This window comes from Pleuronectes platessa, chromosome 6 (genome assembly GCF_947347685.1).
Source record: "Pleuronectes platessa chromosome 6, fPlePla1.1, whole genome shotgun sequence".
NCBI classification, from domain to species: domain Eukaryota; kingdom Metazoa; phylum Chordata; class Actinopteri; order Pleuronectiformes; family Pleuronectidae; genus Pleuronectes; species Pleuronectes platessa.
Window position 1 is genome coordinate 23618326 of NC_070631.1, and position 288358 is coordinate 23906683.

General features: G+C 41.8%; 16 protein-coding genes across 22 annotated transcripts; 5 read left to right on the forward strand and 11 right to left on the reverse strand.

Moving 5' to 3' along the window:
* Window positions 1-185: 185 nt before the first annotated feature.
* Window positions 186-5471, reverse strand: krt8 (keratin 8). Its single transcript, XM_053424524.1, has 8 exons — window positions 4933-5471; window positions 2968-3176; window positions 2258-2318; window positions 2025-2120; window positions 1609-1773; window positions 1333-1458; window positions 984-1248; window positions 186-882 (listed from the first exon to the last, which is right to left on the reverse strand). Exons 1-8 carry the CDS (start codon window positions 5353-5355, stop codon window positions 626-628), a joined length of 1602 nt encoding a protein of 533 aa, XP_053280499.1. The 5' UTR covers window positions 5356-5471; the 3' UTR covers window positions 186-625.
* Window positions 5472-45125: 39654 nt separating this feature from the next.
* krt18a.1 (keratin 18a, tandem duplicate 1) lies at window positions 45126-51121 on the forward strand. The gene is made up of 7 exons (XM_053424646.1): window positions 45126-45672; window positions 47737-47819; window positions 48207-48363; window positions 49669-49833; window positions 49919-50044; window positions 50279-50499; window positions 50587-51121. The coding sequence occupies exons 1-7, from the start codon at window positions 45232-45234 to the stop codon at window positions 50699-50701; spliced, it is 1308 nt and encodes a 435-aa protein (XP_053280621.1). The 5' UTR covers window positions 45126-45231; the 3' UTR covers window positions 50702-51121.
* Window positions 51122-52266: 1145 nt separating this feature from the next.
* Window positions 52267-55646, forward strand: LOC128442268 (keratin, type I cytoskeletal 18). Its single transcript, XM_053424648.1, has 7 exons — window positions 52267-52770; window positions 53367-53449; window positions 53539-53695; window positions 53911-54075; window positions 54171-54296; window positions 54851-55074; window positions 55280-55646. Exons 1-7 carry the CDS (start codon window positions 52375-52377, stop codon window positions 55404-55406), a joined length of 1278 nt encoding a protein of 425 aa, XP_053280623.1. The 5' UTR covers window positions 52267-52374; the 3' UTR covers window positions 55407-55646.
* Window positions 55647-77571: 21925 nt separating this feature from the next.
* On the reverse strand, window positions 77572-90538 carry LOC128442716 (eukaryotic translation initiation factor 4 gamma 1). 2 transcript variants are annotated; one of them, XR_008338873.1, is made up of 3 exons: window positions 90412-90538; window positions 81654-81749; window positions 77572-78035 (listed from the first exon to the last, which is right to left on the reverse strand). XR_008338873.1 is itself a non-coding variant. In XM_053425285.1 (3 exons), exons 1-3 carry the CDS (start codon window positions 90474-90476, stop codon window positions 77628-77630), a joined length of 591 nt encoding a protein of 196 aa, XP_053281260.1. In that variant the 5' UTR covers window positions 90477-90478; the 3' UTR covers window positions 77572-77627. The 2 variants fall into 2 exon arrangements, 1 of the variants encoding a protein (XP_053281260.1); XM_053425285.1 differs by lacking the exon at window positions 81654-81749 and adding an exon at window positions 81057-81174 and having other exon boundaries at window positions 90412-90478.
* Window positions 88193-139099, forward strand: tns2a (tensin 2a). 5 transcript variants are annotated; one of them, XM_053425279.1, is made up of 28 exons: window positions 88193-89258; window positions 105376-105481; window positions 105806-105843; window positions 118506-118544; window positions 118982-119023; window positions 119737-119786; window positions 120257-120440; window positions 120747-120797; window positions 120910-121032; window positions 123795-123859; window positions 124308-124391; window positions 124957-125069; window positions 126407-126467; window positions 126866-126941; window positions 127281-127410; window positions 129319-129384; window positions 129527-129643; window positions 129815-131368; window positions 131604-131781; window positions 132858-134017; window positions 134139-134267; window positions 134423-134518; window positions 134761-134838; window positions 135043-135120; window positions 135362-135530; window positions 136240-136308; window positions 136615-136644; window positions 136983-139099. In XM_053425279.1, exons 1-28 carry the CDS (start codon window positions 89130-89132, stop codon window positions 137119-137121), a joined length of 5154 nt encoding a protein of 1717 aa, XP_053281254.1. In that variant the 5' UTR covers window positions 88193-89129; the 3' UTR covers window positions 137122-139099. The 5 variants fall into 5 exon arrangements, with proteins under 5 accessions (XP_053281254.1, XP_053281255.1, XP_053281256.1 ...); XM_053425280.1 differs by having other exon boundaries at window positions 118985-119023; XM_053425283.1 differs by lacking the exon at window positions 88193-89258 and adding an exon at window positions 96330-96486.
* An 835-nt stretch (window positions 139100-139934) lies between these two features.
* On the reverse strand, window positions 139935-151004 carry tmem106c (transmembrane protein 106C). The gene is made up of 7 exons (XM_053425284.1): window positions 150295-151004; window positions 149662-149725; window positions 148080-148239; window positions 143591-143731; window positions 142776-142825; window positions 142263-142316; window positions 139935-141640 (listed from the first exon to the last, which is right to left on the reverse strand). Exons 1-7 carry the CDS (start codon window positions 150506-150508, stop codon window positions 141478-141480), a joined length of 846 nt encoding a protein of 281 aa, XP_053281259.1. The 5' UTR covers window positions 150509-151004; the 3' UTR covers window positions 139935-141477.
* Window positions 145703-149582, forward strand: LOC128442717 (E3 SUMO-protein ligase ZBED1). The gene is made up of 2 exons (XM_053425286.1): window positions 145703-146006; window positions 146143-149582. The coding sequence occupies exons 1-2, from the start codon at window positions 145854-145856 to the stop codon at window positions 146542-146544; spliced, it is 555 nt and encodes a 184-aa protein (XP_053281261.1). The 5' UTR covers window positions 145703-145853; the 3' UTR covers window positions 146545-149582.
* A 7726-nt stretch (window positions 151005-158730) lies between the features above and the next one.
* Window positions 158731-163503, reverse strand: LOC128442298 (PTB domain-containing engulfment adapter protein 1). The gene is made up of 6 exons (XM_053424692.1): window positions 163397-163503; window positions 163143-163214; window positions 162243-162341; window positions 161989-162126; window positions 158973-159077; window positions 158731-158802 (listed from the first exon to the last, which is right to left on the reverse strand). The coding sequence occupies exons 1-6, from the start codon at window positions 163442-163444 to the stop codon at window positions 158731-158733; spliced, it is 534 nt and encodes a 177-aa protein (XP_053280667.1). The 5' UTR covers window positions 163445-163503.
* Window positions 163504-163766: 263 nt separating this feature from the next.
* On the reverse strand, window positions 163767-172879 carry sars1 (seryl-tRNA synthetase 1). The gene is made up of 11 exons (XM_053425410.1): window positions 172681-172879; window positions 171591-171661; window positions 171427-171507; window positions 170456-170614; window positions 170047-170190; window positions 169761-169916; window positions 168337-168558; window positions 168003-168132; window positions 167028-167185; window positions 166101-166230; window positions 163767-164804 (listed from the first exon to the last, which is right to left on the reverse strand). The coding sequence occupies exons 1-11, from the start codon at window positions 172814-172816 to the stop codon at window positions 164635-164637; spliced, it is 1557 nt and encodes a 518-aa protein (XP_053281385.1). The 5' UTR covers window positions 172817-172879; the 3' UTR covers window positions 163767-164634.
* Window positions 172880-174964: 2085 nt separating this feature from the next.
* si:ch211-207e14.4 (interleukin-17 receptor D) lies at window positions 174965-186044 on the reverse strand. Of its 2 annotated transcripts, none has more exons than XM_053425294.1 (12): window positions 185634-186044; window positions 181847-181931; window positions 181000-181158; window positions 180400-180518; window positions 178698-178821; window positions 178371-178409; window positions 178128-178273; window positions 177880-177954; window positions 176884-176950; window positions 176631-176774; window positions 176302-176474; window positions 174965-176194 (listed from the first exon to the last, which is right to left on the reverse strand). In XM_053425294.1, exons 1-12 carry the CDS (start codon window positions 185751-185753, stop codon window positions 175655-175657), a joined length of 1791 nt encoding a protein of 596 aa, XP_053281269.1. In that variant the 5' UTR covers window positions 185754-186044; the 3' UTR covers window positions 174965-175654. The 2 variants fall into 2 exon arrangements, with proteins under 2 accessions (XP_053281269.1, XP_053281268.1); XM_053425293.1 differs by having other exon boundaries at window positions 176631-176777.
* A 150-nt stretch (window positions 186045-186194) lies between these two features.
* On the reverse strand, window positions 186195-196778 carry fam50a (family with sequence similarity 50 member A). The gene is made up of 13 exons (XM_053425295.1): window positions 196525-196778; window positions 196208-196292; window positions 195440-195539; window positions 193904-194037; window positions 193561-193634; window positions 192364-192430; window positions 191132-191193; window positions 190899-190975; window positions 190472-190526; window positions 188724-188772; window positions 188526-188596; window positions 188037-188147; window positions 186195-186465 (listed from the first exon to the last, which is right to left on the reverse strand). Exons 1-13 carry the CDS (start codon window positions 196633-196635, stop codon window positions 186457-186459), a joined length of 1005 nt encoding a protein of 334 aa, XP_053281270.1. The 5' UTR covers window positions 196636-196778; the 3' UTR covers window positions 186195-186456.
* A 1799-nt stretch (window positions 196779-198577) lies between these two features.
* cav4b (caveolin 4b) lies at window positions 198578-201695 on the reverse strand. Its single transcript, XM_053424341.1, has 3 exons — window positions 200759-201695; window positions 199820-200007; window positions 198578-199150 (listed from the first exon to the last, which is right to left on the reverse strand). Exons 1-3 carry the CDS (start codon window positions 200984-200986, stop codon window positions 198961-198963), a joined length of 606 nt encoding a protein of 201 aa, XP_053280316.1. The 5' UTR covers window positions 200987-201695; the 3' UTR covers window positions 198578-198960.
* Window positions 201696-202525: 830 nt separating this feature from the next.
* On the reverse strand, window positions 202526-237126 carry arhgap4b (Rho GTPase activating protein 4b). Its single transcript, XM_053424342.1, is given in 25 exon segments — window positions 202526-205143; window positions 206551-206653; window positions 207605-207712; window positions 207965-208026; window positions 208028-208064; window positions 210754-210925; window positions 211164-211219; window positions 213047-213274; window positions 213380-213485; window positions 214045-214173; window positions 214940-215017; window positions 215278-215338; window positions 216388-216484; window positions 216707-216734; window positions 217768-217852; window positions 218790-218975; window positions 219071-219172; window positions 220004-220225; window positions 220535-220663; window positions 221004-221177; window positions 221292-221354; window positions 223038-223200; window positions 223278-223449; window positions 226324-226685; window positions 236833-237126. Coding segments are annotated over 24 exon segments (2832 nt in total). The 5' UTR covers window positions 226394-226685; window positions 236833-237126; the 3' UTR covers window positions 202526-204942.
* A 1405-nt stretch (window positions 237127-238531) lies between these two features.
* zgc:103759 (U8 snoRNA-decapping enzyme) lies at window positions 238532-242927 on the reverse strand. The gene is made up of 5 exons (XM_053424343.1): window positions 242851-242927; window positions 242588-242719; window positions 241786-241826; window positions 240449-240695; window positions 238532-239015 (listed from the first exon to the last, which is right to left on the reverse strand). The coding sequence occupies exons 2-5, from the start codon at window positions 242717-242719 to the stop codon at window positions 238770-238772; spliced, it is 666 nt and encodes a 221-aa protein (XP_053280318.1). The 5' UTR covers window positions 242851-242927; the 3' UTR covers window positions 238532-238769.
* Window positions 242928-244546: 1619 nt separating this feature from the next.
* On the forward strand, window positions 244547-256328 carry gss (glutathione synthetase). Its single transcript, XM_053425292.1, has 13 exons — window positions 244547-244765; window positions 246269-246410; window positions 247236-247381; window positions 247511-247586; window positions 247924-248063; window positions 248455-248571; window positions 250115-250195; window positions 250519-250593; window positions 250679-250748; window positions 252217-252411; window positions 253400-253481; window positions 254156-254345; window positions 255552-256328. The coding sequence occupies exons 2-13, from the start codon at window positions 246279-246281 to the stop codon at window positions 255673-255675; spliced, it is 1428 nt and encodes a 475-aa protein (XP_053281267.1). The 5' UTR covers window positions 244547-244765; window positions 246269-246278; the 3' UTR covers window positions 255676-256328.
* A 20224-nt stretch (window positions 256329-276552) lies between these two features.
* On the reverse strand, window positions 276553-280473 carry LOC128442694 (serine/threonine-protein kinase pim-1). Its single transcript, XM_053425260.1, has 6 exons — window positions 280082-280473; window positions 279738-279844; window positions 279566-279616; window positions 279061-279427; window positions 278317-278493; window positions 276553-278208 (listed from the first exon to the last, which is right to left on the reverse strand). The coding sequence occupies exons 1-6, from the start codon at window positions 280161-280163 to the stop codon at window positions 278003-278005; spliced, it is 990 nt and encodes a 329-aa protein (XP_053281235.1). The 5' UTR covers window positions 280164-280473; the 3' UTR covers window positions 276553-278002.
* Between the last annotated feature and the right edge of the window lie 7885 nt (window positions 280474-288358).

A 288358-nucleotide genomic window follows, 5' to 3' on the forward strand; every position in this document is an offset into this window, starting at 1 on the left:
ATTGAAACGCTCCCTCCCAAATACATATTTCTTTCTTCTTAATCCTTTCAAATAAAACCACTTTTTTTTTCAGTAAACACATTTTATTTGGTTTGGTAGCAAAATCAGCACCTCAGGACAACAGTATGACGCGGACAGCCTCCTAAGGGGTCAAACAGTTTCAGTTACAGGACACACACAGGGAAGACATGCACTACCTACTGTAGCAGGCAATTTTAATACATAGTTTAACAACACTGAAGCATTGTTTTAGTACATTCACATTCCTTTGACAAATCCACAGTCCATTTGACGCAACACAGTTTTGATGGTAACAGTGTATGTAATAGCTGTCGCATTTAAAGGAAGTGTTTTCTTCATATTTGCCCAGTTTTTCTAAATCTCACTTTCTTAGACAATCTTTTTAGTACAGACAGTCAGACATCAGATCTTAAATTCTTTGGTCCCTTCAGATCGTTGTGTTGATTTACTGTTTCATGTTTAGACTCTATTGGAGAGTGAATGGCAAGCATTTTACTTCAGACTTGTGTATTACGTTACTTTGGGTGAGGGGTGAACTGTGAGTATAAAACTACCGCAGAGGAGATCATAGTAGACAGGTGGCTACACCTCTAGACTAGACAGCTCAATCCTCAATGACCTCGGAGGACTCAGACACCACCCTGCCATCCTTTGTCTCGATCATTTTGATCACGACATTCTTCTTGGTCTGGGAGGTGCTGTAGCCGCCAGAACTGCCGCCACTGAAGCCGCCCGCGCTGCTTCCATATCCACTGCTATATCCACCACCATATCCACCGCCATATCCACTGTTAAAACCGCTGGAGTAGCCGCTGGAGTAGCTGCTCTTCAGGCTGTCCTTGGGGAAAGCATTGTAGCTTGCTGTTGAAGAAGGAGAGGTTGGAGAAAATGTGTGAAATTTGTTAAAACCTGTAATAGCTCGGTCAAAAAGACAGAAATCTCTGTCAACGAAGGTGACTTACAGCTCTGCTGAGAGATGTTGATAGACTGGATGCCAGTCGCCAGCCTGTCTTCCTCTCCCTCGAGCAGTTTCCTGTAGGTTGCGATCTCAATGTCCAGAGCCAGCTTGACGTTCATCAGGTCCTGGTATTCTCGGATCTGGCGGGCCATGTCCTGTTTGGCTCTCTGCAGGGCATCTTCCAGGTCCCTGATACGGGCCTTGGCGTCCTTCACTGCAATTTCACCACGCTCCTCAGCCTCTGCGATCTGGGCCTCTAGGTTGGCGCGCTGGGAAAATATAAAAAAAAATGAGACTTTGTCTGCCCTCCTCATTGTTGAATGATTGATTGTGCCAAAACCCTTTTTCCATACCTGTCCCTTGATGGAATCAATCTCTGATGTGAGTCTCTGGATCATGCGGTTAAGGTCTGAGATCTCTGTCTTGGTACTTCTCAGGTCATCTCCATATCTGCTGGCGGATGTCTGCATTTCTTCATACTAAATGAACATCAGCAAGACAAGGTATCGTTCAGTATTTCTGATAAGGTTGAATAGGTTTTCGTAAACCCAATTTCACTTCACTATAGGGAAAAAAAGGATCCATGGATATATAAAATCTTTCATGTTTAATGAGAAAAATTCCATTACCTTGGACTTGTACCATGTCTCTGCTTCAGCACGGGAGCGATTGGCAATGTCTTCATACTGTGCCTTGACTTCAGCCACAATGGAGTCCATGTCCAGGTTACGGCTGTTGTCCATCTCCACAACAACTGAAGTGTCCTTGATCTGGCCCTGGAGCTCATGCAGTTCCTGAAGATGTAAAAAGAAAAAGAGAAAAGGAGAGATTAGTCAACCCCAATTTACTGAGTAAATTAAGCTACTGCACTTCCAAGGGCGGGGCCAGAGGATAATCAAGATGGAAAACGGACCTAGAGAAAAACCCTGGATTTAGCAAGGTAGAGACCTATTCTAAATAGACACTACAAGTGTCATACGCCTGCCATAACTGGATTAATCAATCAGAAAAGGGGCTGAGCATAGAGGGAAAGGATGAAACGTACCTCCTCATAGATCGACCTGAGGAAGTTGATCTCATCTGTCAGACTCTCGAGTTTGGCCTCCAGCTCAACCTTATTCATGTAGGCCTCATCGACATCCTGGCAAAAAAAAGAAAAAGAAAAGCATTTTTTAGACATCATAACATTCAAATCTTCAGTGGAAGAGAAGTATCAAATACCAAAAGAAACTGCAAATGAGGTATGAGATTTGTAGTTGAGTGACTCATGATGCTGACCTTCTTGATGAGGACAAAGTCGTTCTCACACTCTGTGCGCTTGTTGATCTCATCTTCATACCTGAGAGGGGAAAACGGAAATCGGTCATGCTCCCATTCACTTCTGAGAGTTTATACACTGGTGTAACACTAGGAGGCACAAGTGGTCCATTCCAAACTCTTGAACTCCCATGGGACATTAGCCTCAAATTGTGTGTTCACTCAGGGCCCAGCCTAAGAGGTGTTACTGACATGTCTCCCTCACAGGTTTCCCAGCTGTTATGCTCCATTTGTTTTCGTGCAACTAACAATTATGTGGGGCGCTATGTACCTGTTTGTGTTAGAGACATGCGAGTCAGCATCCACACATTTATGCTTGTCTCGACTCATGTGTAACTATAGACAGCTGTGTTGACAGCCAACTCTGTAAAATGAGTTTTAGCTCCAGACGTATGTAATGTAATCGCTGTTCAGAACATGCCTTCTCAGTGATGTAAGTCCCACGAGTTTGTGTGACGCAAGACAATGGACAGATGTAGGGAGTAGTCCACATAATGATTTCCTCAGTGTACTGCTAGGCTTGTCCTGAAGCTCAGATCTAACTTGAACTGTTGAACATGGGTCTTGATGTTGAAAAATGCAATGATATTATATTTATGAGCCATTTGCTTTTTTTGCAACAAATACAAAGGCCTGAGGACACAAAAATCCTCACTTTTGAACACACTCACTTGTTCTTGAAGTCCTCCACCAGGCCCTGCATGTTGTGCAGGTCAGCCTCCAGCTTCATCTTGTCGTTGCCAAGGCTGTCCAGCTGTCTGCGCAGGTTCGTGATGTAGGCCTCAAACATGGCGTCGATGTTGGAGCGGGTGGTGGTCTGCCCCTGCAACAGGTTCCACTTGGTCTCCAGCATTTTGTTCTGCTGCTCCAAGAAGCGCACCTGATGGCCACAGAGAGATGCAGGGAGAGACAAATGTCATTGGTTGAGTGCAGCGCTCATAACCACATTCGTTCAGTGAGAAAGGAACTAGTTCAGAAAACCTTTACAAAGAACCGATGACTTACACACACTTATTCCTACTCATTTTTGATCAATGAATGACATTTCCTTGATATAATTTCACTTTCTCTTGCTATAAAAACATTGCCTTGCAGTTAACATTACCTTGCCTCATATTCATTCATTGTCTACAGTCATTGTTGTTCTTATCTGTATTTGTGATCTGCAAACTGGCTGAGTTTCCACACTGGCCCTACCTATCCAAAAAGGAAGGCCTATGTGACGCATGTGCATCCTGACAGGGGGCAGAGAGGAAGTAGAACGAGACGAGGTTGGAAAAAACCAGTGATGGAGGAAAAATCCACTTAAACCCTCTCTTTCCTTGTCTTCCTGTTTTTGTGCGTTGAGGGAAGACAAATGCAGAGAGGGCCAGAGGAGGGGTGACGCCAAAATGCATCCGCAGGCAGATGCAGAAGAGTAAATATTTAACTACCAGAGGTGTGATGACGGACGAGAACAAAGCACTGAGGGGGGGGGGGGGGGGGGAATAGGCCATTTAGCAGGTGAGCATATAGGACGAGGGGAGGTACAGGCTCTGTATATTTTCTGAACAACAAATGTGAAACAGTGAAAGCAGATGTAACAAAATTACAGAGTTCAGGTCACATCCAACCATGCCCTCATTTTAACATGAGTAAATACTGATATACGGGATAACAGATCAAAGGTTTTTCCCCTTCTGATAAGTATGCAAAATCCACTTTATCTGCTTTGCAAAGGGAGAAAGAGAGTTGATATGTAGCCAGTCAGCTGGCCTTGACAAGAACATGAAACCAACTAGCCTTTTAAATATTAACCCACTGCAGAGTCCTTAAAGGACAAAAACACCTGTGACTACAACACCAATGCTGGCCTTTAATGCACATTTGAAAACGTAAAGGTCTTTGTTTTTATTCGCCAAATGAGCTCTGCTTAAAAAGTTTGTCACGGACCAAGAAGTTTTTGCCATGAGGTTAACAATATCAGTTCTGTGTGTGTGTGTGTGTGTGTGTGTGTGTGTGTGTGTGTGTGTGTGTGTGTGTGTGTTGGGGAGGGGTGGAGGCCACAAGGCCAGCAGATAGAGCCACACCCAAGCTAAGGGAGGGACCAGTCCCAAGGTAACTGGTATCACAAGCACCGAGCTCTGCTCTGACACACCCTTAGCTTTCTCTCTCTTTCGCTGTCTTTGTCTTTCTCCGTCTCTCCTTTTTGCATGTCTGTTTTTCATCACTATAAAAGGGCTTTCTGAGCCAAAGAGATAGAGCCTAGCCCTGAAGTTTGAGCGCATACAATCTTTTTTGCCATAACTGCATTTGTGGGAGGTGACGAAAGCAGAGAGGGGAATAAATCAACTTTCTGAACGCAGCAAGAGTGAGGAAATCAGCATTGACGAAACATGTGGCCGACATATGGACCTTGATATCAGATATTGCCTAACAATGTCACAGCACTGAAACTTTTTGACTACACTTTGACTAAGTTTTACATCCAACTTAAGCTACTGCTGTTTGAAGTGGAGAATCCAGCAAAGGCTAGTGCCTGATTAACCAGAATTTTCTGGTGCACACATTGAAGGTAGGGTCCAAAACCATAAGACCACTTCCAAATTGAAAACGGTCTCAGAGTTTTGGACACCACTGTATCTGCCCTATATTACCTTGTCAATGAAGGAGGCAAAGCGGTTGTTCAGGCCCTTGATCTGCTCCTTCTCCTGGGTGCGGACGACTTGGATGTTGGGGTCAATCTGGAGATTCAGGGGGGTCAGCAGGCTCTTGTTCACAGTCACTGCGGTGATGGGGGCCTGAGCACCCATGCCACCACCAAAGCCCACTCCCATACCGCCGCCACTTCCAAAGCCCATTCCCATACCTGCGCCACCCATGCCTGAGCTCACGCTGTAGGCAGTGCTGCTGGTGATGCCAGATCCTCCAAAGCCCCTGCTCTGTCCTCCTCCATAGGAGCTCTGGACACCGTAGCTTCTGCGTGAGACAGAGCTTGGTCCAGCATAGGAACTGCTGCTGAAGTTCCGTGGGGCAGAAGAAGACTTCACACTATACGAACTGGTCTTGTAGGTGGACATTCTGAAATCTAGAGTGGACTTGTGAGCCTGGGAAGGTCAGACCGAAGGGCTTGGATTGCAAGGCAGGCAGGCAGAGGGGAGAGACCAGAGTGGGTAGACAGAGAAGAAACTACTGAGGAGTTTTAAAGCCTGATGATGTGGGAGGGGCCTGGCCCGAGCTGCCATTGGCTGCAGGGCAGGGTGAGAGAGGGAGGCAGGGCTGTAACTTTACACCTCCATGACACATTGTCCAGACACTCAAAACCATTACCTGTGCTTTCTACATGCGCTTCTCTGTGTTGTTAGAGAAAACCTTATCTTTGGAGAGGATTGTCGAGCAGTCAAATTTCTGTGTGTGTCCAGTTCTGTGAAGTTACTCAAACACACCACAGCTGATTCAGCAAGTCGGATCTGGAGGTCTGATTCAGTTTTTCAAGGAAAAATAACTAAGCAGCAGCTATGGCTCACAAAAAGTGTGGGTGTGTCTGTGTGGGTGTGCACATGCACATTCATGCAGGTGTACATTAATGTCTATCTATAATGCAAAGATAAGTTATGCATGTGTGTGTATTGAGGGGGGTGTGGCTGATGTTCTGTTTGCCCATAGACAGTGAACGTGGAATGTAAAATGTGATATAATGGTGTTTAATTAATAAGAGTAAATTTGATAGCACTTAACATTTATTGTGCCACAATTTTCTTTCCCATTCGCGTCCTTCCTGTTACTTCACAATGTCCAATGTGTCATGCACAATAATAATCAATAATATAAGATAAGATAATCCTTTATTAGTCCCATGATGGGGAATAGTCAAAAGGGCGTGTGCAAGTAAAAAGTAACATGCAATACTTAAGTGTGAGGAGTATTAACAAAAATATATAGAAAATAGGAATGTAATGAAACTAATAAATATATTGTGTAAAGACAGGGAAATATGTGCAGTGCGAGAATATGTACAGTAAATGAACATGAAACTTGCACAAAAGCATCTTATCCCACAAGTTTTATTCTACACTGTTCATCCTGGAACACAGTCTGTCCTGGTATACTTCATCATTTTGTGGAATGCACTTATCTACTTTGTAGCAAGAGTAAAATGATTTTCTCATGTTTGTATTTGTGGCTGCAGCCAGGGGCAGTGCAACAGGTTAGACAAACCAGGCAAACCTGTGTGGCAAATCATATAAGTCAACAGCATCAACAATCAACAACAGTATACAGCTGTCCCTACCGACCAGCACAGTCCACCAGTTTTCATGCCTATACATATATATATATATATTTTATTCATCAGTTATTTGTAAGTTATACATCATCGAAATTACCGATCACAAGTGTTACCACAGTGGTATCCAACAATACGGTATTTTGAAGGGGTGTTCACATTTCTTGGGTGCTGGCTGCTGCAAGAGTATAATACATACCACATGTACTGCTCTGTACGCTCGTATCTGCAAACCAGGTGAAGTGCTCTGTCCATCTGGATTTCATTACTGTTGAATGAGAGGTTTTTTTAGGTTAACGCCACTGAGCCTGAGGGTTTAAAGAACAATGAACACGAGTGTCAGAGTTTATTAATGCTTACATATGACTGCCAGCGTGTGTTGCACTTTACTCAGGTGACCAAGTTATTCTCAACACCTATCTATAGTACAACCCTCATGCATTAACACCAGTGAAGAATTATAAGACTATCACTGCAGGTATTCCTGCCTGATCTGTAACTCCACCATGTTTCAGAACATGCTGCATGGTGAAAATATAGCAGTGTACATGTCAGCTAACCCTCAACCGTCCTTCCACCAATACCCACCCGGCGTTCCGATCCTCCCTCGTTCATTTCCTCCTCCAGTCCCACACCATTATGACTCATACGTCTTGGGATTACCAGTCCGGCCCCCTTCCATCGTGCCCTCTCTCTCGTCTCCATCTTCTCTAACCCTCCTCCTTTCCCACTAGTGGCTCTTGCCCTCATTATCGCCATGGAAACGTACCAAAATAAAATACACTCCCACCTCCTTCAGCCAAAATGGATGCCAACTGAAGAGCTACTGCTGTGTAGAACTGCAAAGCACAAAGGGCTCACTATATTATCCGAAACAGAGAGAGTAAAAAGAACACGTGGCAATGCTGATAAGATGTTGTGAATCTGAATTTGAAATTTTGCCACATAAGCAAAGTTTGATATAATATTATGAAAATAAAGACGTGAAATCCACATGACTGAGGTAAAGATAATTCATTATCTCCAGGTTTTTGAAGGAGGTTGATTTAAACCCACATGAAGAGGCACAGATTGTTCTGAGAGCGCTGGGAAGTTAATTGAATCTCAGTAATTCCACCATGAATTATGAAAGATGTTTTGGATCCTATGACTCTCATTACTATGGCTGAGCTACAGTCTGTTGATATTTTGAAGAATGAAGCATCTTTTTTCTGGGCCTGTATTAATCACATAACTGACTGAAACAAGTTGAGGGCTAAAAGCTAAAAACCCGTTCACTTTAGACTTTTCCTGGAAACAGTTGTTGTGACTAACAGTATTTGATTAGATAATTTGGTCTGACGTTAAAACCCCTCCTGCATTCACCAGGGGTGCTAACAACATGAATAAAGCATTTTGCCGTTGTATCCATTGTGTGTAACAGCATTCTCTCCTGCTTTAGTTAGTTTTACTTTTTGTTTCCATTTCCTATTTTAGCAATATTCCTATTATTTCATCCTTATTTATACATTATAAATATATTTACTGTTACTAAATCCACATGTTAATCACTGCTGGATTAAATGCTGAAGGATTTTTTTATATTAAACACTGAAATACTTTTTTAAAATGTTCTTTTAAGGATTTATTGCCCTTGTGCAATTCTCCTATGCTCATTCATGTGCAATATCATATTGTGACAAAGCCCTTCCCTACTGTGGGTGTCCCAACAACAGGCAGACGGCAGCCACTCACTAGTTTCATAGTTCTTATTAATATAATTCAAATTAACAAGCATAAATCCCGTTAATCCACATAAATCACAGCTCAGCTCAGTCTCTTCACCATGTGTTTCTCCTTTGTCTCTTTTCCCCGTGTCAGCTCTCTCTGCTGCCTTTTAACAAGGGGGAGTGATAAACCAATTAGACTCTGCTGTGCTTATCACCCTCCCTGGTACAGCTGGAGGTGCTCTGATTCCATATCACTGTCATTTAAGGTCGTTACTTTACTGTCTGGTTTTATATTAAATTTAACTACGCTTGTTTTTTAATGGACCAAAGAGAAGCAGCGCTATTAACTTTGTTGTATACTGCGCATGACAATAACCGCTTTCTTCCTCTTCTTCTGGAGATATCATAACACTTTGTAGATTGTAATGATTGTAGTTTTTATGAGTGAATGAACAGTATGACAGATGCAGGCAGAGTTATGTTTCTCTGAAGATCACCGTTCCCCATGAAGGGTGATTTAGGTTACTGCAGGTCACACGAGAGCCGACATGCACACCCAAACATCAACAATGCCTCGTGTGACTGTGTCACCCTGAACAAAGACATGTTCTTTGGAGCATTTTTAACTGTTATTATTTGAAGTTTGCAAAACGCAGGCCCATGTCTGTGCCCAGGATTATTATTATACTGTCATTATCAAAATATTAAGAGTAAGAATAAAGACAGAGTCAGTGGGGATGGGGCAGTGTGCTCAGTTAGTCTGCGGAACATGTCTTCGCCAATGTACTGAGATATAATCGCTACCAGATCATTTTGATAATATGATCTGATACTGTTTGACAATATCTCTTCAAAGTAAGTAAGTTTTGTGTTGCCGTGCTTTATATCAAGATGGATTTCAGGACCTTTATATTGAAAAGTTTATATCACTGATCTGATATTAGCTTTCATACATTGCTTATTTGAGGCACACACATGAACAGTAATAAGGCAAATTCAAACCATAAAATCTTCACTGCAGATAAACCAGGTAGGATGTACATGAAGTTTTCTAACTTCCCTCTGCACACAACTTCCAACACACATACAAGTGACAGAACAGAACATTCCAAACAGGCAGATTTGGTAACACCTCTGTATCTGTGATTAGGTTTACATAGTGTTTACTCTGCAATGGGTCTTATCAGAATTTACCTGTCATTCATTCCATTCACCTCTATCAGTGGTGATGAGGATTTCATCAGGAACAATCACAAGCTTACCGTGATTGTCACTATTTGCAAATCCAACATCAATAGCCTGAAGCCGATACTGTATCTGTCGGCGAATCATAAGCCACGCAGTTGGCTGATATTTCTTGTTTGACTGGGGCTGAGCACCGACGAACAGGATTACAGCAGGTTAAATGACTGTACATGGAGACAAACCTTTAAACTGTGTGCACACCAGCTTGGATAAACATCTCAGAGCACCTCTCTCTGTCACATGGAATCTCTGACAGAGAGTGTCACATGCTATTGTAGTGAGTGTGTGTGTGTGTGTGTGTGTGTGTGTTTGTGTGTGGGAGGAAGGCAGTCTGCGTGTGTGTTGATGGGTGTGACTCTCACCACAGTGCTCCATTCAGATATAAAAGACACATCGGGCGGAAAGACATTTCAACCTTTGTTAATCATCATACGAAACTTATCTAAATCTCAGGAATAACTTGTTCCTACACTCAACTAAACTGTTTTATTAATGTGGGTTATAATGGGTGTCTCTTAACACAAGCATTTCTAATCAGATGCGTCACTTGACGACTGTGCATGGGGGATTTTTACTGGGCCGCGTGTTTGTGCTGAAGAATAACTTGAGGTTGTCCAGCAGCACCTTCCTGACAGGATACGCCACGATTCCCCTAGACTTTGAACAGCCCTTTGTGTTTAAGGCCTCATTGTGTTACAGTTGAACTTTCCATACCATTAAGTGGTGAAAGATGACCCTCTCTCCTATTACACCAACCTGTTTTGCTTCACTTTCCTAAGGAACAGCAGATTATGTGGGATTTTCTGGGTAAATATTGGATTAGAAAGTAACCTCTGGTAGCTTAGTGTGAGGTTGACTTTCATTCAGCGATAACATCATGTAGATTTGAGTGTTTGTATTTTTGCATCGTTACTTTATGGTTCCATGGGGAGTTTGATCATCAGTAAAATAGCAACAAACATTTCACAGATGTCTATCATTTAAGTTATCCTTTTAAAAATATGCTGTCTTTACAAAACTCAAACACATATCCCATTCACAGTACTACTTAAAATATTCCTTGTGATTATATGTCTTACACTCACTCTAAAATAATCAATACAATAATGAATACTTAAACGTCTTCAGTCTGCCCATAATTTATCATTAATCATAGAGGTACAGATGCAGAGAAGAAAAAGGACAGGTTAATAACAATTATAATAATACAACTGTATTTATACTTCACTTTCCAAAAACAACTTACCAAAGTGCTTCACAAATGTAGAAAGAGAAAAGGTATGTAGCAGAAACCTATGAAAAAGCCATATTGACTTTAAACAAGATTTGTAAAAGGGGAACAATGTTCTGTAGCTTGTCTGATTCCCAGTGGAAGGTTATTTCATTGTTGTGGAGCCCTTACAGAAAAAGTTCAACCACCCTCAACGTCATGCCTTACCTTGGGTACCAAGAACAACAGTTGATCTGCAGATCTGAGATCACAACTGGATTAGAAGGTGGGTGATATAAGAGGGGGCAATGACTCTAAGAGATTTAAAAACTAGCAATACAATTTTGTGTGACAGGTATTCACTGCAATGAAGCGAGAATGGGGATGATGTGTTCATACTTTCGGGTTTTTGTAAGAAATCTGGCTGCATTTTTTTTTTATCAAGTTGGGAGACAGTTGATATATTTCTGGCGGAGTCCTGCAAATAATGAGTTAGGGTAATGGTTGGAGACAAAAGCATTAATAACAGTTTGTGTATCACTGAATATGAGGAATTATCTCAATTTGGCAATAGCCTGCTCCTAATTTAACCAACTGTTGATTTGATGATATTGTTAAAATATTTTGAGAAATTGAGGTCTGAATCAAAGACTACTCCTAGGTTTCTAGCCTCATGGGTACACTGTAGATGCTGGAATTCTAAAGACTAATTTACAGCATCCCTCTGGGATTTTGGTCTAAAAACCAAAACTTTGGTTTTAACATCGTTCAGCGTAAGGAAATCGCAGGACATCCAGGATCTTATGTCTGCAGGCCTTATGAGTGAAGAATTTGAGAAGAGGTCTGATGGATTTACAGATAGATATAACTGGGTGACTGCAGCATAAAAATGAAAGGAAATGTTTGATTACAGATAACATGACCCAGTGGTAACATGTATATGAAAACAGTAAAGGACCAAGAACAGATCCTTGAGGAACTTTGCATGTTCATGTCTGAGAAGTTGGATAAAGACTTTCCAATCGATATATAGAAAAGGATTTAGGCAGGATTTAAACCAGTTAAGATCAGTCCCAGGCATGCCTTCAAAGTTTTCAAGCCGACTAATTAGCATACCAACAGGAGTTGAACATCAGCATATTTAAGCAAAGTAGAAACTACAACAGAAGATAAAGACTTAAATATTTAAATATTAAATAAATATTGTTAAAATGTCAGGGGATAAAAGGGTACAGACTTCATTGGTATTCTCCACCTCCACCAGTGACTCTGACTATCCTCCCATCGAAACCATGAGTGGCACCCAAATTATTCTAGTACTTTGGCAACTTTTTTGACAGCAGACAATAAATTGTATAGCCTTATTCAACATTTAACTAAAAACAGAATTATTGTCTTCTGCCAACCATAAATCTATCGTCCTCCGTAGATTTATGGTTATATTTATTGAGATATTTTGTATTGTCAAGCTTCTCCATCAACACAGTTAAACTCTGTGTATCACAGTGCAATATGTTCGCAATATGATAACTTTCATACTTATTGTTTTCTATATAAGATGGTTGGATGGAGATGTTTACATTCAAGACAAAGCTGTCATCTCACCTTATTTATTTATAAAGTTCTACTAATAAAACTTTCAAACTCACTTCTCTTATCTCATTATAAACTAGTCACTACATTATTTACACTAACGTTGGCAGAACAAGGTTTTGTGCATCTTTAAAATACAAAGAGCTGCAATCTGTCCTACAATCTGCACTCTCACATTCCCCCGGGTGATGTCATATCTTTCTTATCTTTTTTATCTATTGTAATTGTTTTTTACCTTTAGACGGCCTGAAATATGTCTTGAAGAATGTTTTGAGCTCAGATTGGGCATCTGTGCAAAAAAATTCAAACGTGAAAAGTGTAGTGAGTGCAGATGTTTTCTGTCCATGTAGATCTTTGTTAGTGCAGTGAAAGGCGAAGCGGCTTTGGGAGTCAATGTATTTCACGTAGGGTTGCAAAGGGGCGGACAATTTTCGGTAAATTTCCGGAAACTTTCCGGAAACTTTCCATGGGCATATTCAGCTAGGGAATTTTGGGAATTTTGAAAAAAAAAAATTACACAAATTAAACGCTGAGCACTAAAAACATCATTCAAAACTCTATTTTAAAGATGTATGGAATGCAGCACACGCTGCACATTGAATTTCAACCCTCCACTGTGCATTTCTCCATCACATGCACAGATAATTGCCAGCATCCTGCACACTAAAGCAGGGCTATTGAGGCCTGCTGTAGTGTGCAGGACTAGTTAGGTAAGTTTCAATGATATTACTGGGGAAAATATATTAACATGCTGATTGAGGATTGTTCATCTGTTCATTTAGCCTATTTCAATTCATTTATCCATCAATTGTAAAATATTTTTAAAGACGATTCCAATTGGCCAACTATTTATATCTCTGGCATTGCTTTAGTGTATTTTTTACAAGCTTTTTTCTCATCGTATTCTACAGAGCATTGCCACGTGCACTATCTCCTGTGTGGAGACATTTCACCCCAGCCAATGTAGAAGGAAAGGCTGTGTGCATTTGCAAGTACTGTGCAAAGACCTTTGTTAAGAATGACACAAAGATGCAGAAGCATATAGTCAAGTGCCCAAAGTTTCCTCAGGGCTCAAATCAGCCTATGACAAAACAAAATGTTTATATTTATGTCTGTATATGACAAGGTAAATACAGTTAGTATAAATTACCCACACAATTTCCAGTTTATTCCCGTATATTCCCGTATATTCCCATGGCAAGTTTCCAGGTTTGAATATTCCCGGAATTTTGCAACCCTAATTTCACGGCAGACCTGTCGAATCGTCATAACAGGGAAGGCACTAGGGAAAATAATAACACCAGCGATGGCTCAGTTCCATTCTGTTGCCTGTGTGAACCAGCATGCATAATGCCAGGACCCTTGAACTGACCTACCAACTGAAAATGGAATGCACTTTACAAATAATTTGAGATAATGGCTAAATCCTTTAATGTCATAAATGTCTGTGTAAGTGCATGATGGTTTGTGTTTTTTTCATTGGGGTTGTGGAATTGAAATGCAATATAACCAGTGCCTACCCATAAATAGGGTGTTTCCACACGTCACAGAGTTTTTGATATATGACGTAACCCTCATGGTAAACTTAAGAGAGCGGACAGTTTCTTTCCCACTAATGTAATGGCAACAAACATAACATATATGTTATGCATTCTGTGTAATCCCATGTTCGTCATCCAGTAAAATTCAGCGTAGGAGTCAGATATCAACCAGCTCTTAACAGCCCTGTTTCATTCAAGCATAGCCAATAAAAAAGCTATTGGTGCTATTTATCAATTAAAATTTCTGACCCAGTGTTGTAGATTTAAATCTTAGGTTACAGGGGAAATATTTGGGTTTTAAAAAGTATAGAAGTATAAATATTAGAGGTGCAATTTGCCCTGTCAATCAGGTGCAACAGAGCTAAAAGAGTTTGATGTAAATGTCAATCAAACATATTACGGAAACTCCAACACTGTCCGGACAAGTCTAATCAGCCTCAATCACTGAAAACACCCGTAGCCCATGAAAATATCCAAAGCTAACTAGTCATATAGTTATACTCCTTAACTTGCACCTTAATGTTAGCTCCCAGTATGTACAGTTGCAGCATCAGTCTGTTACCCAGCAGTAAAAATCTTATATTTTTAGATCTGAGTCATCCTCCAGACCAGACACTGTTATTTCAGGCATGCCTCTCATTCCAGAGGTCTGCTTATAACTCCTGAATGGCAGCTATGTGGTTACACTGACTTCCAGGCAGGTAACCACTCACACTTGGGGGAGCCTGCAATGGGGTTATATCCGTCTAAAACAAACTATCCACTAGAATCCCTTCCCCAACAGAAATTGTTAAACCATAGCTATGCAATAAGTAAAATGGTAAATGGTTTTGTATTTATATAGCGCTTTTCTAGTCTTGATGACCACTCAAAGCGCTTTACAGTACAGTTTACATTCAGCCACTCACACACACATTTATACAGTGCATCTATTCGCAGCACTTTGTTATTCTATGGAGCGCCATTCGGGGTTCAGCATCTTGCCCAAGGACACAGCATGCAGATGGGTCAGACTGGGGATCAAACCGCCGACCTTCAGGTTGGAGGACGACCACTCTACCCCTCAGCCACAGCCGCCCATCAAGCTTTGGATTCATGGTATTGAAAAGACAGTGATACTTAATATACAAAGAGCTAAGTGGATATGTTGGAAGGGGCTTTTCCAAAGTAAAGTAAATTAAATGGTTTGTTTGTTAGTTTTAACAATTTGTTCCAATCAAAAGCATCCATCCATCCATCCATTCAGCTATTCCTTGTGTCATCTGGACTTGGGTCACTGGTGTTACTGACCAAGCAGGGTATCCCAGATGTCCCTCTCACTAGCAACGCTTTCCAGCTCTTCCTAGGGGTTACCCTCCCGGTCGGGCTGTAGCCAGGAGGCATCCTTATTAGATTCCTGAACCACCTCTACTGTCCAGCATTCTACTCCAAGCTCACCCCAGATGTCCAAACTCTACCCCTTATCCCTGAGACTGAACCTGACAGAGACAAATCTGACATGCTCAGTTAACTTGACAGATACAGTCTCAGCCTGCAGCATTTTAACCACATCAATGCTATAGCTTGATGAGACAGCTATCTACAACTGATACAAATCTGGTAGTTGAGCAGCACTTTTGTCTACGTCTCAAACCCCTTTTTTTTCTTTTTTTAAATGATTACAAAAAATCCTAAGGCTGTCCGTAATTTTTTTATGATAAGAAATGTGATCTATCTATCTATCTATCTATCTATCTATCTTAGAAAGAACATTACAAATCTATCTAGCTTTCTGTGTGCTTGTGGCTTTTTAAGACTACACTTTTTTTATACTCACACGAATCCCCATGGCAGACACTTCTGTAAATCCAGGCTACAGGACGACAAACCCACTTTAAATCTTGATTTTTCTAACCTAAGGTTGATATTTATAACTCTTTCACAGCAGTTTGCCTGAAGAAAATAAAATGCAGATATAAAAATGAAGAGGGAAAAGAGTGGGAGGAGTCAAAAACATATTCCATGGAAAAAACCTGGTCCTACTCAGCTCAGTGGCCTCACGCCCAGTTTACTAGTGACCACAAACGTTTGGTTCCTTATTTGATTTTTTTGCCCGCTGCTCTTTCCTTCCTCTCTTTTTGAAAAGCAGCATGTCCTGATTTATAAAACAAAGACTTTACTTGTAGCTTGCGTTTGTGTGTGTATGTGTGTGAGTGGTGAGATGAATCACACATGCATTTTATTTCAACTGTCTCCTCTGCTTATATGAAGACACACACATCCCATATGGCCCTCTCATGTTTCCCAAAGTGCGTGTCCTCATATGATCCCTCTGTACAACTTTTTTCCTCCGCCCACCCTCCATGTCACTCTACCCCCCTTTCGCCACACCCACGGTCGCCATGGCAATGGGGATTACCGCAGAGTAGTGATGACTTTGCCAGATGCATACGTGTGACTGCCATGGAAAGACTTTGGGCGTGGTTGCCATGGAAACGGAGCTACATTGAACCATACAATGTGTAATTATGTATTCAGCGCAGCTACAGTAGCTGGCGTATCCGTGGAAACACTGCCGCATGCGTGTGTCACTGGAGATTTGCGAGTCACCTCTCTTCCTGGCAACGGACTGGACAGACAGGCAGACTCATTCACAGGCGTAGCTCTCATGCAAAACAAATTCCTGACCATGTACTGAGGCTCATACTCTGAGCCGGAGTGCTCCTAAGCTGAAGATGTGAAAAATTGCGATCGCTCTAACGGTCCCTCCTGAGTGAAGAACAATGCAAAGACAAATAAACGTCAGCAGAGACTTTAAATAGAAACAGGAAATCAGTGTGTGTTTTTTTAAGCTGTACCGATTAAGTCTATTTTTTTTTTTTTATTGAGTGCAAGTACAGAAACTTTTTTGTGTGGTAAATATGTTTCCAAAGTGCCCTTTAAAATAGTCCCTGCTGATGTAGCTGGTGCGTGTGGATTCATCACTCACATGTACTGAATGGATGATTAAAGACAACACCGAGGACTGATCTGCCTTTTGAACTACATGAGACGGCAGACATTCTGTAGCGTCCCTCAGGCTACAAACTTTCAGTGAGACAGAAAGCAGTTGTGTGTGTTCTGCTCCCCTGGTGGTAACTGTCTGTGCATGTGGTTTGTCTGCAATCTAAAAAAAAAGTCGGGTTTGAGTGAATCCAGAAATCCTTAAACTAGATAAAGGATTACAGTGCTGAGTGTTATGCAACTCAGCAAAAGGCTGACTAATACTTTACAGTATGAACTCTTCTGCAAGGGCTTATGGTGAAGAGAGTTTTAATACTGCTGTTTGCACTTGGATTAAAACTTATTGAAAGGACAATAGAGGTTACAACAATCATGTGAAGCTGTGGTTTGTCAAGGAACTTAATCATTCAATTTATAATTGTCACGACAGTTTTGTTCAATTTGATTCATGACAATGAGTCTCCATGAAGTTATAATTTAAAACAGAGGGTTTCTGCAAGTGATGATTTCACAATTTGCCTATAACTATGTACAGAAGATCTATATTATATGAACTATATAAATACGAAATATCATCATCTATAAACAACAAAAAAGGAAAGGTAAAACATTTAATCTGGACAAAAAAGGTATTGGAAAATAGAAAAACGATACAAGACAGTATACATGCTTGTATAAAGGAACAACACATCCCACAAACCCTCTCTTATGATTTTTGGCATAATTCTTCTTATATTTAACCTTGTTTCTGTGATTTTCACCTTTGGACGCTTTTCCTCTTCACTGAAAAACTAAAAGTGTTAGAAATAGATTCAGAGTTACTCTGTGGTAAATGTAATGCAATACGGAAGCATCAGATCTGTAGCTGGCATGATTTTCGCAGTTCTGTTAAAGATTTCCATGGTAACAGTGTAATCCACCCATCAGAGAATCACTATATGGAAATATTTGTATTTATATCGCAAACAAAACAAATTTTACTCAAAAGACAGTTGAGATCATATGGATTGCTTCCTCTATATGAGCACAAAACATAGTTTCACAATCTCGTACCTTGAGTTAAGTCTACCTAGGATGGTTCAAATATTATGACTGATAATTTCTAGCACTGGGTTAATTATTGGTATTTTTGCAGGGTGTTTAAATAGCCAATTTCTCAATGAGACTCTGGAATATCCGCATATAGGGGGAGTCAATCATTGATAATCAAAAGTTTGATCAAAGAGTGTTGGATTAAACTGCTGATAGATAGATAGATAGATAGATGAAAGATAGATAGATAGATAGATAGATAGATAGATAGATAGATAGATAGACAGGCAGACAGGCAGATAGGCAGACAGACAGACAGATAGATTTACAGTAATTATAGAGAAACAAGTAGCTGATTAATCCCACCTTCTCACTCGCTGTCTCTTATACTCTTATCCTTCTGTCTGTGTGTAAGTACAAGTAGTAAAAATGCAACTCTCCTAAACATCATAAACTTGAGACAACCACCCCAGTGGAGCCCCAGAACAATAACAGCAGTGTGTTTGAAATGCCAGAGCTTTACATCCAAGAGGCTCCGTGGTGCTGAGAAACAGAATGGAAAAGGCAAGTCACAGGAAAAACATTGGAGTTAAGCCTGGAAAAGTGAATGTTTTGGGGCTTGTAGAGAAAAAGCTCAGTGGAGCATTTTAGAACCTAGTAGGGATAATTGACACCCACCTCAACAAGTGGTTATTATCAGACTGAGACTTTCGCTCCAACCCTCGTGCTGCAGCGGAGTGCAAAACGTTTCAGATGTTTGTTGAAACCTGTGGATGTGAGAGCAGCTGTGATGGCATTTTGGAAACACACATGCAGTATGTTATGTGTTGGCTTTATGAGGATAGAGGTTGTTTCTGTCTCTTCCTCCAAGTGTGTGTGTGTGTGTGTGTGTGTGTGTGTGTGTGTGTGTGTGTGTGTGTGTGTGTGTGTGTGTGTGTGTGTCTCAATAATTATGCGTTTGAACACCTGTAATTACAAGTATCGTGTAAAATCTGAATAAGGCACAAGCATATCTGTTCATAACTGACTGCTGTTCAGGCCGCATCCTGTATGAATTATGACCCAGCTATGCTATATGTTTAATAATATGTGTCAGAGCTCCATTCATTAGAAAAAAGTGTCAAATGATGTGTGATTTGGACACATTAAATATTGATAACATTCAGCTAAACTACAGCAGTTGTTGGCTACTGGGCTGCATTTTGATATTTCATCATATTGGGCTGTCACAGATATTCACAAGTGCTGATCTAATCGCTTCCTCTTGAGTAACAAAAGTCAAAGCACAGGGTTGCTTTTTGCCACAATGGTTTATATCAAGCTGAATTACAGAGCCTGTATTTTGAAAAGATGTGGACTTGGGTTCGAAGATTGTGGTGATTGCTTCACGGACTCTAAAAATGTTAAATAAAAATATATATTGTAGCCCCCCACATTAACATTAGTAAAGCAACTTTTGTTCAATTTAAAAGAAAAAACCTGTCTATAAAATCCGTGCAAAAGAACAAAATCAAGTTAATCGTGGAGGCGTAGCGGCTTCATTGCAGTTAGATCAGGTAGGATGATCAGAAGGATTCTAACATTACTCTGCACCTTCGACTGTTGACTACATCCAGCACACTGTTTGTGGAGGACTCACTAATGACAAGGAATGATCTGAAGTAGCTCCAGAGCATCAACACAGGCAGCTTTAGAACAGGCACTGCACTAGTTTAATCAAAGTGCTTTGCTGAGTCCAACTCTGAACTGAATGAACCCATAAACTGCAAAACAAATTAAAGTAACAGACACTTTATGACTTAAACATTAGATGTTTTATGAATCTTTTAATTAGAGTGTCTGTGTGTGCTTGACACTGCTATGTTGGGATGTTGATATTGAGCCACTTTTACAGAAAGCATCAAATGCTGTAAATAAACACATTTAAACAATATCATGTAGACTTTCCCTCTAATGAGGTTGCCAATCATGTCCGTGTACTGACCTCAAAGGCATTCACATAACATCTCCCGAGGTCATGTGTTCATTAGATATATTTATGGCTTTGTGATGTGTTACCCTGGAAACCATACGTTTTGGTCACTCTCTGCTGCAAACACAAGTAATGACATTGCTCCCAGGCCCTCTACTGTAGCTCCACCTCCCTGTGTAGCTGGAAAGCAGTGATTGACAGAAAGGCCTCACACTGTTCCCCTCTACTAGTATTGATGTCATCATATTTAAATTTATAATAAGATTCACAGAGGAATACGAGCAGCGCTGTCCAGCAGAGTTGTGTTATTCTGACACTCTTACATTGATGAGCATTTTATTACTTTTGGATATTCCCAGGAGCCTTTATTACTACCCATCGTTTGTCTATTATGTTATGTCATGAAATCTTCACCTACGTTATAAAGAAATCTCTGTACATGTGACCTTTGTTTACACAAATTATTTCCGTCCAGAGGAGAAGACAGAAATGACTAATAACAAGCATTCCAGGCCAGTAGGCGGCAAAATGGTTCTCCAGCAATGATCTGTCAAAGACTAAGGTAAATCGAGTGAGGCAGACGCCTGTCGGAGATATGGTGCACTACTGTATAGCCGCCATGGTTGTTGGATCTTGTGAATGCAACAGTGTGCATGCATAAAGTAAGCTGTGACATCATCGTTCCATAAACACACTGCTTTACATTTACACAGTAGTACACAGAAACCAGAGGTTTTGAAGATCTGCAGTTTGGAAGGTGTTTGTAAAAATGTTAGTTTTAGTGACTAATGGGGTGGGTTGCACCTAGATGAGAGGCTCATATGCACAGAAAAAAGTTTGTTTTGCAAAATATCCATATTAGTGTGAGCAGGGCATCATGTGACTGTGGGCGACTCCAATAAGTCCATGTGATCTCCATGACAAATAAACCATTTCAAGAGTTTGGTAACATAAGTGGATGCTGTGAAAAAATTATATAAAGTTAATAATGGATCAAATAAGTCTCTATGAACTGCTATTCAACTTGTTGCTTTATTGACGTTAAGTAACGCAACATGCCCGTCACAAAGAATGTTCAGATGTAAACATTATGTAGCACAAAGATAGGGATTAGCACCACAACAATCTGTGGAAGACAACTACTGATACATGAACAGTTATAAGTAGGTTGTCACTGTGTGAGCTTGGAGGAGGTGGGTGGCTCTCTCACAGGCTAGCAAAAAGTTGCAAATTTAAAAAACATGTTTAAAGTGTATTTGTGTCATTAAACAAACCGGTTTTCTATAGGGAGCCACAGTACACAGCATAAGAATATATCCACGTCTCACATCTTGGGACTTGTTTGCTTTGGCCTAAGTAGGTATCTGGGTGTGTCTCTGTTAGAATTCACACAAAAGCATAGGATATACAAACGCCTGATTGCAGTGTTTAAGTTGGGCCCACACTGTTCAGCTGCTGAGTGAGGCCCTCTTCAAGTTGGTGTAGTGTGGGGTAATTTGGGTTTACAGACAAAATAGAGGCCACTTAGTGTGGGTGGCATGGGCCAGACCAGTTACATAACAATTGAGACCAGATTGTATCTTTGTTACACTGTTCTGCATGTATTATAGCAGCGAATGTGGCGATAACATATCAAGTAGATATCGTTAGCTGATCCATCTGAAATATGTTCTCTTTTCAATATTTTCTGAAAGGTTAAATTGAAATAAAATGTGATTTCTAACTACGCTTTAATATGCATTGTTTCCTTTTGTTTATATCACACCTCTGCTTGATCCAAGTACTGCAGCCAATGTATGATTCAAATCTTTGTATGAACATGTTTCCACGGAAGAAAACCTTGTAATGTCTTGCAGTACAGTGTCCTGCAGCCACGAAACACATGTAAGAAGAAAAACTTGGATGTGAAAACTCTGCATGCAGAGCTCTAAAATGAGATCCGGGATCTGGGCTGCAGAGGCATATTTCTGACAAGTCCTCCTCACTCAGAGACAGAGGATAATAGAGCTATGAGAAAAATGCCAGAAAGATCAAGTGGAGCAACGGTCTGTTCACCATAAAAGCACAAGGCTGTGAGGCGTTGGACCATGCAGGAAGCACACAAGAGTGAGGCTTCATTTAGGACACGTGCTTCATGATCAGTAGCGGAATGTGGCAAATTATTCAAATCTTAACACAGCTGTTACATGACATTGAGGGTTGTGTTTGTGTCTGTGTGTTTGTGTGTGTATGTGTGTGTGTGTTTGCTTACCGCAGTGTGAGGAATTCATCATGCTTGTGTTGTACACTCATGGACTATACCTGCGAGGAAAGCTGGGTAAATTGGGACATCATGATAAGAGCTGCAGCTTCCTGTGGTTCTTCTGAAAAAGGGAATTCAATTTAATTTTGGGAAACATTATATATGCCATATCGTGCAACAACGGACACAAATACTTAACATAAGCAGAGGGGTAAAAAGGGCGATCTGACAGCTATTGTGCTCCTGCCAAGGCGTGTCACTTTGGCTCAGGGACAGAGAGATAATTCAAACTGATAAGCTATATTCTTTTATGGCTGGTGGAACACAAGAGTCAACAAACAGCCAGGATTTGGCCTTTGAGGTGTTCACTTTTGGTCCCAGTCTTGGCTGTTCAACATCACAATTCGTATTGTATTTGCAACTGGTGATCACTTTCCCAAGTATAAAAGCCTGGACTTTGACATCTTGCCTGCTGCATTCATCCCCAAAAACATAACTTGAAATGTGGTTAAACAATTAGGCTTTTAACGCCTTCCAAGGTAAGCTAAATTGTGCATTGGCATGATGAGAGGGGAACAATAAAAGAGAAACACAATTGTGTAGCCAAACAGCAGGCACTCACGAAAGGGAAATAAAGTTGGCGTGACTCACTCCCTCACGGCTACTTTTCGGTGAGGAAGAGAAAAAATGAAGTGGCAGAAGCATAACACAATTCAACTGAGCATCTTCGAATCTAAGCCTGAAATCTGGATGTGAGCTTCCTGTCCTGACCACGAATGACTCATAAAGGGTTGTTATTCCTGGAGCGGATAAGGTTCGATGCCTGCTCACTGCACCAGAATTTTCAGTCTTTGGCAATGGATTTTTATAAACCAATGGAATGGATCTCACAAGCTACACTATCTTAAACAAATGAATACATGGGATTGTTATAAACAAGTGTGGTTATAAAATGTTTGGAATTGGAAAAATGGGCTAAATACACAAATAAACCAACTTTACTGAAAATTCCGTCCACTTTTTTAACTCTTTTCTCACTGAGCAGTGGCTGGACACAGTGGGCAAAAAATCTGCAGACTGTAAAGACTCTTTGTATTGAAGTTGGTTTACTCCTGGGAAAAGAAATGGGTGGACTGCTGGGCTTTTGTGAAAAGCAGGTATGATGGCAGAGGATTGGAATGTGCCGGAATGGGCAAATGGAGCAAAGGAACACAAGTAAAGAGAGACATCATCATTAAGGATGGGAGGGAGGGGAAAGTGTTGTAGATTGATAGATCAGGTTGCCATGACGGCGGGCAGTGATAGGTGAGGACAAAAGTTAATCTGGAGTAAAATCATTACAGGCATTGTAGAGATACATGTTAACTTTTTCTGTTGCTGTTTTATTAATAAAGGGTTTGTCCACTGTTTTGGTGAATTCACTCATCTGCAGTCTAGCGTCTACAGAACTTTCTATTGCACTATGTGCATGTGAGCTGAAGCTTATAAGCCTATTTTTAAAGGAAACGTAATATGTTTTTTCAGTTTTTCCTTTTCATTTAGTATGTCATGTGACATCACAATACTCATATTTGCCTCGCGGCTGGTCTGGCACAACCCATGACAAAGTCAGGCAAAAGTGCAGGCCAACATTTCCCTACACAGTTGACCTATCACAACAGAGGGCCAGCTGGCCAATCAGAGCAGACATGGCTTTATCGGTAGGAGGGCCTTAAAGATACAGGAGCAAAAACTGAGCGTTTCAGATAGAAGATCTGTTTTCTGAACATTAGAGTATGTAAATCTTTTCAGGTAATTATTTAAGTTAAAAAAACGATAGACATGAATATGAGCATAATGATTCCTTAAATCTGTTTTCTACCATTTTATGTGCATACTTATATTCTTCCAAGGCAAACTACACTCGATACTGTGCCAGAAGATACTAACTCTTGCTAAGCATAGCATAAAGGCTGGAAGAAGCGGGCCTCCCAGAGCATCTTTAGCTCATTTGCACAAGCGAAGTATATAAGGACCAGTTCATTTTAGGTGTTTCATCCATTTATTGTCTTGATGCTAAACTAAGTTTAGCTAACGGTCCCAATCCCAGATTTATCAGACAGATATGAGAGTTCTATCAACCTTTTTTATGACTAAGAAAGCAATAATCTTTGTCAATGTCTCACGAATGATAACTTAAAACAGTGGTTCTCAAACTTCTACGTACCCCCCGTTTATTGGTTCATGTTTGTAACCGCCGCCACCTGAACCACTTGGCTTACACCTGGGGGCACAATACCCCAGTTTGAGAACCGATGACTCAAAAGATAAGAAAAAACACTTTAGAATGGTAGAAGCTATAATTCACAGGCAATGGGGGGAGCTAGAGAGCACCAAAAGCAAAAGGTAAACTGAGCAAGAGAGAATGAGAGAGAGCCTTCACGGCCTCGGAAACTGTTTCCCATGCAAACAGTGAGGTAGACAAGCATGGATTATGGGATAAACAGTGGGAGTGGAATGAAGCGAAAGTGCAATAAAAAAAAAGAGGGAGTCAGAGCCAAACAAGAGCTCCAGTGTGGAGGGTGAGCCAGATTTATGGGTTTCAGGCAAGAATGTGAGGTGTCCAATTCCTCACTTGTCTTCAGCCCACAACCCATAATTCTTCTCTGAGGAGCTGGCTGAAGAGGAGGAACTTTAACATGAGCAGACTTGCCTCATGACCTTTTCACCTTCAGGGCCAAAGCTTTGAACACAAAAAAAAATTTTTATTAGCAAATGGAAAAAGTGAACTCCACCAGGATTCCTCATGTGTAGACTCACTTTTTGGATATATCTGTATTTGCTGGTAAAGCTTTGTGCTGCATGGCTGCATTCATGCCCACACTGGCACCACATTAAACGTACTGTTGGGTGAATTTAATAATAATTCAATTGATTTGTTCATAGTGACGTATTGAGTAGTGAGTAAAAACCACAAGTAAAATAGCCATGAGTAAATACCAGTCAATTCTCTTCACCTACTCCACCATAAACTCAGTTCATTTGTAATTTATCTCATCTTATCATCATTAGATAACTGCTGTATATTTTACTTCCAGTGAACTACCACACCTGGTTCAATAATTCAGAACCACATTTGTAGTAAATTATTTGTGACTTGACCCACAGCGAGCAGATCATCAGGGAGTGGTCTTTGTAGTGTCGGGATATGGGTGTGTGAGTGCGTCTGGCGGGGGGGGGGGGGGGGATTGAAGGTATTACCTAATGTATTTGTTGTGAAAGGGGAAGCGTCTTTGAAGTATTTTCCCATTGTTTCAACTGCCCTCCCACTGCACCCAAAACCATGTGTGTTCACATCAAACAGGTATGGATCCAACTGTACATGCATATATAAACATAGATGCTGGCGCAAACAAACAAGAACCAGTTGGTTCACTCATCTCCTCTGGCCTGCTAGTCTGTGTTTGTGACCTGTCAAATCCAGTCACTCAGGTCGAGGTAAAGCACACCCACACATGAGTGTTAATCATGCGGAATCTGAGGTGATGAAAGAGGTTAGTAGACTTTAGTTTGGCGACCAACAGGTTAAACCACCTCCTTGAGCTGGGTCCACATTAGATTAGCAATTCTAGGCTGTGTAAGTGGTCTCCTTATTGCTAATGTGGTGAGGACCTATATGTTTACACAAGGAATTTTTGTCCTTATGTAACCAAAGAACAAGACTCTTAAAATTGTTACATAGTAGTGCAAATACATGTTTTTAGGTTAGCTGTGGGTTAGGTTTAGGGAAGCTGTAGTTATAAGGTTAGAAAGGGTGAGGAAATGAATGCAAAACAATAGGAATTGCATGTGTGTGTGGGTGTGGGTGTGGGTGTAGGTGTGTGTGTGAGTGTCTTTGTGTGCATGTGTGTGAAAGGAAAAAGGAAAGAGGCACATCCAGGTTCATTTTCCTGTTGAGATTCAGTAAGACAATCATTTTCTCACTGTAATTTAAATAATCCGTTGCTCCTGAACAATGCTCAGACAAAGTATAAGTAGTATGAGTAGAAGACAAGATGATACATTCTTCTACGCAGAGCTCCTTTGTATTGATTGTACCTGAATTTGTTCATGGAAGTGGAGTGACCACATACAGTAAGGAATAATGCCAAAATAATTCATTTGACAGCTGTAGGGGCTGGACCTGTTTGTGTAACACAGATATATAACGCTGAAGACCTGTCATTTGGCCTTTATGTCCAGGAGATCAAGCGTGGCTCAGTGTTCACTGTCACGTGACATCTGCTAATACTTCAACACCTTTTGTGACTCGCTGTGTCAATTATTGATGGTGGTCTACACCTGGTCTGTGTGTCAACACCCTCACACCCAACCATCAATCTGTAAAACCTTTCACAACTTTGCATTTATGTCTTATCAACAGAAAAAAAAAACACACAGGGGTTTGTTGGAAGGAAAGACACACCCTGGTTAAAGAACATGAGCGGTGCAATGATTTTGTCAAAACATACCATATTTGTACATCTTATCATTTATGACATCAGTATTGGGAAACTGATGCTGATAGTAATGGAGCACTGTAAGCACTGTAGGGTCGTCAAAGCAAAGTAGTTGTATGCAATATCAGTTTTGTTTTCACCTATGTGTATTTTGTAACACAGCGGTTCTGGACTGGTGCAGCCGAGGTGTTTATGCCAATCAGGATGTGCAGTTAAATTTCTGGTCTCATTTTGTCATGACATCAGCGAACATTTTCTCTGCTACCTTGAAAGAAAATGAATTATAACAGTATCCCATGAACTATACCTCCATGTTGGATGATTCTGCAGATTGCAATTTATTGTCTGATTGTTTCCTTCACTGTGAGAGTAACCTTGTTGCCTGAGCATTTACATCCCTGTTTCCACTATAGATTGAATTAATTCTGTGGGATTTGCAGCCTTAGCTATACTCCTTATAACTAAGGGGTCGCCATCGGCATTGGGTAAGATGCGGGATACACCCTGGAATGGTTGTTTTGATAAGTAGGACTTCCATTGTCTTCCGAGAGTTTGACTTAATAATTGACAGGTTTGTTTGCATTGGGCAGATCAAATGGAAAATTGTGTATTTGTATTTTTTATGCCTCTGCTCCTTCAGTTTTCTCCCGGAGAGAAAGTCAGTGTAGTTGAAATGTCTAATGCTGTTAAATGAGATGACCTGATTGGCTAATTTGAATTCCACCTCCTCTGACTCCTCCATCCATCTCCATGCTCTTTTTTACACTATGCTGTACTGTACTGTGCACTTAACACCTCTTGGTAAAAAAAACTGCCGCAGCAGCCAAAAGCCTTTTCCCATTCTTGGCATCCATTGTTTAGAGTTCAATCAAATGCTCAGGCAGTTTGGCAGAAACCTTGTTTAAACCCGATAGATGAGTTTAACCGCAGAGGTTTAGCCTCAGGGAGAACCTGGAGATTGAGAAAACTTGGTAAGAAATGTCCTCCTGATAGGTGAGAACAAAGACACAAAGTTGTTATTCTCTCTGGACAAAGAGAAGACAGATGTTGTAGAGGCAAGGCAGAGGGAAAGAACGAGTGAGACAAAGAAATGGTAACGAGTAATAAAAGTTTGGAGGCTGAGTGAGGGGAATGTAAGACTCGGCTGCAGCGGAGCAGGGAGGGGTCCAATGTTCAGACCTGTTATTTCCTACTCACTCTGTATGCCGTGTTGAGATAACAGTCAGAAACTTGTTTTTATCAGCATGCAGGAATGCATAGATTATTTTCTCATTGTTTTGGAAACCAGTAAAAAACACCTTTAATGTTGCTGGCTCCCCTCCTGCTGATAAGAACACACATACACACACACATACGCACACACACACACACACAGCAGTATTTGTACTCCCACCTTTGTGAGGACACTCAGTGACATAACCAACATTTCCCAGCCCCCTAACCCTTATGACAACCATCACAAATAAATAACAACCCAACATAAACCTAATTCTGACCATAACCTCAAAACCGTGTCTTAACCATTTGTACTGCCATTTAAAGGTTTATTAGAAATTGAGGATTAGAGAAAATGTCCTTACATTACTAAAATATCCTAAATCAACGGTTCTTAAAATTAAAGTTGTCCAGACAATGTTCAGGCGTAAGTTAATTTGTATCCACTTAAGTTTAGTATTTTTTGATAAAACAACTGACTATTTGTTGAAGACTTGCACTGTATCCATAGAAACACATACACACTATATGTTTGGCTTTGTTCTCAGGTTACATTTCTCTATTTATAAACACACAAACACACGCGCACACACACAGACACACACACACACACACACACACACACACACACACACACACCAATTCCCCAAAAAATAGTTCCTGTTATCTAATGAATGTTCACGTTCCCCGAACCTCTCCTCACACACAGACACACACAACAACTAACCTTCATCAGATAAACCCACATGGGCACCGGGAGGAGGGCAAAACATTACACAACATAGAACAGTAACCGGTAAAACCAAAGGGGGAGTGTGAAGCTCCACAGGAATCTAATGTGGTGGATAATCATGTTCCTCATCTGACACACCCTGTTGCTTCTACCTGTGCAACAAACACCTGCACTATACTGCCCCCTTCTGCTACGGATGCAGCTAGTAAATATGGAGCCACTGAAAAGTGGGTACTCTGAAATAACATTCATAAAGAAAATAAAAGGCTTTACAGTTGCATGCGGAATATTAAATGAATTAAAGCTGAAGTGAATCTGGCCAAAAGTCGTAGACACAAGTGACAAATGTTGGGCTGTTATTTCCTAGTACGGCCTTGTCCAGCTGTGTGTTCAGCACAGTGGCAAAAGTAAATGGAGCCATTGTGTGGCTCGACTGCATGTTTTTGCATGTAATCCGATACTGTTGGGTAAACCTTACTCTTGAGCATCAGAGGAGCGAGATCCTGGGAATGTTATATCAACAAGAGAATAGGCTGCTGTTTCCAGTAATTAGCCATATTCCCTATTTTGAAGGGAAGGTTTATCTATTTTGGTCAATGAGTCAGCTGCAACGTCCTGTCTCCATGGAGACTGGTGCGTCCCCACCCGTCATTTCAAGGGCAATTGGCACAGGCATCCATGACTAAATAGTAACATCCAGCTGCTGCTCTCTCTATCTGAAGGTCTCTCCCTCTCATTGTTACTGAGTAAACCATTGGTCGATAACTGAGGGGTAACAAGGTTTTGTGTCGTCTACAGAGCGCTGACAAAGCAAACAAATTACTGTCATCTAAATTACATAATTTCCGGGATGCCTAATTTGTTCTTCATTTTACTGGTAATTGTCTACTAGCAAATAACTACATACCATAAATCAATACATCAAACCCAGTAAGTGTATCCTTTACCCATGTACATGTTTTGCCCGACTACAACTGTGTCAGCAGCCAAGTTTCCAATCAAATATTGTGCAAAATTTCTCGAAATTTGCAGAAAATCTGTTACAGAAAATTAGATGAATGCCTATTTCTATCCCCTATCGCAAAAATACTTGTCAATTAGTTTACTCATTGAATGACAAGTGGTGGCGCTACTTCTCCAATTGGGATTCATTAAACCACTGCAAAAGAACGGAGACATATTATTATGCAGTCAAAAAGACATTTGAAGGAATTATGTAAATATGATATTTATATTTGTTCTATTAAATCTGATGCTGATGTTTTCATCTGCCACAATTTTATTTTTTTTCTAATGACAATCCTTGACTTCCTTGCTCCACAGATCCCCTGACAGTTCTGTGTTTCTGGTCAGAAAGCTGTCCTTGTACAGACACGTTCTTATCAGTCCTCTTGTTGTGTATATGTGCAAACAGTACATTCCTGCGGGGGAGACGCGCGTTCAGAACAGGATCCAAGCACAGCTCTGCTTCCAGAAGGTCAGGAGGGGATGGAGGGAGAAAGGGAGGTAAAGAGGGAGGGAGCGAGTAAAAGAAAACACAACGAGCCAGGAAATGATTAGAGGACTCACAATACAGCACACAAGATCTGGATGGGAGGGAGGCGGATGAAGGGAGGGAGGACAGGTTGGTTGGAAGACAGATGGGCCTTTGAGAAAAAAGTGAGAATGTGATATGTAGGTACAGCTTCAAGAGAGGAAAAACTTAACGTAAATAGGAGGTTGGAAGCAAATGAGACCAAGGGCAGAAATGAGGCCAGAACTACAACTAAGAGGTTAGAGGATACACCAAGGTGGGGAGAGGGTGGGTACAGGAAAAGATACAACAACTTACACAACAAATCCTACAGAGAAAAGAGAAAGTTTCAAGCAGGAAGGAAGTGAGACTGTCTTCGAAAGGAAAGGAAGCAGGGTGGCCCGTGTCTGGTAACTTCTGCATTCCCTCCTATCGGTCCCTGGTCATAAAGGCCACTCCCAGTTCAAAGATCAGGAAAAAAGACAAACGTACTTAGTCTACACCCAGAAATTTAAACACGTAGTCACTGAGAGGACACAAGCTCTCACGAATACAATACATTGAAACTAATGGATCCACACGTGCAAAAACAAAAGCATCGTTTGTTGCATATGCATTTGCATGTAGGCCAATAGTATAGTATATAATAATAGCAAAACAATGAATATACTAAACTTGAGACAAATTAATTTATAATGTTCAAGTGAAATTAATTTTTTTGTTGAACTCAGTCCATAGTTTATCTACTTGGTGTTTGTCTGGAATTTTGGTCCAAACCATAATGAATTGTTTGTAGTAACACTAGCGGCTACATGTTTACTTCCAAACATACTGTAATTTGATTGATGCTATATCTGTGTGGAGCAGACATTTACATTTCATGAAACCACTTCAGCTCCAGGATAAGTAATGATTTGCATTGTTAGCCATCAGTTAGCCTAGTTCTAAGGCCCCTCTTTTCAGGGTGACAGGCGTAGGGCCACGATTATAAACTCTGATGGGGATGTTAGAAGGTTTATGGGTCTGAACAACTAAGCGGGCCACCAGGATATGGTCCATCTCAATGAAACTTTTGGGTTGGGGTCAACATCATATCTCCATCAGCAGTATGGCGGAGGCGGGTGGTGCCAGGCACTACATGCTCACACCCAGACTCCAATATTTTGCTGCGGGCCACTCTGACAATGTGCACCTCAGGTTGTGGGCTGGGCTTAAGCCCCTTGTAGACGGATGTCGCGAATTTGCCTCAAACCCCATTCCGGTCATAATCCCGCCGAGGTGACGATTGTGCCTGATGGTGCAAATACTACACATACCAAGGAAGGTATTGGAAGCACTCTAACGCCATCTAGTGGTCGAAGTGGAAAATACATACTAGCACGTTGGCACTTTGCAGCAAAGTTGTTTTGAGGTATTAAGCTGTTTTTTAAATACTGTGATGATGGAACAGCAATGATTGTACAGAAACTAGGGCTGTGAAATGATTAAAATTTTTAATCAAATTAATCACAGGTTTCTATGGATTAATCATGATTAATCACATTACCGATTTTTTCGGAATATTTTTGTGAAAACAAGATTTATGACATTTAACTTTTCTTTTGTGCTGCAACTCAGCAGTTCTTCAGCAGTTATCATTGCTTTTCCATATGGAACATTAATATAATCTTCATCCTAAACAGAATTCGGGTTCCTTAGCCATTGTGTGGTTGAATAAAACTTTTTTTTTTAAATTAAACAGAAATTATTTGAGCTTCTTAGCCATAGGATGGTTGACATTTTTTATATTTTTTGTCACACAACCATTAACCACACCATGATACAATCTAATGCCTCTAAAGGCCCTCTTAGCTACTCGGTCTTTAGCCAGTTGGTGAGGCAAACTAACTTGTTCAAATTCTCTGACAGTAAAGCTGACCGCTTCTTTTGCACAATGTGTCCGGCGAGTGAGTCTGGTTTGGCGCATTCCACTTGAACGCCCCTCGCCGACCAACACATGCTTCGCGTGGCGGTGATTAGGCGGGTATTACTACGGTGAAACGATAACGTCTTCTCGCAGAGTGTGCATATCACCTTGGTTTTACTGAATGTTCGATCTTTGTTTTTTTGGAACACGATCTTCCCGTCCAGAAGGTCCTCAGGTTCATCAGAATTATCCATGTTGTTTGTTTGTTTGAATGGCAGCTGCCGTCTGACTGCATTAGAGCGGCGACTAGTGCAGAGGCGGCGGAATTGGAAGGTCCTTCTGCGCATGCGTTAAATGCGTTAAAAAAAAACGTAAAAGTAATCCTGTAATTTAATCATAACGCGTTAACGCGTTATTTTTCACAGCTCTAACAGAAACATATGTTGTTATTCAATTTCAATCAAATGCAGCATCAATATACATACAAGAGACTGGAATTTTTTCTAAATTAAGGTTATGCCCCATTATGCCTAATGTCACTAATTTGCCTCATACCTTAATTTTATATCTACTGTAAATGCTATATTGAAATTTACAATCCCCACTTAATTTAGCATCTGTATGACAGCCAAAAACACAAATAATACTTTTTTTCTATAGTTGGAAATTAATTCAGGCAGTAAGGGGTTAGGGCGAGGTAACTTGTCACCAAAGAGGGTGATCTCTCTGTGGCCGTAGTCCAAGTGGGCATGTGCCTGCAGCAGAAAAGGGTGACCAAGGATAACCTGCGTGTTATTAGTTGGATCTGCCATAACAAAGTTCACTATTGTAACTCTGCCCCCGGCTTGCACTGGCAGATTGACTTCCCTCGCACTGTCAGAACCTCAGGGCCGATGCCCTGCAACACATGTACGATGGATGGATGGATTTGAGGCCTGGATTCGATGGGGATGGCGTTGAAATGACGAAGGGGCAGTACATTCCTCCGAGTGCCAGAGTCTAGCAGAGCACACAGTTCAAGTCCATGTATCCGTATTTAAATACTCATGTCATCTTCTGAACCTTTGGTGCATGTGACCGCTGTACCTGCGTCTGGAACCGGTGCCGTTCTGGCACTGGGTGAATGTCGTTTTGGTTTACCGGGAGAAGGATGGTTCCTCTGTATATGCCCAACCCCAGAACAGTTGTGGCAAATTACTTCTCCAGAGATTGTTTTCTCAGGCTTAGCTTTGTTGGACTGCCACTGCTGGTGAGATCTTTGTGTTCTTATTGGTGAGTTAGCGGGCTCCGCAGCTCGTTCATCGGCCACCCCCATTGGTTCTTTCAAAGCTGAAACACTGGCGCTCTCATGCACCATAGCTGCCCTGGGTCTCCGTTCTGAAGATCTGGTTGCATTAGCTGTGGGAAGGCTCTAGTTGCCCGTCTGGGGGTTTCACACTTGAGGGCTATCTTGTGCATTCTAGCCAGGGTGCGAGGCTTCTCCTCCAGTAGCTTTTGAACTAACTCGGCATCAGCCAGGGAATAACTGAAGATTTCCACGCTGATATTGTCCTGCTCAGACTCTGTACAGTCAGCATACACATTAGAAACTTTCTCATAGATGTCGTCTCTTAGAATATGCAGGGACTCACCCTGCCCTCTGATCCTCTGACTAAGTTCTATGCCGATGGCTGCAGTGTGCTCTGAGCAGGGGATGTAGGCTGCTTCAATCTAATTCACAATTCACTGATAACTCCACCAGGCAGATCTGGGGTTCTTGTGGATGAAGCGCGGGTCAGGTTGAACAGCCATAGTCTTTTCTGACAAGTGGTTTGCCTTAGCACAACTTTCAAACTGGTAAAGGAAGTCTTACTATGAGCCCGTCCCATCAAACTGGCCAGGGTGTAATGTGGGAATTCTCTCTCTCTGTCCATAATGACCATCATCATCATCACTAGTGTCCATATAAACACCTTTGCACGCTGCATGTGCTGGCCAGCTGCACGGTTCAGGCCGAGCCCCCCCTCATTCCTGGCTGGTCATATTCACACCATTCAAACTCCACGCTCCACAACTCGCTCCTGGCAGGTCTACCTGCTAGTGCCATCCAACCTCTGCAGCTCATCCAGACTGCAGCAACTCGACTCGTCTTTAGCCTACCTAAATTTACTCACACTACTCCGCTCCTCCGCTCCCTTCACTGGTTACCAGTAACTGCCTGCATTTCGTACCTGTTTACCATGCTGTACCGTACGGATCAGGTCCAGTCTACATCCAGGACATGGTCAAACGTTACACCGCAGCCCGTTTACGCCGCTCTATATCTTTCAATCAGCTTGTTGCTCCCTCACTGCGAGCTAAACACTCAACAAAATCCATCTGTCTGCTGTCCTGAAAATACCTTCTAATTGTTATTGGCTACAGCGTTAGCAAGCAAAGGTAATTAGCTTCCACTTTCTGAGTGTAATAAAACCTTAACATCACACTGAGGCCGCCTTAACAGTAAAAACAGATGCACAGTAAATATAATCCTGCCATGTGGGATTGTTCAAAGAATAAAATAGTGTTGTGTCAATGTTCAGAGGTTATATGGTGTGAAGTGCTTCAGTCAGTAGAGCACGTCTCTAAGCAGCAACAGCCCGCAAATGTCATGAGCTAACTGCTCTCATGGGAACCGCTAAGCTTAGGCGCAATGTCGACAAATCTTTCCAATGAAGATGTCTTAATCCCTTTTCTTTTGAAAGCTTTCTTACTTCTTTGAAAACAGGAAACAATTCACAAACATGACATTTCCTTATTAGATATGGATAAGAAGTATTTCCATTTGAGAATTTAAAACAAGTGCATCACCTCTCTATCAGCTCACATCATGTATTCAGTATTCAGTGATGCAGTCACATTTAATTGTGCCCCATAGTGTTTCCATAGCAGTACAGGAAAGCTCAGGGAGGGGCAACACAAAAGGTCAGCAAATAGCCCACTGACTGCACATGTCAACATATGGTTGCTAGACAGACAAATGCTCTGTGTGACCAGACATCAGTACCGACTGAGAGACCCGGAGGTGGCTGCAGATTGTCATTGAGTGTTTTTCATACTCACATGCTGCAGCTAGTGAGCATATGCGATATTTATCAACTCAACAATTTGGCCTTCCACTCCAGCTTTGTTTCTCTCCGCCTCTCCCTCTTGTACTCTCACTGTATCTCTATGTGTGTGTGGGCCATAGTAGGAGGAGCAATGAAAAAGAAGAGAGCAAAGCTTATCCCGCCATTTGGAATGAATTAAAACCATACGTGGCGCTGGTGTGGCATGGAAAAAAAGGGGGATGGAAAGATCGACAGGAAAATAGCGGAAAGCTGTAGGCAGTTGTAATAGTTTCCAGAAAGTGCATATGGTCTTTGTGGATATTTGAGGGTAGTGAAGAGGGGAAGGGAGGAGGGGAAGGGAGGAGGAGGGAATAGTGAGGGTTTTCTTTGAGTGGGGATACCCCCTTTTTAGAGGGATTTCCCTGAAGTGGCCTCCCTTCCTGCACGTTCAATTTACTGTACAATCTGTGAGGCGACGGCCAGTCAGAGAGGATGTAATTATATGGGAGGAATGAGTCAGCCCTGTACCTGAAATAGACACAGCCTGCAACGAACTGTTCACTGATAGGACAGATTTACCCACTGGCTTTTAGACGCAGTGCAAACAAGGGAACAAATATGGGTTTAATCTTTCAGCTTTTCTAGCCGTTTTAATTATATGGTCTCTGACATTAAAGTAAGGCTGTGTAAATGGGAAATAGACTACATTTATATTGGGCTTTTCTAGTGCCTTGACGACCACTAATCTCGCCTTACACTACCAGTCATGCAACTACAACTCATGGTAATTTTGGAAGAATATTGATTCATTCATAAACAACCAAAATTGAACTCTGTAGCATGTACACCTCTACCAAGGCCCAAGAGTCGCCTTTAATTCAATATAAGTGCACCAAATGTCATGCAGTCATAAATATCAGTTCCCTTAATATCCGTGATTGTTTAATCAAGATCCATGATCCAACTAATGAAGATTCTTTCCTGACTCAATTCCAAACCAGTTCCCTTGCCTTCCCCCAGGTTTTTCTGGAAATCTTTTCAGTTGTTATTGTGTTGTCTTGCTTACAAGCAAAAGAACCAATCAACAAACAGACAGGGGTGAAAACATAGCCTCCTCGTCTCAGGTAATAAAACACACCGTTGCCAAGATACACCTCTCTTTAACTAGTATATACCGACCATAGCTTGTAACATTCACAAGCATCATGGCAACTATCAAGTAAAAATAAACAGCCAGTGGACATTCAAGATGGATAAATGATTTTTGTTGATGTAAAAGTTAAGCCAGTGTGCCTGGCTTGTGGGAAGGGGCTCACAGTTCTCCTGACAGCTCTCTGGCTCCCGATGACACAACATAAATAACAAATTCTGCCCAACAGGGGATTGCTGTCTTTGTAAACCAGTTCCCCTTCAACAATGTTGGCTACTTCAGCCACCATAAGCTACTGGTTTTACCAGACCAAGTAGAGGAGCAGCAGTGAAGTGTATTGAATTGAGTAAGGCTGCGTTTAATACTTCTGAAATCAACTTTTGATGAGTTGACATTTAGTGTCTTGCACAACCGTGGATCTGCCTCATGTAGTTGGCCCCAAATGGAAAGCTTCTGCTGTGACCAGGAACACTTGCCTCTCACATCTCAGTCAATGGCTGATTCTTTTAAGAGTCAAACTTGGCCTGTGTTCACATTCTCTGAAACCAGACAGTGGTCATTCTTTCTCTCTCCCCCTTCTTTTCATTCTTTTTATCCTTGACTGAGACTGAGAGCGCTTCGGAGAACATTTTTCACACTGGGGCTGTCCACTCAAATGAATCCATTGTGTTTGAAAACATGCAGCCCAGCAGTTCAGACACAGAGGGGAGCAGGGAACAGCGTTGAAAAACTGGACCCTGACGACCGCGGTACATTCTTGCACGCGCTTGTGAAATGTGGCGTGTCAACTCCACGGAGGATTTGCCAAGAAGCTTCCATACAGGCCCATCATGCGGGCACAGTGGGGTCATAAAATAACGGCTGAGCAGAGCACTTTCCCAAAATGAAGCCTGCTAATTTGTTTCCCGTCGCCATGGTGATGGGATAAGTTTGGAACTTTCTTTACCTAGAAGCGCCGTGCGTCACAGGGAGGGATTCTGGGAGCGATTATAGAGCGGGAATGTGGGTGGTGATGCGGAAGAGGAGGAGACATGGTGGCTAAGAATGTCTTAAGTGTGTGAAAGAAAGAAATTGAAGGATAAAAAAAAGTGACTAAGATAGCACACATCCACAAGTAGTTGTGTGCCTATGATATACAGTGCACGTGGTTGTCTAATCTTACTGTAAGCCTCTTTGAAAACGTATTACAATCAGTCAGTATTATCCCGCTGATATATCGTTCCTGTGTGTCAGATAACGACCTTGCCCTGCTTTTAAATTCCTATTCCCATCCAAAGCTCCCAGAATGCTCATGCAATGCTCGCCTATACTGACCGAACCCTCCACCCTATAACTTTTCCAGGACTGACACAACCTACGTGAGCCTTCCCTGCAGCATCCTAACAAATCCTTTCTTCCAAGGAGTTAGCATTCACACACGCTATCCCAAGTGCATTACCTATCCAGATCCCTTCCACCTTCACGGATACGTAAATGAACCCCCCCCCCACACATGAATCCGCCTTGCTCTGTAGAATATCTCCCCAGCTCCGCAACCCACTCCCATCCCTGACATCTAAATCACTCTACTCCACCCAGTCGCTGCCCTTTCACTCATGCAACCTTTTACTAAAAAATACAAACTGCAAATCAGTGACTTGTTTTTCATACAAACTAACAGTTTTGTCAGTTTAAAGTTTTTAGCTTCGGGAAAGATCATATTCTTTCTTATGTATTTTATATAACAAGTGATCTTCTTAAGCATACCTAGGTTTATGTTGCCTTAACCCAACCACACAAGGGACGCGGGACGATAACTCATATCTGAAGCGTCAGTTCCTATGCTTTTGTTATCTACCATTGAATTTGGCCACCTACTAGGAGTTTAGTGCGCTAAAATAATCCAGCGCTTTTTCAGCAGGGTATCAGAGAAAAGTCTGCGCAACAACAGTAATAATTATCACAACATTGTTTCTTATAGCAATGTATTAAAAGTTCAAGCACGAGAGAGAATTAATACAAATAATTGTTCTAAATGTAGCCTACATTTGTAAAAAAAAATTGTGTTTGTAATTTACAATTTTAAAACCACTGTTCTTCTTCAACTTTCACCTAGGAGAAAAAAAAGTCAGTAATGTATGATGACCTTATAAGTCATATTGACCAGCCCTAATTACACATGTGACTGGAACTGCAGTCTTGAAATAAATCTACGTGCATTTCCCTCACTTCTCCATGTCACTGAGCTAAAGCAATGTCTGGTTGAAGGATCTCAGCTGCAGAAAACAAAAGTTTTTTTTGTTAGTTATATTTCCTGTTCACTTCCACAAGGGATATCATTCTTCCTGATAGATTATGCCTTTCTGATGCCAAGAGGTCTTCAATAGAGAGTCACAACCTTCAGATTTTAATTTAGTTTCAACTTCACCATTTCACAAACCAGATGTTAAAGGTTTTGCATCATGTGATGCAAATCTTTTTTTATTATTCCTTTATTTACTTCCGTAAAACAAATTCCACTTATCTGCAGCACACCTTTCATGTTATTTTTTTTTTTCAGAGCTCCACCCTGACCTTACTCCACCCAGACCATTGACCTTTTACCTCACCGTTTGTTTTGGCATCCTTCTGCTCCTCCTCTCCAGTAAACTTGTGTTGTGTATTTGTTAGAGTAAAACATGTTTGTATATGCTTAAAACACATAATGACAGGTTAACATGTATGATGTCTATCTTTTGGACACTCAGACATTCTCAGGGCGGAACCAATGTCCCTATATAACTGTGTGTAAGACCCCCGAACGTCAGATTTTTACCATTTGGCTGTGTGATGTGTCCGGGTTTCTAGATGCCCGTCCTGACCTGCAAAACTTCTGTGTAATAAACTTTGTTATACTGAAGGTACTAGGTCCTCGGAGTCCTTTCTTCATCATCAACAACTTCTACAACATCATCGACCTCTCGGCTACATAGAATATACGATACTTGCATACTTTCAACAATGATGACACCCTGAATAAACCTGTGGCCCCTATGTGCTGATATGGGTGAACAGCTGTCATGCTTTGCTCATATTGTAAATCTGCAAAACATTTGCCTTCCCACATTAATTATAAACCTGTTAAAAGGTTACAAAGTTATTCTGGCTCATCTTGGCCATCTGTATGACAGTTTACAGCCAAGATTTCCTGGAATCAGCCGCCAGTCATTCGCTTAATCATCTTCAGAACCCATGTGCCTTGTTTTGATTAAACGGGTTCAGAGGAAAAACACCCTCTGATATTGTGTCTACCCTTGTCATTTTCTCACACACACCCGGGAGCAGTTTCCCGACATCACATTGTCTCATAACAGATCTGTGACTCAGCGTCGTCTGAAGCGAGCCACCAGACCTGGTAGGAATGTTCCACACACCTGTAAATTGTCTGTGCCCCCACAGTAACCCCGCACCTCCACCAGCCACCCCATTCCCCCCCCACCTCCCCCCTCCACTTAGTGAGTCATTACAGCGATATACAAGCTGCCAACTCAATTGTGTACTCAAAATGGCTGCTTTGTGATCCTGTGTCCATTTGGTGCAAAGGTTGTGCACATTCTCAGAAAATGCAGTACCCACATAATAGGTTGGGGCAGTAAGCGAGTCCTTCGACAGGGTCAGTTGCCATGAAATAGCGAAGAGTTTTGAAGACAAGCTGTGTGGCAACGTCTGGAGTTATCGTCACTTTTTCAGTCAGGATCGTAACATTAGCAAAATTTTATTTTCTTGAGTTTCGCCATCTTTGTTTATGTTGGTTGCACCAAATCAGAGGAAAAAAGATCTGTCTGAGTCAAAGATAAAAGAGTGGTCAGTGCAAGTATATCGCAGCCCTTGGACTGACAGTAAATGAGTGACTGTGTTAGTAAGCTGACTGAAGGCCTCTGTGTTTTAATGGGAGAGTCACTGAAATCATCTGTAAGGGTTTGTCCTCCTACTGAGCGAGGTGTTTAGTGATTAACACCCAAGGGCCTGGTGAGTAGCTGACCCTGGGTCAGATACTGGACAATCCCTTGGCCGGACCTACAAATTGAAGCTTCACAATGGTGGTTCTCTGCGTCTGACATGAGCACTCTGATTTAGACTTATCTGTGGGTGTTCTGCCCCGTTGAGGTCAGAACAGAGAAAGGATGGTGTGACTGAACAAGGACTCTACAGTCTCAATAAGCTGTTCAAGACATCTTTTTAATTTTTTATACCAGCAAAGAAGAAAAGGTTTAACTCTTAATCAGATGATCATGAGTCACACTCATGATGAACACAAAAACACAAACCGTCCAAGAGAACCAAACAGGAAAGTAACAGCTATTCAGGTGAATTTTACACTAACAGCAGAAATACCATAGATGGTCGCAAACGCATATTTGTCATCTTGCCCTCACACGTATCTGGCAAAAGTGAGTCCTGGCAGAGTGTGTCAGACTGCAGGTGCAACTTCCCAGACTCATGATCCATTTTGGTAAGTGACATTACTGCATGAGGCTGATAAGGGTGATACAGGTGAAGAACTAGAGTAAACAGAGGTTTAGGTTGGCCCCTCCCATGACCAGCGCTACACAGACTGATCTGTCCGACTGTCATTTTGAGCTTCTTGGGTGCCTTTATCGAAATAATTTTCAGTGTCTATGAAACAATTCATTTTTTCGTTTTTTTCATTTAATGCACTGAAGGGTTAGGGTTGCCTCAGTCTGATTTTAACCGAAAGAGACTGACTTTCACTTCGAATTTAATTCTCCAACCTCCTGAAAGTGATTATTTTTTACGACAGAAAAATTGTGTGTCCTGCTGTTCCCTGTAGTTTACAGTAACTTAATTAAGTGCCCTTGCAGCAAGACGAGTGAAGGTTCACACTAGGAGAACGCTATTATAAAATGGAGAGAAGAAGAAAACAGATGGCAAATTTACCAAAGATTTCCAAAATAAACGTATATTAAAGGGAGATTTTCACAGCTAAAATACCTAGTAACACTTATTAAAACACTCATACTCCTCATGATACTTTATCTGTACACAGGATAATAACAACAACTTAATAACACTTTGATGAAACCAGACGTCATCCATGGACTGTTAATATGTCCGGGAACAACCTGCGTTCTGCCCCTTGTAGGAACTGAGATTAGCGTTTAGCTTGAAGGGGAAAACCATTCATGTCGTGTGATGACTATCAGGGTAATGATAGAGAAAAATTCTTGAATTTGGGCCAGAACCTTGGAGGTAAGTCCCATGTGGCTTCATTGCCAGACAAAAGAATGAATAATGTTTCACATCAAACGTTTGAGAGAGATGTTTTCAAAACCCGATATTTTTCCCTTTTATGTTTTTAAAACGATTAAAGTATCATGAAAAAAACAAGAGTAAAAAAAAGAAGTTAAAAGATCCTTCTGTTAAGATTTGATGACTTTTGTCTCTGAAGTCAAAATGTCATATAAACCGTGCACATGATCCAAGGCATAACATGGGTGTTTTCCATACAGTGAATAAGATCCAATGAATGGTTCATGGACAGCTGTAATAACACCAAGAAACATGAGTAAACACATTACTGTTTTCCACACACCTGGATGAAAGGTGTTCTTGTTCCTATTAAGCCTGGAGAAACAAAGGACCTGTCCTGAAAAAAAATGACATTCTGTGAATTTCTCTTCAACTCATTGTTTTCTGGGAGTAAACTGAGAAGATAGATACCGATCTCATGCCCTCGCATCAGGCACAGAGCTGGATGTGGTTACCTTAGCATTTGGCATAAATGAGCCGTAGTAGTGAGCCAGACTCACCGTCTCTAAAGGGTAAGAATAAGCATTCTAACACCTCTCATTAACACATTGTGTCTTCTTTGTTTAAGCAGTCCATAAACATCTCAGTTTAAGGGGAGCTCTCTCTGTGTCTGTGATATATGTCTAGGATCCATGCACAATTCCCTTTTCAGTAAGGTGGACATTTAAATCATTCCCTGTTTCCACACATTTTGGATTATATTTGAAATTGTTTCCGTGTTCAAGAACATTTTGATCTTCAAAAAAGCTTTGAAAAATAATATTCTTAGCAATTCGTCATATATATTGTTTTTATTTATTCAAAAATTACTGACAGGAAAGGGGCACTTAAGGGGCAAATTATAGCCGGGGGTCCCTTGGATCCGCCCCTGCTAAGCCATCAATATGTGCAGTTGTTGGTCTTCATGAAGAAGTTTCAGCTTATAGCTTCCTTTGATTACTGAGCAGTACAGGTCATATATCCATTGGTTCATGTCTTCTTTTCAAGAAATTTGTAAAAATAACCCAATAATTGATATTCAGAGATGTTGGTCTGCTTTTCCTACCCGCCTCCAGTCTTAATGCTGTCCCAAGCTAAGCAAACAATATTCCGGCTTCAGCTGTATTTACACACATGCTATGTCCCAATTCCTTGCCGTCTGCTTTGTGGCCATGTAGACCATGAAGGCTGAACCACAATGAGACAGTCTGGTCTACAGGGATCACCAGCCCAGCCCACCCTTACTGCTGCCGCCTTTCAGGAGATCTGGAGTTGGAGACGTCGAGTACGTTGTCAGTCTTTGATTTAGACATCAGAATAGCCATCAGTCATTGATCTCACCTCTCATTGATTGAAAAACTTTGATTTAGTATTTAAAACGTGTTGATTTACACTGAAAAGCTCCAATCGAGCCTACAGTAATCTCCATCATTTATCTTACATATCCAGTGGGTCTGACACTTAAATCCCATGATCTGCTTTAAATACTGCGATCACGTCTGTACGTTAATCTTTGTTTTCTCTGTTGGGCATGGCCAGACAAAACGCTGGAGTCATCACCATCACTGCTCGACAAACAAAAACCTGAAAACCAGCCAGCCGTAAAACATAATTCATGCTGGTTCTGTCTGTGTTATGGGACAACTCACTTTTGGATAAGGAAATCAAAGAACATATTTTTTATCTTCTGCCTTGATTTTTATTTTGCTTTCTCTTTGACTCCCCCCTTCGTTTGTCACTGCCTTTGTCGTCAACATTTTTATACAACAACTTACAAAAATAATCTTTGATGGATTTTCAATACTATCATTATTATCATTTTTATTTTAAAAACATGTTTTGTGGCTGCCACAGTTCTTTATTGCTATGCTTAGCAGGGATCCCTTTTGTTTGCCCGCTCAGTGACAACATGAGTTGTTTTGATTTCATCAGGAGATCTTTATACTTTAATATCCTGCTGCATGTTCCTTCCTGAAAAACAAACAAAAACCAAGTGCAGAGGATGAGACTCAACATGACCACAGAGAAACACACAGGAATTTTATTGCAGAACGAGTAGATGCTGTTAAAGGAAAGCGTGGGTGGGAGATGAACATTTTTATTTCCACATAATTCTTTATTTTTGTTCCCTGTTGATTTTACAGAATATTAGGTTTGATGACAGACTGAAAATGTTTACATTGCAAAGAACCTGAAGGAAAAAGGGTGGATTCATGTTTGTAGTCAGTAAACAGGTAGCTTCAGAGGTGCAGTGAGTGGAATGTGCTTGTGTTAAAAAGCTGCAGGGGGACTTCTGGAACATGTTTACTAGATTGGGAAAGTCATTGTTCCTACGTATATACCAGGGAGACTGTGGAATTGTTCCGTTGTTTGGCCACATCCTTTATGGAAGGAGGACAATCAGACACACATCCGGCTACATTGAACAGATAACACATCGAACTGACATAACATCTGGAGCTACCTAACACATCAGAAATTCTTGTCTGATTTACCTTCTCTATGTTAATTCACCATACTTTTTTTTTTAAAGATAACAATTGTGTTCTCTTTCACGATAATTCATGTGCGCTTTGTGTAGTTGCTGATCATTTTTTGGATTACCTCTGCCAAGGAGGTTATTTTTTTTGTTGACGTGCATCAGTTTGTTTGACTTTTAGCAGACTTACGCAAAACTAGTAAACCAATTTGGTGGAATTAAATTGGGGAAGGAGCCAAATACAAACATATCAACTTTTGTTGTGGATTCGATTAAGAGGGAGAGTTCTTCCAAGTGGTCAGATAGGGTGTTATTCCCCTTTTTTGTCAGTAAATACTTAGAACTGAGAGATTGTTGCTGATCCGTGTGATGCTCCAAATGTGTTTGATCTCAATACTTATTGTAAGTGGTAAATCAGCCTTGGCGGAGGTTTGCACTCCCCAAGTGCCCCTCTAGTTTATGTTTACCATGCTTCCTGAAAATGACTATGGACGCGATGTGTCTCCAGGTGTGACATGATCTGATATCACGCACGGTGACGAAAGGCAATGATTATATCGCTGACGGAACCTATCCTGAGACGTGTCACAACTCAATTCTCAAAAAATGACGATCCCTCCCTGACATGTCGCCATTGCTTTTTTGGGTGGGGGAGAGTGAAGCAACATTGAAGCAAGGTTTCAATGTGAACAATGTTGATTCACACAACTTCACTTTGTTTGTGATTGTCTGTGAGAGCGGCATACCTCACTTATTCGTATCAAACATTAAAACCTTCTTCTCAATGTGAAGCTTTATAGGACACAATCTCCAGGAACTATGCCTGGTGTTCTTTTATTATCTTTATTATAGGAGACTTAAATTAACAATGAACTAATTTTACTTTGTCTGCATATCTTCGTCAGTGTCACTTACGACTTACCTAACCAAAAATTATCATAGGTTTTAAAATCTTTAGGAGTATCATTAAAATAAACTTTACTGTTTTAACAATAAAGTCTATAACAAAAATGTCTTTTTTATTTTCTCCAACTCGCAAATATCCAACTTAATGAATCCCCCTGAGACCTCAGAATTGACCAACTTTGGAGGTTGTGGATCACAAAGGCGCGCTGTGAGCAGTCCTGCGGTTTAGTCCTGTGGAAAAGAGGGAGGTGACTCAGGGTGAGGGGGAGTGGTCCGAGGGGCGGACCTGAGGGCCCACAAGGTTTATATAGTTTAACAGCTTTCCTTTCCTCCTGCCTTGCGTCTGTGAGCTCCCATTTCAGCCCGCCCAGCCTGTGCCTCTCTCTCGCTCCTTGTCTGTCTCACTGAGTCTCACACTCTACAGCAACAATGAAAACCTCCAAGCAATCTACATACTCCATGCGCTCCTCCACTAGTAGCAGGCCTTCTGCTATATCAATTACTCGCGCCTCTGCTCCTGTCTACAGGGCCCCCACTATCCATGGTGGGGCCGGTGGGGGCCGCATCAGCGTCTCATCCAGCGGACGCAGTAGCCTGGGTGCTGGGATGTCAATGGGCTCCGGAGCAGGGGGCTTCTCCAGCAGCGTCCAGGTGAGCGCCGGTGGGAAAAGCGCTGACATCATGGGCAACGAGAAGTTTGCCATGCAGAACCTGAACGACCGGCTGGCCAACTACCTGGAGACGGTGAGGACCCTGGAGCAGGCCAACAGCAAGCTGGAGATTAAGATCAGGGAGGCCCTGGAGAAGAGCGGACCCGACTTCAGAGACTACAGCAAGTACCAGGCCATCCTGGATGACCTGAGGAGGAAGGTGAGGAGGGTGCTGGGGGAGCGTTGTCAGGGCAGACAGGGGGATATGCATTTATTAGATGTTGAGCGAAAGCAGATGGAGGGAGGGAGGGTATGGTGGAAAGGTGAATTGAACGATGAATCCTGGGGTCAGTTATGAAATGATGGATGGTATTAGAAGATGTGATGCAAGTGTTACTTAAGAAGAAACGCATAAATCATTTCCCACTGTAAATGTAATCGATACAATATATTCTGTACACCTGAACTAATTGCGGCTTCATAGAGTTACTGACTTTCTGTAGATTCATAATAGAGAGGTTGATTGGGTTTCTGCTGATCCTCAGCACAGTGCCCACTGGGCCAGGGGCTGAGGGCTGGACCGGAAACAATATGATGGAGGAATGTTGGAGCATCAGGGTTCAGAGAGACAGGAAAGCAGAGAGAAACAAATAACGGCAGTCTGGGGAATTCACAGGCTGTAGAAGGGTCCATGTACAGGCCTGTACGTCATGACTTCAATTACCTGTTTCCTCTTTGTTTGGTGCAATACAAATAATCTGTCATGAGTTGGACAATGGGACTGAACATACAGTACAGTCCTTACTACTGTGGATACATACAACAGAAGCTGATAAGGGATGGGAAAAGAACGGAAACTCAGTCACCTTACAGGGTGGAGATTATTATATTAGCTCAGTGACTTTGTGTTCCGAATTTTGTAATTCATTAATCTGATAACACCATTCAAAATTTACATGATACTCCCCATACAAACACATCTTGCGAAGGTATTGAGTGCAAAATGAGTTTGGGACTGAAGGAAAATGAGGGTATTACACAACCAGGACAATCTGTCAGTCATTCATTCCAGGTTTTGCCCCCGTGAATGTTCCAGAGAGAAAAAAAAGATTGGACTGAAAGAGAGGCTGGACTGTGTAACCCTCCAGTCTCTGCCACATTTTAATAAAAGCTACATTTTCCATTTTCAATTAAGTAAAGCACAGCCATTTCCAAGTGGAACATTCCAGTTGGTCTCCACTGGGACGAACCCAGTGAGAAACAGTTTTTGCTGTAGGAAAGTGTGGGTGCCCACACAGAGTATGTCTTTTTTGGTTTTCCACTCAAATAAATGTTTTTTTAAAGGATCCAAATGAAATAAAATGGAAGCCAAAGAGGAGTTTAGAAGGAGTTTTCCATCGATTTCCTAACATTGTATCATACTCATACCGTTTCATAAAATCTAAACTCTGGGAACTTAGGTCATATTTATTCTACCAACAGCCCAGGGCCACAGGTCATCCAAACAACCCAGGGCCAGCACAGTGTTGTTTTTCTTATGGCGTGATGCAAAAATCGGACAAACACAGACTCGCACGACAGCATGAAACAGCATATGCCAATAACCCATGCAAACTCATATTGACACACACACACACAAAAGCCCACACAATCAACCGCCATTACAACTCGCCTCATGCAAATCACCTGCCCGCATCCTGTCCTGCTGACGGGAAAGATCATGTTCCTGAGGTGTGGAAGGACAGTGTCTGTCTGGCAGCCGCTGATTGGCTGTCAGACTCTGCCACCTGGATGCCTCGCCTGTCGTCCATCCCAGCCTTTATCTACCCCACAGTGACTGCCAAAGCAAATACTGCAACCGTCTGGTTTTTGACACCATCCACATTTACAAACGAAAATTGATAACACTAAATCTATTAGAACAGCCAGCAGCTGCTTAGTTTAGCTTAGCAAAAAGGCTAAAGCCCAGCTCCAAGGCTGGAGCACCACTGTGTGCCGTCACCTCACACATTCTGTCCCATTTATTTCATTCATACAAAAACTGTGTAAAAATGACCAGTTGTGGTTTTACTGGCAAAAACCAGGTTCATCGGCAAAGAAAACAAACATTTAACATACACCTACAAGGTGCTATTATGTGGCAACAAGTAATACTTAAACTATAAAAGAAAAGCCTTTTGTCCGCTCTTTGGTTTAATGTTTACCAAGCCGTTGATTTGTTCTGTGCATGTCCCTGACTCCAGTTCGTCATCCCAATAAGTCTTTTGTTCCTGTTCTGTTCTAGGTGTTTGATTCAACTACCGACAATGCTCGCCTGATTCTCAACATTGACAATGCTCGCCTCGCAGCTGATGACTTCAGAGTAAAGTAAGAACCACACCACTGAGTCCGTAAAACACCATGTCAGGCAGCTGTAAGCACACCCTGTTTTACATAGCCTAAAGAGACAGGCATTCGTCGTGTAGTCATCAATCATCACCTTCGCATCATAGCCTGTGGGGGTGTTGTCATAAATTGCATTTCCCAGCAAACAAAGGTGGCTGCAACAGAGTAGAATTCTGCCTGCAATCCAAACAAGATGACCATATACTCTATCTAAACTGAGAAGAAAGATTATTGGAGAGTAGATGTTTTATTATCAGTTGAATAACCCTCCAATCGGATTGTAAAACAATAAAAGTTAGCTCAGTCTTTGTGTTTGCAGCTGTATTCGTTTCTCCCGTGATCCTCACTTCCCTGCCCTGTGCTGTTTAGATATGAGTCCGAGCTGTCCATCCGTCAGTCGGTGGAGGCCGATATTATCGGTTTGAGGAAGCTCATCGACGACACCAACATGAGCCGCATGAATCTGGAGAGCGACATCGAAACTCTGAAGGAGGAGCTCATCCACCTCAAGAAGAACCATGAAAACGTGAGTTTGACGGCATCGAATTCAAAAGTAAAACTCTGTGAAATAAAAATGTCATGACTCATTAGGTCATTAAGTCATGACTCAATGAGTCGTTTTTAATTATTAATAGTTTGTCCATCACATGTCAGGTAATCTGCTTCATCTCGACTGAGTGGGTGTGGATCCATCTGATTACTTTAGCAAGTGACCCCGCAAGCACCATAATGATTTGATCCACATGTTGCTAGCTTCTAATTGGTGCACAGTAACATCACATTTTTACTTCCAAATTAGCCCCTCCCCCTTTGAATTTCAAATAATGTTTAATCCAAAAATCGGAAAATGACAGAATCCAAACTTTATCAAAAAATGATTTATAAAAGGATTAGATTAATACATTTTATGATATAAAGTTCAAATTTATAATTATAAATTCCATTTGAATTGCCTTATGGTAATTTTGTCTGCGATATTCTTTCATGTGTCCGTTGCTCTTGATGTACAAAATGGTATTCATTTTATTCATTCATTTGTGACATCGCACAGAATATTTTTTCGTAAATTGATTGAATGACCCTTTAAGTCAAATATTAGTCAAAGGTTGTATGCCTGCTGCTACTATGTTGAGTATGTTGACATTTCTAGAGTTAAAACAACTCCAGACACCATCTAAGCAAACACTCACACCTTAACAGGAGCTGACTTAATATTTGCTTGACGACACATCTAAGTAAACCCCTTAAGCATAACCATTTGTGTGTTACACACTATGCCACGTCGGCATACACACATCAAACATCCTGGACAGGCTTTCTTCAAAACAACTTTGAAAAAGAAATAGGGAGGGAGGGAGGTTTTAAGAAAGCTGAAATATCTTTATGAGAATACTGTGGGAAACCTCGTCGTAAAAAATGATTCCCATTCACATTTGGCAACAGACAAAACACCAAAGACCCCAAATTACTGTCATTTACGCAAATAAACCAAAACATAGCCATTTGTTTTATGGAAGGGAATATTCAATCAAGTGTTTAGGCCCCAAACCATGGACCCCCTGTATATTTAACTGACCGTAACATGTAATTATGCTCGGAAGAGGCTCAGAGTCACCACCGGTTCACGGTTCAAGTCTTTGCTGATAAAAGGGGTATTCTGTCTATTTGAAATCACAAAAAGGTTTCACGTTGAAATTATTTCATTTGCCCCATTTAAGTGCATTAGAATCAGATTTATTTTTCATGTAGATGTGAAAACAGGATTCAGAACAGATCTTTCAAAGTTTTTGATGATGCTTATTGACTCCTCTATCCATTATTGTTTCTTCAGGAAGTAATGGAGCTTCGTAACCAGATTGCCCAGTCAGGAGTCACTGTAGATGTTGATGCTCCTAAGGGACATGACCTGGCCCAGCTCATGACAGAAATTAGGGCCAAATACGAGAAGATGGCACTGAAGAACCAGGAGGAACTGAAAGTGTGGCACGAATCTCAGGTGAGCGAGTAAACAGAAACCATCACCCACCAATAGGAACAAGGCCTTAAATCGAAGTATCTTTTAATCGCAATCATTATTTCAGATCACAGAAGTGCAGAGCCAGGTTGTCCAGAACACAGAGGCCCTGAAGGGTGCTCAGACAGAGGTGAACGACCTGCGCCGCCAGCTACAAACCATGGAGATCGAGCTGGAGTCACAGAGGAGCATGGTGAGAAGTCCCTCTGTCAGCACACACTTCATTAACCTCAAAACAGACCCCTCTTAACTCCCTGCAATGACCGACTCAGCACTCTCATTTCAAGTCTCTTGCATTCACTTTGTTGACACAAGCTCCAACCTCCGGTGACACATCGCTATAGAGCTGTCCTCGGCCGGCCGGGTTCCCTGTAAAACTTAAACCCATTCTTTCCTTTCCACCCTAACGCTCACCTCACGCTCACAGAAAGGGTCTCTGGAGGGCACGCTCAGGGACACAGAGATGCGTTACAACATGGAGATCGAGTCTCTCAACACCATCCTCCTGGGTCTGGAGGCGGAGCTCACGCAGCTGCGTAACAACATCCAGCTGCAGACGCAGGAGTATGAGTCCCTGCTCAACATGAAGATGAAGCTGGAGGCCGAGATCGCAACATACAGACGTCTGTTGGACGGTGAAGACTTCGCGTGAGTAGAATTAATTATTCCAAGTTTCTGATTAAAAAAAACTGTCGGACCTGGTTTATAAAAAAAAATCTCAATGGCTTTGTTCAGGCTTCAGGACGCTCTGGAAGACCAGAAAACCGTGAAGACCAAAGTGATGACTGTCACACAGACCCTGGTGGATGGAAAGGTGGTTTCCTCCAGCACAGAGACCAAGAACGTTTGAAGACCTGAAGCACACTAACAAACAATCACTTGACACTAACATATGATCCCCCAAAATGTTATTTCCAGTCGGACTTCCTGACTTCTTAAATATCATCACTAACTCTCTCAGCTGCAATTGGTTTAACTTCCTGGGTTTTTCACAGGCTGATTAAAAAACTGGATGAGAGGAAAACTAAATCATCCTTTATTTATTTCATCATGATGTTATTTATGTGTTTGTGTCCTGACCAGTAGATGTTCAAAATTTATAATTGGAGAGTCAAACGCATTCAAGAACCTAATGTTTCAAAGTAAAAACTCCAAAATGCTAAACATTATTTTAATATTTCATCCTCTTTGGTTTTCTCTCTGTCCAGTTATGTTTGCCTGTTGCGCTGTGATGTTCAGACATTTCAATAAAGAACGTTTCCGTATTGTTTTCGTTGAGTGATAATGTTGTTTCTTATAAACTAATAAAAAACATTCATGTGTCACATGTGTGCCTCAAACATTCACATGTTTCTGGTTCTATTATAAAACACGATGAAAATAATGAATGAATGAAGCAAGTGGAAGCACACAAAATAAAAGCAGATAATAACAGTGGGATTATCATTCCTTCGATCTGAGATACACATTGAACTCTTAACTGCTGTTAAACACCCAAAAATAGTCCACCCAAAAATAAAAATGTACTCATAATCTACTGAACACTATGTCAATGGAGGGTTGGGTGAAGTGTATGAGTCCACAAAACACTTTTGTAGTTTCAGGAGTAAACTGCATTACAGACGATTTGGCTGCAATGCAGTTTACTCCTCATTCCCTTCAGTGAGTCCAAAGTGCCAACACAGGGGGCCTTGGGAAATAAATGGTAGACCAAGCAATTACATGAAAGTACACATTCCTGGTAGATATTGTAACCTGAACAGGATAATTCTACTGTATATGTCTTAACTGAGATGGAGGATAAATCAATCTTTGCCATGATTAGATACCAGAGTAGTAAAGTCCTTCCTCGTAGTATTAAAAACACTGTGCTGTGTTTTGGCATCACACAGGCTCCTGAATTGGGTTTTATCATCTTCCAAGTATCTGAAGCAACACGACCCCAACTTAGTGTAACCCCCATTCATTTTTTTCCCTTCACTTTAAGGATAAGGCTGGAGTAATTCCATTTTTATAATCAAACAACATTTGTTTGTCACTTTTCTGGCTTCATGAAGCTGCTGCAGCTTTCAGCCCCAAACCTGTTGGTTCCAGGAGGTAAAACTTAAAAGAAGACACGACACACAAATACACATTTAAGTGTGCAGTATCATTTTAAGAAACCGATATAATAAAAGGCTGCTTAGATGAGACCAATTCCTCTTTTGCTACATTCAGTGTGACAGAATAGTGTTATTCACCAAGGTGTTTCTACTAATTCAGCAGATTTGAAAAAAAAAAAATTTTTATACGGCATCATGTTTACACACTTACATCAATATAAAAGGTAGAGCACAACTTTGGGGGACAAAGTCTATGAAAGAAGGCTAAAGGTAGAAAGCAATATAGATAGTATAGGTGTGGCAGAAAGGGGATTTAAAGGACACCAGGACTCTGCTCTGTCTTTCACTCTCAGCTGCAAAACTCCTCTGTGCAAGGACGCACCTCATCTCCTACTGATCCATCAGCACACTCCTTTTAGCAATGGAGCACCAGATTAAACGCAAGACTGGTCACAGTTTTGAAGGCCATCCAACACAACGCATGTATGCCCACAGTGTCATCGGAGGTGCGGGCGGCCGTGGGACCAGTATCTCCACCGCCACTTATGGCACGCGAGTTGGCAGCTTCGGCTCTGGGTATGACCACAACCCCTTGATCTATAAGTTCAGTGCTGCAGACCTGGCCGTCGCAAGTGAGAAGACAACTATGCAGCACCTGAACGACCGGCTGGCCATCTACCTGGAGAAAGTCAGAAATCTGGAAAAGGCCAACAGCAAGCTGGAGATCAAAATCAGGGAAGCCAATGAAAAAAGAGGCATTTTGAGTGGGAAGGACTACAGCAAACACAAACCCATCATTGAAGATCTGAGAGCCAAGGTGAGTCCAAAAATCTGTCAGTCTTCATTATATTAAATCTGTCTTGTTTAGTATATTACTCAAAGTTGCAATGTGTAGAATTTAGTGACATAAATCATAAATAAAGTGGTGAAGTGGCATGTTGCAGCTAAATACCCCTCACCTCACACTCCCATACCAAACATGAAAGAGAACCTGTGGTAACCTTCAGTTTCATAAAATGTCAAAGGGTGTTTAGTTTGTCCAGTTAATATAGCAACTTCTGATCAACCCATATCCATGTCAGGCTTAAAATACAAGCCTCCTGTTTAAGCCCTGCACACTTCCAGTTAAAGACCGAGTACGGATATGGATGATTTAGTTGGTTGAACCGATACAGATAATGGTGTCCTCGCTCATCCGTAGCCCAAATCAAACCATCCTAGAAAGTGCTTTGTTCCTTATGAGTTGCAGTGTGTTGTCAAGGTTAATGTTTCACCTTTACCATTTGGCAAGGTGGAAATTAAAGTTTTCTGTCCAGCATAACACTTGTGGGAAAATGGAACAGTCCTGTGACTCTGTTTGTCTTTCACAGACTGACATTTAAAAAAAAAAAAAATCGTTGTCTTTTTTTTCAGATATTACAAAAGATCAAGGAGAACTCACATCTCGCCATCTCCCTTGACAATGCACGCATGGCCACAGACGACTTCAGAACCAAGTGAGTGCTCTGTATGCATTTGTATGAAAGATCAAACGGTCTCCACCCATCCAGCATGAACAGGTCTGATATATGGTATGTGTCTTTAGGATGGAGTATGAGCTCTCCATGCGTCTAATAGTGGAGGCTGATATTGCCAGACTGAGGAAGATTCTGGACGACACCAACATCACCCGTCTGCACCTGGAGAGCGAGATCGAGTCTCTGAGAGAAGATAAGATTCACATGGAGAAGAATCATGCGACTGTGAGGAAAATTAGGACGGAATTATTGACATGAGGATAACTGGATTATGTCAAATCCCAGTTGAAGGGAAACCCCTATTTTATAATCCCAAACGACTGTAAATAGTTTTAAAAGTGATTAATGTGATTGAAATCTCTTTGTTCCTTGACCCCGCTACACAAGATAGAATCAATCTTTTTCTGGTAATAACTGCCTGATTATTTCCTTCTTGGCAGGATGTCGCTGAATTGCTTACCCAGAAAAACCAATTTGCCGTCAATGTCGATGTTGACGCTCCTAAAGGACAAGACCTGGCCAGAGTCATGGAGGAGATGAGGGCTAAGTACGAGAGTATAGCACTGAAGAACCAAGAGGAGGCCAAAATGTGGCATGAATCTCAGGTAATCTGTCAGTGTGTGTGGACCTGATTTGCCGGATTTATGTAAGTGTGAAAAGTACATTTCTATAAATGATTTGTATTTTATCTTGCATCCAGATGACGGAGATAAAGGTCCAAGTGACTGAGAACACAGCAGCTCTGAAGGACGCTACGACTACACTGACTTCTGTCAGGAGGAAATATCAGACACTGGAAATTGAATTGCAGTCTGCGGTTAATACGGTAAGAACCTTTGTGGCCATTTACATAAGAAGTGCAACCTCAACTCGATACAGTTTCTCATTTAAGCCAACTGGTTGTAACTTTTACCACGGAAGCCTGAAATGCATCTTTGGTAACTGGTAGTTGTTTTAACTGAATGAAAGTTTGGGAAAAGATTACTGGCCTTGATATAATAATAAAAGCTAATGAGAGGAGGCCCAGCTTATCTTAACGAGCCTAACCCAGTACAGAGGTGAAACGTTATCTACCTATCAGCACCTCTAAATCTGCTGAAGCGGTGACCATAAACAGAAGTTAGCGAGTGAGTCACGGAAAAGTCACCACACGTCCGTTACATATAGCCTGCTGTTGAGAGCTTTTCTAGCATTACCAACCCGAGCTTTAACATATTCAATAATATTATCATAGGCTTGACAGATAGTGGTTAGAGGATGTAATTAAGCTTTGGATGTGTTTTTTTTTTTTTTATGCAATCAAATCTAAACGTGCTCATTCCCTGTGTTTTCAGTATCAGTCAAGTCACTAATTAAAACTTGCTTTTCACATCTTTTCAGAAAGCAACAATGGAGGCCACTCTCCATGACGTTAACCTTCGTAACAACATTGAGATGGAGAAGTACAACAAAGTCACCCTGATGCTGAAGGAGGAGCTGACTAAGATCCACACAAACATCCACAGTGAAAAAAGTGATTATGAAAACCTGCTCGACATTAAGGTGAAACTGGAGGCTGAGATTGCCGAGTACAGAAGGTTGCTGGAAGGCGGGCCGCCCTTAAGGTCAGTATGAGAGGGAAACGACGAAACAGAGAAAAGATTCAAATCGGCCTCATGGAAATATGAATTGACATTAATATAGAAGGTCAAAGTATGTCATCTGTACTTACATTTAACCACTGAATCTCAGCATTCTAGTAGAAAACTATGACTTATATAACTCAGACCAAACTACAGCGAATTTTACTCTTTTGTTTATTTATTTTAGACTGGAGGATGCAGTGGACCTGAAGAAGATCAAGACCCAAGTGGTGACAATCACTCAGACCCTGGTTGATGGCAAAGTGGTGTCAGAGGACACAAACGTGGAATCTTCTGAGTCAACTGTCAGATAACAGAAACAGCTGTTTATTAGAAACTGGAAAAAAAAACTGTAACAAAACACAATGACCAACAGAGGCGTACCACACATCTGACTGTTTTTTTAGATTAGTGTAGAGGAGCAAAGCAATAATATGTATTACAATTACAATGTATTACAATAAATTTTGCCTTAATAAACTCTCCACTGATTATAAGACTAATGTATGACCCATATACTCCATATTCGTATTTGCCTTAAAAGAGTAGTTTGGCATTTAAGGAAATATGGTAATTGGCTTTCTTGTCCTAGGTAAGATAAGAGGAATGATACTGGTTTCATGCCCCAATACAAGCTAACTAAGCATAGCTTAGGATTAAGACTGGAAAGAGTGGGGCTGTCTGTGTCCGAAGGTAAAAAGGAAAATCCCCTGAACATCACCATAAAGCTCACTGATGTCATCTCTTGTGTATTAAGGTACAAAAAAACAAGGTGCAGAGTTGTTATATAGTGAGTTTCCTTGCAACTTCACAAAGTTGACCCACAACCAACAAATAGTCCAACACAGAAGTCCCTGAAAAACCAAAACCTGTTGCTTCTTGATGTAGTATTTATGCTAAGCTAAGCTAATTTGCTAACTGGCGTAGTAATGTGATCCAACCAAAAATGTTGATATATTCCTTTAGGTTGGATATGAGTAGCAGGATTTTTGAATATGTTAATAAACACTAAAATAAAATAATTACACTGAAAATGACCTCAATGTTTTATCTTATATTATTTTTGTTTTATTAGTATATTTATTATTACAGACAGACAGACAGGCCTTTTTGATATGCTTCCGAGCTTCTTATGAAGTGAAGTCAGAGAACTTTGTGTTCATCCTACCTGGTTTATTTTCAAGGAAGCTGTTCCATGATCATCTGGACTACTGCTGTGAAGACACTGCTCCCCTGTTTATTCCATTAATATCAATATTTGACGTATAGGGTGTCCAAATCACACCAAATTCTACGCTGCACTTCCTCGGGCCACTGAGAACACATTTAAAAAGTGAGAAGTAGATAACATGAACGGTGAATTGGAATTCATAGGTATTATCCAACTTGCAAGCGCATAGTATATGGAAGGCAACTCCTCCAACGCACATGCACAGTGAGGCCTGTCTGACCTCCTGCCCTCATCCTCCCACACACCCAAGTCTGCAGTGAGTTGGGGAAATTCTTTCGCTTCTGAGAAATTCACATTTTGACCTGCAGTTGTTTAGCCTTGTCCCATTATAGGCAGAGCACCAATGTTCACATAACAAGTCCAAGCAAACCAGTCCCTGCTTTCTGTATATTTACATTCACATTGGTCAGCCTAATTCCTGTCTTCTCTGTGAATCACCAAACTCTTCTTTGGTCTCAGTTGAATCACTGCATAACGTGGTGGTAGGAGGATGTTTGCACATGTTTGTTTTAAAGCAGTTATGGGGAACAACAGATTTTGGCAATTGGCCGGGATTCTTTGTAAGATGCGGATGATTTAACAGTTTGAACTCAGGACACTCATATGCTTATGTGTCACAGTTTCTGAAAATGCTTATTTCAACAGTCTTCAGACGTTGTGCCAGGTTTCAATCAAGACTGGTTTCCCAACTAAAGCTGATAACAAGCAATGGTTTCCTAATTTGTGTCTGTTGCCAATGCAATGTGTTGTGCCTCCAGCTGCTATAAAGCTGTCTTCTGTGACACTCTGAGCCTTTGTTGCAGAGCTGCAAAGCCCGTGCAGCCAGACGTTTCATATTTTGGCCTCGATGAAATATGGTGGGCAGACAACCAAGGGGGATGGTGGGAAAGGAGGGATGACAAAACTGCCAATAGGAGGCAGATGGGGGAAAATATAAAAAGTAAAAAGAAGAGACAAGTGGTTATCGCCTGTAATTCTTATGGGGGCCCCAAAGAGGCCTGGCTGAACAATACCTTTCTCTGTTACTCCCCATAACAGTAGCATGGACTGAGGAGAGATTTGAACTAAATCAAAGGAAAGTGAGTTTTTAAGTGTCCTCAAACTTTAGCAAGCATGTGAACTAATAGCTCAGAATGCTGGAAACAGATTCGCTCCAAATGTAGATGATAATCAAAACTAATTTCATTTCACTACATTCATTCAGCCTGACAATGTGGGTTTACGAGAAGTGAGTGACGCTGTTGCCCCATGCCCCTTTGTACTTGGCATGGAAACAAGAATACATGGAGACTTAAGGGTCATCTCACAATGACACCACATCATAAACCAGGCGTATAAAACTATATTTTTTTCGGTTGGAAAAGTCTGGGTACTTACTGTATATTCAAGGACTTTACTTTATATCAATAATCTGTTTTCAACATAAGATATTTTATTTTCACATGGATTTGTTTAAGCCTCATATTAGTTTCAGCTGAAAAACCCTAGCTTGCATTGTTTGCACACAATGTGGACTTTGGAATTTGTCACTCATCACTAACAGTGCAGTAGGAGGGTATAACTTAAGAGCCAGTCTGGACAGGAAGAATGAAAGCAACCGAACAACTCCCTTAATATACAGTTGGGCATTTGAGAACTGTATTAAGAAGTTCTGAGTATATCTTTCAAAACATCATATTTCACTGCTGAAACATAGAATAAGTTTCACCAAAAGAGAAAATATAGTATCAAACGGATCACAATTCCCATGTGTTTGTCCCCAAAAAAATGCTGCAATCACAAGAAAATGTGAATATGTTTCACATGTTAAAGATCAACTCCACACATACCAAAGTGTTGCAAGCACATAGCATCACCCAGCACAATTTGCCTCCCTTTCCACTTGACAGAATCAGAGCCTTTTTATATAACGTTTACAAGAACAGGCCCATCATGCGTTATCAGCAGGGATAATGAGTTAAAATTGACTTTTTAGATGGGAACGTAGGAGTTCATTCATTCAGAACGTATTCCAAGTCGTGGATGAGTCAGTCACGTCGGGTCAGTAGCCCCGTAAAGTATACAACCGCTGATTCATCTCTTCCTCCCTTTTCCATAGTAAAACAATTAACTGGCTTAAGATTGATAAACCATTAATCATGTCTCACTCTCCGTGTCACGCACACAGAAACACATTCTTGATCTTTCCCCCTACCCCACACATCTGCTGGGTGTGTCGGCGGTGAGTCACTCAGTTGTGCAGCTCTCCCAACACAACAGGCCTCATCCCTGTGGGAGCAAAAGGGGGGGAGAGTTCAGAAGGAAAAGGGAAGGGTGTGTGTGTGTGTGTGTGTGAGAGCGATAGAGGTCTGTGCAGGACACATGTTGGAGACATGAGAGCAGCAGGTCTGATCTGGATCATTGTCAGCTCTTCATTCAAGAGGGCGGTATTTGAGTATGAGAGCAGGACTCATTGATTTCACATTTAGATTTGTTATGCTCTCACTCAAGACACTGCTGAATTTTCATTCATCATCACTATGCCTTGGAATTATTTTGGTTGGGACATTTTGATAGACTTGTTGCACAAAAATCCCTGAAACAAATAAACGCACTAGTAATTAGAGGGGAACAAATCTGATGGGTGGAAAGAAATATATGTGAAAGAAAAGGGAGAATAAGGGATACAAAATTAGAGCAGAGAAGAGACACAAGATTTTGGGAAAACCCCAAAGTCTTGACTGGAGCTGCAGTCGATTCGCTAATTTGCAGACTAAGCTGTGTCTAAACAAAGACTGCCCACAGGAAGTGTTCATAATCATTATCTACCGTCAGAATCCAAACATTAGAGAGAGAGTAATGTCCCTGCACATTTTTGGCCTCATAGCACCAGATGAGTAAACATATGAAAATGGCCTTAAAAGACTTTGGAACACGCAAAATCTTTTCGGGTAGCTTGAGGACGGTGAGGAGCAGACAAAAAAAGATGCAAGGCAGTGTGGGAAAAAGATTGAGAAAGATTGGAAGAAAGAGTGACAAGAAGGAAAACAGGAGTGTGGGAGAGTGGACATGTGAAGGAGGCAGAGGAGGAGGAGGTAAGATTAAGTGAGAACAGAACTGGGCAGTGTGCCACAGGCTAGCAACCGCTTTCACTTTCCACTGCTGCTGCAGGAGGAGAGAGAGAGAGAGAGAGCTGGAAATCCAAAGTTCGCCTCCCAAACTGAACCGGCTGAACTTTTTTTGAGTGACTCATCTGTCTGGTTTCCGTGGAAACTAACCGAAATAACTTGGTGACCAGAAACTCCTAAGCTGTACACCCACGGGAGTACGATGATTGTGGCCTATATCCTCTACTGAAAATACATCAATACAGAGAGAAAAGACACTGGAGATTTCAGACATTCAAAAGCATCGCAGGTTTGTCCATGATGAAGCAAAGACTTAATCTCCATGAAGTAGCAGAGGCGATACTGCTTCAATTCCAGACAAGTGACCTTTTTTGATTCCCATACACTTGAATCTCGTAATCTGCAGCTCTTTCGTTAACCTTGGCTTTCTCTGAATGAGTAACAAACTCACATTCCAGAGCGAAGGGTAAATGATTACTGTTGCAAGTGAAACTGTGTAACTCTGGTCTGAGCAAAAAAAAAAGGGAAAAGTTTATGAGATGAGAGTATCACACTTTTTTTTTTTATTCAGCTCTCTTGCAAACCAGGGCTCAATTTACATGAGCTTCCACTCATTGATGTATGGATATCAGAAAAGTATCCCGTATGACATCTTCATGGTTTTAAAGATTCATAAAACTGTGTGCAGAAGAAGTTTAGAGTGAGACAGCAGAACTATATATTCAGTTTGCAAAAACATAACAACCAGCCAGTGAGGTTTGGTGGTAAAGTGGTATAGCCATCACCTAACAGCAAAGACATTCTGGGTTCGAACCTGTGGACCCAGTACCTTCCATAGAGGAGGCTTCTTCGTGGAAACACGTTTTTATAAAGAAACCTTTATGAGAAGAGAGTGTAAAACATTTATTGTTCAGCTCTCTTACAGACCAGGGTGAGCACATGATCTTACACTCAGTCATACGTGACTCAAGCATTTCATTGCCAGTGACTGCTTAATTGTTATCTCTATGCATTTGATGATAAAACTCTTGAATCTTGAATCACAAAGGTGGGTTATATGACATCTGTATGGTTTATTACGTTCATAATACTGCATTCAGGAGACCTTTAGAGTCATTCTGCAAAACTAAACATTTTGTTTCCAAAAACATCAATGCCGAAGAACTCATTCACATTGAAAGTCTTCCTTATGATAACTTTAACAAGTATTTTTGTCTTTAAACAAAAAGCAGAACAGATAAAGTGTAGCCTGTTACCAGTGTAAGTTGTAAAAAAGAAGCTATGGGGAGTTTTTCGCAGCACTCAGTGGCAACAAGGAGCTATAAACTCCCCAAGACCACAGCTCCACCCTAACTTTCTCCACAACCTCGCTCGCACCCTCCTGTCCACAAGCTCCATGTGTGACAGAACGTACTGTCCATTTTCAGTGCATGAGTAAGAAGCAAAACTGTCTTTTGAGGACCACACTGTTTTATCCCTCCCAGACTATTATCGAAATCTAAAATTGGGAACACAATTTTAGCAAGGGTTTGAGATTAAAGCCACTCTCAACTTTACCCTATTTAAATACCTAATCTGTTTACTGGAAACATGTTGACTAACAACAGCCAACGACAGACTTTATTTGACTGACATGCTGACTGTTAAGATCTAAATCCTCCCACTGTCCAGAAGTGAAGTCGAAATATCCAGGATTCAAACACTGCAAACTTTTTTGTTTTTCCCATTTCCGATCCCCAAATATGGAGTAGGAGGGGTGTATACTGCAGCCAACCACTAGGGGGCATTCAAGACACTGCGGCTTCACTTTAAGGTGGCCATCATGTTTTCCATCTTTACATATCAGACCATTTTATAGCACCTGGACCAAATTCATTTGTGCAAAACCTTTTTACTGACAAAACATGCCACCATGGCACAGTGGTGGAGTGGACAGCTGTCGCCTCACAGCAAGAAGCTTCTGGATTTAAACCGGATTGTATTCCAAGGCTTTTCTGTGTGTTAACATGCTCTTCCCATGTCTGCATGAATATTCTGCGGGAACTCCAGCTTCCTCCCGTAGGAGGCCTGTCCAGGGTGTACTCAGCCTTTGACCCACTGTCAGCTGGGATTGAATCCAGCTACCCTTAAAGGATAAACAGATACCCCTGAAACTACTAAAGTGTTTTTTTGGACTGAACCACTTCACCCGACCCTCCAGCGGCATAGTGGTGAGTAGATTTTCTCTTTTGGGGTGCAGCTATTGATCGGATGATGTCTGGGTATAAGAGGCCCTGAAATACAAGCAGTCAACTGGTAAACATTTTGGGTGGATTCAGCTGTCTGTTTGGTTTGTTGACATAGTCATTACCGTTGTATTGAGTGAAGACTAATCATTATCTCTACTCACACACAAGCAATGACACCAGTGATCAGATAATAAAGTGAGTTATCTTGGTGTTGTACAATATCTTTTTGGCACCGGAGAAGAGTTATTTTCAGGCAAGAACTTCACAAGCTTATTATATTTGCCTTGAAAAGGCCTCAGTGGTGGGTATGGCCATGATTAAAGGACACCAAGATGAAAAGTTAGCAGTATAGTTAAAAGGCCTCTGGGGTATGAGATGGCCACAAGCAAGTCCACCCCCCACCCTGTTTACTAGTAAAACAAATAGAAGAAAATTGTATTCTTTCAATATTGACTTGTGTTGTGTTCTTATGAGTCAGTCGTTGACGTTCTTGCATCTTTGAGCAGCCGCAGCTTCAGGGTTCTGTGCTCCTGCAGCTGTTTTTTACTTGACACACAATGCAGGTCACTTTTACAGTTTTGAAAGAAAGCTGCAACCAGCATTACCACAGGCCAAGAAAAGAGCCCAGTCATAACAGATGTTTAGAATTTGCGCTGCTATAGTAATGTAAAGACAAAGAAGATAAATCTTTGGTCAAAATATATGGTTCTATGAAGTGCTAGTTGTTGTTAGGGTTTGGAGGGTGAAATAATAATATGTAGGAGATCCAAAGCAAATCTGGATCATTTTTGGAACAATCTGGAACAACAGTTAAATAAATCAAATAAATCAAAACCACCATCAGATGTTGGTGAGTTTGGTTTAAATTAATATCTTTGTTTCCTCATTACTTGTCTTATGATCTGTGTATTGCAGGAGGCTGTTGGAGAGGAAGCTCTAATTATAGAGAGAAAGAGATATTCGTTTTTGAAGGGAGGAATTCCATCACAGGAAGGGAGAGTCTGCCAAGGTTGGAATGACCCTCTGTCGAAACAGCATGTACACACCAACAAAAAGACACACAGGCACACCTTTATACTTAATTTGCATGACATTTTCTAGCATACAAAAAGGCCTGTGTAACATGACCTCGACGGAGCTTCAGCTTGTCTCCGCTGGTGAAATCGAACTCAGCAAACAAAGAGTGAGAAAGAGAAACACTCTGGTGTGTCTCTGAGAACTGAATTACTCCGGCGTCTCTCTAATGATCCTTACTAAAACCAGGAAGATTTACTAGGGTTAAAAGAAATACCAATTATTGATGAAAATATAAGTTTACAGCAAAAAAAATGAGATTTTCTGATCAGACACATTCACATCGACATCTTTAATATTTCAAGGCGAAGGCGGTACAGCATGCAGCAGTCAGAACGCAAGTCCGCTGGTGAATAATATGTTTTCGATTACAGCACATCGACACTGGCATTGGCCCTTATCACCAAACTCTCACGAATCTCACTGTCCTTCCAAGTTGATATCTTTGTCTGTGTTGTCTACTTGTACAACAACTCTTTTTCATCCTGAGATATGTGTTGGGTTGTGGAGGGGGCTCAGAGAAAACCTGCAGGTGAACCAGGGAGAGGGGATTGGCAGAGCTGTGAGTGGTTGGCCAATCAACTCTCCCTTGAGTGAAGACTCTTCATGTTTAAGTTAATAAAAGGATGCTGAAAAGCAACTGTTTAGACTAGCTGCCCACACTAGAGTCACTATGCTACTGTATATTAGACTATACTACAAATGGTTGTGGGTGGGGATTTTAGCTTTGATATACCTGCATGGGTATAGTACTTGGCCAGGAGCAACCCAAACAGGGTCTAATCATGGAATTTGATTTTCTCAAGAAATTTATGATAATGTTAAAATATTAAGTTGAAATATTGAATGTACTACATTTGATAGTTGAAGTTGAATGAGGGTTGTATCTATGAGGGTTGGGTGATTTTGTATTTACATACATACACACACACACACACACACACACACACACACACACATTATCATTTCACTTCCCTCTTTTCCACCCACCTCTCCTTTCTCCCCTATTTTTCTCCGGTCACCCAAACTGCTAGAGGCAGATGGCCACTGACATGAACTGAACTGAATCAAAGTAAATATAAGAGCTGAAAAAGCTCAACATATATAGCTAAGCTATACAAAGGCAAGGACATGTCTATTACACATGCACACATGCAAAATGACAGTTGGACACAAAAGAGAAACAGGATGACATAATGAGTCACATAATGGTTATTCGGCTAATGGTCAGCATTTTGTTTTGAGTCTTACCTGAACCTGTTGTCTTGCACCTGACCATACATACAGGAAGAATATATGTGCACAGCTGCCCTACAGGAAGTTAAGTGCCATGTCAGTGTAAACATGGAGTAAACCTGAGCAACATCATGAGGCTGGGCTGTTTGTTGCCGAGAGCATCACAATCAGTATCAGAATTGTTTTAATTGCCAAGTATATTTACACATACAGGAAATTGCCTTGGTGTGGTTGGTGCATTGGACATAAAACACGATCGGACATAAAACATTAATATATACATTGAGATGACGGAGTAGGGAAACACTAGGGAAACAAAAGACAGTTGAAAACCTGGATAGACACAAGAAAGCAAAAGGCAGAGACGAACCATAATGTGGGAAAAGGGCATGTGAAGCTACGACGGACTGACAAAGACAAAGAGGGAAGCACAGAGACTTGTATACAAGGGGGGAGGGGGGGGGGTAATTGAACACAGGTGAAACACATGAGGAACAGGCGCAGACGATCACTGGGGTGGAACAGGACAAAGACAGGAAGTAAAGCTGGAAACATGCGAGGAGCAAAACTTTGAAATAAAACAGGAAACTGAAAACTCAGGGAGAACACAAATCCAGTCACAAGGAAAACACAGGTATTAGTTATTAAACAAAGGGTTGATAATAGAAATAACAAATTTACTCTTTATCTCAGAGTTCAACTTAAAGTCTTAAGTCCAGAGTCGTGACGGGTTCAGCCTTTTATTTCCATCTCCTATCTGTGAAAGGTCTTAAAGGAAACCCCTCAGCATTCCTCTCAGGAGGAGGTATCCTCTACTAAACCTTATATAGTCGTGGGGGTTCATCTGACATCATTGCTTACCCAGGATGTTTTGGGGGTTCAGATGTTGACTTAGTGGGAACAGGCTCAGGGAAAATGAGCAGCTGTTAATCTTTCTGACTGGTGGGCCAAAGGTTAGGTTCATTTTGGGGATCCTGTTGCGCTGTATTTACTGGGTTACCCTGGTAACTCGGGGACAAGAGAAAGATTGTATGCTAAACATTGCAGCACATAGTATATCTTTCGGGGTATGTTTAGTTTTTGCAGAGAGAAAGGTGAAGCACCAGCTGCTGGACAGCCCATGTGTATCAGAGTTATGCAACTTTTTTGTCATATTTCTCTTCCAAATGCATCCGTGACATGTGTCCATGAAACGGACACTATTCAAGTGCATGTGTGTCCTATCTTGTCTTTTTGTACCTGCATTTGTGTCCAATTGTGCATGAAACGTCCATCTACAGTGTTAACAGAGGCCATTCAGTGTCTGTCATCACCACAACACACCCCCATTGTGGAGGCGTGACAGAGCTATCACAGTCCTCTGCAGACCAGTCATGCAGAATACTCTCTTCACCTCTGAAAACCTCTGGTCTTGAACTCTTATTATTCTTTTCCTACATGGTTGAATGTGACCATTTAATGTTGGGTAGTAATTTAGGTGTGTGTGTTTTATGTGGGAATATCGGCATCTGGTGGTAAACGTCCACCCTCTCACCTATTCTTTGGCACATCCTCCACAGTGGAAGGGTTGTCCCCAAGGGAACTACTTTTTGCTATGACTAACAGACAGGAAGTGCCACAAGCTGGTCCTTTCCTGTGTAATCGCTGTACATGACGTGCTGCTGGATTTCAGCAAGTACGAAAAGGCATAACAGTCCTACCTGACATCTCTGAGACAAATGGACAGTTAATCATAAATAATAGGACTCTGTAGGGAAGAGCTGCTTTGCACAGATTTTCATGCGCTGCAAATATTAGCACTTCGCTCCCTCTTGTGTCTGTGTAATTTCAGAGAGGACCGACAATGTCTGGTCAGATCAGTTTCACAGTGCTTGCCAACAGTATTACACAAGACAGAAGAAAGCAAATTCTTAAGATGCCATGGCCTGGAGGGAAGATAGAATCTACTGTTTTATAAATCTTGATTTAATAATCAGGATCTTAACTATTTCCTTGATCTCAAATCTCCAAAGCAGCTCCCACGAAGACAGCCAGTGCATGCCGATGAATTTTGCGAGTGGTAGGTCAAGTAGCATTAATGCAGTTTAGCGCTGAGTCTACATAGTTCTTCCCAGCAGCTGGCTTATTTGGACTCCGATTGCTGTTATATGACCAAAAAAGGCCTTTCACTGCTCACTGCTACTGGGATCCGGTCTTTATCTCTCACCCACATGGGGTGGGACTGTTGCAAAATGCAACTAAAGGTCAACGCATGAGCTTTGGAAAAAACTGACAAATGAGGGAAGTGGGCTGAGTTGGACAGAATGTAACAGTCGTTGTTTTGTGGAATGTGATTGTTAGCATGCGACCTTACAGGTAAATAATGAGACCTTTCAGACCTGTTAAACACAGGTCATGTAATCATTAACTTGTCCAAGCGAGTGTATTCCAGATATGTGGGAATAAAAGCACTGCCTGGACAGATAAAATAACTCTTTCTGCAAACATTAACGTCCCTGGACCTTCACATGATAACTTCACATGATAACATGTAACACTTGAAGAGTTACAGGTTCAGCTGACGTGATATCACAACCAGGCTCTGCTCTGTTCCACAGGTCAATGCCCTCTCTAATCACACTCTACAAACAACTCCTTAATAAACTGAGGAGCAACTCAGAGAGGCTGCTGCAGAGGCAGAGTAAGAGGAAATGAATTTCATTACAGTGGACAGCTTGATCGCAGCCTCTTAAAGAGCACCATGCTTTCAGTCTTGGCCCAGAAGAAGTGCTCTTATGTAAGTAGGGTGAAGAGCGTTCTGGTCTTTCTGTGGTATTTGGGGCCAACGCTGGGCTTCCGAACACAGACAGGACTGAGGCTATGTAAGGGAGACTCCCTCGGTGATCTAATTTCGAAGGCATCCTTTATTTCGTGGGTCAAATGAGCATACTAAGTTGACCATTTAATGTTTTTCATTCTTTCTTCACCTAATCAGGCTTCTCATCCTCGTCCCTGCTCATCTTTGGCTGCTAGAGTTAACATCAAACCTTCCTTATAAGAGCAGAGAGAGAGTTTGGCTCTGTGGTTCGTCCCCATGTAAGAGTGTGGGATGAATAACCGTCTGACGCAAAATGTGACCTGGCTTTGAAACAGATATTACAGCACTAACATGTTAGTTGTAGCAGTCTCACGCAGAGACACAAGCCAACAAATGGAATTTGATGCAAAAACACATTAACACATCAAGTAACTCCGTTTTTAACATATCCGTTGGTCCACTTTGGTTCACTCTGAAAAATCTTAATAATTATTTGGATGTTGTTACCTACTGAAATTCGTGGTCCCCAGGGGATGGATCCTTATTATTTTTGTTGACTTTTCATCTAGTGTTAGCATGAGGTTGACATATTTAGTAATTCATAATTTATCTCTGCAACTATTGCATTAATTGTGTTTATTGCTAAAAGCAAATTTTATCACACTAACAAGCTAAATGAAACTATTTTGGTTTCTACCAACTCCCGAGGTTTGTATCTGACTCTTGAGCAGCTAAATATTCTCAAAGGTTTTCCAACTAGTCACTAACTTTATCTTCATCTCAGGTGCTGAGCAGGTTGTGTAAAGTCAGATTATATCAGAGCTTTCAGCCTGAAACTCTTGCCTGCTGAAAACCACCCCAGTCAATGTATTAAAAGTGAATCAAAACAGCGAAGTTGTGATTCATAAAATCAAAGATGCTAAAATGATCCGTAGAGCTGAGAGGAATTCATGCGGCATGTCAACCTTTGATCCTTTAAACTATTATTATTAGAGTAACTTTAGTTGAAGCTTCACAGAGTATAAGAATAAAAACTGACTTGAACCCTTTCTGGCTCCTTGCCTCAGTATATATTGTCTATTGTTGATCGTGTTTGACGTATTATCATAATGTCTTGTTTTTATTTTCTTTTTCTTTTGAGCTGTGACATGAAAATCCTTTAAATCCCCAAATTGGTACACACACCCTTCCCAAATCTTATGAACTACTGAGACAAAAGGACAAAACCTTTTGCACAAAGTCTTTTGGGACCTAAGCCAAACATAACCTGACTACCCACCTAATCTCAATATCATTGACTGGGAGCTAGATAACGCCAACCCCACCTTAAACTGAGATCCCCGTCTGCTTTTTCCCGACTCAACAAAAAGCCTGGGAATGTCAGACGTATAGGAGCTTGTCAAAAATAAGGGCGACAAAAACAAAAACAGTGGAGACTTACTACGGTTGAAAGACTGAGATGAATAAAACCCTGTGTACCTGGTCATTAGTTGTGCTCACTGCTAATAAAGGAACCGAGCATGACGTAAACCTGTTCCACTTAATGAAATAGTAAAATGAATGTTAAGGTAATCTTCCCAAACAATGATGTCAGTTTGTATAACCCAGCACCGTCCTCCCAATGACATCACTGTATAATACTATAATCCTGGAAGCTTTCCTCGACCTGAGGAGTTCACAGAGTATGTGTGTGTTCACTGGTGATGTAATCCATAAACATGATAATGGTTTTATCAGCTGCAAAAATATTATACCTCAAGTTTCTAGGAATCAAACAATGTTTGATTTGGGTTTTTGGTGTAGTCAGGAATGGTTGATATTCCAACTCAATCCTGCATAAATAAATGCAAGACTATATACGGGACAACTGAATTCTCTTTGCTCTTATGCATGTCTTTTGTCATTTGAAGGACAATATAAACCAAACTGACGTTTCCGTGAGCCGGACCTCTGGAAAACCTCATGAGAGCTACAGTATGTGCTCGCCAAGTTTGTGAAAAGAATGAGCAAAAGGAGAGAGGAGAGAGAGATAAAGGGAACAAGCTTGAGGAAATGCTGAGATAAGGGAAGATATAATTATAGTAGCTGCTAATTAAAATGACTTTGTGCCTCCACAAGCCTTTCACCTGAACCGCTTCATATGGTGCGGAATGAAACGACAAACACATTGTATCTCTGCAGGGAATTAAGCCAGCATTTTGCCAATATGCTGTTTGAGTGTGCGGAAGATCAAACACTTTTATTTCACCATACACTTCAACTGAGGCTCATTAACTAACACACTATACCACGGTTTAGCCATGCTACCAGCTAAGAGGATGGCAATGTCATTCATGAATCGCACATTTAACCTGTAACTGATTTAATTTTGCAACATGTGGGCAGTCAATTGTGAACACAGACTAAATTATATAACATACTAAGTAAACAGTTTCTTATTCATACAAATCCAATATTCACTTTACTTTGGTTTTGTTTTTTGGTCTCCTGAAAAATATCTTGCTATTTACAAGCTAAATGCTACATCGACCAGCTAGTAACCAACTTCCTCTATACTGTATCTGCTATTTGGTGCAAGTCTCCTTAAATGTGTCTTAATCAAACAGATGGACGATGCGTCTCCACTTTCCCCAACAATCCAGAAATATAGCCCAAATATCCTGGATTTGATCGCTGCCATCTGGCACATTTGAGCCAGCGTCTGTACAGTAGCAATTAAAGGGTGGAGCCAGGGTACAAAGGTCCAGAAGATACACACACTACACCAATTGTGAGCCAGTGTCATCTGTCAGTCACGGCATTTCAGCCCTTTTTTGTTGAATCATTAAAACCAAACTTATTAAACTTTTATCAACATAAATCAGTGTACTAACAACTACCTAAATGTATTTGATGTGTAATTTGACTTTTTAATTTGATATATATCCCATCAACTAACAAGGGGGTGGCAGGATTTATGACCTTTACTGCAGCCAGCCTCCAGTTTGCGACCAAGAAGCTTTATACAGACTCATGGTCTAACAAAAATATTCTTACAGCTAAAAAATTTCAGATGAACATGGTGAACATTAACATGCATGTAAGAATTTTTATTTTTAGCTGGATGTCATCCAGCTTGTTGTTTCATTTGTGCTCTTGCTTTATTCTTTCCTTCTCCAGACACTTGTTCTTTAGTTCACCATTAAATAGGTGTCTTACTTGCTGCGAGGTTGATCCTGCACTGCTCACATTCCTTGGTTTATGAGAGCTACCTCCTGAGTTTCCTTTGTGAGAATTGGGCAGTTCTCTGTAGTTTGGCCACCGTCCAATTCTCCTTTTTTAAACCTGTTATTGTCTGAGCAATAACTTTTCTTCCAAGTCTCTGATCTTGAAGGAGTCTTCAGTTTTAGCAGTCTCCCTCTGTTTCCCTTCTTTGACAAAGTTTCAAAAGGCTCCTTTATTTTTGGTCAGCTGGTCTGTGAGACTCCCTACTGCCTTTTTCATCTCCTCTTCCATCTGACAGAACTGTTCTTTGAGGTTCAACACATCACGTTCCAAGAATATTTTCTGCATTTGGAATGCCATCTTTGCACGTACACATGTATTTTTAAAGGCGTACTACCATTGAATCTCTCTCTGAAGCTCTGTTAAGCATCAGTACGTTTTTTTTGGAGTTGGCCTTATTGTAAAGGCTTTCCTTTAAGTCGGCTTTGTCTTGGACACATTATTGAGAACAGAGCCTCAGTCTTCGCCTGGAGTCTGTATCTCTTGTTTTGGAGAGATCTCGCCCTCTCCACCACCTTCTGCTGGACCAGGTCCTTCCTCTTGTTGATGTCCTCTCTCTTTCATCCAGAAACTTTCCCCACGATCACCTGACTAACTACACAGACATCATGACAACCAACCAACAAGCAATGAAATAAATCTTGTTTTCAGACGTGAGGCCACATAATTTGTACTCACTGTTGCAGAGTCTATCTATCATTGTTTGGCAGGACACATTTTTATTTTAAACTTTAATCATATTTGAATTAGATTTAGCAAATTGGTTGGGGTTAGGGTCAGGTCTCTGTATTATAAAAAAAAAAAATTCTAATCTGTCAAAGGTGAAGGTCATATCGTGTGATTTAAGTTGAAGCCTAATATCAATGCATAGGACATACACATATATACACATATACAAAAAAATTATTTAATTTACACTAACGATTTCCATCAATAATTATTAACCTAAGTCAAGGTGGTTATGTTTTCTGCGTTTGTTTATTAGTCTGTTTGTATGCAAAAAGGAAGTGGATCCAGGATTTGTTTGTAACACTTTCTCTAAATTTGCAAGATGTAAAATGTTTCCACATTTCCTTTGATTCCTCAGAGAATAATTTATATATCTTGATAAAGATTTTTTTTATTTCATATTCCCTCAAGAATCTGGATCTAGTGAATTTGTTTGTGGTTTCGTAAGTGTTGGGCCATGGCGGAGGTATGAGCTATATTCAGTGGCATTCTAGTTATGTTTGTAAACCTGTCAGAGTTTGTAGTAACTCAAATTCTTGACTTTATATAGGTTTCCCGTTTATGACTCCAGAACTGAAGAGTACCTCTTTTTGATGACATTTTGATTTGGTGATAAATCAGCTATCTGGTCATTTTGTGCTGCAATCTCTCACGTCTGTTTGTTTTATACAATGTTGATATGCATATCTTCACATGACGATATTAAATGACCACAATCACCTGCGAGTCATATACACCCTCATAAATTCCACCATCGCACGGAAGGATGTTCTGAATAACAAATATGTTATTTTCAGTTTGACACATCACATAAATCACATTATACAACGATAACGCTCTTTCATTCTCACCAAACTCTAACACCAAGATTTTCTAGAAAAGCCATTAGAACAATTTAGCTGATTCATTCCTTCTGGATGCACATTGCACATTAAAGGATGCAGACGATACAGTTCTTTCAGTACTTGGCCAGAGTGGAGCCTGACCTGAGGGGGGTAATGTGATTGGATGAATCTGAATTTCTGAAAGACCTAGAGTTTGAATTCATCTTCTTAGGCTGAGGAATCTAAGTGAGATTTCTGCCAGAAACCAGACAGTGATCGTACTCAAATCAAACCACATCTCCCCCCAGAGGGATACTCGTGCAGGCATCTTAAGTCATTAGGTCATTACTAGACCTAGGTTCGTGTTCAGCACTAAATGTGAATCCTATTTGTTTGCCTGTAATGCACAAAACGTTATGATTAGGAGAGATTAAAAAAAAATTCATTAAAGGGTAAAATGTACAATACAGTGACATTTTTTGGCCAATAAGGAACAATCTGTAGATACAACTTCCACATTCTCTACCCATATAGGTTCTATAACGTGTTAGCAACTAAACACATCCAGAAGATATGTATCAACATGAAAATTAATGAGTATTCATAGGATTTGTGTCCATAATTGATATTTCCGTTTCACTTCAGTGACATCCAACAGCAAAAAAAAATGCTCACAGGAGGTAGCATGTGATGTGTGCAGGATACCAGACTTCATGTCTCTTTGTAGGGATACTTACAGTTGATCTTTTTATTATAGATTGTATATGACAATGGATGATGCACCTCCACTTCCTGCTGCTATTAGACATGAATAGAGACATCTTGTGTATTTGGAGCCAAAGTCTGAGCAGTAATGAATGAGGGATGGAGCCAGGGTGGTGAGATACACCACCAATACACACACTGGAACCAACATGACGTTTGAACACTGAGGCTGATGACAGCGATAAGATGAGATTGACTTATGAACTGAAGATGCTAAATGATAATAATACAAAAATGGGGTAATGAAACTCACAACCCAGTCAGGGAAGTCGCAACAGGGCAGGCAAAGCAAGCAATCTACTGGGCCCCTGATATGAGAGGAGGGCCAAGAGAATGGTTGCTTGCGTTGCTAAGGAAACCCCGTAAAAAGGCCCCATCTCACTAGCTTTCTCACACACAGCGTCGTAATTTAGAGGTTTGGTATAAAGTAGAACATCTCAATGATCTACCTGCACACTTTACAGGTTTACGATTATGTGTATGCACAGTATGACTTTTTAGTTACTTTGATACTGAATCTTTGAAGGTTGCAATGATGTGATTTGGCATCATGTGTAGCTGGGTGTAGTTTGGTTTGGTATAGAGACCCCCCCCGTTTTCCTTTACCCTGGGCCTCCAAAGTCCCTTGAAACGCTCCTGTACCTAATATCCAACGATTTTATTTGTTTGTTTACCAGGAGCCCACAATGCTGGAGCTGACGTGAGGACAGCTGTTGCACTTCCTGCAACCATCCATTTAACCTCGAACACACACCTCAACACATCATCATTTATAATAATACACCGTCATTTATTGTGCGGCTTTTATGGGAACATCTAAACACAGGCGAGCTGATGATGTGAAGTTAATAGGTTTCAAATTATGAGCTCTTGTTGAAATGGTTGGAATTTATTAGGGACGTGACGATGGAAGCTTTGTCACAAACACACCGTGGTTGCATTGTTTAATCACTGTTACTCTCCAGTTTCGTCTTTTGGCTAAATATGGAAAAGCCTTATGGGATTCTATCACAACATGAGAGGGATCTGCTCTAGTTCCATGTTGGAAAGAGAGCAGTGGGGGAAAAATGAGTCAAAACCACAAAAAACTTTCCACTAAAGAACTAGGCACATATCCTCCATAGACTATTCATAGCACAGTAATATGTGCATGTCAAGCGCCATGTGTTTTGGGGTCACTCATCACACAAGCAGATGAGAGATTGAAACATGAGAAAGAACATCTCTGTAAATAATTATAAACTCTGGATAGAGCAGATACTAAATTAACTTAATAACTGTTCACTTTTTATAGTCTAAGCGACCACTCAGTTCTTGACAGGACTAGTCACATTCACACATCGCGGCAAGTTATTACACTTTTCCACCACACATCCACACTCTAACAGAATCATAAATTTAGTGTTTTTCTGTCTTGCACATCAACAGCTTGAGCATGACTGGAGTAGCTAGGGTTCAAACCACCAACCTTAAGGTTAGTGCCTTCTGAGCACGACCAACCAAGTACGTATGTTACAACCTTCACCATCAATACAGTGTAGAGAGAATCAAAATACTTTCATTTAATTTAAGTATATTTTTGTGCTTAAAAACAATAGCCAAGTTTTATAGCCATATGAGGAAAAATATCAACATATTGATATTACAATATCAACACTGTAATATTACAACGTTATTCTCATCAGACTATTTTCATTAAGATAAGACTTTATTTTCATATGACTATACAACTGTATTCTTTTAAACATACGACTTTATTCTCATGAAGGTATAACTTTATTCCCGTAAAAGTACGAAATTATTCTTGAAATATTCTTTCCCTTTTAAGTGGCCCTGATATATGTAGTAAAAAAGGCATCTGACAGCTTTTTTTAATCATCAGGAAAGCTAACAAAAGCTTTTGGAGATCAGACCAGTCCAGTCTTTAAAAGTCAAGGTGGACAAAGCCCTCCTCTGTGCCGTGTAAGTCACAGCATTATATTGGTAATTAATGAGTTTGTCTTGAACTATCGAAACAAACTTCCGTCTGTATTATTGTCAAAGCTCCTTTTCTCTGTATTTCACAAATGTCAAACACCAAGATTTTGTCCCATTTCCTGTTTCCCACTGACGGCCAACTCTGATGTGCATTTGTCAAGCGTTGTCATGACGATAAAAAATGAATGGGAAGTACTGTACATGTGATCGTCCAGACTACAGTTGCAAAACACATCAGTTAAGTGGCTTAATAATGGACTGCTTTCTCAGTACAGTTACGTCTCTCTGGCACAGTTACACCAACTTCCCCTTTTTTTCTTTTTCTGACGACTGATAACTCCACCAGTGTATGATTAGCCAGACAGAAACTGTTGTTAACAGAGAGGTCATGTTAAAAAGCATCCTGGATTTGACTGGATTTGAAAGTCCTATCAAACGGTGAAAGTCTACAGTAGCTCAGGCGGCTGCTGCTGGAATGTCTGGGGGAGTCAGTGTTGTCAAAACAATCATTGAACTGTTTGGAAGTTACCAAGACTTTCAGCCCCTGGTTTTGATGACCAGCAGGAAAGAAGTCTGTGAGGGAGAAAGAAAATCCTCCTCGGCTGCTGGTCTCCTCTCTCAGCCTCACCCTCATGTTCACACAGATGACAGCCCCTATAAACACCATTTGTAGATTTCCCTCTATTCACACAGAGAGGCATTCTCCTCGGCACAGACACACACCTTGTCCTTCAGAGACCCGGCCGCACAAGCAGTTGCAACAGAGTCAATCGTTGAGTTTTGGGCAAAAGAGAGGAGTCACTGAACCGGTCGGATGTGGCAATGGACGGTGTGACGCTGGAGCATGGGATAGCGGTGTGACTGATTTAATAATATGCTGGTACAGGAACGCATGCCGACAGAAACATAACTGTCATGTGCCAGAAAATGAAATGAGCCCGATGAACATGTGACACTGACTCAGCAGCTGGTTTGACCTCAGTCCAGTATCACTTCAGTTACAGGGCAAAACCAAAGCCACTAAGCTTTTTATAATGCAGCAACAGCAATAGTAAGTAGCAGGAAGTCATATCAATGGATAATATTGTAGAGTAGTCCATCGGTGTTATAGTTCAAAGTATATAAATCAATATTGAGTGAGTCAGAGGACCAACACCCCTGTGTCTAGAGCAAAGCATGGAGCTCATTCAGTTAGATTTAAAGAGTCCCTGGACATTATAACTGCTGAATTTATTATTTCTGTGAATATAGTGAATGATGAGAAAATGTTCAAACTTCGAGAAAGAGGTTTGGCTGCAGGAACAGAGAATCTCTATGGTTGCATCCCGCAGAATGCTTTGCCAACACTGCCCCCTGGTGACAGTTGAGTACAAATGTTCAGTATAATCGGAACGTGCAGGGATGTTTTACTGAGTGCAACCAATGTATGTCACTGTTGTTCACAGCAGCAAGAGGATTTCCAAAATATTTGTACACCTCAAAACATATGCAACATTTATGCAGGGTGACGAGGCAAAACGTGTTGTATTATATTGTAGGTGGGTAGATTAAAATGTCCAAACCTCGTGTTTGTATGCACAAATTAAAATTATAAATGATTAAAGGGAATTCTTTAGTTTGGAAACAGTGGTTAATTTAATGAGCTCATCACAAGGTTCAGCAGCTGAAGCTTTGATTCTATCTGCACTGGTGGTGAGACACTTGAGTTTGAGGTCGAATAGAATTGCACTCAGTAGAGCACATACCTCCATCAGTGCAACAGTCCCCTTATGAAACCGTACGTAAATTCACTGCATCCTGATTTTTATTTGGGTCTGCACTAAATAAACATGCTTGTTTTTTTTAATTCAAATCCAAAAAATTCACTACATTCAAGAAAGTAAAAAAAAAAAATCTTGAATCTGCACCCTGATCTCGATCCCCACCCAAATATAATGGGTTCTTCCATTTGTCATTCCCTACTCCTCGATTTCATGGAAATCAGTGAAGTAGATGAGTAACCCTGCGAACAAACAACACAAACAAACACAGATTAAATCATAAGATCCTTGGCAGAGATAAGAATGAATATCTACTTTTAACAACTATGAAAGAAAAGTGCTCTTAAAAAGTGGAAATAGGATGGACATCATCTATCAAGGCCCACTGTCGCTAGCTTTCTTTGAAACAGCTTCATTATTCAGAGGCTTGGTTGAAAACTGTAACTTCTCAATGTGTGTGTATGTCTTAACTGGGAAGGTGTGTCCACACTTTACATTTTTATTGTTAGGGAATTATTATAAAATAGAAAGCGCTCATAAAGGTGTTAATTGGATCGACACCATCTAAAATGTTGTGTCGGCTCGATTGTGTGATTTCATCCAAAGGAATGTGTTGCTATTTCACAAGGTGGTGGTCCCAAGTGCAACACTTTAAACGAAGCAGGTTTAAAGGGTTTTATTGACCAAAAAAGGGAAGTTGGGAGAGAAAAAGCGATGAGCAGAGGGAAAGGATAGTTTGAGTTGGCTCATGAGGTGGTGGTAGGCTGGCATAACACTATAACTGAGACATAATATTAGACTTGAAGAAACACACACTAGCACGCAAGCAACTTGAACTCACAAGCACCTCATGCAGCCTACTCTAGCTACCAATGTAGATGAGCAGACGATCTGGTGAAGAGTGGATGAAAGGCTGTGGATGCGGGTGTCTGGCAAGGAAGAGGAGGAGATAGGAGGTAACCAGGAGGCAGGAGTAGACTGAAGAGCTAAACCTGACACACGCACACAAAATACAAAAGTTTCTACAGAATCCTGTTGATGCAGACGAGCTTTGCAGAGGTGTCTCCAACTCAAGAGCAGTAGAGGATTACAGTAACCTGAGTGTTTTGCAGACCCCACAATATAATTCCACCTTTCCATCACAAGATGGTAGTATTGTCATTTAGAAGAATTGTATTGCCCAGTGTCTACAGTAAGCATGTGTGCACTCCAATCGCTATTTATTGGGGCCCGAGCACTGACAGGCACTGACAGACAGTGAGACCCTATTGAAATATTATTATTATTATCATTTTTCAGAACAAATTAATTGGCTTTTTGAGGGCTTTAACATACTCAAATTCTTACCAAAAGTTGCCGAAAATTTGAAAGTTGTTAAAATGTATATATTCTAGAGGAGCCCCCTGTTGATCTAAATAAGTTCAGTATAGTACTTTTGTCAAATGTTGTCCCAGACACTCTCCAGTTATCTCTGCTTTTCATTGGTTAGTGAGAAATAGGGAAATGTAAAGTTATATTTCCCACGTGTGTTTTCATTGAAATGTTAGTGGGGGGTGGACCCGGCTCTCTTCCTTGCGCCCACTGTGTCCTTCAACAAAAGGGAGAGCCTTGGTGCCCAAGAGAGAGAGAGAGAGAGAGACGGCCCGTCTCCGTTTTGCAGCAGCCTCCTGATGCAGCAGTGCATTGCTTTCTCACCCAGAACCTTTGATATGAACTGCTCCCCAATAAACCTGATGGTATTGAGGAAGCGACAGGAGGGTTTGGCCTTGTTTCGCTCTTCTCTCAGCCGATCAATCACCCTCACGTCCCTGACTGGCTCCAGGCAGGACCTCCCATTCTGAGAAATGTCCTCCCTGTCAAAGTTCTTCCTGTGCTCTGCCTGGCAGTGTTTGACAAGCAGACACCTGAAGGAGACTCTGGCCGACCAGTCAGTTAAGGATTGGACTTCCACCTGAAGAGGAGAAAACCAGAAGGAAATATTAACACTAGTGCAACTCACATACTTCGGAAAACATCGTGATTACTTCTATAAAAATAACCACTTTATACAGCAAACACCAAATGCATAATTTTTGTATCGCTACCCTTCTCATGCACACCATGGGTAAAAAATGACCTGTTTTAATTCCCTGTTTTATGAATGCATGGCATGAGTGTTTCTTTGCTATCTTCTTTGAAATCAATTTATTTCTTCATTTAATATTACAGAAATATAAACACAAATCATAATTTTCATTTTTCCTTTCTTACTTTATGAACAAATGTAAATTCTTGTTAAGTTTGATTTCACAATACATTACTAATGAGAAAGAAAAATATGTCCAATACAAAATTGATGTTTGTCCATAAAGTAATAAAGGAAAAATAAAGATCAATATTGCTGGAGCCGAGTTGCTAGGCAGATTTTGTGGGGCACATCTGAAAGTGCCCCATCACCCAATGTTAACTTGGTGTTTCCATGGCGACAGTCTTAAGCTTGCGCCGCTGCCCCCACAGCAGAGACGGACGGCAAGAGAGAAGCTCATTTCACAGAGCAAGCTCACAGACAGAAACACACACGAATCAAATGATTCCAAAACAAGACTATAATGCTTGTGAGTCAAGTTTATTCACACACACATTCAGGCTACTGTGCATATAAAATAAAATAAGTGCAGTGACCCACGTGCCCCTAATGTTGAAACGCCAACTGCAACTACAACGACTTCGCATTATCAAATGCTTGCTGACAGGACAATGACCAGATGTATTTTACTTTACCCTTGAGTAGGTCAGTCAGAGGAGCGACAACCGTAGAAAAGTTGCTGCAAAAACTGCGGTAGTAACTCACAAGCCCAAGGAACTGCTGGAGCTCCTTTTTAGTTGTGGGCACTGGGTAGTGCTCAATGGCAGTCACTTTAGCCTGAAGGGGCCGCACAATCCCCTGCCCCACTACCTTGCCCAGGTATCTAACTGTGGCCTTAGCAAACTCACACTTTGCCAAATTTACAGTCAAACGGGCATTACGCAGGTGGTCAAACAGCTGCTCAATACGAACCACATGCTCCTCCCAAGTATTAGTGTAAATCACAACATCATCCAGGTACACAGCACATCCTTCAAGCCCAGACACAACCATGTTCATCAGGCGCTGGAAGGTGGCTGGTGCATTCCGCAACCCAAAGCTCATCACTGAATAAGAGAAAAGACCAGAAGGCGTTATAAAGGCTGAAATTTCCCTTGCTCTCTTGGACAGAGGTACCTGCCAATAACCCTTTAATAAATCAAAGGTACTAACATACTGGGCTGAACCGACCTGATCCACACAATCCTCCATACGTGGCAGTGGAAAAGCGTCTGGTTTGGTGACTCCATTAACCTTACGGTAGTATGTGCAAAATCTGGGACTCTTATCAGATTTGTCTACGATGAGGCAAGGAGACGCCCAGCTAGAGGATGACGGCTCTGCGATACCGTTTTCAAGCATATACTTTATCTCAACGTCCATCACCTTACGCTTCTCCTCAGACACGCGATAGAAACGCTGACGGATTGGCTGTGCCTCGCCCACATCAATGTCATGTTCCATCAAGTGTGTTCTACTAGGTGTATCACCAAATAAAGAAGGATAGCCATTAACAAGAGCAGACAGCTCAGCACCCCTCTCCGCAGACAGGTGACCAAACATAGACTCCAGATCACGCAGTGTCTCAGAGTTTTTCAACCGACCTTTCAACAGACTGTCATCAGGCGATATAACCCCGTCATCCTCCTGCAGAGGAAAATGTGCACTACCAACTGGGACCGCGACTAAAATAGGACTAACAGACCCTTTCAGCTCCCTACTGCTGCATACAGAATCCTCTGACTCACGAGCATAATAGGGTTTGAGCAGATTTATATGGCAGAGCTGGGTTGGTTTTCTGCGCAAGGGTGTTGACAATAAATAGTTTTGACTTGAAGTCTGACGCAACACTGTCAACGGCCCAGTGAACTTAGCTTCAAAAGGAGAGCTGAAAACTGGCAACAACGCAAGAACCTGGTCACCAGGACTAAACTGGCGCTGCACAGTTTTACGGTCGTAAAGCCGCTTCATTCTCACCTGTGAAGAGGCCAACTTTTCCCTAGCCATCTCCCCAGCTGCGTACAACCTGTGGCGGAAACCATTAACATAATTAATCAGGTTCTGAGGCGGTACTGGTTTCTCCACAGTGTCATGCAATAATGCGAGTGGCCCACGCACTGTATGGCCAAAAACCAGTTCATTCGGGCTAAAACCTGTGCTCTCCTGCACAACCTCTCTGGCTGCTAACAGTAGCCACGGTAGCCCCTCTTCCCAATCTTTGTTCAATTGAACACAATACCCCCGTAACAGAGACTTGAGGGTCTGGTGGAACCTCTCCAAAGCTCCCTGACTCTGAGCGTGGTATGCAGAAGCCTGATTATGTCTAACATGCAACTGCTTTAGAACTTGGGCAAATAAATGGGATGAAAAATTTGATCCTTGGTCACTCTGAATTACTTTCGGAATTCAAAAAATGGAAATGAACCGTGTCAGTGGTTTGACTACAGCCTTAGCAGTAATGGAACGCAATGGATACACAGCCGGATACCTGGTGCTCTGACACATTACTGTCAGCAGGTAGCTGCTACCAGACTTGGAACGAGGCAGAGGACCCACACAGTCTATTATCAGGTGCTCGAATGGCTGCTCCACCACCGGAATCGTGTATAAAGGAGCCGGGAAAATACCCTGATTGGGTTTACCGGTCATTTGACATGTATGGCACGTTTTGACATAACCAGACACATCCCTCCTTACACAGGGCCAGAAAAAGTATCGCAGCAAGTACTCATATGTCTTAGTAACTCCCAAATGGCCTGACTGATCATGAGCGGTTTTCAGAACTTCTCCATGAAACTTAGAAGGAACTACTACCTGAAACACAGGATTATCAGCAAAGCTATCACCATGTGGAAGCCATTTTCTCACCAGCAACTTGTCCTGAAGCAAGTACCCACTAGCAGCACTCCTTCCTTCCTCAGTGGTGAGAACCAAGTCAAACAGTTGGCCCAGCGAGGAATCAGCTCTCTCCTCCGCCACTAGGTCACTGCGAGACAGAGTTAGGAAAGAGTTAGGAATAGGCACCCTCTCTTCTGCCCCCTCCTGCTCAGATGCAGGTTCAGGCCCCGACTCTGCACGGCCCATAGCCTGTGTCACTGCACATGCAGTAAACACCCCAGGGAAGCGCTGAGCACTCTCATCGGGTTCTCCTGTAACACAGGGTGAGGATGTCACTATTGGAGGAATGGGATTTGGCTGAGTTCCAGCCCACACACGGCTACCTGCCAGGTCATTTCCCACTATGACCTCCACGCCCTCAATGGGTAATGCAGGCCGCACGCCCAGGACCACCTCACCTTTGACCAACCCACAGTTGAACACCATCTTATGCAGTGGGACAGGGAACACACTCAAACCCATACCTCGCATCAAAACCCGGTCCCCTGTATCCGAGTCTCCAGAAAAAGGTAAGACAGAGCTCACTATGTATGAATTTAAAGCCCCAGTGTCCCTCAGAATCTTTACCGGTACAGTGATGTCACTCCCCACAAGTGACACGAAGCCGTCCGACAAGAACGCAGAGAAATCAGACCCCAAGCTGCCTTTCACTCCAGATTGCACCTGTTGACAGGGAGAAACAGAATTGGTTGAGTCAACAGAACCAGCAAACAGTGCTGGTGTAACCTGTCCCCTACCACTTCCACGTTTAGCTTTTGGACACTCCGCTTTCCAATGGCCCTTGCCCCCACAGTAATGGCATGTGTTTGAGTCAAACTCCATCTGACCACGTGTAGCAAATTCTGATCTACCTGAGCGAGGACTAAATGCTTCCCTCCCTGTACCTGTACGAAACATACTGCTTCCCCCCCTGTACCCAACATCACGAGAACAGAGCTCACGGTTTTCCCTGTGGGTAAGCACATACTCGTCTGCCAGTACAGCAGCCTCTGCAGCAGTCATCACTCTACGCTCAGTGATATGAACAGCAATGTGGCTAGGGATGGAGATCTTGAACTGTTCCAGCACAATCAAGTCACACAAAGCTTCATACGTGTCAACTTTCAGGGCAGCACCCCACCGAGTGAAATGAGAAACCAGCTCCCTGGCAAACTCCACATGCGTCTGTTTAGCCGATTTCTCCCATGTACGGAACTTCTGGCGATACGCCTCAGGCACTAACTCATATGCCCTTAACACTGCAGCCTTGACATTAAGATAAACTCTACTGTCTGCGACAGTGAGAGCAGAGTAGGCTTCCTGTGCTTTGCCTGTTAAAACACACTGTAAAAGTAATGTGCTGTCAGCGTTTGACCAGTTTCTACTTTCACTTACCTGCTCAAAAAGCAAGAAAAAGTCTTGAGGTCCTGTTCATTAAACTGAGGAACCAAACCCAGATCCTTGGCAACATCAAACCCATGACCAGGGGCAGGATGACCAAGCTGGCCTACACCCATAGCTACAGCAGGCAACCTACGCGCCTCCAGCTCAAGTCTTTTACCCACAACCTCTTGTCTCAAGAGCCACTTTCTCTCTCTCTATCTGCAACAAAAGCAATTCCCTGTTCTGGTCAAAAGAAAACCTAGCTTCCATAGCAACAGGTAAATCAGCAGCAGCATAAGTTTCTATGATAATCCCTGCTTCTACCAAATGTGCTTTTATGCTAAACCTAATGCCCTCTTTCGACCTCTTATCCCCGACCTGCGCATGATAACGCTCCGCGATTTCCAACAGCTGGTCTCTAGAACAGCTGTTCAACAACTCCTCCGAAGGAGCTTTGAGAAAATCCTCCACACTGGCCATCAGAACAATCTGTTAACACAATCAGAAAACCACAACGCCACTGAGCTCACAGCCTTGCCAGTCAACCGGCGCTACCGAGGCCTGTCCCTCTAACTGCCTACCCAAAATCTAAATAAGCTCCCCCCCTAGTCTTCAGGCGCTTCTGTGGCGGGCTCCTTAAAACACCAAGCCCGATAGTCCGGTAAGGCAACCAGAAACTGGCGACCTCACGCCGCAACTACGGAGTGTCCCCGAGCAAATGCTACTAACCACTCCACACCACATTAACCACCCCCCAAACGAATTCCAAAGGGAAGACGCTCTTATCCTACCAGGGACAGAACACGGCAACTTACCACTGACATGACTACAAGACAACAGATCTCAGCGGCACACAACCGATAACAAGATAGCCCTTCAACCAGCACAACTGCCCGTCTACACAATACACGAAACACAATGCTTATTCAAATACCAAAACTACTCACCGCACTCGTCGCTCTCCCAAACAACCACCACTCACAGCCACTGCTGCTACCACTACTAAACACTAACCTCTGACGTCACACTCAAAAGGTTAAACACAATCGGACGAGCCCCCATGTTACGCAGCCTGACTCTGAGCTTTGTCAACAAACGAGGGAGACGGACGAGAGATGAACAAAATAACAATTATTATTTATTATAACACTAAGATAACAATAGCCAAAGTCAATAACCAAGTGAAAAACAGCCGTCTGCAACCGGGAAGGGATCTCCCCAGAACTGGAAGAGTCGTCTTGATATAACCAGACCGGGCACAGGTGTGGCTCATCAGGCCTGACGACCTATCACTCCACCAGGACACCTGAAAGAGAGAAGACACCTAGTGGAGTGGAGGGTCGTCACAATATATATATATATACGAACTAAAGAAATAGAGTAGGAACTGACTTTTCATGCATATCTGATATAATATCACCAACCCATACCCAGCAACTAAGGATTTAAAACAATATTAATGTTAAACCACAAGAGGGCACAACAGGATTTCTAGGCTGGGAAGGTCAATCATCAGCCCGTGAATCTTGTGAGTTCCATTTTAAAGAGTTTTTTTTATAAATTACCAGATACCTGTGGTTTGAACACACTCTATTTAGATAACTTTTGATTCTACCGAACAACACATGGTGCCCTGATGTTCCCCTTCTGCCCATGTAGAACACATTACTCATACCACTAAACAGAGATGGGAAAGTAAATCATTATTCTTCATCATCTCATCTTCAGGCTGCTTTAGATTGGCCCAGATTATCCACACATTGGACGTGAGGAATTATTACTTGAATTATTACTCATCTACAGAAGGGAAGGATCTACCACATATTTCAATCATGTCACCCTTCAAAAATCAGTAAACTACAGTCATTGCAGCATGTGGTTCCATTTCACATGCCTGTATGAACTACATGTTGAATAGACTTTGAGCAGTGAAGACACCATGGAGGGCACTGAGGTAGGCGTGGACTTGGTATCAAATCTTGAACAATGAATCTCCAACCATGCTCTCTTTTTTGGTTTGACTGATTCTTTCACTGAATATCACAGATCCACTGTGAGCAGACATACTCTCCACTCCGATGCCGTTGTGGCCAAACCTCTGAGGACTTGGTGTCAGAAGGTTCCTGTCTGATTCATAGCAGGTTGTCTTCTCCTTGAATAGGAATGTCATTGTAACTGCTTCCCAAGAGCAAACCCAATCATCATTAATGTCCCAGAACATTGTGGACTGGTTAAGAGCCTCTTTTGAAGAGTTGTCTCTGAGGAATGTGACACTTTGAGGAGCCTGATTAATTCCCCACGAAAATATGTGCTTTCAGCTGTACTTAGCAGCCTTAGTTATATACGTGTCACATCGAAAGACCATACAGACTCAATCAGTTTGTTTTCCCCTTTTTATTAGATATCAGGTTTATTGAATGCCAGCCAACCAGTCAACCAACCAACTAACCAACCAAATAACCAGCCAACCAAAGAACCAAAGAACCAAAACGACAAAACAACCAACCAAAAAGCCAGCCAGCAATATAACCGCCAAACAAACAAACCAGCCAACCAGCCAACAAACAAAGCAACCAACCAATCAGCCAAACAAACCTACTAGCCAACCAGCCTAAACCAAACAATCAATGAACCAAACAATTACGTTGTGGTTAGAAACATCACCTGGTGATTTATATTAATATCAAACATCTCTCTCTGTCTCTCTCTCTGTCTCTCTCTCTGTCTCTCTGTCTCTCTCTCTATCTCTCTCTATCTCTCTCTCTCTCTCTCTCTCTCTCTCTCTCTCTTTATCTCTCTCTCTCTCTCTCTCGCTCTTTCTCTCTCTCTATCTCTCTCTGTGTTGATTCTCCTGCACAGATATGATATCAAAAATGATTTCGGTATAGCATGGATGCTCAAGTATGTATGTAGTAAAAGCTAGAGCACTGTAATTTCCTCTTGAGGCTGTAAACCAAGCAGAAATGTGTAAATACCTGAGAAATTCTTCTTGAAAACGTAGAAAGCAGAAAACTTCCACCGAGTGGGACGTCTGCTGGTTCATAGTGAACTGACGTGAGACATTTGTTTCTCCCTCTAAAACTGTTTTAGATGGAGACAGTGAAACACTGATGAAAACCAATGTCCACCTTTCTAACAGTGGTTTGGTCTGCTTACTTTCTTTACATCCAAAATGACAGACTAGGAGCTGTATCTAGTTTTTTTTTTAACAAGGCAGTAACCTCGTGACATTTGCGGGTGTTTGGCGTCACAAAGCAGAACTCCACTGTACCGTCTCCTGCTGTGGAGGTAAACTGGACATCTTTAACTTTTACTGCCACTTTTCACTTGGCCTTTACACAGCAGAGACCGGGAACTGCAGAACTGGACGATTTTCTATCAGCAGGATTGTCCCAAAAATTTGGATATGACGTATTTCCAGCCTGGCTTGACTTTTATTTCAATTTCCTCCATTCCTTTCCATGATGACTCAGCTGACGCCTTTCAGACCTCTGTTTCCTGCTTTTGTGTTCAATTTGTCAAATCTGTCTCAAAGATGGAAAGACTTCAAATTCTTCTGTGCTTCGTGCAAAAGTAACACATTTTTCCTTATACTGATTGAAAAGCTAAAGTCTGTGAACACCACATCACTTTCAAACTGCACAAGACGATTTTGTAAGATTCCAATTTTTCTTCGTCTTTTTGTACCTTTCTATTTCATTACCCAGCTGGCATGGCTTTTTTTCCCTCCAATTATAATGGACTTTTGAAAACTTTCCTGTCCATAATCCGGTGTTGTTAGACGGGCACAGTGCCACAGAGGCCAACACTGGTGTGAAGTTTTCATCCTGTCTTACTTGATCCCATAACTTTGTCTCATGCGCTTACAGCTTGATTAATCTGAATTTTCCTGCTTCCACTCTTGAATTGTTGGTTTTGGACATTAAAAAAAATTAGCCTCATCCTTAAGATGTTGAATCTACATTAAGTTTACGTTCACCCACGAGTAGGCAGAGAAATTCTGAAGTGAATCCTGAAAACGCGAAATAATAATTGTTTGTGTGTCTGTGTGCGTGTGTGTGTGTGTGACAGTGCAATAGTTCTATCCTGTCCGTCTCATGCCGTGGGACTTGTGCTTGTTGATGAGATGTGAACTTAACCACTGCACACACCCTTGGCGTGGAAGACCTCGGTTACTCTGTGGCCTGGCAAATATATTATTGCTATGTCAATTTAAAACACTCACACATACTCACTCACACACACACACACACACACACACACACACACACACACACACACACACATACACAATTATGTGGTTGTCCAGGACTGACCCACATAGGCAGATGCTTGGACACAGCCCAGGAACCAAAGAGAGGGTTGTTTAGCACAGAGGGAAATGAGTGTGTGAGCACACAACTATTTTATTACTGTCGGGAAACTATGTGAAATATGTTTACAATGTCTAAAGTTGAGGGAAGACTTTCGAGTCTTGAAAGATGTTGTGTTATTACACGATGCCTTCACGGGAGGCTCGGGCAGCGTCATCTACGACATCATCACAACTGTATCTATTTCTGTACTCCTTTGTTACTTCACTGTTTGTCTCCTCAGATTACAATTCTCCTCTCTTTCTCTCTGGCTGTCCATATTTGGACTTGGTTTATCTTGTCCCTCTGAACTCTTCACTATGATGTTATTCTCTCTCTCTCTCTACACTCCATTCCTCCCCATCAAAATCTCCCACCTTCCAGAAATCTGTCATTAATCTTCACTGATCCAGACTAAGATAAATTTCTGCCAAGTTTCCGCACATGTACCAAATATTCTGCCGCATCTTTGCCAGAAAGACTGTTGAATAAAGATCGTAACTGGGATTTAAAATGAATATACTACCATATTTTTTAATCAGATGATGTTAGGATCTTTCTTATGGCTTTAGAGTTAGGTAATGGCTCAGTCTGCAAACTGGTGCCTGTCTGTCCCCACATTTTCCAGATGCAGGGGTACAGGGTACTGGATACATACATTGGCAGGTCCTGAGTTGATTAGAAGGAGTTCATTTCACTGCATGTAAAACCAGCATGTTAAACACTGTCAGTAGCCTGAGTTTATGTCTGAGAACTTGACTGAAAGTAATACATAAAAGGGACGAATTGAGGGGGAGCAAAAGGAGGGGTCTTGGTCAACTGGAGGGGGGGGGGGGGGGAGACGGAGACAAGATGGAGGGATGGATGGGTGGTAGAACATAGAGGGGGAGGAGAGGAAGGTACACCTGGGAAGGCTTGTCTGGGGCAAAACGCCTGTAACAACAAGACGGCCCTGCCAGTGACTTCAGCCTGAAGATTTTTTTTTTTAAGAAGTGCATGGGGAGAGAAGAAAAACAAATGAGAGGAATAGGGGGGGCTTGGAGAGTAAATACAAAGTAGGGAGGAGGGGTGGGGGTGGTCATCTGGAGGCGCATCAAGAATTTGCCTTTTAAGGGGTACGGTCTCACTCTCCAGAGTCGCAGCCAACAGGCTTCAGGGAGGAGAAATAAACAACAGCAAAAAGACTGTGAGCGAAAGACACATGAGCTATTGCTAAAGTCTCACACTGTGGCAGCAACAGTAAAAACACAGGCGTCTTCTCTGTCCCGAGCAGGAACCCTGTGAACAATGACAAGGACACATTTTACATTGCTTCAGAACACGTCTTACATCCATTGTGTTACGTGAGGTGTGGCTTCTGAATGAGACCCTGTTTTCAGGCCTGCTACAAACAAGGCTCTCGCACTGTAAACAAGGGGAGGCTCAGTCCACTCTGAATCACTGGCTCGAGCAGCATCCTGACAGCCGTCGTCACTGTTGTGGTTTTCTTGCTTGTTTTTTTCCAACAATACTAACGATCTCAGGGCACGAGCGCCTGCATCTGGGAGCAGGAAACAAGAGGGGAGCTGAGGAGCAGAGATGGGTGGGGGTGAGAACAGAGAGGTAATTGTATTGAATAAGAGTGAGGCAACCCGTAGTCGAGGGGTTTAGAAGCAGGAGGAGAGGGAGAGAGCAGGAAAGGAGAGACTGCTGCTCCTGGGCTAGAAGCACTGGGAGAAGAAGAAGAGTAGCAACAAGAGGAGAGGAAAAAGGGATAGAAGAAGATAGAGAGAGGCAAACACAGAGGAGCTTCACAGGATGGGGAGATGAGTCCTCGAGCAGTGACCCCCAGGGTCATCTGTGTGAGTCCAGAGACAGAGGATGGAGTGGGTGTGATCGACAGTCATTAAGAAAAACAGTGAGAAAGTTTAAGTTGGAGAAAACTCAGAGAGTTTGGGTGTTTGCAAGTGTGTCTGAAACAAAGAGGAGCAGTGAGAAGGGGGTGGAGGCAGAGAAATGGGGAGTCCACATGTGGCAGCACTGAGTTGGAGAGAGAGGTGTTTTTAAAGTGTGTGCAAGGTGGGGAGGGGGCAGTGCGAGCATGCAGAGTGTATCCTTCCCTCTGTCCCTGCAGCGGCATTGAACGACAGCCAGGAAAAGAGGAAGGGCGTCCTCCTCTTCCACCTCCTCCTCCTCTCCAGCTGACAAAAACAGCTGCCCAGGAGCCCGCACAGAGGACGAGGGGAAGAGGACAGAGAGGGAGAGAGGAGGAGGGAGGACAGAAGAGAGAGAAAAGAAAGAGTGGAGAGAGGAGGGAGAAGTCCCAAAGTTCAGGACCCCTTCCACCTATATGGGTTGCGTCCTGAGCTCGGACGGGTGCGGGGAGGAAGAGGTGCAACCGCTGCCGGTGGTCAGAGACTCGACCCTGAAGAGAAGGAGCCTGGAGAGGAGTGAGAGTGGCAGGATGAGGCTGACAAAGGTCAGTGTGTATGTGCTGGTCACGTGATGAAATGATGACCTGTACATGATTTTTGGATGTGTAGATGTTGATGTGCAGCACTTGCACCACCTTGGGGCCTCTGCGGGGGGGGGGGGGGGGGGGGCTCTGTGTTTGTAAACCTGGTGCTGGACATCTGCCACAGGAGGTGATGGAGAGAGTTTGCCAGTGTTTTTGTTAAGTAATCAGAGATACATTATACAGTATACGTCGGCCTTCTAATTAGTAAGGTATAATGGCTATTTTGTAATCTGTTTTTGGAGCTTCACCCGTCCCCACATGTCATACAAGCTTGGTCAGTTGGATCAGATTTAGCCGTTAAATACAAGTATTCACAGAGTCATTCATATTATTTTACATATAGAACTGGAACTGAACTGGACGTGACTGCAACGCTCATAAAATATAGTTAACAAGCTGAGTTATGCCTCTGAGCTAATGTGTGCTAACTACACTGATGACGGATTGGAAATCTACAACAACAACTACACAATATGATATTTAGACTGACCTTGGGTCTGCAGTGGCCTGAACTTGTTAGACCTCTTCATCGAGTGGACAGGATAACTTGATATAGTGGGATGATTTTACTCAAGAGAACAATGAACAAGTGAGGGATGTTTCCTCTGCACTTACTTCTCGGGTGCAGAGAAACCCGCCATGACTATCACAGCACAGTAATCGTCAAAAGAGGGAGAGAAGGAAGCAAACTCTCTCCTTGAAAGGAGCAGCCGTACTCGTCACAAATAAAAAAAATTGTCAGATGTTCGCACATTTGTTTTCTTTCGATCAAGTTAACGATCTAAGCAAATAGAATAGCAACAGCCCCCATCCCTATATAATCCATTGACAATTAAATACCTTTTATAAGAGAAAATCTGCAACAATCCATTTTGCTCCATTATCCACATTAGCACCACGCATAATGTAGATCACTGCTTTGAGCAGAGTCTCCTCTCTTACAGTATAACTATCTTAAAGATAGGAGTTACAGACTTTGACTCGTCGGCACCATATGTTAAGAACAAAATCCAAACTTCGATCTAGAACTAAAACTAGACCTTTTAAACCTAAAGCCAGACCCTGACATAAACATAAACTTAAACATAAACTTATTAACACAACATGTATTTACCTTATGTTGAATATGAACGATATGGGAGACTTGCTTTTGTCCCCATAACGAGTGTAAGTCCCCATGACGCGACTGTAAACAGATCTAAATCCCTACAACCATGAGTGATGTAGACCACACACACAGGCACGCACACACACACACGCACATGCACGCACACTTAAATGTAGACTCCAGTTCAATGGATTTTCACAAAGTAAACAAAAATAAACAATTGGGATTATGAAGATACATGTTGCTTCTCCCTCCCTTGTGCGTCTTTCAATGAGGAAAAGTTTAGTCTTTTTCAACATTCAACGCACTGCAGCTTATCCTCAACCTTTCTCTCTACAGCCAGCCACGTTTTGTCAGTGGCAGCTTTTCCAGATGCCAGATTCAGAAAGTGACATCGGGGGATGTTAAATCCCTTGATCTGTGTTTGTTGCTCTGCATCCCTATCTGAGGCAAGCAGATCAAAGCTATATTAGCTGTTGCTAGCATATAACACACCTGTATCTGCAAAATAACTGGTAATGCAGGTGGCAATATTTAAAAAGGTAGAAGTACGAAGTCAATATATTGTGCGTGTGTGTGTGTGTGTGTGTATGTGTGTGATTTTTGGTTTGTGTGTGTGTGTGTGTGTGTGTGTGCGAGTGCTAGTTGATAGATGATGCGTATGGCTTCTCCTCTGAGCTGAGGCCACATCTGTGCAGATACAGTGGTGTTGTTATGATGGCCTCAGCATCATAGCATAAACAGGCGCAGGCTTCCTGGCTGGAGCGCAGCTAAAGTTTTATGAGCCGTCAGGAGAACGCTGAGAACGTTGTCCTCTGTCCACCACTCTACATCACATTGGATTACATACAATCTCAAGACTTTGTGCCTTTGTTATCCAGATGTATAAACTGTAAGATTTGTTTACACATAGCCTTCTAAATGTGAATCTGTGTGTGCACTTGTGTATGTGTGTGCGTGTGTGTGTGTGTGCATGCATTCTTAGTTGCACTAAAGTCCCAGTGGCTCATATCACATGCTGTGCAGCGTGGGAATGTTGAGCCCTCTGGTCTACGTCATCTTGTAGTGACTGACCCCAGTACACGGGTGTGGGAACCCGCTGGATCCCACTGATTATCCAAGAGCATGATGTTCTCTCATCTCTTTTATGGTTGTTTTGTATTTGCTTGTTATTTTTGCATTTCATGGAGCTGCAGACCATCACAGATGTGACAGGTCAGATGTTACACTGTCAGTGAGAATATGATTAGGTTTTAATGTCTTTACGTCCGACAGGAACCTTCCACATGCACATTCCTGATCAGACTCATGCCAAGGACTTACTGGAAAACTTGGCAAAGAAATTATGTTCCCCATGCTGCTCGCAGTGAGATTACATAATTTGCTTGTGTTGTATCAGTTACGGGAGACAAGGATGTTTAATTCCATTGTTAATCATTTAATAGTTTATTTAACCGTGACAAGAAAACTGATCATTTCAGTAACTGTTTCTGCAACTTCTTTGCAAGTTTGCGTGAAACAATTCCCTCATGCAGTACTGAATTCTGTTTTAACGTTGTGCCATCGATGATGTAGTGAGCATTGGCGTTTTGTAAGTATTTCACAGCTCACCCTTTGACAGTACATAACCTTTTCTTCTTGGCCTCAAACTCTCATTCATCTTAAATTAGGCCAAAATGTGCTGTGTTGTTCAAAACACACTTTACAGTGTCATATTTTAGTCCCTGTCCAGTGTCTCCCAGACAGTTGTTGATGCAGATTAGTCGAGCGTCAATAAACAACCCTCTAAAAATGTAGTTTTGAAATAAACAGTCAGCGAGAGTCATGTTGAATGCAATTCACGTGGGACACATCAGAGTAGGCGATCCTCAGATACAAGCATTGAAACTGCCAGGTCCTTATAATACATATATATATTATATATATTATACATATATAATATATTATATAAACATAATGTTTCAATACCCTGGCAGATTTCCCAGAAAACATAAATTTAATTCCCCAACATGCACAGCCAAGTGTTTAAGTATAGGAGCGCCATTAATGAAATCACTTGGCAGAATTTTAGTGTGACAAATATTCTCTCTAAAGCCATTGCCAGGGAATGGCTGCATGAGCTCTACAGCAAGCAGCTGTAGTCAGTCCATCCACAACTTTGGACAACCTCAGCTATTCAACTATTGAAAAGATTACCATAAAATTCTGTAGAGATATCTATCAAGCCCCGGGGACAGAAGCCAGATGACTTTGGTTTCTTCAAATTCAACTCAAAGGCCTTTACAGTCATTATACTCAGCTGCAATGAAATTGTAAATTTAACTATAATAGCAGTAAGAATTTTTTCAGTGTCTGTCCTTAATTCGTGAGTTATGTGCACAGAAGGTGTATTTAAATCTTTGGTGTGTTAGGGTAGGGAGGGGGCTGATGGAGTTCGCGGCTCTAGGATTGAAATTGTCCCTCTGTCTGTGGGTGGTGGATCTTAACGTCCTGAACCGGATGGCAGCGATTTGAACAGGGAGTGTCTCCGGTGTGTGTTGACCCTGAAGATGCTGCCAGCCGTCATCTTCAGTCGGCCAGTGTTGTGTCCAGGGTCAGGGGCTCCATCCCAATAATGCGCTGGGGCACCATCACCACACGCTGCAGGCCTCTAAGCTCGGCAGCTGTGCAGCTTGCACCACCAGCAGGTTATCCTGTCAGCGTCTTTTCAAGGTCTTAAAAAGTCCCCCCAAAAAAATACTCAAATTGAATAATCTGAATCTTTCACATATCTATTGGATGTTAAATCTGGTTCAGAGCTTCACATGCGCCTCTTCAACTAAAGGGGAATGTTAGAAAACTATAATGTCCAAATACATCAGAAGGCAAAAGTGTTCGTAACTGCCACACTGTGGTGGAGTGATATCCAAACACTGAAGGGCTGTCAGTTGTTAGTTTGTCGTCTATCTAACAAAACTGAAACTTCATTTTTCTTTTTTCAATCTACTGTTGACCGCCTACGAGGATTAAAAACTAAAATCGTCTTCTTTTCTTGTTTGTGTTGTTGACCCCAGAGATATATAGAGTCTTGGTGTTGTGACAAGTGGTTTTAAATGTATTGGTCTCGCTTCTCAGAAATTTCCCATGAACAACAGAGTTTAGATTGGCCATGACCAATACTGAGGCCTTGAACCACAGGCATTCACAACAGATACACACCCAACGCAGGAAGGAACACTGACTGTCAGGGTTAAATATAGACCCCCCCAAACATCCAGAATAGAATAGAATAGAATAGAATAGAATAAAATAGAAGTTCTTCAGTCCTGTGTTTTAGGAAAAAGGTGAATTCCTGTGTAAAGCCCAGAGGCTCAGGAGGTGGCTGTCGTAGAGTGGATTCCTGCGGCAGGAAAACAATGATCTGTCTCAAATGCTGAGCAGGATTTGAGGAATGCTTGTTGTTGTGTGTAGCAGGCACGCAGATGAAAGCTGATCGAGGGCAAAGGGAAAGACATAAACCATTTCCTCCCATGGTAAGTCTTCAAAACCCCTGCGACAAATCCCTGCACCGCCCTCAAAAGAAACATCTCGCAGCAAACCACTCGCATGATTCACTTCTTTATTTTCTTACACGCAAGAAGTCAAGCTTTACACTCCTCCAGGTCTTGAGAAAGCGTCTTTGGGACTAAGCGGCGGAGAGAGAGAATTTGATTGAACTCATGGCCACAATAAGTGTGAACACGTGCTCATTTGTGTCCTCTGTGTTTCTCTTCCCACTCGCTCCTTCAACAGCTGCACCTTATCAGCCGTTGGCTTAGCGCTGTCTTACACAATCCTCCATCAAGCTACACAGCCCCCTTTTCCAGCCTCCTTCTCCTCCTCCTCCTCCTCCCCTAATTTCCTCTTGGCCCGCTCTGCCATTCTGTCCACTTCTTTCTCATTTACCTCCAAAGATCCGAGCCTTTTCTTCGAGACTTTAAATTCTGCTCTAGACAGTCTAGACAAAAACACACCTGGCTCCCCTCCCGTAATATTTCGTCCAGCTTGCATCAAGGTGCAAACTCTGGTTGTTGGGTGTTGGAGAAAAGATATCAAGTTGCAAACACCTTAAAAACGACTCCTCTGGTTTCCCATCTCTTCTTTTCACCCACCCCAACTTTGCGTCCAGCTTTTTCCTCATCCCCATCCTTCTCCCAACATGACCATCCCCCACTTTACTCGCGACTCAACCCCTCATTCCAATCCCAAGCACCAGCTTCCTGTCTCTCATGGTCCCTCAGTATTTTCTTAGTCTCACACGTGACCTCCCCACCTCTCCTATTACCTTTTTTTCCACCTTGCTACTCTGCTCCCCCACTTTTTCATCCACCTCTCCTCCTCCTCCTCCTATTTTTCTCTTCACCTTTTCACAATCCAAAAGAAAGCGAGTAGAATATACTCCGTAAAACACCTCAAGTCTATTTGGCCTCTTTTTTTTTCCTGCACCATGAGCAGGAAATTCTTATGTTGTGAGCAAAGGCAATAGACCACATTACTGCACATGTTGTTCGGCAGGAGGATTGCTGCATACGTCATATATCACAGTCACGTTCTACACTGATTGGTGGGGATATGCTGCACAGCCTTCGTACCTCAATGTCAATTTAACACATATGGAAGTGACTAAGAGGCCGAGGCAGCAGACAGAAATAATGCTGTGTGCATTAGCAGTCTGAGGCTGGGGGATCTAATGGGCTAACCATTTAAGACGGGCTCAAACTCAAAAGGAATTCACCTATATGGGCATATTTAGAGTATAATCACAACCATCAGAAGAGAAGAAGAAACTCTTGGCTTGGTTTAATTACAGAGGATCAGCTCAGGCGGCAGTCTGGTTTCTTTTTTCTTTACGATTAGACAAATTCAATTATGCGTTATATGCTCTTCATCATATACGCTGAAACTGATTAGCTTTGCATAAAAGTTGTGTGAAAAATAGAAAAAGTGATGCATATAAAGCTGAAGAACTTTAGCAATTATCTGGCACATTTCTCTCCTTACCACTAGGTGCTGCTGCATCCACACCAAAGTCACATGGAGCAACAGTGTCTATGCAGATGTTAATCAGGCCACATCTGTGTTTGTGTTTGTTGGAGGTGTAGAGTGAGTGGATAGGGGCACTGACCAGGGACTTAACAACAGTGATTTCGAACCATGTGTAGATGAACCACAGGCTTAGACGAGGAGGGAAGACGTGAAAGATTGTGAGGTAGGCTAGGTCAGGTTTATTTGGGGGAAAAGGGAACATTGTCTTGAATTAAAAGTATGTTATCGATCAAATTAAATACACACATTAATGAATGAATAGTTACAATAATGGACAGTGTTTGAAACATCTGGTTTCTACAAATGTTAAAAGTACTTATACAAACTTGCATGAATAATAAAGCGAAAAAAGCAATAAAGAGATCAAGCTTTAATATAATAATGTTCACACAGTCCTTACTAACGTTGTTATAACACTCGGTATAAAGCCAGTTAAAATGAACGTTTATATTCAAGAGTATTTGTTAGGATACATCCATTGACATGTGCCATCTTGTTTTTATGGGGGTCCATCATAATTCACAATCACTACCTAACAAAAGAGGAATATAAAGTGGATATGGATTGCTCTTACTGTTAAAACTGATCTTTAACTGGACTCATAATCGAATTATGAGTGACTGTAATGATAAGGATTTTTAATATTGGAATTTAAAGTTAAGTAGCATAACAGTTTTAGTTTAACATGCATGAAAAACGCATTTTGCATTGACCACCGGGATTTTGTGGGGAAATTACAGCGATTAATTCAGCCAATCCGGATCGAGAACCCTCACGCTCCCCTCCAGAAACCGACCAATAGTGGGAAGAGGCAGCGGTAACAGTACTCCATATACATGGTCCAGAGCTGCGTGTGGCTCCGCCCCGCGGCCCCAGCCAGGAGGAGGGAGGAGGACCGGGGTAAAGAAAACAAGTTATCTCATAGTCTCATAGTCAAAAACCATGTTAGTGATGGCCTGTGTGGGAATGAGGGGCAGCTTCTGAAGCCGGGACAGGATCAGCGGGAAAATGAGCAAGGTAAGAGGGACTATTAAGAGAGTGAGGGGAGAGAAAAGTTGAGAGGCTTTGATTGTGTAAGCGTTAGATTCACTTCTTCCATGTAGTTCAGGATTTGGAGCCTGGATGGATGTGATGCTGGATTTCCCTGCGCGCTTTAGCTGCGTAATTGCGCAGTTTGGCGATGGCTGATTATTTGTATATATCCTAAAGGCGTCATCATTTGAAATGACTATAAGTGTTTGTCCCGTGTGAAGTGTCCAGTTTGTTAAAGCCTCATCACTACAGTAGATACAGGTGGAATATTTGCAGTTATAGAAGCACCTTTATTGTGGTGAATGTGGCGCACTGAGGGCACCGTGTGTCTGTGCCATTCATACAGACCTCACCACACCTGCCTGTGTGTGTAGACACACTTTCCCTGCGGGGATCACGCTTTACGCACTAACTTCACTTGAGTAGTGTCCCTGTACTGTAGACTACTGTACTGTACTGTACTGTACTGTGCACTGTGGGCGCGCAGCCACGAGGAAAATACGCACATACCTGCGATGACTTGTTGCTGTTCAACAAGTTGCTCGATGTGTTTTCATTGAACTGACATACGATGTTCTGAACGGGGTCATATGATGCACCGAGCAGCAGCACACACACAATAACACACACACACACACAATAACACAATAACACACACACACACACACACACACACGCACACACCACTTACCGGTGATGAGCAGGATTCAGTCAGCGCACAGTTTTGTCTATATTTCTCCTACAAAATATCTCTATGTGTATTTCTATTCAATATCAGGGGCATGAGCTGGAGTTATCTGGATCAGCTGCCTTCGACTTTCTCATGCCTTCTTTCTCATACACGTCACTAACTAATGGACCATTCTGTCTGATGGAGACCTGAAGTTTTCTATCTGATGCAGTGAATTAAGGTGTAATTGCCATGTGTAAGAAGAATGGGCAATTTGTAGCTTCCTCCCTTGTCAGATTGTGATGACAGGCGCATGTGTGTGTGTGCATGTGTAATGTGAGTGTTTTTTGCATAGACACTGATCGTGTCAGGACCAGTGAACCTCATAGGGACCAAAGCTCACATACATTTTTTTTCTGCTCCTGGTTAAAGTCAGAGGTCAGATGCGATTTGTGGTTTGATTAAAGTTAGGAATAAGGTTTGTGTGTGTGATCCAGCTGTTACTCAAGTTGTGGGGACCTAAATATGTTTACACAGTCACACTCCTGACGGCTTGTCTTCCGTATGGGGACAAAAATCAAGTCCCCATAACACTAATCCCCCCAGAAATTATTTGGTGAATACATGTTAGTTAGGTCAGGTTTAGGTTAGGGTTATGGTTATGGTTAGGGTAATGCAAATAGTAACTATGGATAAGGTTAGAGTTAGTCAATTGGAAATTAATGTAGGTCAAAGTGATATCCTCTGAGGTTATGGAGACACAACTGTGTGTGTGTGTGTGTATGTACACATTCTGGACACGTACACCTCATGGGGTCCAATTTATGTCCTGGTTAAGGTTTGGGTCACATACTTTTTGTTAGGCAGTTTAAAATGAATGGATGTCAGTGCAATGCTAAAACAAGGATGGGAAAACACTTTGATGTGTGTTACTGTACTGGTATCCTTAAGGGCATTTTAAGATGACTAAAAGTGCATGGTCACATACATGCTTGGTTTCGTGGGCCTCCATAGGTGAGTGTTTGCGCGAGTGTGTGTTTGTGTGTGCACAGAGACAGTGATTAATGACGTCCGTGTTGTTCATACAGTAACAAATTAGCGTTGGCTCTATCATGATCCCGGCTTGTCAGAGTTCATATTCCCCCCTTTGCAACATGAGGGAAACAGCTACGGATTAACAACAAGATAACATTGTCCAACCTCTTCCAACCTTCCCTTTACTGATAACAGTGTGTTCACTAGCAGTTTTTCTCCTATGTGAACTATATGTTATGCAGATAAGTGTTGGCCGGCCGACATTTCCCTTCAGATTGTATAGGGAGCTTGTTGTAAAAATATCACATTTTCTGGGAAAACCTGGGCAGGAAACTCATTTTATTAATGAACCTCTTCCTCCTCCCACAAAAAATAACACTGCTGCCTTTGAGCCAGGCACTAAAGTCAGCTGCTCCATTGGCGACACACAGAAGTACAATACAGTGGTTGTGCTCAGTGTACAGCAGGTATTCCATATTTGTAATTATTGGGTGTAACTGAGAAGTTTGATGGTCCACACACATGATGGTTGTGTTTACTTGGGAGACCCCCTGTTTGCTGCCAAGCCAAGAGGCTGAAACAGAGGCCGGCTCACATTCCCTTGTGCCAGATGCAGTTTCACCGAGTGCAGATCTACAGTAGCAGCTATTCACTCTTACCTGGAAAAGGACTCCTTCTACTCCAGCAGACGCAGCGACAGGTTTGGTAGACTTGTGTCTGAGGCTGCAGTCAGATCAGATGTGGTCCAAAGTAACACGTTTTACCATTGCTTAATCATCACCCCCTGATGATGTCATTCGCTTACTGTAGCATAATGAATGGGCGACATTATTGGGAAAAACAGATGCTGCATTTTGCCAGTAAATATGATAAATTGAGCAAGGGGTGTATGTGTGTGTGTCTGTGTGTGTGTTTGTGACAGAAGTCCACGGGAAAGGAAACATGGCACTGGCTGACTTCACCTCAGGGACAGGCAGTCTCTGTTCCCTCCACTGCCTGTCCCACCCTTCGGTCATACACGTGCACTCACATTTATTAACAAACACACATGTTGGCCTTGATGCCAGAAAAATGATGCAGGAACCCAGATACCAGACCATGGGAGAAACTCTCAATGGAGGGTGGGATTTTAAGTACACAAGAAGTGACAAATACACCACTGAACATCTGTGTGATTGATTAACAGCTGTTGCAAAATTAAAAATGTTTAGGTCGTTGTCCATTTCTGAGGGACATGGAACTTCCCTCCAACCAGAAGGAGAATCAGGTCGTTCCAACTGAAACTGAAGGTCGGATTCTATAAATTCCTTTCAAGGGCCTTAGAATTTTCCCCCTCTTTGCAAAAGACTAGTGTGTGATAGTCAGTGAGAAAACCTGCTTTGCATTGGCACCATTTGCGCAGCAGATGCAGTTTGACCTGTGTCACCGTTCACCTCATTTCATCACACAGCTTGAAACTATTTCAGGCAACACAAAATCAACAACTATTATTGTGAACAATGGTTAATGAGACTTTGCTGCTTCTCTTTGCTTTATGTGATGTTAAACTACTGACGTTTTAGAGTGTTACAAGTGTTTTTCATTTGAATAATCACTGTGAATTGATTAGCGACTGAGCTAACTAGCTTGTCAGCTAGACAAGACTATCATGTTTGATTGAGGAGAAGAGCAGCTTTTCCCTTTCAATACCCTTTTGTAAATTAAGTGAAACGTTTTGAGTGGGAATAGACTAGCATATTACACCCAAATCTGTAGAGTCGATTGAGTCAAGTTGCATTCTTGGTAATGTAAAAGGTACTTATATAGTGCTTTTCTAGTGTTGATGATCACTCAAAGTGCTTTACAGTACAAGTTACTGCCATTCCCCCAATCACACATGCCCATTCCCCCTTTCTACGAGGGGCAATGTAGGGTTCAGTGTCTTGCCAAAGGACACTTTGGCACTGGGATTGAATCGCCGACATTCTGGTTAGAGGACGACCTCTCTACCCCCTCAGTTACAGCTGTCCCCATGTACTATAGGTATGACAGGGAAGAAGAATGTGTCCCAGACGTTGCAGCTACAGACCACTGTTCACTTGTTTATTCAAAGTTTATTATTGAACATATCACGTGTCCAAATCACATTAAAGCACTTTTCTGAGCCCTTTATTAAAGACATGCCAAATGGTAAACTGATAAGATATCCGGTTCTTGAGATGTGTTCAACAAAGAGACAGACAGACAGACAGGGATTTCTGTAATTATTAGATAGATACAAGCAGTATGAAATAAATAAATTAAATTAAATAAATTACAGAGACAAAACAAGTCATTATGATTAAATAATATCAATAACTTAAATTACCATGTCAAATAAGCATTTCTGCCAGTTTATCACAGCTGAATGTAAAACACCTGCCACTTTTGACTGTGTAGAACCGTCATACTGTAAAGTGGTTGTGCCTGGCCTGTAAAATAATGATCCAAAGAGCTGAAGAAAAAGTGACAGAGTAATATAGTTTTCAAATGACAAAGTCACTCTCCCCCTCAAGGGTAGTTTGATTTAGGGCCCTCACTGACCATCTGCAGCTGAAGCTGAGGTCAATGTCCAGTCAGTATGAACCACTCCCACACAATGCCTATCTTTGTCTAAATATCAAGGCTATATTTAGAAAGAAACAAGGAGGCGCTTCCAGGGCTTTTTATGTGTGTGTGTGTGTGTGTTCGAATGGCTCTCATTTATTTTTACATTTGAATGTACAAATCTCAAACTGTGTGCATCGCTTGTGCCCGTGTCAAACCCCTCCCTCCCTCAATCCAGCTACTGTTCTGTGACGGTGGGCAGATGTGCACTGAAGAGGGGGAGGGATCTCTGGTTAGAAAGCATCTCTTTGACTCCAGAACCTTCTGCTTCCTTTTTCTGCCAGAAGGCTAAAAATATTATAAAAAGGGCTTCTTGTGCGTACAGCAGGGGTAGTGGAGGTGGGGTCTGTTCAAGCACACAGGGGGACACCGGCACGGGAAGAGGGAAACTGTCTGAAGGGATACACATCTGCACGGGAGTTCTTCTTCCTGAGGTCTCAGGTAGCTGTTTGCAGCTTGTGTCACTAATGTGGAAATGTTGGCAGGCTTCAAATGTTGCTGTGGCTTCGTTGCTCCTGTTGTCATATGTACTGTATGTATGTGAAGGTTGTCCATCACTGTTTGTCAGTGATGGCAGATGGATTGAATGGGGTCAGCCGGTGCAGTTGTGAATATGTCTCACGGTTTTTCAGTTTTTGTGTCAGGCAGCAGAAATGTGAGTTTCTTTATTAGCTCAGTGTGCTGAAAACCGAATAACACGTTTTAGTACAGGAAAATGTTTTTTGTCCATTACAGCAGTGACAGTAATTACTATCCTGGGGATCGGGCTCAGCATCACAGGTTGGTTTTAGTGCTCATGCACTGAGACTCCACCAGCTGTTTTCAGCTTCCTCTGTTTTAATCTGCCTCAAAGTTGTAAACCTCCTCCTCTGTGGTTTCTTCTGCCGGACTCCCAAGTTGAGTTGAGTTGAGTTGAGTTTGGTGTTTTCTGTGGATTCGGTTCCTCAGTTTGCACATAGCTTTTTCCTTAATGAAGCTGTGAATACATGTTGCTACCGTTTGGGGTAATTTCACCGAAATACAGGACTTGTGCTTTGTAGTTACGAAGTACTTACAAGCCTTGATTTCAGGATTTTGAATTGACAGAACTTGTATTTTCTTTCCATAACTGCATATAGTAATGTTTAATGCTTTACAGTGCTTGAGCTGATGTGAATGTTTAGGTACATACATCTTTACGCCAACTGAACTGTTCATCTCGCGTCACACTTGATGTGTGTATTGTTATGGGCTCAGGGAACCACAGTGACTATTCTGGTGTGTTTTGGACAAGTGATGCTTTCAATATTGATAAGATTTGAGTAAGCAAGTAGCAGCTCTGTAGCAGCTTTGGCTGAGACTCAGCAACGCAAGTGACTTTGTCATTCACGACAACAGCACATTCACAACAATGGTCACGTTCAAGACAACGGCAACAACTGATTCTCTAGTTCAGGGTTCTATGAGCTGCGTCGAACATTCCTGCAGTTGGTCTTTACTTCTAACAGTTACTGCAGGTCACTTTTACAGTTTCATAAAGAAAACTCCAACCTGCATCACCACAGACCGAGCAATCAGCTCATTCCAAGCATTTACCTTTAAGACACTGGACATAAATACATCATGCTTTCTGTGGATGTAGCTGTAGAGATAGAACCTGCAACCTTTAAAAAAAAAAAAATCACATGACATATTTGCATTTCTAGTGACAAAGAAAAGTGGCACACCTCTTATTTATTTATTTGTAACATAGAAATTTGTTTCAGCATTTCATTAATTAATCCGATAACCAAGGTGACGGGAAATGAAAGGACATGAGATGAGAGCCGTGGCCACGTTCATGGTCGTTGCTGTAACCATCATTTTAAGTGGCTTGAAATAAAGTCATCTGCGAATTTCCCTCTAGTTCCCTCACGTGAACCTGAGCTTTATAGCTTTCAGCTTTTTATTGGTGTCAGATATGAGTCCTAGCTTCTACAGCATTCAGTAGCAGAGTCTCGTATCACCGTCTGACCATGATTGCCTGTGGTGGGACCATATAGTGGTCTTGATTGTGTCTGGAACAGGAGGAATGCTGCCAACCTCTCCTCTGTGTGTTTATCTCTCAGCCCACATTACCACTGTGGTTGAGCTGACAGTAGCTGGCTGCTTTTTTAAAACTCATCGTGGGCCCTATGTGTGTACACTCCTGATCGCAAATACACACACATACATGCTTAACCAGGCTATTGCACAAGTTCATTGAGGAGAATGAGGGCATAAAGACTGAATCCTCAAATACACATTCAAGAAGGAGTAGGTGAAATGAGGTTGGGTTCGCATTTGTGACAGTGTGTCAAAAGTCCATATCGGACATGCTCTGTCAGTTGACATTAATGTCAGAGCAGGGCTAATGAGCAAGGGATACATTAACTAGTAAAACTGGTCATGAGACAATGAGCATTTGTTATGTTTGGGGTTCAGGAAAGGGTGTCCTTTGAATAAGGAAGGAGGAGGATTCATCAAAACAGGATCAAGATAGAACAAGATAACATGAAAGTTAATGAAGCCTGTGTGGACTTTGCTGTGAGCAAAGTATAAGCGAGAATATTCCAAGTTATACTGAGTGGAACCAAAATAAGGGAGATCTTAACATAAAAAAAATATACAACTTGCAAAAGTAATGACTCCACAGTTCTAGTGGTGGGACGTCCATCTCCTGACCGCACCATATTACATAATAGATATCTAAGCCCACAGGCAGCCCCCGCGCCACCCACCCGGTCCGACTTCACCGTCCAAGGTGCTGTGGTCATAGTACACTTGTGCTGGAGCGGGCCAGCAGCCGCTGAACACAGCTGGCAGAGGGTGATGCCAGGCAGGCAGCTGTCCAAACACTGTCCAGTCCAGAGAACAGAGTCAAAGCAGTGGGATAATGGAAAAAGTGTGCAAACAGCCGCCTTTCTTTGTTACCAAGGAGAAGAAGCACACACAGAGAAAACAAAAAACCCTTTATGCACATGTATCAGTTCAATTGAGGCCATGGGAACGTGCTGATTAGCCTCAGCAGTATGATGGCTTTCAGACATATCACTTCTTTTTCATGGTGACAAAGCTGATGGTGTGTGTTTGCTTTGCACCCATACTTTTCCTCAAAAGTGTTAATAGAGAAGCTCTCAGGCTACATCCCCACGACTGCTTTTTCAGTTAAAAACACATTAACTCTGCTCCGGATATCCCAGTTGACTACACAGCTCTGGAGTTTTTGAGCTGCTAAAACTAAATTGAGTTGTTTGGAAACAATGACGCACATTCAGTGTATGTGAGGTCAGGTCATGTTATATGCATATTCAAGTGTGTTAGTATGGACAGGAAATTCCACTTACACTGAGTCAAAGAGCTTGCATGGACAGAGATAATTTTTGTTTGAAAATGAAAACGTGTTAGTATCACATGCTTATTATATAACTGCCCTTACATGTGTGCTGCCTCTCAACATGACGTTGCACATACTGGTTTTCTCCCTCTACTTTTCTCCCATTATGTACCCATGCATGAAAACATGCTAAGCAATCCCCGTACTTAGCCTGTGGTCGTTAGTGTTCTTGTGTTCAAAGCCTCCTCTGAGTCCTGTCAGGCCCAGTCATCTGTGGATCCGAACCCATGTTGGGAAACAAAGAGGCACTCGGTGGGAAGAGAAGAGCTACCACATGAACTAACACACACGCACTTACACACTTACACACACACACACACACACACTATATATTTGGATTATCATGGGTTATGGGCGGGAACCACAAGGATTATTACTGGAAGACAGTTACACAACCAGAGCAGAGGTTCAAGAGGCAAAGGGAGTAGAGCATGGATGGTGTCATAGTGGTACACATGCTGCAAGTCCTTTTTACTGCATCTTGCTGCAGTCTGCATGGCACAATGGGAGGAAAATATTCCATTGAACACATAAAATCAGAGGAAAATTTCTACAAAATATGACATCTATGAAATGTTTGCCATTAACTCTCACAGTGACAATGTAGAATCATTGCAGTCTCAAACTTTTCAAACGTACTGCAGATGTTGAACAGATGACCACAAAACTTCATTAGAAATAGATAAATATGATAAGAATATTGTTTGTTGTGATGTTGTTATATAATGTGTTTTTTATGTCATATTATACCATTAATATGATAATGCCATTACTGCCCTGTGAGCAGACGTGTCTCTCCATGGATAATGCTGCAATCAAGTCCTGAATAAGTTAATTGGCATATTGCGGTTTTCACTTCCCCAATTTCACACATTGACCATACGTCCATATACTCAGTTTTGATTGAGGGTTGTTGTGGAAAGAGTCGGGGAAGTCCCGTCCTTGACTGTTTAGTTTTCATGCCATCAAAAGAAAGGGTATAAATGGTCGACAGACAAACATTTAACATCTGCCAAGTCAAACTCTTGGTTTAAGGTCAAACAAGGTTTTGGAGAGTTGGCAGCTCCTCAGACTGTATTGCCACATTCTGAGTGCAAAAATCTAATTTTTCTGTCTGCGTGTTTGTGTGTGTTTGTGTGTATGTGAGCAGGCGGGGAAGGGAGAGCCCCACATCTTCAAGGAGAAGACCTTCAAGAAGAAGCGGCAGTGCAGCGTGTGTCGGCAGAACGTGGATCACGTGGGCTCCTTCTGCAGAGGTGAATGTTGCAAGCACATGCGGTTGTTTGTGTGGCGGTGTTGACAACTGGTCTAGACGAATGTGTCATTGCATGGCATGGCAGGCTGATATAACAGTCTAGCTGAAAGTCTAGCCCTACTAAACAACACAATGAGGATATGATGTAGGACATGGAATAGAAGAAGTTGAATGACTGTAATTTTGCAACTTACTGAATGACTGAATGTATTGCCTGCAAATAATTTCCCATGTCTTCATAAATAACTGAGCAATGCAGTTATAATAATGCTACTTTTGTCATTTATTTTTCTTCCTCCTCTTTCTCTACTTTCGTTACTCTCAGTATGCAAGACAGCCACCCACAGGAAGTGCGAGGTCAAGGTAGGAATCAATGTCAGCCAATAGTTTTGTTTGTGGTGTAGAAAGTGGAAGTAAAACTATACAACAAAAAGGTATAATTTCTGTTAATGAGCATTTTCAATTTGCTCATTAATAACTTAAGTTGAAAGTGGGTGAGGAGGAGAAGCTGATGTATCAGTAAAAACAAAACATAACAAAGTGCAGTGGAACTCTCTTTTCTGCCATAAATGATGAAGCACAGGAAAATGTGTGCCACTAACATCTCATTACCTTGATTGACCATTTTCTATTATTTGTTTGTGTGTTTGTTTGTTGGTTACTTATTCGCATTAGGCAAAAGCTTGTTTGGTTTAATTCAACTGGACTTATCAAGTCTTTGACCTAAGGAAGGACTAAGGTCAAAACTCTAAATGTGATAAATGTGATAAATGAAACAGTGAGCAGTTAATGCTGCTAAAGGAAGGTACCTCAAAAATAGATCACAGAATTGGTAACTATTGGAGTGAGAGCTTTACAGTTTTATCAAGAAGAGCTAGATAAATAAAACATATAAGTAACAGTGTAATGACACTTACATAAAAGGATTGAAGCTGTAATAGTTTTTATATGCAGTCATTTTGGATACAACTGTCATTATACAGTCTTGTCTTGATTTGTATTTTTTCAGAAGTTTTTGTCGTTATTTGGTGGTAAATAAATCTTGTTACATCAATAACTTTGATTACTGCAGTAATATGAATATCAGAAGTCAATAATGTGAGTGTATCCTGCTGTAGAGCTCATTAAATGGGAAGTCATCAACAGCCACCAACATGACCCCCCTTATTCAAGATTAAGTCTCAATGTTGACCCACTGACTTCCAGAGACGGGACACTAGGAGAGGGCCGCCCTTATTTGAAAATATAGATTGAACTGAAGGAGGGACAGAAATCTTTTCTGAGCGGTTTGACATATTGTCATTTCACTGAGGTCTGTGGCAGTGGCTGTGTAAAGGCAGAAGTCTAGAGATCTCTGCTAATATGAAGGCTGCTTGGTTGCATTCCTCGGAAGGAGCCGTAAGCCTTGCTCCAACCCCACACTGCTGCCTCTGTGAAAGAGTCATTGATTGAGGGATGGTATGATGAATAGACAGAGGGATGCAGAGGGGGGAATGCCAACCATAGCCAGAGTGACGGAGACAGGGTAGAGGCTGAGGCGGGGAGCCTTGGCAGTCAGCTGGGCGAAGGAGAGAAAGCCAAGGGCAAAGGCATGTGGCAAAGACAGGACTCTTGCATCCCTCCATCCTGTTGTCTTGAACCTGAGGTGAGGAAAGCCCAGAGGATGAGTTCAGAGATGGCAGTGTGGCTTTGAAAACAGTACGTGCTGTAGAAGAGTAGAATAAGGCTTTTCAGAAGAACTTGTGATGTGGCTTGTCTTTTATCCTGCATGGTGTTTGTTTGTCTCTGCAAGGTTTTATTGTTCTTTGTACAACATATTTGATGCTCGGTTTTCTCAAGTCTCCCCGTGTACAATTAGGTACTGGCTTTTCTATGGCCTTATCCAGACCTTCCGTCCTGAGAGATCCAATCTCATTAAGTACATTTGTTCACACCTTAAAATGACTCCTTAATGTTTCTCTTCTGACCCCATGCGATTAGATCTCACCTTTTTACTCTGTCTGGATTTACTGATGAATGTGTGTTTATGTGTTTGTGTGTGTACGTGTGAGAAAGAACGAGCAAGTGAGGAGGGGCTGAATGAATGAATGAATACAGCCAGATAGATACAAAAATGTAAGAAAAGTATCAATCAACATATGGACACTGAGACATTTGTTTCATTGTGAAACTGTAGCGGGTCAGAGGTCTTCAGCTGAGTAGGTGGTCCTTCACATGTGGCCCGGGATGCAGCTGCTTCACACAGTTAAAATAATGTGGACACTTCTGAATGAGATCTGAGAGATTGGGTTTTAGGACTTTCAGGACACATTTGCGTGGCATATGTACTTTGTACTGGCCAGTTTCATGATGATAGATGCAAAGATAAATATCACTCTCATATTTGTATGCCAATAAAGGTTAGGGTCAGTTGGTTACTTTAGCATAAGACTGAAATAAAAGGAACGCAGCTATGTAAGATATAACTTATTAATTAACAGGATTTAGAGGTGTCCAACTGACAGACTCAGTATTTTGTTACCGTTGGAAATACCTGGGCAATCTTTTACCTTGTGTCAACTTTTGAAGGCATGCTACTGTAAGCTAACCAGCTGCCAGCTATAGCGCCATTTTAGTGCACAGATATGAGACTGGAAATAAGCATTTTAAGCACGCATGTGTTCACACATCGGATTCTCCTGGATAACTACTGACTTTCTACTAGGAGGTCACGTGGAGAAAGTCTGCAAAGACTGCGGAGCTTCTCACTCAGACATTTGCGTTAACATATGCACCTCCTCCGGTGAAAATACAGAGTTCAGTGTATGTCTGAAAGCAGCTTCACTGTATCTGTGTGATGTGCTGCTGTTGACTGGTAGTTAAACAGTGATATCCATCGCTGCTGCCCAGGAAGGGAGAGGTCGGATAAGACAGGGCGTAGGGGTCTGGCTGCTGTTATCTACCCTCCTGTGGCATCAATCTCTAATACTGTGAATCCTAAAATGCAGACTTATTTAGTGATGGTAGAGATATGGTCCATTTAGATGCAGCTGTCTGCTTGCCTCATCAATTCACTTTGCCTTCCTTTTATTAACACTATATCACTTTGTTTGTGCTAAACAAGCTTAGTTACCTGCATTAACAGTGCTATTAGTTTAAAGTGTTCCCTCACTTGCCCTTGATCCACATTTGGCAGTTATTATCTTAAACCTTGTGTTTGAATCCTCCACCTCTACCCTCCTCCATGAGCATATGTATGTGCCAACATACACATCTGGAGGTCGGCCCTCTATCATCTGTAAACCATCCTGTTCTCACCGAGCTTCTATTTACATCACCAGCCGCCCGATGTTGGCTTCTGCTGTAGTTCCCTGGAAAACAACCCCACTCTTGTTAAACTGCCTTCCCTGAAAGAATTGCTGCGTCACAATTTGCGTACTTCTTTAGGCTTACACATATTATTGTGAGTGCACACGATTGTGAATCATGCGATGTGGTCAAACGTTTCGACACATCTCATCATCAGTGGTCGCTATATTGGCTATGAAGCAGAAGAGGAGGAGCCACCTACACATTTTCAAACTTGTGGAAATGGTGACTAAGGAAGGAGGACATGGGGGCGGCAACAATGACGAGGGCAGTCTAGCTGCAGACAGGCAGACACTACATTAAATCCAGCCAAAATCTATCCCAATTCGACTTCCCTCATGTTCGCCCTTCACATGTGTGCTGCTGCTGGAGTTGGTGATTACACTATGACTTACATGGAAACAGGACACACAAGCAAGAGAAGTGAGCAAAGCAGGTGGGAGGTATTTTGGTGGTCAGTTGTTGCCATCATCATTTCTGCCAAGTTCACATACATATCACATACAGAGTTTAGTGTACCTCATTAAGTGTACTGATGGAAGCATCGGAATTGAGAGCATCAAAGACTGATGATATAAAGTAGGCACTTGTTTTTTCTCTTTCTTTTGGCCGTTCTGTTCCCAACTCTCTGCCCACATGGTCAACAGCCTCCAGCTGGCCCATCTCCATTCTATTAACACACACACACACACACACACACACACACACACACACACACACTTAAACATGTTCTTCTCTCAGAGAACTGTTGCTCGTTATCTTTGATCCCAAATGGAATATTTAGTCCAGAGGGAATCAGGGGGGTGGGGAAGGCCCAGGGCGAATAGATGGAGGGAATATTGAGGGGAGACACAGAGATAGGGAGAGTGAAAGACAGCAACAGTTGGGGGAGGAAGGATTCAAATGAGTGAGATGCAGCCCCTTGACGAGTCAATCAGTCTGACGGCCTCATTAGGCAAGAAGAATCGTTTCCGCTGGTCAGGAGGGAAAACTCTTTGACTGTTCCACTGACTGTACAGCTCATTGCAAAGTATCACAGTGGAACCCCACTGATACGAAATCCCACAGGCTGGTTGACTGAATGATGCGACTGGCAGACACACTGTACTTGAACATACTGTACAGAAAGAGGGACACTGGCATAACTTTCATTAACCACAGAAGATGTATCATAATAATGGAAAACTGCATGTAGATCACATACGACAATGTTTGATATTAGACCAACCAACACTCCAATCCTACATTCATGTGTGATCCACAGTGAGAAGAGTTCTTTCACATCCCACAACTACATGGATGTAGCAAGATCATAAGGTTCCAAATGAACCTGAGCTGGTTTCCAGTGTCTGACCGGAATGTGATCGCAGCCGTCAGAGTTGTCTGCAGTGTCTCTTTTTTGCAAAGCTGTTTACCAGCTTCAAACTGGCTCACTAATGCTTCACATATCTGGGTGACTGATGAGTCGTTAAAAACACTAAATACTCTCCAGGTCTGGTAAAGCCATCCTACAGATTCTGTGTTTTACAGTAATTAGAAATCCCTGCTTCCCCTCCATGCGTCCGAATTCCTCGTTGTCTCTCATCCTTGTCAGGCCTCTTATTTGCTCGTCATGTCAGAGTACATCATGTAAATGAGACCAGGCTGTGGACTGTTTGCTCTGTCTGCCCCCCTTTACCAGAAGAGGATGTACAATCAAGGACAGATAGACAGTGGGGAAGTGGGGGAGGATGCAGGGATGAGAGGAAGAGCAACACTCCCCGCCTCATGTTTCTGTAAACATGAAAGCCTCTCATCGGGACAGTTGTGGTTTGAGTCCTGCTGCTCAGATCCGCTGTATTTTTAGTAAAGATTTTAAATGAAAGACCCTTGTCTTTACTGGGGCCATTTTCCTAAAGGCCTTATAACATACAGTATATTTGATATTTGTCTGGCTAATATCCTTATTAGTGGCAGTCATTTCATTAACTTCAGTTCTGTGTTGTTGTTTTGCACTTTTTTCTAACTTAACTGACCCTGTATGCAGAGCCTGCAGAAGAGACCATGGGAAGTTAAGTGGAGACGGAATGATGGAGTAATGGCACCATAACATCACAGCTGACCCCAACATCCCCCTCACCCAACACACTTCCTGTCACATGGAAACCTCCTGCTGGTTGCACTGATGTTACTGCAGGAGTATCACTCATTGCTTTTAAAACATGTCAGCCACAGCTTAGCTTTTCAAAAGCACAAAAAGCACAAAAAAAGAAACATTCAAGGGACAGTTTACTGTAAGCAAACCTCCTAATCGTTTGCGAGGCTCTCTGTGACATCAGCAGTGAAGAATCTCTTGTTAGAGCCTTGTGGCCTGGAGCCCAGACCTCTGGTCCCCCCCCCCCCCCTTGCAGGCCCAGCACTTCACCAAAAACTCACGCAGTCAGTGAGTCATTCAGTTTAACAGGGTCCAACTGTATCGTTTTAACATCACCACGACCATGACTGTCTCCTCTGAATAAAGGAGTTTATCACTGACAGCTCTGCTAATGGCTGAGATAGGCTGGTGTGTTTTGAGTTCGCATGTGTGTGTGTGTGTTTGTGTGTGTGTGTGTGTGTGTGTGTGTTTGTGTGTGAGGGCAGGTATTACTCATGTTGTGGGGACCTAAATCTGTGTACGCATTCACATCATGCAGGCTAAAAGCAATTTCCCTAATATTATAAATGTTTACATTTCAAATGAAAAGGTTAGTTTGAGGGTTTAAAGGTTAGGTTAATAGTTAAGTTTGGGTTAAGGTTAGCAGTTTGGGTTAGGCAACTAATAGTTATGGTTAAGGTTAGAGTAAGTCTCCTGGAGTTAGTTGTCATATCCTGGTGACCCTAGCGTCTGTGTTTGTGTGGTTTGGTCTGTCTTTAATTTAGCAGAAAGAGCGATGCTAAATCTTGACGCCCACACTGTTTGGTGCAGGACATGAGTCACACATTTAACTGATATCCACTCTCCACTGTTTACATAGACATTTAAATCAGGGGCATTTGAAATGAAAATCCCACCAAAAAATAATTTGAAGCTGGAGTCGGGTAAACATGAAGAACTCCTGGAGGCACATATCACAAAGTCTGTGTCAACTGATCAACACTTAAATTGCCTTGAACTATTGATATCGATCTTACTAAGTATAACATCTTCACCACATGTCTGCCTGTGACTAATGGGTTATTCCCGTCCTGTTGTCTTTTCATCTTTTTCATCTTGAGGCCCGTCAGCTCCTTGTATTCACATCCTGGGGCCTCATCCAGATGATAAACAGGAAAAAATAAATACAGTCTTAAACCACAGCGTCGTCTTGTTTGTGATCTGTGGCGTGTGGGCCCTAAGGCAAACTGTTGACAATGCACAACGCCTGTCTGAAGAATGAACGTGTTTTTGGGAATATGATAAACACTGATTAGGCTGGAGGGTTTAGGATTTAAATATAGAAAAAGGAGGCGATATAGTGCTTTTGGGAATTGTGTCACTCCCTGCTTATCTTGTCATGAGTGACAGTCAGAGATGCAGTTCAGCCGCAGAAGGCAGACAGGGAGCGAAGGACGGCCGATCTGTATAACGCCCTCCCTGTGTTTGTTGGTCCACAGGAGATTGTTTCCATTGTTGATCTCTCCCCATCTCATCCCAGCCCATGTCTTCCTGCTTTGTTTATTCATACCCAGGTTTATTTTTATCCGGATTCAAGCGATCCGCTTTTGTTTGGCTTGGTGAAGATGGGTGGATGGGAACAGCATGGTGGTGGATGGTGTTTCGGTTCTCATCGTGCACCTGATAAAACCTTTGTGTGGGCTGTATTTGTGTATTCCTGTTTGTGTTTTGCATCTGCATAACTTTATGGGAATATCTTGTAGTGGCAACTGTTGACACCCAGCTCCATAACAGGGATTTGCTTCCCACCCGGGTCATTAAAGCTCCACCACGGGGACCCATGTGACCTGGGATATGTTCGGCCTCCCTCTCAGCTGCTTGGAGCAAAAACGAGACAGCCAGAGACAAGAGACCCTTTTCTTTCCCCGCGGGGTCAAAAGAAAGTGTGGGAACGAGAGACAAAGAGGAAAACATGCTGAACAGTGAGAACAATTTCACACACACACAAAAAAAGAAAACAGATATTCGCTTTGTTAGCTAGGCTCACACTAAAAGTGTGAAGGGGACTCCTAAGTCTAGGGGATAGACATATTTCACCCATAGGTGTTGTTTTTGCTTAGCTATGGCCTTGAAGTCCCCTTGAGGTAGGCTGGGTGCTCTCTGGTTTTCTCATGAAGTCCACCTTGTCATGATTAAGAGGTATCAGACATGTGGGGCACATTTGAAGGATAGTTATACGACTAAGCCAGGTAACTCTCAGAACTGCCATAAAATGAGTCCTGCAGGTCTGTGCAGAAGAAAGACCATCTGCCATTTCACTGCCAGACCTTTGAATCACAGCATGTTTAGCAAAGGCAGTATTTTATACCCACAGGGCAACCATAACGTCAGCAGGTCGATGTAGAGCCTATGTAACTGAATAAAATTACTAAATGTGATTGACAGCCCCCAATGTTAGTGTCACTAGTGTGATAACAGCACCCGTTACTTCACTCCCTGCTTTCAGAATGGGCTGCAATTGGCTCAGACAGTCTTTTATATACATTCCTTTTGATGTTCATCTTTTAAGGAATTTGAGCTGTGGACAGAAAACAGGTGTAGGGCGTAGAGATATTCCATATTTCTCAAACTCATCACAAGCGTGAGCATCTTTGCCTCGAGGGTCGTTGAGGGTTAATCAGAACCCCTGCTTTAGAGTTTCAACATCGTCTAATCACTGCTGCCGTTGCTAGCTTTGTCTTATTGTTGTAGGATAATGTGTGTGTAATACTTTGACAAGTCAGTTGTTGGTAGGTTCTTCGATTTGTGACCTTATTACACTAAGATGTCACCGTGCTCTGTTCACTGCAAGTTCCCCTGCTCTCTTGTCTTGTTTGGTGCCAACGATGAAAGCACTCAAGGTCGCGGCCAGCATCGGCTTTCATTTCGGATTCGTTGCGGCTTTCATCACTGCTCTCTGATTGGCTTGTCCCGGGAGAGCAGAAGGAATGGGGGTCTATTAGGCCTGAGGCTAACTATCAAAGGAAATGCTCCAGTAGTCCAGTAATCACGAAGCAGATGCAGTTTGATCAGGATCTTGGACAATTGGCTTTGCTCGCTGATGTAGTAACTATTACGTCTCTACACTCTAAATGATTTCAATTCTTGCTGCTAGGTTGATCTTTCTCAATACAACACATCTTTGTTACATAGGAAAAAGTGACCCATTGCCTTTAGCCCTGCTTTCTCTCTTTTTTCTGTTCAGAACTTTGGAAGGGAACATAAAGTGCGTCATTGACGTGACTCATTCGATGGACAGGCCATGCTAGCGGGTATTTTGGACGATTTCAATTGGAACATGTAACACTTCTAACCTAATCCTAAAATACTCTTATTCATTTACAGTGCTTGGTTTAGAATGTGTGAAATTGCTTGATTTAAATGTTTGTTTTGTCAGTGGCTAGTTTACGGGAAAAGTTACATCAGCCAACAAAAAAATTAATTTTAGGATACCATTGACAGCTGAATAAAAGGAGAGAAGTATATTTAAAGTTTCAGATGAAACAGAAGTCAGAAAAGTATCAGTTCAATAAAAAATGGCAGAATTGTGGCTGATATCAACCGAGGTTTACAGCACCGTTGAGAAATTCCTGCCACCACCTACACCTTTGCCTGTGTATTTAATAGATGAAAGGGACAGGGATGAAGCAGAGGAACATGATGACATGATGAACTCGTTTTGGAAATGAGGACACTTAAGTTCTAAGATCTGAAGCCAGCAGGGCATTTTCATTGGATCCAAAATGAGTAAACACCCTGAGTCCTGGTTGAGTCATTAAACATTTGAAACTCTTCTAGAAGAGAAAAACATTTTGATGGAAAAGTTTGTGATTTATTTATTTATTCTACAAATATTTGGCAAGAGCAGATAAATGAATTAACATAGAGACAGTATGACCTCTTGCATCTATACAGCTATTGTCAACATTAACAGGATTTTGCCATTGGAAAAAAACATTTGAGCAAATATTATCAATAGCATAATAATCTGTCAAATACTGAATCATTATCACACACACTGTCACAGGCTCTCAAAAAAATCGCCCTCATGCTTTCTCCGGTACGAACACACCAAGGATGCTACCAACCCCCCCACACAGTGAGTCCTCCCAGAGCCTTCAGCTCATATGCCATGGGTTGAGAGGAGAGAACCGTGCAATATCCATTAGCCGTCTTCTTCTGCTTTGATGGCTCAGTGAGACCACAAAGAGCTGGAAGAACCACGGCTGCTGCAGAAAAACAAAACAGAGAGGGGAGAGGGCAGGGGCCGGCAGGCGGTGATGGAGGGAAGAGGGCCGGGAGAGGGAGAGGGTTACAGGGGGTCAGGGCTCTCTGTGTGTCGCCAGCTGGACCCACCTGAGAGGAGGCAGTGGAAGGATTTTACTGAGAGTGAAGCAGAAGGGTAAAAACAGCAGTAAGATTTGTGGTGAGAGTCATGTTAGTCTCTTTAAAATTCTTGATACGAGCTACTTCAGTGTTTGTTTTATTTTTAGATCAGTTTAGACATGCAGCCTGCAGCACTTGTATCCAGAGCAAGTAAGAACAAGCAATACGAGTCTTTGTCTTTTTCAAGGATATTTGGTTACTGATGGACACACAGGATCAAACCTGTGACCTATCGGGTTTAAGACTCTTTACAAGGTAAGAATACCAGTGTAGGTTTTAAACGGAAGAGTGCAGAGAATGAAAAGATTTCAGTAAAACGATAGGTTGGAAGTAGGAGAGGTGAAGGGGAAGACAAACAGGAAGGGTGTTTTTAGAAAGACATTAGAGAAGAAACTGAAAGGAAGATAAGGAAGCGTTGGGATCGAGGGAAGCAGGGTGAGAGGAGGGAGACAGAAGCAGAACATACAAAACAGCCGTATAGCAAAAGCACATAAGAAGGGAGAGAGCAGGGGTGAAATGGGAGGGAGATGAAGTGGGTGCAAGAAGAGAAAAAAAGTGCAGCATAGATGGGTGGAGGTCTATTAGCAGGAAGTTTGTGCGTAAGTGTTGGCCTGAGGAGATGGAATCTGGTGTGGTGTGTTTGTTCTGCCCTCAGCCGGCCCCTCCAGTGGCCGCTCGGGAAGAGGGAAAGATGGAGGAAGGAAAAAGGGGAAAGATTAGAAAAATGAATGACCGGTGTGCGAGAGCGTCAACCCAGGTAAAGTCTGATTCATGCTGTGTGCAGAAATGGGTGCACAGTCAAAACTTGTAGCAAGGACATTTGAAACAACATGGGTCATTTCCAGGACTGGCTGAGTGAGTGAGGAGAAAACTAGAGGATGATTCCATCAGGTTTGGATTTGTCTTGGTGTAAGCTTGTTAAATTGTTATATTTTCCAGCATAGCACCAGATTTCATAATGAGTTGTGCTTCATTTCTGTCATGTGCACGTCAGGCTTCAAAAAACAAGAATGAAGTGGCAACATAGCCTTGTAAACTAAAGTTCTCATGCAGTTTAGCCTGTTTTGATTAAACTAATACTTTTATAATTGTATATTTCAAGAATATAAACATATTTCTGAAAATGAAAGGGATCTGAAACAAACTGGTAACTGGTAACCTTTCCTTTTTACACACGCATTTGTGGCATGAGCAGTCGTTGCAGTCTTCTCAAGTGTCAACAAAAAACAACACGGCCAGAAAAAGCCAAAGAAAATCCCATCAGAACAGTTTGGGCACCACTTTGGGCTTGTGCTCTCTTCTCCGCCCTGAAAACTGCTCGCAGAGTTTTCTGCAGAATGTCTTGTCGTGTAGTCTCTGCAATCTCCCTTCAGAGGCCATTTGAGAATCTCTACGCCTTCAATGCCAGTGTCAAACAGGGACTTTAGGAAGTGCAGTTCTCCCACAGTGCATTGTTTCACATGCTGTGATTCAGGGGAAAAAAAGTAGACACATGAAATGAAGTTGACCTAATAGAGCCGTAGGGAATTAAGAGAAATTAGAGCCCGGCCCAAGCCCACTCCTATCTGCTCATGGATTGGGTTCAGGCTGCAAATGAAAAGCAACCACAACACAGGATACGACTTTTGATCCATTTCCCTACAGAGATGGGAATAAACAGTGACCCTCAGAGTGAGTCATACAGACACAGTGTCCAGTTTGTCATCTGATAGCCGATGTACAACCTGGACCTGTTTCCAGCAACATTTGTCAAAACACGGCCAGTCTTGATTTAGCTCCTTATCTGTTCCTCTGCCTTCCTGTTGACGTCTGACGTATTAGCATCAGTGAGAGACCGAGCTTCATGCTTAAGAAAGGAGGCAGGAAAGAGAGATTAACACTAACTGTACAACACATACACACTGTGGTGGTGACACACCCCCCAGGTTCAGGGCCTGTGTAACTTCCCTTTTGTGCACAATGCGGTATACACAAGTCCTTGCCCTTTTCCTTTATCCAAATAAACAGTCCAAAAAGGGCTGTGTAGCGGGAACACTGCCTTTGTGTGTGTGAGAGTGTTGCGTGTATTACGTAAGCATGACTATGGCCGTCAGCCCCCTTCATTAGGGCTCCTGCTCCTGCTTCCTTTGGTCACAGTTCACTGACCTGTAGGCCCATAACAGACATGGGAATCAGATGTGTCAATCTGTGTTTCTGTCTCAGTGCTCCTCCAGCTGTGGGGCTGTGTATTTGGCTTCCCATTTGAACATTCTTTTCATTTTCTTACATGCTCTTGGACATAAGCTGTTCCTGTGTTTACTTGGCACTTATGTATCTAAGTAGTTGTACAGACACTGTTTGTCCTCAATTCATCATCATTTGATGGTAAAAAGTCCACCCAGTGCACATTCCTGCTCCTGTCTGGCCTCAACAACTGTCTGATATTGGTGAATCTTGTTCTGACTTAGGCTGACATTCTACCAGTAGTTGACAAATTTAGATAAAAGGCTAAAGTCTCATTATTTGCTTGGGAATTTTTTTATCCATGGCACAAACGTTTTGACGGCCAACCCGGGAAGTTACCGTGACCCTGGTTCCTGTCGACAAAAATCAAATGCAATTTTTCTACTGGCTTTTATTGCAGAATATAATCCCAGTGACTGTCGAAAGATTATGATCCACAATTGAATTACTATTTTTGAAGCCAAAATGAAATTACCAGAACAAAAACACAATTTCTGGGATATAGCAAACCCCACCGTCAATGTCATTCCAATCACTTCCGACTTGTTTGTTGATTGGTGCATTGACCCCGTCTGCACGACAACCTCTTCGTCTCACTTGGGTATTTACTGATATATTTTATGTTGAAACATAAAACATGGAAATATCTTGAGCTTCTGCAAAACTAAACCCTATTTCAGCCCTTTCATTTAGACATATTAATCCATTTCTCAAACCAAGCCATGCTGGGTCCTTGAACTTGAGGGAATGGGGTCTTGAAAGTAAGACACTGATGTGGGAACCCTGTGAGTCCATCTCTCCATGACTTACTCACAAAGCATTTGATCTTAATCGCCTCTAAGCTGTGGCGCTTCCCTCTGTCCTGAAGCAAAAAGGATGTCTTGTATTCACATGTGGCTGTCTTTGTGTGTTCCAGGTGACCTCTGCATGCATCCCAGTGCCTCCCAATGATCTGGTAAGTTCCCTTCAGTCACCCACTTTCTTTTCCTCAAGAGCGCTCTGTATAGAACCCTAGTTATCCCACTCTTGTCTATCCGTAGTTAAGAGCTATGGCTTCCCAAAACCACGGTATGGTTTCCTCTCGTTGAATTCCTTTTGGGAAGCCGAGCCCTCAGCGCAGTTTGAGCTCAGTTCAATCCTGGAGCACTGCGGCATTCCAGTCCAGAGGAACAAATATTGTTGATGTTGCTGTAGGAAGTAGTAATGTTTATCCATTACAGAGTCTGTTTGTTTAATTAACTCCCCTTTCCTTCCTCTGTATCCACTCCTCTCTCTACCTCCTTCATTCCCTCTCTCACCTCTTTTCAACCTACTCCCTTTGCCCCACTTCCTCTCACCATCCCTCTATCCACGCCCTCCTCTCCTCTGTTCCCGCTCCTTCCTCACATCCAGCAGCGTAGAGGGACTGCGCCTCCTCGACACACCCAACACCTGGTGAGCACACTTTCAACTCCATCCTCCTCTCTCCTCCTCTTCCTCATCAGCCTCATACTTTTTCTACCCATCTTTCCTTTTTCTCTTTCTTTCCCTTCCTTGGCCCCAGCTTCATGCTCTCTGTCCTGGAAACGTCCAGACATGGGTCAGGGGAAAACATTTGTGGCTTGCCTGAATTTGATTTAGCACATGCTAAACAAACCAAAGTCAAAGCAATGCCAGACACTTGTCTCTGTGAAAATAATAATGTTACTTCTGATGACTGTGATCGTCATTACATGAAGTTCTTTAAATCAAAATGAATCTCCCATTGGAAACTTAAACCTGCTCATCAAATTAAATAGCAAATCTACTAAAGTTTAATGGTGCATAGAAAGCATAATCATTGGATCCTAAATGGAAAGGGTTGAGAGCATAAGTCAAATGGAATATTAATAGGTCATTGCAATTGGAATAAGAACCCCCCCCCCCCCCTCAAATCTTGAATAAAATGTGACAGCTCTTAGGTGAACCACTCTATGTATACATGCATGAGTGGGGGTATAAACATTTTAAATGCTCGGTTTCCATTCGGGCAATAAAGGGAATAATTTGGTCGAGGGGAACCAGAAAGTTGCTGGGGCAGTTTGACCATCTGGTCAAATGACTGATGTCACCATCATGAGGCAAACAAAGTTTGAATCACTTCTCATTGTTTCTGTTTATTTCCACAGGGGTCCACCAAGTCTCTGACCTATACCAAACAGAGGAACACCCTGCCAAGGTAAAGGTCATCTGAGTTTGTTCTCCCACAGGAGTTTGTGTTACTGAACGACGTTCTACAAATTAGTTTCATTCAAAAAAGGCTTCATTGAGCTTTTTGTTTCTACACTGCACCCTACTCTTTGTTTCTGCATTCTTGCACTTTTTCCTCAGACAAAGGTTCACCTCCCTGTCATTCTTTCCAGAGGGTTTATGTGATGGAGCAAGCTGGCTTTTGATCTGACCTGCATGTCACAGGCTCCAGTTTCTCTCTTATTCTTTCCTCCTTTCTCGCAGCATCCAGCCAGTTTCAGCGTAGCATACGAGGGAGCACGATCATGTTGAGCTGCCACAAAGAATCTGAATTAACGCTCACATTTTGACCCGTGTCCACCTTTCCCTCTGTGTCTCTCTGCATGACCACCTGAACCTTGCTCCCTCTTCCTCCTCTCTCCCTTTTTTTAATCTGTTCCTCTTTTGCTTTTTCTCCAGGAGCTTCAGTGTGGACCGCGTGATGGAGAGAGTGATGGAGCGCCACTACGACTTTGACCTGACCTACATCACCGAGAGGATCATCTCCGTCTTCTTCCCCCCAAACCTGGAGGAGCAGCGGTACCGGCTGAACCTGAAGGAGGTGGCTGCCATGCTCAAGTCCAAACATCAAGACAAATTCCTGGTGAGGGAACAGAAATGCATCACACTGTGAGAGCTGACAGTAATTACAGTAGCTTTCATGGTCTGTGGTGTTTGTTGCAGCAGGGATTTTATCTTCGTCCTTTGATTATTCAGTTTAATTTAGCTGACGATGCTTGTCGCACAAAAGACGACAGAGACAATATGTTTTAACATTTGGCATCAAGAAGCCACAAAATAGACTCAGCGAACCATAAAATGATCAGTTTGTTGTTTTTTTCTATCACACCCATAATAAAATAACTGAAATGATGAGTGGCTGCAGTGATAAACATGTTTTCGGTTTCAGCTCCTGAATCTCTCCGAGAGGCGCCACGATATCACCAAAATAAATCCAAAGGTAGAAATTTCCTCATTGTAATTCTTGTAACTCGTTGAGAATTAATTTCTCAAACTTTTATTGAATCTCTTCGAATCATATGATCCTTTGCTCTGTCTCCACCCTCCACCAGGTTCATGACTTTGGCTGGCCTGACCTCCACGCCCCGCCGCTGGATAAGATCTGTGCCATATGCAAGGCCATGGAGACGTGGCTGACCTCTGACCCCCAGCACGTGGTGGTCCTGCACTGCAAGGTCAGAGTTCAGGGGGGCATAAGGGTTTTTGAGACCGACGTTCCACTGATTCCCAGGCTTTTAATGTGGCAGATTAGAAAGCAGTCATGGGTTAAGTGATTTAATGAGGTAGCAGCATGTGCTCATTTAAAATAGGGCTGCACATTTCATGTTAATGGGGTTAGAAATAGCAGCTATATTAGTATTAAGAACCATGTACATTGTTAATATGTAAAATAAGATCATTGTAGAAATGTAATATTCAATTTATGCAAAACAAACGTGTTACTCATTAACATTAACAGAGACCATGTTTACTGCTGACAACCAATTTGGCTCTTTGCTTTCCAGTGTTGGACATATTCATATGTCAGACTGATAAAATACTAAGTACTGCTTTCAAAAAGTTTACTAAGTAAAGGTACAGAAGTATTTTCAGCTAAATTAAAAGTCATTTGATTCTTCAAAATTGCGACATTGTTGGGTTATGGCTAAGTTAGTTTAACCTTTAACGTCCATATTATAAAAACTTGTCTTTGGCTCACAGAAAAACAAAAACTTAGATCACAAATAGTAAAAACAGTTTATCTTGGGAGCTCTGATTTCAATCACAGACAATATAATTTCAACCATCCCATTATAAAAATTACATTAATTACAGTTTCCTGGACTCGATGATTCAATAATTGAATTGCTCTTTAGACAAAAGATTTGTTGAAGGATTGTTTGGTGGCTCGTTGCTGTTTAAAATGCTCACGATGGAGGCAGTTCAAATTGTAGGTGAAAACGATTGAAGAGAACGTTTGTTTTATCAAGAATTTACTAAGTGTCATAGGGCATTTTAATTTGAAGTACCTATAGTTTGGAGTAGTTAGTCCCAGGGGTAATTTGTATACCTCAGTCATGTTTTAAATGTAAAAATAATTCTCTGAAAATTTGCTCATAACCAATTAGGTGTGGCCGGAATGTATTGCTCTGCAATGCTGCGGTAGATGTATAAAGTATAAAGTAGATGTAAAAGTATCAGAAATAAAAAATAATCAAGTGAAATACAAATACATCAGAATCATACTTCATTACTCAGTTGTAATTTGACACTATCAGATAGCGGAAACATCGTGTTAAATAGTTTGAAGCAATATAACAGAACTAAACAGCTTCACACTTAATGCTTGTTGGTTAATGTTAAATCCTGTGGTTGCGACTTCGGAGAAAAACTAAATATTGCATAATATGTTCAAATTCTTCCATCATCTTTTACAAGCAGCCTTGATTTTTCCCTTCTCTATTTCTGTTATAAAATGCAATGAGTGAATTAGGACATAGCAGTTTAAACATGACTTGACAAAAAGCGAAGTGTAGAAGAGTTGATGGCGAGTGTCTCCTGTAATCCAATCAGCTGTTTGGACCTTAGCCAGACAAGTAACCATACCACTGAGATCAAACTCTGTCAACTCAGCATCTGACTTCCACACTGCTGAGCATCATTTACTGTTTCATTTATGTCATCATCATATGAAAGCGCTGGCAAATCGAAACTTTTCCACCACTGCCAACCAGCACCTCTGAGGGCGACCGAGCTCCCACAGCTTGTCTGGATGTTTTATTTATTGGTTTTGGTCAGGAGATTTTTAAATACTAAAACCAGACCACTTCTGCGGTCTGCTGACTCTCCAGAACATTCCTGCTCCAGGCAATTTTTTTTTTTCGCTGCTGCAGATCACGCCAGGGGATAGGAATAAACAAGTTCCTGTCAGTGTAGAATCTTCCATTGAGACACAGGCTGAGCCAAACAAGCTTTAATTTGTGCTCAGTGTGAAGGTGCAGTCTGGTATCTGGAGGGGTCGCATTAGGAATTTGAGGAAACCAGTTCTTTGGAATGTGTCAGAAACGACGGAGCCCCGGATGTGAAAAAAACACCACAGGGAGCTTTTTAATTTGAACTCAAGCTTGTCCACATCATTTCTATGTCCCTTCCTCTCGTCCCTTCCTTGCCTTCTCTTTGTTTGGGCTACATCAACGCTGCTACATTTTCATATTTGAATATGCATAAACTCAGCTATAGATGAGTTTAGGCGTGGCCTGGTGTCCACACGACTTCAGGGTTTAGAGCCACTTAAAAAGAGACGTTTTGAAACACAACTGGCCTCATATTAGTTTAAAAACTCCAGGGCTGCATTTTTTTCTGGACGAGCAGAAACAGAGACGATGATGTGGACACTCACAGCCCTTTGTTGATTGGATCTTTCCAGTTACAGTGTAGCCTTTCACTGGTTCGCTGGTTGAACTCATTCCAGAAGAAAACAACCGGCAATAGCCTCTGCTACCAGTGTAGGACACAACATGGATAATCAATTACAAGCTTTGCTGATCCTGTTGTCTTTGCTAACAGCTGTTGTGCCGTTAAATTCTGCATTTTACAATGATACAACTGATGACATGTGTAGGAGACGAGCTGTTATTCCAGCAATCTGCACACTGGTAGCTACACACATGGCCATACCTGAGTGGCCATGTCATATTTTTTAGGCATGTCGGTATAAACAGGGATTAAAAATGATGCGGAGCCAAAATGGTTGTGTGGATAGAGAAGGTTTAGTTTTTAAACTAGATCCCAGTAGTATGGACGGAGCCTGTGTCACTATAAAAGAAAAATCAACACTACAGTCAATACTTACTAAACTGTCAGGTCTACAATTAGCTTTCTCAATACAAACCACAGTGTCTGAGGATGTAAGCAGCATGTTGTGATTTTTCCCTGTTGTTCTCTCTCCATCCTACAGGGAAACAAAGGGAAAACAGGCGTGATCATTGCAGCCTACATGCACTACAGCAAGATCTCTGCAGGGTGAGTCTGTGTGTCTGAGACGTCCAAAGCCACAGTTTAACATTTTCCTCTCATGGACCACATTAAAAATTATCAAATTGACTTTGCAAAAATGTACTGGATGGCTAATGGCAAATAAAAAGCTTGCTACACAGTATCCAGTTGCTGATGTGTTCAACTTCAAGTGCTGTGTATGTTCCACAATGATTTCCATTCAGACTTTTGTTGATAAATCCTTTGATAAATTAAGCCCTGTGGATTTTTTGCACAGGAACAGTGGAAACTGGTTTATCCTGTGGCCAGTGCCAGCTGTATCCTCTCCATGTACTTTCTGGCATCTAGAGGGTCTGGTGCAAGTCCCATGATGGAAATTGTTGGCTGAAAGTGTGTGTGTGTGTGTGTGTGTGTGTGTGTGTGTGTGTGTGTGTGTGTGTGTGTGTGTGTGTGTGTTGTGTGCGTTTATGTGCAGGGCGGACCAGGCTCTCAGTACTCTCGCCATGAGGAAGTTCTGTGAAGATAAGGTGTCCTCTTCCCTCCAGCCGTCCCAAAACAGGTAGAGGAGGGGAAGTAGAGGGGAGGGGGTGCAGGGTGGGGGTGGTTGAGGGCATCCCACATCACAGCAGATGTTGCACATCTCCCTTGTATCTTTTTTAAGAAGAACAAAACAGTGTGTAGCTATGTACAACTGCTGGATTTGATTTATCTTTAACCTCAGCTTTACGCTTTTTTTTTACATTTGAAAACACTTTGGAAAGTGACAGATGTAAATAATGAAAAGAATGATGGCTGAATTCCATTTAGTTGCTTAAGTTTCAAGTTGTTCTTTTCCTACTATAAAGATTTGCTGTGAAAACGACCAATGGAACAGAAAATAAAGAAGCTATGTGATTGTTGGACAGTGGAATAATAGGAGAATAATACAAGCAATGTTAAAATGATAAATATAGTGAGGTTAAGTTCAAAGTAGGCCCACTCTGTCTAATGTTGTTGGACTAACATCTATTATAATCCTAGGATTTTAATGTGTTTGCTCTTGTGAACACAAGATCTCAAGGACAGTTTACACATGTTTTATATCATGAGGATTTCTCTCACCCACCCTCCTCTTTCTCTTTCAGGTATATCTATTACTTCGGGGGCCTCCTGTCCGGGGCGATCAAGATGAACAGCAGCCCTCTCTTCCTCCACCAAGTTCTCATCCCATCACTCCCAAACTTCCAGGGTGAAGGAGGTGTGTATGTGTGTGTTAGTCTTCACCAAAACACAAAACAAATATAATTACCGTAGTCTTCCTGTTTCTAATATATTGTAGGTAGATACACCCTCAGTCATTGAGCCTATAAGTGAGAATGTTGTGACTGAGGTTAAACAATGTGCTGGTATTGTGTGATTGACCTGTGATAGAGAAGGGGTGAATGGCAGAACTGTAAAGCACTTAAAGTGGTCATCAAGACTTGAAAAGTGCTGTATTAATACATATACAACTTTTAGGAAAATCTATTTAAAAGTAGTTGATTTGTGTCACCACATCTATAAGTGTAAGGAACATTGACACACACACATTTTCTTTTGATTTGTCATTTCAAGCTTTAGACTCTGGTCTTGTGTCATGTGAACATTTTGTTTACTTTATTATTTGTAGAACTTATATTAGACTGGCACAATGTCCGTTACTGGCCAGTAATTGGCTCGTGTACATCATGTTAATGTGTCATCTGCAAATATAGCCTGGCCTGGGCCATCATAAGACTTAACAAAGTGTGACATCCTCTGCCCTTAACCCTCAACAAGAGTGAGGAAAAACTACAAAAACTACAAAAAATACCTTTTCTGTAGGGCCTTAAACCTCAGAGAGCGCCACATGTGAGGGATCCCTCTCCCAGGGCAGACATAAGTGCAATAGATGTTATGTGTTACAGAGCACATCAACAAAATAACAGTCTTTACAACATTCATGAGAAAAGACAGTGTCTAACAGAAATTGAAAAGTGTATGAATGTGAAAAATTCAGACAGAAATGAAGGGAGAAGCACTCACAATCATAATGATAGAGCTTTTGGCCAATGATAACAGTATATGTGAGTAGGCATAATATAGTTGTAATAATAATCTACCACCGGATGACACCATGATCCACAATGTGGCAGCGATCCTGGATCTGCAACGATAAAGCACAAGGACTCTGGGGAAGAGGTCAAGTCAGTTTCAGTCCCAGACACAAGTGAGGGGAACTGGGATGTCCCCCGAGCCTCTGTTCTCCTCTCTGATCTGCCTGTATGCAGATAAAATGTGATGTGATGTTTGTCTTGGCGTGGTGCTGTGACGGGCTTCCCTCCTGAACCCAACCAGCGGTACTCACTGCCGCTCTGATAGTCGGCCTTGTTCACCCCTCTCCTCCTCCTCCTACACACCCTTGCCTGTTTATCTTTAATCAGATGATCAGGTCCAGGAGGAGGCGGCGGCAGTCAGCACATTCCTTCACATTCTTCGCCATGTCTTAATTTCTGCCTCGTCTCTGTCTCTCTCTCTCTCTCTCTCTCTCTCTCTCTCTCTCTCTCTCTCCCGCAGGTTACTTCCCCTTCATGAAGATCTACCAGGCCATGCAGTTGGTCTACACTTCAGGGATATAGTGAGTCTCTCTCGCTATCGTATGTCCAACTGATAGTAGAGATTAGCAAAGGATTGTTTTTCTTTCATGAGCTGAGGTTTCAGCTTCGTCACAGAGTAATTAAATAGATGGGATTGAATAAAATTACACAAAGGACGTCTTTCTTCTTCAATACAGCTTTTAACTCATATCTTCCAGCTTTGATTGTTTACCCCTTGGCCCTTCCAAGTGGCTAAATGTGAATACAGACATTGTGAAGATGACATGGTCCCAGTTCATATTTGCATCATCGCAGTCGTCTGGGACATCTTGCAAACGAAACAACTAATTGATTTTTCAAGGCGCAGCAGTCTGCCAGTATTCTTTGTACGTTTTGAGTTTTCTAACAGACTTGTTTGTGTGCTCTGTGTCGCCGGCAGTGACCTTCAAGGCACCGGAGGCAGGCGGCTGTGTGTCACCATCGAACCAGCTCTTCTGCTGAAGGGTGACATCATGGTGAGTCAAGTGGGAAGGAAATAACAAACAAGACCCCTGACATGGATAGGGGTCCTAATAATGCCTTAATAACTTAATACTTTACAAAGTGTTTCTATATTCAGTGCAAAGGTTTGGGGAAACTTTCTCTGAAATCTAAATTCTGATCTGGAAATTAATTTTTTTCACTTGTTAACAAGGAATCATAATTTGTCTTGTTTTGTGCACTCTGTCATTTCTAAGTTGTAGGCGAACCTCATTTTGGAACTGAAAGCCTTCAATTTACTCTCCCAACTGCTCATTATCCCACACGCATTTTGATCCGCGCCTCTCTTCTCCCATCTCTGCCGCCCTCTGCAGGTCAAATGCTACCACAGGCGAGCCCAGAGCGCAGATAGAGACACGGTGTTCAGGCTGCAGTTCCACACGTGCACCATCCACGGATCCCAGCTGTGGTTTGGCAAAGGGGAGCTGGACGGAGCCTGTGTCGGTATGTTTGTTTAGGTTGTAGAATAAAGCTGATCACAGGTTTAGAAATACAAGGACAAACACAGCTGTGGGACAGAGGCTGATGGTGGGGTATTATTTTATTTAAAGAAGACAAAGCATTTTTAAATCCTGTACATTGTCTGTATCGCAGTACTTTTTTTTAACATGTCCTCTTAAGGGAAATCTAAGAATTGGTGTAGATGATCCGTACACACAGTTATTCTCAGCCCCACAGAGCTTTGGAGTATCTTTCACTTCATCGTTTTGGTTCGGCTGTTTTCTGTTCACACCTCAAGTCTAATTGGGGCTGGATACAGCGGCCAGCTGTCAGGAACAGACAGACAACTGCAGCGATTAGCAAATACAGGAAATACAGGTTTATATATATATAAAAACCTGTATTTCCTTTATTTTCAACAATCACAAGTCTGAGTTCATCCAGTCTCACTAATTCCATTAGTTTTTTGGTCAATCAATCAAATTTTATTCGTACAGCCCATATTCACAAATCACAGTGTGCCTCATAGGACTGAATAAGGTGCAATATCCTCTGCCCTTAACCTTTGATTAGAGTAAGCAAACACCAAGAAAAGGCAGGAAAAAAACCTGTAGAAACCTCAAAGAGAGTCCTGTGTGAGGATCCCTCTCCCAGGACGGACAGAAGTGGAACAGATGCCGCTTGAAACAGAGCAGAACAGAACTTTTTTATAGTAATTTCCTTTGTTCGGCTTCCATTGCTTTAGTCTAATAGTTTCTTCTTTGTAAAGTACTTTGTAACATTAAGGGCTGCATAAACAGCTTATTTATTGACAATTATTATAATAATTCACCGCTTGTCCTCTGTATAAAAATACATATAACATATATAAAAAATGGAAACTCATCTTGCCCCATGCCTGTTTTGTTAGCTCTATCACTGTGGTAAATGCTTCAACATAACGTTAACTTATCACCAAGTCCTGAGGAGACATAAAGTCATCCAGCATAAGCTAGCAGTCATACCAGACCAAGTGACACACTGTTTGTGTTGAAGCTGCTTTTCATTCCTTTATAAGTTCAACTATTTATTTGTTAGAGGAAAACCAAGTTAATTTTTTTTTACATACATCGTCTTCTTTCAGTGTACTAGAACAAAGTAGTGTTTATTGCTCCCTAAAGTGGATCTAGCTTCTTTTTTTGTAAATTTTAAATGGTGATTCGGGATTAAGTTGTTAATTATGGTGGGATAATCACCACATGGAACCATTGGATGTAACAGCAGCTCTTTATATTGGCATTGTGGGAATGTATTCACTCTGGTTTGGGCCCATAATACCGCGGTTGAATGAATCCCTAAATAATAGCAGCACAATCCCCATCCTGGACATAATAACAGCTCTCTGGAGGCGAGTATAGTGAAAATGACTTGTACTGTATTCTGGAGTCTCTAACTATCCCTCTGAGAGAGGAAAGCAAGCCTAGTGAGCCCTGGTGTGTTCCTTAAGTCCACCATGAATATGCTCATTACCTCATTTCCTTCCCCAGTTTCACTTTCTCTGAAATGACAGAACCAGTGTGTAGCTGAGAATGTGGTCGTCAGTCCACGAAATGAAGTGTTGTTAAGGCACATAAACACACCATTGTGGCTTCATGCGACTGGAAACACATCTGTGGAGGGTATTAGTGTATTGGATATATTGGAGCAGAAAGAAAAACAGTTTGATTCTATCAGGGGTTTCCCACATCACTGGTATGTTTTTATAAATCCGGGTCTCCTGTGGAGATTGCGTTTATATTTGTCGGCTGTAATGCAGAGAGAATTCTAAGCTTTTTATATTACATACATTTTTATGTTATAAAACAAAGGTACTCCAAAATATTTTTTTTACAAATATACATGTTTATTCAGTTTTTCTTTCCCTGTCCCCAGATGAGCGTTTCCCATCAGATGCAACAGTCGAGTTTGTCTTCTCCTCTGGACCTGAGAGGATCAAAGGTTTGTTCACTAGACTTCAAATCCTCCTTCATTCTGTTCCACTGTTTGTATTTAGTAGGAGTAAGAGCCAAAGTGATGTAAGTGCTCTGCTTGGCCCAAAACAAGTGCAGATGAATGAACATTGAGATTTGTTTTTCCTCAGGACGTGAGTACCAGAAGAACGACCCGGCTGTCACAGTCGATTACCACACTGCTGACCCAGTAGTTCGCTGGGATTCCTATGAGAACTTTAACCAGCGATACCAGGACAGTCTGGAGGGTAACACACCACCTGTTTTCTTTAAATCGCACTTCTTGAAATTAATGTGTTTCTAATGGTGGAAATTACAAACCACCTTTAGCCATCCAACAGGCTTAAAATCGAAAATCGTTTTGCATAGCTGATGAGTTCTTAGACCTGATCTGGTGTCTTTTTTTATTTTTGTATCAGATATTGCCCACACCAGAGGTCCTGTAGATGGCAGTCTCTACGCTCAGATAAAGAAACGTCGAGGGCCAAGCTCTGGTTCTCTCTCCTCAACCAATGGCAGCAGCCCAGGAGCGGGTCTTCCTGACCATAGACCTGATCATTTCATCAGTCAAGGTTCTGACCCCGCCCTCTCAGGCCATTCCATCCACTTGAACCAACCGTCTGTCCATCCTGACTGCCAGGAGGAGCCTGTTCGTCCGCCGCCTCCGACCAGACAAGAGCGGGAGGACCTCGCACGTCTTCTTGGAGGCATAGAGGGAAACCGGGATGTGGAGCGAGAGACTGCCATCTTGGATGATGGAGATTCCCTGCCCTCTGAACGAACTGGGACACTGGGGCTCAGTCGGTCGTGTTCCTGCCGAGATGGGTACCGGTCCCAGCGCTGTGCTGAGCCTGGTTGTGACCGTACTCTCCTCATGCCTAACGGTTACTGCCTCGATCGTGCTCCTGGCACCAACGGGCACCACGGGGCGACCCCTTCTGCCAGCCCGAACCCAGCTGCTCCTCCGTCACACATGGATCTGTGCCAGCACTACAGCCCCCACTCCCACCAGTCCCTCCCCCCTCCAGATTTGGTGTGGGACCGCCAGAGCGGCCCTCACTACCTGCACCGGTCCTGCTCAGAGGCCCCTTCATCCAGACATATCTGCCCATATCCATCACCAGACCTTACCCCCCACCCTCACAACCCCCCACTTCACCACCCTCTGTCTGCCCCGGGTCACCTTTGCTGTCGAGAAGACGACTACGGTCCCTATCATCACCCTCCCCCACCTCACAGCCACCACCATGCACACCTCCCCAAATCCTCCACCAGCCCTAACTACCATGATATCATGCTGTTGGATGGTCTTCCACCCCCTGGCTGCCCATGCAGAGACTGCGCTATCAGGCGGGACGACTATCACAACCCCAGGCTGGACAGAGGTGACAGCTTCCACTGGGACAGAGAGGCAGAGCTTCAGCACAGGGAGGTGGGGCTGAGGAGAGCCAGGGACACAGAGTTACCCAGAGGGTCAGAGCTCCACTGGGAGAGGGATACTGGACCCAGACGAGGCAGAGAGCTGTCCCTCCACTGGGAGCGAGACAGGGAGGCTGAGCTGCAGTGGGAGAGGGACAGAGAGGCTGAATATTGGCATAGGAGAGCCACTGTAGCCTCCTATGGCCCACAGGGTCACGATCTGCCGGCCTTCACATTTGACCCTTTGCCATCGGGTCACCCTGCGTATCCAGAGGCGTCGAGGTCTCACGCTCATTCTCACCTGGATCTGAAGTACAGCAGCAGCAGCAGCGGTTACCAAACACCCCGGCAGGTGTGCCCCTGCTCGCCTTACCAGCCCTCACCATCTGAAAGCAGGGGCTATGCCTCGGGATACCAGTCTGAGTCTACATCCCCGCTGCCTCCAGCTTCCTCCATGACAGGGCCCTGCAGCCATAGCAACAGGCCTGCAGAGCATAACCACAACCATCACCATCCAGACTCACAGCAGTCATACAGCTCTGACTCACACACTGGTGAGTCACATTAAAACACAGACACTCAGAAATGTGTTTTCTTGTGATTGGTAACAGGAGTTGATCAATTATCCACAATCAACAATAGCATCCAGAGAACATTTTTGCTTACCTATACAGATTCTTAACATATGACCCACAAACTGCCTTCTCTCACCAGTCACCAGCCTCAGCTGATACCAGGAACATGTGTCATCTTTTGTCAATGTCACCCATTGTTCTTGTCCTTTCTCAGATGGTCTTCGTAGCTCTGGTGAGAGTGTGGGCTGGAGGGACCACATTACCCACGGGTCCTTTAGAAGGAACCATAGAGAAGGCCACAGAGAAGTTCACGCTGCCTGCTCTACGCCATCTGACATGTCCGGACCGTCCACTCCCGTCCACACCAGCAGCCCTCTGCGCACAGTGGAAAGGTAATTTTGCATTACCTCTTACCCTTGTTTTTAAGGGTTATCTTAGCCCTTGAAACGGAGTCACAAGAGGTAGTGGTTGAAATATTCCCCTACTAATTGGGAAAGCACTTCAAGAAGCTGTTACATTTCAGGAGTCATTGTGAAATCCCCACACGTCATCAGTAGTCGTCGATGTTAACAGACAGTTTTGCCAAAGGATGTAATTGTAATAACATTGTTGAGATCTTAAATAAACCAATGCTATTGATTGCAGTTACTAAAGTCACAAACTTATACTATCCAAATAACATCTATGCTAATGCAGGTGAATCAATGACTTTTGGAATTGAAAAGCTTGAATGCTCTGCATTATTTTTACGTATGAATCAAAAGCACACAGCTTCAGTTTGCTAGCAGGGGTCTGTAGGCAACCCTGCCAGGAAGCTTTTTTATTAGAGGAGCATCGGGTAACATTGCTGCTATACGCGGGTTCAATTAAGTGCATCGTGTGAGTGTGGGGTGCGACATGAAATTATGTGAAAATGCAGGATTATAATGCACGAAAAAGGATTGCTAACATTCTCACGCTAGAACGCTCACAATCTCTTTTTTAAGGTTGTTGTAAAAAAAAAAAAGAAGAACATAATACATTGAAATGATATTTAACTAAGACATTATAATCATTATAGTAATTTTTTAATCCTTATTAACGTCGAAAATACTACATGTACGGGTCTCTCTTACAGCTTGTTGGTGATTAGCAAGGCATTGTGGGTAACCCTACGTTTGAAGTGAGGTTGTGCAAAATCTCAGTTTCAAAGGCTATAAAGCCGTGCCCCTCCGTCCCGACAGGTATTAGAACAGCCTACCCCTACATGTGAACTCGCAAGGAGTGAAATGGGATTGGGCCATAGTCCATCGTTTATCGAGTCCATCGCCGGTTGTCTGCTTTGGCTGATTTTTGGGGCAATATAGATTTTAGCATATCGCCCAAACCAAGAACTAACTAATTTGTTTATGATAATAAAGATTCAGTAAGTTGGTTGGAGTTAAAAATGTCTACAAATGTCAGTAATCCTCATTTCTGTCTGTTAAAGCCCCAGTCCAGGAGGGAGGGAGTATGAGATCCGGACCACAGACATCATCAGCAGTGACTACGAGGCTTCTCAGCCCCAGGTCAGACGCTACGGAGCTGATAATGTCGTTCAGGAATCCCTGGAAAGCCAAATAAGTAGCGCAGAGCCATCATCTACCAAAGACACACAGTCACACACAAACACACCCACACAAACAGACCCCCACAACCACTGCAAGGCACAAATAAACCCATCCCCTATGACCCCCCACCAGCAGCACTGTAGTCCAGATGTGCCTTCAGCTTCTTCCTTTGACTCTGTGACACCGTCCACAACAAACCAGGGACACTGTCCGACTCCTTCATCCCCTGTTCATGCTTCACCTGCACAAGACCCACACCCCCAACCCCGCCCTCTCCAACTGCAGACCGTTCACCCTTCAGAGGCTGCTGCTCTGCCCTCCCCTCTGGCACAAGCAGTGTCTCAGCCTCAGAGCCAGTCCCAAGCCAATGGCTCTGCCGGACCAACCCCACCCGAGGTCAACGGATCATCTCCAGCAAGAGAATCTCACCCAGATGCTCCAAAACCGACCAACACTCATCCATCATCCTCCCCCCATCCTGCATCCAGCAGCATGGAAGGTTCCCCTGTCTCTGACACCCCAGTTCCCGGATTCGCCACGCTGGGAAGGAGGCTGATGTTGAGTGGGCCTGACCCGAACCACCCTCACCACAACCAGCAGCACGGACCCACGCATCATCACTACCCGGTCATGGAACACGGTGCCGCTCTGGATACCAACAAGAGGCACTGCTACTCCGCTCACTCCCCACAGCTTCACCCTTCCTCCTACTTCAACTACTCCACCATCTCCATCCCCCTTCCTCACCCCCAACCACCTTTGCCAGAGAAGCGCCATCCATCCGCCCAGGCAGGTTCACCTTCTGATGGGGCAGGGACTCTGAGGCCAGCCGTTGGCCACATACCTCCCTCCGCTGCCAGCACCACCCAGCATCAGCACCACGTCACGTTCTCTCCCACCGTGGGAGAAATAGCACCCCCTTCAGGCGACAATGAAGGAGTGGCCTCTGTGGAGCCTGAGAATGCAAATAGGGTCAGTGTGAAGTTTGTCCAGGATAGTTCGAGGTTCTGGTACAAGCCTGGTATCTCCAGAGAGCAAGGTAGGTCTGAAAGGGTTAAGTGTACTCTTTGTACTTTCTCCTAACCTTAACAAAAAGTCTGCTATTTTGATAATTACAGAAGATAACATCACCTTTTCTTTTTGCTTGTGCTTGGCTGTAGCAATCGCAGCTCTGAAGGAGAGAGAGCCAGGAGCCTTCTTGATCAGGGACAGTAACTCCTTCCAGGGGGCCTATGGTTTGGCCCTGAAGGTGGCTACTCCTCCTGCCAATGTCAACCAAAGCAGCAAGGGTAAAATTCCCTGTTTATCATATTCACATGTTTATCACTTCTCCATTGGAACAGCAGCAAAACCAGTGGACATTTTACTCTTTCAGCAGTGGCAGTTTGTCCTTGTTAGATGATGATATTTGCAGCTTGTTAACAGTGAATCTCTCCTGTTCCAGTGAGCGACCCACTGGAGCAACTGGTCAGGCACTTCCTCATAGAGACAGGCCCTCGAGGAGTCAAGATTAAAGGATGTCAGAATGAGCCCTACTTTGGTAAGTGGACCTGGCCCAGCTTCAGGGGAACTTTTTATGACTGCGTTTCAGGAAAACTAGGAATATTAAAGGAAAGCAAAAAAAAAGAGGTGAGGTAAGATAGGTCTTAGATCCAATCAGGGAAATTAGCAATAATATGTACAATGTAAACAGGATAAATAGAGTAACTAGAGTGTGAGTCGGATTTAATGTAGGCACAGGAGAGAGATTTATGTTTATACAGTGTTATCTGCGGTTCACAGGGAGTCTGTCTGCACTGGTCTGCCAACACTCCATCACACCCATCTCTTTGCCATGTGCCCTGAAGATCTCAGAGAAAGGTAGGTGGAAAAAGAACTAATTTCATTATTGAGTCATTATTTGTTTGTAATAAGTTGGTAAATGTGACTGTAACAATTTTCTTCAATTTAATAAAAAAAATTATCTGATAAATTCTAAGTTATTTTTTGACAATCTGAGTTCATCTTCACAGCGAATGCACTTTATTCTTCTCTAGCTGATTTGCTGTATGTGCATGTTGTCAGATCTGATAGGAGAGGTGCAGGAGGTTCAGCCAGTGAGTAACGTCAGCACGGCTGCTGACCTGCTGAAACAAGGAGCAGGTGAGTTTCTCCATCCATGTCATGTTACCATGGTCGCTCAAGTAGCGTGTTGAGCGTATACTGCACATATGCAACATGAGAGCACCTACCACCTCCACTAAATTTACTACAAATGAAATTATGGAAAAAGATTAAATGAAGGTAACAATATTCTGCGATCAATCACTCTAACATACGAGAAATGTTGTGAATTTAATTTAAAAGACATTGGTCAACACGCTCACCTCTCTCTTATCCTCAGCCTGTAACGTCCTCTACCTGAACTCAGTGGAAACTGAGTCTCTGACCGGCCCCCAGGCCATCGCCAAGGCAACGGATGCTACACTGAGTCGTAACCCGCGTCCTGCTGCCACTGTTGTACAGTTCAAGGTGACGTCGCAGGGCATCACGCTCACTGACAGCCAGCGCAGGTAAGACACTTCCCCTTGGATCAATACTTAAGAAAGTGATATCATTATTTATTTGACTCTTTTTACTAAAACAATATCCACATATCTAATGTTATAACTTCATTAATCGGTGTAAGAGCCCAGTTTTCTGAAAAAGAAGTGATCACAGTCATTTACAGTGGATTGCTATCAAGGAAACACCATGATGATGGTACCTGTTATTGTTTTGCAATGACTGAGTTAGCCCTTAAAGGGGACATATTATGAAAATTCCACTTTTGTAGTGCTTCTACACATTCATTTGGGTATCTGGCATGTCTACCGCCCCAAAAACTCTGGAAAAAAACAACTCCCGCGATTTGTTGTGGTTCCTCTATGTCAGAAACGATACGCTAGAGTGCGTCCAATGGGATTACGACCGAAATAAACGTCATAGTCACACCATGCCCATGAAGGGAGTCTCGCTACATGGGCATGGACGAGCGAGCTAACGCTGAGGGGGCGGGGGGGGGACACTCAAAACAGGTCAATCTGAGGAGGGCTGTTTTAGACAGGGTAAAAAGGCTGCTGTTTTAAATGATCCTTGTGGTATTTTGACCAAAATATGTTACAGACATTTCATTAAGACCTCAAGGAACCATATCAACTGTGGTAAAATGGGCATAATATGTCCCCTTTAAAAAGGTTTCTTACATTTCATTCTACATGCAATGCATCTTACTCCCTCTAGGGTTTTCTTCAGGAGACATTACCCAGTGAACAGCGTCACCTTCAGCAGCGTCGACCCTAAAGACAGGAGGTGAGAAACCTGTGGCCTGTTTGATTCCCTATGCTGCAGCTGTAACAGTAACTAACCTAAAAAATCCCCATCAACCCAGTCAATCATTCATTGCTCTCCAGACTGTTCACTGGATTCGTTGCTGTGAGCCTTTGCATGTGTTTCATCAGTGCATTTGTTTTGCCCATGAATATGTGCAAGCGTGCATGAGAGATGTCAAGTCATCGTGTTTGTGAGCATGTCAGCTGCAGCAGCTTGACCGCCGGCTCTGGCCTGTGTGTGTTTGTCTGAGTCCGGTTTCTCTCTCTCTCTCTCTCTCGGCTTTAGGTGGACTAACTCAGACAACACCACTGTTAAGTAAGTGCTCTGATAGTGTTTCGGTGCCTCGAGGAAGCTGTCTGCATGTTGGTCTGTGTCTAAGAAAAGGGTGTATAGGTTCACCCCTGCCTGAGCAGTCATGGATATTAAAGCCTGTGCATGGCATCAGATTGTGTGTGAGCCGTGCTAAGAATCATTCCTGCAAATACGATTTAATAATGAAAACATTCAACATGGCCTCCACGTTACGTAACACTACTTTTTCCATTGTGGTTCACTGCTAGACAAACTAAAAATACTGTATCTTGCCTTCCTGTCACTTCCTGCCATGCTATGAAACTTGTCGCCTCACTTCTTCTTTCTCCTTCCGCTCTCAGGGTGTTTGGTTTCGTGGCGAAGAAGCCCGGCAGCGTGGCAGAGAACGTCTGTCACGTGTTTGCCGAGCTGGACCCCGAACAGCCCGCCCTGGCCATCGTCAACTTTATCAACAAGGTCATGTTGTCGCAGCGGAGGTAGACAAAGGCAGGAAAGGAGACGCGGAGCAGGACAAGCAGGGACAGTGTTAGCAGGGAGTTTGACTGGACAGTGACAGTGCTTGTGTTCTCTCAGCTTCAGGCCGTGACGCTTATCTTTGTCCATCAGGTGATGACGTGACAAAGATTTTCTTATCGTTCCGTGTAAATATGTTCAGAAGGCAATCGGAAATCTTAGTCCAAGATCCCAACTGATGGTTTTTCATTTGTCACGTCGCCACTTTGTCTGCGACTAAACAGCCAACACAGCTCACATGGGTTCATTCCCTGGAGTTATTACTGGGGAGAAAGTCCGGAGCCTCTGACTCGGACAGTTGCGTTTTCACATCGAGCCCCTCCAGAGAAAGTCAGGAGATTATCCAGAGTACAGTGCATGTCTGAAAGCAGCTATTGTAAAGTATTATTGGATGCGAAACCTCCCCCCCCCCCCCCACCACAATGAAACAGTGTTATATGAAAGCCATAGTGTGTAGTGTTACAACTCCTCCAGGGACCTGTATCATGACGACAGATCAGATGATGTTTGGTGTTTCCTGGTTTCATGATGCTGGCTCACTTTTACCAGGAGGAGCAGGATTCATGCTCCTTATACGTTGTGGATAAGTAAGAAACAAAGATGCTCCTCCAGAACTTATCTGAGAAGCAAGTGTTCTTCAGCATTAAAATAAACACCAACAGACTAACAAAGTTAACTCTGCTCACCATTAGAACTTTAACATTTGTGGTCAGACATGTTATCTATCATTAAAAACTGCTTGTAGTTCTTTCTTCAGCAGATTTAAATTGGACCACGATTTTACTGCAGGAAACTGAAAGATAATCAATCTATTTTCCATAGTCATTGTCGACCTCTGACCATCTAAAGCTGATTAATTAATGTGAGGGTTAACTGAACCAGTCCCAGGACTTGCTTCATGATACAGGCTCCTGGTAAATGATATAATTCATTCAAGCAAGCTTAATGACACATAGCAGCCTCTATGTGTGTCTGTGTGTGTACGTGTGTGTGTGTGTTACGACTGAGGTGTGTTGAGGGCAGAGGTTCAACACTTGGACCTGATAATTGCCTTTCAGAAAAACAGCAGGTGTTTATATTTTGTATTGTTTTATTAAAAGTGACCAAAGGCCTGAGGGTGAAGTTAAGTTTCTATATCATGAGATGTTCATACGTATGTACAGCACATTCTACAGCCACTCTTGCCTTCAACCACCCCCCCACACACACACACACTTAATCGATCGTTGCATAATCGACAATCATGTTTGGGTTTTTCTTCCCTCTCACATTTAAACTCTATAAGCAGAGCGAGCGAGAGACCAACGGTAACTCTCTAATGAAAGTAAACAGGAACGTGAGCTCTAAACGAGGTTGTGTGCGAGCGAGTGACGGTGACGAGGCCCTTCAGGCGAATACGTCGGGTTTCAAGGTTTTGTTACGTCCACTTTTAAAGAAACGAATGTGTAACGGGGGAACAAGCTCGACGAGAAAGGACGTTCAGTGTGGAAGCACGCCGACGCCATGACACGCTCTGTGGTCATTCACTGCTTCACATCAATAACGCAAATCTGTTTTCGAGTCTCACAAAATGATTCACACTGTGTTAGACAGAGAGTGGCCTAAAGACAAAGTGTACTTAACCAAAGACAAAGCACTCTTGTATTAATAAGTGTTTTATCCAGCTATATTTTTGTACTTATTGCTTCATGTATTTTTACTATGCGTTTATTTAGTGTGTTGCCTCGTTTGGTAGAAAAACACTACTTGTATTACAGCGTTAATATATTGTGGTCTGTTTTCCTGTTGATCTCTATATTATGTAGTAATATATTTTCACATGCAGCTATAGGACAGTGTATGAGACATACAAAGGAAAACGTTTGGTTTGAAAAGTATAATTATGCTATTTTGTATGCAAAAACAATGAAGAATAGAAATAAACTGAAATAATGTGGTACCTGAAGTGCTTTTGGGTCTGTGGCTATTTTGGCTTGAGGTTTCATATGACGATTATTTTATCAATTGATCAATCTACTGATTATGTTCTCATGCTGTGCTGCTTATATGCCTCTAGCACCCAATTGAGACACATGCTTTAATCATATGAGGTCACTAACAGTTCATCTTTGAGTCCAAGTGATAACTGGTCGAAATTGGAAGACATTCCCGTAAGGAAAACTAGAGATCTGTTAGATGTATTTCGAGGCCACCATGGCCTTTGACCTTTAAGCAGCCAATTCGAATCAGCTAATCTGTGAGTCAAAGAAGCGTTCTTAAAATAATGGTTTCACAAGGTAAAAATTTTGTGCGCTCACAGTGACCTACAAATTCTCATCAGGTCATCCTTGAGTGCAAGTTAATGTTTGTGCCGGATGTAATGAAACTTCTTTACATCTTTGTTCATCTTTGAGTTGAAGTGAAAGTTTGAACACATTTCCTCTAGGTGGTTCTAAGCTGTTGCCAACGTTTTAAACAGTGACCTCAACCTTTGATCACCAAATTTTAATCAGATCCTCTTTGAAAGAAAGTTCATGCTTGAGAAATCCTGGATGTCACCGACACAGAAGAATTACAGTATACTAGTTTCAGTATCTTTAAATGTCTTGTTTAGTCTAGAATGCAAATATATTCTTTTATGATTAAATTAAAGATCCTCCATTTAAGAAACATTGACAGATGCCATCGTTGTTAGAGAAATAACTGAAATGATAATTTGATCATTGATCAGTGCATCTGCTGATTCATTTCCTGTTGTTGTGGTTTACAAAACACAAAAAAAGATTCCTAAAACACAGGTGTTAATTTGTCATTTTATTAATTCACAATTCCCTTTAATATATGTTTTTCAAATCAAGCACATTTTTTAAAACCCTTGTAAAATCATTCATAAATGTACAAATAGTCGCTTAAAAAGAAAAATCCAAAATATCAAATCCCTATTTCTCAGTCATTCCGTTTCCATGGTGACATGAGCCCTGTGACAAGTGACAGTATAACAGTATAAAAAGCCGATACTGTAGCAGAAGTGTTTTAATGATGAAGAGTTTCAATCTACCTCTATCAAGCAGCTGCTCCGAAATAAAGGAGTCAATATTTGAAGTGTGAAAAACAAACAGATTTACAACAAGGACATAACAGTGTAAATGTGTTAGGGTCAGACAGACCCATCGTTAGTATGTATAACAATACACACACACCGTCAGCCATGATGACAACACGCTGGTTACTGCACTGTTGAGGCCATGGGGCAGAGGACAATATATACAGATTAGGTTCGTTGGTGCAATTATATATTTAAGTGTTCAAATGGTTTTTTCTGTAGTTTCACCAGGATCGTAAATTTACATGACACCTGAAATCAAATCTAGTCTGAGAACATTATTCCTCATCCTGACCCTGAATCTAAAAATCATTGTGCTTAGACATGGAGCTGACAGGGCACTGAGATATAACTTCATCATTTAACTTTAAAAAACATTTTTGAAATATTTGATTTGTCAACCCGCAGAAACAGTTAAATAACACAACAAATAAACAACATGTGAGAGTAAGTTCAATTTTAAAGGTGCAGACACTCACTAAATGATCCCTTGCATTGAAACCAAAACAGAAGCAGCAGCAGCTGAGCTCCTCCTCTCCTTTTTTAAAAGAAAAGTCAGCAGCCTTTGCTCGACACAGTGTTACGGCACCAAAAGTCATCCAAGCGACGGTGAAGGTTCTCCCCCTGTGTTACAGTAGCAGACGGACAAAACCCTGAGGGTCCATTAAAGCTGTGGCACTTCACTGTCAGCTGGGAATGTTGGCTATTCCTTTTAATAGAGAAAGGCTTTCTCTGACATTTGTCCAGGGCCACAGAGGGCTTGTTGGCAATGACGCATTCTATTAATTCCTTTTTTGCAAATAGAGCATGTGACTAGGCAATCATCAGCTCCATTAAAACTCATTAAAACCAGATAAGTTTGTGGTGGTAGGAAATATCACAACTCCACAAATTAAAGCCAAACTGATGTTGTAAGGTCACAGAGGCTGGAATTTCACTCTGTGATGCCTAACAACAACAACCACAACAATACCACACATCTGTTGCCTAGGGGCTGTTCGACGAAAACAAATGTACAGTCAGAAAAAGATTTCACAAACATTCTCTTGACACACTCATGTTTTCAAGGAAACAGCTTCATCATTCAGTGGTGCAAGTTAACAGCAGCTTTGTGTTACCGGCTCTGGCTGGGCATAGTAGAAAGCATCGCGCAGAAGTTCTGCTGTTGGTGGTTTTCCATCCTGCAAGTTTACACCAACACCTCCGGAGAAAACGATCAGCGCAGGCCAGGGCTGCTCCACTCACAGCATGGGGGCGCTGAAGGATGTGGCAGCTGAGGAGGAGAGAGGCCCAAGGTGCTTGGCTTTCAGGTGGTGTGTGGTGTTGGAACCGCAGTCTATGTAGCGATACGCCTCCAGGCTGTTCTGGGACGTCCGCACCATGTATGAGGTTTTCACCGTCGTTCTGAAAACAAGGCGAGAGAATAGAGGAGTTAAGAGCGAGCGGCTGCACACGATGCTGCCTGCAGGTACATCACTGTACCTACAGACTAAATTCATGATGTCAAGTCAAGCTCCCCCACAGCTCTCCTAATAATCAGCAGGGGAAACAGCAGCTGCAGCTCCAGTCTATTATTTATGATTTGTTTTAACTGCAGAGACAGAATTATAGCAGGTCAATTTTAAATGATGCAGCATGATGTGATAACACTGCTGTCCGAGTAAATGTGAAACAAGAAAACTTCTCAACTACCTCTTTTCTGTTGGCAGATTTGAAATGGTTATGATAGTGCACCAGTACAAGGACGTTTACTCAGTGTTTCGGTTGCATGATACTTTCTACTTGACTCCGCTTCATTCTACTTCCTGCTAAGATCATGGAATATGTGTATGTGTACAAGTGGATTCTTTCTGTGTTGTTTGGAATTACACTGAAATGAACAAAATAAACAAAACAGTTCAGGAAGTTTAGAATTGTAGTTTGTATCTGGATACTTGTTCAAGACGAAAGTCAAAACACAACAGAAGGAATAGGGAAAAAATAAATAAGAGATAAAAGCATTTTCTCCAAGTCAACAGGGACTTACTGCACAAATATGACGATGTTGTGGACCTTGATGCTAGGCATGGTACAGAAGGCACTGAAAAGCAAAAAAAGTTTTATGTTGTTAAAATGTGCTGCTGATATTTGGGCAGCCCTGTAAACCAACTCTTGAGCAGATGAACAGAATACCTGAATCACTGTCATGAAGAAACATTACTCCACTCACATCTAACTTTGCATCGAAGACTACAACTGTATAATGTAGGGAAAGCTGTGTTACAACTGAAGGTGTGAACGTTATGTGTGTGTGTGTGGGCGTTTAGGAGGGACGGTCTAACCCAAGATGCTATTGAGCTGCATTATGGGAAATGTAGGACCCTGTGTTTCTGGAGCTTGAGCCATACTGGGGATGTCAGTTGACTAAGTCAAAGAAGGATCAATGAAAATTCACTCTACATCTACATGCTACGTTCTTGTTTAAACACTCAACAGCTAACACCAATAAACTACATGACACCAATAAATTGTTGGGATTAGTTGGAGAATCAACACTTACTAGACATAGGGTGTGCTGCTTCCAATCTCAACACTGACAGTGTAGTTTACCTGCAGGAGATTGAGAAGTTACACAACAGCAAAGCTCAAATCTGGGGCAGAGGGAGGTCACTTAATGACAAACACAGATATTCTATACGCAGCAAGATACTGGAATGAGATCATGTTTTAACCCTTACAAAATCGACACATTCCATTACATGTGTAAGTTGATAAATGCACCCCTGAAGATCAGCACATAAGAGCGTTTTAAATAATATTGTTATGGTCAGCAAAGTTCATGGAAATAGTCAAACCAAGATATGTCGTGCTATTATTCCCAGCTTCTTCAACTCCATATAAACTTGTTCTCACTCAGGATGCAAGTCTACAAATGACTCATCATGGCTGACTAATTTTCTGAAGTATAGCTGAGGACTGTAGATTTAAACAAATGCTACTCGAACAGAAGGAGATCTGTGCAGGAATGACAGTAAGCTGCAGTGTGTAAGTTCATCACAATGACAGAACACACAACATCAAGCAGTCAGTGCGGCATGGAGCTCACTGTTGTGTTTTTAATAGAGCAACAATGTAGGTACAGTTCGTGCTGGGAGCTTGTTAGTCAAACAGAGCTGACATCCTGTAGCAGACACACCTACAACCTGTTTGAAATATGATGCATTTGTTAGCATACTCTGTAACAGGACGCCCTAATGTCACAGAAGCTCTGGTGATAATATATACTATACAGACATTTACTAAGAACACAAATTGTAAAAGTATATCAAAGCTACTGTATGACAATGTGAAGTGATTGTGTACATCGTCCCGTACCTGACGCTGACCCAGTGGCAGGATGGTGGTGGCGTTGTCTAGCTGCTGTAGTCCAATCACCGTCTTCATGTAGAGGACCTGGCAGCTCACACTCTGCACCAGCACCGAGAAGAAGTTTGGGTTGCTGAAGTTCAGTGTGCTCTGAGAAAAACAGAGTGGACAGTAGGGCTGACCGATAAATCGTATTTTCATCGTCATCGCGATATGAACATGCGCGGTTAACACATCGGAAAAGATGCCTGAAACGCGATGAATAAAAATCATTTTATTTACACGCTCCATGTATTCACACCCAGCATGCGAACATTTGACCTATCAGATGGAGCCCTGGATACATGCGCCATGCATTCACACCATTTGGCTAATCAGATGAAGCAACAGCTAGCCGTCGGCGCCGGCAGCGTCCCCGGGTCCTATGTTCCCCCGGGTCCTATGTGTTCCGGAGCCACCCTCAAATTAGTTGGTGTTAATTTTGTGGCGACTGCGAGGCTATGTAACACGATGGCGGAGAAAGGAGAGAATAGCGAGGAAAATGTGGTTGACGAAGACCTTGTGGTGAAAAAGAACTGCACTTCTGCAATTTGGAGTTATTTTGGATTCCGTAGCGACGACGTGTTACAAACACAGGTACTGTGTAAAACATGCCGAACAGCTGTGGCAACTTCCAGAGGAAACACAACAAACCTCCATCACCACCTGCAACACAACCATAAAGAACTACACGAACAATTCAAAGCTAGCCAAACCACAAAACCAAAAACGGTGAGTAGCAGCAAATCTAAAACCTTGCAACAGTCCATTTCTCAGAGTTTTGCGTGCGTGACTCCTTACGAGAAAACATCCAAACGCCACGGAGAAATAACAGAGGCCATAACTCGTTATTTGGCTAAGGACATGATGCCTATAAACACAGTGACCAAAGATGGTTTTGTGAGTCTGATAAGGAAACTGGACCGAAGATACAGCATTCCATCACGCAATTATTTTTCCCAAGTCGCCATTCCAAAAATGTACGACACATGCAGGAAGACAGTGGAATCGGAACTGGGTCAAATTGAACACTACGCCTGTACCACAGATCTTTGGTCCAGTCGAACGACAGAGCCCTACATCAGCCTCACTGTACACTTCCTGGATCAAGACTTTGAACTGAAAACGCGATGTCTACAGACAGCCTACTTCCCCGGAGAACACACTGGGGAAAACATTGCGTGTGGACTACGTGAGGCTTTGACCAGCTGGAATTTGCGGGAAGAGCAGCTAGCTTGCATCACCACCGACAACGGGTCAAACGTTGTGAAGGCCACCGAACTCAACCACTGGGTCAGACTTCAGTGTTTTGGCCACAGGCTGCATCTTGCCATCGGTAAGTGTAAATTAATACATTTGCTTTACGTGGCATTATTGTTATCTATTGCCGTCTTATTTTGTAATATTATTGTTTTATTATTGTTTTTGTTATTTATTGTTATTATTTTATATTGTTTTTTGTTTTTTGAGAACCTCTGTGTCTATTGTTTTGTAACCTATTGATTTTGAGCTCATGCCTACAAGTTAAACTACTACTACATGCCACATAATGGTAGTCTGTCTAGTCCCTGAATCATTACTTTGTAATTACTGTAGTTAACTAGTATGTAGTCCCTGAATTATTACTTTGTAATAATTGTAGTTAATTATGCAGTCTCTGAATTATTTCTTTGTAATTATTAGAAAATTGTTAGATTTTGCAGTTAGGCTACAATGATTACTGGTAGGTTTTAATATTTTTTTCATGTGTTTTCCTGTCTTTCCAGAAAATGCTGTTAAAGATGACAGCCGCATTGCCCGTGCTGCTGGGCTTTGTAAAAAATTGGTGGGACATTTCTCCCACAGCTGGAAGCAGAAGATGGCACTGAAAGAAGCACAACAGGAGCACAACCTCCCAGAGCACTCACTCATCACAGAATGCCCAACTAGGTGGGGCTCGAGGCAAAAGATGATGGAGAGGATCTTGGAGCAGCGGCAAGCCATATCTAATGTCCTCTCGGCAGACCGAAAAACACGGCATCTGGTTCCCTCCTGGCAGGACCTGGATGTACTGGAGTCTGTAAACCTGGCATTACACCCTTTGCATGTATTTACTGATGCTCTTTCCGGGGAAAGCTATGTGAGTGTTTCATATGTGAAACCAGTCCTTCATCTCTTGAATACATCAGTTCTTGCAGAAAAGGAAGATGACACCAATTTAACCAAGACCATTAAAGTGAAAATCCTGGATTACATGAATACAAAGTATGATGACCCAGCAACACAAGAACTTCTGGACACTGCATCCTTCATGGACCCCAGGTTCAAGGTCAGCTACATCAGCAGCGAAAGAGTCCAAGACATCAAGACCAGGGTGATGTCAGAAATGAAAGAAACAGCACGGAAGGTAATTGGGTTATACATTTGACATGAGCACTGGTGGGATACAAGATGTCACATACTGTAATCAGATGGTGCATTATCTGAATGTGAATGGAACATGTGTATTTTTCTATGTATTCTTAATTGTCTCTCTGTTTTAGGAGGGAACACCTTCTGACAACACTGAGGCCCAAAGCATGGATCCACCCAGCAACAAGAAGGCAAAGCGATCATTGGGCAGTTTGCTCAAAACAAGTCCAGGCCCCACCACTCCCACCGCATCTTCCATGCAGCTGGAGCAAGCTCTTGAAGCTGAACTTAACAGCTACTTGCTGTCCCCCACCATTGACAGTGAGGCAGACCCTTTGGCTTGGTGGAAACTCCACCAGGTCACCTACTCAAGGCTGAGCAAACTAGCTCGGAGGTATCTTTGTATAGCTGCCACTAGTTCACCCTCTGAGAGGCTATTCAGCACATCAGGGAATGTGGTAACATGTCAACGTGCATGTTTGAAACCCAGCAAAGTCAACATGCTGGTTTTCTTGGCCAAGAACTTGCCCTAAAGAATAACTTGCCATAAGGGTAGATTTTTTTTTTCCTGATTGTATCTTGATTTAGTTATTTCAATTTTCCCCCGCATACTATAGATCTCTGCACCTTGTTAGGCGGAGTCGAGGGCCTTGATGATTGTAATGGGAGACATTAGTTATTTTAAATTGCCATGCCCATGTTTAATTTATATTTATTTAATTATTTAAGTTGTTTTCCCCCAGATATTTTTTTATTTCAAGAGTTCAATGGTTTTGTTCAGTTTAGAAGAAAATATTTTAAATAGAGCAGGGGAAATTAAACTTCGTTGGGTGTTCATGTTGTGCACTTTGTTCAATAAAAGTTAAATAAAATAATTTATTTCATTTCTTTATTCAGTGGGCATAGGCTATTCAATGTTTGGGGTCTATGTTAGCAGTGTACCTATTATAGCAGAAAGACAGGAACTGTATAGCTAATATGCACACTTCAATATTTGTTTATTTATCGCAAGTCATATCTCATCGCAATATTGAACAATGGTATCGCACATCGCAGATTTTCCTCATATCGTGCAGGCCTAGTGGACAGTGAAAAATACAAAAGAAATACTATTGTGCAACATGCTTTTGAAACCTGCCATGTTTGTTCAAAATGAAACACCACACTCCCTCTCACAACGTGAGCATTTAATACCTCACTACAAATAAACACCTAACTAATTCCAAATACCTCAACCTCTTTTACTCTTTTTGTGTAATAATTCAGAACTGCGTAGGCTAGTCTACATTTTATGTATTTATTTAAAATTTTATTTAGACTTTTTATAATTTGTGTATTTGTTAATAGTTCTGACTGTGTGGCACGGACAAGAATTCAAATTAACCCGTACCGTCTTGTACCCTTACAAATGGCAATAAACATCTATCCATCTATTTGCTTTACAAAGGAAACATCTTGCAGAGGTGCTGCGATGGATTTTATTTGCTTGTTCTGGTTAATTTTGACTAATGTGAAAGTGTTAGGGTGGCACAGTAATGCAGCTGTTAGCCCTTTTGCCTCACAGGAAGACAATTTGAATCCTGGTTTGGCCAGGGTCTTTCTGTGTGGAGTTCACATTTTGTCCCTGTGTCTGTGTGGGGTTTCTCTAGCTTCATCCTACGATCCCAAAAAACCCTGCAGGTTGAATCATTATGTTAGACCCTAAATTTGACTGTAGGTGTGAATGTGAGTATGAAAGGTTGTTTGTCTCTGTTAGGTGTCCCCTGTAATGGGATTGGCTCCAGCTCCCCCCATGACCTAACAATATAAATTGTAATCTCAAACATGACAGGGAAAAGCCCGAAATTTGCAAATGCGATGCTACCGAGTGTTTTGGGCATTTTATCTTGACATCATCAAAGTAGCTGCATCATTTTGACTAATGATTTGAAAGGATAACAAAGGAAGGAAAGGAAACACTAATCCTAATTGGTTTTTCCCACAACAAAATTAAAATTTTAGTGAGTTGAGTTTAATTCAGCATGTGTTATTCTGTGATGAGCAGCTGCAGGATGAAGAGAAAACCTACCGTCATGTTCATCAGGACCTTCTTATTGGTGTGGTCGAATTGAACTGTCACTGAGCGTATCCCATCATCCACCACGACCACCAAGCGAGGGAAGAGGAAGAAGGCGACCAGCGAAGATGCCAGGAGACAGAGCACGACTGACAAGACCACGTACAGCTTCCTACAACAAAGGAAATATAGTGAGAGATTTATCACCAGGAAAGAGATATACGTACTATGTAAAGAAAATGTGAATAAATCTGTGAAATGTCAGGGTTTTCTGAATTAACTGGACATAGCATGTGATCTGATCTTCATCCAAGTCAAAAGCGAAGACAATGCATCTACAGTCCTTAAGAGCAGCATCATCCACGACAGATTCTGACGAATTCTGGACATTTTCCGGACTTGGCCTTTCACATATCGGGAACACAGCAAGAGACTGTCCGAGTCAGATGGGTTCACAACAACAAGAACATTTCCTCAGACTTCAGGTGAGGGGGTGGCACCTGAGTGTAACATGTAGGATGGAGGACATAATGTGGGAATTCTGCTGCGGAAATCACATGTTCTTGTTGACAGCAAATCGACACCAGTGCCAGTCCTACTCGCCGAAAGCTCTTGAATCTCAGTGTCATCTTCATCTCGTTGTGTCTTCTAGTTGTGTGTCACCTCTATTTCATTCAGAGATATTGGTATTCCATCAGTTTTTTTCAATTCTTCAGTCGTGTGTTCATTCAGGAGAATATCCAGGGCCTGTCTGAAAGCAGCATATGATACTTGAAAAGACTTGGGAATTAATTGTCCCCTTGATGATGTTGAGCTGCAAAGACCCAAGGGAGAAGGAGACCCAGCCAATACTGATGCTCCCTTCAACCAACTTGACCGTTGGGATGATGTTTTCATGTTGACATGCCGCTTCCTCTTTATATCACACAGTACATATCGCTGCCTGTTCTACCCAAACAATTCAGACTTAGTTTCATGAGTCCAGATAATATCCTGATGATGTTGTTGAGTGGCACAATGCAAACTTTGGCAAACTTAGGGCAGCAGTTTCCTCTGTGGTGTTACGTCATAGATACCGTGCTCCCTGACATGATAAACAAATTCCTTTAAGCCTTAAACTCGTACTCTTCTTTTTCACCTCATAGTCTTAGCTAGCTGGGCTATTCTTTCCTTTATTAGCTCATCCAAGGAGGTTATGTTTTCATGTGCGGCAGAATCATGCAAAATGACTCACTACCTGACTGACAGACTGATGACTAAACTCTTTGTGTCTCGATTGGGTCTTCTGAGATCTCTCTTTTATGAGGTCCTGTTCACATCAGCAGATGACTCTAGATAAGTTAACTACTGACCACAGTTAGTTATTAGCTCAGGGGTTTACATATTGACCTCAACTCTTTGAATGATCATGAAGCAGATGCATTAAATGCTGAAAACAACAATACAATGCGTGTTGTTACTTTGATTCGATTAGAGATTGTGTTAGTAACTCAGATGAAGATATGACCACTTTTTGAAGGAAAATTAAACATGATTGCAGATTAAATCAAGTGTTCCATTACATTTTCAGATCACTGGGTAACTTGCTACTTACGTTCTTTGGGGCTGCAGTCTCTGGTCACTGTACGGGATCAATGCAACCAGCTCATTGACTTGATCTATCAGGAAAGAGATAACAGGTCAGCTCAGAATACGTGTGCACCAGTCTGTGTTTCATCAAGTCACGCTGCTTACACAGCTCTTTGTCACTGCACCAGTTTAAACAACAGACCAGCCCATTAAACATGAACTGAAGCATGAAGGTGAGGGTACACCTTTGTGCTATTTGATGTACAAACTGTTTGCACATAATCAAACTGAGAGAGCGTGGTTTCATCGAACAAACTGTACACCAAAACTCACTGGATAGTCTATATGTTTAATATTTAAATGTCTTTTCACTCATTGTTACAGACCAGGGTTCTCAAAGTGGGGTTCTCAAAGTGGGGTTCACACCCATCAAGGACCCCCCCCCCCCCCCCCCCAAGGGTCCTTGATGGGTGGCAGGGGTCCCAAACAGAAAGGGCAGTATTAATTTCACTACATGTTTGAATGTTTTGGTCTGAATATCATGTGCTTCCGGTAATAAGACATGACAACTCTGTCAAATGGATGCCCGGGGTCAGTTAGGGGTCCTACCTTCAACTATACATTATATTTGCCGCTTCCATGGTCTCCACTCACTCACCTGACGGGATTCGTCCGGTGCCCTGACATGTCGGACACGTTATGCTGTCCTTCCCGGTGAACTCCACGTACGGGAACTGGGCAATGTCCTCCCGCCGGTCGTGGCCGTCCAGAGAGTCATCGTCGGAGCCCCTGTCCTCTCCCTGTCCCCCGGAGCTCGGTCTCTCCAGGAGCGGCGACAAGCTGCTGCCGCTTCGCGAACATCGCGTCCCCATGGCGCCTCGTCACCCCGCTGGGTAGAGCCACCGTTTCCAGCGTAAACTCTACGAACAGTGTACAGCCCGCTTGATGGTGGGGACTACGACTCGTTCAGCCCGGAGACAGAAGTGGACACAGACGGACTCAGGAGCAGCAGGACACAGAGCAACACGTCTCCATGGTAAAGTAGCTGACACACGCAGACTCGAGCTAACTCCGGAGCGTAAACTAGCTCTAAGCTAGCCCGGGCTAGTTTGCTAGAAAGTGTTCAACAAGTTAGCAGTTGGCTGCCAGTCGGCTGTGTGCAGCGTTAGTTAGCTCCGCCGAGCAAACTTTCCTCACGTCTCTCAGACGAAACGAATCCACGCTTCCATCGCACGGTCCTGTTTATTTACACAGCGCTGGTCCCATGTACGACATTGTGGGTCATCCCATTTACAGCTGTAGGGCTCGTCCTGCTGCTGTCACACGGACACCGAGGTGCTGCCTTCACGTGCCCTACGTACCGCCGCCTTCAGTTAAACTTCCAAATGTTTAAACCGAACTCGCTTGTGTCAGCTTCACATGGCGCTTGGTGTGATTTAGAAATACAAAAACGAAACACAGTAAACCACCAACGCGTCATAGTGTTATTACCATAAGTAGAATACACAAAATATTCATATTCAGAGTCGCTGAGAGATTCGCAATCTGCGTCAATTTTGTTTTCCATGTGGCATCGCAGAACATTTTGTTCTGAGCTCCTACAACGAAAAAATACTCACATTAATTCTGATACCGTGAAGGCATCATTGGTGTCATAGAGGTGTGCGTAGGCAGAAAGATAGATAGTTATGTGCTCTATCAATCCCAGCTGGGATTTTCAAAAAAATAACATTGATAAAACAAACCATTCAGAAATGTATCACATTATTTATTAAAGAAATCATTATTATTTGTTATCATTTATGCAATTATTTTCCCAGCAAAACACATTAAGTCTTCCTTCCACAGATTTGATCTCATCTTTCTAACTCATTTAACCCCCTCTAGGCGAGCTAAAATGATGTCAGTAAAATTTACACATTTCCATTAATTCAGGACGTTTCCTAGCAATGGAAATGATCAAAATGTCTTCAGGACAAATGGCAGTGAAAATATGATTGTTTTCTAAGGAGTTGTCTTGTGTCTCACTTTACCCCAGCTTAGGGGTAAAATGAGACAGACCAGAGAAATCAAGGGGGTAAAGTGATCCACTTACTTTTTCCTTTTTAAAACTACCATAACAACACATGTTGTAATAGTTAAAATCCTGACAGCTGGATTGACAATCACACATTCCTAAACTAACATCGGACTAGTAACAGAATCATGGGGATTGGTCAATTAAGCACATGTGATTATTATGATTCATGTGATCTCTTGCACACCCTAGCTTACCTGCACATTGTTTCTCTGTCCAATTGGCAGGGACAGGGATATTGTTTTTCTCTGCGTATTCAAATGCCAGTTCACTGGAGCAAGGCCATGGAACTGGTCAGCTAGTTGTTTCAAGTGTTTGGCAAGCTCCTCCTCCATCTCATCTGTGAATATTCTCTTTACCTCAGCTACTGCACCCCAGGCTACTGATTTTACTTTCCCTTTCTCTTTTTTATTTATGAATCTTTTGAGGGTTGTCTTGTCAATATTTCTATCCCTTCCAGCTTTTCTTAAGGACTTCTTTCCTTTCATGACCTCAGCGGCTGCACTCTCCATCTCTGCGAGGGGTGTTTGGTCCCAGGTTGTCTTCCTGGTGTAGTTTCTTTGCATGATGGCTTTTCTACAAAGTTTATGACATTAAAAATAAAACATGTAATGTAATATTACACTAAAATATGTTTAAGACTAAATTTAACTTGTGCTTCACAGCCAACATTTTAGAAAAAACATCTCTTAGCAATTCAGGCTAATCTTCAGCTAGCATCAATCACATGGTTAATATGTTGGAAGTTCATCAACATGTATGATATACGTTTTCTACCTGATTCAATTTGTTTTGACACAACAGTTGATTAAGTTCAAAGCAAAAAAAATTTTTTGTGAAAAAACATACTTACAACACCACCAGCACCAACTTCTCCTTTATGGCAAGGGGGGAATGGGAGGGGCTTGAAAACATAATGCATAAACCAACTTGTTCTTGGAGGAAATTCAGTAAATAAACCTGCAACTCCACCGCCGGCAGCTGACAAACAGCACGTGTGAAAAACAGACAACAGACACACAGCTGATCTGCAGTGGTTTGGCGACCACAGCTGGAGAATATAGTCTAGATTTTCAACATCAAAGATTTCAGACTGAATCAAAGCTAATAATTGCATCCTCATTTTCCTCATCCTGTTCTTCATACAGCATCTTTATGCTCCATAAACTGTAAGTCTGAAATGATTGCAGTCAGCCATACTCTGGATAAAGAGTATTTTCAAATGTATATGAATCAGTCTATTGACTACATACTGTGATATTTTGAGTTTTATTTAGTTGATCTAGCTGGGGTTAGGTAGCAATATAATAAGTTAGCTAGCTAACAGCTAGTTAGTATTGCACTTTTTTCTCTTTCTTACTAGTAATGAATTGTAAAAAGAGACTGGAATGCATCAGATGTGCAAAGGCAACTGTGTGAAGAGATGATAGGTGTTCCTTAATGAAAACATACTGTATGATTATACTGTACTTTGTTCATAATGAAAGAGAGGAAAAGGGGAAAAAAGGAAAATAGTGATTTGTGCTTATCAAAACAAAATATTTCATGAATACTTATAATTACTAAATGATAAACTACATTTATTTCAAACATTGCATGAAATGCATGAAATATCACAGGAAATTAATACAGGTCATTTTTGACCCATGTCGTGCATTAGAAGGGTAGTGATGTAAAAAGTTACAAAGGAAAAATTTAAATAAGGATTTGTGATGCCTAAAAACAAGTTAAATGGGGAATACCTGAAATACTGAATTATGAAATTCATTCACTGCAAAGATATAGAACAGGAAAAACTGAGCTGGGTCCCTTTTGACCCATGTTGTGTATCAAAGGATTAAGCTGAAAGAACAACACTTGTTGAGACTTACTATTTAACTCCACCCATGCTTTATTTAAAAGAACACTTCTAAGGATTATAGATTCATAGATTCATTTGATGCAATGAGGATCTTAGGAGAAAAAAGAGCGTTTTTGACCTCTTTAGATTAGTCCTTTATTTAATGATAATGATAGCACAACCGACTGCCAAAGAGAGGTAACCTAGCTTTACAGCATTAATTCAAGCTGCTAATACTGGAGAAATTTGCCCTTTTCTTGGTACTTGTCAGGATATTTGTCAGTGGAACCACACACAACGACTGTGAGCCAACGTCAGACACAAGAGAAACTTCTTTAGAGTAACTTTGACTGTCACAACACGAGAATACTCAACAACAACTTTTGTACACAGCACTAGAAGAAAATCTTCGACAGAAACCGTCTTACTACACTGCAGCATCTGTTAATCGACATGGAGAAGTTCAACAGCATGCACAAAATGTTGAAGGCCCTCGACCGAGGCCTCAAGGACTTGAAGAGGGAGAACCAGGAGCTGGCATCTGAAAACGGTCGCCTGAAGAAGCTGGAGGATAACAGCGCCCGTCTGAAGGAGTTGGAGGGAGTAAATGCCCGGCTGCAGGCTGAAAATGCCAGGCTGAAAGAGCTGGAGATAGAACAGACCAGACTGAAGGAAAATTCTGGTCTGGCAGAAGCTGGAAATGCCTCGTTGAAGGAACTGGAGGTGGGAAACGCTCGTCCAGAGGAGCTGGAGACTAAAAACGCTCGTCCTGAGGTCCTGGAGGCTGAAAAGGAGACAGAGGCTGAAAATGCCTGGATTAGGGAGCAGGAGGCTGAAAACGACCATCGTGAAGAGCTGGAGGCAGACAATGCCTGTTTGGAGGAGCCTGAGTCTGATACCCCACAGCTGAAGGAGTTGGTGGCTGAAAACGCCTGTCTGGAGGGGCTAGATGTAGGATATGCCAGGCTGAAGGAGCCAGATGCTAAAACCGACCTTCTGGAGCTGGAGGCTGAAAAGGAGACAGAGGCTGAAAATGCCTGGTTTAAGGAGCAGGAGGCTGAAAACGACCATCGTGAAGAGCTGGAGGCAGACAATGCCTGTTTGGAGGAGCCTGAGTCTGATACCCCACAGCTGAAGGAGTTGGTGGCTGAAAACGCCTGTCTGGAGGGGCTAGATGTAGGATATGCCAGGCTGAAGGAGCCAGATGCTAAAACCGACCTTCTGGAGCTGGAGGCTGAAAACGCCTGGATGGAGGAGATAGTGGCTGAAAACGCTTGTCCAGAGGTCCTGGAGGCTGTAAAGGAGACAGAGGGGGACAACGTCAGACTGAAGGAGCTGGAGGCTACACATGTTCGTCCAGAGGACCTAGAGGCAGAAATCATCGAGGTGAAGGAGCTTGAGTCTGAAAGCGCTCATCTGGAGATGCACAATACTGAAAACTCCTTGCTCGAGGAGACAGAAGCTGAAATTACCTGTCTGGAGGGCCTGGAGGCAGAAATTACGCGTTGTAAGATGTTGGAGGCTGAAATCGCCTTGATAGCGGGGCTTGAGGCTGTAAACGCCCGTCAGGAGGAGCTGGATAATAAAAGGACCTGTCTGGAGGAGCTGGAGGCGGAAATTACGCGTTTGAAGAAGTTGGAGGCTGAAAACGCCCGGATGAAGCAGCTTGAGGCTGTAAATGCCCATCTGGAAGAGCTGGACGATGAAAACGCTTGTCTGTCGCAGCTGGAGGCCGCAATTACATGTCTGGCCAGGCTGGAGAAGACAGAAGCTGGAAATGCCTGGTTGAATGAGCTGGAGGCTAAAAACGCTCGTCCTGAGGTCCTGGAGGCTGAAAAGGAGACAGAGGCTGAAAATGCCTGGTTTAAGGAGCAGGAGGCTGAAAACGCCCATCTTGAAGAGCTGGAGGCAGACAAAGCCTGTTTGGAGGAGCCTGAGTCTGAAACCCCACAGCTGAAGGAGTTGGTGGCTGAAAACGTCTGTCTGGAGGGGCTAGATGTAGGATATGCCAGGCTGAAGGAGCCAGAGGCTAAAACCGACCTTCTGGAGCTGGAGGCTGAAAACGCCTGGATGGAGGAGACAGTGGCTGAAAACATCAGACTGCAGGAGCTGGAGGCTATAACCAACCGGCCTTCTTTGGAACTTTGGCCCTCCGTGTTTTCAGTGGCATTGCTGCGACGCCTCAAACCCCGACTCCATTTTTGAGTTTTCAAGGCGGCAGTGATGACAGGTGGCGTGTTTCAGGTTGCGTCAAACCCTCCTGGTATGGGGGAGACTCAGGGTTTTTGGGATAATGAAATTGAATAGCCTACTGAATATAAATTTCAGTTAATGAACTTACACTCTTATTTTTGAATGGATGCTAATTTTAAATATATATTTTATTAAAACTCATGTACCCCCTGGAGTGCCTTCACGTACCCCAGGGGTATGCGTACCCCAATTTGAGAACCACTGGAATAGGGTATATCAGAAGAATCTGGCCTTAAAATGTATGTCCAACTCAAACCAGCAAAGGGATATCTGGGAGAGATCGAGTCAAAGGCTATGAGAGCAACCTTCTAACTTTGGTGCCACTTCCAACTCTGTGCTTCTGTCATTTTTTCCTTTTTTGCTTTTTTTGCTTTCTAACTGTCTATTCAAGAGACAGTTGGTGGTGTAGTATTTATAAAACTGTCATAGTATCTCAAGTCATAATTATGAGACCTATGATTTTAATTTTCTTCATCACAGTGGCAGAAATGGGCTTCCATAGCACACAGACAAATGCTTGGTTACTCAACAGGATTAAGACTGTAGTCACAGTAATGATTAAAGTCATGTTTACGCCATTCTCCTTATGTCTATGTCGCCTAAAGCTTAAATGTGAACGTTAAACTTTGTTAGACAAATAAATAACTTTTGTTAACAACCCAAATTACTCTGCCACCTGAGCCACCTGAGCCACTATCACTTGTCTATGATGAAAAAATAATATTCTGCTAAGTTTTTCAAAATGATGTAACTCATGGAGTTGTGCCGGTGCATGCATGTGCACCACATCTGCAAGGAGGCGATAATGAGGTGCTGAAAATGCCAAGGCTCATACAGCCATGGTGATGTGTAGCAAAAGAAAAATAGCACCACAAAATACACGCAGTACACACGGGAAGGCAATCTTAGTCTTTCCTGGTTTTCATTACAGTTAATATGAGTTGAAAATGAACAGTGAGGGGCTGTAAAGCAGATTTCCATAACCTCCAGGGGCTTTCCACCTCTGAATACAAGGATAAAGGAATCCATAACTAGAACATGGATCATGTTTCTATAAATTCAAATAAGACTTAAAGCCTGTGATAGACAGATCATCCTCACAGACCACCGTACTGCACCTGGAAGTTTTTTTCCCATACATCCTTAGAATTTTGAAAATTGCTCTTCATACATGTCAACTCAAATATAAATATAGTCCCTGGATTTAGCTCACTATATTGTTGCAAGTGGGTGAGATTTTGTTCAAACAGTAAAAGATATGTTGGTTTGTCGATTTTGTCTGTAAACACAAGACCAGGAAGAAGATGATGATGTCCTGCAGCCTCAACAGAAGAATCTGAAATACTTTATTGATCCCAGGGGTGTGTTTATTACAATAGTTCCATGCAAGAGTAGAAATGTAAGCATATAAAGATTTTAAAAAAGTAATAATAAAATTAAATGAGCGTTAGGGGAATGTATAGTCAGGAGTTCTCTGCACAGACTTGATGCAGATACATTTCATAGTTTAATTAAGAACTCCCTGGATGTTGATTCATCTACAGCCAATTGCATCGTAATGTTGTACGTCAGTAAGAGAAACTGTTAATAAATTCAGCTTGTTTTATCGGGTTGAACTGTCCATATGGTCACCCAGCAGATGTAATTTCACTCTATATATTTAATCTTATAACAGTTTTGTCAGTTCTGCTACAGCGACACACTCATTTTCATAAAAGTTTAAACTAACAATTTAGTAGCACTTACATGGCACATACTTATAGCACTTTGTAGTTTGGCTTCCTTGAAGAAATGGAACTTTCTTGATTCTTGTTCTGGTTTTTGTACCCTCATGGTTGAATATACTTATTGTAAGTCGCTTTGGATAAAAGCATCAGCTAAATGAAATGTAATAATGTAATGTAATGCAGGCATGGGAGATCCCGCCCTCCCTGTGGAGTAACGGATACACTGCACAGTTTCATCTCCTCAATAGAATTAGACCTCTCTTCTCAAAACACCTGTTTTGTGGAATCTTTGTCATTGACTTATCTGTCCTTGTGGAAGTGAGCTACCTCCCTGCCTATGTTATCGCTACAAGGCTGGTTCTTGCATTGCGCTTGTTTCGCTTGGTATCTAGCTGCATCACATCGCATCAGTTTAGCCAAGCAAATGACCAGCACATTAAGCTTGCCAACTGGTCTCCCCCTCTCCGCCAGGGTTTAGCAGAGCTAACAGGAGTCTATTTAGGCTGCTAACAATCACGGCAGTTTCACAGACCAAATGTGGCGGCATAGACTTCAGGCTGCAGTCTTTTTGACTGTGAATCGAGAGCAACTTCTCCCACCATCTAAGAACATACTGGTGACGAAAAATGCCTTTTCCAGCATGATGGAGCACCTTGCCATAAGGCAAAACTGATAACTAAGTGGCTCAGGGAACGAAAACCTAGACATTTGGGGTCCATGGCCAGGAAACTCCCCAGCCCTTAATCCCATTGAGAACTTGTGGTCAACCCTCAAGAGGCGGGTGGACAAACAAAAGCCCTCAAATTCTTACAAAACTCCAAGCATTGATTATGCAAGAATGGGCTGCCATCAGTCAGGATGTGGCCCACAAGTTAATTGACAGCATAAATAATCAGATTAATTCTGATACCGTGAAGGCATCATTGGTGTCATAGGTGTGCGTAGATAGATAGATAGATAGATAGATATAGATGTGCTTTATCAATCCCAGCTGGGATTTTCTAATAAATAAGATTAATAAAACAAACCATTCAGAAATGTATCACATTATTTACTACAGAAATCATTATTATTTATTATCATTTATGCAATTTTTTTCCACCAGCAAAAAACAATTACGTCTTCCTTCCACAGATTTGAACTTGTCTTTCCTTTTTCTTTGTTAGACAATTGCTTGAATTCTTTTTTTCATTGCATTCAAACAAACAAGTCATTTTGTCCTGCGAGCTTCTTCTTCAGCTCAGTGTTCTCTCTCTGCAGCACTTTATTCTGAAGAAGAGCGGGAAAGAGGAAACAGTTGTAAAGAACTGGACGTATATTAAATTTGATAGACTAAAAAATATGTTCATAACAAAACAAAATAAAGCTCAAACAATAGCAAAGTGATATGAGGAGGCTTTAAGACAGTGACTCTTTATCCCTGAATAAATGGAGCTAACCTTATGTCTGAGCGCCTCCACTATCAGATCTCGTCCTCCCTTGACGCTCTCCTCTTTCTTAGATGCTCGGAACGCATCTCCAATCAATGAGACCAGCACATGACTCTGAAAAAAGAATATATTATTACTGTATATTTATTAAATAATAATTATAAGTACAATTACAGATGAATTACACATGACTACTTTCTTCATTAAAATACATTTATTATATGTATGTGTGTCGTAGACTTATTCCCACTATACAGAAAAAGAAGAACTCCCTACATCAGCTACACGAGCTTGCACACTACAAAAGAAAAGGGGCATAGGGAGAGGCGGGTGCTGGAGACAAAACTGCAGCAGGAGACAACTCCAACTATGGGACTGAGCTGCAGAAAGGTGGAGGCTGAGATGAGCTGGAGCAGAGAGAAAAGGTGGAGAAGCACTTACCTCACCCACTCATTCCCTCCTTGCCCCCGCCTCCCTCACCCTTTTCCTACTCCTCAAAACAAATCCCTCCCCTGTTCCCCTTTTGCACATATTATAAATAATTAAATGATGTGAATGTTGTATGTTAAATTTTGTGAATAAATATAACTAGTACAGTAACATCTACCTCTCTCTTTCTGAATATAGATACAGAATTCATGGCCCTGATCAATTAGGGCCATGAATACTCCAAAAATTTGGAGTGAAACAAATCAGTGTGATTCATTTACCGGTAGTTTGCTACTGTTCATAGCAACAAAGCACAGCAACAGAAGACAAACAATGTTTCTTAACTTTTTTATATTTGGTCTTATCTATATATTAATACATTAATAATCTGACTTTATTTAGGGTCTCAGCATGGTAGAGAAAACAAATACTAGACATTTAGAACGGCGCTGCATACATATTAAGATCAAATATATTAAGAAGCATTTATTTGTCCCAAACACATGCACAGACATGCACAGGCACACTCATGCAGGTAGAGAAATTTGACCTCTGCTTTTAACCCATCTGGTGCAGGACACACACAGAGCAGTGAGCGACCATGTACAGCGCCCGGGGAGCAGATGTTGGGGGAGTAAGATGCCTTGCTCAGTGGCACTAGACAGGGTAGGGAGAATCCTTGGATTTTTGGACATTACATGTCATTTAGCTGACGCTTTTGTCCAAAGTGACTTACAATTAGTACGTTCAACATTTATGAGGGGCCATTTAGGGGTTCAGTATCTTGCCAAGGACACTTCGGCATGCAGATGGAGAAGAGTGGGGTTTGAACCGGCAGCCTTCTTGTTGGAGAACCACCACTCAAACCACTAGGCCACACCGCCACCACAGATCAATCCAGGTTTGTCTTTTTGTTGTTTCTCCGTGGAGTCGAACCAGAGACCTTTTCTGCCCACAGTCCAAGTTTCTGCCACTAGTCCACCGCCTCTCCTCAGCTCTTCATCTGAATTCATCACTAATTGGGTGTCAAACTAAAGCTATAACCAAGTTTAACAGCGTTTTAAAAGAATACAAATTCCATGAGAAAGAACGGGGAGGAATGACATTTAAAGTAAAGGCCTAGAATGTAGGGCTAACATTTACATAAAGGGCCTGAAATTTAGATTTATTTAGTGCAGTGCCCAGGGCATTATCTTAAGTGCAGTGTCAGGTCCATCAGTTGAGGCTGACAGCTATTCCAGCTTTCAGCTTTCTTCTGAGCAAGTTACCGAATGTCCACAGGTGCACCAAAAAATCTGTCTCTAAGCCGTGCTCTCAGATACATGGTCCGTGTCCTTCCCTTTGTCAATGTGCCCTTGGACCCATGTACCGAAATGACTTAATTTGCAGATGAAAAGCATAGAAAACAAACACTAGCAGACTGTGAAAAGGCTCTCCACTTGAACAAGGGGAACTATAAAGCACTATGCAGAAAAGTGACTTTACGACTTGGATAACGTTTTACATCTGTCTTGCGACCAGGTCAACTACAGCTAACCGCTTGTTGTCTAGACCTGCTCATTAAAAAAAATAAACATCTCTTTTTACAATATGGGTCTTTTAAAGATCAGCAGTGCATTTAAAGACATGTTTATCTTTCAGGGGAAACTGTTTCTTGACTCACTGTTGGGGAAATTGTAAATTACAGCCAAATTGTGTAACAGATGACAGCATCAGGTTTTTTCAGTGGCCAATCCATATTCTCACATTTGAATTACATTTTCAATAGGGCCTCGCTGTCTGTCAGTGCCTGTCGGTGCTAGGGCCCTAAGTACAAGTACCTCAACGTAAAAATGTGCAAAATAGCAGGCTTCCTGTTGCATTTTTCTAATTGCACCTACTTTTTTTTTTGTTTGTCTGGTCATGATACACCTGTGTATCGATTTTTGTGAAGATCGGTCAATGTGAACATGTTCCGGGGGTCTCGGGGGGCACTGTTGAGCCATTTTGCCACGCCCATTTAAAATTCCTCCAGTATACGTACATTTTCTCCACTTTCAAATTTTCGGCAAATTTTGATACGAATTTGAGCATGTTAAAGCCCTCAAAAAGCCAATTAATTTACCTGAAAAATAATAATAATCCTTACAATTTCAATAGGGCTTCACTGTCTGTCAGTGCCTGTCAGTATTCCGGCCCTAATAATAACATTTATTTTCCATAGATGATGATATTAAAATACACATTCATGGAAATGAGTTAAAAACCAGGCATTAGAAGGCGTTCCTATAAAATAGGTTATAAGCAATGATAAATGATAAAGTGCTGGTAAATCTAATCTCCTCAGACCAGAATGCAAAAGTTACCCTAAATTACCAGCCTTGATTTAGGAAGTACTAGTAAGTGTTGGTTCGAAATTCTTGTATTACATTTTGGAGTTATAACTGGGGGGACAAACCATGCTGAGTTTAAAAAAGTTATTAACCGGATCTTAAAATCAATCCTAACTGACAGCCATTGAAGGGAGGCGAGCACTGAAGAGATATGGGCCCTACGCTTGGTGTTGGTTAAAACGCGACCAGCAGCGTTGTGCACAAGCTGATACCAAGATACTCACAAACTTCTTGCTCTGGAACAGATAACAGTGGTACGTGTCGGCTGCAGGGTGTCTGGCCACGAAGCCGAAGACTTTGTGTGAGGACGGCAGGACGGCACAGAAGGAAACGGTGGAGAGAGGACACGGGTACAACAGGAACTGAGGGTATAGGAAAGATAAAGTAAAGTCGTCAAGTGATGAGTCAAGGCCAAAGTTAGCAAGATCTTTAATCAAGTTTTATGCATCTTCTGATTGGTTTGATAAGCGGTACACACCTTGGTTTTGTTTTCCAATATGTCTATCTCACTTAGGGACAGGAAGAGGTGGACTTTGCTCTTCTTGGCTGCCTTTTCTGTGGAGTACGGATCAGGCGTCTAGAAGAGAGAGGCGCAGAGAAGGAGCCATTATGTCCTGCTTGTCACTGAATCTCAGTATAAAACAAGTAGAGTCCAGAAAAATATATAAATATATTAAATATATTAACTTTTCATCTAGCGCTACCATGAGGTTTTTTTTTATGTCTCAATATCTTTTAGATGGATTTGCAAAAACATGGATACAGACTTTCATGGTACCCATAACATTTATCAAAAAATGACTTCGGTGTTCCTCAGACTTTTTATCTAGTGCCACCATGATGTTGAGTTTTTTTTTTTACTTTTGTTAGCTTCAATATATCTCCTCGATGGATTTTTTTACTTTTGTTAGCTTCAATATATCTTCTCGATGGATTTGCCAGAAATGGATAAAGACTTTCATGGTACCCAGAGGATCAATCTAAATTAACCTCGTGGTGATAGTGGAAAGGTTTGTGAATCAGCAAAGTCATTTGGAATTATCGTCTGGGTATCATTAAAGTAAACGTCTCAGCAATTAATAGACGGTTTGCCGTAACATTTGGTGGAGACCTTCATGGTTCCCAGGGGATGAATCTAAACGAACCTGGTGGTGACTCCCGGTTCTCTGTTTCTTTGTAGTTTTTTGGGGGGCTCTTCCCACAATCAATCAATTTGGAATCATTCTCTGGGCACCATGAATGTCTGTATCCATTAATTTTGTCCTCCAGTAGATATTGAGATAATTCAGTCCGTACCTAAGTGGTGGACAGGCAGAGCCACAGACTTGCTGTGCCATGATACCGGCATGGTTAAAAGGGAAATACAGCTGCGACTGACCTGGAGACTAAGAGCTGCTTCCTCCAGGATCTGTACTCCATCGGGGCGAACTACCTCAACCCGCCCAAGAAACTGGAGTTTTCAGAGAGAAACACAGAATAACCTTTATTTAAACAAGATGTTTTAGTACAAAATGCTGTATATAAGGTGTGTGTATGTACATTTGACTTACATAGCTACAGGAATGAGCTATATCACAGAAAGAACACCACATTGTCCAACTGACGCAACTAAAGTGTCAAAACTCTATTTACCTTCACTCGAAAGGAGATCTCATTGTTGTCTTCTGAAGTGTCGCTCATCTCGACACGCGTCACACACACCTGGTCTTTGTCAGTGAAACATCAACACATTAAAAACCAACATTAAGAGCCACCGAAATATATCTGAATCAGCTCAATGAGACAACATACCTTTGTAAATGTGCTATTACCAGACAGGATCCTGTTCTTTCTGAATAATAAAGCAATGGGTGTAAAGTCTATTGGAGTTAATCAGTTACCTGCAGGTCTTCCTTATTGCATCTTATCAGATATGCAGTCTGCCATAAGGATTCATGGGCACATTCTGATTCATACACGTATAAAGGCAAGCGGACTCACAGAAAAACCAGCCACACAAATGTAACTTCTGTATCACCTGTATTTATTTGTTTACAGTGAGTGCCACTTTGTCAATGCTCAATCATAGATATATCTTTATATTCACAAGTGGATTCAATGTCAGAGTCTTAGTCATTAGCTCGAGAGCAGCATAATGGTCAACAGTGACATCAAGCAACAGTTGAGAATTGTGATTGTGGTCAGGAGACAGCATGAAGGGAAGCCTAACGCAGACAGTTAAAATACCTGTTTTGATTTCTCTTTCCAACTTTAAATCCATTTCAGACCTGAAGTCCCCACAGAAGAGTTGCAGGATTTAGTCTCAATAAAAGCTGATGAATGATGATTCCAGACAGTAAAAGATCAATTGTACAAACCACCAAAACATTTGGAAACCACACTTTTTAATGATAAGAACAGAACCCAAAGCACAGCTGGAAAACAACCCTGTGTGCCTGTGAACAATCAACAGTTCATCTGCCAGAAATGTCCCTGCTGGATGTGCATACACGAGCATGCTCTGTCCCCTCGGAGGGAAATTTTATCTGTTTGTATTAGGCTCAATGTGGCTGTAGATTTGAGAGAAGTGAGGAGACAGGTGGCGAGTGGACTCTGAAGTGGACTGTGGATGGATGACAGCACAGAGCGATCCCTTCTTGAGTGAATGAGAGGAGGAACAGCCGAGATGAAAATAACACCATCCTGGTAGATAGACACAGATGGGCTAGAGCCAGACCTTCAGTAATATCAAGTGCCAGCCTGGGAGATTCACGTCTCCATTTTTGAACCACTATCAAAGTTTGGGAGAAACGTCCACGCTGACTCGGCTCTAGTCCATCCGTTTCTATCTGTGAGGTTGGTGAAGCAACACAGCTGTTGTGTACCGGAGCCTATGAGTCGTTGACGGACATGCTCTCCATGGCGTTAGGCAGGTTCCGGTCTCCTCCTCCCTGCTTCTTCTTCTTGCCTCCTGCTCCTCCTTCCTGATTTTTCTTTGCCTTTTTAGACATCTCCTGATCGATAGGAGCAGGCTTGACAAACTTGATGATCTCTGTCAAACCTGGAGGACAGAAGAAAAAAAAATTACATTCAAGCCTACAAGCGAAAAAACAAAGGTCATTCAGCTCAATAAAAAAATCCGTCACTGTAGGTGTGATAGTTAGGCGATGAAATCCTCCACGCACTCAAACTGTGTCAGTGCTTAAAGGAACAGTCAGAGATTTTAGAGAAAAACACTTTCTACTTGTGAATTAAGAGCCAATTAGCTTAGTTTAGCATAAAGATTAAGATGCATTTATTAGTCCCAAACACATGCGCAGACATGCACAGGCAGGTAGGGAAATTTAACCTCTGCTTTTAACCCATCTGGTGCAGGAAACACAGAGCAGTGAGCGACCATGTACGGCGCCCGGGGAGCAGATGTTGGGGGAGTAAGGTGCCTTGCTCAGCGGCACTAGACAGGGTAGGGAGAATCCTCTTGGATTTTTGGACAGGTCAATCCAGGTTCGTCTTTTGTTGTTTCTCCGTGGAGTCAAACCAGAGACGAACCAGAGACCTTTTCTGCCCATAGCCCAAGTTTCTGCCACTAGTCCACCGCCTCTCCTATAAAGGCTGATGGAGGGGCCAATAAGTAGTCTGGCTCTGTCAGAAACTCTTTTAGCTTGAGGTTTCCCCTCGTAAACATCTGGTCTTACATTAAGTGTTAAGGAAACTGACTTGTAAGTGTGTAGCTGGTTTACTGGTTTTCAGCATGCAATGTAGTGCAGCACCAAAGCATGCAGCTGTGGGTTCGCTCCTTCCACTCAGCATGAAGTCAAACCTCTTAGGATTGATCAGTAAAAAGATCTATAGTATACATTTTCTATTCAAAGTTGAAGCCTGCGCAATAGAAATTAGATTATTAATGCTTAAGAGGCCACACTGATGTCAGACTGGATTTCCTGTGGTAGATCTTAATATTAATATCGTAATAGGTTAAATAAAAAACATCATGTAAACAAACGATCTTAAAATTAGTTTTTTGTTTTTAATTGTGACTAAGGTACATACTTAGTATGACATTTAACAGTATGAATAAAAAAGCTTGTGGTTGCTATCTGGTGGACAAACATTGTAATTGATCTATCCTAAAATTATTTTTATTTGTTGACATGCACAGACACAAATACATATATATATACATATAATAAACCTTCTATTAATTATTAGCTTACACTCACCGTGGACAAAAACTTCACCAGAATAGAGATTTTGAAAAACAACTTACTCCTAATGATTCACTTTCCCTCTAACAGCTATTTGTAATCTGTGAGTGAACACTGCACACACCAGATGTTAAGAATGCAGTAGAGCTTACCTGGAGGCATGAAGTCCTTCAGCTTCTCTGGAATAATGATGCCTTCCTCGGTTTGGTAATTCTCCAGGATGGCACACATCACTCGAGTGGTCGCGCACATGGTGGCATTCAACATGTGCACAAACTCTGCCTGCATAATATACATACAGAGAGGAAGTAAATGGTCTGTATTTATATAGCACTTTTCAGTACAGTTTTTACAATCACCCATTCATACACACATTTATACAGTGCATCTTTGTGCAGCCGAGGTGTGTTAGAACATGCAGCCACAGAGGGGAAACCACAGACACTGTCTTTCTGTCTGTCAGCAGGATGATGCATAATCTGCTCAACCGACTTCCATGAGATTCTGTGGAGGGTGGAGCATGATCCAAGGAACAATCCAAACAACATTGGAGTGGATCTGGATAAACGAGCAGATCCAGGATTTCTTTCGAAACTTTCTTTAACATTGCGAGACAGTGTGAGCCTCCCTGAAAAACTACTGAGAAAGCTGAAACACAATAGATATGGGCTCTGAGTGCCTTTCTCTTTTGTAGTGCATTTAACATCCTGATTAGATGGGTGAAGACAAGGCTGTCAATTAAATCAGCATCAAGTGTTTTTCAAGTACCATGTTAATAAATTAGCTTTTTTTTTTTAAGTACAGTGGAATAAGATGTTTTTGCTTAATGGAGAAAAAAAAGAGCCAAATCTCCTTTCACTGGCTATAACTTGTTAATGCACTGATCCACCCATGTCCATGAGGCTTTGCATGGGCCCCTAGGCAGACCTTCACATGAAGCCCCAAATTTTGGACTGCGTTGATTGTACTCGTTAACTGGGACAGGAGTCTCAGTGGTCAACCATTTACTGCCCAACTATAGCTTAGGCAGAATTAGCATCTCGGTTAAATAAACAGCTGCGTTGGAACTAAGCACTCACCTTGTCCATCATCTTCTTGGTCTGTCCGTAGCGGATGCGGAGGCGCCTGGCCTGGTAGTCAGTGCAGTTTGAGCAGGAGACCAGCTCTCTGAAAGCGCCTGAGCCAGGGAACCAGGCCTCCAGATCCAGCTTCTTACTTGCTGCGTGATTCAAGGCACCTGAGATGACAAGCGGAAGCAGAAGTTAATATCGGATCATGACGCCAACTCTTGCTGCTCTGACAGACGCTGGTGTTTAAGTGTCATCTAATGTCGAATGGCCAACAGGTTTAATTTCACACAACATGAAAATAAAAATCTTTCTCAAAATAGTGTCGTTAACCAACACAACAATGTAGAGCTTCACCAAACAAAGGATTTTCAGTGTTGTATAGTTTTTTTGCAACAATCGGTGCACATGTATGTATAGATGCAATGTAACATTATTTTAAACAAATAAAACAGTACACATGTATGGGCCACAGAGTGCTACCATTTTGGTCACAAATAAGACCAAGCATCTATGAACTGCGGTTTATCCTTGCTCACACCGGTGCGCCAAACATTTAGCTGGTGTGTTATTGTATTTGATTGAGACGTGTTGCTTCCTCAACTCATGAGGATTTGGGAAATCAGTGGCAATACCCAGCCGTAGTTAAGAAATCACTCATGTATATGGAAACTGTCAAGCAAAAGGTATAATAGGTGTATTATTACGGTGCCAATAGACGCAAGGAAACTTTTTGGATGCACCTAAATTCTGTGCTGATGCAACTTAATCATCAATTTAGTGTGGAGCCCTACATGCAGATTTTTTTTACAGGGAGCTTCTTCTCTTTGTTAACTTTAATTTTACCATTACACTCACTCAAAATAGAGCAAGAATCTACACTCTGTTGTCTTCTAGCTGAGTAACCAAAAACAAGAATGCCACTTGTTCATACATCATGGATCTATTGGACCAGGTCTTAATCTTGTGTGTGTGTTTCACACCTACCAGAGACTATGTTGACGATGCGATAAGGAATTCCTAGCGTCTGGTAGAACTCCTCTGCCGTCCCGATCATCTCATCAAACATCTCCCATGATTTGTTATCATGTGGGGAAGCATACACAAACTGCTCAATCTACAGGGAGACACAAAGGAAAACGTAATGGATTCAACTGCAGCGTTTACCCAAACATACCAAAAGCTAAAAATCTGTGTCAATTAGTGACATTAATAGTGACAATAAAGTTTTGGTTAGAGGAAATGATAAGAAGTTTCGACAAAGAGTTATTAGTGACTCATTTGAACTGTATTTCCCTGACAATAAAGGGACATTTCTGACCTTTTCAAACTGGTGCACCCTGAAGATCCCGCGGGTGTCTCGGCCATGGGAGCCCACTTCCTGTCTGAAGCAGGTGGAGAAGCCGGCGTAGCGGATGGGCAGGTCCTCGGGTTTGAGCCACTCGTCCCTCAGGAAGGCTGCGATGGGCTGCTCAGAGGTGGCAATGAGGTACTTCTCATCTATGGAGTTGTCGTCTGACTTCTCACTGCCTTTACCGATGACCTGGAGAAAGTAACAGTGGACAGAAATCCATTGATCCAGCTGACTGTGAATGAGTCTAAACTTTTGAAAACTTTATAAATATAACACATTACATATGCAGCTCAGGGCACGAAATACCACAGTTGTACAATGCAATTCAATAAACCTCCCTGAAAAACTACTGAGAAAGCTGAAACACAATAGACATACCCCATTTGCCTTTTTATCAGATATATATTCAAATCATTAAACAAAAGCAGGATGGTTCCTTAACGTTTAGGTTTATTCACTGGGAATGGCTTAAGATGCAGGATTTAAAAGAAGAGACTATATTAAATATCCCTTGCTTGAATGTTCTCTGAACTATATTGATGATAAATTGTCGACCAGCAGCAAATGACAAGGGTCACCAGATGTTAGCAACCAGTGGAAGATAGGGTCAGGCATGATATGTGTACCTGCCAGTTAGCTATGCAGCACTGTATATTTTCCTGGAAAAGGTTTGGCTATCCTTCTCTCAATTTTAAGACACATCCTCAGAAATGTATCCAAGGATCATGGGATGTTTTAGCCATTATCATTCTATACTCTTCTGAGGAAGGCCCCACCATTGTCGACTGAGTCCTGGGGTATGTCCCACAGCCTATCGAGTTTTGTTTTTAAGGTGTTTGGGTTAATGATCTGTAGTTTCCCCGTTTTCTCGAAATTACAAATCACTATCAAGAGCTAGATGTCAATGTATTTGGACTTAAAGCTGCTTGTTTAAAGTTATTTTAAAATTGGAGTCCATGCCTGGTTTATTTATTGGGACATTATATAAGGTTCTCCTGTAGTAAACTGTGGTTTTTAGCATCACAAGGTATCCCAAGTTTGGCCAATCAGGACAGAGTCCTGGCCTCTCTTGATATTTCGTCCTACAGTTGCTGTAGACATCTTGATGGGTTATTTTCTAGGTTATATACACCATAAAACTTCAGGTTACCATAACTATCTAGGATAGCTAGTATGTCAGTGACAGACTCTTTACTCATGGTGCAATTCCTTTTCCGAGGGCCTTAAAGAGCGATATAGTTTGAAACAGCTTGAAACTTTTCATGATTTGATGTTTTTTTTTAGGTCTAATCCATCTGTAATATTGTCAGTTTTGAGTATTACACTTATTTACTTAAATAAAAAGATGGATCATGGTACTATTATATTAGCACGCCCCACCGGTAACAAACCTTGTAAAGCTCATCGTCAAACTGGCTGAGCTGGGCGACTTCCTGCATGACCTCTTTCCTCATGAAGAACGGGGTGTAGAGCATTGTATAACTCTTGCTGTACAGGATCCTTAAGGCGTAGTTGATCAGAGCCTGCTCCAGGAAAACCAGAGGGCCCTAAACGACAACACGGGAAAGGAAAACCACTCAACAGCTGGTCTCTTGAGTTGAGATATTTGCACTGATTTTCTTGTTTGTATGAGACATGTCTGTCCATACATGCGACTGAGCTTGTATCTTAACTCACCTTCAAAAAGTAACCTCGGCTCCCGGCCACAACAGCTCCCTTCTCGCCCTCAAAACCATCGATCATGACGACCAGGTCAACATGGGAGTACTTCTTCTGGACAGTGCAGTCGCCCCAGGTGCGCTCTACCCTGTTGTCTGCATCCTGTCAGGAGGGGGAGACAGGAGAAACAGTCACATTGTGTTGCATGTCAGGGTTTATTTTTAATGACAGTCTCGATTCTCCTGAATGTCGCTGATAGCATTCTTGCACAAATCTGCATGAAGATCTTCTGCCAGTCTTCAAAACATATGTATTATTGAATCCAGTTAATTGTTGAAGATTTTGTCAATGACTGAGACAATAAATTAACAGTAGATTATCAACTTAAATTGCATTAGTAAATCAAAGTCATGTTATCAACCCCCACCTCGTCATTGCTGATGGGCACAGATGGGTGCAAAACATTGCCGACCTCCCTCTGGTACTCAAAGCGCTCCGCCTCCAGCCTTATCCTCTCAGCGTCAGTTTTCTCCATCGCCTCGTCCACCAAAATGCGCACCTTTTTGATCTGGGTTACTGTCAGGGCCTGAAACAGACAAAGAAATATGTAAACAAGCAAGGAATTAAAAGACAGACATAAAGGTATGTCGTTCTTCGTCACACACCCACATATTCATGTAATAAGTGGCAAAAATGCTACCATTCAGGTTTTGGCTGTAACGATTCTTGAACCAAGACCGAAAACGCAGTCCACGTTTGCTGTTTGCTATAAGCAAAGACCCAAACCCCACAGGTTGCCAAAGCAGCAGTTGCAGCCTTTTGGGTTTATGTGTGTTCAATCACAAACCCGGGACCACAACCCCGTAACTTCAGAGCCAAGAGTGTGGAGGTCGGAGAGGATACACAAAAGTGTGTTGTGAAGTCTGCTTGTTCTCGCTGCTCAGGAGCAGACGCGTTGTCTGCGAAGACGGAGTCAGGAGGAAATCAGGTGTCGGGGTCAGGGGCATTGTTTATTCTTTATGGAGTTTCCCTGAAGTTTTTGGTTTCATTTGTTTTTCATTGTTTGAACTAAATTGAAATGAACCATGTTGGGCTTGTGGGGAAGACTGATCCGGACTTTGTAAATATATGGATTGAACTTTGGACAATGAGACTATGGGAGACACACTGTTTCCTATTCTTTGGTCATTTGGGTTTATCTAGTTTTATGCGAAGACAAGTACAACATGTCGTTTAGTGTTCTTCTCTTTTTGGTTCCAAATGTTGGTGTTTACTAAAACCCAGAAATATGCCCCCGCTTTACCATATGGACCCACTACATCCCGCATTAAAAAAAAAGAAGTATCGTTACAGCAGCACTTCCGGTAGAGGAAGAGCTTAAAGTGAAGACAACCATACCGATAGTGTTTCAGCTGTTAGGGACTCAAGGTTCTGTGCTTCTTCAGGTACAGCCTCATCCTCCCCAACTGGCTCCTTCTTCTGCATTCACAACAAAAGAAAATATATGTAAGGGTGCAAATAAACTGGTCACATTCCAAACTTCTGTGCTGCTGCTGCTTTACCTTCATTTTCTCCCCAATGCTCCTGCTGCACATGTTCTTTGCCTTGTTGAGGTTGTCTGAGGTGAAGCGACCTGTTAATGGGGACAGTCATTCAGTCAGTGCACTGTCAGTAGATGTGTGGGAGACAACTCCAGTAGCAGGGCTCCTGCTGACAGGGGTTACTCTCAGGAACAAACTACACTCATACAGTCAAAAGCCATGATAAGAACAGACTATTTCTGTCACTTAAACATGGACCACAGTGTCCTGATCGTGTCATACTCTGAATCAGACTGACGCTGTCCGTAGCTCCACTGCAGGGCGAGGTTGAGTTGATATGTTGCAGACTGGGATTGCATCAGATTCCACGCTTCCATCCAGCATCGCTAAGCTAACACAGCCGTCACGTTAGCAACATAAGCAATACTTATGGGAACGTGTGATAAACCAGTGATAGGTACCTCATCTATTATAACCCTGAAACCAAGAAGCCACCTTTGAGCGTGTGGAGGATAACGAGTCGGCTCATTAGAATTAGCCGAAAGGTGCTAGCTATGCTAACATTAGCCACATTGCTGCTTGCTATCGTCTTGCTGCTGTGAGAACGTCTTCATTCAAATCTGCACTTTAAATGTGATCTTAACTTACTGAAGATCATCACCACCTATAAAAGTTGTTTTTTGGGATACTGTCAAATGATTTGTCAGTGATCATTTCGGCATCTTAATAATGCACCAAACATACTTTTATTTACTATTTCAATGATAAACCTTCTGGCATTTCTCGCAGTCCACTGCAGCGGAGCGGACCCTTGACTGCTGAGGTGGCAGAACAAGCAGATTCACGATAAAAGTATATTCACAGGGGCTGTTTTGGTATTTTAGGAAACCGAATGGAAGACTGGAATCCTAAACACATAGGAAGTCGTTTTAAATCATTGGCGAGTGTGACGTTCTGCTGTCTTGAGATACTAGCGATCAAATTGACCGGATTTCTAATGGAGTTGGGCGTGGGCTATTCTCCTCGGAGGTTGAGCTAACGTTAGCATCTGTAGCCGCCGCGCTAACGTCAGCCTCTGTGAGAGAGACAAGCGAAAGGAAGCGGCGCTTACATTTCCTCCACTCTGTGTCCGCGGCCACCAGTTTGTCCACGAGCGTGACATCTTTGAAGCGCTTCCTCTGGATCTCACGGACGGCTTCGGGGTCTCCGCCTTTGTCTGTCCGGAACAGGTCTAAGTCGAGCACCATGTTTGCTGCAGGTTTCCACGTTGTCTGACTGTCACCGGTTGAATGAGCTCACAGCGGTGCAGCACTACAGACGGGTTGCCAGAGCTTCTCGCTCCGCTAACAAATCCGTAACCACGAGTTGAAAAAGCCCAATCGTGACTTTAGTTCATCATGAGCTCTCTCCAAGAAACAAACCCAAACACCGTAAGATATGTAATCACTCTGTTGGTGATGTTTAGTCAGATTAATTTTTGAGAGCGAGAATTTAGGTTTTATTTTCAGCCAACCTGGCAACTTGCGTCAGCAAAACTTCATGGAAATTTTTGTTATATATTAAAAAAAACATTAAATCCTGTGCCGCAGTCCTGTGGCGAGTGGGAGGAGAGCTGGGGTACTTAAACTGAGCTTGATGACAGACAGCTGTGGAGATGAGTCTGGAGCAGGTGAACCAGGCCCATTACACAGATGTTCCCTTTAGGTGGGGTCATGTTTACCATGTTCACTTGAATTAACTTGAATGTAAGAATTTTAAAAACTTTTTTAAGACCATAATAAATGTAATCTAAGACCTATAAGAGTCCCAGAATTACCTACACTTCATCATAATCAATAATAGGTGAAGTAGTCGGATACAGATTAACACTAGAAGCATCATGATAAATTACAAATTACAGGTAGAGACAGTATCTATAATCAGACTGGCTGAGTGTCTACTGAACTAGTTCAGTTCCATGCTGGTCTTGTTTGTAGTTGTATTACAGTGAATCATGATGATGCATGCAGACAAAAAAAGTTGTTTTTTTAAGCTTTTAAACCCGACTAATCATTTAATAGGAACCAAATTAAAAGGTGGGGTTACCTGTCTGTCACTCACCAAACTGCCTGTTGACACATACCCCAGCTGTCAATGCCAATATCGATTATATTTTTACAGCACATCTAAAACAACTTTGTTGAGCAAAGTGCTTCACAAGAATAATGGTACAAGTAGAGAGTGACACGCAATACATCATAGTGCAAGTAGTAAAATAAAATAGGAACAAAAGTAAAATAATTGAAATTAAGATTAAATCTAATTTAAGATATACGTAAAAATGAATAAAATCTGCTGTACAGCACTGAAGTTAGAGTCACTGTAAAGTGGGCTTCTTGCAGTTGTCAGTGCGTGTTCATTTGTTATTGGGGCGTAGCTTTTATGAGAAGTCTGATGGGTAGGGATGGGATGTATCGGTTTCTTTTTTTCAAAGTGAAGCCTTCTCTTTCTAGCTTTTTCAACTTTACCTACCCTAGCTGTCCTGTACATGTTCACAGTTTTGTATTAGTATCACTCGTGGCTGTAGTTAGTGCAGTATGCACAACAGTGTTACTACAGTGCTGTCGAAGTTATGTACGTCACAATAAAGATGTCTCGTCTGAAGTCGCCAGTTTACCTAAAACTGGTAAGGCAGAAGTCTGCGAGTCATTAGACATAACATTCACCTCTTTAGGTAGTCCTGCCCTTGGACCTCGAAATGTTCTCAATAGATTAAGATTAAGATACATTTATTTATCCCAAACACATGCACAGATATGCAAAGGCACATCATGCAATTGTAGGGAAATTTAACCTCTGCTTTAACCCATCTGGTGCAGGACACACAGAGCAGTGAGCAGCCATGTACGGCACACGGGGAGCAGATGTTGGGGGAGTAAGGTGCCTTGCTCAGGGGCACTAGACAGGGTAGGGAGACTCTTGGATTTTTGGACAGATCAATTCAGGTTCGTCTTTTTGTTGTTTCTCCGTGGAGTCGAACCAGAGACGAACCAGAGACCTTTTCTGCCCATAGTCCAAGTTTCTGCCACTAGACCACCGCCTCTCGTCAGAGCTCAGGAGTTGTGAGGTGTTCATGCTGGTGATCTCAGAGGGGGTGGAGGTCACAGAGGTTCATCTTTCACTGGATGATGATAAGTTAATGTATTGTAAGGTTAGTAGTGCATAGTTTTGCCGTTTGAGTTCTACATTAAGTCTGAGAAAAGATGTTGTGGAGCCTCAACTTGATTCCTCTGTGGTTTCCCCGACTAAGAATACTGACCTCATCCTTATTCTGTTAAAACTGTTTGAACATGTTTTTAATCCAAGCCCTTATGCCCCCACTCCTTGCAGCACAAAGTGACTCCATTGCACATAAATGTCAGAAAACCTGTTGTAACATGATTTTATTACATGATTTCATGCGTAAAAGTGCATATTTAATAGAAATACAACACAAAATAAAATACTTTCAAAAATAAAATTCAATGAAACAACAAAAAATAAAATACCATTAAAATGATGGGTCTATTAATCCATTCTCATCTCTGTATGCAATATGCACATGTATAAATAAAAATATAAGCTTTCATGTATATATAAATTTCACTATCCTCTTCAAGGTAAACATTCTCACAGAATAAATTCACTAACTAATTTATTAGATAATATGATTTTTATTTATAGTGCCAATATAATTTCATAGTGGGTTTTAACCTTTTTACTGCAATACAAATAACAGATTAAAGCCACGAAAAACAATGTCAAATACATTTAGTCTTGCTGACCACTATTGTATGCTCTATGTACAAATCCTTCCTACATGTAACATCCTTTACATGTAACACATTAATACATTAGAGGTCACAGTGTGCTGCTGCTGCCACTGGAGCACAGTTGAGGCCGAGATGGTTATGTGGGTGATTGCTTAAAGGTACATCTTTACCATCTGCTGTGAACTTCCAGATTATCTTGCCTTTTTCGATGCAAAACCAGAACGTTTTTGGCCATTAGCAGATTTTATCTCCACTCCCACCTTTTCAGAGTGTACAGATTGACTTTTTTAGTGTTTATTCCCCCTCTTCCACAGAATTGGGTCTTTTGCCTCCTATTGCCAGTCCTGCCTCATGGATAGCCCTCTGCAGAGCTGCTCCAGCGGGCAACTTGGCAAAACTTTCCTCTGAGATGTTGTTTATCTTCAGGTAACCCCCAGGTCTGTGGAGGGCCACTCCATGAAGGTGGGAGAAGAGCAGCGGCAAGTCACTCATCAGCCTGTAGTGAGATACCAGCCTCAGCTCAGTGGGGATGTCTGTTTCCTCAGAGTACTCGAAAATGGCTGCCATGTACTTGGACAAGTCCTGCCCTCTGGCCTTAGCTCGGCAGACCTCCTCTACCATGAGTTGGATGGCTGCATTAGAGCTGAAGGCGTTGAAGTTCAGCCGCCTGTCTGCCTCTTCATCATCACTCTCTTGGCCTGAAGGCTCACGTCTGTGGTTAAGGCCCTGAGAGCAGATCACCAAGACAAAGTCACTCTCCCGGATCTGCCGGCAGTGCCAGGCCACACTGCCCTCCTCAGCCACGCTGAGAGAGTCCCACAGGTCCAGGCACACCTGGACAGAGAAGAAGAGTTTCATCTCAAAATGATCTAATAGAACAGCTCACTTAGATGGTCCTTGTGAAATTGAACATTTAGCCTTTTAAATGTCATGTCTGCTACCTGAGTGGCCATGTGCTGCTGTATGAAGGCCCCCAATTGCATGACAGCTTTGACATGTGCAGGACAATCAAAGCTGCTGTAACAAATCAGAAGACGAGGAGGGGTCAGCCTGCTTCTGGGTAACGATACCATTTCTTCCTGACTCCCGCTGTCATGGTATTGCCGGATGACATCTGAAGGGACATCGAAACAGAAACCTGGTTACATTTCACACGCTGCTGGTATTGGAAAAGATAGAGCAGATATGAACATGGTTTCAATGAACTGCTATTTTGATTAAATTGAGCCTAGTGAAATACAAACATGATGTATTGAATTTGTCTTTGCACCTGGTTTTACGTCACATATCTTCATCTGCAGCTTAGACCTTCTCCTGGTGAGAGCAACCAGTATGACTACAATAATGACTACGACAGCCAGGCACAGTGGAAGTATCAGAGCCAAGGAGGCAGTGATAAAGTGTGTCCTGGGACCTTCTGAGGGGGGGAGAAATGGGAGTAAATGACAAATCATTGGCCGACACTTATTAAATAATTTGGCATTTGGGGAAATGTGCTTATTTGCTTTAGTGGTGAACATTACCTTTGTGAATGTGCATCACCTGAACGTTGAAAGCTCTTCTCACTGCATCCACTTCGTTAGCAGCAATCTGTGACACAAGAAATGTTGAGTTCCCCTGTGGCCTCGGTAATTGTAGTTTGACAGGATATTGTTGAACTTAAATTGTTATTTGGCCAATAAGATGCCACATAAAGAGCTGTAAGCACATCAATATCACCTTATAAACATGTTAGCTAGTAGTTGCCTATTTGAGAACAAATGCAAAGATTTGCTTTTATTTATGGCCATCTGATGACTATAGGCAGCGTTTCCACAGAACAATCTATGGCGGTAACAGGGGGGCCTTCTCTGACTGACTGCCTGGCTTCTGACCCCTGATCTGTTATTAAACAAGAACTTTGCTCATCCCAAGACTGCTCCGGTGTCGTGCTTTCGGGTTCACGCTTGCCATTTTGCCCATCCTAACACTATCATGCGCAACAGATTCTGAGTGACAAGGTAAAATAAGTGTAAAATTGTTTTTGTTCATCATGAAACTGTGGTGGAACAAAGCAGAATATGGCAGACCGTCACAGTCTATGGGAAACACTGTGGAAATAACCTCTTTCCTATGATCTCTGCTTTTTCTCCATTAACTCCAGATGTTAAGTTCTCTAAATGGTCACCAACCAGGCACTAATTTAGTTGGTGTGCCCTTTATTGTTAAGCACAGCACACAGTGTGTCCTATCCACAGTAAAAAAGCTCGGACGAGCTGATGGGGACAGCAGGGTTGGGTGCAAATTGTTTGTGGACCCCTCACCACAAACATTGTCATTGACATTAGTTTCACTTGAACTCAAAGCCCTTTCACTTTCATGAAGCCTGAACTGTGGGAAATGTAGTCAAACTGTAAGAAATGTTAGCTCAGGACAAAGAAACTTAAAACAAAGCACACATTTTTAACAACTGTCACATCAATATTATCATCAAATGCATAGTCAAAAGTATAGATGACCTAAATCCAATTTTATTTTACCTCACAAGTGTAATTGGTTCCTTCTTGGAGGTCATTCAGCTGAAAGCTGTGGTGAGTATTGTTTTTGGAAGAATTCTACAGAAGATGAATAAATGGTTAGTGGAGATAGGGTCACATAATTACCAAATATGTCTGTAATAGAAATAGAATAAATAAGGTAATCTGTCAAATAAGGCTGGTATTGATGCACTGTGTGAAAACAAAGATGCAAAGATAAACATAAAGCTGCAGAAGGCTTAACCACCTACAGGCGTTATTTCTGTGTATTTCTTCATTCTGTTAGCATAACAAAGGGAGAAGTAGCTTGTGATGCCCAGGTTCTGGGGAGCCAGGTTGAACGTCACGGTGATGGCAGCCCCCTCCTGCTGCACCTCGACATATTTGGGATACCAGTCTACAAGCAGACCATAACAATATTGACGTTGACGTACAGCTGATCGTAAGAAAATTATACATCTAACCTTTATTTGGGAAGTATAAGGAAGTCTCACCGTTTTTGCACTGCTCAAGACCGTTCTTCTCTTCACAAGCTGCAAAACACAGCACAACATGCATATTACTATACATTCACCAATGTTAGGACCACACATGCTTCCTGATGGTGCAGCATGAGACCATCATGCATGTGTGCATTTTAAACAAGCCAACAGAAGGAGGGAATTGGCCTAAAGGGTACTCTGAGGCAACCACGGTATTTACAAGCTGCACCTGTGTGTGTGTGTGTGTGTGTGTGTGTGTGTGTGTGTGTGTGTGTGTGTGTGTGTGTGTGTGTGTGTGTGTTGTGTGATAATCTGGCCTAAGGCTGAAATGGGTCTTACAGCGTGTGGAGAAGATCTTGCTGATGTAGAACCTCTCCCACTCCTCAGGCACCGGCAGAGCCATGACGGTAACAGCATACTGGGACCCAACGGCGAGTCCGGGGAAAGGGTCCGACTTGTACACCTTCAGAACACAGCAGCTGTCATGACCTTGGTTGTGGTTAAATATAGCACTGTGCATACTTTCATCTGTGATAGTGAGATAAGACTTTTTGTTAGATGGTTCATTTACAGAGAAGTTCTTTCTCGTGTCATATCTCAATGTACTGTACTAAAATGCTCTGATTTTGTATGTGCTGTTAATGTTTTCTATACTAATACTGGTTTTGTCTCTGTTTTTGTGTCCATAGTACGAATACAAATTGGACCACAAATAATCGATGCCTGGATGATAAGTCTTTTTTAATAGGTTTATTTTTCCCCAATTCATTTTTGAATTGAGTTTACTTGATAATTGAACCAACAACATTTCATTGTTACTTCACATTTCCTAGTAATTAGCTCCCTACTTTTAGTATAATTCTGAAATAAGGATTTATTGATTTATTTATGCAGAGAGCTGTAGTTTGTATATGTAACTTCGACCATCTACCTTTATCTTTAATACATCACGGTGTTTATGCCATGAATTTGTCATAGCTTACTTGTGCTTTTATTTTTGGGCGTAACACTCTTGCACTTCTCTAGTAAAGGAAAATGTTTTTTTTTTCAGGTGAAAAAGTAATGGGCATATACAGTAATATAAGGAGGGAAATGACAAGTTATTAAATAAATAAATGAACAAGCAAGCACATAGGTAAATATTTATTATTATTACTATTATTATTATTATTATTATTATTATTAACATATCTAACAGGATTAAGTTTGGTTAATATCTCATATAATTGAGTAATACAAAATAAATAACAAAATGTGGCAGTGCTTGATGCTATAATACTGTATTGTTTGATGAATCAATTCTTTTCATTTTCAAAGCAATAGACAAACTTATCTCTGAAACTCCAGTTGATGTGATACTAACTGTTTTCATGCAGCAGTGGTTTAAACAGAGTCCAAGGTAAACACAGCACAGTGATCCTCTTGTCACTGGATTATATTGTCAACATGGTTTGCATATGGCTCTCCTTTCCCCTCCATCACTTGTACCACTTAGTACAGGGATTGCACGTCGGGTAGTGTTTGTGTGGGGGGATCTGAATAGAGATGTGTTATGCATGTTACAGTATTGTTTTATATTGTACATTGTGCCTGTTGTTTTGAATAAACAGTTCTCCAATGAGGTTCTTGTGGGACTTCTAAGCTTCTCATACATCGTAAGAGAAAACTCTATAGCTGACTTCTCTCAGGACATATTTTAAGTTTATGGGATGGTTATGCTGCTGGGATCTCACCATCGTTTTACAATCACAGGGTCATGATATATGATGTATGAGCAGAAACTAAAGGATTCTCAGAAAGTGGTAAGTGGTGTACAGCCAGGACAGTGTCCTTCACAAAACAATATTCAGGATCCATTCAACTATTAAAAATAAAACCACTATATATTATCGATGTAAAAAAACATATTATTTGGCTGCAGCTTGTATCTAACTATCAAAATGTGCCTCTTGTGAGTATAAACCAGAAGAAATACAGTTTGTCAAACAGCATACCAGATATAAATAGAAATAAAGACCAGTGGTAGAGGGTCCCTTCCTACCCTTTGAGCATGTTCAGCCACGAGGGAAACGTTGCGGTGGAAGAGAAAGAGCTGACAGGCAATAGTAGATCCTCCCAACGCCTGGAGGGACACCTGGAAGCCTCGCAGGAAGGCGATCCCTGAGAAAACACAAAATGGACAAAAGGAAATATGTGTCGCAAATTCAGCAATCCATCATCCAAGTTGCATATATCCATCAATGTCGAGATCATGTGTGTGCTGCATGTGCTGCTCCAGTTCAGTGCACGGTCAGATCAGATTTAAACGTACACGTGTCTGTATGTTACACTGTCAATTCACTCATGTGTGAACTAATCAAATGTCTCTGGACACTTTGAAGGATTCTCATAATACAAGGCATCACCTTTATCTTTCAGTAATAACTCACTGTTCGTGACCTGAAATCATTTGTGCAAGTCAAGACTGGATGTGGTAATTGACCTAGGGGGAGGGATCTCATGATTGAAAAGATAAATGATTCACAAAACTGGCAGACAATTTCAAAAATCAACCAAACATCTGTTTGACACAGTTAGAGTGTCTTTTTGAGAACTGCATTGGGAAGGTTTGAAACATTGACGTAATTTTGATTAAACACACCATAATAACTGGGTTTCCAGGAAACAAGGATAGTTTCCGTGGTGGAGTTTGGCTCATGTACAGATTCGACCTTCACATCGTTTGGTGCTTGGACATAGTGCTGACAGATCTCAGGGTCTTCTTCTCCTAGCAGCTCCAAGCATGGCCAAGGGATACAACCTGAGGAGAAACGGATACGTACAGTGACAAAGTGCTTCAGACAATCAGAGTAGGCATTCATTTCTGGACCTGCATGTGGAGCTAATTGACTATTGCACCTGCATCTAGAAATTAAAAAAAAAAAAAAAAACATTAAAATGGCAGGTGGAGTGATGACGAATTAAATTGTACTGCGTTACCGGCAGATTTTTTCCCCAGAACATAAACATAACATTTTGGAGCCACATCTTCATATGGATGGGAATATGCCATGTTCCGTTAAATTACAATCCAACACATATTTCACCTAAGACCTCATGTTGACTCTATAGAGGCAGATTCAGTGGGGTTCATCCCCTGAGGATCCTGAGGGAATTTAGAAAACGTCATGACCACCCAACCATTATAGTTGTTGATATATTCATGAATAAACATGACTGTGGATTAGTTGACATGAATGCTGTTGGACCAAATGTTGTTGATCTTTATAGTATCACAACGGCAAATCTAAAGGTCGATGTCTGTCCTTCGGCTTGCCTGGGTTGAAATCCTAATATGAAGTGCAGGAGGTTTGGGGGCGGGCGGGGGGGGGGGGGGTCCCGGACTCAGCCTTGAGTACAAAGTGAACAACATCTTCAGAGTTGTCGGAGCATTTGATATGGTTTCCAGCTGTAATTTAGCCACTGCACAGCCCGTCTGTCGGACTTACTTCCAAACTCTTGGATGGAGTTGAAACCCAGCGCCTCCTTGATATCTGCACTTGCTATTCTGCAGTATTCACATCCTGGTGCTCCCTGCAGAGGAGAAAGAGATCATGACTTCAGACCAAGCAGCCACATGATGATGATGTCATTGTTTTGACAGGTGAACCGCCCAAACAGATTCAAAACAAATAAAAGATATGAAAGGAAAATAAAATGAACACATGTCAATGACAATGTCCAAAAACAGGTCCAGCTTTTTGGGGCGTGAACTCAAAGACGTCAATTGATTTGATTAGGGTCAAAATTTTCTCAGGATTTAATGCGTTCTCTGTTCGGCTGACAGGAGGAAGGAGATCTGTTTCAGTCACAGGAATGTGAATTCCAGGAGTTTACCCGAGTGGGAACTCTGGGATTAATTCCTGATGAATAGGCTGTTAATTGTGTTCTGGCATCACAGCTTTCTCAAGAGCTGCCTCAAAACTCAGAAACACAACTCAAAGCACACTTCTGCTCTGTGGTCTTCAATTGCGCCTATTGTGGAGTCAGATGTTTGGAGAAAATCCATGTTGTTTAAAACATTTTGTGTAAAGTTTTTATTTTCCCAGTATCCTCCCATAGGTATTTATTTTAGTCTAACTTTATATAATTTCCTCCATTCATCCACGGCCTCTTCCACTTAAACCAATGTATTTTCTTCTTTTTTTCACATCTAACTCTGTCGATTATTATTCCATTTATACGATGTCCTGGATTATTGCTTTGCCATTTCTCAATCGAAGACTTGAAGGCTTTAGTTATTTGCTTCAGGGCTGAGTATTGAAGTATGTATGCAGGTGCTGGTCTGTTTAGGGCCTTAGCTTCGGAGGTATTTTCCAACAATACTTTGTACACGATCCGTTTTTTTTCCCATTATAAAAACAGCAAAATATTTTATAATGGGGCAAAACAACAAGATAATGTGTGAGCATTTTACCTTTATCTCGCCACATTCTAGCTGTAAATTTTTTAAGTAAAAAAACTGTCTTGTAACTAAACCTTAACAAATTCTCTCCAGTCTTTAGGAAAAAAAAAGTTCAATTATGAGATAAAATAGAAATCATAATATCCTAACGTTCATATATTATAAGAGAATGTCCATAATTCCACTTATAAAAAAATAGGATTGAAGGATATAATGAGCCAAGTAAAGAATACGCAATAGAAGGATATTTCCAAACTTTTGCACATACTTACATCAGTGACCCAAACCTGGATGGACAATACTGTCACAGTGAGTGAATCATAAAACAAGACACAATAGAGGTCGGTTTCTGAACACTATGCTCAAAATATATTTATAAGTATAAGTATGGTTCTATTTAATAGTATCTCCTTAACAGTGTCTCTGCAATATAGAGTAGAAGTAAAGTACAAAGCTGTACTGCACTTAAAAACACTGTGAATATACTGTGGTTTTCACTCTTCAAGAGTTTTACTCACACTGTGACACTAATGAATCAGAACAGGAGCGAATCAGTGTCAACAGCTTGAGGAGACAGATGACCATAATGATTTCAACATAGAGACCAGCAGCGACGGAAGTTACCAGATAATGATATGACATAATCATACTGGCGGTATTCAATACTAATAATAATAAACGTTATTTATATAACAAGATAACTCACATTAACAGCTATGGTCTTCAATTAACCTAAACATTATCTGCCTCTCTGTTTGCATATTTAATTACTAGCTCATATATACCTTTTTTTCAATCTATACTATTCACCTTAAGGATTGGTGCTACATCTCGTTGTACACTGTGCAATGACAATGAAAGTTTTCTATTCTATTCAATGCATGCATACACACACAAACACACACACACACACACACGCACACACACACACACACACACACACACACACACAGTACATACTGCTTACAGTTGGATTCATTAGTATTAACATTTTAATAGTGTGTTAAAACATTGTCTTTATAAATAAATAAAGGAAATGAAAAATATAAAACCGTATCAATATCAGCAACCAAGTATTTTAAATTAGAAACTTAAAAGTAAATTTATTGATAATATGGTTTAAAAAATAAGTCAACTTTTTTAATGAAGGACTTTTACTTTTGTAGATTATTTATTTATTGTTGTTTTAGTATCTGTAGTTAAATAAAGTAGGTTTACTTCTTGCACCTCCCTGATAAACACTGTTAACCTGCCCAGGTTTACAGAACATAACTAGACTAACAGGTGGAGAAATGAGAGGAAAGAAAAACATGACCTGCCTCGGGCCTTTGTGTGTGTGTGTGTGTCTTCACAGAGTGGTAGTTAAACTGTCAGGTGAGGTAATGGCACACAGAAAGTCTCTGCAGTCTAAATACTTACTGGCACGCAAACCGAAGATGAGACATGCTTAGCATGCAATCTTACAAATGACACGCCCTTCACTCACAACACTCGCAGTGTAGTAGGTGACGTAAAAAATGCACAAACGTCAGCAGTGGCAAAACAGTTTTAATACTAAACTCTGTGGTTACCACATATTAAAGAAGTTTGTGAGCTGTCAAAGTGACAGTGTGTGTCTATCAAGAAGGGATTGTCGTGTTAACACACACCAACATTTAGGTTCAACAATTTTCCTTTGTATATTTATTGTTGGTGAACGTAAACAGCTCCAACCACAGGGTTTGATATTCTACTGCAAAGAGTAACCTGCCTGACATTGCACAAAGACCCGAGGAAGACCAGTCTAATGTGCCACAGGGGACACATTTCAGCATTTTAGTATTTTCCCCCGTAACAACTGCAGCCTGGTGTTTCAGTATGTTTACTGATGATGCGGTTCAAGAAGCTTCACAAATAACCTGTCTTTAGTTGAGGGATTTAAAGCCAAGCTTTGAGAAGTAAGGATATTTACAGTGTGCAGTAAATATTAGTCACACACAAAGACGTTCAGCCAGTCTTGTAAATATTACAGATCTCTCTACAGTTGATCTGTCGTCTGGGAAAGTGGGTCCGAACTAAGTGTGAACCCACAAAATGAAGCCATTTATTTTTGCTGCATGTCAAATGTTCTGAATATGTCTCAGAGACACGTCTCTTCTGATTATCGGTTGGGTTCACATTATTGTGACCCTTCACATGTAGCTTGCTGCCCCTGGAGGGGCCCCACGGCTTCAGGTTATAACCAGGTCAAACAAAAATTGGAATTATTTTTACGACTTGTTTTTGTTGCAATTCAGGAGGCAAAAGCAAAGAGTGGGAACTGTTGACTTAGAATCTATTGCTCATACTGTAAATATGGCCTTCATTCTTCCCGCTCTGTATTTTACTATAATGCTATACAAATCTATGACCAATTTTTTTATCTCTAACTCTATTTTATAAATTGGATCTGTGATTGTAATTTTCTTATTATATTTTTTAGGCGTAGACAGAGGAAACTGTCTGAGGCATATATTGTTGGAACTATAAAATATACGTGATAGAAAGACAACTTTCTAACTGGTCTGAGCATCCTGATACACTGTATAACAGGACCCAGCTAGTATGGCATGAAACCACAAACACAATGTGCAGGTTTGTCAGAGCAGAAGTGTGAAGTGAAGCCCCTCTAATGTACACAACTGCAGCTCCTCTAATGTACACAACTGCAGCTCATTACGTAAACAGATTCAACCTAGCTTCAGAGCAGACGCCACCAAGGGAAATGCAATGTACGTAGAAGGCACAGAAGATGAGTTTGCTACAAAGCAGAACCTGTGTTAATGTGGAGCAGGTTTGAAACCGGGACTTACCTGGCGGACGCAGTCCAGAGTGCAGTCCTGAGGAGCGAGAGCAGTGGCTGTGTTATCGTCTTGAGCCCAGAGTGGGAGACCAAGCACGACGAGCTGGAGCACAAGAGCTGACCTCCACATCCTGCTGCAGTCAGCATGACACTGTCAGCACCACACCTCAAACTCACACCCACTCCCCCATTCACTCACTGGACAGGACGGCCTGAAGTAGCCTCCGCTCGGCGTGAGGAGTGAAATCTAATGTCAAAGCGTCTGCAATGCTGTGTGAGTGACAGGAACGTGAGAGGAGGAGAAAGGGAGTGGTGTCTCGAGGCTATTGGAGGAGGTGCAGCCCAGCCAACTGGCATTGCATGTTTTAACAGCTATGCATCTCTAAGTTACATTTTTTATTTATGAGCAGGAGGCACATGGCAGGCTCAGCCCCTCAACAGAATGTAATAATGTTCAAAGCTCAGGCCAAAAACCACTTTCACACAAACTCACAGGCTGACGATGAAAAGTCTCTTCAGCGAGTGACAAGGGTCCACGTGCAGGTGCCAAGTTTAATCAAAGTCCAGCCAGTTCCATCCAAATTCACTTTATTAAGCACAGACAATAGAACATGTAGATCGGCTTTATCTACATGAATGTGGGCTTGTTTTCACAGGAAACAATGCGTTGGTAAATCAAATACATTTGGGGAAATTAGCATTTCAAATACCAGGAAAGCTGTGAATCAAAAGTATCAAATCTTGATAAAGCACAGATGAACGATGGTATAACAGAGGAAATAAAAAGGAGATGAAAAACAGGACATTTCCAGAGGCTGGAGAAGTTGGCCATTTCATCGGATCTGAAAAACAAAGAAACACAATACGAAGTTACTCCACAGGGCCAACAAGGTCAGGTCCAAACTAAATTAAACTATTTGATTAGAGTAAATTGCTAAGTGTTCCCTTATTCCTCCAACCATTCATCTTCTTCTCGAAAATCTATTGATCCAATCTGATGCTAATGGTTCACAGGTCTTCTGTTATAATGTAGTTATAGAAAACAGAAAGGATTCTTTCTAGTGAACTGTGGGTGTCAAATATTTATCTGATGCAAGAGCACAAGTTCAAATTAAAGTAGTTGATTATACGTCCCAAATTGAATCAATAATTTTGGCATGAGCTCATGAGTCCTTGCCAGGTTCCCTTTATTTAGCAATAACAACAACATGTTTATCAGCTAGATCAGCTTCTTTTCACAGATAACCATCCATTGGCAAGACATCTAGATTTTAAGGTAAAGCTGCATAAGAAGGCGTATACAAATATCATGAGCGGTCCAGATCTGTCCTTTACAGATGAGAAATGGCAATTTTGCTCCCTAGATTCAATTGAGCTGGGTTACACAAGACCTTTCATTGATTTATTCCTTGATTCAGGAAGACATGCGCAGAGTAGTGGAAGAGGAACGTTGCAGTACTACAGTGGCTATGTGCAATCAGGGATCGAGGACCAACTGGGACCATATAACCATCCATAAGAACACCTGGGCAGATCTTTGAAGGTAAAAACCAGCTAGACTCAGGTTTCTGATTCAGTCAGTATGTGCTTCCAAGCATTTCCAACATGGTTGTTGTGGATCAAGAGGGCTGATCTGTGTTGCTTGCAAATTACTTGGACACGAGTCAGGGATTGATCGCCCCCAGCAGGGTGACTAATGAACAAAGCCCCGAAAGACCAAGTCGCAACGACTGTTGTTTCAAGACACTAGCAAGCCAAACCCAAGACCTATACCAATCTCTGGAAAAAGAATAAGAGATGTGGGCAAAGGTTTTAAAGGTCAGGAACGGCGATGAATCCCCTGAGCTACTTACCTGCTGCCACCTTAAAGACATCATCGCTTCTGTAGCTTTAACCACTGGAGCAGTTGCCACAAACTGTAGACTCAACATTAAACCACAAACTTCCTACAGAGCAACATTATTATTTAATTGCGTTCACTATTCAGTCCCTTTAGCTTGTTTTGTTTCTACCGACCCCTGAGAGAAACATCTGGCTCTTGCACAGCTAAATGCTCCACTGTGTTCACCAGCTGGTGGTCAACACTGGTTAGATGGGCGGAAGTAAAATAAATCACACTAACTTAACAGCCTCATCAGACTGCTGCGGTAAGTTCACATAATTATATGAACAATTGTGTAAGAACAATGTGTTTTTATAGTCTTTGTCAACTTACTACCCTGGTTTATTAAAATTAAACACAGCTGCATGCTTCCGGAAACACAGTTGGTTTACAATGGTCATTTAATCAGAATGAAAAACAGTCAACAGATTAGATTCAAGACTAGAATAAAACCTCAATAATCTGTTCAAAGAGAATTGGTGATTTACTGCTAAGATGAAGCAAGCCAACATTTGGCAAAGTGATTCTCACCGTATATTTGTCCCACTTCTTCTCAGGATCATACGGCTCCCAGCGACTCGCAGGGAAGATGTGCTTGTTCTTCTCATACCAGCTCCTCAGCACCACTTTACCTGCATGAGACTTCGGGCAACAAACAAATAAAACTTGGTTAACTTTGACTTCATAATTTTCTTTTGAGATTTGTACACCACTATTTTATATAGGCTTATTATTTATTGTTGTTGATTGAAGTTGTAATTTGCTCTCAGTTCAAATTATAAAGAAATAATTGATTTAGTAGATTTATTTGAAACAAGAGTTTTTCAACTTTCAATTCAGAGATATACATGTAAAACCTGGGCAGGGCAAGTCTTTGCTGATTTCATTCAGAATCAGAAATGACCCAAATATTATAATAAGCATCTATTGTTCATTTCAGGTTCTTTAAGGTTGGATTGATATTTGTTCACATAAAAAAATGATTCTTCTCCTGTTCCTGCGGTCAAAGAAAAATCTCACCTCATCTTTCTCGACAGTGGCATCGTTCACAAGTCGGATATCATCGTGGACGTCAAAGCTGAAAAGAGGACCTGTGGAAAATGGGAAAAGGTAGGAAACCCAACTTCACGTCATTCCCTGATCTGCACAGTGACTTAGAACTTCAGAATGAAACATCAAGAAACAAACCAAGATGCAAAATGTGGATTGTTCACTGACCTGATTTCCCTCTGGCCTTTGTCACGATGAAGTCATAAAAACTGTGGTGCTGAAAAGTAAAGTGCACCATTTAAATTAATAAAAGTAACCATGACTCTCACCAGGTATAGATAGATAGATTAAACAGAAACCAAGGACACACACACAGACTTTTTAAGATGGTGTTTTTTTTACATTATCACTTATTTCCCATATCAGCTATATTTAGAAGACTGATATCTATTATTGCACTACTTCAGCTACAGCGATTACAGCTTTACAGCTTTAAAGGAATGTCAAATATCCCACTGCAACCTGAGTGTGTCTCTATTAACAAGTCCATGACTCTTTGATAGTGATCCGAAGTTACATCAAAGGTGCACGATATAACACGAAGGAAACTAACCAGATCAACCCACAGTGAGGAGACACGTCAGCTGCGTTTTTCATGATTTCTTTCGTGCGTCATTAATCCACAAACAAAAGAGTTGGCTTCATCAACTTTAATATCTTCAACGTAAGATGAAAGCACCGGCAGTATTAGTGTCCTGCTGTTACACACAGATATGTAAATGATTGACTTATCTGATGATCGGTTTTGGAAGCTGTGACTGCATTTCTATTATTATCCATCTCCATTGTTTGTTAATAAGCAGATACACAATAATTATTTAAATGTAGTTGGATTCAATTCAATTACACAGTGTTCCAGACAGAAATATTTAGATCTCTAGCAGTTCCGGAGGTAATAAAGTATGCGCATGCAAGTGACAGGTACTAAAGAGGGAAGGATAAATGGTAAATGGCTTCATATTTATATAGCGCTTTTCTAGTCTTGATGACCACTCAAAGCGCTTTACAGTACAGTTTTAAATTCACCCATTCACACACACATTCATACAGTGCATCTATTCAGAGCACCTAGTCATTCTATGGGGGGCCATTTGGGGTTCAGCATCTTGCCCAAGGACACTTCGGCATGCAGATGGGTCAAACTGGGGATCGAACTGCCGACCTTCAGGTTGGAGGACGACCACTCTACCCCTCAGCCACAGCCGGATAAATTGTTGTTGTGAGAGGAAGTATGTCATGCATGACACAACTGATGTTGAAATTATGTGAGCAAGCATGCAGCAAATAGTGCTGCACAAACCAAGTGAAAATATTGTTATAAAGATATGAAACTTGGGCAGGACAAATTTGGATATGGCGGGCCACCACAGTCTAGGTAAGTAATGTGAAACATTGAATTACATTTAATATTTTTAAATGCAGAACTTGATATTGGTATCAGTACCTTTACCTAAGTAAAGAACTTAATCTAATTTGTGATTGATAAATAATAATAATATCAATAATTGCTGAGAAATACCATGAATTGTGATGACATAATTCTAAAACTGTTATCATATATTGAAAATCTCATTGTGGCAACCCAGCTGTAGATAAATAAAGATCAACAAGAAAAACAACAATAATACAAAAAAAAAAAGAAGTCATAAAAAGTGTGATTCCGCATTCCGCACCATGTTGTCACCACAACCAGGTAAGCAACCAGTTAAACTCAACATTGACAATAATAATAATAATTTGTGTTATTTATCAGCTGTACGTTTTTGGCTGCTATTAAATAAGATTCACACTCAGGTCAGGGGAAGAAACACGTTTGTATCTGCTTTTGTGTTAAACAGATAAAAACCTGATAAAAGTGTTACATGCTGATGACTTCTTCTTGCCACTTCTGTTACATCAAAGCAAACAGTACTTACATGTGGTATTATAAGATCCTCTTTGATGTACATCAGCTGCTCTACTCCAGCAGACCTGCACAGAGGAGAGGAGTTAGTCCAGTCAAGATAAAGTTTGATATTATGTCAAAATCCACTTCCTTCCAGAAGGAGAGCTGACTAATTATTCCAGTTTCAAGCCTCTGTTTAAAGGATTATAAATGTTCAGACTATTGCAACTCCAAGTGGTAAAATAAGAAATGACACTGTGAGGGAGAGTGATGCATGTAGTGAATTGATTTAGTCCGTTCCCGATTGGTTGGTTTGGTTATAGATTTCCTGCTCTGTCAAACAGCACGATGAAGAAATCACAGAAAGACCTATAGTTATAATGGATTTAACAAGTGAACTTTTAAGGATAGTTATGCTGTATGTTGACTTGACACTTCCTTCTTTTACACCTTCTCACCTGAGCTCACTGAAGTCTTTCCTGAGGACTTCCAGTGCCCTCTGCAGAAAGTTCTGGATGGTATTACCCTTCTTCATCTGCAGGAGAAATACACACAATGAGGATGGGAATGTGAACCGTTATGTTGATATAAATTCCCCCGGTCAACGATACCTTACACAAACTGCATGGCCGTAAAAGAGGGCGAACTGACACATTCCCACATACTAGTGTTGAAGCTCCTCATTCTTTACCTTGACTGTCTTACGATGTCCAGAACCATCCCAGTAGCTGAATGTGATCTCAATCTCCTCACCTGATGACAAACAAACACAACACACGCACCACAGTTAGAGAGAGTGGAAATGAAATGCTATGACATGTCACATCACTTTTAGTGACCAACTTGATCACAGTTATAACTATTATGTTTTTATAATGTCAAAATGTGCTGAAAATGTTCATGAAGCACTGACACACCCACTGTAATCATTTCATTATTATTATTATAACTGGTTCAAGGAAGAGGGACAGTATCTTACCTGCTCTCTAATCTTTGCATTGGCACAGGATTGATTTTAAGGTTATTTAACTGTTTTTAAAGCGTTACATGGCTTTACGGCCCGGTAGATGAAGATATGACTTGCGATAAATAAACCTAAACAGTCCCTGGCTACGGACGCAGACACAACAGACAGCTCTACTGCCTGGCTGCACTGCCACCAAGTCCAGGCAGACACCAGGGAGCCATGCACAGCTCCACGTGTCTTTCAAACATGTTTGGACAGTGAAAGCTTATAATTTAACAGCTTTTAGCGGCTCGGTCAATAGTTTACTGCTTCTCTCTGTATCTCTATCATTTGTAAAACCGTGCGTTGCGCCGACTTCATCAAGCCAAACCTACCCCAAATACTACGTTTACAAATTCTGTTGCTGTTACCCGGACTGGATTTACACGTGTCCAATCACAGTGTGTGTTGTGCGTGTGAGAGACATAGAGAGGAAAAGAATGATCGGGACGGCTGATGAATGCACTGCTCTGAAGTAAGATTTAACTTATTAAGAAAAGTATCGGTCACTATGTGATGATCAGTGATGATATTGTGGAGTCATTTCAAACATCTCCATCTGATTGGCCGAATATATTGACACACAGAGCCATATTTTACGACATGTTTATCGTGCATGTTGATATCGCGACACCAAAAACATTTATGTTGTATTCCAAGCATGAAACTGTGATTGTTGCCATTATGAAGTTCACACCGACACCAAGCATCAGACACACTCACTGTCAGCGAATCCAGCGTTACAGAAGTGAAAATAAATGAAAGGAAAAATGAAAGTGACAAATTCCCCAAAGCTGAGACATTTGTCAAATATGGGACACTGTTGCCTGAATGTTTGCATTGAGGTGACAGTGGATGGATACACAACTGAATGTAAGTGACAAAAACTGTGTGTGTGTGTGTGTTCGGACACTCACTTTTAATTTTCTCCTGTTTGAGCTCCCACTCCTGCCTGAGCTCCTCTCTGAGACGATTCTCCTCCTCCTGAACACAAGGCAGGCAAACAAAACCAGTTCAGTGAAAATATTAGAGCTTTATTGGTTATTTTATTTTGGTTAGATTTTCTCTTTTGAGTGATGGGTCTGGTATTTCCAGTTTTCGGTTTTGTTCTTAGTATTTTCACTTCGGGTCAGATGTATCTAAATCGTATCTTAATGGGAGATTTCTGGGTCTAGATCTTATAAACTACAGTCCACCTTCCAACACCCAAGCCGAATGTATGGAGACAAATTAGGACCCGGGTGTTTGCAGACTATAAGTTATCACTTCCATGTCGGCCATGTTTATAGTTGTATTACATCAATGCTAATATCTGGGTCATTGAACTAGAACTACAAACTAAGCATATTGACATTTATTATTATTATGCATTTAAAATTTCTGTAAATTATATCTCTTTCTGATACAAAACTTATTTTCAAGCTCTAAAGTAGCATTAAATGAGCAATAACATAATTAAGACCTACTTAAATAGATTGAAGACCGTGTATCTAATATTTTAGCATAGTAAAGGCCAGAGACATTTTAAGAACCTGTAATAACTCTGTTTAATGGATCTGTCACATTGTGTCTGCAGGTTAGGGCTCCTGTAGGGTCTGAGACACTTCAGACATCACATTACTAGAATGCAACAATCTATGTCACACATTAAGGAAATGAAGCATTTTTGCCTCTAAGTAACTAGAATTACTGCTCTACAGTTGTATACCTCCGCCAACCAACCCAACTTCCGTGGAATTATTCTATATACTTTTTTGCCAGATTAATTTAAGGTCACTGTGAACTCTGACCACTGAAAGGTGATCACTTTATCTGATAATCTTAGTCAAGTGACAACTGATCTAAAGCTGGAGAAATTCCTTCATATTCAAGAGGCCAAAAAGTCACCTTGGCCTTGACCTTTGACCACCAAAATCAAATCAGTTGATTGTTGAGCACAAGTTAATATTTGCACCAAGTTTCAAGAAATTCCCTCTCAGCATTCTTGAGATGTCTTGTTCACAGGAATGGGATGGACGGACAACCCCAAAACAGAATGCCTCTGGCAGCTGGCTGTCGCCAGCGCAAAGGTATAAGGTAAAAGTCTCAAACAAGTGGCACACATATAGACTCACCTCTCTGTCTCGATCAGGAAGGAAACTTGTGTCCACGTCTGGATTTTTCCCCAGCTTCTTCTTAGCTGGAAAATCTGAGACAAAAATCACACAACTATGAGATAAACTCCCAGATTCATATTTTATATCTGTTGGTTTAATCTCACAAAAGCCAGGGTACGAACTACAAGATGTAATTTATTTCTTACAAATCCAAGCTGTCCTAAAATATACATATGGATCCACATCAGACCTAATTTTACTGTATAATGTTTAATTTACAACTTAACTGTTGGACCAAAGCAGTCATTTACAAAACACAGGGAAGATTCTCAGTTCTTTGCTTCCAAACATCAGTACTCACAATCCTGCTCGTCTTCGTCTTCTTCTTCTTCGTCTTCTTCTTCATCTTCATCTTCTCCAGGGTTAAAAGATAAACTGGCTATTTTCCTCTTCTGCTCTTCTTTTCTCTTCTTCTCTTTTTGCTTCTCTAGTTTACTGCAAAGGAGCAGAAGCAAAATAAATGAAAGACCACTCATACATTTGAGTTAAGCGAACTGTCCAAGCATCCCTTGCAGGGTCAGAGGTGAGAAACACAGCATCTCCACCAGGTTGTACTGCCAGTAGCCCATCCACAAGCCGCACTTAACGTTAGTCACAATGTGCCTTCCTGCCAGCCAAGCATCACTCCTGGGCAGGCATTAAGACCCATAATATGAGTCTGCCCTGAGGCAGTGGCAGCAATAACATTGCGTCAGCAGGCCACTGTTTGGGGGTGGGGGATGTGCAATGCAACTTTTAATGTTAAAAAAAATGCATATTTTGTATAATTTCAAATCAACCAGCGCAACAGGGATTACACAGCTGGCAGGTTGGGGGGAGCATGCGTGTGTGCTGATCTCTATCGCTCTTCTCAACTTGATTCCTGATTGTATTCAGTTATTACTCAACCATGATGGATCATGAATCCGGATCGTTCTGGTCACTTTAACACTGATGTCCTGGCTGTGCGTGTATTGTGCTGTGTGTAGCAATTGAACTTCGTGCACACGGTGGGTTTAAATGCAGCCTAATAAATTGTAGAGTGAATCAAACAAACCCAAAGTAAACTTCAGTGCTGTTCAGGTCCTAATAACTTCTGATTAGTGTTGGTGTTAATATGCATCTTTCCTGATCCTAAGGCAGTAGTGGATGTAATTATATTTCTCTAGCAACAGCCTCGCATAGTGGATGTTATTCAGTTAACTTGGCGAGTTTGTTCAGGGAGTGTGTCACTCTTGGTGTGCCTGAGAAACACCAGAACATTGTGCAGCCACAGAAAAGTGTATGTTATTACCGGTAGTCCAGTAAGTTCAGCCATAAAGTGTGTAACGTTACATAAGCTCAGGTTGTAGTATAGTAGTTACTGAAAGGGAGGAGAGCCGGGATAGATTTTGAATTTTTCTGTGGTGGTAAAGACTTTGGTGTGCTTGCCGCCATGCAGAAATGTAAGCAGCGGAAACACTGTTTCTCAGGATTGGAGTTTATCTAGTTGTGATGCCTATTGGGCCTTCTATTGGAGAATTACTGGGAATGCCCAACCTGAAGAAGACTCCAGGGTAGACCCAGTACTCACTGAACAGACTACATATCCCATCTGGCATGAAAATGCCTTGGGATCCCCAAGGACGAGCTTTGTTTTGAGCTTCTTGTGAACATTCCAAAGTAAAAACCCTTGAAGCCTTCTTGTTTCTTGCACATGTAGATGTAATTGCTGCCAAATAACACTCATCAACCATACCCCAGCTGTACTACAATATGTTTTACAGCACTTGTAATTCTTTCAAGTTACAGCAGAAACTCTAATGGATGAACAAAACAGGTTTATTAGAAAGTATGCTGGTAGGAAGTAGTAACTCACAGCTGGAGTTCCTTGGACTGCTCCTTCTTGGCCAGCTGTTTCTCTCTTTCCTTCACCAGCGCCTCCTGCTTGGCCTTCATATCATTCAGTGTCACCAGACCTGATCAGAACACAGGACACATGAAACTGGTCAAACAAGAGTCCCATGGGGAGATCAATCTACTATTCCCAAATATATTGCAATATTTGTTTTTACTGTGTAGTGCAGATGTGTCTCAACATTCCTGTGGTCAGTGGAGCTAACATCCACAAGGAAAAACTAGGACAAAATGAGAGCGAGCCGAGTCGCTGAGTCTGCACACGCCATCTCCATCCTGACTCATATGTCCTCAAACCCTTGGTTGTGCCATTACTCATTTCTGTCTTTGCAATCTGTTAAACTATTCTGCACATTTTAGTTTTTTCTATCGGTCCCTAGTGAGGCATGTAAAGCGTCCTTGGGTCTCTTCAAAGGTGCTATATAAATTCAAGTTATTATTATTATTACATATATTCTGTTTACATACTGTATACTATACTATATTATACTATTTCTACTCAATTTGTTTCTTTATAACTGCTTGTGTTTAAGTGGCATGTTAACCTATTTTTTACTTCTCGTGATATTATTTTTAGTTTGAGACAAACAGCTATGTGGGACTAATGCCGACTTGTCTTAACTTATCATGTGTGACACTACGTGGGTCACATTCTGAGTCAGCCCATGTGTTTCTCCAGGTTCTACACGTGTGTTGCTTTGATGAGTGTGTCAGGCGGGTTGATACCGACCAACTGTGCTGGACTTGAGCTCTGCCTCCACAGCGTCATAGTGAGCTGAGAATTTCTTGTCGATGTTGGACTTGACCATGTTGTCCTGAGAGGAAACAGAGACGTTCAGACAGTTAACTACACCATAATATCCCTGATGATGCTTCAGATCACACTCGGTAAAACTGCAGTTATCTGGACCAGGGGGCACTTCACGGAGCCAGCAGGTCGTTGGCCCTCACACCTCTACACACCCCAGTGGTTAATAATACTGGAGAACAGACAGGGGGTTGAACAGGTGGTGAACACGTTATAACTCAGGACACCAATGTAGAAACCTCTGCAATCTTCTGCTTCAGCTGCTCGAGCTGTTCTCTTTCTTTCTCTCGTTTCTTCATCAGCTGCATGGCTCGCCCCCCCTCGCTGGCGGCTCCTTTGTACTGCGCCATGGTGAAGCTCTGTCCTCCACACTCACGCACACGGAGTTTTCACTCACGAACTGAGACAAAGACGAGTTAAACACTCGAACTGAGTTTGTTTCTGTGGATCTTCTCCCCGCACTTCACAACAACAAAAATGGCGGTGACGAAGTGCATGCTGGGTATTGAATCCGCTTTCACGTACCTCAGGAAAACACAGCTCCCACTAAAACGAGCGAACTATATGGACCGACCCATGTGAACAAGTCTACTGATGTGAAATTGGTTTAGTGTGGTTTATTTTATTTAGGCAGAGTCGGGTTACGTTTGCTTTAGTTTGTTTGAGTTATTTTTTTGTTTTGTATATTCTTTTAGTTTATTTAGTTATTTTTTTACAATATATTTTTGTTTTGATAGTTTGTTTATTAATGTTGAAATAAATTCTAGAGAAAAAAAATTCAAAGACTTAATTCATCTGAACAGGGATCCATTGCAAAAGAGAAGTGATACCGGATCTTCCTGGGTAATTCGAAATAAAGTAAAAATAAAAAGTAGAACGCAAAAATGGTTAGGGTTAGGGTAACAATTGTTCTGAATATTTTGTTTTAATATTAGTTTAATTATTTAATTAATCCATTTTAAAAATATGTTCCTGACTTAAAATAAATATTGAGTGAAACTTTCATAAATTAATTTCTGGTTTGTAAAATGCTTTAAAGGCTGGTAAAAAAAAAGTATCCACAACAAAGACATGCAACAAATTCCTAAAACCTACAAAAAGCAAATATAAAGTCAGCTCTAACTCCTATTGATTGACCACAAACAGACCACAGGTATTACTAATCACTAACGATGTATCGTTTTTATCATTACTCGCAATAGCTGAGGTGAAAGGTCTATTCAACAAAACAGAAATCCTCAAGGAAATTTCTAAATATATTTTATTAATGATACAACAGAATTCCAAAGTCAGAATTACATCTAAAGTCAGTGTCAAAGTAACAGTAATAATAATATTGATAATAATAATTGTAATTATCTTTGAAAATAATAAACAAATCAAACAGTAGTAACATCACCAGGTTTCAGAAGTTTAAAAAGAAGAAAGACAAAGGCAATTTTGCACAAAATTCTCTGACTCTATCCCACTCACTCAGTCCAGGGTTGTAAATCAAACCAAATTGTCCCAGTCAAACCATAGTCACATCTTTATGCGCATATTTTATTTCATAATACAAAATGATGGTATGTACATGAATCAGCTTGTAGGTGAACACCAGTACCTGCCCTTGGAGGAAAACTAAAGCCACATTCTGTCACTTTCACTTAGCGACAGCGCCCTCTGCAGCCACACATCATTTTGTTGGGCTCTGAATATGAATAATAAGTGGTTTTCACAGAAAATCACAGCCTATCACATTGTTGAGAGGAGCTCTGACTGCGTAGTTCCACTCACTGAACTGAAATACAACTGAACAATGCATATTTCCCATGCTCCTCTGCTTCCTGAACCACACAAGTTACACTGTAACAAATCCAACAAACTCTGTTTAGAATTTCTGATGTTTAAAACATTTCCTCTCTGAATATTGTGGCTTAACGTTGTTTTCTATGGACTTCTATGTTTTCGTAACTGATCTACATTAGCAGCATTACTCTTGAACTTGATTCTGGAAATGTATTACATCAGCTACGCACTTCTCATAGGGGATCATACCCACCTACTAAATTTGTAAGCCATTTTCAGACATGTATTCCAGAAGATGTCTGCAGAATTTGGTCCAGACTTTCTCAAGAGTTGGCTTTTCAATCATGAGCAACACAGCAAGAAATCCCCCTTGAGACCTTGTGTTTTTGTTTACAGCACATGTATGTATTTGGCACGTGTATGGCTCGCAATGTTTTTCATTTTTGCATCCGCTACAGATAAGAAGTGTCATCAACACATCCAATAGCGCACGGTGAATCCTGTTCAGCTCTCCCATGGGCTCCTCTGGACAACCTGCTGAGTTTTTTCTTGGGGGCTGGAAGGAGAAAGTCAAAGTCTGGAGACTCTCAACCAGACATTTGCATTCTCACATACAGCCCCTCTGCAGAATGTCCAGAGGTCATTGCAAGTCAGGTGTTCAGGGTGAAGCTGCTAGTTTATCGTAAAAAAGGTTTTATAGTGGGGCTTTTATAATGTTATTAAAAAAAAAAAATGTCAGGGACCTCTCCAGAGTGTGAATGCACTCAATGCCTGAGTCCAAGTCTGAGTCATCAGTGCTCACATCCAAGACGAGTTATGACTTCTGGAAATCAAGTCCTATACACAATGATGCTGTGAACCCTCACTTATCACCTACTAGCAACGTCTTACACTGGTGCAGCCTCTCTGTCCCCCATTTGATGCGAGTCTTTGTTTGACAGTGAAATGGCAATTTGACTGCAGCAGAGGGCGAGAGACTTACACAAGGGGGAGATGAAAACATTCACAGAACATATGCACAAGGACCGCAGGCACGGCAGGAAGGTGTTGCTCAGCTGTATGCAAGGCACCACAAACCTGCGGAGAGAGAGAAAAATAAATGCTGTTTTGTAAATTGTTACGAAAGTAAATCAAACTGAGGTCAAAGGTCAGGTAGGTGTTGTAGATGCTGTTTCTTTGAGTAGAGATGTGTAAGTGTGTGTGTGTGTGTGTGTCTGAGAGAGAGAGAGAGAGAGAGAGAGAGAGGGAGAGAGAGGGAGAGAGAGCAAGAATGTTGACATCCAGAGAGAATAACATATAGAAGCTATACAAGCCACATCTGTCATGTTGTACAGTAGGTTCAACAACGCAGCCTATGTAGTGGATCTATTCTCCCCTACAGGGAATTGAAGGACATATTTAAAGGATGCCGGTGCTTCAACAAATCCAATCAGATCCATCGCAGTAGGTGATTCAGGTAGCGTACATACCTGCTGTGACATACTGATGAGAGTCGAGCCAGAAAAAAACATTAGGCCTGAGAGTTTACACCAGCAGAGACCAATGCACACAGCTTTTTTCTGCCTTGTACGCTATGACCATTTTGGATCTAGATTTGATCATCACAAGCGTTTGCTTGATCTATTTAAAAGAACAATTGTTCTTATTGCTTTACATGACAGATAAAGAGTATCAGAGACGTTTGGATGAGGATGAAATGTGAAAAGGTGTCTGAGGGACTAATTCGTTATTTTCGCCCCAGCGTACCAGACGTGTAGACAAGCCAGAAGGGCCAGGAAGACGCCACAGAGGAAAGCGAAGGGCACGGCGAGCAACAATGTGAGGCAGCAGTAGGTCCAGGTGCGAGCCTTCTCAAAGCCGGTGACGCTGTAAAACCACACCTGGTCTATGCTTCGGGGAGTAGCAGGCTCTGCCAGAACATCACTGACCTCCACCTGCACAGACAGACAGGGAACAAAAAAGCGGTACGAGTCAAGTCAAGTCCATTTATCGAGTAATGATTTTATTTTACTCATTCATCTTATGTCAGAATTTATTTTGAAATGGAATCAGAAATGAGATTCAGATCTCTTTTATTATTTGATTTGATTTGTATTTGGGAGCATAGGCCAAAGGAAACTGATCACAGTACTAGTTGCATTTTTAGGACTAATGATAAGAACCTCTGCCATACTATGAGTAAGCAGTTTTCTCTAAACTTTGCTTTGTTGTCCTGCTTGAGTGTCAGACAGGGACTTAAAGGAAACTAACTGTGAGGTTTAGTGTGAATATCAATTTGAAACACAATCAGCTGATAGACATCTGCGCTCTGTGTAGATCATTTGTTTTTTCTCCAGGATTTATATCGTATATTTTTGTCTTTTTGTATTTTGTTTTAATTGAATTATTCTTACTTTCTAAATGTATTTCTGATTACAGCTCTCAGGTAAACGTAGTTCAGTAAAGTACCCCAACATTGCAGTGAATTGACCACTGTGACTTCAATTTTGATTTGGTGTGCAAACATTCACTATGGAGGAATTCATTGTAGAATACTCACTGATCACAAATATCAAATACCTAAGGAGGGACTGAGTGTAGGAGTTTTTAAAAGAGCGGAGATCGAGCAGTTTCTATTTATAAAGGTCAATGGAGGAAGTGTAAAATCCAACAGAATCAAAGATCCCACTGATATATAAAGTCAACCTGTAGGTGCTTGTTGATGCCATAAGGGTCCCTGCTGACAGGACGGGTGGGTGTGGGTGTAACAGGGGCCGCCGGAGGGGTCGGAGGCCTGGGCGCCGGAGTCGGGGCTTTGGATGCAAACTCTGGCGGAGGAGGAGGGGTGCTCATCTGTTCTTCTCCTCCATCATCTTCATCACTGTCATCATCGATCTTACACTCCACCAGACAGTCGTCGCTCACCATCATCATCCTCAGTGTGCAGGAAGAAGAACATGCATGAAGATAGACATGGACATAGGCAGTCAAATAAACTGCCTCCCCTGATCTTGCTTTTACTTTGTCAGTTGCAGACTGTAACACCAATGCATGCACGGACACACACACACACACACACACACACACACACACACACGCACATGTGCAGACTGGAGGCGTGTGGAGTGTAACAGCTAGCTGAGCACTGGCTCTACCACCTGTTCTTTAGCCCTAAAAAAGAAGCCATACCAAAATCTGTAAATAGCAACTGATAATTTTAGAATATCAAGTCAAAAATGAAACATAGAAAGTGTAGACGTTCTGTCATGGTTATTATGTGTGTTTTTCTTCTATAGGGAATAGAGCTGTTAAATAATATATAAGATTTGCTGAATCAGAGTGGGGACTTTCCCATGAATAAATAAAAAACTATAACAATTCAAACACATATGATGGATGCATCCTGCCTTGGAGTTAGAAGTAAAATGGCAGTTGAATGAAACTCTCAACATTTTATTTAAAATCCTTTAAACAACTTGTATATCAGATTTATATTTTGTATGAGACAGGTGCTGCAGGGTACAATCCACATGCATGTTAAGAAATCATGGCGGCAGAATCATGCACGGGTGATCCTAGGCAGAAATGATCATCATGTGTGACTTACCTTCGTCAAAGTGCTATCTTAATCCTGTATCACTGACAGAGGGATGAGGCCCTGCAGACAGTGCTAATCTAAAATGTCAACGAGATCAGCTCAGCCGCTTAATCCCAATGTCCCTCTGAGCTGATTTTGCACAGGAGAATTCATACAGAGGCGTGCACACCCACACACAAACAAACGCATACTCTCTCACAGCATTTGACACTGACTTAGAGAGGCAGAAGTGCTAATGTGGTACAGTGTCTCTTACTCATGTGTGTGTGTGTGCTTGTGTGTATGTGTGTGTAGTTGGGGTCCTATTTTAGGAGGAGGAGTGGATGGGTCTCAAAGATCACATTACAGCACTGGGTTGCTGTCTTAAAACAGAAATTGAAACAATGGCAGACACACAAAAACAAATCTAATTTCAAGAGTGTTGATAACTTGCATTTTTCAAAGTGACGGAGCAGAATCCAGCAGTGGTTGATCCAGATGTTTTTATGGTGTTTTATGGTGTTATGGGAGGTGTGGGAGGACGGTTGTGGCAGGCAGTGTGTTATCTGTGTCTCTCTGATTGTGTCTGCTGCCACACAATGCAGACTTACAGCACAACAATCAATTTATAATAGGATCACGTGCACACACTGCTCCAAATGACATCTGTGTCTAAACCCTGCAGTTCTGGTTTAGCAGGTAACTGAACTTGAGTGAACTGATCATCACGATCATCTGACTATTCAATCTTCATTCTTACTCACCGAGTGAATTTGACTGTGTCTGTTTGATCGTGCTTAACAGATAGCAGACACACGTTTAGAGTTTAGTATTTAGTAATGACTGAACACTGCAATAAATTGTTAATTTTTAATACATTGACAACCCCTTAACCATTCATTGCTTTATGGTCTTTATTGTATTCATATTTCTTTTACCACATATACAGTTTGACACAGTACATTTTGTGACATCATCAGACAGTGATCCAGGATAACAGGGTCTTTTAATCATAGAAGCAGAATCAGTATTTGACAAAGTGATTCTACATTCTATTTTTTTCTGATACTGAAACACGACAAAGGAGAGATGCCATATGTAAAAAAACATTTCAAATTCCTTTTGAGTACAAGGAATCAAACACCTTACTCCAAAGATCCGGAAACATACATTTGAATGGGACCTGTGGGTGGTGCTATAGATCTAGATAGTCAGGGGGCAAAATGTGCGGATGAATGAGACAAAAGTTCTGATCTTGGCTCCAAAGCGTTCACAGTTTAACCCTCTCTGATATGGGGGGCCGTTTGGGCTCTTGTGGCTAGGGCACAGTTTCCAGTTGAGGAGTAAGTCAACCAAAGCCCTGAGAGAAAAAAGCTCTACCTGTTCCTTCAAAGCCAAACCTGAGTTAGCCCGTCTCTAACTCTGCTAAAGCCCTGAGATTTGGCCTGCGCATCAGGCCATGTATCACATATGAAGGGGAATCTGTGTTTGATCTTGTGTGTGTGTGTGTGTGTGCGTGTGTGTGTGTGTGTAACACTGCATGCTGCTAATAATTACTGATCTCACTGCTTACAGTTTTTCCAGCTAGCGTCAAAGAGCACAACAGTGTTCAGTATTATTTATTAAAGAAATAATCATAACATAAATAACCTCTTGAAAAAGTGTATCATGGAATTAGGCTCACTGGGAAAAATTCTTGGCAATTTCTCCTTTATTTGACTTAGTTATTATTAGCATCTGTTAAATTCCAAACAACCTTTTCAAAAGTCTGTATTTGTGTCATATACGTCGAACGTTTTACTCTGCTGCCATTTTTCATGACTGTGATGTCATCACCATGCTCGCAACTTTCAGCCAATCACGTAACCACTGCCTCTTCAAAGGAGGCTCAACTCTCTGCCACCATATTTAGCCAGGTAGCTCCTGTTAGCTACAGCAAGTAATCAACCAAGTAACTGCTGCCAAAAATAATTTTTCGTATGTGCAGTGCTGTAGGTAAGAGGTTCCATTGTTTGCCTGCCTGGTCGGGTAAATCTTTGCAGTTTCCTGAATTTAAACCCAAGGCACTTAAGTGCTTGTTTGTCATGTGTTGCCAGCCCAATTTCCCCAGACCCCGTTGCAGATGATGGGGCCAGTCTCCTTAGTTGATGGTTAAGGTCTGAAGTGACTATAATACTAGGTACATACAAACTAGCGCATAGCTCAGGAAATGGCTCGGCACTGATGTTAGATCAGGTGCTTTGGGATAAATACCCCCTGATTATTGCAATTTAGGTGGCAGCAGATTCTCTTAAGAGCATTTGCTGTCCGTCTCCAATATTTCATTGGGACAAGCAAAGTGCTTTCACTGAAAGATGGCTGAGCTACACTGGCTAGAGGTGGCATGTGCAGCCCTGTTAAATGAACACTCAGAGTTTCTGTGTTTGTGCACTGCTATGCGGCTGACTCGCAGTTATACCTAACAATAAAACCAGAACTTGGATATTTATAGATGTAGCATCTCGTTTATTACGAATAAATTTGTATTTTTACTCTAGCTAAGAAGTATTAAATGGCTAAATTTGTAGCATAAGAAGCCGCGTGATTGGCTGAAATGAACAAGATAAGCAAACATCAGATTTGTTAGGAAAAGTGACGTAAAATAAAATTTCATTTGGAAAAGTATCTTTCTTCTTCTGAAAAAAAAAGAATACTTAAGAGTTCAATTTGATCAATTTCCTTAGTTATTTAATAATTTTTGGGCCAAATATATTTGATAATAATTCATAATGTCTTACCCATTTAATATTTAATGTTTTAGGGCTCGTCTTTCTGGATCACATTTCTTGAATATAAATACACCATGAATTTAACCTATCAGGTCTTTTGAAATGAAATGAATGTGACTATGAAGATAAGAATAAGATGTGAAGGCACTCCTAGACACAGGCCCTGGATCAGTTTTGCTATTCAAGAAGCAAATATTATAGGCAGAGCTGATCTCAGACCTGCCACTAGGGGGCAGCTTAAGTCTTTTCTTGTTTCTGTCCTATCATGGTAAGTACTCTTAAAAGTCAGTCTGTTGAAATCACTGGCGATGTCACATCCCTGATTCTCTCAAAGTGGCAAAAACCTTGTGAACAAAAGTCAGACCAGAACCTAAAAAGGACCAAAACCAGCTGGAAAACAAGACACACTGGACGTACAGTAACACGGCACCGAGACTAGTGGCACTATGAGATGGCAGAGACTCAAATATTATACATTATATAAAATGAATCAAGATTTCATCGTTAACAGTGTAATCATCATCATCATCATCCTCTCCTGTCTGTCAGTCCACTGGTCTGAAAAGCGTCCGTCCTCTGAGGCCGAATCCTACTTTTTTCGCAGTGGGTGCAGCTTGGGGAAGAGAGGAAGAGGAGGATGAAGAGGGAGCTGGGGCAGCAGGGGTGGCGAGGGCTGACATCTGAACAGGAGGCTGGCGTAACAGAAGCTCCTTGAACACGGAGTTCATCTGACGGTTGATCATGTCCTGAGGGAGCAAGAGGGGAGAGACATGGTAGATGATGACAAAAGTGGCCTCGGTGACCCGCCCTTAGTAAAGGGCGACTCTGATGACACCTCACCACTGCACATGGGAGCTGTCCCATCCAGCTGTGAGCGTCTCAACTGCACATGATACTGCATGGACTCAGTGCTCGAGCTCGTCCAGAAGCTAAGAGGTACGTCAGGTGACTGCTACCAGATTACTATGACGTGTTCCTGGAAGGTGTATGCACTGTGACAGGTACATTTATAGCACTCGTATATCTTGTCCTGACATTCAGGTGGTTTCTCAAATCAGTACGTTGATGCAAAGGGATTAAATAAACTGTGCGATAATGCAATGAGCCAAGATGACTTGTTAAATTTGTACCTTTAAATACTTAAATACTGAGCTTATATAAAAAGTGAAAATTGCAATGTCGGACTTCAGAATACAGACTCTGAATCCATGAGCAGCACTGTAACACATTTCAGAATCACTAGACCTTTTACACATGAACAACGCAGAAGGAGATTCTCCGCTCAGACGCGCTCACAGCACAGAGATCTCTGGGCAGTTCAGGTGGTGGATGGTGCAGCAGACAGGATGGAACACAGATGGGTTGTTCTGCACCAAAATCTCTCTTGACATCTTTGTTTGGATCGTCTTCTACATGTATGACACCTCTTTTTCAACCTTCTTGTTTAATTCTTTTTTTCCTCTGTTCCCTGTTAGAAACTTTATCACCCACTCGCTTATAGTGAATCCCGTGAGGATCTGCAAACTTTGGGACTGGCAGGAGGCTGAACATTTCAGAGCCCTTCAGAGGAATGTCAGGAGGATCTCCGGAGTTCAGTGCATGTCTGAAAGCAACTATAGTTAGAGATAGGAGCTATTGGAGCAAGCATTTGAAGAGCAATCTGGTTGGGTGCCTTCAAACGCCCAATCATCAGAAGTGAATCCTCTGGAGGATCTCCTGCTTTGTTTCCACATCGGCTCATTCGGACATTCTCCGAAGTTCTTATCAGGGGGTTGGCCGAAGAAACTCAGGAGAATGTCCGAAGCCTCACTGCTAGACATTTGCACATGCAGCCCCTCCGGAGAATGTCAGGAGATTAACTGGAGTTCAATGCGTGTCTGAAGGCAGCTTTAGTTTATAATGTTATCAAAACATAACACAGCCTGTTCTAAGAAGCAGATTTACTGAGAAAGTAAATATGTCTTTGTTTTCTCCAGATCACTCCATGTTTTAGTTTTAAGGGCCTGGTCTTTTATTCAGTTTTTAGAAAATGAAGTAAACCTGCTTAATCAATTACTAAAGAACTATAGCTCCACTTTAATATGGGGACTCACAGATGCAATGTGAAGACCAGAAGGTCTGTCATAAATGATTTAATGAGTTGAACTCCTGACCTTGTCAACTGCTGTTCTTTCTGCCTGAACAAACAGGGGCTTGTCTGTGGGTCGGAAGCCGCCCTGTCTCACCGTGTCCAGAGTGTGTCTTCTCTCCTGGGACCTGATAAACAATCAGAGAGAGAAAAAGAGGTGAAACAGACCAAACGGTTTTTTCTAAGTGACAGATGGAGCTTGATGTTGATTTCATATAGCGACATCTTTTGTTGACTTGTTTTACCATCTTTAAAATATAATTTTTAAAAGATATTTTGGGGCATTTCTGCCTTTATAGATGGGGCAGAATAAGCATGAACATGGGAGAGAGTTGAGAAATAGGGGAAGACATGCACCAAAGGACTGCAGATTGGAGTTGAACTCAAGTCCCAGTACAAATAAATGTAATGTTAATGTATTCCTAACATCTTACTTGAATAGCCTCCTGTTGTGTGTTGCTAAATACATACACTTCCTTGCCTCACACATGCTTAAGATGGGAGTGAGATCATGGTAAATGCCTTAATTTCAGTCAAAAAAAAGAAATGCACTCCAGGCTCAGTTAACTGAAATTATTGCCCTGTCACAATCTCATGGGCGCTGACTAACAACAACCCTCAATACTGATGCTTACTGTGCTGGTGTGTTTGTATGAGCTTTCATTAGATGGTGTCTATAGTCTGTGATTTTCAGTTTCAAACCTTGGAATAAGAGATTGTTTTGGACACTCGGGGGGAATGAGAACCAGCTTTGAAACAGGAGTGACACATTATCAACTTATAAAGGCAGATATACGGTATGATGAGCAGTTGCCTATTTACACATCCAGCAGGTACAGAGAAACTCTTTTATTCTCTGCACTTTTTGCTTGGATTTTGGTCTCCACCAACTCCTAAGGGAAATATCTGGCCATTTAGCTGCTCCACTTTGTCTAGTCTCCCAGTTGCGTTGTCCTTTCTTCACGTCAAACACAAGGTTGTGAGAGCAGTGAGAGTGATTGTGGCAGCTTGTTGTGCCAATAGTATTTTCAAATGTAACACAGCACATGCATTGTTAATGAGGTGGGGCCCAGTCTTACACTGGCAGGTGTCGTGTGGCGGGAGAGGTTGGAGCCTTTCGACTGGGACTCCCATCACTCCCTCTCTGTCTTCCAGGTAACGAAGCACTGTCGCTGTTCACTCGCATCCTGTCAGGACACACACACAAAACCATGCTGGTTTGCGTTGCATAACTAATTTGGGTTTCTGTGTGTTTATCTGTGTGCTTAGCTGTGTGCAATAATGTGGAGGTGCACAGTGTTTCTGTCTGAATGGGTAGATTTCACTGTCTGCATCTGTTGCCCACACGTGTTTGCTGATATGAGGAAATTCACGCAACGCAGTGTGCATTTCTGTGTGTGTGTGTGTGTGTGTGTGTGAATGTGTGTGTGTGTGTATACCGAGTAGTGTTCTCCATCTGTGGATCTTCTACTGACAGGTTCCCAGTGCTGCCTCCCCCCCCCCCCTCCTCCTCCTTCTTCTCTTTTCCCGCGCTCCGACCTGAGGGACGACAAGAAGAGAGAAATGTGCTGAGCTTCAATTGAGAAAATACAACCAGAACAAGTTTGAAAATGGGATGAAGATGATTTGTGATAAACAAAATGAGGCAGGAATACAAAGTGGGTGAACAAACTCTGTACAAGGCAACACGACAGCTCTACAACAATACAACCTCAGTAAAACTGTTATAGCGATGGCTTGTAGCTGTTTTAAAGTGAGATATGATAAGATGCTATTTAAATAAAGCGTTACACAATAAGATACTATTTTGTCCACCTTCTTTTTTATATGTGCTTGTGTACTTTATATGTACCACTAAATACTACGGCCAGAAAATGTTAAATTACTTTTCTTTGATTCTTTAACAACGAGTTACATGTCATTGATTCCCCCAGGTACCATACCTGTTTGATGGGATTTGTTTGGCACCCGACTGCACCCAACCAGTTTGCTATTCCAATGCTAGTTCCTATAGCTGATATTTTTAACTGGTTGAGTCCCTGACAAACAGGAGTGCTTTTGGAATGAATAATATGTAAAGCTTATTTCTAACAGTTCAAGAATTGGATTTAAGGTAAATTTGAAGATTGACATTTTGTCGATGCACTCCTTCACTTTGGCTCAAAAGGAAACTGCAGCAAGCTGTGGGATCATTCTATTTTAACTTAGCATAAAAACAAAGGGAAAGAAAGGTCAGAAGGTAAAAGAAAACTACCCACCAGCACATCTTAATCTCAATAATTAAATCATAGTGACGTGCTTATCACTGGGACATGACCACATCACTCCTGTGCCTGCCTCCCAATGGCTCCCTGTTCAATTTCATATTGATTTCTATTGCTCACTTTTAAGGCCTTAAATGTTTTTGCACATAATCCTGCGACCCCCAGGTCACCTTAGAGCCCCCACAATATGGAATTTTCTCCCCAATTGAACTTAGACAGACTAAATCTCTAGCTTCTTTGAAATCTATATGTATTGCATTGTTATGGTTGTTCTCATTGTGTCTTCATTGTAAAGCACTTTACAATGTTGTTAAAACAAGTGCTACATACATTTTATTATTATTAATATTATTAATCTTCAAAAAAAGTAAAATTAAATAAATCCTCAGTGATACAGGAAGCCAATGGAAAGATGGTAAAACCGGAGTAATGGGATCTCTTTTCCTTTCTCTCGTTAAAACCGTGGCTGCTAAATTTTGTAGAAGTTGGAGCCTATCTATGGATCCTGGATAAATGCAGTAGTCCAGGAGAGTATACCGGTCAACTTTTTGTCATCTTCCAGAGTGTAGGGGAGAGCGGGGTAACGTGGGACATTGGGTAATGTGAGACACCCCCTGTATCTAGGCAACAGAACACATTTGTGGTCATGTGACCATCATGTTTTCAAGCCCCTCCCATTCCCACCTTGCCATGAAGGAGAAGTTGGTGCTGGTGCTGTGGTAATTATTTTTTTTCTCAAAAAAAAGTTTTTTTCCATGTAAAAGTACATTTTCTTGCTTTGAATTTAATCAACTGTTGTGTCAAAACAAATTGATTCAGGTAGAAAAACTTATATCATACATGTTGATGAACTTCCAACATATAAACCATGTGATTGATGCTAGCTAAAGATTAGCCTGAATTGCTAAGAGATGTTTTTTCTTAAATGGTGGCTGTGGGGTAAAGTGAGACAAATGCTGTGGGGTAAAGTGAGACATGAAGCACAAGTTAAGTTTAGTCTTAAAGATATTTTAGTGTAATATTAAATTACATACGTTTTATTTTTTATGTCATAAACATTGTAGAAAAGCCATCATGCCAAGAAACTACACACCAGGAAGACAACCTGGGGCCAAACACCCCTCACAGACATGGAGAGTGCAGCCGCTGAGGTCATGCAAGGAAAGAAGTCCTTAAGAAAAGCTGGAAGGGATAGAAATATTGATAAGACAACCCTCAAAAGAATCATAAAGAAAAAAGAGAAAGGGAAAGTAAAATCAGTAGCCTGGGGTGCAGTAGCTGAGGTAAAGAGAATATTCACAGATGAGATGGAGGAGGAGCTTGCCAAACACAACTAGCTGACCAGTTCCATGGCCTTGCTCCAGTTAAGTGCCGTGAACTGGCATTTGAATACGCAGAGAAAAACAATTTCTCTGCGTAGCCGGGGTAAAGTGAGACACAAGACCACTTTTTAAAAAACAATCATATATTCACTGCCCTTTGTCCTGAAGACATTCTGATCATTTCCATTGCTAGGAAACATCCTCAATTAATGGGAAATGTGTACATTTTACTGATATACCATTTTAGCTCGCCTAGAGGGGAGCAAATGTAAAAAATGTCTCACATCACCCCGCTCTCCCCTACGGTCTTACTCCTGCAATATTTCTTAAATGTTGAAAGGCAATCATGAGACATTGTTTATGCGTTTGCTAATAATCGTTTGCCTCTGATCCTCAGTACCAAGCATAAGAATTTCAGTTTTTTTCCATGCTGGAGAGGCATCCACGCCCCTTATTATCATTTGTTTTTTGAATGCATAAGGATGCGTCTGGCCATCAACAAGTGTAGCAAGCTGTGACATCTAATGTGTTAATCTGGGACAGAGGGTACATGATCAGTTTAAAATAGAATAAAGTCATCAGGGAAGATCATGTAGACCATTGCTCTGATTGAATGCCCGTCAATGCGGAGACGTCACTCACCCTTCCAGCATGCTGATGTACTTGTGAGGGATGAGACCCTTAACCCCTCCCACTTCGCCTCTCCACCAATCACTTGAGGCCTTGCTGTGAAGGATGAGAAGGTCTCCCTGCTTGAATGTCAGCTCTGCTGGAGATCTCGCCGCATAGTCGAACATAGCCACTGCCTCCCACTCTGCACAAACACACACACAGACACACACACACCCAAACACAACACGATTGTCAAAATGTATCTTTTTAAATGAAATCTTAATGATCCATGTAATCAGAAGCGATTAGTCATATACTGTGGGTCAGTGGTTAAGGTTAAGCTTATGATAATGTCCTATAAAAGTCCTCAAATGTGACCCGTGACCACATATTTATCTGTGTGTGTGTGTGTTTGTGTGTTGACATGTGTGTGCACTCACCATCCTCACTGGGCAGATGCTCGGTCTCTCCTTCTCCCTCCTCTGTGATTGGTTCACTGTAGAAAAGCAAAACAAATTTTGTCGGTGATCAAGAACACTTCCACTTCTGGTTGACACACACCAACTGTCATAATGCAACAGTCTTTCTTCCTAAATCACAATCCCTCACTCTGCTTCTGCTATTTCACAAAAGACTAAACACCACGTAATACCATGAGATGTCTCAGATGACCCTAACACCTCAGTGTTCTACAGAAAACAAGAGGCCAAATCACAGATAATTCTCTGTCAAATGTCTAGTTTATTATACTTTGTTCACAAAGAGAAGGTTTTATCGAATTCACTCAAAAGCTGATTTTGGGTGTTGTGGGGTTTACATGGACCCTGTTGATGATTCTGGAAGCATGTGCTCAATTAAATGAGCAATCAGCTTATTATTATTAAGCAGTTCGTAAAACAAAGCATTGCGAGCTGCACAGAAATGCCTTTGGTCTGGCATGAAATTCTGTTTCAAGAGGATAAGCCATAAAAACGGGGCAACATACGTGGAACCAACTCTACTGTTCAACTCTAACATGATCAACCAATCTCTGGAGCTATGTGAGGCTGTTGCTCAGTCATTCAAAGACTACAAGTCATCCAAGGACAGATATCAGTCAGGGCACAGATGATAATATGTTTAAATATAAATAAGGGAGACAAGTTTCAACCATTCAATGTACCATTTTATAGAAATCGTTTTAATTGACAACATTTGTAAAATGTTGTAGGACAAGTTAAAATATTGTTAACACAATTAAGTATTAACAAATTCCTAATTCATAAACAATAAATTATGATGATTTAACATCAGTTAATAATTATTTGTATCCACTATCTGTTGATGAAATAAAGAAAATTTCTGTAAACTAGCTGGTTAGTATTATCCTACCAGTCAAAAATGCTTTGGCTAACGTGCGTGTGCTGCCTTCACACAAGGGGAGATGGGGCTGGATGTCACTCTCTGTGACGTCCAAAGGCCATACAAAATGGAGAGCAACACAGGACAACTCTATTCTTTAGAGGTGGAGGCCTTTTCCTCTCCGGAATCCCCTGAGGACGGCATTCGTGAGGTGGAGGACCATGATGTCCTGAGCCCCACCGGGTCAAGGCGTTGACTGCAGGCCCAGTTTCTCCCGAAGCACATGAAGATCTTTGTAGCTCTCAATTAAAATATCCAACAAATCAAGAGCGACACACTGCCATCCTGTTCTCTCTGTCCTAACAGGTGTGTGTCTGGTCAATGGAGTAGCCTGAGAACAAGTGTATTGTATACGGATGTCCAAAGGTGATGCACTGCTAGTGGAACGTGACCAGTTTGCTGATAAAACAATTTTTCAGTCCGATAATAATTGATATTACTACTCATCCCCAATCTGTTCAGTCGGAAAGCTGCTTGCAGATCAGCCTTCAGCAAAATACAATAACAATAGCCAGGTTTAAACCAGTAGAGGGCAATCCCTCTGCATATCTACCTCGCAAAGTGTAAACACTTTGCACTAAAAGTAGAGAATTGGACCTGAACCAAACAACAACATTAGGATGGTTTTCTGCTGTTTTAGGGTTTGAGTGAGCTATCTACCTAGCTGAAGCTATCATGTATCATACAACTACATTTCCTCAAATGACTGGCAGTAAGGAAAACAAATAAATAAATGAATAAGAAAATTACAGGAGGTCAGAGGAAAATATCAAGTTTTACATATTTCTTTGACACTTCCTTTAATAGTTGAATATTCAATATTTCTTGAGTTTTTGACTCATATTTGCAGCATACAGTATATTGTTAACAGCATGTAATCACATTAAAATTTTAAAAAAAAGTAACATTTTACTTCTCTCACCAGTACTCCTGCTCCAGAGTCATGTGCTTCTCGTAGACGGGACCCGGCAGCTCCGATTGGCCGGGGAAGATGATGTCATGTAGCATGATCATGGTTTTGACGAGGTCATTAACCTGTGGCTGCCTAGCAACAGCGTCATCAGAATCTATCCCTCTCAGCAGGCTCGGGCCGAAGCACACTGCCAGGTTGTAGGGCTGCATCATGTTCTCGTCACTGTACTGAGACACACTGGGGAAAAAACAGGTGCACGGTTTACTCATCAATCTTGGTCTGGGTGTAAACTTTTATGACCAGGGATGGGAATATCGCACGCTGTGTTATGTCGTAGCTTACTGATTGAGGAAAGCGAAAAGGTAGCGCATCACGACGGGGAGAGGCCGCGGGTAGGTGGAGACAATCGCTTTAATCTGGGCAGCTTTCTCTGCATCGTCCTCAATTTCTGATCATGTTAGAGAGGAAAGAGAAACAAGGACAAAGATGACTAGACAAGTACTTCCAAGATGAGGGATGGTTTGGCTTAGTTAAATTTGTAACTGTAGAATGAAAATGAAATGTGTTAATGAGGAGACTTGAAGAAAGACAGAGATAAGAACAGAGATCAAACAAGACTATGAGATGCACCAGGAAGGAGAGTCAAAGTTGCAGCACCTTGCATCAACAGCACATGCAGCCTGTTTGTAGCGGAGGATTTCAGAAAAAAAGCTTTTCTATGTGTAGAGGCTCACCGAAATTGTAGTAGAGCCACTGTCGCTGCACAAAGCTCCATTAAAATGAGCAGATTTACTCATATGCAAATGAATTTACCCACATCTTACTGTACACTGGGCGAGAGTGAGCTAATCCGAGATAAGCACCAAGAAGTAAGACAAGTTCTAGGAATACCAAAGGAACTGAGAGCAGACACGAAAACCCAAGTGAAAGCGATTCATGATCTGGAGACAGAAACACACAGATGCAGAAGTTACATAAGGGTGGTGGTGGGGGGGGGGGGGTCTTACGGACACACTCCAGCAGCTGAAGGTAGCTGCCATACGGGAAGAGAGGAGGCTCCAGGCCCCTGAAGTAAAGCTTCAACACACCAGCCACGGAATCCAGGTCACACTCACTGTCTGACAGAGGATCCTCTCCTACAGGGAGTTAGAACACACGTGAGGAATTAGCTATTTTGCCAAAACGGACTTATGTACTGACATATGGTTAAGTTCTGTTTTATAATAATAATAATAGTATTCATAAATTATATTTACACCTGAGGACACCTTACAATACATCATAAATAAATAGAAGTACAGTAAAACCAAGCAGATTAGCAGACACACACACATATGGATGCAACATAACACAAGACACAATCACTGTAATGATCAAGGTTAAAATCAGGTTTATGGTATGTGAACACTGAGTGACGTAAAACCAAAGGTGTGCTGGATATATACACATATATAATGTAAAAAAAATGTATTATTCAATTCTATTGTATATTTTGTATAGCTTTGATCTTATATTTTTACATCTATCCATCTATATATATGTACACAGACAGTCTGGTCCATAAATATTATTATATGTGTGTGAGTAACACAATTTTGTAATTGAGTCAATGCACCCTACTGCAATGGATTTGAAACAAATCAATCAAGATGTAATTGAATTGTGGATTTTCAGCTTTAAAACAAGAGGTTTAACAAAGATATCACTTCAACTTTTCAAGTCATTATGATAAAAAGTCCTATTTTCAGAGGCTCAAAAGTAATTGGACAAACATAATTGTAAATACAAGGAATATTTGTAATACTTGGTAGAAAATCCTTTGCAGTCAATGACCCTAACCCTTAACCTCCAATTCACCTCTTCACTGTATGAAAAACAGATACATAAGGTAAAATCACTTACCTCTCTCGAATGAATCTCTAAGGAGGTTAACCTCCCTCTGTGACCCAGGAACTCTGAATATTCCTTCATGGTGGAGGCCTGGCACAGACACACACGCACACACACACACACACACACACACACACACACACACACACACACACACACACACACACACACACACACACACACAGACACACACACACACACACACACACACACACACACACACACACACACACAAACATTATGTTAAATGTCAATAGAGGCCTCATACATAAACAATCCACCCACTCGTTCTTCGGGTCCAAATCTCTCTCTGAGCTCGGCTTAGTGCTACATTATAGAAACTGACTCACCGTGAAGGTTAATGAAACGGATGCAACTTTCAACCACCACAGGAATCTGCTGCCCAGTGCTCTGGAGAGGGAGAGATGATTGGAGGATAGACGAGTGTTGGAGAGCGGTGATAGAGACACAAAGAAAGGTGAAGAAAAGGTTGTCATACAGCAGAAAATATCGTGTAAATGAAGATGCTGGGTGTGGAAAACCAAAAATAAACTGAATTTGTTAACAGGGGAATAACACTGAGCTGTTAAATGTTTTTTGGTTGATCGACGCGCCAGAGAAAAGTCACAAGAACAACTGAAAATACATTTAACCCTGCGTTTTACATTGTGCTGCTGGACGTAATGCTCATCTCAGATTAAGATTATATATAACCACTGTCAGACGCTCAGCTGTGCAACTTGTTCAGGCCAGAATGTGGGACATGAAGAGTTACATAATAATGACTGGACAGTGTCTGTAAAACTACTTGGATCTCTCAAAAGGGGCGAAATAATCCTTAAATTTTTAACTGTTAAATCCCTTCAAGGTGGCAAGAGCTCAAAATTTCCCAGTAAAAAAAGGTACGGCCCTGGTCACTGGCAGCACAACGGCCTGCAGGGGTTCAGTACCTGTGTCCGAGACATTCTCCTCCTTCGTCTGCACCAAGCCAAGCACAGCAGAGTTGAGACAGAGAAAAAAGCAGAGATTAGAAAAAAGGGGGAGTGAGAAATGAGGGGGAATAAAGATTGAGAAGCAGTGGGAAGAAGAGGCGCACATTAGCACAGACATACAGACACCACACTCAATAGAGGAGTCGAGAGAGGAGGCAGCAAAGAGGCCAGTTCAGTTTTAATCCCTTTCACAAGAGGGGGAGAGATAAAAAAAAAAGAAGGGAATGGACTGAAAGGAGAGAAAGCCAGCAATAAGCTGTAAGCATGACCATACACATGAAAGCAGCAGTGAGAACTCTGGGGGGGATGTGTGCCCCCATTCTTCAATATCGGAGTGGAAGGATTTTCTAAACAATTTCCTTTGGAGGCTTGAACGTCAGTGCAGCACAGTGCAGCGAGCAAATCAAGAGGCTGCGTTCCTTTTCATTATTATTATCATTTGCATGTGTATGTGAGAGAGAGTGTTACCTGTATGTAGGAGAGTATGTCTGTGGTGAAGAGTGTGTGGCAGAATTGGGAAACAGGTCTGGACTTCCAAACGCGCACTGACCGAGCACTTTGCATTCTGGGAAATATAATAATAAATCAATTGCATGATGCCATTTCACATGTGGGTATTATTACTTTAGATCTTCTGATGTTGCCCAATTGCTAGGATGATTTACAATTTCAGTATTTTAACCCTCCCCCGCAAAGACTCTCCTTCCTCTTCATCTTGTCCTCTCTGCTTTCTCCATGTCTCTACGCCTCTCTCAGTCACTTTCAAATGTGTAAACACTTTGCTTACCTGGACGGGTCACTGTCGACAGCCTCCGCTGGTGGAAGGAGACAGAAAAACAAGTGAAATAGTTTTGTTTGGTTGAGGGACTTTGGTTGAGGAACTTCACAGGTTTTTCATATTGTTAACGTGCGCTGCCCCTTCTCGCTCATGTGTTTTATCTGTCTGTTGAGATGTCAAACAGGATGTGTGGAAGCTCACAGCTGATTGGACACCGCCTAGAGACCTGTCTGGAGGTGCAGTCCCTTTCAGACCTGATCTATGCAGCTTGCCAGCAAGCTTAGAAGGAGATATTTGTCAACTAATTTTTGATCAGGTACTTTATGATACAAAGGTGTGAAAATCTATTTGGGGACTGGTCCAGGTTTAGTTGGATTGTTGATATCTCTAACTTAGATTTTTGTTTTTAGGTTTTTGTTTTCAATAGTTTTTTGTTTTTAGGTTTCTAGTTTCTTACTCTGCTTTTTGTCCACTTTTTGTTATATATTTATTTCTTTGTTTGAACAGTATCCACACACCCTGTCCCCCTGCTTTGGTTAAAGCATCCGTTTGTATTCAATTAAATTACTTTAATTTGACCAATAACAACTGGTTTTCTGTTGCTTCCAACCCATCATGAGCTGGGTCGTGACACACATGAAACTCTGTGTGCAGCTCATGGGGGGCTACCACTGCGTATGTGACAAAAAACCGGGTGTTCCTCAAGAGGAGCTGTGTGAGATTTAAAAAAATAAATATTATTATTATTATAAGTCCTAAATAAATGACTCTGTAGCCGGCTCCTTATCGCTGCTTAAGGTGCTAGGTTTTGACGGAAGAAGAAAGAGTGGAAATAAATAAAGTCAAAATATCTGGTTCAGCTGTATTCATTGTCATCCATTTTGATAAATGTCACACTGAGGTTAATGTTAGATCAGTGAAGTGGTCTCTTCAGGTTTGGACGGTAGTCAGGCTTACAAATGGCATCATTTGTAAAAGTGCTCTGAATCTCTTCCCAGATTCAACCAGTGACAGTATAATGGTGCGTGTAAGCATTACAGGAAACAGTCTTACCCATCCTCTGACACTACCTTTCTGTATGGCATCTTGTAGAATGTCATGTTTGGCTTGAAGTTTGGAGGTCAGAGAACTGCTGGTGAGGAACTCCTTCACTTTCTAAGATAAAAAAACAAACAACAACATACAATTGCTGTATATATTAAGTAAATTAATAACAACTGGATCCCTGTGCCGGGGGAGAAGCTCCTGAGACATCATTTAGAATACGCCATTCAAATTTTCCTCAGGAAACCTGGAACAATTACATTACCTCACTTTGGTTAAAAATATAATAATATAGATAATTTGTAATCAATTAAAGAATATTTAATTCTAATTGAGAGATCAGATCAAAAGTGTTCAGCTCTACGTTCGTCTGTTCACATCAGGCATTAAATAGGTCGTGAATGTGTCTCCTGAGACCACTTGTGGTTGGATCTCACTTCCCTGCACTATTGCTTTTGTGTCTTTTGTGTTCATGAAGACCAAATTATTCTGTTTTACCCAGTCTGAGTTTACAGATGTGTCCTATGACAAAGCTTGTCTGTGTGTGTCGGCATGAGAAATAGAGGAAGAGAGAGAGAGTGAGAAAGAGAGTGAGAAAGAGAATGAACGTTGCCAGGACGGGCTGAATGTATGAATGAGCTACAGACCTACTAGGAACAGTGATTTTATCCATTTGAAGAAAAAAAAAATTATAATCAACATTGGTCAGTCCTATTATTGTGTCTGTGGCAACAAATAAATCAACATATTGACAATAAGAAGATTGTCTATGGTATGTTCGGTTCATGGTGAAATTGTAGCGGGTCAGAGACTAGGGGAATGTGGCCACATGCGTCCCACCTCTGAATGTGGTCCAGGTGATCAGATCTCAGGATGCATTTGGATGTGTTCAGACCAGTACTATGCGCTAACCACTTCTTACTGGATCTCTCAGGATGAATGCTATTAACAGAGTCGGGTCTATATTTAGCAAATAAATGTTTTGATAGAACTACTGACAGTACATCAGACTAAGAAAGGCATTGACCAGCCTCCAGCATTAACTTACTGTAAAATAGTAGGTCTCTGTCTCCTGCTGATTGGCTCGACGCTTGGCAAGAGCAAGTTTTGGGGCTGTGCTTCCCCCGGGCGGCTCGCTTGATAGGCTGCTGGGCACATCGGGGGAGGGGTTACAGTCGCTGTCACACATGACGTCCAGCAGGGCTGTGAGCGTGGCTTTGAGTGTTTTACTGATCTGAGAAGGGGAAACAAATGTTGAATTTGTCGATTCAGTTAATTCTGATATTTTCAAGTTTTTTAAATTTTATTTGCTGGTAATAATTCGCTGACCTCCTCTGTTTCCAAGGTAACAGCAGCGAGTCGAGACTGAAGCTGCTGGAACCTGGTCTCCAGCTCGTACCTCACCTGGCTCTCCGCACTCACCTCACACACCTAGAATGCACCAATGAAACATTTAACATCCATAAAAACCTTCAGGAAAAATACTGATGCTAGCAGCATTCATTATCTGTAGCTAGTTAGCCAAAATAAATCTAACTCTTTGAGCAATTGGTTGAAAAATGCTTTTTCCAGTCAACTTTTTAAAAAGGTATTTGACATGAAACATGAAATAATGTTAAAATACTGAGGCTAAAGCTACATATCCGAAGCAAATCAAATAACTTTGATGTGAAGTCTTTGATGATGATATAGAGATTTTCTCTCTTTATTCGGTGGAATGGTCTTTCAGTTTCGGAGCAGAACTTATAGATTTCCTGTTCAGATTTTGCAGTGCTCTCACTCAAATGTACTCTGCGTGATTACATTTCCTGATCTCCAGCATTAACTCTGCTCATTGCTCTCATTCTGCTTCTGTGCACATGTGAAAAGTTTCTATCGGATTTCTCGATTGCTCTTGAATTTTTTCTTTTGCACTTGGATTTGTTTGTGCAACAACTGTGTGTGCTTATATGTTCTGTTTTTGCGTACTTATATGTTCTGTCTACTTATATGTTTCATGTCAGGGATCAGAGAGAAACAGCATTTCAATCCAGTCTATGTTATATATATATATGACAGAATTGACTATAAAGTTGATGTTAACTTGACGTTGACGATAGTATAAGAAACCAAAATGAGGGCGGGGCAATTTCATTTGTGATCACTGACCTAGCATTCGAAACAAACCAATATGGTGTCAATGACGCGTGTTTGCCTTAACAATGGGATGCAATACCTGTGAATGTCATAAAATGTTTACTCCCAAGCGCAAAGTGTTTTCACCTGGTCTCCCTCGTGTGGGTGGTAGTTGAATCTGAATGGGAGACAGAAGGCGGAGTCGTGTTGCTGTAGTAACCCATCTCTGTCTCCCCCCTGGTCCAGGGACGTCACAGCGGCCTCCAACTGCTTGAGCCCCGTCTCCTCCGTCTTCTGGATGCGCCACCGGCTGGCCAGGTAGCACTTCATCACCCTCTCCACAGCCAGATGGAAACCGAGGTCGCAGCACTGCCAAGAGGGAAAGAGGAAAAGGAGGATAGAAGGAAGGAGGAAAAGAGAGTTGTGCAGGCAATCATAGAGTAGTCAAAGTATAGTATAGGGAAGGTGAGGAAAAAGTTTTAAAAATGATGGTGTGGGAAGAAAGAAGGGAGGGAGAGAGGGGGCTTTTATTTTTTGACAGGGGGTCCTTGAGAAATCAATACGGTTCCAGTCTTACCCCTGAAAAATCTCAAATCTTTCTTCAGAAAATAACTAGAAAGAACGACACAAAAGGATAACTCACACACAATCGCACGAGTCAAATGACATGTTTCTTACATCTATGAGAGTGCTCACGTCCTGCAGGTAGTACTTGTTCATGGCTGCATTGGCTGCTGCGAGATTCAGAAGGTAATCGTTACGAGCCTTGGTACACTTCAGCTGGTTCTCCTGCACTCGGCCGTGCCTCTGCATATACACACGTACACACACACGTACACACACACGTACGCACACACGTGCACACAGACACACACACACACACACACATATATGTATGTCAGATAGGAGAAGATGACATGCACTCAAACACAAAACCATGTGTTTTAATACAACAAATTACAATATGATGTGCCCACGGCATTCACATATTCATTAACATATGTGTAAATAGGAGGCGTTTTCACTATCTCGAAGTTTATACACCTAAACACACTCCAACAAAGCAACAACAGGAAATGGTTGGTTATTCTTTGAAAAACTGACTTCCTGTCACCGACTCTTTTCACATCCACAAACATGACCTTACCTTCTCCATTAATCTCTCCATCTTCTTGACGGAGCTCCGCCTCTGTCCCCCGTATTGGCTGGGGCCAAGCTCAGCCGACTTGCCTGTGTGTCTCTCCTCCAATCGCTCGGCCTCTTTCAGCTTCCCCTCAGCTATCAGACAGTCGGTGTGGTACAGGTTATACGTCTTCGTAGCCTTTCATCAGCACACGGGTGACAGATAGCACAAACTCCACGTTAGCATTACTGTCACAGCATCAATATTGAGTTTTGAGAAGTTGCATAGAAGACAGAAAAATAAAGTTCTCACCGTCTGGAGTTCAGTTGTGACCTTTAGCAACTCATCCTGCATCTGGATTCCCACTTCTTTGCTCTGACATTTACAAAAGTAAATGTTAGTCATTTTAAGGAATAGTTTGGTGTTTTGGACAAATACTTATTAACTTTCTTGCTGGTAGTTAGTGAGAAGATTATTCTAGTACAGAAGAAACCGCTTATCGTGATAATGTTTTACCCCAGTCAAATACGTCACTATAAGCAGTTCATTACTATAAATTAATTGTGTAGCTTCTATAAGATAGTCCCAGAACTGAGGGAAAGGTATCAGCACCCACCCACACACACCCCCATCACCTCTCTCTCTCTCTCTTGTAATAATACTTTGAATGATTATACAGCACTACTTTCAAGGTCATACTAAACCATTCAGTTTTCTGCAGTGATTTTAGAGAAACTACTAAAAGGCTGTAGCTTATTGGCGTCAGGCCCCACAACACATCTAAAATGATTGCCGAGGCTAAATCAAAATTCAGCTCACTCTTCTTCTATGAGAAGCTTTAGACAGTCAGTGCTGACAACCAGTCGTTTGAGCAAGATGATTGTGTGTACTCTCCTAAAATGAACGAGACAGCAACTGCAGCTGTGGCACCAAGACAGATAACAGCACAAATACATGATTTAAATGAAGAGTTTCATTGTGTTCAGTATGTGTCGACTTAAAGAGCTCGATTGGTGAATGTGTTCATCTTTCAAGGTTGCCAACTAACAAATGCATTCATTTAAACGTTGTGCTGTAACAGAAAATGAATCTGGCAGCTCTGAAATGGTTATAAAATAATGAATGTCATTAAGTCTTCATACAAAAGATACTGACTCTACTCAGAAATCTAACTGAAATAATAGTACAGACACTATGGGTCCAAGTTCAACTTATGAGATGGAGTCTGGTCATTGACTGTATATGACATGACAGCCAAATCATCCCAATCGCCACCTGGTGGCTGGTTCTAGTATAGATCATAAAACCCATCTCCTCCATGTTGGCAGATGGGACAAGGCCCAAACTAATGGGGCATTCAGACCAGATGCCCAGCAAATGTTTGCGTAAAGTTATTTGCGTGATTTGGCCACAGCCATTTCTACCTGAGGCTGACCAGCAGCATCTTAAATTTTTTTCATTCGATTTCAAATATTTCAGCCCCGCACTACAGACAGGGAATTTGTGTCTTTCCACAATATTGTATGTTATCTCATTGTCTTGCGTTTGGTGTGATCAAATCATAAAAAGTCCAAGTCAGATAAATTCACCTTTCTGTAGTTTTCTTATCATACTGACATATGTTCGATGCTTATGCCGCATCAGAAAGACAGTGATGAAAGAAGAAAATCATATCATATATTAAACTCAAAGAGAGCAGAATGAAAGCGAGGAGGCTCTGACTAATGATTTGAATCTTTTGCTGTCAGGGGGCAGGTCTACTGAGACGCTACTGTTGTCACTCTGAATCAGATTCTATGCTGCTTTGAGCTTCAACAACAGTTGTGCCACATCTGCATATCTCAGCACTGAACACAGTCAGTGATGTTACAAAGGGAGGATGACAGGAGGATGTGATCCTAGGATAGCAATGACAAGAAGAAGTGTGTATGCATTATACGGACTTACTGTATACACACACTGAAGTTACCAGCAAAACTCTCCCCATTGTACTATCTGTGTGTTAGTGTGTGATCTGCATCCATGTGTCTTTACACACACACACACACACACACTCACCCTCTTGTGCAGACGGTGTGTGTCCTCCGTACTGTGCGCCAGTCTCTGTGTGAGTGTGTTGCAGCAGGTGTCACCCAGTGCTGCATGTTCCCGACTCTCCAGACGAGTCTGAGTCAGCAAAACCGACCAGACCTGACACACAGACTGACCCCACTGCTCCTTCCTGGAGAACAAAACAAACACCCTCACTCAGACACGGCAACACTTCACAATCTTGCGAGAGAGAGGAAAAACGTTTACTTCTTCGTCTTGTGGGTGAACCTCTCTGTGAGTTTGTCGAGGGCGCGTGCATATTCGGCCTCAATGTCGCCTCGACGCCGGAGAAACTCGGACAGGTCTGAGAGCTGCTGCTGCTTCACCTCCACCTGAGAGTCTAAAATCTTGATCTGGTCTGTCAGCTGAGCCCGGAGGTCTGTAACACACAGAGTGAGGCAGACAGAGAGGAGGACAGAGAGGGAGAGGAAGACAGAGAGTAAACCGAGGAGAGACATTTAGGTAAAGACATGTTTAAACACACAAGCATAGATGGACACAGTCATCAGATGTTGTTTCTCTTTGAGGTGAACACAGTACATAGTAGCTGAAGGTTTTATTTTTCATATGAAAGTTAACACAGGGTCAACGGCACTATGAAAAGTGTTGGACGAGAAGGACAGGTTCGCTCTGCAATGTAATATGAGCAACGTCATAGAGAACAGAAAGTAGGAAAAAGTGTGAAGATAGGATTTATAAATCCAAAATGAAGGGAATTTTTGTGCCAGTTTTTTCCAGATTACGGTAAAACAATATTCAATGGAATACAGAGAATAAACTATTCAGTCTAAACATTATGAGTGAAAATAAAAATATATAGTGTATTCAGATTAGGTAATAAGTAATTTTGATACATTTGAATGAAGTAAAAGCTCAAGTTAAATCATCAAATACAATATTATATAGCTACATTGGAGGATGCAAGTGTAAAACCAAAGTATATACTGTACATGTATATGTACATATAAGTTATTGTACTTTTTCCAGAGGTGAATAAACAAACAGGCAGGTAGCAGATATGCACAGGATAGCTGGACGTGAATTAGGAGTCTGGTGGCCTGGTGATGAAAATGATATTAATTGTAATTTATCACATGCATCTTTTCAATGAAGGTCCTTTCTCCATCCACACTTACTGCCAGTTCCAGTAAAAGAGATTCATACAGTTTTGCAGAAGTCATCTTGCGGACAGTTTAAAGTGAAGATAAACCATCTTTTATTACTTCAATTAAATGCAGTAGAGTCTGGAAAATTGTCAAACTCTCCGCCATAAATAACCATCATCATTTGGTGCATCATAATTATATAATACATACACAGAGACTATTTTACTCACCCGACTTCACATCAATTGAAGTTGTTGGCATCCTCACAGAGCAAATGACCTTCCAGTGGTTATAATAAGCACATCTCAGCACAGTGTAATACACACTGGAATACCAAGAGGTTTTGGAAAATGATAAAAACAGGTCTTGATACAGTAAGAAAGGAATATTCTCTACTGTTCTCCCGCTAAATGATTATAAATAATATTGTTGTCCTACTTCAATCACTTGACTTGCACTTGGGCACTCGAGCATTGACTCTGTTAAATCACACTCTATGGTTTAGACTCACAGTTGGAAATTTTGAGATATATTTTGTGCAACAGCAGGCTTGTGTGTGCAACAACCTTCATGCAGACTTACAGTCTGCATGAACATTTTGCACTCTGCTTTCATGGACTTAACATCAATTCAACCTCAATGTGTTGGGATAATTTTACATCATCACTGATTCATACCTTTTACATTCTTACAATAATCTCCTTTAAAATTTACACCAGTATTCACTCATAAACTGTACTTTTAAAAAAAAAGGAAAAAAAGCTTGTGCAACTGGGCCGCAAATAATGGAGAAAGGTGAAACAGGAAGCCGGGCAGGAAGTAACAACCACAGAAGAGTTCGTAAGGAGAAAGAAAGTTGTGGCTCAGCAGATTAGGACATTTGCATATTGCTAACATTTCAATTTAATGTCACACCATTAAAAAAGAACCAATCCAATTCAAAATATATTTTCAAACCATGAAAAAATAACAATACAATGTATATGTGATACACCATTAAAAGAGTATGTATATTTGGATAAAGTATACATCAGGATGTGTATAGTGCTCACTGAGGAGCAGTTCAGTCACTCAGTAATTGAACTACATACAAAGGATCCAATTACAAAATATTTAACAATGTCATTTCTTATCAAAAATTTGATTAGAAAAATCTCCCTTATTACAGGATTGAATCAAATGCAGTCAATTTGTGGAAGTGATGGATTGTGTTTACAGAGTAATGTGACCGCAGTGTGTGGATTATTACAAACACACATATTCTGTAAATATATAATAGAACCGTATGACACAGACAAATCCTTGTAAACACACACAACTAAAACAGTAGCGTGGCCCCACGCTACACTTTGATTTGAGAAGCCTACTACAAACAAAACATTCCCAAATAACACCGCCTTCGCTTTGCTCTCTCACCTCTCTTTTTATTTTATTTTCTTACCCATTCTCAGCTGTCTTTTTTGGTTATTCCTCCCCCTCTCCTCCCCCTCCCAAACAGCTCGGACCATTCTATCTCTCACTTCTTTACTCTTTTTCTCCGTCTCTGTGTGAGTACACTGCCCTGGGCTGACTGGATGTGAGGAGACAGCATTGCTAATACTGACTATAAATACACCCTTGTAGTACAGTACAGGGAGGCAGCCCGCCTCAGCATGCACACTCCAAAACACAGCACATGATACAAACACACACACAAACAGCTGTTGTCAGTAAAAACCTTGGAATGCCAACACTGGTCATATGTCCATACTTTGATTCAAGTCTCATTGGATGATAAGACTTTCTGACCTATCGACAGAGGGAAACTCTTCCCATGCTGTCATCGAGCTGCAGGCTGAGGTGATTCTATCAGGTGCTGACAACGTTGACATTTTTTCAGCACATATGTGAACACACAAAAGCATTCAGAGAGAGCGAGAGAGAGAGCGGGTGTATGGCTGGATGACTGTGCTGAGCAACTGCACACATTCACGCATGAATGCACATGTGACATATACAGTCACAAGCACACACACACACACACACACACACACACACACACACACACACACACACACACACACACACACACACACACACACACACACACACACACACACAAACACAAACACACAAACACGCGCACACTCACACACCGAGTGACTTACCTTTCATCTGCAATTCATACTCGGCCAGACTCCCCTTCTCCCTCCTCAGCTTCACATGTGATGTCATCATCTTTGACCCCTTGACTCTCCTCTGTCACTGAGACTTTAGTTCCTGAACCCTGATTCTTCTCGTACCGCTGTGGTCCCCCCTCCTGACGCCCTTCAACCTCAGCGTCCGCTCTGGCTCTGCAGTCTTTGACCTTTCACCCCTGACCCCTTGGCCTTGCTGCTCTACAAATGAATGCAGCGCATCGGCATCAGTGTCGATCGGCTGCACTCGGCAGGGATGTCATTCGGATCGATGTGTGTCCACGGAATCCCCTGGGTTTCTGGTATAAATCCTGATCCATAGGTGAACTGGCCTGTGCAGCAGAAAATGGAAAAACAGAGCAAATTGTAAGATAATGGTGAGAAAGGACAAGGATACCAGGATCAGAGGAAGAAATGGCCAGAAGAAGAGGATAAATGAGGCCAGAGCAATAAGACAGAGAGGGGCGGTGACACCAGAAGGGAGATTTAATAGGAGGGACATTGAGTCCGAGGCAGATCGCAGAATGGACAGTAAGAGGCCAGAGTGATGGGGAGGTGAGAGGAGAGCGATGAAGGATGGGGGAAGGGAAGATGAGAGCTGATGAGTAAAGGCAGTAATGAAGGACATTCAGTGCCTTGAGGTCGGGGGTCGGGGATGTATATAAAGGTAATGGTCAAATACACAAGCAAACATCTCCAATATCTTCGTTTTAAACACACAGTACAAAGCTTAATGAGATCTCCGAAGGAAAAAGGTCAGAGTGACAGTACGATGTAGTAAATGAAATGGAGAACCATCACACTGACCTGTGATCTAATCTCTGTCACCACTCACAGTGTGTTGATGCATCAGCGATTACTCTCTCAGCGTGTAACCTTTACTGTTTACATATGCTAAAGGAGAACGCCACCAATTATACACAACAAAGTCGGGAAGCCTGCCATGAGAAGTATGACTCAGTTGATACTGCTCCTCCACCAAAGTGAAACAGCTGCTGGTTCAGGGCTGGTTCTGCTTTAAAGTGTCAGTTTGCTTTTCACTGTGTACATCTCTGATTTCCCAACATCACTTACCCTGTCCCAATTCACCCATTAGCCCTTCCACTTGGCCCTACACCTTTGTTTTTCATGTGGCCGTAGAGGAGTAGTGTTGTCCTATTTGTCTGTGTAATGTAGGTGTAGTGGGCATCTAGCCCTTCAAACACCCCTTCAGCCGTGTATTCAGGACCCCTCTACAAACGAAAGGGTAGACAGGAAATATCTATGGGCTCTAATGCCTTACGAATGAACAAAGCAAATCAACATAAATAAGTATACAATCTTGCAATATAACCATGAACATTTTTCAAATTCAGCTGAATATCTTATTTTAGCCCTGTAGCAAATGCTCGATACATGCAAGTAAACAGTCTGAGTGAGAGAAATGAGTAACGTTCAATACTCCCGTGTCTTGTATACGAAGATTGAAAAAACACCTTCGCAGCTCATGTTATATATTTTTCAGTTTGGGGCAGAACTTTCGATAGATAGGACTAATGATGGTCGATAACGGTTGCTAATATGATAACGTCAGTCTATATTGTTTGTCACTGTGATATTGTTGGTTGGCTGCTGATGACGTAGCGAGTCGAGTCCCAATTCCCTGTTCGGAGGGGGACAATCCCAGCAAAGGGCATTCATGGGGTAGGGCCGGAGAGGAATTGGGACAGAGCCTTAATTGAGCCGACTTCAAGAACTGGCTCTGCAAACCTACACTGGCATTCAAACGGGAGATCAGGGACAAACATTTTGAGCTGTGCCAGACTGGTTGTTAAAATCATAATCATCAGTTGTACCTTGGCGTCATCAGGTGTTTTAGCCTTTTAATCGCAATTTTATTAAAAGCCGAACCTGAGGGTACGATTAGCCTAAGCCTTTAGCTAGCATGCACTATGCTGTTAAATCATAGCTACGTTGCAGCTCAATACGTTTGTCCTCCTATAAGGTGTTCTTTTTTTAATCTTATGTGCCCTTGTTATCAACATATATTGGGTGAATACTATTGTGCACACAACCTCAAACATGCTGAATGCACATAAAGTTAGGGCTTTTCTCACCACACAAACAAATAACTGTTATGTGAGTAAATCACATGAAAATATAAGTAGACTCTACGTCCTATACCTGTGTATATTTTGTATCATTATATCAGAGGAGCTGTGTACATTTCTCTATCAGTATTCCACTTAATCACTTTAATTGTTAAGACATGCTCTTGTATTTGCATCATCAAATCATTTAGTCACCCTTACTCAGAACAGAAATTATGCATAATTCATTTGAAATTGACCTAGAAGTTTAAATTATATTCACTTAAGTAGTAGGCAGCACTTTGATTTACCTTAAAACTATTTTTTTACCACATATAGATGCAACATTTTGACATCTGACTTGCGACTCAGAGTTCTTGTCTAAGGTCTTGTACCTCTGCCGATGAAAGTCAGAAGAGGTTTTCTGAGAAGAAGAAGATGTCTATCATTTAGTCAGATGGTTATCGAGTTCTAGAGGCCGTGTGACAGCCTACTAAGACATATGTGCTCAGGGCTCTGCAGGTTCATGAGAAGACCCATCCATCCACGTTCCAAGCGAAATAACAGAAAGAGCTTTAGTTTCCAAAGTGTTCTGAGTTCAGTCAGAGCTCAATGACAATGAGCTGAACACAAAGGTACATTACACAAGGTCAATGATTTGGAGTGAATCAACATGAGCTACTGTCAGCCTACTTCTTTTCAAAAAGCACATTCACTGGGCAAAATAAGAATAATAAAACCGTCAATGGTTCGCATTACATGCTCATAATAAAAGTCATCATCATTTTATCTGCCAGTAATATTGACTGAAATGTTCGTCTTCTTTGACTTTCAACCAAAACCAAATCTTTCTTAGACGACTGGCAACGCTATCTTTGAATTGGGACCTTTTCAAGTTTTGACTAGGAGGTTGTACTGAAACAGATCCAGCACTACTGTGAGGCAGAAGATTTGGACCAAACTAGGGACAAAAATCTTGATATCTCAGCCTCTGCTGCATTCATTTGTCAGTGGAATCCTGAAGTACTCCTCCTTCAACTTTTCGAATATTTTGATATTGATTACTGATAATGTTGAATGCCGGTAGGGAGAATTATTGAGGACTTATTTGAACAATTTAAATACATTTCTGCACTGCTGCAGTCACGACAGAGCCTCTTAGTCTACATCTAAAATGTTTAGTTCTGTTTAGATCTGCAGGCACAGGATTGACTGCTTGCATCGCATCACACACACACACACACACACACACACACACACACACACACACACACACACACACACACACACACACACACACACACACACACACACACACACACACACACACAGTTTCTCAACAGGTTTCTGGACTCTTTGAAAGTGTCAAATGCTTTCTGTCTATCACTACAAACGACATTAACTGAATCAATATATGACCACACAAGCCCATAATGTGACTCGTTGCGGCTTATCATCATATGAAAGGACACATGGCCACTTCTTCAGCTTTTACGTGAACTCCTGACGTCTGACATGTTGGATATCATTCTCACTTAACGTTTGCTCTTGGGCCAGTGGTTTCATTTCCCCCTGCAAAGCCGTGTACTGGATGTAATCCAGACGCACTGAAGCGTTGAAACTAGCGGAGAGTACATGCAGCGAACGAACGCAGAGGTTTCCACAAATTAGGCTGCGAGGGTTCTCGAGACCTTGGAGGCTCCAAAGGCTCTAATCAGTGCACAAAGTTAGTCTGCACAGAACAAAGCAATGTAAATGATCGAAGAAAGGGAGAGGATTGGGTTAGAAGAGATTCAGCAAGAGCAAAACACAAAGGGTCACAAAGGCAGGGGGATGGAGGATATGGGGAGCATACTTCACATCAAGGTCATTGGAAGGAGACAATTGTGTGATATATACGTAGTGAATATATAGTAGGTTGAAGACAAGAGAGGATACATGCGTTGCAATGTGACAGATCCTTACTGCTACTGAGGGGATTTTCGTCTAATTTTCTCTGAAAAAAAAAAATGAAGCGCTAAGCAGAAGTGACACAGGATACAAGAGGGACATTGTGTTTGATGTAGGGCTGATATTATATGGGGATTTCCTCACAATGCTGCAAGCCAACTGCACTCTGTTACATCGTCGCTGGCTCCACAGAGCATCTCGTGTCACATGTCTTGCAGAAATATAAAAAAAATGTTCAGTTCTTACATCTGTGTTGTCTTCGCAGCTGCGTCTTCTAAAGATAAAACCATCCCTCATCCATGAGGATAAAGCCAAACCATTGCTAATGCAGTGTTAAATGTCAAAAAGGAAAGAGGGCAAGATGGGGATGCTCAGCCAGATGATCTCACATCCTGACACAGCTGACTTTTGGGAAATAGTTATTTTTTTAGCCGAGATGTAATAGCGTGCACAGGAGCTGAAGTGTCATCTCTCTATCGGAGCGCTGCGATCACAGATAAGCAAACGATCATATGCTAATCTGGGCTGTCAGTTGTGCTGCAGCTGCGTATTTAGGGAAGAGTCAGGTGAGACACAGACTGGAGAGGCTCTCATGGACGGAGAGGTGATTTGGAGAAGATGGAGTTTGTTGAAATGTTATTCGCTGCAGGAGGGAGCAGTCAGACAAACATTGGGGGAAGAAAACAGACCTCTTTAGAAAAGTCTATTAGTCACAGTGCTAGTGAGTAGAAAAATGGCTTTGAACTGTGAAACGTGAAACAAGAGGAAAGCAGAGGAGAGAGATCTGTGCTGTATGTGCAGCATGTGACGGGGTGGGTTGTAGGTGTGCACGCCGACATTAAGTATAATGGAATTAACAATCAGCAACAGGAGCTGTGGTGTCAGGTCACAGCTTATGACAGCATTTGTTCCGCACACATCATCGTGACCTGGAGCTGTTCCTGCATGTGATCAGTTGATTTCAGGCTACATCCAAACTGTTACATTTTGAAGCCTTCTCTGATTTGTCATGCTCCGATCACATGACTCCCCTCCGGAAAACAACAACCAGCAATAGCCTCAGTGTACCTACCAGTGTAGAACACAACATGGATAATCCATTACAAGTGTCGCTGATCCTGTTCAGTAATTCACAATGCTACATTTGTGTAGGAGACACACTATTGTTGTTTACAACCAAATCCTTCCTGTGTCCACTGGCACACACATGCCCATTGTGCTTGGGTGGTCACGTGATATGTGTTTCCTGGCTCGTTAGGATAGACGGGGAATAAAACTGATATATGGAGCCAAAACATTTGTCTGTACAGAAATTGTTTGAGTGTGAAAACACAATTTTTAGACGTACATATACTTGTATGCAGGCAGCTTTAGAATAAAGGATGCTGGTCACTGTCATTTATTTATTTGTTATCTGGATAGATTTACAGCGGCTTGATCCTTTGGTTAAAGGTCACTTCATTGATTTTGCGCATTAAAGGTAGAGATGGTGACTTGTTTTAGAACCAGTTTATTTATGAAATCCTCTTCACGTCCCGATAGCTATCAAAGTCCTCTGGAAAAAAAGGCCATTGTCTGTGGTCTCACAGGTCTGTACTTACAAATGACTAATCATTCTGATCGCACCAAATCCAAATCAAACGATTAGCTGGCATACGTGTCTGTCACTAACCGACCTGCCTGACAACATCTATGGGCAATGTAAAGTTCTAAAGGTGGAAACTCCACAAAGAAAGGCCCCAGCTGAAGCAGAGTTCAATTCCCACGTGTACTAACCACTGCACCACGGTGCCACACTGCTGGCCCAGATGAAACATGTCATCTCTACCACTGGTGTTTTTGTGAGTTCTATACAAGGAAATAGCTGTGTCTTCTCAAAATCATTCCCCTGCTTGTATGTTACCAGAGTGAGACAAAGTTTTTCTTGAAAGTGGTGCAGGTGGTGGTTTCCCTGCCAGGCTGACTGTAGCTGTACGTGTACTAAAACTTGGCTGCTGCTGCTGACACTAGTTCTTGTACGTACTTTCTGCCGCCAACACACTGAGCTGCAGCCTGCTCGCCAAAGTACACTGAAGAGACTGGAAGCTGTGGGACTCCACGGATTGGTTCATGTACCAGAGTCAGACAGTGGACTCAGCACTTGTTGGCTTGTGGCCACTTCTCCTGATTCCTGCTGCCTGTTGACTCTGGAGAGGTTCACAGCTGCAGACTGGTTAGTTACACCTCTCATATGCTGCTTTCAGATGTGCACTGAACTCTCCGGTGTTTCTCCTGCATGCCCCCCATTATAATGTTTGAAGAAAGTCAGAATGAAGCCACTTGAGAACACAACAGGAGATTCTCTGGAGGATTCACTGTGAGCCGGCGTGTTGCTCATGTTTCTAACACGCAACAGATGCAAAAAGTACAATTGTGTCTTCTACATGCCATACATGTAGAAGACACAATACAAGACTCATGTGGGAAAATAAACCTCTAGAGAAGGCCTGGACCCAATTCTCAGCACATCCTCTGGCCTTTGTGTCTGTTAGTGTTAATTGTTCGAGGTATTTAGTTTTAAAAAGTAATTTCTTACTCCATGCAATACTTTAAATACTTGATACATTTAGATGCCTGCACATAGTATACATTGAGTGAACATATCATGGCACTAGATCGTACGTAACTTTTACTAAACAGCAGTCAAAAAGAAATGCTGAATGTAAAAACTTAGCAGTTACATTAAGGGTCAATGAACTGACTCATTCATTCATGTCAGATTCCAGTGCTGTGCTTTGTGATAGTACAACATGCTGCTGAAGAACTGACTTACTTTGAAGCTCATTCATTGGCTGGCCCAGTAAACTGCGAAACAAATTTCACACTGCTACCTGCCGACACCACAACAGGGAGAGCGCTCTCACGCTGGCTCTGGACCACAGGTTTCTTTTAGAATGTGTCATGCAATTCACCATAATGCAAGTTCATCATTGCAAAATCCAAATTCATCTCATCACTGACAAAGTCTACCTCTTGCCAGAATCTCTCCATATCGGCTTGTGCAGCAACTGCTGGAGCAAACAGGAAGCCATACCGTAGTGGGCCACCACAGTTTTTTTTTACTCTCGTACCATCTGCAGAGAATATGTACCTGCAGATCTCACCGAAAGTTTTCTGTTTAATCCTGGTTCTCATCGCTGCCAAAAACCAAGTCAACACTGGGATGACAAGCTTCAGAGGTGGCAGCAGAAAACCGTTCATGGGTTCCAACTCTTTTTCTGCAGGACATTTTCAAGGACTTATAACTTAATGTTTGGCTTAGTTTTCACATTTAACCCTTTTTAAATTCCTCCGTTTTAATGATGGGTTTATGATTAAGTGCCGTAATTACTGGTTAGGATACATCCACCACTGCTGACTGTACAATAACCTACACTATAATAATAATACTAATTGCATTACTTATACTAATAGGCTTATATGCAGGCCCCTTATATGAACTTCAAACTTTTGACAAAAAAGGACTGTGCTCTACTTCTATAACAGTTCTAAATTATAGTAAATAACAGTAAGGTTCACTGTAAGGTGCAAAGTTATTGTTAAAGCTGTTTATAAAGGGTTATATTGAAATGGGTTGTTACAGGCACCACTAGTGGCCTAAAGTTACAGGAGACAGTGTCCCTGGTATACAGCACAGCTTCTTACCAACAGTCTATTTAACTCCAAACTAATTACGCACTGACGTTAACATAGGTGATTTATTTAAGGGGCGAAAAACAATAAAAACAAATCCAGGACCATTAAGATGAGGATATTATATAATTTTAAGAGATTTTTGGCCACCAATGACTCAGGTACTGTACATATGGTACAAGGGCTCACATCTGCAAAAGGCTGAAAATGTATAGCTTTTGGCAGTTGCATAGAGACGCTATTTTGCAGAGAACAAGATGCCTTTCAGATTCTGGCATGGTATAATTGCCACAGCACTGAGGACACTTTCTGCATCAGACAGGGATGAACAAATTCAAGCCAAAGGGCACAGAAAACGTTCCCCATCTCTCAAGTCGTGCCATGGTTGGGTTTTATGTGGAGGATCATTTACAGGTAAATGTTTGTGGAATGCATACCTGCAGGGTCCTGGCCAGGGACAAAAATGAATAAGGAAGTGAAATGAACACAGCTCTTAACAGCTGGGTACTGTGAGGGTGAGAGGCTGTCAGGTTGCCCACTTTCTCTCAGACTTTGCTGAAACCTTCAATTCACCACCAACGTTTTCTTTGGCACTTTCTATGTCAGAGCTATTAAGGAGTCGATCCTGCCTGTTTTATAACTATAGTTTCTACTCTAACACTGTGAAGAACACCTTTCTAGAATATACTTAATGTACAATCCCTCATTGATGTAAAGTTTTTTTGGCACTGATACTTTATTGAATGAATGTAATTTTTTCATTTCTACTCTACTGCTTTTCAAATGTTAATACTGTCGTTTTTACTCCTCTTACAATGTACACAACTCAAAATAAAATCAACAAATAATTGATCAATATTATAGATTAAGCTACACAGAACAAGCCGGTGAGAGCATCCCTATCTCTATCAGATTTCAATAATTATTTTGCAGAAATATAATTTATATTATTTACATATAGGCAGTTATCCATTAGCTCTTTCACCTCATTTGTACATAGAGTCCATGACTTTCACTTGTAACAGAGCAGCTCTGGGGGGGATTTTTACATTTACTTAGAGTAAAAGATTAAATACGTCCATCATGCGGAAAAAAATTCCCACGTGATTGTAAACATTGCTCCTATTGTTTGATATTTGGAGGTAAAATCACAGCTGATGTCGCGTTTTCTCATTTCATGTTTGTTGTCCACCACAGTTCACATGTGAACCACTGCCCGGGGAAAGTGAATTAGATGAGAGATTAACCCTTTGTGCATGTGCAGCAAATTAAACTAGAGTAGAGTTCACACCTCCACCAAGTCCCAACCGTCCCCATAGGAATCCACATTTAAATTCACTAGATCCAGACTTAATTTGGATCCGCACCAAATTGCACACAAACATAAATATCAGTCTCCGAAACATGACAGATTTTTTATCCAGATCCATGAATTATTCTCTGAGAAATCATCGTAAAATGTTTGACACCTTCTTCCCTGACCCATGAGCATCCTTACACCAAGTTCTGTGGTTATCCATCCAGTAGTTTCTGTGTTTTCTTGCTTAGAAACAGAAACAAACGTACAAACACATAATCTTCTCAGTGGAGGCAAACATTTGAAATGAGCTGATCATCTTTTTGTATTTCGGATTAAACATCTCTATATCTGCAGCTATCCATCAAGCAATCAATCTGCCAATAATTTTTTTAGATTATCGATTTATAATCTTGTATATATCCGTATTGATAAAAAATATACTTACTCAAGCAGCAGAAAAGGCAGTGAATTCTGATATGTGATTCTGTAACCGGCATTTTCAATAGCATGGCTTTTTTTTACGCGTTCTTTCACAACCCAAACCACATCCGTTCACCAGGTTTCTCTGTAATCCATCCAGTAGTTTTGTAATCCTGCTAACTAACAGACAGACATACAAATATACATGACAACATAACTGAAAACTCAGGTATTATTATTTTATATGGTTATTGGATGCACTGAAGGCTGGTCATCCGTGCTGTTGGGGGTTATAGGGATTTGCATCTGAGACCAGACTGGGCTTGTTATCTGAGCGCAATTTATAGAAATACTGGAGTATTTCACATTCGTGGACTACAAGTCAACAATGAGTCACAGTCTAGGAACAACCCAAAGTGTATGTTTACCACACTTTAACCTGGACCTCCTTCTAGGGCTAAATAAACTTCACCTGCTCACAAGAGCTTTTGGTTTCTTAAACCAGGCTGCTGTTACCATCAGTCCTTGTTGTTATCCAGCAGCACAAAGGGAACGCTACTTTGTAGATAGCACTGACCATTAGCTGATCTCTGTGATATGACAACAGCATGTGAATTATCTGTCAGCAGTGTAGGTGATCAGCGGGGGGGGGGGTGGGGAGAGTGCCAGTCCCAGGAGCGCTGAGTTATGTTTACAATGGCTGTTTATCACCCCATATGGCCAGTGGACTGTTGCAGTGCTCCACACAATGGCCACAGAAACACCACAGTGTCATTACACGAGCACACAACAGAGACGCACGCACATAAGAGCATCAACACTGAAAATGGTGCACACATATTACATAATTGATACTCCTCTAACAGTCAGGAGCCCACATCAATTTGTCCACTTAGAAAAGCCAAAGTGAATAGGGTCCCTTTAAAACGCTGAACTATATATAAACACACAGCCATATTCACTTTAGTCACGCATGCACTGCACACACAAATGCATGCACTGCACACACGCGCACACACACACACAGGTATTTACTGGATCTATGAGCAGCATGACAGACGTACATACCTCACTTTGTGCTCCTCTGCTGTCTCTTTCTATCTGTTTCTCAGCTCTCCTCTGCTCCTATCATCTCCCTCTCTCACACAGACACACACATACACACAGAGCAGTGTGTGTCTGAATCTGACAGATTTCTCTCTGCTCAGTTCCCTCCTCTCTCTCTCATTTCTCCGGCACACACTCAAAAACAGCCCTCCCTCCTTTCTTTCTTTCTTCCCTCTCCTGCCAAATAGCCTCTCTCTCTCTTTCTCTCTCTCTCTCTCTCTCTGTCGCTCTCTCTCTCTCTCTGTGTGTGTTGTGAAGCAGTGGGAAAGCCATAACCAAAGCCACGCCCCCCGCACCCCCCCACGCTCTCTCCTCTCCTCTGGGCGGCTATAAATACCGCTGCTGCTATGAATACACCGCCTTTCTCCCTCAGCATCCCTCACTCACGCTCTCTCCATCCATCCATCGCTCGCCTGCACTGCCCTCCCTCCATTGCTCCATCCCTTTCTCTCTGGAAATGTGTTATTCTTCGTGATGACCTTGCATTATTCGCCCTTACAACACCATCACATGACAGGAATCCTTTCTCCTCACTCACACACACAAACACTCGTGCAAGATGCAACCATTTCCACAATCGCACACATTCATCATGAGCATGCTACAAGGAGACATCCTCCTGCAGCCTCGTATACTCAGATACACACAAAGATGCACAGAAGCACAACCACAGAAAACAGTGTTATGTACCATCCGTCTGTTGTGCTTCCTGTCTGTTGCAGCGGATGTGGTGCACGTTTTTCCTCCTTACAGCTTAGAAAAAAAACACGCGCTGACAGAGATGAGCATCGACGGCAGCTCACGTTGGACTTCATAAATGAATTCTCCTCGCATCACTTGTTTCAGCACCTGGTCGAGCAGGAGTCAGTCTGTGTGCAGGCAGTAAACGTTCGATGGATGTATCTGCAGTAAGATACTCACAAGAAAATGAGTGATGAGCGAATGAGTGTCTTTCTCTCAGGATGCTTCTCCTCCTCTATTCATCCTTTATGTTGATTGTGTGTAGAACTCATCAGACACTGAGGTTGATTTATCATGCTGAATGCAGTGTAGTTAAACCGCTGCATGACTAATGAATCAAATAAACTCTGTTTTGTTGTCTTCTCTCAGTTTGTCTTCACTGTACATTAACAGCTACAATGCAGCATGTCCGCTTTAATTCAACTGCTTGGACAGCGTGGACTGTGTACATCAGGTATCTGAAGACATTAGGCAGCATCATGTCTGCTCTTGCTCACCGGCAGCAATATTATCTGGGAGTGAGGTTACTAACATCTGGTGCAGGCGTGCTATGTGCACCCAGGGTGCACTTAAAGAGAATCTAATCTTCGCCCGCAGGCTTTATGGTATGTCATGGACGTAATTAATCCTCGGATTGCACCACCACTGCGGCTTGCGCTATAACTTAATAAAGGAAATGCCCAAAAAAGGTGAGCCGCACAAAGATGGAGAAAGCATTCTACCTGACTGGGTACATTTCTGCTAATCGGGCCCCTATGATCGTGGCAGTTATAGAATACCACAGGGTGTATATGGGCATATGCATTACCATTTAAGGTAGCACAGCCTTGTGGACTCTTAGTAGGTTGCAAGGTGCTTATATGAGTCCTCCTACTAGAATTGTTCAGAGTTAGTTTTTCAAAGACACATACAGATATGCTTGAATATTACAGTCATCCTGAATTGTTTTATTTCCATTCATGTTACAAAGCTTCATGATGATGTTTTCCCCAAAGTATTTGATGCACAGCAGGCAATTATGAGTCACCAGCTCAGAATCAGTATGAGTCTGAGTGTGTGTGTGTGTGTTCAATAAAGCGTGTGAGTGAAGGATTGCAATGCTGATAGCCAAAACAAGTTCACAAGAGAAGACGTTCTGAGGCATGTGCGGGTGGGTTTCAAAGCTGTTTTCTCTTCAGCGCTGGCAGCGCAAGGGTCGTTTTCAGATCTTCTGCTGTGTGTGAGTGGATCTTCAGAGAGCGGGTGAGGGCTTCGTGCAACTCCTCAGGGGCGACCAGGTTGAGGCGCAGCAGAGAGTCAATGAGCTGGGAGCGAGCGCTGCCGATGAACGAATGCGACAAGAAAGGCCCGAGGCCTCCCCCACGTTTCATGGTATAGAGCGGGACCCTGACCATTCCCAAAACCTGTTGGGCAAGTAAGAGAGAGTGAGAGAGAAGGGGGAAGAGAGCACGACATCAGGTAAACGGCTGCCATGGCTGTTGCAGTCATTTCCTGGAAACTTGCCCCAACAACCACTACTAGCTGCCAAAGCCAGGGAACCTCCAGCCTCTGAACCACAAGACCATTCATAAATACAAAGACATACAGAGCACAGAACCAAGGATAAAGGGAGCCACAGATTGACAGAGTAAAACATACAAAATTGAAGTGAACATTTCTACCATGCAAAGGTCGCATTGGTAGACAAGTCAACACGACCGATCGTTGTGGGTGAATCTTCTCGATAATCTCCTGCTGTATTCTCACATGGGCTCATTCGGAAATTAAACAGTTTTTGCAAGAGCGCTGGCTGGAGGACACCAAAGGAAATCCTGATCCTGGACATTTGATTTCTCACACACATTTCTTTCAGACACTCACTGAACTCCGTAGAATCTTCTGAATTATACGTAGTTCAGTGCGTGTCTGAAAGCAGCCTGACTGTCAAGAATGTAGAACGAGACGCTTGACAAGAGAAATGGAAAAAATAAACATTGTTTTGTAAAAATGCATTAAATGACAAGACAGTGTGTTAGGTGTGCACAAATGTATTCGCAGTGAGGAAAAAAGCCAAACCCAGCATCATTTGAGCTGAAAACATGCAGCTTCACTGCGTGAACTACAAGGGAAAATGCACTTGAATAAAGTTAAAACTCTTCAGTGGAGTTTGGTACCAAGCAGCTTTCACAAAGGCACATTCTGACAGAGATAACATGTTTTATGGTGATTGTGTGAAAAGCTATGAGGCTGAAACCTCATTCAGAGCGGGAATTTAGGAAAGAGCATTGTAACTGTCAGTACCAGAACAAGTACAAAATTGTGTAGAAGTCCAGCCGTCGGAGAGCAGATTACTGATATCGCACAAGATGTTAACTCTAGAACACCTCTAGAATTTTTCTGACCTACAGAGAAACAGCAAACCACCAATTTAGCTGTATTTATGTGTGATACCATTGAAGAGTTTGATACAAGTGAGAATTTACTGTGTTTGCAATAATTGCATTTCATGTATGCCTCTATTTAAGGTGAGGATTTGTTGCCTTGTTGTTTTGGATTAGAACCATCTGTGAGCAGCTTTATCCTCACTACTACCTGGCATCAGTTGTCCTGCCAACGAGAGTCATTTTCTAAATGGCTTTCTGCAGTGACTTCCAGCCATCTCTTTAGAAAGGTTAGTGTGATCTATGTTTTCAATCATTTAATGTGGTCCAGGAACGATATTCTAAAAACTGGAACGGTCCCTGATAGGAAAAGGATTCCCTACCCCCCCTCCTCACCCCAAAACTCTGCTTATTCCCACTTGGAAACATGCACCTGCTGACACACAAACACACACACACACATGCAGACACATTACCTCATGTCCATGATCGGTTGCTGTGGATGTAGCTGCTCTCTCCACCTCTATAATCTGCTCCTCCTCCATCTTCTTCACATAGAAGTGAGTGATAAGACGAGAGGACGGCGATGAGGAGGGGGATGAAGCAGGGGCATAGCAAGAGTTCACATGGTCTTCCACCGATATAGGAAGAGCCACGCCCAGCTCCTCCGACAACTCCCTGGTAAGGCCTGCCTCCAGGGTCTCTTCTGCGGGGTTAACCAGCCTGAGAGTGCGGGAAGGGGTGGTGGGTCAGGATCAGATATACAGTAGATAAACAATGTCAGATGTACTGTTGCTGGAGTTAAATAAACTACGCTGATTAAAAATCTTCCTGAGTTTCAAAGCCCAACACTCAGGTCACATGAAAGTGACAGGTCATCAGATGTTAAACTAGTTTGGATGTAGCCTTAGTCTCAAGTTAAAACCAATTGAACTTTAAATTAAAAAAGGTTTTTCACAATGTTGCTCTCAAAATTAATAGAAAATGAAGTAAAAGGTTATTTTAATTCCTGTGGTTGCTTCATATTATAATATCTGCATAGAACAGTGGAGCCTTGTTATCTATGTGAATCTGTGAGCAAATAAATTACAGGGGTCATTATATAACAAATAATCTAACCATAATAATCTGACAGTTTTTGGACTGTGGAAGGAAGCTGGAGTAGTAGTGTTGTTTTAGCATTCATCCTTTGGGGATTCATGCCATAGTTAGAAATGCGGCAATTGAACCCAATTGTTTCCCTATGAAACACTTGAAGAACATCAGAGAAAAACGTTCAAAAGGTGATATAACAGCTTTATGAACTACTGAATTATTTTGTTGTGTGTTTGTGTGGAGTATATACGTTTTATATACGTTTATATATATATACACGTTTTATTCCTATTTGAAGTCACAGTTTCCCCAAATTTTTCAGACTTCTCTTCTTGTTTTGTTACATAATCTCACTGGATTGGCGAGTGATGCTCCTGAAATTCTGGCAGCGTCGACTGGTACAAAAAGGCACAAGTGATTCACATTAAGTTGAGAACGAGACAAACAGTATGTTTCTGATTATCTGAATTTGTAATTACGTTAGTTTTTTTTCCAGGCAAGACATGTCAACTTACAGAGGAACCTGCCATCCACATTCTTCATATCTTATAAAATATGTATATTGTTGTGGTATGAGATTCCTAGAGTAAATGTTGTGTGCCATAAGGGCTTCCTACATCTTTTGATTGGGCTCGTCTGTGAGGAAAAAAACCACATGAGCTAAACAAACCTGTGCACATAAAAGGAGTAAAACAAAGCAGCGCCAGGAAAGACTCACCCTCCGGGGAAACCTAGCAGACCATCAAAGCGCATCTGCATCTGTGGGAAATGACAGAGGCTGTTAAACATTCACACACACTGATGCGTACACACACACACAACACAGACAAAAACAGCAGGCAGCAGAGAATCTTAGACACAAAAATGAATGTGAACATGCAGAGGGATTAAAAGCAAAGGTGGCTTGAATATCAAGTACTGTGTACTGTTGTGCAAATACTGGGACACACACACACACAGACACACACAGGGACACTCTATGACTTCAGGGGACATTGCGTTAACTTCCATTGGTTTCCTGGAGACTAACCCTGCCCTAACCAAAACCTAACCTCGACCTAACTTTAACATTAGACAAATGTTAATTTACCTTAATAACCCTAACCCTTATCCTAACCCTAACCCCTAAATCTAACTCTTCAACCTAGCCCGGACCTTAACCCAACCTTAACATAAATCTGACTTCAACCTAACGCTAACCTTATTTTAACGTTATCTAACGCTAACCTGACATTACCTAAATCTAGCTCTCTGCTTTACCTAACATTAATTGAAGCTTAATCTAAATATTAGTTTAACCAAACCCTGTTGAAACCATAGAATTTAATGATTTACGTTATGGGGACTTGCTTTTTGACCCCACGAGGAACACACACACACACACACACACACACACACACACACACACACACACACACACACACACACACACACACACACACACACACACACACACACACACACACACACACACACACACACACACACACACACACACATCTCCTCCTCCTCCTCCTCACCAGTATGATATGTCTGATGGGAATGTTCCCAAACAGCTGACGTGGTGTGTCAGAGTAGAGCAACACGTGACAAGCATGCAAGCAGGCGGAGCACGCCAACGCCTCCGCCCTCGACAGCTGTCCACTCGCCATCTACAAGCCCCCACAAAGACACAGTGAGAAAACAACACAGTGCTTCCTCATCACTCTGTGTATCTGGATTACTGTCATGTGCTGCCAAAGTGACATCACCCGAATACATACTGTCAGTTTAAGCAACAGACCTGAGTGGAACACTGCTGATCAGTGTGGAGGCCTCAGGATCAGGAAGACACTTCCCAACCAGGAAGCTTCAGTCACCTGTCCTATTAGAAAAGCTCTTGCTCCCTCTGTTGGTTTGGAGGAGGCTGACAATTTCGGAATCACTTCCTGGATGGTTTGTTCACGTTTTTTTTTATATTGTTATCACAAATTTAATTATTTTCTTTCCCTTCTTATTTTTTTCCCTCACAATTCATATGTATTCATAGAAGATAAGATAAGATCAACTTTATTGATCCCAAGCTGGGGAAATTCCTTTCAAAGTCATAATGAGGAAAACAAGAGAAATAAATGCAATAGGATAATAATTCTAATTTCAAATAAAAATACAGAGAACATGTACATACTATACACCTTTCACTTCAATTTAGTTTTCCCAAAAAGATTTGACAGTATTCTTTATTAAGATGACTTTTCACACCAAAACATCTTCCAACATCTGTTTTCTTTACTGTTTCGAGTAAAGCTGTCATCTCAGAGGAAAATGGTATTATAAAGTACCAATCCTAAAGCTGTGAAGCTGTTATCTAAGAGTAATGCTGAACCATCTCCGCTTTGATCTTCTAATTTGTCTTTGAATGACAACATGGGAAAAAAAATAAAAAATTCAGTGCATCAACCTGGAACAAAAGGATCAGATCTGTCTTATAGAAAGACAGCATCACCTAAGTTACTGGAGACAGTTCATCTCAAACACCCTTGAGAGAAGAAATTGGAAATTTGCTCTTCAAGATGTTTCATTAAAAACAAACCCAGATGCCTATTTGAAATGTCTCCATCAGTGATAACCTTGCTCTTTATGTGACCCGGATGCTGGAACACTTCCACCATTGTTTTGGAACTGAGTCTAAAGCCTTCTGTTATATTCACTATGTTATTTTATTATTTTTCCTCACTATTTGTTTGGCATTGTCTGTCTGCAGTTCAGGAAGAAAATCATATTATACAAATATTCAAAACATTTGATAACTGAAGACTTTTTGAAAGATTATTTAAAAAATGCAACAATGGGTTCATATCATTCATGTTTTGAAAAGCTGATTTGTTGCTTTGTTTCCTTGAAGGGTTTTGTTTTTTGCTTTAATGATAAGAGAATATAATTCAAGACAAGATAAGATAAGATAAAACTTTCTTGGTCCCACACAGAGGAAATTCACTTGTAACATCAGCCGATAGTCAGAATGAGGTAGACAAGAAAGCAAATGATTAATAATTATAAAAATTATAATTATAATCTAATAAAACAGCATAGATATGTACATATCATATACCTTGCCTTGATGATTTAACACGTGGACAGGGACAGTGGGACACAGATGAAAATGTGCTTATATTGCAGTATATATTTACAGTTTTAATATAGACTATCCCTCACAAATAAATAAACAATTAAATAAATAAATGAATAAACAGATTATTACTACACAACCTCCAAAGCCTTAAACAGCCTTAATAAACTTAAAGTGTGTAAAATGCTCAACCTCTGGCAAAGATAGACATGAGCCACACACGTTACCTTGCCAAGCTCCTCGGGCTACATATATCTATGGATACAACCATATCTATGGATACAACCCCTAGAAGCTGGAAATCCACTTCCATTCCTGAGAGTTTTCTGTGCTGCCTGCAGATTGCTGTAGGCGGGTGCAGGGCCACACCGACCAATCAGTGGTGGCCAGCGCCAGGAAGTACACCATCTCCGGCTGGTCTGTATGGGTCTGTCCCTCACAGGTGGCTTCCTGGCTCCGAGTCCGTCCACTTCTTGACGGTCCGTCTGACAGCGTCACTGCAGAAAGACGAGCGAGTTGACAGCAGAGTGACCCTGTGCTTCAGAACCGGACACACCACTCTGACCGAGGAGACCCGGAAGCCCGAAAGGTAGGAAGCTAAGTGTGCTAGCTGCCACCACCAGCCACTGGATCCACTCTGTGGAGGGTGCTGGTTTATCCGAATGACCAGTGAGAGAGTTATTTCTCCAACTACTTCAAGTGGTGACATTAGTTCAAAGATGAATCGTGCTCAGTGTATTCGAAACGGGTTGGAATTGTCACAGTGACGCAACCTGTGAGGGAGCTGAAATCACACTTCTTTTATCTTAATTATAGTGTTATAATGAAAATAATATAATATGTTGTTCAGCTGCAGCATGTGTCTCATATCCAAAATAACAGGTGAGCTTTGTGACATGTCCTCTATTTCTAGATCAAGTGCATCAATCAAATGAAAGGAAATGTCTGAATGAGCGAGAGACAAATGAAAGCAGCTGTTACCTGCTCCGAGTCTGAGAAGGGCTCATGAAACAGTGCAGTCCGATCATTTACACTGTATACTCACTTAATAACTTTAATAACTGTATTTATAAAGCACCATTTAACAAAAAGTTCTACACCACTGGTTAAAATACAGATGGAGGTACATAAATAATAGTCATCATAATGGTAATAATAGTGATAAAAGACCAAGACACGACACAATGTAAATTCAGGAATATGTCTTCTGAAATATGTAAATCAGTTATGTGACAAATTAATTATTTTCAATTTGAACACAGAACTACTTTTTTTTTTTATGCAGCAATGATTTAGGTCATTACATATTCGGTATGAAACGTGGCTTTATTTAGTCAGAAACCTAAAAACTGTCATCATGTGAACGTTTTTCTTTAATGTGGATCATGTGAGTATATGATTCTGTACCTGGGGATGCTGAGCAGGGCTGTTCAAACGGGTCAGATCAGTCTAGAGTTTAGTGAAAAATGCTAAACTGTTAATGTGAGTTGAGAATTTTTAGCACCTACATCTCAATTCAATGCGTGAATAATCCGATTGTATGAACGTGTTAAAATAAAAGACCTCTGTTGATGGGATAACTTACTGACATATTCCTTAATCAAAAACTCACATAATAATTACTACAAATATCTTTTTACAAAGTTGACATAATACATAATGGAAAAAACATTGTCCTCATATTTTCATTATATGACTTTGTGTATGTTGCTGGAGTTGCAGAAACCCCCCCACATATGATAAGCCCAGCCCAGGCAGGAGCTTGTCCATCATTAGGACAAACCACATACGTCTTTTAGGGCCCGACAGTCAACAACTTTATGAAAACAAATTTAATTTCACTAGATACCGATTTTTATTTGGATCTGCACAAAATCCTGGATTCGTCCCCTAAACTAGTTCCTCTCACTGTTCAGTTAGACTTGATGAAGCCTCTAGGTAAAGTCCAGTCACCCAAGTACACATGTACAATACCTGAAGATACCATGACCTGGATGAATGACAATCTTCACAGACCAGATATTATGTTATGTTTTTGTATTGGACTATGGTTCTGTCTTACCACGGACTCTGACTGCTCTTTAAATCGCAGGTGAATCAGAATGGCTCAGGGGATACCAGATGAGGTGATGATGAATACTGCACTTATAAAAGACTTGGCAGAAGTGGCCAGAGATGCAGCACTCCAGCAGGGTGTCCTAATGAGGATCAAAGAGACTCCCAACTCATCTGAGGTGAGAGGGGGAAACACACACATTTTAGGATACATCCAGACTACTACGTTTTCATTTGAAAATGCATATACATTGCTACGGATAAGCCTGGTGTCCACACTACCTCAGAGTCATAGAGCGGCTAAAACAGAGAAGTTTGGAAACACTTCTGGCTGCTTTCTAGTTTGAAATCCCTTGGGCAGAGTTTTAGTCTGGAGGGGCAGAAACAGAGTATGGATGTAGCCTTAGTTGACCAGCACTGGTTGTGGGTTCTGCCAATTCAGAGATCCTCTTTCCACAATTTAATACAATCTAATACAAATACATACTTTTTAATTGGTTTGCCATATACAGATTATTTGATCAAATACTTGTGGAGGAAGGGTATGTCTACATCCCACCCACTCTCAGCTGCAAAATACCATGTGAGCATCGTAGTTCTAAACCATATCGTCTCCGATATTCACTAAACAAGCTGTAAGGATCATCATGTTAGGTAATGTTAGATGACATCTAAATGACAAGAAAGCCAGACAGATGAATCCAACAGTGTAACACATCCAGTCTGAGAAGGGTCATGAAACAACAAAGTCAGATAACTTGCATTCTTTCTGTGATTATACAACATTAGCCCCAGCCAATGAAAGAGCACATAATACCGCTCCAGCGGGTTGTTGAGCCATGGCTGTTGAAGCAGACGTGGTCATGAAGTCATGTCAGGAATTTGTTGTGCTTCATTCCTAATGATCACTTTCCTCTCATACCGTGTGCAGTGGTTTTGTTTTTTCGATGAATGGTCTTTGGATGTCAGCATTCTATTCTTACACTTTCCCTCTTGTTTTTCAGTTGGTGACTTACACTTCATTCACACTCTTCCCCACGCCTGTGCCTAAAGCTGTGTTCCACCAGGCTCTGGCAGTGCAAACTCACTACAACAACCTGGTGGACAGGATCAGCCAGGATCCAGACTTTCTGCAGGAAGCTCTTGCTAGGTAGTATATGACGCTGCTATAATGATGGTCTCCTCAGAATTTGGCAATACACAATTTCAACTAAACACCACGTTATTGTTGAATTGTCTGAGTGGGTCTGTTTTAACTGAGTGAAATCATTTTTTTCAGCACCATCGCAGTGGATGACTTCACAGCGAGGTTGTTCAAGATCCATCAACAGATCCTGAAAGAAGGAAGGTCTCAAGTATGTACTTAATACATTTTTACATTACTTTTACACAATTTTTATTTTTCAGTTGCCATGTCATGAAGAAATAAAGCAGGAGGATCACACACAGATTGCAGCATTTTTTCTTCTTTATCCAAACACCGTAGTATTGAATTAGATTTACTTTGATCAGCGGCCAAATGATCCTCTGGACCAATGTGTTTGTGTTGACTTCATGCAAATATCCTGCCTGCATCAATGACGTGTAGAAAAACGCAAAGCACCATCCAAACAACAAAAGATATTTCATTCACTATGCAGAGGTGCGTGATGCATTAAATGTCAGTGTGATGTTTCTTTGCCTTCCTCCCAGTCTATTGTGTTGGGTCTCAATCGCTCTGATTACATGCTGGACCAGAGCGAGGACGGGACGTCATCTCTAAAACAGATAGAGATCAACACCTTTGCTGCTAGTTTTGGAGGTCTCTCATCACGCACGCCAGATTTACATCGGTAAGTCAGTTGTTAATTTGTTCCTCACAGATTGTAGTTTATTATTTTGCTGCAATTTACAACTGTTATGGATGGTCATGCATGATAGATCACCCATAAGGACTCAACAGGCTGTCAGATTTAGCAAACCGGCAACCATTTCATGATTAATGCTTTTCCCTTTGTCTGATGATGGACCCCCGCACAATCAAAACAAAACTGAAAGCAAAACCATCTGCCCTGTAACTGATTTGATTATGCTACTTGAACATCAAAAACTAACTGACAGTGTGTTGTTGCTTAAATTAGATGAAGAAATAGTTCCGTAGACAAAAAGGGGAAATAATATGTTTCCCTACATTTTTGCTCTGATTAAAAGATAACCATAGGTTTCCTTTATGTTCCTCGACAGACAAATACTTAAGGTAGCCGGCCGCCTGGAGGAGAGTGAACGCATCCTCGACAATAATCCTGCTGCTGGTCTGGCTGGAGCAATTGCTAAAGCCTGGGAGCTGTATGCATCAGAGGGGTGAGACTATATTTCAGTTTGTAATCAAGCTACAATGGCATTCAGAAGTGCATATACCGGTCCCATTCAATTCAATCAGGCTGCAACAGATTTCACATACTCAGATTTCAGTCCCCTAAATGTGCCATTTCTCTTGGAAATCAGTTAAAATGTTCAAAACTCAAAATGTTAAAGAAACTGGAAAAACAAGTCCCCAGGTTCCACCCATTATCCGGATCCACACCAAAGTTGAATGGGCTCCTACCTGATTCATACTGCATCCCTTTACCAAATGGTGTGGTAATCTGTCCAACAGATTTAGCATATTCCTGCAATCAAACCAACAAACAAACATACTTGGGGTGACATTAATTACCTCCTTAGCTTGGGTAATAATCAATACTACGTTAAAGTGCTGCGTCTCAACTTTTGAAAATGTTTGTTCATACAGGAAGAACTGTAAATGAGGTCAAGGTCTTTCAACTCATAGAACCCTGTAATTGCAAGGGTTCAAAAGTAGCTGAGCATGTGGTTATGAAATGATGCTTGAGCAACGCTAAGGTTGGACTCATAGCTGACATGTGCATTTTAGATTGTGGTGGAGTGGTTTCAATACGAGGAGTGAAGAGAAGATCATGGTGAAGGAAGATAAATAAAAGTGCGATCGAAGTGTTCTAAAACTGTGCCGAAAGGAAAAAATAAAAGGTAAACATGGTGGCAGATTGAGAACAGGTCTCGTGGAAGAGCAGAAAATCATTTGCAAGATAAAGAATGAATCCATTCATGATCGCACTACAAGCTGAGAATGTTCCTCAGGGCGTAGGCGGACTTGTTTTCCTCCTGGTGTTTAAGATAAGACTTCCTGAATAGAACCTCAAGACGATGAACTACAGTTTGCAAACCCCCGGTGCTGCACAAAACCAGAAAGCCCAGGCTGCATTTCACACAAACACTTGTGGAACAAAGTTTTAACGACTGAAGAGACAAAAGTTAACCTCTATCAAAACGATGTCAAGAAGAAAACCTGGAGGAATAAAGTTACAGCACATGGATTTAATATAATTTGGGTATCTATGGACAGGTCCCAGATATTCAAGTCTAAACAGACAGACTTCTCCTTATTGTAAGAAGCTTCCTGTCAAAATAAATTCAAGAGAGACCTTTCCTTCCAGGGAAAGGATCTGTCACCCATGACCTGACTATAACCTTTGACAACACCGTGTTAGCCCCCACCCAGACTGCTAGGATCCTGGTTTTGACACTCGACAGTCAACTCCTCCTTTCCACCAGCATTAGTGCAACAACCTGCTTGTGTAGATACATGCTGCACAACATCAGGAGAATACGTCCCCTTCTTAATCAGAGGAGGCGCAGGTTCTGGTCCAGGCTCTGAAATTGTACTCACTTGATTCTTGTTGTTGTGGGTTTGTACCCTCATGGTTGAATGCACTTATTGTAAGCCGCTTTGGATAAAAGCATCAGCTAAATGAAATGTAATATAATCCAGAATAATGTTCAAACTAGTGGTGATGGTGCTTTACGGGAGAAATGTTTGTCATTACAGAGCCATCGTCATGTTCTTGGTGGAAGACACCCAAAGAAACATCTTTGACCAGCGATGTATTGAGTATGAACTGTGGAAGAAGTAAGTTGCTGGTACTGAGGAGGAAGCTGTTCCCAGTTACCTCAACCAACATTTGATATAAAAGCAATGCAATTTAAATGGAAAATGTAGAAATGTCTGTCTGAAACTATCTGTGATTTCATCTGAAGCATCTCTGGTTGTTATGGCTGCTTTGGCCTTGTGCCTTGATTCACATATTTCCCTCCCATAGCTTTAATTGCCTTTTTTCTGTATTTTATAGATTTTTTTTTTATTTGTGTTAAAAAGAATGTAGGCATCATTTAGTTGGAAGTGGAGCTTTGGAACGCACATTAAACAGGAAGGCTGATCTCATTGTGTTTCAGAAACATTCCCACAAGAAGAAAGCGGTTTGACGATGTTTGTAAAACAGGATCACTTCAGGACAAGAAGCTTTTTGTGTAAGAAGGATTCTTTCAGTTACATTTATGTTCATGAATTTGAAAGTTTTACTTACCGTGGATCCACATCATCTTTTTTTTACAGTGATGGCCTGGAGGTTGCAGTGGTGTACTTCAGGAATGGCTACATGCCTCAGAACTACGTTTCTGAACAGGTCTTGCTTCATTTCTTTACTCCTAGTTTTAGGTGATGTGTATGTGAAGTGCAGTCAAGATGGAAAACCTAGTTTTTACTTCTCCATATTAGTTACAAACCCTAAAAAAGTGTCACGGTAAAACAAACTGCATGTGGGTCTGCCAAAGAACAGGTGAAGTAAAGACAAGTGCAACAGAAACAAGAGAGAGAGACCCAAAAGCAAATGCCCCAGGGTGATTGGGGCTGTTACAGTGAAATAAAACAATGAGTGGAACGAGGCTAATGCAGGAACAACCAACACTTTGACTCCAGATGTTTTGGTTGACTGGACGTCCCCTTTGGTTCTAGCTGAGTGGTGCTGGGCAAACAGCTAGAAACAAAGAATCTTAGCACATGGTGACAAACCTGAGATTCTAATTACACACGAAACTAAATGGCTGACAAGACACAGGTGCTACAGACAAGTGGAGGGAAAATACACAAACACAGGAAATAAAACTGCAACAAACAAATGGTAATTTAAAAATAAAATAAAAAGTTAAAGCAGGAAGTTTATACAGGGATCAGATCATGACATTATTTATATTCTAAGAGATTGTCACCTCTTTTTTTTCTTCGCTGCTACTCTTTCACTTTGGACTTGTATTGGCAGAATAATGAATTGCCATGATAGAAAATTTAAAAACAATCAATTATGGTTAATTATGTTATTTTTCCAAGCAAAGCTGTTTTGTCTGGTCTATTTTGTTCACTTTTACCATCCTGAATGCACTGAAGGACACCCTGCATCTCTACATTATGAACAGTAAACTCTAAATATCTGATGAGAGCCACATAAGTCAATATTGATTTAGATTTTTGAAGCAAAAGACAAAGTTATTGGGTCAGAGTTTGTAACAAACACACAGCTGAATTGAAGTTAGTGTAAGTCAGATTTTATTGTGACCGATGGTCGGGTTATCTACTGCATAGTGACCACACATCACAAGAATGTTTCTTTTGCGGATGCGCTTTTGAAAGTGCTGATTGTGTGACCGCGTGTTACTCTCCTTCATTCTCCTGTCAGTGTCTATCAGTCTGAGGTCACATGATACCTGCCCCCTGCAACGAAAAACAAACAGTGTTCATGCTCTGCTGGCCAATGGGCCCTCTGCTTTGTCAGGAATGTCCACCAAGAGAAAACAGGCATAAAAAATATCCCCAAAACTGTGTAAGCCCTCTTGGACCCAGTTGGAAGAATAGTTCATGCAAACCAATGCTGATTGTCTCAAATATAAGGATCCATAAAGGATATTAGCAATTGTAATGTTTTTTGTAATTTTTTATGTGATGTCTGAACATCACATTTTGCAAATAGTGGTCAGTTAAATAGAACTTTCTTTATGAGGGACATAAATCAGATCACATGATTTTCTGCCAAACTGTACTATGATGTGTAGAGGTGGGCCCGCATCCAGAATCAGATTTAAGTTGTTTTCTTATTGTAGTACTGGGATGCTCGTCTTCTGATTGAGCGCTCCCTGGCTGTGAAGTGTCCGGACATCGGCACCCACCTGGCTGGAACCAAGAAGGTCCAGCAGGTGCTCGCACAGCCTGGAGTTCTGAAGAAGTTCTTCCCCGACCAGCCTCAGGTAGTGGAGCAGATCAGAGCAACTTTCGCTGGCCTCTACACTTTAGACATGGTAAGTGAGTGACACTATTAAGTTGAATTTGTATAGGTTGCTGTGAAAAGGTGCCTCAATCTAATTTGGATATAAGACAAGATAAGCAAAGTGCATTTTATAAATGATGATAACTTTTTCTGATTGAAAAAAAACTACCGAAACCTACCTGCCCCATATGAAAAACAATGATTCCACAATAAGAAAGAAACTGGGCGTCCATGGGAGAGCTGCAAGGTGCAAAACACTGTTGACCAAAAAGAACACCAGGCTCGTCTTGCTTTTCCCAAAAACATTATCATGACCCCCCCAAGATATTTGGGATAATGTTCTGTGAACTGATGAGTGAAAAGTAGAGCTTTTTGTAAGACATGGGTCCCATTAGGTCTAGCATACAGCTAACACAACATTCTACAATAAGAACATCATACCATCAATCAAACACTAGTGGTATTGTGATGGCGTGGAGCTGCTTGGCTTTTAGAAGCTGAATGACTTTCCATCATTGAACCATGAGTATTGCTCTCAACCAGAAATTCCTGAAGGAGCATGTCGGCCCATCACTTCTTTACCTATATATAAAGCGCAGTAGGTTTTTGCAGCAGGAAAATGATCCTGAGCAAAAAGGCAAGATAAGTTGGTCAGAGTTCCTCCACATTGATGCACAAGACTCATAGCAAGTTATTGAGCATGTTAAATGTCAGTTGTTGCTCCCAAAAGTGACACAACAATTATGATTTGTTGGGTAATTACATTTTCACATGGCTGATTTAGGTTTTTAAGAGCTCTCAAGGAAATGTCATTTAAAAGTTATATTCTGTCGGAATCATTTAAATGTGACAAATAGAAGTTATTCGAGAGCAAATACTTTCACAGTACTTGAGAAAAAGTATATAGTCATAGCATATTTGTCCTGAAAAGTTAAACTCTAATTGTCTATGCTAATGCTGTATGTCCTGTCATGGTTTCCTTTCCTCATTAATATCTCTGTTGTCGTTGTTGCCTAAAGGGCCCAGAGGGTGATCAAACAGTAGCGATGGCTCTGGCAGCACCGGACCGGTTTGTCCTGAAGCCCCAGCGAGAAGGAGGAGGTGTGGTTACACAAACGTCTTTAAAATGAACAAATCCTAAAACCCCTGACTCCTTACTTGTTATGATCTGTCTCCTGCGGACCCAAAGTGCAGAACACAAACACAGCAGGAAGATGGGAGTAAACAATTTTTATTTCTCATTAGTTGGCACTGGGGTGGGGGTGGCAGGCAGGGGGGATCCAAAGGTCCTGGCAGGGTGAGGCCGGAGCAGATTAAGGTGAACAAACGAATGGTGCGCAGCTAATTCTGTGGAAAAAAGGGAGCATGGGGTCAAAAAGCATCAAAAAGCATGAGAGGTGAAATCACAAAGCCGCGATATGTTACCACTGCTGAGCTGAGGTCTTGTAGACTGAGAGGTGGCGTTGATGAGAAGATGAAGCTCAACCTCACAGGTATTCAACAGGAGGCCTCTCCAAGCTCCAGGTAGAAGCCACACAGGAAAGGAGAAACAGTGGGGGAAGGGAAAACACAGAGCACAAAAAAGGACAATATTCACCTTTTCTATAAGCAAGAGTAGGGAATATTTTCAGAAATAGTTTTTGGTCGTATATTCGCTAAAACTGAGTGCATTTAGTACATGAGATGGAATATCTCTGAAAAAAACGGTTGAGAAAGTATTATGTTCGTATTTTTCCATGGTTTATTGACACATTTTTATAATGCTGTTTTCCAAGGTAATAACATCTATGGCTCAGAGATCTGCAAGATCCTGGAGGGAATGAAGGAGCCTTCTGAGAGGACGGCCTATATTCTGATGGATAAAATCCATCCCACCCCCTCAAAGAACTACCTGCTGATGCGAGATGCTCCCCTCCAGATCTCTAACTGTCTCTGTGAACTGGGAGCGTTTGGAGCATATGTCAGGTATGTGTTCACAGTTTCACTGGTATAAAAAATATTGTTGGATACTGTGATAAAACAGGTTGCACTTTCGGAGCTAGTCAATTCATTTCAGCTTCAACTGCTCCTCATTACCTCAGAACATGCGTATTGTTAAGATAAATTAAGCTATATAATTCTAAGTTACTTAAGCTGCTTTCAGACATGCACTAAACTCTGGAGATCCTCTGGTGTTTTTCTGGAGGACGTGTATGTGTGAACCAAATGTCCAAGTGAGAACCTCCGCCTGGCCCCCTTGTATAGACTCCACAGAAAGTCCAGAGGTGATGATGTGAGAACACAGCAGGAGATCCTCTGCAGGATTCACCGCAACCGTTCCTAACACTTAACAGAAACCAAAATGATGAAAACAATAACAATAACAAATATTTCAGGAAGGAAAAGCGGAGTCACACACGTAGAAGACAGGCGAATATATCAAGAGAGTCGACAAAGGTGTAGATGTGATGTAATAAATTATATATAATGGGATCCCTGCAGTTTAATTAATACGTTACATCCTGCCTCTGTCTGCTGCCCCACCCCTCATCTGAATCCACTGGAGGATTTGTTGCTGTTGTGAACGCGTCTGAGCAGAGAACCTCCTGCTGTGTCGTTCTCCACAGAACCTCCGCAGCTCATGTCTGAAAACACCTTTAAAGGATTAGGAAATGTATTCTAATATCACACTCACTGGCAATAAGTGCAGCGAAGACTCCTGGTCTCTGTAACCCTTGCAGTATTAGTTCCTCATGTCAGTGTGAGACAACATCTATAATCCTTGATCTGCAAGTTGGCATTATCACATATTTCCCACTTACCCAACACTGCATGAGTACTACTTATCTAAAATACATTATTCTATATTTATTCACACAAGGTATGAGAATAAAACAAGAAACTTCTCCTTTTTGGGTTTTGAATTCTAATTTTGGTAGATTTTTATACTTTACACATAAAGTGAATCACTTGTTAGAGAGCTGCAGTTTTACTCTAGTTAGTGTGTGGAATCAAGAATATATTTAAATTCTGTTTCCAGTATAAAACCCTTAGTTTAAGATTTATCAATTAAACTTTATTAACATTCACGTATGTTTTAGATGGGACTTGCACACTCACAGCAGCTATGTTAACCAACCACATTGAATTTAAGCTTGTTTTACTTTATCGTTTCTCTTTGTTTGCTTCCAGACGAGGGGAAGACATGGTGATGAACGAGTGTGTGGGCCATCTGCTGAGGACCAAGAGTTCGGAACACGCAGATGGAGGCGTAGCAGTGGGAGTCGCTGTGCTGGACAATCCTCTCCTCTTCTGAGAAGTTACTCTTTTCCTCGCTGGGCGCATTCTAACTTTGTCCTCAAACAGCATGAAAAGAATGAGCAAATATGTCCCAGACATATATATATATAAATGTAACATATATATATATATATATATATATATGTTACATTTATAGCTATAAACTGATTTATGAGGACCAATTTACAGTTTTTACATTATGTCTGTCAAAACTGCAGGGCTGCTCTCAAATACACTCTCAAGGGTTTAGGGAAGTTATAATACTTCGTGCTGGTAAGTGATTTAAAAGCATAATTTTAATAGAATATTCTCACTCCAGCAACACGTTAGAATTCCATAATTTTGCAATAAATGCTGATATGGGGACATTTATGGGATAATGTTAACTGTTACTGTATCACTTCACAGTAGAAACATTGTAAAGTTGGACCAAATCACCACCTTGTGGTACTCAAATGTTACTACAACATGTTCCAATATGTTGTGAACCAGTGTGGCCACCCCCTGTTATTAAAAGGTGGTTAAAAAAGGTCTTACAACATAGTTCAATACAATTTAACACAGCTGCAGCCTCCCACTGATACAGTTCTAGTTTAGGAAAGCCCATGTTAAAAGGAATACTCTCAGGATTACTAGTTTAATAAAAAATAAATGATAAAGTGTCCTTAATTAACAGCTGTCTGAGATTTATTTCACTATTTTTATCACTTGAACTATGGATTATCATTTCTACTGAAAAGTGAAAACTGCAGCTAAAGAAAATTGAATGTCCTATTAAAGTTTCAGGTCCGTTTTGAATTGAGATTATATGACCTGTGCTGGACTTTACATACAGGCCACACTGTGGATCCTTTGAAAGTAAAGTGACACATATTGTGACCTGCTGTTCCATATAATAGAGTTAATCCTGTGATTGTAACAAATTGCAAGAAATTGCTAACATATGATGAAGGAAATGATTAAAAAAACCCACTGTATTTTCTCTGGTGTATTAATATATGTATAGGTTGGTAACAGATGTTACATTCGTGAATCTGTAACCACTCCACTCCCCATCGGCCTATTACAGCAAAATATCATATCATGTTGAGTGTCCTGGAATAACAGATTCCTGTAAGAGCAGTTCACAATAAGAATATTGCAGACACTGAGACACAATGGCCATGACTGGTCATTCTGACTTCAAGGGTTAAAGTAAGCATTATGAGTTATTACAAAAATAAGTCAAATGTTAATTCATCAAAATGTGTAAATCAAATGCCTATTTGGAATTCGACGGCATGCCTATTAATGTTATAACAGAAATAATCATTAACGTTCAAGGAAGACAATTCTCCTTTAGTTTATTTGATGGAGACTGTAGGGGACTTAAATAATGGATAGGGGTCGCCAAGTATCAGAGCCTTATGTATATCAGAAATAAATCACTTGGAAAGAAATACAATTTTTTTTTTATTGTTATTTTTTAGGTCTTAGCCAAAGCTTACTCAACAGACTCAATATATGTTTTGACAGTAAATTAAAGCTATGTGTGTCCCCCTTCCCCTGGGTTATAGGAAATTTGAAGATAAATGTGTAAAGTTAATCAAACAAGCGGAGCTATGAGGAAAGACTTCACTACCTGCTGGATATGAAGCTTTGGTTATAACAATGAAGCGTGTTGACATTACCGGTTATTCCTCAGACTGGTCTGACCTCTCTGGGACCCTATGTGGTCAAAACCAAAAGGAAAAACCCTCATAGGTGGTAGGGAGCAGGAATCAAGATGGAGTAAGGGATTCGCCCCGGAAACACCAGAAAAAATAACTAGACAAGCTGATCACTTTGGTGAACATATGTTTACAGAACAGAAACAAGCTAATTAAGATGATGAAGAGGAAAAAGTGCCCACACAGTTGTGGGCAGATCTCCCTTTGCGGAGTTGTAGAGAGAGCTTGATAATGGGGGTGCTGAGACCCCACATGATGAGGAAAAGCACACTTCTCCTCAGGGCCATCTGCTTTTGGGGAATTTGAAAAGTTTGTCATCTGTCAAAGAAGAGGATGTATTAGTTAAGTAAGAGGAGAAAACAAACTGCCTGTTGAGAGAATGTTTGGAATAGTTCATCCATCAATTGAGAAAAAAGCTGAGGTGACCAAGGTGAGTGACCTTTATCAGGAAAATGTATGGCCATCGACAGGGGAGTAGCAGAGAACAAATCACATCTCATAAAACACATCTCATTCCCAAGCAGTTATTCCTTTAACCCACATGTGAGTGTAAGACTGAAAAAGTCTTACTCTAAAGTAAAAGATGATCAGATGTTGAGTTTATGTATAAATTCATTTTACATTTTTTCAACAGCATTTAAATGATTTGATGATTGAAATTGAGTCATTTAAAGGTTCCGTGTGTAGAATTTAGTGACATCTAGTGGTGAATCATAAAGAACTCAAAAGGTGTTTACTTTGTCCAATAAACACCTGTCCAGTGTGGGCTACCTTAAAAAAAATGGCGGTCAAGAAGACCCGCTCCCGATGTTAGTACCTCTGTAAGTACCTCTTCCAACCATACCTTGAATACAATTTTGAAGCTAACAATTTAGTAGCACCTAAATGGCCTTTACTAATAGCACTCTGTAGTTTAGCTTTATTTTTGAAATTTTTTTACTTTCTTGATTTTTCTTGTTCTGGGTTTGAACCCTTGGTTTGAATGCACTTATTGTAAGTTGCTTTGGATAACAACTTCAGATAAATGAAATGTAATGTAATGTAATATAAGTATTTAAATATAAAGGGCCCATTCTAGATTGTAAAGAAAACAACAATCTGTACAATTTAGATGAAACACACTAGTGAAAACATCACTAGGATTATTTTATATTCAATTTCCGCCAGTAGATCCCTTTCACTTAAATCTTACACACTGGACCTTTAAAGATCATGGCTCAAAGTTTTTAATATGAAAATGCATCAGCTGTATTTGCATGACGTGCAATGTTGATGTCATAATATTTGTCATTTCTGAAATCTGCAAATCTGTCTTAATTTGAACTGCGTTGGTTGTGGGGAGAGCCAGCCTCTCACATTCTGATGGAGAGCTCACCTCTGTTTGGTATGGGATAAGTTTATGGAGCCAGCAGTATAGACACAGAAGCCATGTGTGTCTCATTCTCTAATTCCAGTCCCTGTTCTGTGATGACTATTTACTTCTCTCTGTTTGATAGTGTTAGAAACTGAGTGTATCTGAATGTAGATATTTGAAAACTAAAGGGAAGCTTGCATTTTCACAGGCTGAACACAAGGTGGCAGCATAACCAAAGGCATTTAGGTATACCAGGATCAAGATTTAAAATTCAAGAGCCCTGTTCTTGTGTCTTTTGTTTCTGAGTACGGAGGATGTATCGTATCTGGTCCCCCGCGCATAGTCAAAATATTTAATCTCAAAATAAAAAAAATTTACTCCAAGGAACATATAAATACAAACAAATGCACATAAAGAAAGCATACATTCAAAAAAAAATATCGCTAAATCGCTATGGAAAAAAAAGGGAACCCCAACCACAAGGACCCATCCCACAGATCCAGGAGACAGATCCTTCCTGAGGATCACTGCAAAAGGTCTGTGATGTTCATTAAAAAGTGAGTACCAGTCCTCTATAGCTATCCTATATAGAAGACTGGTATCCCAATAAACATTGACTTTGCATGTAATATCTGCAGGAAACACTAAAGTTAATTCACTCCTCCAGCCAATCAGAATCCAGACTGGTACAAGAACAGGATCATATTTTGCTCCCCATCATCCATAACAGTCATAGAACTCAGTCTTTGTTATATTGTATCATCTCTTATATAATATCCAATCCAGTACAATCCAGTCGCACTATTTCTGTTATTTTCTACACCTCCTGTTTTCGTTCTTCTTTGGTGCTGACATGAGAATGTGACACATCTCAGGTCATCCACCAGCGATGAGGGTCAATGTCAGCGACGTCTGTCAGCACCGGAGAATCTCCCACAGGAAACTACCAGAGCAGCAAAAAGCAGCTCTGTATTTTGTTCCCTGATGCTGTTGGGCCAGGGAGAGGGTGGATGCAAAGTTACAGATGAGAGTATTGGTAGTTAACTCAATCCCTTTTCTGTGTTCAGGTCATTATGGAAAAGATCAAATCAACCGACTCAAGTGTCAGTCGACACATTTTACTTTACTCTGGGCTGTTGTGTCCATTCCTTTATAATTGTTTACGATATGATCTAAAGCGATTGCACATTTAAATTGTCTGCCTGGGCCAAAGTGAGGATTTGCGTTCCTCATTCATATTTTATTAGATTTGTGGTCAGGTTAGAGGAACGGTTCAGCAGAAACTTTGTAGAACTCCCTGAACTCAGCAGTTCCCTGATTTATTTCCACTGCAGATCCCACTACTCAGCTCTAAATCCTCATGAACCAGCTCGAGACTAAACTTATGCAGTGTAATAAGCCAGTTGCACAAGCGTTGGCCCAGTTAGCTGGTGACCTGTCTCTCTGAAGTGTTAGTAGAGGGTGTGTGGATTAGAGTGTGGGAAAGAGAATCAAAATGTGGGTCATGGCAGGATGGAAGTAGGTCAAAGTCACCCTGCTCTTTCATTTGCATAGCGCAAACACACATAAGCAGTTCCCACGAGTAAACACTTGCAGACTGTGGAGAAATCAGAATCAGAGTCAGTGTGATTGGTTGCACTGTGGTGGGAGGTACTGGGAGTAGTTCCGTTACCATTATAATTAAGCAGACTGGTTGTTATAAAGACAATGTGCTACTCATAGCTGTAATGTTGTGGTTAATGATATAAATACCACTTAATAGTTGTACAAATAATAATAATGATGCTGATCTGTGTCAGATCTGGATCCTGCAGCTGTTTGGTCTCAAGAGAGCTTTTGGTGATGAGGGCCAATGTACTGTAAATAATAACATGTGATCTCCCTAACAGAATTGTTATTCCCCTGCCTGCTGCACCAGCCCCTCACCTGAACACTCCAGAGTTGTATGTGTTGTTGTAAATGTGTCTGAGCGGAGAATCTCCTGCTGTGTTGTTCAGGTGTGAAAGGAAACTGGAAAATGGCTTTATTTAGATTATGATTATTTATTCAGAGCGTCACAACAATCCAAACATTATATTGTATTTATTTGCTTGTTTGTTTATTTCGTTTGGGGGGGGGGGGGGTCGATTATTTCAGCATAACACTGGAGGGAAGTAGAGAGAAGACAGGAGACTTTTTTTTAGGCACATAACACTTGCTGCTAAGTTTCTCCCACTTCCCCCACACCCATCAACAAGAATAGCTGGAAGTAAAACTGATGCTGTCAGTGACTGGAACATGTGTCCCCCAGCCCTCATTGTACCTTTGCCTTTCACATTCACTGCTAAGGCCACAACTCCCCGTTTCCTGTTGTGGTATCACTGTTGGGTTCCTGCTCTGAATGCTAGAACACATCTATGAATGAAGCCAGCCACTTACGTCAGCCGCCCTCTTTTCCCTTCAGTCCATGGAAATGCAGATTTACCGGCAGCCCACTTACAACTGGTATTTGGTATCGCTGCCTCCTCGTGCAGCTGATTTTATGCTCAAAATAAACTGCAGACAGGAAATATGGTTGTTTTTAGCTACTTTATACACCTGGTTTCATCTGTCAGGTGATTGGTCAGCCGGCTAATTTGATCCAAACTGACTTTCTCAGCACTTATTTTGTACATCGATGTCAAGGTCAGAGGAAGAATCCCACTTAATACGACGATTCAGCAAACTCTTCTCATTACACAGTGTAAGATCTCAACCTGAACTGGATACATCAGCACTAAACTCTCTAGGTTTATGGTTCTCTTCAAATCTGCATTTACTGTAAAGTAAACATGTCTTCTCCGTGTGCTAGCAATGGCTCATGATGAAGGAATAGTCTGCTGGTTAATGGTTGACTTTTTTGGTGAACCTGATCCACAACCATGGACTGTATATAAAGATGGACGACCTGACTGCTCCCGAAAACTGAAGCCAAAGCATCTAAATTTGCCCCTGGTGGCTGGCTGCAGTACAGGACATAAACACTTCTTCATGTTAGTGGATGGGACATGAACCAAACTAAAAAGTCAAATTTGAAGTCTGCATATGAAAATGTCATTGGGCAAGATACTGAACCCCTAATTGCGGCTGTAACATTCTCATAGAAAACAAAACCTGCCTATAGGTTAACTCTATGAGTGGGTGAATGGATGAATGGCAAAGCAAATAATAACTTTATAAACCCAGACCATTTACCATTTAGATGGCAACATTGTCTTCGGGATGTTTCGGCTTCTTTTCTGGACAAAGGGATGAAGTAGATTTGTGTCTTCTATATGTGTAAAAATAATAATTCCAGTGTAGGATTCACTTGAAAACTCTGTGTCTGTGTAATCTAGGTATGCTTTTCCCTGATGTTGCACTGTTGTGTTATTTGACAGAAGACACTTTAGCATGTCAGACCTTTACATCTGCCTCATTATCACTGTCTCCATGTGCTGTAGGAGCGCACTGTGGTGACTATTAACAATGTCTTTAGTGTTTATATATTCATATTTGTAGAGTCATATCATCACAAGGCCTATTTGCACAGTTTGTAGTTTATTAGCACCATCTATTGTCACCGCTGTGTGATGATAATATCCTGTCTGCTGTTGTGACAGGAGCCGGTAACAGTCAATACAGTGACAGACAATTTCAACACATTGGAACCTCCATGACTCCCATGTAGATTCCAGCTGCAACACATACACGGACACACAGACACACACACACACACACACACACACACACACACACACACACACACACACACACATTCACACAAACAGCCGGTAGGAAGGCTCAAGGTCAGTTCCTGTTTTCCTACATTTTCCACTTCTTCATTACTACAAAATGCAGAGCACATAATCCCGTTTCCTCTGCTATCAATGACTGATTAACAAACAGCCCAATGGAAAACTCAGTCAGGGGAGCTTCATAAAATAGATGCTCAGTGGCCACTGACAGGCCCTCCTTACTCAGCAGTTACTATCAGCCTGGCTGGAGCCTGTACTCACTGGCAGTGTGTGAATGGGAAATTTGGTTATATCATTTTATTCACTGCTGGAAAATAAGCTGTTTAAACACAGGAACAAAAAGCCTTTTGAAATATACCTTTCACAAGGTTTTATCACAGAGAAAGTTCTTTAAAGACGAGAATGTGTCAGAGTATAGAATAGGAAACAGGTCAAACCAGGAATTTAAAGTTTAGGGTTAAACCTAGTGTTGGCTTACATTCAGTATATATTCGTACTTATTGTTCAAAGACAATAGCGTACCTGCATCAAATAACTATTGTTAAAAATAGCATGTATTAATATTGATTTAAACTTTAAGTCATTGATATTTTTAAAGGATCATCATTCCTGATCATAGCTCACATATATTCATTAATTTTTTGGAATTGTGACCCTTCAAATACCAGTCTGTTAGGGACACATTTAACAAATTGGTGAAACAAATTGCAACAAAATGTATGTGAAACCAATTTGTGAAGACAATATTTACACTACAATACAAACATGTTGACTGAACAAAATATATATTTAAAAAAAACTCAAGACAACATAGACTAAACCTAAAGAATGCATGATGGATAGTTATGAAATTTTGCTGAATCGTTACCGCACCATTAATTTACTGAGTGTTGTTTCCAAGAGCCTCTTAGGATAATGGGTGTATTATAATGAATAAGCTAAAGCACAAGCACATTTGTTAGATTAATGATGAGAAATGTTGTTGCACCAGTTGAATTCAGGCTCTTGATCAATCATGAGTCTTAACATGCACTGCACCCATTAGTTCCAATCTTCCATTCCTAGGTGTGCTAACACCTTGGCTGATTGTGATTAGAAGGGCTCATTTGCAAGTTAGCAGAAAAAATACATGTCTGTGGAGGAACAATTTGCACATGAGCTGATAATTTGTGTTGCTACAATTACCTCTCCATCAGTCTATGCCTCTGCAAACCAGTCAACATACAATTTGATTTCCAGAGTCATATGAAGTCACCTTGACCTTTGACCACTAAAATCGAATCAAGTAATCTTTGAGTCCAAGTCAACATTTGTAAAAAATTTGAAGGGATTCCTCGGAGGTCGTCCTGAGATATCGCGTTCACAAGCCACAAATGTACTTGTCACTGTGATCTTGACCTTTGAACACCAAATTCTGATCTTGAGTCCAACTAAATGTTTGCACCACATTTGAAGTAGATGTTGAGATGTTGTTTCACAAAACTGGGGCAGACGGACAAACCAGCAAACCTAATGTCTCCGGCCACAAGCTGTCACCAGCACAAAGGCATAATAAACACAGTTTGCATGTGTTGTGCATCTGCCTATGAATGCACATCATTTTTGAATATCTTGATGTTGTGTGTTACAATAATCATGAAACACTGCACAACTTACTTCAGGCCAGATTTTTGTTAGTCGAATATACAAAATGTTCCCGTTGAAGATGGCAGTGCACCAACAATGGACTGACCACACGTCATTTTGAGAAAAACAAACACATGGTGATCCTAAATGTAGGTATTTGACAAGATCTTTTTCTTTCATAGCTGACGTATAATCATTGATTTTATGTTTTATTTAAAACCGGTCTCTAAACCGGTCTCTTTGATGTTTTTGTCCAGTGAAAAGACACCCTAAATCCTATATTGTTTGAAGATTATTTTCCTGCGTCCTTGTGTCTTTACCCGCACCACTTGGCAAGGCTCACAGGCGTTGCAACAGTCAGTGTCAACAAACCTGTTTACTGCACCTATATCACTTTCATGAGTCACTGTTTGTCATAACTCATAAAGATTAAATTCCCTTACCTACATTGACAATAACATAAGAATGATGTGAACCAACGTCTCACTTCCAGAGGAGTACTCTCCGAGGATCAAAGCCCTGCAGCCTGTACCAGCAAGCAGAAGCATGAGCGTTGCCACATCACTGTTCTTTATTGGTTTTTCAGGAATGAGGAAGTGAGTGAGGCAGCATCTTTACGGGAAGCCAGCGAGTGCGGGAGGGAGGGCCTGGTGGGAATGCACGTGGGTGGGGAGGCTATGACAAATATTTGTTAAGACAGAAAAGACGAGCTGGATAAGAAGGAAGGCAAAGGTGGAAATATTTAATTACATTTGAGGCTGGGTAATCACATTTCTCATCATACTGACACTGTGGTCAGTTCGTGAGTGTCCACTCAGCCCCCACACTGTCTTCTGTCAAACCTGCCTGTAATTGTGAAAGGAAATGTCACAGCAGTCTCTTGTTTGGGGAACTGAAGGATTTTTCAAAAAGGGAATTATAGCAGCTGGAGCCAAAGATAAACGCTGCCCTCTTTTTTGAATGTCATGAAAAGTTTGTTGAATATGTTCCAGACGCAGGAATGTGTTAGTGCAAAAACAAAGGACACACACACACACAAACACACACACACACACACAGACACACTGCAAGAATATGTAAACACTTGACACACAGTGTGGTTCAGACATGTTTGTGTCTGCCAGTGGTTATCATTTTTGTCCTACTTCTGGTGGTGCTGTTTCTGTTTTCTCCATCACTGACAGAGAGGAAGAGCAGCCTGACCTTTTCCCTCAAAGGACGTGGCAGCAGCCGGCACACTGTGTTATGTGGTGAGTCAGTCAGCAAATAGGAATGTGGCACTCCCCTACCGGCATCTGCTGGAAACCTCGTACAGGTTCTCACAGGGAGATGTGATTTGAAGGGGGGTGTTCTGGGAGGGAGGATTCACTAAATGTTAATGCAAACCCATGATTCTCTTCCTAATCCCCTCTGATGCCAGCTAACTAATAAACGGTCATATAGATTCTATCTTTGCTCTATTCTTGTGAAAAGAAATCCTCAAAACCCCAAATGGAGAGGCAACTATATAAAACACTATGTATACTTCCCGCCACAACCGTTTCCTGTTTACAGTGTCATTAATATAATAACTGGTTTAATTGAAACACATTCACTATCCCCACCCAGAGTGTCCCAACTGGATTAGAGCTTTGAATCAGGTCGACCTGACTGCCAGCTTGAATAACCCTTCAGCTAACGCCACTCCCTCAAGCTCAGGTCTAACCTGTCAGGAAGACAACAGAAAGGTTAACTTCCCATAGACAGATAACTCTAGTGGACGTCCATGAAGGTCACAGGAAGAGTCTTCTCTAAATGAGAAACAAAACACTGAACAGATACTGAATTTTGTTATTACTCTTCTTAAGGAGGTTCAGGTTGTGATATTTTTTTGGCAAACAGCCACCAGGTGCGGTGACCTTGGGCCATTTTAAGACATTCGCTGGGCTCCGGATAATGTCAGGAAATTCTCCAGAGAGGCTATAAGTGAGAATGCAAATTTCCGAGTGGACATTCTCCCCAGTAATGGTTAGTAAAGTATACGTGGATAATGCCTGAGTGAGCCCATGTGAAATCACAGCATGAGATTGTAGAAAACACAGAGGAAGATGTCAATAGAGATTTTCGTGATGAAGGCCAACACCAGTGTTGATCTGCATCTCTGCAGCAGAATTAATGCTTTACATTAATACTTCACTGCCTTCTGCTTCACCCCTCACTTAACGCCCCAGAGATATCTGTGTTGTTGTAAACGAGTCTGATTGGAGAATCTCCTGCTGTCGTAGTTCACATGTGAAAAAGCAAACTCCAGAGAAAGTCCGTTCATGTCTGAAAACGGCTTTGGTAATAAAAAATATCTGCTTGTTATCAGCGAACATAATTTTTTTACCTTGACAGAGCTGTGCTACATTCTCCCCCCTTGCTATCGCTCTTTATGCTAAGCTGTTTTAAACAACTAGACTAAAGTCTGTGTCAAAGATACAACGTAGACTATGCGTAGACGTGTACCCTATGCAGAGCCGTAAGCCATACCCTGAAGGGACCCATGACTTTTTAATTCAGTTGAAGGAATGAACACAGATGAGGTCTTTCTTTTCTTCGTTGCAGTTCTTCAATAAAAAGTAATTGTTCTTCAACATCTATCCCCACCTCCAACATGAGCCTCTTAGTAACACTCGCCATTGTTCTAAAGTAAATAGAGACGCCAGAGAATTTCTAAATAGGCGGGCCAGAAAACGGACGACACTCAACACCAGCACTGAAACCCTACCACCAGTTGCGTTTCAGCGGTGTAATAGCTGCACGGCTAACACACACACACACCCGACACACAACTATGAATGCTCGGTGCTGTGTCTAGGCTGCGTGGTAACCTACAGCGTAGCTTCAATGCAGAAGAATGAATCTGGCTAAACCCCAACCCTAGCCTAAGGAGAGTATTTCCTAAAATGTTGAACCGTTCCTTTAAGACTGTGCAATAATTGGCCGTTTACAGAGCAAAGAGAATGACATGGCATATGTCAGGACATTAACTTGAACACAAACTATCATGAATGCAGAGCATTGAACCTTTTTTGGTGATTTTGTCCCAATTCATGCTTCAGAGCTTCCTGAACCTCTCCTTCCCATAACCTTTTGGATTCAAGGATCCGCTGCCTCCCCCTCCCACAGCCTATCAGCTGCTCAGGGAATTAGCCAAAGAGAAAGTCAGGGTCATCCCCGGCTCAGACAAGTTACTCCCACTACCCTGGAAACCCAACAGGCATCCTGGAGACAAACACTGAGCCACTGAGCTACCACACTGAGTTCCTGGACTCCCACAGTTCCCAGCCTGGCCTGGGAAAAATACTCAACTGACCATGTATTACCTCAGGCAAACAAAGAGAGAAGAGGCTGTTCAAGTGTGTGTTCAGTGAGAAGCTCCCACTGGTCAGTGTAAGCTCAGACCTCCTAATACCTTCCACGGTTTGAACGTCTATCTGTTGTATTCTTCTGGGAGGGAAGTTAAGCTCATCTCGATTTGCATGAATTCAGATTTTTCGCCCTGGCCCTGATCCAAATGAACCATTCCTTAGCCCCAGTGGTGAACTCCCTCTATATGTGTGATGTGACAGTTGTTGCTTGTATGATGAACCAACAAAGCTATAACCTGACTCAGTACCCTCAGTCAGTATGTCTATAACATGTGCCCAGACCTTGACATTTAGATAGTAAGCATGATGATATCCTGACCAATCGAAATTATAGCTAAAACAAAAGTAGTAGTTGTAATGAAAAGAGACACATTGTATAGAGTTGCAATAGTCAATAGTTGCAGAAATAAATAAAATGAATAACTGGAACAAAGAGTATGAATAGTTTAAGTACTGAAAAACTAAAAAGCTGCATAACTGTCAGTTTTTTCTACGGTGTTCCTCAGAAATGTCAAAATGATAAACATGCTCTCTGTCCCACATATCTCTCTTCGGAGGAACTTCAACTGACAAACTGTGGGAAAAATGTTTCAACTGTAGCGCTTGCACAATAAGGTCATACCTGCATGTTTGCATAAATCTACACCTACAGCCATGGACCTCCTCACTCCCTCCGTGTCCAGGCTTGTTAATCATGGAGGTGCAACACGGTCAGTGATGGCTACCACCCGTGGGATCCAGCATAGACGTTGAGAGATTGCCGAGGTGAGGCCGAGAGCTGTCTGCCCTCTCTCTCTCCCTCCCTCCCTCTCTCACTATGAAAGTCTGAGTCATTCACAAAAATGTGAAAACAAAGTCAACAGCATAACTGCCTTCATGTGACTACAAGTCGAGAAGGACTGACAGTCCCCTCTCTTCCCATGCAGATGAAATTCAACGGAAAGTGCTGCTGCATAAGAGAGAGTAAAACGTTTCAATTTAATGATGTGATAAACAACAGCGCCATGGGAACCTCTCTAGATGAACCAATGCTGTGCTTTTGCTTTCATTAATTACACACTTGGCTGTTGCAAACCTGCAGATAAAATCCTCACAGAAATTACAATTATCACCATTGGTGCTCTGAGAACACTTTATTGCTCCGTGCTGTAGCTGCGGCACGATAGATTGTTAGGATAATGTAAGAGCTCATTTGTAAGCGCAGACCTTGGAAGTTATAAATTATTAACTACAATAACATAGAATTACGTTCGGACATATTGACGAGTGTTTGAATCTCCAATGAGGAGAGGGGCAAACTAGGAGGTGGAAAGTTTGCAACAGGTGCTCTTGCACAATGTGGTGGTACGTTTGTTTAAGTTGCCTACTCAGGTCAATAACCTGAACCTTGTCAGACAGACTAACGGCAATTTAAGAGATTGTAACTTTGAAGAGGATCCACTTGTTTTGACACGTTAGCTTTAGATAAGTGCAGTGAAGTTCGAGCTGCTTTGTGAACACTTCTGGCTTTGTTTCAGTAGAACATGCAGATATTTGGAAACGATGACATCAAAACAACCGCTCCCATCACATGACCCCATTCCAGAAGAAAACAACCATCTTTAGCCCCGACTACCAGTGGAGAACACAACATGGGCAATCAATTACAAGTGTTGCTGACCCATCTATTTTTTCAGTTAAGATCTGTATTTTACAATGATACAACAGCTTACATGCAAAGGAGATGAGCTGTTATTCCATCAATATGTGTACACCGATGTGCCCATTGTACCAGTGATCACATGATATGTGTTTTTTCAGAATTTATTATGGACAGGGTTTAAAACAGATACGGAGCTAAATCGCGTGTGGACAAATTACAAGTTTGGATGGTCTGGGGAATATTTTTGCCCCCCACCAAGAAATTCCTCGGGGGAGGGCGTAGTACATAAGGAAAGTATATAACAGTTTGGATAGGGGCTTGCTGTTCTAAAGATGCCTGATTGGTCGAGTTCTTCAGCATCTTATGTTAGCTTGTCTGCAATAACTGGCAAATCTGTTTCCCTACTTTAAGTCTTTAAGGCAATGTTACTGTTGTCGCCTCGTTACATCCTTTGACTGAAGGCTTTTTGCAAGACAGTAAAGGCCGATATATGCTACTCCAAATCCGTTACGGATGGGCGGATGGACGGATCAGACTGAGTCTTTTTCATTTATGGTTCTCCGAAGGATGTGGGTGCTGAAAACAATTCACCGCCAGAACAGTAGGTGGCGCAAAGGAAGAAGAGCTTAGAGAAGCCATGACGTATGTAGAAGAAGTCCACGATTGATTATTTACCCACTCCCGGCTTTCCTCACACACAGTGAAAGATGGCAACTAACAGACAAAGGCTGTTGATGGAGCTAGAGCTGCTTGACATGGATGAGGACTTGCTTGTAACGTATTTTATGAGATGAGAACAACAACAGAAGAGGAGACGGAGGTAATGAAACAGGAAGTGCTCGGTCCGAAAATGTGGGATTCCGGAAAATGATGTCGTGCGGAAATTATGTCGTTAGCGGACCAATCACAGCCAAGGACTATCCCTGGGCTCTCCGAAATGCCGACGGATAGTTCGAAAAATCAGAGGTGCACGAAGAGCTCTCCAAGGTGTACGGAGAGGGCGTTCCACGGCCGCAAAGCCATTCCCATGTGTCCGTGTCCGTCAAAACGGAGTAGCATATATCAGCCTTAAGTCTTGATCAGCTGCAGCACCATTGTAATACCTTCCATGTGTACTTTTGTTGTATTGTCGCTCAATTTATAAAGCTTTATCACCGTTGTATAATCTTTTGCATTAGCTCCACATGGTGGACTGGAGTGGAACGGCTTGTTGTAGCCGGCGGCTGCTCATATGTTAGCAGGTTAATTCGCCACATCTCTCCTGGTGTTTAGACCGCTGTGGAAATGCAGGCAAGTATCTGTCTTCTTTGACCTTGAAGTTCCTTGAAAGAAGTTTCTGGGACAAAAGTTCTTGGTAGTTTTTCCTAAAAGGTTCTGACTCTGACAACATGCAAACACTAACCTAGTTATGAGGTTCATAATGTATATTTAAAAAAATCTAAGCTGCCCAGCTTCACATAACTCCTTATTTTGAGGCAATAAGTCTAAATTAAGCACAATTACTGAGAAGAGATGGAAACAGCGAGTTCCTGATCTGTGGAAAGTAATTTTTCATTTTAGCAACCTAACAAAAATACGACTCAGAGCCGGAAATCCCCCCAGTGACAACTAGAAAACTGTGTTGTTCCATTAAGAGGCAGTGAGAAACTTCTGTATAATGTCTTTTAGACTTAATTATAAACAGGAGGCATGAAGAATGAAAGTTATAGATATTTATCAGGCAGGGAGGATTCAATGAACGATCCCATTGAGGTGGGGCGGAGTCGAGCTTCAGGGAAATAAATAAGTTTCTGCAGATGCTGAATTATTTTATTTAGCTGCTTCCCCTTATCATTCTTAAAGGTGTAATGTGTAGGATTTAGGAGGATCTCTCAGCATAGATTTAATATATCATTCAGAGGTATGTTTTAGTCTTTGTAATCAGATTGGCTGTGTTACCTCAGAAGGAGCCCGTTATCGTGGGTAAGCCATGTCCCTGGAATCCGCCATGTTACTGTACTAGCCCAGAACAGACTAACCAAACTCTAGAAAGGGACTTTCATGTTTTGTACTGAGAGCCACATTAGATTCTCCAAGACACTTAGGTGAGGCAAGGGGTAGCCAGTTGTTGCTATCTGAAACCTCACCACTAGAGGCTGCCAAATTCCACTTCAATGATTTACAAAAAAAAGGGGGTGGGAGAGTTACGAACTTTTGTCAGCTTCTTACAGATTGATCATCAAAAGGTATCGAAACAATTCTCGGACTTTATACATATTCTGTGTCCATATCATTTGTCTTTACTTAAAACATGTGGCTTTACAGACACTAGAACAAGCAAATATTTATCAAGTTGTAGGTCAATAAGAAGCTGAATTTGTAAAAAACACTTATCAGGACTTTTAAGCTGAAAATAAATCTGTTGTTTTGTAACTGTGGTGTTAACCGGCTTCAGTTATTGCAGCCCCAGCTCTGGTTTAATCTATTACACCAAGAATAACTCTAGAGAATTCATTACTTCATGGCACATTTCTCAATATTATATTTCACACTCTACACCAGAACACATGTGATTTCCCATTCATCTGTTAGCTAAGTGTATTTGCGTAAGAATGTGTGTGCCTGTTCCTGTAATGAAGCTTAGCGTTAGTTCAGTCAGGAAGACTTGACCTGCTTATTGATCAGTTGATTGTAAAAGGCTTTATACAGCACTTTTCTAGTCTTGATGACCACTCAAAGCTCTTTACAGTACAGTTTTACATTCACCCATTCACACACACATTCATACAGTGCATCTATGAGCAGCATTTGTTGTTCTATGAGAGGCAATTCTGGATTCAGCATGTTGACCCAAGGACACTTCAGGATGCAGATGGAGAAGACTGGGGATCGAACTGCCGACCTTCAAGTTGGAGGACGACCTCTCTACCCCTAAGCCACAACCGCCCATTGTTGGAGTTCCTAAATGGCCAATCAGATCTGCCACAGTCTATTTCAGCCAATCATTCAGCACCTGTCAAACTTTAAAATCCCCATTCCTCTCAGCTGTCATTCATTGACGTGCACTTCGCACCTCCACCCCGATCTCCTCCAGTCTTCAGCAGAATCATCTTCGTCTCATCCGGATCCCCGACCTCAACTGATCGTGCTCAGTATATGTATAATCCTGTATCGTGTTGGTAGCCGATCATGGATCACGAAGATAGATTGTGGATTATGGCGGTATCTGATCATGGTGGCGGCTGATCGCGGCTAAATTCAACAAGACAGCCTGACACAATAAACCTATTATACGCTGCATTTATTGCAATTCTGTCCGTCCTGGGAGAGGGATCCCTCACATGTGGCTCTTCCTGACATTTCTACATTTTCCACCTGTTGATAGTTTTTTTTGTATCGTTTTTCGCTTTCTCTTGTTTAGGGTTAGGGGCAGAGGATGTCACATGAACCATAACCAGTGCCTAAACCCCAGGGGGTTATTCCTGTTCTGCACTCTGCTTCACCCCCTTTCAAAACCTGATGACATCACACAGGGGTCTAAAAATGCCAAAGACTAAAACATTCACATTACTGTGTGCACTTGTCAAATAAACAATGTTAAATCGCGAATCAAGTCTCTCCTGATTGAAGTGTATTCATCAAGCAGGCGGATGAACAAACGTGCAGATGGCGACAGTGACGTAGAGAGAGACAGGGGCTGCAGTTGTGAGGGGGGTAAAGAAAGAAAGGAAGTTCCTGACAACATTACCCAGCAGCTTCAGCTCTGCGTCTAACCCTGTTACAGTTAGAACGCGGAGGGGGGGGGGGGGGATTATGCAACAGCTGGGCTTTCTGTCTTTCTCTTAAGAAGATGGTGTAGCACAAGACTTACGGGAACAGGACGAAGATGAGCCAATCAGCTCTTGTTGGTGAGAAGCCTCTAGCCAGTAACGCCTGCTGAGAATAAGTAAGAGCCGAGGCTATACTGAGTCACAGTCCTGTGTGCTGTGAACACGACAAATGACACACATTATCACTCATAAGGCCTCCCCAAGGAGACTCAAATGAGTTATCAATGTGTCTTTTCTTCTAAAAGCCAAACATAGACACTGTTGTTGAATGGCTGTGGTAGCTATTTCCGACTGCGTCCTATTTTCATGATGACTCAGTGCAGTCAAATGAGCTCGGACGAGAAGGAGGGGTGACTCATCAACAATCCATGCAAATACTCAACTCCGTATCTGACGCTGAAGACAGTTTGCATGATCAGCCCTTCCGTGTGTGCAGGGAAAATTGTGGTCAGCAAACAATGGCCATATGAACAATACGACGGAATCTGCAAGCAGCTGGGTCCAGTTGATACTCCAGTTGATAGGAATAGGCTGATGTATTGTGAAAGAGGCCTATTCACGTTCATAAGCCATTTTCAGACTTGACCTCCGGAGGATGTCCACAAAATTGGGTCCGGATATTCTCCAGAGTTTGACTGTTGCACATCATCAACACAGCAGGATGCGTTCACAACAACTGTCTCAACAATAATACAAAATAAATCTCGTGAGCGTTCAGTTGAGGGGCAGGCTGCGGGCAGAGGCACGATGTCACGCAAAATTTGGCTACAGAGATCATGAGTTTTTGTTTCCAGCCAATCGACACCAGCTCGCACCCTTACCTCTCTTGACACCTTCGTCGGGGTGCCACACCTCTACATGTGTGGCACTGCTTTCTCATCATGAGAGGTTTTTTCTTTCATTTTTGTGTCGCTCGCATGTTCGAAACGACACCATCACCCGCTTGCCTGCAGTGAATCCTGGTGCGGATGTTCTCCTGAGTTCCCACTTTGGCTCAGAAAGCGTCAGAAAGCAAATTTTTCCAGTCAGGTGCCAATATACCACTGCAAAAGAGGTTTAACAAAAGAGTGCCTTTCTAACCTTAAATGATGAAAAATCTTGCACAAAACACGATGCAAATGTGACTTTTATGTTTATTTTATGTTTAACTTGAAAATGTTGCCTCTGCGCCGGCAGTAACCAGTGGCCAGAGGCGGTCAGTCCAACCATCCGTACATACCCATTCCTGTGAACGCGATATCTCAAAATCACGGATGAACTTGGGCTCAAAGATAAAGTGATTATGTTTCAGTTGTCAGAGGTTAAAGTTACCTTTATATGAAACTGGAAAAAAAGTATTTATCAACATATACACAGAAACTGCACCGGTTGGCGGAGGCATACAACCACAGTGCGGTAATTCTTGTTTCTCTTGAATGACAAGTGCTTCATGTGCATTGTGATATTTTCTCTTTGTCTCGATTTGCATTTCTTTCAGTAACTGCTATTTCAGGTTTTGACTACACAAACTAAAAGGTGCATAATCGCAACTGGAAAGAAGTCTTCATTAGTCAACTTTAGAGGTGTTATGAGGCCGATTTTGCATTCTTTAAACCGAGCCTATTAAACTAGTTGCCTCCTGTGTTAGCCTTATATTTACCGTACAGCCATATAGTGGTATCAGTCTTTTCATCTAACTCTAGTCAATAGAGCCAATATCAGTATTTTCCTTTAAATGACAAACTATATTTCTACAATTTCTTATCAGTGGCAACTATCTTTGCAGGTAAGACAAAATTTGGTTATCTCCTTAGCTTTTGCTCATTGAAGAAATGTCAAACTATTTTGTGTGTTTAAATTAGTAATAGTTCCAACTGACGTTCAAAATTAAAAACACTAATACATTGAGAGCGGCAAAACATGTTGGATGCATTTTAGGACGTGTGAAACAACACAAGCTAACCATGCAGAGTTAGATGTGGCATGCGGTTCTAAGAATGAAGGGGGAAATGTGTGACGGTGTCATTCGCAGAAAGCTGCTGTGGTCTCCAGCTCACGGATCGCTTCAGGGAAATCAGATTGGGTCTGAAGACCTGCGAAAGGAAACGTCAAATGATTACTCAGGACTGACCTTACATTTTAAATTAAATCATTTCCGAAAACTGAAATGTTAATCCTGGTTGACCTGGTTTCTTCAGAGATACCGTAACATGACGAGATGAAGTCATTCAAAATATTTGCTTCAATCTTTTTGGTTCTTTATTATTTCGGGTCATTTAGAGATTACTTGAAATTGGTGGCAACAGATGATCTTTTGCTTACTACGAACTTGGCTGCTCTGATCACAAATTCACAGCTCCAAGGGCATCAGCTCACAACTGGCATTCGAATGCGTCTCCACATTAGTCTTGAGGGAGCACTAGTGATCACAGTTTCTGGTCACTCGTGTTCCAACACGACTACAGGTCTACAGCCATGTGAACAACTCGTGAGGCGATGCTTTGAGCTAAATGCAAATACTGACACACTCAAAATGTAAATGCTAACATAGTCATATAAAGAGATGCTTAACATGGTAACCACATCACATAAGATTGTTGATGATGAACCAAACATTCTTGACATGACGATGGTGCAACATGAGAAGAAACAAGTTGAATCAAGCTGTGTCTCTGACACCGTGGATCACGTCTGTGTATATGAGAATAGCTATTCTCACGTGAGGCCTTTCCAGCCAATCATACTAATGATGATGAACCTGAAAATGGCGTCTGTAATTACTCTCCTCACTGGGCTGTCTGCTGTTGGTAGCTGGGTCTGTAGTGTGTTTTCAGAGCTTTATAACTGAAACAAGCTGCCTGCTGCAGCTGAAAGCGACACTGAGTGGCACTGACTGACACAGTAGTGCTGTGGGCCGGAAAACCAAAGCAATGAGCCGAAAGATGCTAACAGGCTCCATAGAGCTGAGGAGATGGTACAATGGCAGCATTTTAGAGTAAAACTGCATCTATTTCAGTCAGGCACTTAATGGGACTTGAAGGAGCAACAGCGTCTCCACCCTCCATCTACGTATTTCGCTGTTGTGGCTGTTGTTCGTTTCGCTGTTGGAGGTGAGCAGCACTGCTGTCTCGAGGAAGATTAGCAGTGAGGCCAGGAGTCCAACAGGAGCATCACAGCTCATTAAACCGACTACTTACTTGCAAAACTACAACATACATTTTGCCGATTCTACAATCCTTTGATATGTTCCCACTTCCAAGTCCCTGTCATTAGTTTCACAGAGATCTCTGTCCTTCTGTTCCTGTGTACTTGTATTGTGTATTTCGCAGATAAAGCTGACTCACTGAGTTCATGTCGTAAATCCGCCACTGAACATAAATTCTATTTGTATATTTCTATATATATATTTGTTTATAGTAAAAAAAGCCCCTTCTTAGTATATTTTTGGCTTATTTCCTCATCTATAACAATATATAAAAGAACTTCCCCTTTTGTCATATCCTTATCACTTCATCTGTTCTTGGAATCCACTGTTTACTTCAGTGTCAAACCGGAAACCTGCTGCGAACTTGTTTGACCTTGTTTATCTACACATCCTTATAACAAGCAAGTAAAGAGTCAAAGGTGTCATATTTAAAAAAATATTTATTGGAATCGTATAAAAATAGTTTCTAACATAATTTACAATTCTAATTTGAATGGATGAAAAAGAAAAAACACAACAATCATGCAACCAGTTCTCATTCTCACATCTCGGATTCACACATTCATTCATGCAAACATTCATAGTTCACTCGCTCTCCCAGCAGACAACAGCGTAACAAAACCAGTTACCATCAGTAGATGTTCATTGTTTACATACATTAAGATGGAAGTGCTTTCAGGACTTATTACAAGTTATTTACATTACCTACGCAAACAAACAAACACACGTAAATCTGCTCTTTTAAAATTTCAAGCCATAAATATGGTAAAAAAAAATCATCTCTTTTGTGTTGTCTTTTTTTAAATAACCTGTGTGCCCTTCGGTGACTGTGGAATGAAATATATACGTACAGTCAGAATTCTCTCATATATAAATAAATAAATTCTGTGACCAAAAGCTTGTCGGGCGTGAGAGAGAAGTCACAGCAATAATAATAAATATTGTTATTATTATTTACATTTCTTGTCCCCACCAAATTTTAAGACCTGTGGGAGGCACTGTGTAGAGAAGAGCAGTGACGAGCGGAGGATGATGTGTTTCTGTGTGGTTTAAAGTTTTCATTGTGGTGTGCATTCGGGTGGGTGTCAATGGAGCAGTTGCCTAGACCTTGTGTGTGTATACAGTACGACACGTGAAGGAGAGGAAGCAGAGGTTGTAGAGTAGAGGTGGGTGCTGTAGTAAAGAGCGTGAGGTAAGTCCAGTGTATCTTTTTTTTTACGACTTGTTTGCACAGGTTGCTCCCGGAGCCATGAGGTTCTCTAGATGCAAACATTGGAGTAGTAAAAGTGGTGATAGTAGTGGTTATGAATGGCGTAGGCTTTACTGATCTAGGCCCATGAGAGGAAAAAACTGCAAGAAAAGAAAGAAAGCCTTGTACAGAGTTAGAAGCTAAAAGGTTGTAGAGAAGTAGAACCTTTTTGCATTCACATATTCAAGTATTTTCAGGGTCCCCCCTACAATCTCACAGAAGGCACTTTTTTGTATTAGAATCACACTCCTCTTCGCTAATGCCTCTGCTCTTCCCACTCTGACCATGGCCGGAGAAGGGAGAGAGCAGAGTACAGAGTGGTGAGAAGCTACGTGACTCAGACTGTCCACCTGCCAATCAGCAGGATGGAGAGCGAATGCACTGTACTTGCTCGGTGCAGAGCCATGTCCTCCTACAGGCTGCTGAACACCCGCTGCCTGGGTCAGAACTCGCCAGGACGACGTTCTGACACTGACATGGGCGGAGAGCTTCTGGCCTGTCAGGTTCAAACCAATTGGGTTATGGTTTTGTCGTGACCTCGGCGCGCGCTCTGGGTGTCGTCCGTTACACCTTGCCCTCGTCTGGGCTGGGACAGCCGGTATGTGCGCTCAGCTTCAAGTCTGTTACACAAGTCTCTTTGTAATGGTCTCTTGTGTCAGTGCAGCCCAGTTAAGCCCAGGGTGAACTGGGCTTGTTTTCTCTGTCTGCACTGTGGATGGAACTACAGACGACGATGTGCCCTGCATCCACGAGTGGTTGAAGATGTCCTCTAGGACTGGACGGTCCGCCGGCCGAAGCGACAGACACCACTTGATCAGCTGCTGGCACTCTGTAGGGGAGGGGGACAAACAATAAGTCTCGAGCAATGTACTGAATATGACATATTATATATTCATATATTTCCCATCTCTGAGCTCAAACCCAGGTGTGAACTTACCTGTGGAGATTGTCCTCCGGAAGAGGACCTGCCCTCTGGTGATCTCTTCATCGTGTTCGAATGGGACGTCCCCACACACCATATCGTACAGCAGGACTCCCAGGGACCACACTGTGGCAGAGCGCCCATGATAGCGGTGGAATTTGATCCACTCTGGTGGACTGTACACTCTGGTACCTATCATACAGGAGGAAATGAAGAGAAACATCTTTTAATAAAATTGCAATCTTATTTAATGAATGTGCACACATTTAAACTCAAACCAGCACTTTCCTCTAAGTAATTAATAATATTTGAGTTGTACAGTCAAATAGAAAACGAAAGCCTTGCAGAGGGGAGTGAACGAGTAACTGTGTATGCAGCTTTATCAGCTGGGCCATGTTTCTCAGGCTATTATCAGGACTCAGGTGCCAAGGAGCGTGACAGGCTGTGTGTGTGTGTGCGTGAGAGAGATAGAGAGCGAGAGAGGGGAGGGTGTGCGTGGGCGGGGGGAGCGGACATGTGACTTTGTTTACAAACTTTGAGTTGTAAAAATACCGCTTGCCTCCAGTGGGGGGCGTTCGAGCGAATCCAATGTTGCTCGGGCTGTATTACTAAGCTGCTCTCAGTGTGTAGGGAGGTAATGTAAAGGGCATGTATTAATAACACGGTGGATGCTCACTGTGGCTATGTTAACATCCACAGAATGAATCCAAAGACAGGGAGCCAGTCTAATACACGTTGTTTTCAGCAGCGAGGACTCACCATCGAAGCCGGTATAGATGGTGTCCTTCAGCAGGGCCCCGGAGCCGAAGTCGATGAGCTTCATCTCGCCGGTGCGGAGGTCGATGAGGATGTTCTCGTCCTTGATGTCCCGATGCACGACGCCGCAGTTGTGGCAGTGGCGCACGGCCTCCAGCACCTGGCGGAAGAAGCTGCGGGCCAGCTCCTCGGGCAGGGCGCCCTTCTCCGTGATGAAGTCGAACAGGTCCTTGACGTTCTCGGGCCGCTCCATCACGATGACGAAGCTGCGCGGCCGCTCGAACCAGTCCAGCATCTTGATGACGCCGCGGGAACCGGTGCCGACCTTCTTCAGCAGCACGATCTCCATGGGCACCCGGGAGCCATTAGGCTGTGGGGCAGGAAGACCAAGATTAGAGATCGAAAACCTCACAGCAACACTCTGAACTGTGGCTGTCTATTTATTATAAAACACAACATGGTGTTAATTGCAATCATATAACGCCTGTATGGATGAATCGTTTCTTACCAGCTCTCCCCACTCGGACACTCCGTCCTTGTCTACAACTTTGACAGCGACCTGGAAAAGCGAAGAAGAGATGGCGTCAAATCACATGTACAAGAAGAACACAAATGTAAACAAGCTTTTCAAAAAACCTTTAATATGTTGTTTATTATGTAAACACACGAGTCCTACTAACCGGAGTTCCGTCGGCCACCCTCGTACCGGAGTAGACGGTGCCGAAGCCGCCGCTGCCCAGCACCGGTCCAACCTGGTACAGCTTCTCGAAGGGCTCCCTCTCCTTCACTGTAAATACAAAAATACAACCGGTTAACACACGGAGACTCACTTCAAGTTGTTCCTCGGTAAACAGCGGTGCCGAGTAATGTCGGGAGATACGAATAAGGCTAATATTGTTGTTATGAAAGGCTCCGTCCTTGAAAATGAGCATGCTGCTGCGTGCGAGGACGGAGCCGGGACGGGCGCTCTGCAGCGGCCGCGTCCTCCATGACAACACAGCGCGGGGAGCAGAGGGAGGCTAACCTGGGTGGAGCTGGATCTTTGCCGGCATGTCTACGGTGGTGAGGTGGGCCTGGGCCAGAGCATTGAGCGCGGACAGCAACATTCCTTCCACGGTGTCCTCCTCTTTCACTTCTGGTGCGAAATTTTAATCCGACACGACTTTCTTGTGTAGAGCTTAAGGTCCACGTTGCAGGCACGGAAAACGAGGTGGAAAGGAGGAATAAAAAGCCCGCTAGTTATCCAGGAGAAATAGGCGAAGAAAAACCAAACACGTCGTCCTGGATGAAGGAGTGTGCGTCAAACCCCAGCTGCTCCGCGGTGTTGTTGTAAACAGTTGTGTAGAAAATCAACAGACGCAGAGCAGCACGGACCGATGCATCCGTCAGACACCGGCTCATGGAAACTCAGCGCCGGGGGGGAGGACGTTATAAGGCGGTAGTAAGAGGGCGGCGCGCGACGCACCGACGTCCGCCCGCTGCTGCGCCCATTTCCGCCCGCTGCGCCAATGGGAGCGCAGGACCGCACGTCAGTCTTCGAAATGTGATACGGGCCGGCCCTCACAACAACTACCGCCCCGGGGCCAGACACAGACGTGGCGGGAACCAAAAACGCGCCAAAAGAGGGGAGACTAAAGCCATAATCGTGGACGCATGTTGGAGGGAGATGCAGATTCAAAGCCAAGTGCTCCACCCCGCTGCCCCCCCCCCCCCTTCTGTCTCCATCCTTCGCGGGAAACTGACCCGGCGCACACAGGATATGAATAGACCATTATTATCTATAAACATGAGGAGTGCTGAAAGTAGAAGGTAAAGTCTCAGTGTAGTTCACTCTTCTAAGGAAAAAACACACTTACAACACATTTTATATATTTATCTTCAACAATATATATTTTTAGACTTAACACGAAATACATAATACTATTTATTTTTCGTCTGTACTCTATTATATATTGGAATAGTGTAAACTTTGACCAAGCTGGAACAAGACTTTCCCTTGTGATCAATAAAATCGTATCTTAATATTCATGGTGGCACACGTGGCTGTATGTATGTTTTTATTTTATGTTTTTAATATTGTAAAGGTAATTGGACCAATAAAGGGAGGGTTAAAGATCTCTTCTGTTGTTGTTTTGTCTGCCTGTGAGATCACAAACATTCTTTGTCTGCTGGCTGTACCCGTCATCCTCATCATCTTCTCCATGGCCCAATAAAGACATTTAGCACGAACAGACATGTTTTAGGGGCCCATCCAACCTGAGATCAGTTCATCAGCTATTCTAACCATTCTAACTTACCTAATCATTTCCACATTAAACACAGAGGCTGAGTTCATTAGCTGCAGAGCAGAGAGAGCAGGGCTGCGTTGGGGGTTGGAGCAGCTTGACAATGCGTCTCTACTGACTGCAGCATCAAAGCAGCAGGGGAGAATGGGCACATTCCACTCATTCTTTCAATTTGGGTGGCCGCGTTCGCAGCCGCTCACAGGATGTGGGAAACTAGAGATAAAAAGATTCACCCCTCCTCCTCCTCACCCACCTCCTCCCTGCGCCCCTCTTCTGCCAGCCACTTTTCCCGCGCATGTTATTGTTTGAATCTCTCTCTTTCTCTCTCTCTCTCTCTCTCTCTCTCTCTCTCTCTCTCTCTCTCTCTCTCTCTCTCTCTCTCTCTCTCTCTCTTTCTGGTTTTGTCTAGTAATTTAATGGATTATAAACCAACAACAACAAACAACGCAGCTCGACCATATTTCACAAATATAAACTGGGGAAGGTGGTTATGAAGACATTGATGTTATTGTACTTTATTTCCCTTTTACTTGAAATGTTATGTTACTTCTTCCTGATATCATGTTGCACTATGCACACACACACATCAAACACACACAGACATTCACACTAACAAATACACACTATAAGCATCTATCTATCTATCCATCTTTCTATCTATCTTTCTGCAGATGCACTTTATTTAATACTCATGTTGTATTATAAGCTTTTTTGCATGGGTCTGAGTATGTACATTTGTTTAAAACACTTGATAAAAAAGTCAGGGAAGTCTTTCTCAACCTGATCCCAGGTCACTGTGGCTGAGTGGAATGTGAGTGAGAGCAGCAGAGGAGTGTTCAGCCTCGGGCAAATTCCTGACATGTTTGAAGACAACATGCAAATCAGGCCCCGAACCACATGACTCCTTTTAACCAACCATTAATCACATCACATGTGTAAGTCATAGATATAATATTTTAGCAGATTATTACTCTGTTAACACTTTGAATGCTAGTATTTTTTGGGCATAAAAGTTTCTCAGACTTGAGCTCAGTTTAGAGCTCTCAATGCCACTATTATGGAAACCTAGACACAACCTCATTTTTTTCTGTTGCTGTTGTGTAACAGAAGTGTAAGAATGAGTCTTTACAGTGTCCTTGAAGGTCCAGAGAGGAGTGTGTGCTGTGTTCAAGCTCAGTCAGGGGCATCGGAGAAGTGTGTGAAATTGGAGCGGTCCAAAGCAATGTGTGTGACAGTGACCGCAGGCCTCTGAAAGGCCACCGGTGAGCGCATCTCTCTGGGGCCGCACATATAACTGCCTGCATGATCAGCATGGCTCAAATGACCAGCCATCTAACCCCATCCGTCAGAAGGGCAGATTATTAGTCGCACCGCCCCACTTTGGGGCCCAGCTGCTCCGTCCAATCTCTGGAAGTCTTTCCTGAGAGAAGACAGCAACAGGTTCTTACTGTACAGCCAGATATTCCGTTTGTTTTTATTTCTTCTCTTACTGTCTGTGAACATCAGACACATACACCCTATAACGGGGAGCCCCGGTGAAGTCTTGGTCTGAGTTGTAGGCGTCTTTTCATTCGGGTTTCAGTTTTACACTGCAAAAGCAAGCATTCAAGGCCACTTGTCACATTTTTGCCACTTGTCACAGTGGCAAAAGATTTGGTTTACAAAATACCTTTATGAATTACTTCCTCTTTCTAGATAAATCGACACCCTGCCCACAGGACAGTTTCACAACACCTCCTTTTTTTTTACACAATTCTCTGGAATTTAGTTTCTGAATTATTTGTCCTGAATTTGATATGAATACAGACTTATAGTGTTTATGGAAGCACTTTTCGTGTGTATTTTGAGCAATAAAAGACTATCTTTGTAAATACTTCATTGAGTTAACAGCTGATGGGGTGAGATGCAGGTTAAAAATTGAAGATCTCTATATATTTATTTCACCAACATAAAGTCGATTGTGGAATAAACTGTGAACCACCACACTAACCACTGCTAGCAAATGCTCAACTGAACCTTGATGATTAGTTTCTTTTTCATGCAACATTTTATTACAAACTCCAGCGTCACATGAACTCTGTTATCTGCCTCACCCTGCACTCTTGACCCTGTCCTCCACCTCCACCCTTCTTCAGAAAGTCATAACACTTTCGGTGTAACACATTAACCCCTTCTCCTCTCAGGAGACATTTCACTTTCCCCCGTGTGGCCTTGTACAGTAGATTCCCTGCAGAGCTCAACTCCAGGTTTGTTTCTTCAAACCCATTTATGTGTCACACCCTTGTATTTTTGTTTTTCTGGCAATAAGCCAGCAGAGGAGGTAGTCATAGAGTTACATGCAGTAGTATCTCTGTTTGATAGAGGCTACAGTCTCCCTCCATGTCTCTGCTCAGTCATCCTGGATGTTGTAAAAGGCTCAGCCACTTGTCTGCACACTTGTTCATCCATCAGTCCTGACGGCCAGCCAATCACCTCTCCAGCGGTAACGCAGATCCCACCTGCTGCCCCTCTGTAGGTGGCAGGAAAAATAATTATGGCGTTGGAAGAGACAAGCGTGGGCTTGTATCGACTGTTGATGGCTCTCAATACTGCCAATGGATTAATGGATAGGAAATTAAATTAATTGTGCTTTAATAGCCTCTGTGGTAGTTCACAGGGAGACAGGGATATTCTCATGGCAAACTGTCATGCATGGTTATATAATCATAAGATCTTTTATCTCATGTGTTCGGGAATCAAATGGTTAGTCACTGGTTCAAGTCAATTTACACATGCCTTCATTGGCTACAACCATGCTACTAGGTTTCTGCTTGAAAATGGGGATTTTGAATGAAAACGATCTCTGTTCTCATAAGCGTTTTGGTTTCAAATCAGTTTTAATTCTCGTTCTTACTAACGTGCCTGAAAACGCAAATCACCTGGCCACTCCCGTGCACTGAGCATCCCAAGGCTAACTTTGTTTTTTTCTTCTGGAAGGAGGTCATGTGATAGGATCCTGACGATTGATTCAAGATTCAAGATTCAAGATTTTTATTATCAAATGCACAACAATAACATTAAGCAGTCGCTGACAGTGAAATGCTTGAGTCACAGGCTCTCTTCTAGCAATGCTCAAGTAATTACATCCTAAAAAATTAAATAGAAATAGTATAAAATAGAATAAAATAGAATATCAAAATTTAAAACAGAAAATAAAGTATATATCTAAATATATATATAAACAACAGAAGAGAAAAAACAACAATAGTGCAATTTGTGCAATGGTGCAAATATGCAAATATGTCACAGTGCTAGTTTGGTGGAGTTATTGCAGTTCAGAGGAGTTTAAAAGTCTTATGGCCTGGGGGATGAAACTGTCTCTGAGCCTGGTGGTGCGGGACCGGATGCTGCGGTACCGTCGGCCAGACGGCAGCAGGCTAAAATGTTTATGTCTGGGGTGAAAGGGGTCTTTAATAATCCGAGGGGTCTTTAATAATGGCAAGTACTACTGTACATCATGACCGAACGATCCAATTAGGAAACATCTCCATTTCTGCCTGTTCAGACTAAAACACAGCCCTGGAGTTTTCAAACTAAAACAGGCCCAGTAGCATTTCCAAACTGCTTCATAGCAGAGTTAATGCGTTTCGGACTAAATTGTATAAGCATGCATGAAGCCATAAAATAAATTTGATTCACAGCAACAACTTAAAATTGCAGTGCCATAGACGTGTAAATATCCCCAACTATAGGATAATTTATGTTTTCATGTTATTATTGCTTGGAGCTGTGTGAGCCTAAGGCCTGGAATAAAATGCCACCTGCATTGATGGCAATGCAGATTAATGTTGCTCCCTTCGCAGATAGCTTTTAATAAGCCATTTACATTTTGCACCTTCTAATAGCAGCAATTAGACTGCATACAATACATGCATTAGTATAATTCACACATGCAACCAAAAATTAGCTCGGAATTTTTTATTGAAAATCTAGAAAAATAGGTGACATTTGTCATGATGAAGCTTTTATGCCAATGAAAAGGCTGTTTCTCTCAGGCTCTATAAAAGAGATCATTAAGCCATCATGTTCTGATTGCGCTGAATTACTCAAAGCACCTTAAGAGTCTCTAGTATGCTCTTCACTGACAGCCTGTCATCCTGGATATGTGATGGGCAGTGTGGTCGGCAGTAATGGAATGATGCCAGGTGCCTCGTGGTGCTATGTGCGTTTACAGTGACTACCCCATAATTAGAGGAGGGTAGTAACACTGCCCCACAGCTCAGCAGGAGGAGCAGCCTCACTCCTTTCAGACAAACAAAGCCTGCCCATGTCAGTTAGGCTGATTGGGTTGCCAGACCTGATGCCTGAAGGGTTATCAGGGTTGTCGTGTGTTTCTTTGCATTTGATCATCAGGAATTTCATCGATGATATACATGCAGAGACAGCACGACCCAACGTTTTTAACCTGCTCTCATCCACAGGTCTGCGACTGGTTATTACCTCATCGACCCCCTCAACCATGACCTCACTGCATGAAAATGTCTGCAGAGAAAGTTGTGGTTGGCGGCTGTCCACCCCGGGAACACTGGACCTGGAGGTAGCTAACCTGAGTAGCCCCGCGCTGCTGCATGCTTAAAAAACTACACACACTCAAAAACGCTGAAACATTATCTGTCATGCCACCAAATTAGCTGCAAAGACTTTCTAACTCTGCCCAAAAAAGGAAGGTGTCGGCATGCGTGGAAGTTTGTGTGTGCATGTGTCTGCAAGTGTGCTCGTGGGTGGTGTGAGGAGGAAGGATTATTTTTAGCGGGGTCTTGAAGGAATAGGGAGAAGCTGTGCGGTGGGTAAACTCCGGTGTGGCCTGACCTCTCCTCAGGTAGTCATTGACGATCAGAGAGAGAGGAGGGTGGATTGGGTGGAGCATGAAACCATATGGCTCAGGAATGCAAATAAGAGATGGCGAGGAATGTGCTGGACCAGGAGGGAGGCCACTCGTGTCACCTTCCCACGGAGGGTTAAGGAGGGGGGTGGGGTGGTTGTTGAGAGGGAGAGGGGGGCCGTACACATTTATCCACGTGGGAATCAGACAGTAGTGACATATTAAACTGCCGTCACACAAACAACCCAGTGACACTGTTGCCAGTCACCTTTCAAGAATGTTGGTGGTGGGATTATTTGAAACTTCCCACAGGGGTAGGACAGGGCCTTCCCCTCTGCCCTTTCTTCACGTTTGGCAGTCAGCTGGTCTGTTCTCATTAGAGCGCAGTGAATGGACCAGTTATTCACATGAGAAACAACACTAGGGACAGGTTACACTGGTGGCACATATAAATAGCCCTGTCCCCAATGAATAAGGCTGTTCAGTGAGGAACATGTAAATGAAAAATCCCCACGACTCAACCACAGTTTTTCTCTGGCTTTTCTCTCCGTTTAAAGTTCTTCACTGCTCTACTTTGTTCATGCCTCTCGATGCAGCCCCCACCCAACAACCCAGCCTTGGCACTCTCATTCCCACCCCCCCACCCCGATGCACTGCTTACAGTTGATTTGCATTTTGGCCCAGAAAGCGAGATGGGCGGTTATTGTTGTTGTCGAGATGGCAGAGGGGGGTTTTCCCAGCAGCTTTTCCCTCTCCTCCGGTCGAACCATAACACTGCTGCCGGTGATGTCATGGACCAGAAAAAATCACTCAAAGCTGCTTCCCTGGGAAACCCCACATCAGGAAGTGGAAGACGATATTTTGCCCTGCTTGATTGTTATACCAGAGCGGCTTGGAAGAGACGGTGAGGTTTCTGATTAGGTTCCCATACTTTGCCGGTTGTGATAGCCAGCACGAACCCACTGAACTCAAACAATTGGACTAAGCTGCTTCTTTTTTTCTTTTCTTTTTTCCTCTCCTTAAAAACTGATGAGTTTTGCTGAACCATGATAGTCAGCTATTATACCAAAATGTAGATTTTAGCCCCTGTTCCATAATTCACTGTTGTTTCTGCATTTGTAAATGCAGCCTTTGGCAAATAGCTGCAGGGGAAGAGAGTTGTAGATGTGTTGTATTGTAAAATGTCTTACAGTTTTAACATTCTAAGCCTTGTGTAACATTCCCAGCATTACAACCGGGAGGCTTAGAAAAATATCTATCTAATAGACCTTAAGTAAGAACCTGTATTATGTAGGTACAGGTCAGTTTTGCATGAATAGGTTTCAAACGGTTCTATTAGATCAACTGTTTAGTGGGGATTTCCCATCCACATTTGTCATGTTACCTCAGGATGGGGGATTTTCTTCCATGTGTTTGACTGTCAGCTGTCATGGTGCACTGCAGACATGAGTATATATCTATATATATCTATATATATAGATATATACATATCTATATATATATAGATGTGAGCATATATGTATATCTAGCCTTTAATGTTGAAACAAGACAGACTATGTTTACAGGCCCAAGTAGCCCAAATCTGATATTTTAAACCTATGTGACCCAGATCTGATTGTTTAATGACAGCGTGAACAGCACAAATCACACAGAATCAGGTTTTGGCCACTTTCATATGTGCTTCTATATCAGATACACATCAGAATCTTTGAAAATGTAAGCTCAGTCTGAACAGCCATGTGACCCGTATCCGAATTCAATGCGACATTAACGTCACTATACATCAACATTACTCATCATTTTGCGCAGGCTAACGGGCGGGGGGAGTTGCTTGAGGGGTTGTATCGTAACCGGTCTGTATTCGAATGCATATCAAGAGAAGAACTTAACTGTAAATGCTCACATCTGTGGCCCCCATGTTCATTACCGACTTCTTCTCCTTGCCTACCGTCGTACACAGCGTGCTGCGTGCGGTCTTCTGTGGATCCGAGTCACATCATGGCCATGAACAATAAACACGAAACATATAAAACAGAACAAACATGGTTGGAGATAACATTTTGCTTACCAAATAAACTCTAAAACTCTACCATTGGTTTAATATGTTTATAATATAAAGGCTTTTTGTTCTTTTCCAGTTCTCGAAATATTCTTC

Excerpts from the sequence above, each read along its gene's own strand:
- LOC128442694 (XM_053425260.1), bottom strand. The coding sequence starts at position 280,163 with ATGTTGCTGTCCGCGCTCAATGCTCTGGCCCAGGCCCACCTCACCACC. Across the intron at positions 278,494-279,060 it reads CATCTATACCGGCTTCGATG|GTACCAGAGTGTACAGTCCA; the intron begins GTGAGTCCTCGC and ends CCTGTATGATAG. Across the intron at positions 278,209-278,316 it reads CCGGAGGACAATCTCCACAG|AGTGCCAGCAGCTGATCAAG; the intron begins GTAAGTTCACAC and ends CCTCCCCTACAG.
- tns2a (XM_053425279.1), top strand. The coding sequence starts at position 89,130 with ATGGGTTGCGTCCTGAGCTCGGACGGGTGCGGGGAGGAAGAGGTGCAA. Across the intron at positions 118,545-118,981 it reads CAGTGCCTCCCAATGATCTG|CAGCGTAGAGGGACTGCGCC; the intron begins GTAAGTTCCCTT and ends CCTCACATCCAG. Across the intron at positions 125,070-126,406 it reads AAACTTCCAGGGTGAAGGAG|GTTACTTCCCCTTCATGAAG; the intron begins GTGTGTATGTGT and ends TCTCTCCCGCAG.
- krt8 (XM_053424524.1), bottom strand. The coding sequence starts at position 5,355 with ATGTCCACCTACAAGACCAGTTCGTATAGTGTGAAGTCTTCTTCTGCC. Across the intron at positions 1,249-1,332 it reads TTGATTCCATCAAGGGACAG|CGCGCCAACCTAGAGGCCCA; the intron begins GTATGGAAAAAG and ends ATATTTTCCCAG. Across the intron at positions 883-983 it reads CAACATCTCTCAGCAGAGCT|CAAGCTACAATGCTTTCCCC; the intron begins GTAAGTCACCTT and ends CTTCTTCAACAG.
- zgc:103759 (XM_053424343.1), bottom strand. The coding sequence starts at position 242,719 with ATGGCGAGTGGACAGCTGTCGAGGGCGGAGGCGTTGGCGTGCTCCGCC. Across the intron at positions 240,696-241,785 it reads CTGCTAGGTTTCCCCGGAGG|GCTGGTTAACCCCGCAGAAG; the intron begins GTGAGTCTTTCC and ends CCGCACTCTCAG. Across the intron at positions 239,016-240,448 it reads CAACCGATCATGGACATGAG|GTTTTGGGAATGGTCAGGGT; the intron begins GTAATGTGTCTG and ends CTTGCCCAACAG.
- gss (XM_053425292.1), top strand. The coding sequence starts at position 246,279 with ATGGCTCAGGGGATACCAGATGAGGTGATGATGAATACTGCACTTATA. Across the intron at positions 250,749-252,216 it reads AGAACTACGTTTCTGAACAG|TACTGGGATGCTCGTCTTCT; the intron begins GTCTTGCTTCAT and ends TTCTTATTGTAG. Across the intron at positions 252,412-253,399 it reads GCCTCTACACTTTAGACATG|GGCCCAGAGGGTGATCAAAC; the intron begins GTAAGTGAGTGA and ends TGTTGCCTAAAG.
- LOC128442268 (XM_053424648.1), top strand. The coding sequence starts at position 52,375 with ATGGAGCACCAGATTAAACGCAAGACTGGTCACAGTTTTGAAGGCCAT. Across the intron at positions 53,450-53,538 it reads ACAGACGACTTCAGAACCAA|GATGGAGTATGAGCTCTCCA; the intron begins GTGAGTGCTCTG and ends ATGTGTCTTTAG. Across the intron at positions 54,076-54,170 it reads AAATGTGGCATGAATCTCAG|ATGACGGAGATAAAGGTCCA; the intron begins GTAATCTGTCAG and ends TCTTGCATCCAG.
- sars1 (XM_053425410.1), bottom strand. The coding sequence starts at position 172,816 with ATGGTGCTCGACTTAGACCTGTTCCGGACAGACAAAGGCGGAGACCCC. Across the intron at positions 171,662-172,680 it reads GGACACAGAGTGGAGGAAAT|GTCGCTTCACCTCAGACAAC; the intron begins GTAAGCGCCGCT and ends CCCCATTAACAG. Across the intron at positions 168,559-169,760 it reads TTGACGATGAGCTTTACAAG|GTCATCGGTAAAGGCAGTGA; the intron begins GTTTGTTACCGG and ends TACTTTCTCCAG.
- tmem106c (XM_053425284.1), bottom strand. The coding sequence starts at position 150,508 with ATGGGGACGCGATGTTCGCGAAGCGGCAGCAGCTTGTCGCCGCTCCTG. Across the intron at positions 149,726-150,294 it reads CACCGGACGAATCCCGTCAG|ATCAAGTCAATGAGCTGGTT; the intron begins GTGAGTGAGTGG and ends CTTTCCTGATAG. Across the intron at positions 141,641-142,262 it reads AACATCGTCATATTTGTGCA|AACGACGGTGAAAACCTCAT; the intron begins GTAAGTCCCTGT and ends CCTTGTTTTCAG.
- LOC128442298 (XM_053424692.1), bottom strand. The coding sequence starts at position 163,444 with ATGAGCGACACTTCAGAAGACAACAATGAGATCTCCTTTCGAGTGAAG. Across the intron at positions 163,215-163,396 it reads AGATCTCCTTTCGAGTGAAG|TTTCTTGGGCGGGTTGAGGT; the intron begins GTAAATAGAGTT and ends TGAAAACTCCAG. Across the intron at positions 162,342-163,142 it reads AAGCAGCTCTTAGTCTCCAG|ACGCCTGATCCGTACTCCAC; the intron begins GTCAGTCGCAGC and ends TCTCTCTTCTAG.
- si:ch211-207e14.4 (XM_053425293.1), bottom strand. The coding sequence starts at position 185,753 with ATGTGGAGGTCAGCTCTTGTGCTCCAGCTCGTCGTGCTTGGTCTCCCA. Across the intron at positions 180,519-180,999 it reads CTGGAAACCCAGTTATTATG|GGATCGCCTTCCTGCGAGGC; the intron begins GTGTGTTTAATC and ends GTGTTTTCTCAG. Across the intron at positions 176,195-176,301 it reads AGCAGCACATGGCCACTCAG|GTGTGCCTGGACCTGTGGGA; the intron begins GTAGCAGACATG and ends TTCTCTGTCCAG.
- LOC128442716 (XM_053425285.1), bottom strand. The coding sequence starts at position 90,476 with ATGGGGACTTACACTCGTTATGGGGACAAAAGCAAGTCTCCCATATCG. Across the intron at positions 81,175-90,411 it reads TCGTTCATATTCAACATAAG|TGACCTAGTGGCGGAGGAGA; the intron begins GTAAATACATGT and ends TCTGTCTCGCAG. Across the intron at positions 78,036-81,056 it reads TGCTTCAGGACAAGTTGCTG|GTGGAAGTCCAATCCTTAAC; the intron begins GTGAGAAAATGG and ends TCTCCTCTTCAG.
- cav4b (XM_053424341.1), bottom strand. The coding sequence starts at position 200,986 with ATGATGATGGTGAGCGACGACTGTCTGGTGGAGTGTAAGATCGATGAT. Across the intron at positions 200,008-200,758 it reads GCATCAACAAGCACCTACAG|GTGGAGGTCAGTGATGTTCT; the intron begins GTTGACTTTATA and ends CTGTCTGTGCAG. Across the intron at positions 199,151-199,819 it reads CTGGCTTGTCTACACGTCTG|GTTTGTGGTGCCTTGCATAC; the intron begins GTACGCTGGGGC and ends CTCTCTCCGCAG.
- krt18a.1 (XM_053424646.1), top strand. The coding sequence starts at position 45,232 with ATGAAAACCTCCAAGCAATCTACATACTCCATGCGCTCCTCCACTAGT. Across the intron at positions 45,673-47,736 it reads TGGATGACCTGAGGAGGAAG|GTGTTTGATTCAACTACCGA; the intron begins GTGAGGAGGGTG and ends GTTCTGTTCTAG. Across the intron at positions 48,364-49,668 it reads TCAAGAAGAACCATGAAAAC|GAAGTAATGGAGCTTCGTAA; the intron begins GTGAGTTTGACG and ends TTGTTTCTTCAG.
- fam50a (XM_053425295.1), bottom strand. The coding sequence starts at position 196,635 with ATGGCGCAGTACAAAGGAGCCGCCAGCGAGGGGGGGCGAGCCATGCAG. Across the intron at positions 194,038-195,439 it reads CAGTCCAAGGAACTCCAGCT|TAAACTAGAGAAGCAAAAAG; the intron begins GTGAGTTACTAC and ends GCTCCTTTGCAG. Across the intron at positions 188,148-188,525 it reads CCACTGTCGAGAAAGATGAG|TCTCATGCAGGTAAAGTGGT; the intron begins GTGAGATTTTTC and ends TGTTGCCCGAAG.
- LOC128442717 (XM_053425286.1), top strand. The coding sequence starts at position 145,854 with ATGAATACAAAGTATGATGACCCAGCAACACAAGAACTTCTGGACACT. Across the intron at positions 146,007-146,142 it reads TGAAAGAAACAGCACGGAAG|GAGGGAACACCTTCTGACAA; the intron begins GTAATTGGGTTA and ends TCTCTGTTTTAG.